Genomic DNA, 274,690 nt, shown 5'->3' with positions numbered 1-274,690 from the left:
AGGCCTGTGGATGCCCGGGGCCCTCCTGCCGCCCCTGCTCGGGAATACGGCATGGGTGTTCATCTGTGGGGCCGTCTGTGCATCCTGAGTGGAGCTGACAGTGATGGGCCCTGTCCTTATCTCAGTGATGAAGCCACAGAAGAGGCCATAAATCCCAGGAAATTAAAGTGTTGGCATCTGCCAAACAGAGATCCCCATGTCTCTGGCAGCTGCTCTCCGCCGGGCGAGGGGCAGGAGCTGCAGGAGGCTCCTGGAGTTGGGCAGGGTTCCTTGCAGAGGCCGTGCCATCATGGTCTCCTCGGCCCCCACAGCACCCCTCCTCAACTGGCCTGGGGACCTCCCGTGTCCAGGGGCCCTGTCCAAAGGCATTGCCTGCCCCCGAGGGCCCAGCCTGTGGAGGAGAAACCTTGCACGGGGCCTTGAGGACCAAAGAGGGACCCTGAGGGGCCTGAGCTCCCACATGGGTCCAAAGGTCATCCCTAGGCCTGGCCCCCCAGCTACAACCAGCACGAGCCCAGGTGTGCAGGTGCCCCCTCGGCTCCCCAAGACCCAGGCCGTGGGCTGCTCTTGGCTCAGGGGAACCCCCACTTTGCTTAGTAATGCCCCCCAGAGCTCCCTCTCCTGGGGCTCTGCTCATGACTCCAGCTGGACTCTCTGCACGGCCTGCCCCACCCCTGCTGCCCCCCAAGTCCTCATCCCCAAAAAGCATCCCTGAGGGGCCTGATCCCGCCAGGCTCAACCAGACCCAATCTGTGCCCCTGAAACAGACCTGTCTCCAAGCTGAGACATGTCTTCCCTGGAGCCGGGGGCACTGAGCTCTGCAGACAGGAGCCAAGAACCTCCATTTCTGACCCCAGCTCTGCGTCCCTGCCCCGCTCTCTCTGCTACCCCAGGGGCACCCTGATGCCCTTCCCACAGTCATCACCTAAACTCTCTGCTCTCCACTGCTGGCAATGGGGAAAAGGCTTGAGAAATTAACTCAGACTAAAATGTCAATGGTTGTTATAGTTCAGTACACAGCCCCTCCCAGAAGGATGTGGCTTTTGACAATGAAGAGCCCAGAATGGGCAATACTTAACCCACAGGACCGTGTTAATGGAACTTCAGGGGGAAGGCTGCTCGTGGGGAGGCAAGGCCTCTGGTGCTCCCCCACTGCAGGTGAGGATGAAATACCATCCATCCTCCGGGGCTGCAGGCCTGCTGCTCTGTGGTGGTCGGGGTCTGATGAATTTAGCAGGGACCTCCCCCCCACCACGTGTCCTGCCAGCAGCTGGGTGGCAGGCAGAGACATGGTCAAGATAAACAAGGGGCGCATGGACCCCAGGCTTGGTGGGCCTGCCGAGCAAGGGACCGTGTGGCTTGATGACAGATGTCTGCCTTATCTCGGCCACTGCCAGGAGCACACTTGTTACAGCGGCACAAAGATGGTGTTTTCCCTTACCTTCGCCTTCTCTGACAGCAGTTAGAGAACGCTGTACTCATAAAAGACACCCCCTGCTGCGTGAAGCCCGGGGGTGTCAGAGGGGAAATTACCGCCGGGATTGATGGGCCAGCTTGGAGCCATCGCTCAGGCTGTGTCATCCTCCATCGAGGGCCAGCGCAGGGCAGGAGTGGGCCCTGACATCCACAGCTGCACATCCATCCCTCCCCTGCCCTGGGTTCACAGGGTGTCCAGCTAAGCACCACTGTGTGCAGGAAGGAGGGCGGGGGTGCGACACTGCTCGCCTGGAAGCCTCAGGCGTGGAGGGGATGCAGTGCAGAGTCTGACAGCGTTGAGGGGGCGTGTCTGGACTCAGAGGCGCCCAGTGCAAAGGCAGAGTCCTCCCTGGAACACAGTAGGTGCCCGAGACACAGGCGAAGAATGGACCAGGAAGGCTGTGGCTGAGCAGAGGCGACACCCAGCTCTTCGGGGAGGGCGAGGAGCCCTGGGCGCTCACCCAGTGACGACACGAGCAGGTGGACAATCCCGCCCTCCCTGCCCCTCAGTCGACGGCTCTGGGTGGGATCCACATGGCCCTAGGGGGTCTCAGCAGGATGAAGCCCCCGCTGCCCAGGAGCAAACCCATCTCACAGAGAGGGCTTCTGGGGGAAGCCAACCTGAGGTGGAACTCACAATTTTACATGGTTTATTTCTAGGCCCTTGGAACCTCTGAGGCTGCCTGGTCCACTCAACCTGCCCCTTCTGCTCCAGGCTCCCCATCTCAGCAGACGGCCCCACCCCAGCCGTTCAGCCTCCTCGCCAGCCCCAGCCGGAGACCTGGACATGTGTGTCTCCCCCCCAACCCAGCTCAGTCCCTCACCGATGGTCCTGGGAACACAGAGAAGGAGGACAGACTTCTTTGGCCCTCAGTCTTGGGCTGACCTCACACCTGGGCAGCCACCTCCTCACCCTGTGCCCTCAATCAGACCAGCTTCTCAGGACTTCAGGGCCTGAGACACTAATTCACACTAAAGTGTTGATGACTGACCATGAGGCTGGCTTCCCTGGGGGTGGGGACTGCTCCCTGGAGTGCCCCTTTCCACTGGGAATAAGAAGACTTTGCAGTTGGCAACAGATCCTGGGGGGTGACGTGCTCGGGATGGCCGAGGAGGCTGGGAGCAGCTTCCGGGAGAGGGTCGTTATTGGTTGTCCTCAGCAGCCGGCACAGCTGCTGGCAGGTTCTGAGGAGCAGCTCAGTGAGGTCAGCTTGTGTCTGGAAGGGATGAAGAGGGCAACCCCAGTGACCGATGCTGTGAGGATGCCCTCCCCGCTGTGTGGACCAGCCCCTCCTCCCTGGGCAGCGATCTTTCTGACCGGCTGAGAGGCAGGTGCCCAGGAGGCACCACCTGGAGGCCGACACTTTCCCAGACCTTATCTCTGGGCTGTCTGCCTTTTCAAGATGACATCTGCATCCTGAACCTTAGCCCCTGCGGTGGCTCCCGGGGGATGACATTCCCCCAGGCTCCCACAGGAGGCCGGCGCCGCCTGGCACTTTCTGAGCCGTGATGAGCAGGGGCTGTCCTTTACCCTTCACGCTGCCCCCTAAGCATGGTGGTGACATTACAGCTTTCGAGGGCCACAGTCCGGCTAGCGTGGGGTCTGCCCATGTCACTGTGGCCTCAGAGAACGTGGAGTCGGACCAGGAGCCTGGGGACATGCCTCTCCCTATCCCTCACAGAGAACTGGCTGCAAGGGTCACCCGTCAGTGACCAGGAGAGAGGACACACCCCAGCAGGGGCTGGGGACCGGGGGCCTCAAGGAAAAAGTCGGATGGCCCCCAGACTCATCAGCTAGGACTCAATGTCGCATCAGGGGTCCGTCTGGGGTCCAGACTCTCTGTCAGGCCAGGGCCTCCCATCTGCTGGCCATGAGGAAGACCCTCAGTGCCCGACCTGCTCTTATGGGGGCCGGGCGCCCTCCTGGTTCTCCAGGAGAAACCGTGCCGGGGCTGGCACAATCTGGGGCCGCCTGCCTCATCTCCGCTCGGTGGCCACCTCCCCAGCCCTGCCTCCACGTATGGTGTGTCCGCTCTGCCTCCCTGCAGCCCTCATTGCTCTCCCAGCCTGGACCCCCGGCCTGCACAAACGCAGTCCCAGGGCAGACAGACCAGGGGCCCCACGCGGCCTGAGAGGCCCCATTTCCTTGGGGTAGAACAAGACTCATTTGGGGGGTTGCAGGCCTCCCCTGGGGACCCAGGTGAGCTGGAAGGCCACCAGGTTGCTTTGGCTCAGGATCCCCCCAGTGAATGCTGGGGACCCACCACCCCATGCAGAGCCTGGGCACCCAGGTCCCCGCCTGAGCCCAGGGGCCGACGCTGCCATGGGCACACCCAGACAAAGAGAGGGGGACGCTGCCCACTGGGCCGGGGGCACCTCAGCTGGACCTGGCCCACTATCCTGCCCTGAGACCTGCAGCCGCCTCACCCCCCAGGTTCCTTCCCCGGCCTCCAAGACGTGGCTGCCTGCCAAGAGGCCCTCCCTGGCTGGGGCTTCATCTCTGCCCACCGTCTCTGGCTCGTCCCACGGGGACCGGGTCCCCGGACAAGTAGCAAACCGAGGAGGCTGTAGGCACGATCCAGGACTTAGTCAGGAGTTGGCGCTGGTGAGGCCTGTACAGCCCCACAGTCTGGAAGCCAGAAGGTTCCGGAAGTCAGCACTTTAGATTGGAATCCTTCTGGCTGCCGGCCCACCCACAGATTCTCTTTTGCTTCAAGGATGTGAGTTTTGCTAACAGGTTGGCTGTTGAGGAACTAGAGGTGGGTGTGACTTGCTCGGCTCTGGAGATCCCTGAGGACAGTCCTGGCTTTGGCGGGATCAGGCTGTTCCTGGGGGCCGGGAAGCCCGCCCTGGGGGGTGGTGCCTCTCCCGCCCCCACTTCTGGGCGGGAATGAAAGGAACAGGCCTTTCCTGCAAATTCTGCTCTCGATGTGCTCTGACCTCACTTCTGACGTGCTGTCCCACGCAGGCTCTGGCCCAGGTGGCCACAGGGCGTCCCTGTGTGTGTCCTGAGTCATCTCCCTCAAAGCCCTTGGGGCCGACGCCTGGGCCCAGGCCGCCCCTTGTCAGAAGTTAGCAGGCCACCACCGGGTCTGGGCTTGGGATTGGGGCCCGTGGCAATCTGAAATTCCTTCCAGGGGAGGCAGGTGTCCGCCGAGCGGGGCAGGGATGGCGGACGTGCTGAGCGGGCTGCGGCACCGATGGCCACGGCTCTGGAGGGCTGGCAGTCCTGGTGCTGCGGCAGCAGCCCCCATGTTGCATGAGCAACCGTCCCTGAACACGTGATCTGCCTGGCCTGGGGAAGCCAGAATTAACTGGAATCCAAGAAGTTAAAGCAGGAGCAATTTACCATAAATTATATAGATGCCGGCGTCGGAGCCAGTCCCCTGAGGCTGCAGCAAGGCTGGAAGGGGGCGTCCTTCATCCCTCAGGAGGAGCCCTTCAAACGTTCAAATACATGGCAGCTGACGACTTAACGCATTTAACTGTAAAGATAAAAAATATACCTGGGGGGGAGTGAATGCATAAAAGGAGACAGGAATCAGAGGCAGCCTTGACCCCACTGGGTCCCCACAGCCTCTGCAGCCCTGCGTCCCGCTGACCGCTGACCACCAGCACCCGCCCCTCCACGGGCCACCTCGGTCAGAGCCTCCCGTTCACTTATCTCCAACAGAGAGCGGGTGTAAAGTGAGGGCCCCTCATGCACAGGGCAGCCCTCGGCTCCCCCAGGAGCCTTCACACAGGCGGTTCCCTGTGGCGCCTGGCCCCGCCCAGGGCAGGCACGCTCATCCTTCAGATGTCACCGGGCGGCTGGTGGCACCTCCTCGAGCAGCCCTGGGACACGCTCCCACCTCCCTCGCTCTGTCCCCCTGGTCACCTGCTGGTCCGAGGGTCTCCGTCCGGCTGGGTCTGAGCTCCTGCGCCCTGCGCGTGGGAGTGGGAGAGGTGACAGGTCTGGGAGGAGGCTGGCACGCAGACCATATTTTAGGGTCCTCACTCCCTCACGGGTGAGAGTCGCCTTTTCTGGGCTCTTGGGAAGTCGCTGACTGCCAGTGCGAGGTAGGGTGGGCAAGGCCAGGCCGAGGTAGGGCTGGGATCTGGGGGGGCCGGCAGCGTTGACCTTTTAGGGGCCTCTCTCTGATAAAGGACCCCACCGGGCCCCGGGCCTCGGGAAGGACCCAGTGAGTGAGTCTGCCAGGCCCAGCCCTTTCTGCAGGCAGAGCGGCCGGGCGGAGCTGAGGGGGCTGTGGAAGAAACGGCAATGGGGTAGACAGGATGGGGGAGAAGACACATGACATCTGTCTCCAGCCTCCCGCTTTCCCATGGCCCCTTCAAAGTCCTTCTGGAAGTGCTGGCCGAGGCTCACCCCGCCATTTCCTCACCCCAGCTCAGCCCTCGTCCCTCCCCCTTCTGGAGTGTTTTTGCTGGGGGCACTCTGCAGCTCACCCCACCCACTGCACACCTAAGGGCTGCACCCTGGATTCCACAGCTGCTCCCTCTGAGGAGGTCCGGCCACCACCCAGGAGGCGGCCCTGACTCATTTGGCCCGGGGCTGAATTCCCACGTGTGCAGCCCCCGCGGCGCCCGGCAATGAGGCTTCGCCAGGCCAGATGCTGCTGCAAGGCGACCCCTCGGGGCTGAGGACCCCCAGGGGTGGGCAACACCCCGAAGGCTACAGGCTCTGCTCCCCCTCCGGCCCACCCCCATCCCAAGCAGCGCCCCCCCTCGAGGTCTGCCCGGCTCCCACCTAGGCCATGCCCTGCAGCTCCAGCCCCACGGGGTCCCCGGCGCAGGTTATCAAAAACGGCCAGTGGCAGGCACTCAGCCAGTGCAGCATCCCTCCCTCCACCATCACTTTCACAGCTGGACGGAGCTGAGTCACACCACACAACTAACCGTCTGGAGTGCACAGTGGTTTGGGCAGATTCTCAGAGCTGTGCAACCACCATCTCGGGCAATTTTTAGAACATTTTCATCTCCCCAAAGGGACAGTCCATCCCCATCCCCCTCCCTCCACCGCAGGCAACCTTTCTACTTTCTGTCTCTGTGGCTTTGCCTGTTCTGGACGTTTTACACAAATGGAATCACACACTGTGTGGCCTTCTGTGTCTGGCTTCTTTCACGGAGCATCATGTTCTCAAGGTCCATCTACGTTGTTGTGCGTGTCAGAGCTTCCTTCCTTTTTATGGCCGAGTAATATTCCATTGTCTGGATGGACATGTTCAGTTTATCCACTTGTCTGTTGGACATTTGGGTAGTGTCCACCTTCTGGCTGTTGTGAATCACGCTGCTGAGAACATTTGTGGACAAGTTTCTGTGTGGACGCAGGTTTTTGTTCCTCTCAGGCACGTACCTAGGAGTGGAGCTGCTGGTGGTACGGTACCTCTATGCTTAGCCGTTTCAGAGGAACGGCCAGTTCAATATTACTTTTCATCTAATGCAAGTTTTATTTTCCAGAGGACGAAATTTAAGGCTCAGAGGTCAAGACACTAGTCCAAGGCCACACAGCCAGGAAGTGACAGAGCTGGGATTTGAACCCAGGCCGTTGCAGAACTGAGAAAGGCCCTGAGCCTCCCCGATCCTTCCCCCCATCTCCCCAAGCTCCCCGCATCCACCCCACCTCTCAGCAACCTCCAGGGGGCCCAAGGCCTGAGCCGGCATGTCCCTTACCTTCTGAGCCTGGTGGTCCAGGTACCCAGTCAGCACTGGGGAAATGCTCCAAATCCCTCAGCTGGCAGGAATGTGTGGCCCCGGAGAGCCCTGCCATTGACCTGAGTCCCACTCCACAGCATGTCCTGGGCAGGGAAGACCCCCTCGGGCCAGGGCCTCTCCAGGTGCCCAGGGCCGCCCCCCAGCCCTCTCTGTTCAAACGACAGGGAGGGCGCGAAGGAGGGCAAGGAAGGGCAAGTGCTACACATAGCGATTTCGGGGACGTCTAGATGCCACCGGAAGATGGTGTATTTAACCCAGTTGTGATAAAATGGAATGATTCCACCTCACTACTATTACATGTTTAATAACTTAGTATTGAAACTTCTAAGAATTATCGTTGCCCAGTTAAGACAGAACAACATCTGAAATCCCTTGAGCTCCCGAATCCCAGGGAGAGGGCGAGCCCCACACCAGCCAGGCACCATGGTAGCGGATCGACTCTCCCGGCACAGCTTGGGAAGCTGTGATTCCCAGAATCCCTCAGGTGCAAGCATGAGCCCCTTCAGCCATCCAGTCAGCACACATTTATTTGGCACCTACTGTATGCCAGGAACCGAGCCAAGGAGCCCCACTTGCTCCAGCCCTTGAGGGTCTCGTGGTCCGAAGCCCCACGGAGTCTGTGCAGTTGCAGAAGGAAGGTCTAGAAGCTTCCATGCTTCAGGGTGACCTATGACGCTTTCTCCTGCTTTTGGAGTCTGGGGGCTCAAACGGGCCCTGCAGAGGCCACAGCGGCTGCCCCAGCTCTTTCCTCCCCACAGTGACCTGAGGTGATCTGAGCTGGTCGGCCTCAGGCCCAGCGGGAGAGGCAGGTGGGCAAGGGCCAGCTGGCAGGGTGCTGGCTACGTGGCATATGCACTTGGGGTATCTCCCCCCACCCCAGTTCAACACCCCTCCCCCGGCACCCGCTATTGCAAAGTCCACTGACTCCCAGGGGGACACCCAGAGCCCTGCAGAGGGCACCCGGCTCAGGGGGGTCCCGCCTCCTCCCTCACTCCCAGCCCCTCACCGACCCGCCACGCCGCACCTCCTCCCTCACTCCAGATTGGGGCCACTGGACAAAATATAGGGCGCTCAGTTAAATTTGAATTTCAGATATAAACATTTTTTTTTAGTATAAGTATGTCCCAAATTTTTAGTATACTTACACTAAAAATTACTCATTGTTTGTCTGAAGTTGAAAATTAACCGGACAACCTGTATTTTCGTCGGCTGGATCAGAGGCTCTGCGAGCAGAGCAGATCTCGCCCGTTCCGCAGCCAGAGACTGCACAGAGGCCTGAGGCCCAAGGCACCGTCCCCTTCTTGTCCCTTGTCCAGCAGCGCCAGGACTCAGGAGGCAGAGGAGCTGGGGCCATGCTGGAGGAGCAGGCAGCGGAGTGGCTTGTCTGCGAAGTGGACAGGGGCAGAGCAGGCTGATTCTGCAGGGACAGTATGAAAGATGGACCAGGACACTGAAATACTAGAGAAATCACTGTGCGTTACACAAATGCGTCATCTAGACACCTGTGTCAGTGGGCGCCATGAGTTTCAAATAAGAATTTAGCAACGCCCCTCCTGTAGCTGTTGCCTCATCCTGGGGGCTGGGGAAAGAACGTCAGCAGGGGCGCCACTGTCCAGCATGGATGGCCAGGCCAGGCATCCCTCAATCTCAGGTGGCCCCTAAGCTGGGGTGACGGCCAAGGATACTTGGGCCCAGACAGGCGTGGGTCTGGGGGTGAGGTGCCTGCACTGGAGGCATCCCAGCTGGGCAGGGGTCCAGGCCTGCACTGGCGCATGGCCCTGCCGCCAGCTCTGAAGGCCATTCCCTGCAGAGCTACGCCCAGGCCAACCTCTGGCCCTGAGCACACCAAGGGGAACACCTCTGGGCCGGGTTTCCAAGTAGCGAGGGGGCTGGGCCTGGCCCCTTGGTGACAGCAGCCTGTCTGAGAGGCGCAAGGCAGCTCAGAGGAGGCCCCGGCCCCTCCTTGGAGGCATGAACTCCCCACAGTGCCCGAGGGGTGTGGGGCCCAGGTCCACTCAGTGTGGCCGCGGGCAATCCGGGCTCAGCCTCCACCCCTGCTGATGCGTACCGTGGGGCTGCACTGTCAAGACGGGAGCCCGCACACTCCCTGCTGCGTGACCGTGTCTCCCCCTCCCAGCCTGGGTTAGGTCACCGCTCTCACACTCGCCCATTTGCTAAGCATTTCCCGTCCACCCACCTAAGACAGGCACGTGCCAAGAGTCACGAGTACGTGAAATATGACACTGTGGCGCCCTCAAGAAGCCACAGTGTGGCCTGAGAACAGATGGGGGCCAGCAGACAGCAAGGGAAGTGCTGTGGGGGAGGAGGCTTGCCCCAGAGCCTGGGACCGCAGGGGACTTCAGGAGGGAAGAAGGAGTGTGGAGGGGTGGACAGTTGGAGGCAGCAGGAGGCCACGTAGAGGGCAGGAGAAGGGATCGGCGTGGAGCCAGAGGTGGGCAGGGGTGCCCTGCACGAAGCGGCGTGGCAGGGTGGGGGTGGTGATGGAGGTGCCCACAGGTCCTGACAGTAGTGGCCGTGCTGCCCACTGTCCCATGGCCCAGCCCACTGAGGTGGAGGGGCCCCCATGTTGGCCTGAACCCCGTGATCGCCGCCACCCACCCCGCATCTGAGCCCCTCTCCTGGGGGGTCTTGTTTCCACTTCCCACTGGCTGAACTAACGGGCTGTTGTCTCCTCCCCAGATCTTTGTCAACGAAAAGCTTTGCCATTAAAAAAAAAAGAGGAAATAGCAAAAACAGAAACAAATTCTCCAGAGGCCTAGAGGATTAAAAAATACATCTGAACACTCTGTACAGTTTAATTAAACAATTTTAATGCCAATTTCCAAATCGTCCTATGCCTCATCTCTCTCTTCAACATTCCTCGCTGTGAGGACGCATCACTGTCTCGTTTCTAATGCCACTTTCTCACCTCGTGTCAATTTAGGAGCTGCTTTCCGTCACCCCCGTCCCCCTCGTCGAGGCGAGTCCCCCTCTAGCTGCACAAGCTCGGGCCTCAGCTGCTTTACCGTGAGCCTGACGGAGGCCGTGGTGCAGCTCGCCCGCCGCACAGGCAGGAGCCAGTGAGCACCAGCCCAGGGGATGCCGGGCCCTGTGAGGACAATTCTGGCGGGTTCACAGCTCGGTCTGATGGAGCGGAAGACGGTGGGAGGAGGTCTCCTTCCAAGACCTTGAGGTGGAAGATGCCCCTCCAGGTGTCTGTGTGGCCCTGCAGGTCTGTAAATGGGCCACGGGATGCCTGAGGGCCACAGGCTTTGTCAGGTTACAGACACTGTCTTCAAAAAATAATGTCTATTTTAAAAATCCATGGCCCTGTCCCTTCTGCATACATCTGGAAGACAGAATGTGACAGAGAAGGGTGACAGTCTGTCGCATTTGGAATGACACAAAGCTTCCTCCCTGTGCCACAGGGCCCTGTGGGAACCCCCGCCCTGCTCTGCCTTCCTCACCACCCCACTTTGTGGCTGGCCCACTGCAGGGGTGCCCCAGGCTCTCTCTGGTTCTTCCCGCTCCTCAGCTCTCTCCTGCCCACCACGGGGCCTTTGCACGGGCTGCTCTCACTGCTGGGAGAAATCCTTGCTCCTCTTGTAGCTGCTTTCTTGTCCTCAAGTAGGTCCCCTGCCCCCATCTATCTTGGCTCTCCACAGCATTTAACACAGCTCGCGTTTTCTTTTTCCATCCATGAGCTTGTCTGTGGCTGCCTCCCAGGGGAATGAAGCTCCAGGGAACAAGGACGGCGCCTGTACTGGTCACCGCTGCTGTACCCCCAGTTCCGTCCAGGACCTGGCACACTGTTGACCTCTCACTAATTTTTGTCCAGTAAATCACTCCCAGCTCCCAGCTAGAACCAATCCCAAGCTTCACCTTCACTTTTAATGAGCGGCATCGTGACAAGGATCAGGGAACCAGGTGACCCCAGCCCAGGATCCTTCTGTGCCTTTTGTGTCTGCCCCACCCTTGCAAGCTTCCCCGAGGGGCTGCATCCTATGCCCTGATTCTTCCGGGCCCCTCTCTTTGGTGGCTGGGGCCTTAATTCCTGTTCCAGGACCTTCATTACTGGCTGTGGCCTCCCACTGCTAAGTAATAGCATGAAAATAAAGTAACTGTTTTCTGTTTTTTAAAAGTTCATGTGCACAAGAGGAGGTGCTGCCGAGCATGCGGGGCCCACGCAGGGCACTGCCTGGGACCTGCACCCCAGCTGCTGTAGTCTCGCCTTCCAATACCTTCCTCACCCCAGGGGCCCAGCAGGCAGGGAGCAGGACATAGCTGTCTCAGGACCCTCCCTCCTCTCTGCACAGCAAGTCCCTACATCAGGGCTGTGCCCTCCACAGTGCCAGCCCGGTGGTGGGGAAGCCCAGGCTGGCAGTGACCTCGCCAGAGCCTCTCCAGGTTAGGGGGTCCCCAAGTGGACCCTCACCCCACCCCCAGCAGCTGGTGAGACCCCAGGGCTCTGGAACCAGCATGTGAGAACCAGCTCTTTGTCCAAAGGACCCTAAGGGTAGGCTTGGAAGGAGACAGGGAGAGGCCCCCCTAGGCTGCAATCCCCGCCCAGCCCCCACAGGCTGGGGTGTGGGGAAGGCGCACACCTGGCCAGCCCCAGGACGTGGCTGACTGGTGGTCCTGGGGACGCAAAAAGCTGGTCAGAGCCTCAGGGTCCCCACAGGCCCAGGGCAGCACAGGGGTGGGGAAGAGTCAGGAGCCAGACCCCAGGCCCTCTCTGCTGACACCTAGAAGGGCAGCGTCCCCCTCCCTCCCTGGGCCCTGCTATCTCTGGTGTCTGCAGCAGGGGCACAGCTGACTCGGTGTGGAGGTCCCTCTGTGGGCCTGGTGGGGCCCTTCCTGGTGTGGTCCAGGCCCTGAGGTTCGGGCTGCCCCTGTGGGTGGAGAGGGCCCCACGAGGACTCCTCCACCGAGGGGCCCCTGGAGCACCCCTGATCTGTCCCTCGAACGTCTCAGTGTGAGTGGGGGTCTGAGGGAGGGCCTGGCCCCTTCCCCCGTGGTCCACAGGTCTCCACCCAGGAGGGGGCTGGGCACGGGACTAGTTGGCAGAAACTGCCGCCTGTGCGTGTGTATGTGTGTGCGCGCGTGTGCGTGTATGTGATGCGGATGCAGGAGCACCCAGGATCCCACCCACGGATACAGCAGCACATCACACGCGCACGGTCACACCCAGGACACACTCGCGGGGGAAGCGGCACGCAGCCCGCGGTCACGGCCGCGGCGCACCGCCCACGCCCGCCCCGCCCCCTCACCGACCCCGGCCCACGGCATGGTGGGGGTGGGGGCGGTGCGCCGCGGCGGAGGGGGAGGGGAGAGCCGCCTCCGCGGCTCGGGCCGCCCCCGCAGTTGGGGGCGGGGAGGACGTTGGCGCCGCTCCCCCTCCCCCAGCCAACGCTCTCCGCGAGCGCCCCCTGGCGACCCTCGCGCCCGGGAGAGGGAGGGTGGGGGCGCGGCGGGGGGCGCGGCGGGGGGCGCGGCAGGGACAGCCCCACCCTCCGGGACCTGGGGGGCGGGGCGCCCTCCGCGCTGGCGGAGGGGTCGCTGGCTCGCGCGCCTCGGGGAGCGGGCTGGCCCTCCCGGCGCCCCGCGACCGTCCCCGCGGGGGCGCCCCCGCCCCGCGCTCGGCGCTCCCCTTCCCCGCGCTGGCCCCGCCCCCCGCACTGGCCCCGCCCCCCCCCGCGGCTCACTCCGAAGTTTCCTGCGCCGCGCGCGGACACGCTTCAGGCTTGGTGGCCGCCTGGCCGCCCCGCCGCCCCCGGCCCGCGCCCCTCTCTCCCCGCCTGTCCGCCTAGCCGTCCCTCTCCGCGCCAGGCCGCCGCCGTCGCCGCCGCCGGGCCAGCCGGAGCGGGAGCGGGAGCCGGCGGGCCGGGGCGCGGGCCGGGGGCGCGGGCCGGGGGCGGCGGCGCTCTAGCAGGGCCGAGCGCCGTGCCGGGTCCGCGGTGACCGCGCCTCCCGGGCCATGCCCGCGGGGACGCCGCCGGCCGCCGGAGCGAGGTGAGACGCGGCGAGGACGCGCGCCCCACTGCGCGCCGGAACCCTCTTCAACTTGAGCGCAGCCGGCCGGGGGGCCCCTCGGCTGGCGCCCCCCGCCCTGGCGGTGGGGGAGGGGCCGCCCAGCCCTCGCCGGAGGGAGGGGGCGAGCGGGGGCGGGGGCGGGGGGCGCGTTTGTCTCTAATAAGAAAAGACAAAGGCATCCCGGCGGCCGCGGCTGTTCCCGCAGCTCCACTCCGCCCGAGGCGGGCGAGGGGTGTCGTTCCTGGGACCCGGTCACCGCCTGTGCCCCGCAGGTGCTGGCCGCAGCCACCATGACCGAGGGCGCGCTGGCGGCCGGCGAGGTCCAAGTGCCCCTGGGCGCGCCGGCCCCGGGTCCTGCGGCGGTGGGATCGTCCCCGGCGAGCCCTGGGGCTCTGGGGTGCGAGGCGGAGCGGGGGTCCGGGCCCGGCGCGTCGTCCCCCCAGAGCCCGGCGGCCGAGCGCGGCGCGGAGCTGGGCGCCGACGAGGAGCAGCCCGTCCCGTACCCGGCATTGGCGGCCACCGTCTTCTTCTGCCTCGGGCAAACCACGCGGCCGCGCAGCTGGTGTCTCCGGTTGGTCTGTAACCCATATCCTTCCCGGCCGACTGGATGCGGGCATCTGGGGCGTGGGGATCCAGGGCGCGGGACCCCATCCGCGTGCGTCCCCCCATCCGCGTGCGTCCCCGCGCGCCCGGGCTCCTTAGACCCGGCGCGGGCCGGGCACGCGGAGGGTGCAGGGCAGGGGCTCGAGGGCAGCGTTCCTCCGAGAGAGGTGGCCCCAGGCCGCGCTTTGGGGGTCAGCGAGGGTACCTCCGCCGACCCCAATAGGGCGTCTCCGCTCCAGAGCCAGCTAGAGACGGGAGAGGCTGGAAGAGAAGCAGCGAGGCCACCGCGGGCTTGCAGGGGAGAAGGGTCGGAGGGAGGGGAGGTGGGAACTCTGCGCCCCGGTGGGCGGCATCCAGGACGGGAATTCACGGCTCCTCCGGGCTTACAGACCGCCTGGCCTGAGGTAGGACTCTCGCTGGGGAGGGCAGGCCGGTAAGAACTAGAGTGAGGGAGCGAAGTTTTCGTCTTGTGCCTTGCGCTTCGGAGCGTTGTGGGAGACCCGCGGGGGCCGGGCGGTCCTGCGCCTTCGCTCGTCCTTTTCCTCGGAGAGAGGCGGTGATGTTGGCCATGAACTTGCCTTTCCAGGCTGAACTGTGTGCCGGGGCTGAGTTAAGTCATGCGCAGCTGGGGGTAGGGGGCAGGGAGGCGGCTGTCACCACACTGTGGAGTCGCTTCTCCCGTGCTTTCCCTGGCTGGAGAGGAAGGGGGCCGCCCTTTCTGCTCCGGGTGAGAGTGGCCTGCACAGACTTTCAGAGAAGGTTCCAGAGCAGGGCTTGGTGGGGCCAGGGGGCATTTCTGGGATGTAGGCAGCAGGTGGCCTTTGGGGACTGTCTCAGCGGGCTCTGGTTCGCCTGGCATCCAGGCTGGTTCTCTCCACCGGCCCGAGGAACTGGTTCCCAGGTGGCCGGAGTTCGGGTTTGGAGGGACAGGGCGTCCTGGACAGGCGGCCACGGGGGCAGGGACGGCCCAGGAGAGGAGGCTGCGGGAGCTGGACCCTGCACGTAAACTTTGCTGGTCGGAGTTGAGGAGACAGAGACAAAATGAGCAATGTGTGTATATATTTTCGTACCTTGTGTGTTTAACTGTGTAAATATTAAATACAAAAGAAGAATGTGCACCAAAAAAGTAATAAAACCTGTGTTTCTGTTTTCTGAAATCCAAACATGGGCTGAGTCAGACTTGTCTCCTGGTTGTGAAAGAGGTCGTCGTGGTGGGGACGGTGGGCCGTGGCCAGAGGGCCTGCCCCGAGCTTGGCAGCAGGCACCAGTGGCGGCATTCGTCCTTGCGACCTTTGTGTGTGTGGTGGGCGTCCGAGGGTGTCGGCGCTTGGCCCTACCAGCAGTGGCCAGGCTGACCTTGCGATGTGGCTGTGGGTTTGTCCTCTCTGCAGAGCCCAGCCTGGAGGTGACCAGGCGACGTCGTTCTGGAGGGAAGGTGGTGTGGCTGGGTGTGGTGGTGGGTGACAGGGTGGGTACCCTGAGGCCCTGGGACTGGATGGGACGGGAGGCCAGCCCTCCCTGCGTGTCTCTTGGTTCCAGATGTGTGCGCAGACCAGGTAGGGAAGGAGCTGAGTGGGCTTGCACTTTCTCTCTCCTGACAGCCACCTGGTCTGGCTGCTCCGTTCCCTCTCGGCTGCGGGAGGCTTCGAGCCTGACCCCGGTGTTCTGGGCCGGCGGTGTCCCTGAGGGTGTCTGATGAGGTTGTTTGTGTTACTCAGGGCAGGGAAGGTGGAGGGGGAGCTTTCCAGAGGTTGGGTGAGGCCCAGAGGGGGCAGGGGGATCCATGTGCCAGGGTCCTTGTGCCTGGGGTCCCTCACAGCGGAGGAGGAGGGTGCCGAGAGCAGGAGGAGGCCTGTCACCCAGGGGAGAGCGCTGGCCTCTGTGAGTGGCAGCTCCATCCCTGCTCTGTGACCCCTCTGGTGTTCCCAGGGGTCCGTGGCAGGGAGAGGAGGGGGCTGCTCTGCACATGGCAGGGTTCTTTGCCTCCTACCATCATGCAGTGTGCCTGCTTGGAGCCTCCAGGTCTCCCCAGGGGGCCCTGCCGTGCACCCCACTTGTCGTCGGTGTCTCGTGGTACATTTTGATCCTCCTGGAAAAGAACTGTAATTTGGAGTATTCCTAACCCCCTTCTTGATGCTGGGGAGTCGAGGAGCTCAGATCCCTGGGTCGTGTTACTCCAGGCCCCATGGACATGCCGTGTCCATCAAGTGGGTGGACTTGTCAGGGTTCCTGGCCTTGTGGGGACGCCTCCTGACCCCAGCAGGTGCCAGGCCCTCGTGTAGGGGGGGTGTCGGCTGCAGGGGGAACCCAAAGTGAGCTGGTGGGCCGGAACAGGTGAGGATCGGCTCCCCGGGGAAGCCCGTGGGGCCTCGGCACAGGCTTTCCGGAGCGCTTCAGATACTTGGGAGCTGGAGGGGCGGCCTTGTGGGAGGCAGGGGGCGTGGTGGGTGGTCGGTGTGGCTAGGTTTTTCAGGGACCGTGCCTGGGGCCTCCGTCTCCCTCCTGCAGGTGGATATCACGTCTTGGCGCCCACCCTCCTTCCCCGGAGCCTGCGTGCTGCAGAGGATGGTTTGGAAAGTAGCGTAATTGGGTCTGTTCCGGGAGCCCACACTCCGTAAAGTAACTCCTCACTCCCCAGAGACGGGCAGAGTCCACCAACGTCCGCCAAGCGCAGCCTGGGCAGGGGTGTGATCGGCAGTTGGAAGGCAGGAAGGGGCCTTCCTTGAGGCCTGGACCTTTCTGGAGCTCCCGCATGGATGACCCCCCTGCAGACGGCCGTGCATGTTCTGTTTTTAACTGAAGGGAGACTCGAGTCCCCGCGAAGGAGTTTCTGAGGATGGCTCTCTTCTTATTGATTTACTTTGGTTTTGGGGAGTATAAGTGTGCTGGAACTTTTGGGGCGAGCGCTGTTTCTCCTACACGGGTTTATTTATAGAGGAAGGTGGGTGGGATCTGTGTGTTGTCGCCCGCATGGCTGGCTTGTGTTCTGCCCGGGCTCCCCCCGGGGTTCCTGACTCGGCACTTGCCTGAGACGCAGCTGCCGTGTCCCAGCACCCAGGCCAGGCAGGGCCTCCCGGAGACGCTCATCGACTGGGAAGGGGCCCGGCACGGTCCTCGTGTGAGCCATGGAGGCCGACTTTGGCACAGTCAAAGTGTTTAGGGACCAGGAGGTCGCCGAGGGGGCACTTGGGGACTTGGGGATGGCAGGCACCTCAGGAGGTGTCTCCCTGGGGCCGGGCACCGAATGCCCCTCTGCATAGGGCTCAGAGAAGGCAAAGGACATGCCAAGGTGATGCAGCTGCTGGAGGGCAGAGCTGGGTGAGCCTAGCCGGACTCTCACGTCCACATGTTTGTCCAGCAGGAGGTGAGGCTGGATGAGTCCGAGTCCTTAAAGGCATCTTGTAAGAATTGATGCTCCAGGCTGTGGTGCCGCTGTCGTGCCGCTGCCGTGCCCGGGGCTCATGGCGGGCGTGGGCAGCTGGTGAGGACACACAGGGCATTGATCTGGAAAAGGGGAGGCCCTGATGTGCTGTCAGTTGCTTCCCTGCACCCCACAGCCCCCCTCAGCCCCCGCAGAACGGACGTGAATGGGCCGGTGGAAGGTCTGCCTCACTTTTCTGACCTTGTGGCCATGACCTCTGAGCACTTTGTTGTTCGCGCAGGGCTTTCTTCATGTGCTGCAGAAATCCAGGCCCGGGGTGCTCCCTCCTCCCAGCCCCTTCCTCAGCCAGCACCTTGTTCTGGCTCCGGGCCCCTCTCCTCCTGGTGCGGACGTGTGTCGACTTCCCTGGGCTCGGAGTCCCCGGGCCAGCCCCTTGGGGGGAATCTCCCTGGAGTCCTTGAGGTGCTCCCGGGCAGGCACTGGGTGGGCCTGGGGCTGGGCAGACGGAATACCATCCTGGTCTCAGTAGAGTCCTGGGGTGTGAAAGCGGAGGGGTCGTCCCCGTTCTGGGGGCTTGCCCTCTGGGCCGGCTGGGTACTTGTCTGCGTCGGGGCCCTGGGCTCCCCACGACCGTGACTTCTGTGCCTGAAGGAGAAAGGAGTTACAGATGTGTGTCCGTGTGTCTCTGCAGCCCCCACTAACACCTCGAGCTCCGAGGGCACGTGTTCACACTGAGCACTGGCTATGTGCTGGGCCAGGGAGGGGCGTGTTCCTAGCCTCTGGGGCTGGGAGGGGACAGGGAGGCAGAAGTAAAGACACCCTATGAGCTGGGAGGGTCATGGGGAGGGTGACAGCAGAGAGGCGAATCTCTGAGTGCCTGCGGGAGGCAGGGTTGGGGGAAGCTGTGTCCGTGTGATGGCCGTTTCTGCAGGGGTCTGTGGACAGGGGCCTGAGCTCCCATTGGCCCCTGAGTGAGAGCAGGGCTCTGTTGCATCGTTCTGCTGGATTCCGTGGTGTGTAAGGGAGGTGCGCAGGAGGACTTCCTGGAGGAGGTGAGGCTGGGCTATGCCGTGAGGATGGATAGGAGCTGGTGGTGAAGGAACAGAAAGGCGTGATCAATGGGGACCCTCCCCTGGTCAGAGATCAGATCTGTGTCCATGTCACCCTGGGGGCAGGCGGGCTGTGGAAGGGAGTTAGAATGAGCTGGAGTTTGCCTGCCTGGGAGGGACCCGGCTGTGTCCGTGTCACTTATGGTGCCTTGGGATTGCCAGGGGGGGTTCTGGCTGAGACCCCACTGTGTCCGAAGTGGTCTAGACGTCTAGCCTTGCCCCACGCACCCGCTCCCCCTGGCACCTACGGGGCACTGAGCCCAGTAGACAGTCAGTGCCTCTCGAGGTCACTGGCGGCTTGATTAGTTGGCAGAGGCCAGGAAGCGCTGATTAAGTGCTCTGTGTGTGTGGCATGAGGCCAAGTGTGGCCCCCACCCCCACATCTGCCACCCAGCTGGACCCTGGGGAGGTTCTGTGTGTGTGGGGGGGGTACTCGGAGGAGAGGGGTGGGACAGGGCCTGCAAGGCAGCTCTCCAGGCCTGAGCTCTGTGCTGGTCCTCCTGCTGGGCACACGGTGGTCCTCCCCAACAGAGAGGCACCGGGACTCAGCGAGCTCCTGCTGTGTGCCCAGCGCGTCCAGCTGTCGGCTGCTCTGCAGTAGTGAGAGGCTGGCCTGATCATGGTGGGGTTGCTTGGAAGGGCGAGATGGGTCAGATGGAGGCTGATGGGGTCTGGGAGCCAGGGAGATTCCCTCAGCTTGATGGGCACAGGAACCTGTGGGGGGTGGACACAGGGCAGGAGTGTCCCGGGCAGCAGAATGGTATGTGCAAAGGTCCTGAGACAGGTGGAATATGTCCGTGCCACTGGAGCAGAGCAAGTAGGGGTGTACTGTGAGGTGAAGATGAGGAAGGGTAGAGTGGGCCATGGGGAGGGAGGCAGCAAAGGCCCAGGAGCATAGTGGGCGGGGTGGTGGGCTAGCCTGGGACTCAGAGAGTGGGTCTTTCTCCAGCTGGCGCTGTTACTCTGTTGGAGGTGGGGGGCAGTGTTGGGACCAGGCTTGGGGAGAAATCGAGGCGAGGTGGAGGGCACTGCAGGGGCAGAGGCCAGGAGGAGGGAAGGTGCTGGTGCCCCCCCATGCCTCTGATGCTCGAGGTGAGGGTGTGGCTAGTGTCCGCCTTTCACAGGGAGCTCTTGGGCCCAGTGGGCATCATGTTCGGACCACCCAGACTCTTTTCTGACCGAGGGAGGCCGTGGCATCCTCCCTGGCACCACGAAGTGCTCAGAGGTGGTCCAGGGTGCTCCCTGTGGCGCAGCGGGCGCGGCGGCCGGCTCCCCGGAGCTGCTGGCGAGACTCCCGTCCCAGGGTCAGGCTGTGAAGGAATGTGGGGGATGGGCCAGCCTGTCAAACATTCTCCGGCGGATCCAAGGCAGCCCGGCCGGCTTGCGAGTCTAAACCTTGGCCCCGCGGTCAAGGGCGGGCGGAAACACGCTACCTTTATTTATGCGGGTGTCGCACACCCGCCCCCGCCTGCGCAGAGCCTGCCCAGGAAGGGGGTGGCGGCCCTTGAGGCAGTGTTGGGGAAATTCTTTCTCGTTTTCCTCCTTGCAAGTGGGTATTTAACTCAGGGGCACAAAAGACCAGTGACTCTCTCTTCTCCAGTCACGTGGGCTTCGGTTGACTGTCCAAGCGGGCAGTTGAAGGCGGGTGCCCATCATGGGTGGACACGAGGCGTGCAGTCAGGCCCACGGCCCGCGGTGATTTAGGGCCTGGATGCCTGGCCAGCGATGGGGACCGAGAGCCCAGACAGGAGGGAAGCAGCCCAGCCCTGGCGCTGGCGAGCGGGCAGCAGGCGCGAGCAGCGTCCCCAAAGTGCTGTGCCCGCCGCAGATGACAGATGGGGCCGCTCTGCTGTGCTGTCTTCACGGTGCGAGTAGCGGCTCATTGTGCTCGGAAGGGACCCTGCCAAACAGACGCATGCCTGCTGGGGGAGGCGAGGGTGTGCTGCCCCACGTGGCCCGCGGGCAGGCGGGAGGACGCGTCGCCTCTGCTGCAGGGAAGAGCAGGGTGTTGACGGTGCTGTCAGAGCCGGAGTTCTGATCAGTGGGGACAGCTGATGAAGGTGCTGAATTAGAGTGTGCTGGGGGCAGGGGGCACTGCCACCTCCGCGTGCCCTGGATCAGCGGGGAGCAGGGTGCCTTGTGTGGTGAGCCACCTGCCTCTCCGTGGCCCATTGCAGCTCGTGGGTGCAGGAGGATTCAGGGGCTCCAGGAGCACCCCTCTTCTTAGGAGCGATGCTGATGAGAACCAAGGCCGCGTCCCACCCCGGGCCTCGACCACAGCTGCTCTTTGCCACTGTTGGGACCAGGGCTTGCAGGGAGAGGATCCCGAACCCCCTCCCCAGGCCATGAGTTAGGGGCTGCTTGTGGTGAAACCGGTGTCCTGACCTGTCCGGGTCTAGACTGTGCGGGGGCACTGCCAGCCTCGTCTGGTGTCTCTTCTCGCTCCTGCGCGAGGCCCTGCGCCAGGGCGCAGCCTCGGCGTCCAGCGGGGCTCTCCTGAACCGCTTGGACAAAACAGGGAGCTGATGTTAATAAAACCCTGCTGGGTGAGGGGCAGAGGTAGGCGGGCCAGGGCTGCGATGCTCAGGGGGCCGGGGGCCAGTGGGAGGGGGCCAGCACCCTCCTGGCCTGCTCAGAACCGGGTGCCAGACCCGTCCTCCTGGGTGGGCACAGCCCTGGTCTCGCTGGGTGGAACTGGGAGGAGCCCGGCCCTGGCCCTGGCAGAGATGCACTTGGCAGGAGGTGGCCGGGCTGCTTGGTCACGCTGTTCTCTCTGTTCTGGGTTCTGCCGGCGCTCCCCCCTCCAGGCTGGCCTCCAGGTGAGGTCACGGCGCTGGTGCAGTGGGGACAGCGGCCTGGGTGAGGGGGGGCTCAGTGCCCGCTCCTGGGCTGCAGTGGTTTCCAGGAGGGGGCCCAGGCCTCTCCCCATCTCCCTCCTCCTCTGTTCCAGTTCTTTTCCTCCCCTCCCCACACCTGTCCACACCTGGTGGAGCCCCGGGCGGGAGGTGGTTGTCTCAGCCCCTCGCCAGCCTGAGGAGTGCGGTGGGGACACCCTGATGCCTCTTCCAAGGGAGCGGCCTGAAGCCAGTGACCACCCTCCTCAGGGAGTCCGGGGCCTCCCAGGATTCCAGGGATCTCCCTCACCACAGGAGGAGGGGGCTAGTGGTCCCTTTCTGCAGTCTGGGTGGTGGCCCTATGCATGCCTTTGTTCTCCCTTTGCGTCACCTCTGACTGTTGGCGATCACTGACAGAGTGGGGTTTGCCAGGCGCCCTGGCAAGGGTGGTGAAGGGCCCAGTCCACGGCTGGCTGGCAAGAGGGCTGCGCACTGGAGGTTCCAGGTGCCCGACAGGGACACAGACCCCTGGCTGCACTCCCGGCGCCAGCTCAGAGAGCACCTAGGCCTCCCCTGGGGTCTGCTAGCCCTGGCCTGCGTGGAGGGTCTGCAGCATCGGACACACTATTGGAGGGAGGCAGAGGCTGGGGGGATTTTTCCAGAAGGCCTGGACCTTTTGGGGTGGACAGAATTTGTATCCCTGAAGTCGAGGCAGTGAGGTGGGGGGTCCCTGAGCCTGGGGTGCCTCTCCTGCTCTGGGCCCCGCCGTGCAGAGGCTGGGGCCCCACTGTGTCCGGGGGTTGGGGCCACTTAGTCACTACCCTGAAGCCATGGGGCCTTGGTGGAGGAGGTTGCATCCTGGGCCTTGGTGTTTTGGTCTGAGGAAGGGGCCTGCGCCCCCGAGATGTCCACTTGTGGTTGTCTGTGGGCAGCTGTGGTGCCAGCTGGGCGCTCCCTCTCCACACTCTCCCCTGGTTGGAGCCGCGGCACGGGGTCTTGCCCAGGGGGAGGTTGGGCTGCCGGGGACCATCTGCTAGACCGTGGGCAGAGCGCCCGAGTCTTCCCTGGGAGGACCCCCGAGGAACCGGGCTGGCCTGAGCAGGCTGCTTGTGGGAGGGGCTTTCTCTGCCTTCTGGAGTCCTCCGGCCACTGGCCCACTTCACAGTGGCCCTGGGGCGGTGCCCGTGGGAGCCAGCCCCCTTCAGGTTCTCAGGTGCCAGGCCTCAGGCCGAGTCCCTGGCTGCCCCCTTGGCACCCCTAGGGGGCCTTTGAGCCCCTCTAGCCTCCTGGGCACCCCAGGCCTGGGGTAGCTGTGTCTTGGCTGCCTGGCCTTTGGCTCCCCGGCTTGGACCGGATCTTGGTGGTTCCTTTGTCTGTAAAGGGGTGCCCACCTGTCGGCTGGGTCCTGATCCCTCCTTCCCCCGAGTCCTTCGTGGTCGGCATGGAGCAGGCCCGGCAGCCCTGGGGCTGTGTGCACTCGAGGCTCTGCCCTCCGTGCTGGCCCCAGGGAGTCAGCCAAGGGCATGAAGAGAAACAAACATAAGGGGCAGCAGTGCTGGGGGCTTGGCAGAGGCCGGACCCCTGCCGCACACTGGGGGCATCATTCCAGGTCTGGGCAGAGCGGCCAGGCCGGGTAGGGGTGCCCAGAGCAGTTGGGGGCAGGCAGGCAGGCACTTACAGTGGACAGAGTGGAGGGGCCCCAGCCCGGGGTGGGGTGCGGTGTTTAGGGGTGTGGCTGCCGGGGTGGGTGGCCTGAATGATGTCCCCCAAATTCATGTCCACCTGGAACCTCAGAACACGACATTTTGGGGAAATAGGGTCTTTGCAGATGGGGGTCAAGCTAAAATGAGGTCAGGCTGGACCAGGGTGGGCCCCGAATCCAACAGCTGGTGTCCTTGTAAGAAGAGGAGAGGACGAAGACGCGGAGGAGGCCACGTGAAGGTGGAGGCGGGTGTTGGGGTGATGCGTCCACAGCCGGGGTTTCCTGCAGCCACCAGAAGCCAGAAGGGGCTGTACTGGTTCTCCCTCGAGGCCCCAGAAGGAACCAGCCTGCGACGCCCTGATCTCGGCGCCCTGATCTCAGGCTTCTGGCCTCCAGGCTGTGAGAGGATGGATTCCCATGGCCTTTGGTGCTCGGGTCCAGCAGCCCCTTCCCCAGCCTGCACACCCTGGGCACACCCTCCACCGTCCCCTGAGGGAGACACGGGAGGTGCTGGACGAGTCAGTGGGAGGCAGGCCCTCGGGGGATGAGTCACAGTTGGCCGTGCGCCGTGTCAGCCTCTCCGACGAGGAGCAGAGCCCTTGGAGAGGGGCATCAGCCGGGAAATGGATCGTTCCGAGCGCCTCATCTTGAGGGAGGCCTCCTCAGACTCTGGGCGGTTGTCTTCGTGCCCGTGTCCTCCCGGGTTCCTGGGGGGTCACCAGGAGGAGCCAGTGCCACCACCCCCTGCCCAGGGGGCTTCCCGGAGGAGGCGTCTGTTCATGACGTTGGGGTCTTCAGGCTCTTTTCCGCTGGACTGGCATCATCCCTCCGGACGGAGCCTTTGGAGGTCCATCTGGGACCCTCTCTCAGGGATTTTCCCCCCATGCTGTCGGGTCCTTTGGGGGCTGTCATGCTGCCTCTGGGAGTTACAGTTGGAGTCTGACGGCCGCAAAGGGAGCCCCGGCTTTGAACCCCACCTGGCTGTGTCCTAAGACCCTCGGCCAGACAGAGGGCGTCCTGCAGGGTGCGCGCGGGCGGCTGGCGGGGCCGATGGGGTCGGATTCCCAGCTGGGGACCTGCTCTGGGAGCCGTCTGGGCTCCAGCTCCGTCCTCTTCTGAGCAGCCGTGGAGAGACGCTGCCCACAGGCGGTCAGAGAAGAGAGGGGCTCTGGTCTGGAGCTGGGCTCCCCAAGGACTCCCCACCACTGACCCCAGAGCCTGGCCCTTGATTTTCTTGGGTGATGAGGGTGCGCTGCCTCAGGCCCCAGCTCTCTGGGGTCCCTGTGGCCCCAGCCCAGCTCGGGAGAGCCTGGGGCATCTCAAAGCCACGAGGCTCCTTCCCAGGGACTCTTGGCTTCTCAGGGCCTCATTTGGGGCTCAGGGGCAGCTCTTGGCTGTGTGGTGGGGGCAGGGGCCAAGCAGACAGATGAGATCCGGGCCCTGCTGTGGGCGAGGCCGACCGCCACTGCTCCCAGGTGGACAGTGTCCAGGGTGGGGGTGGGGGGATGATCCATGGAGGCTGGAGTGTGAAGGCCAAGGGGGTTGGGTGTGAGCAAAGCATGGGGTGCTCCCGGGCTGCTGGGGGTGGCCATGGCCAGGTGGTGGGGGGTGGCCCTTGCCCATCGTCCCCGGCAGGGCCTGGTGGGGGTCAGGGACCTGGTGTGGGGGCATCTGACGGTGGGCCCGGAGCCTCAGGGCTTGGAAGCGTCTCAGGTGCTCTCCCTGGAAGGGGGCACCCAGCGTCGGTGCAGCCTGGGTGAGTCCGCTGAGCAGCCGGCCCACTGCTGTCTGCAGCCCCAGCCCCGAGCGGCCCCGCCTGCCACGGGGACGAGACGGAGCCTGGAAGCACAGGGAGTAGCCACCGCCTGCCGGGAAGGTGGGGCCAGGTGGGGGCATGCCTGTCTTTTCATCCTTGTGAGAGTCGCCAGCTAGATGAGTCAGCCTGCATTAGTGCCTCATGGAGATGGAGGAGGACACGTCTGGGTCCTGGGCTGTGGCCACGGAATGGGCCTGCTGCATCCCCATGATGTCGGGAGGGACGACGTGTTTGGCAAGCCTGTGCTGGCCCTCAGGCGTGGTAGGCGGGCACTCCTGAAGTTGCCGTCCAGCAGGAGCGTTCTCCAGGCGGCTGACCCTAGGGTTCAGTGGGATTCTGGGTCAAGTAGGACACTCCGCAGGGCGATGGGCAGGGGGCTCAGGGGAGGCCTCCCCCAGGGGGGCCAGAGACAGAAGGTGCCGGTGGGTGGAGCATCCGGGTTGGGATTGAGGTGGGAAGGAGGCTGGCCGAGTGTGGGACACAGGGGTGGGGACGTGGCTGCCGCCTGGGAATGACCCGCCGTCCCCCCCATTAGCTAAGCGCGGTGCTGCGAATACTTGGAGGGGCAGGAGGTGTGCACCATCGTCCCCAGGAGCATTCTGGAAGCCAGAAGCAGTGTCAGGAATGGCCCACTGGGTGGGCCTGGGGCACAGGGGCTCACAGATGGCAAACCCCAGACCACGGTTTTATGTTGTAGAAGCTGGGTTTCCCAACACTCCTTCCTTGATGTTCCAGAGCCTGTTTTTTTGAGTCTGCTGTCGAAGGCTGGGTTACCTGAATAAGGAGGGGAAGGCACAACGTGTCAGGGACCCTGAGGGCAGACACGGGGTGGGCTCGGGGAAGGGGGTCTGGCCTCACTCCCGCCCAGCCTCGGTTCAGCACCATCACGGCCAAGCAGAACTGCTTGGCTTGGTGCTGGAGGAGGAGGCGCCTGGGCACCAGGCAGAGAGAAAGCGGGGGGTGGGGGGGGCAGGCCTCAGGGGTTTCGGGAGCCCGGAGGGAAAGTCTGGAGGGCCCGAGCTGGGCCTGAAGCCCCCGCCTCGCCCGCCCGGCCAGGCCTACAGCGTTGGCCCGAGATGGGCTCCAGCTCACAGTGGAGTGGCCGTCCCTGCGCTGGCTCCGGGGTCGGGGTGGTGTCCCAGCGCCGTGCTCTCTTTTTCAGTCCAGCGTTTGGCTGGTCTCCCACCCTGAGACGTTTCTCTTCCGTCCTGAAGTTCCAAGGCTGGACTCCTCCCCTCCTGCTCGGTGTGAAGAGCAGCCCCCAGGTTTGTGGCTAATTGGGTGACTGGCTGCATCTGTGCCCGGCCCAGCGGGCTGCTGTCACCCGCGTGGAGCTTGGATGGTGGGCATGCACGCCCGGCTCAGGACAGGCCCGTGTGTCCTCTGATTATGGATTGCTGCATTCGTTTGCTGCGACTGCTCCTCAGCCATCACAGACAGATGCTGCCATGAGCCAGGAGTCGTGTCCCGTCCGCTGGTTCAAACCAAGCAACCGCAACTTAGTGGCAGGGATCTCCTGAGTTTGGGTGTCTTCTCACTCGGATGTCACCGACTGGAGGAGGAGGACCGGCTGCCCTTGTGGCCAGGTTCTTCCTGGGAGGGAGGCGTCCCTCACCCGGAACCTCGTGCTGGGCTCCGGGTCACGTTCCTGCCCACAGCAGATGAGAGTGCCCTGTGGGTCAGGGCCAGCTCTCTCTGACCCCAACACAGTAACAGTGATGGGGAGGGGCCTCCGTTCGGCATGGGGAGCCCCTCACTCTGTCCCAGCCTGGAGGGCACTTCAGCATCCGAGTTTTGTCCCACCGATAAGGAAACTGAGGCTCAGAGTGGGTCCCTGCACGGCCCGGGGATTCAGAGCCCAGAGAGGCCTGCTCTGGCGCCCACTCGTTTTGCGGTTTTGTTGAGATGTGATGCACACAGCGCACAACTCACGCACGTAAAGGGCAACATTCGGTGGTTTTTACTGTAGGCACAGAGTTGTGCAATTATCATTACAATCTAATTTTAGGACATTTCATCACCTCAAAAGGAGACTCCATCCTCATTAGTGGTTACTCCTTCTCCCCTTCTCCCAGCCCCTGGCGCCCACCAGTTGCTTTCTGTCTCTGTCTTTGCCTCTTTTGCACCTTTATAGGAATAAACTCACACACTATGTGGCCTGTGTCTGGGTTCTCTCACTGAGCACGATGTTCTCAGGTTCATCCGTGTTGTAGCGGGTCAGAGCTTCCTTCCTTTTCCTGGCTGCATAATATGCTATTGCCTGGATGGGCACGTGTCCTCCGTTCCCTGGTTGATAGACACTTGGGTGTTTCCCCCTTTTAGAGAGCTCCCATGAACAGTCATGTACAAGTCTGCTTGGAACCCGTCTTCAGTTCTCTTGGGCACATACCCAGGATCAGAATTGCTGGGTCAGAGGGGAACCTTGTTGAATCGTTTGAGGAGCTGCCAAAGTGTTTTCCCAAGTGGTGCCTACTTCCTAACCCCTCGCCCCGCTGGACTTGGGGTCTCTGAGCCACTGGTTCTGTAGCAACCTAGCAGTGGTGCCCAAAGAGGCAGCCGGTGGGCATCCAGCACCACCCCCAGCCCACCTGTGTGAGCAGGATGCTCCCTGCCTCCCCTCCCGCAGATGCTTCCAGGCCGTCCCCCTGGGAGGTGGGCAGCCCTGCCCAGTCGGTTTAGAAGCGGGGTCTTGGCAGCTTCCTGGGTTGAGCGGCCCTTCTGGTCTGGGTCTCCCTTCCGTGGAGCGTCCAGGCAGGACAGGGCTGTGGGAACCGTGTCCGGGCGCACAGGTGGGCACCGGGTGGGGCGAGGGGTGTCGGCGTGGTGCTGGGCCGGGTGGCGCCGGGCTGCGGGTGGGAGTGGCTGGCGTGTGTGTTTGCTCGGCATCCATCCCTCCGTCGGCTCTCTGGAGAATTTCAACACCCACACTGGAAATAAAAAAAATTATTAATGAGCTTGGCGCGGTTGCCATGGGAACCTGTTGCTAATGAATCTCTGGGGTTTCCTTTACCTTCCAGGCCCGCACTGCGCTCCCAAAGACGACATGTTTCCCACTAATCAGGTTGCCGTGGCAACGCCCGTCACTAATCCCCAGCCGGGCTCCTGGTTTACCAGCCTGGCCCGAGTTACATAAAGCGATTTAGCGCGCCCACGGCTGCTCCTGTATTAGAGACCCCTTGGCCCCCTGCCGACTCCCCTGATGCAGCTCCATGGGCATCCCTGCCACCTGCTGTTCACCCCTTCTTCCAGGGGCCACACGTGGGTCCCTCAGACACGGAAAATGGAGGCTCCCAGAACCCGTGGCGTTTGTTGTGCTGGAAAGGGAAGCCCTTTACTTGCGTCACCGTGTCTGCGGTGCCTGGGGGCTGGGACGTTGTAGGTGCTCAGTGAAGTGCATGCACAGGAGAGACCCCCAGGACCCCCGGAGGTGGCAGGGAGGACATTCTAGAAGGAGCATGGGCGCGTGTACCCCGAGAGGTGGACCAGAGTTCCCTGGGGTGTTGGCATGGGAGGCACGGGTCGATTCTGTGGGCCCCCACCCCGTCCTGTGACTCGAGGGAGGCGTTCGGGAGATGCCCGCAGTGACCGTCCACGCTCTCGACTCACACCCGGGAGCCCACGTGGTGCAGTCTGTTCTGATGCCAGCCTGGCACCCTGGGCTGCAACGGTGGGCATCTGCAGTGGGCATTGATGACCCTTTCCTCTTCTGTTTCTCCGGCTTGCGGATTTGAGGCCCTACTGTGCGGCATGCCCCAGCGCAGGGATCTGGAGCTCTCTGTGGTCCAGCAGTCTGCCCAGGGACCTGGCTCTAGGATAGGGCCAGCCATGCTGGGAGGTTCTATGGGGCACCCCTGAGCCGGGCGGAGGCACCTGGACTTGGGATTTTGGCTCTCTCTGGCACCTCTGGGCTGCCCTCCAGCTGCCTGAGTGGATGCTGGGTGGGAGGCAGCTGGCCCTGCCAAGGTTGCCACCCATAGCTGGGGGGATGTGATGCTGCAGGTTGGGAGGGCTTCCTGGAGGAGGTGGTCTCAGCATGGCCCTGATGGGGATGGGGGTCTCTGTCAGGGCAATGCCCAGTGTGTCTTGTGGACCCCAGTTCCCCTGAGAGGCCCTCACTCACTCGGGATGAGCCTTGAACCCAGCTCAGGGATCTGCTGGGGCACCGAGCCTGAGCACACCGTCCCCGACCCTCTCGTTCTGGGGCTGCCTTGTCCTGGGGCCATCGGGCCACCCCGGGCCTTGACTCCTGAATTAGTCTGCTTGGGCCGCCATAACAAACACCGCAGACCTCGTGGCTTAAACCACACAAATGTATTTCCTCCCGTCCCGGAGGCCAGAGTTCCGAGGTCAGGGTGTCAGCAGGACTGGTTTCTCCTTAGGCCTCTGTCCTCGGGGTGTAGACGGCCGTCTCCTCCCTGTGTCCTCACGTGGTCATCCATCTGCGTGTGTCTGTGTTGTGATCTCTTTTTACAAGGACACAGTCACACTGGATTAGGGCCCACCCGTGGGGCCTCATTTTACCTTAATCACCTGTTTAAAGGTCCCTTCTGCAAATGCAGCCACATTGAGGTCCTGGGGGCTAGGCCTCCAGCATGTGAATTTCTGTGGGAGGCAACTCAGCCCACAGCATGTCCCCGGAGCCGCACAGGCCCTGGCTTGGCCCTGCCTTCAGCTCTGGGGTTCTCTGGTCTTCCTGAGCTCCCAGGCAGCACCCCCTGGAGCATGATGCAGGACTCCCTGGACGGCTGCTCCAGTCTGGCCGAGCCTCCCCTACACCCTCCTGGCACGTGGGCCCAGGCCCACATGGAGACCCTCCAGGCCCACCACCTCGGTCAACCCTCTGCTGCTACGTGCAGCAGGGTCCCCTGGCAGCACCCCACTCTGAGATATCCTGGCAGGCAAGTGTCTGAGCCACAGGCCTAAAATAGGGCTCACGAAGGGAGCACTTGTTCCCACAGCAGCCGGCAGCTAAATATACAGCCCCGTATGGCCCCGGCCTCGGTGCAGCCCTGCCTGGGCTGCCCTCCGCAGACAGCGCCCCTTGCGGGGTCCTGCTGACTTCCCAGGTGAAAGGGAGGCCGCCCTGCAGCCCCCTGTGCCCCCGCCCGCAGGGCAGTGTGTGGAGGTGGGCCCAGGCTGGGGTCTCAGGCCGTGGGGAGCCCCCTGCCCATCCGGGATGAGCCGAGGGGGTTTCTCTGCCTGGGGCCTGAGGCTGACAACTCAGGTGCTTGGTAAACGCCCAGTCAGGGCAGAGGGAGGGTGGAGGGAAGGGTCTGGATAATTCTAGATGGCGATGCGATCTTCTGATGCTAGGGGGCCGCAGTCTAGGGGTTTGCTGGGATGGGGGCACTGAGAGCAGAAAGAGGAGGGAAATGGGCCGAGCGCTGGGCGGCAGTTTCAGGCCCAAGGCCTCAGCTTGGTGTGTGGCCGGTGGAACTCCTTGGCCCGCGGCTGCGTCCATCTCTCCAGGTCCTGCCAGGCCTGGCCCAGACCTTTCTCAGGCGGGGCCGGGGTGTCTGTTCTGAGAAGAGAGGAGGCTATATCTGGGTCTCACCCCCAAGACAGGGATGACGGGCATTTCGCCCCCCTGTGGGGTCCTGGGTGGTGGATGGGGTCTGGAAATTCCTCTGCTTCCTCCGGTGAGCAGCAGGCAGATGGATACGTGGACAGATGGACAAGTGCAGGAGGTGGCAGAGGCCCAGAGGGAGTCACAGGTCATCACCCCACGACCCAGCAGTGCCCAGGGTGTGTGGGGCCCCGTTCCTCTGTGTGGCTGTGGGGCTTTAGTCCGGCTTCTCCAGCACTGTCGGCATTCCTTCCGGAAGGAACGTCAACTTGAACTTGCTGATGGAGACTTTGACCGAAGGCAGAAGGGGCTGGGCAGCTATGTCTCCCCCATGGCTGGGGGTGTCCAAGCAGAGACATTGGACAAGTGGCCGTGTGAGGGGGCTGTCTCCAGGGGCCTCCGCAGGCCCTCCCAGCCCGAGGCAGGACAGGGTGCAGCAGGCTGGATGATGGTTGGGTCAGGTCCCCAGTGTCCGCTCGGGCCAGTGCAGGTTCTGTGGGTCAGCCCCCTGCAGGTCAGGGCCCTCTCTGTCCTCTCCCAGTCGTCATGGCCAGCACGTGTGGCCTGAGGTGGGGCTGAGCTTAAGTCTGCTTGCCTGTTGTGGCTGGGTCTGGGCTGGCATTTGTGTGGGGGGGTGACGGCCCAAGGGGGACAGGGGTCTGAGGTGCCATCATACCAGCCAGTGGCTTCTGCTGTGGGGGCCAGAGTGGGCAAGTCTCTCAGCCACTGTCACCAGGCACGGCGCATGTTGGGGTGTCAGCAGAGGGGTTGGAGTAGGGCCCCCGGTGGCAGCGGATACCCCAGGGAGCATCTTCTCCCCGGCCTGGGGCAGACCCAGGTGGTGGCTGCGTTGGGGCATTGTGCAGGGGAGGGGGTTCTCAGGGGGAACCTCCCTCCAGTGCAGCCTCCACCATGCCCCTCCGTGCCGATTGGCCTTCTCCCACCTGGGTCTTTGTCCCGAGTCCTCTCTCTGGACCCTCCGTGAAGGTGGTGTCCTCCGGACCCGCCCTGGCGCCCCCTCCCCTGCCTCCTGGTCCACAGGCTGACCCCTGGTGGAGCGGGCAGCCCCCAGCCCTGGCCAGGCATCTGGAATTCAGGCGCGAGCCTGTGAGTTCTGTCGACCGCAGTTCCACACGGAGCTCCCGCGTCCCGGGGCTGCACCCTGTTCCAGGCGGGGCCCCCCGCAGGCCCCACAGGGAGCAGATGGGCAGGAAGCCTGGGGGAGTACGAGTTGGGGGGCGCTCTGTGGCCCTGCCCTCCACAGGGCCCCACGCAGTGTCTGAAGGTGGACGTGCTTGCCCCGCGCCCACCGAGGCCTCTCCCCGGGCAGGGGGCCGGGGCAGTCAGGAGGGCGTTTGCCGTTCCCAGGGCCGCGGGGCTCCACATGCCTGCTGCGTGGACCCCTGGAACCTCACCCTGGGGGGCAGCTGGAGGAGCCCAGGCCTGCACCCACCACTTGGGGAGGCCACCCTTCTGTCCGTGTCTCCCAGGCCTAGCCTCCGGCCCAGGGTGAGCAGGTTGCGCCCCATCGGCGCCTCGCCCCTCTGCATGGCCGCGCCCCGCAGAGTCAGCCGAGAATCACGTCAGGAAGTTTGGGCTGGTGGTGGCGCGGACGGGGTGTTTCCTGCCCGTTTGAAATACGACCTGCCGGCTGGTGGGAGCGAGGGATGTTTTAATTCCTAATTTAGACTGTTTATCTGCAGAGCTGTGGAGGCCGGGCAGGAAGAGACGGCTCCCGCCCCCTCCCGGGACGCCTCGGCTCAGCGCTCCGCTGCCTGGTGGGCATGGGCAGGGCTCGCCTCCGGACCGCCACCCAGCGCTCAGCTGGGCGACGCCCGCCCTCCCCACACCTTCTGGGTCTTTCTCCGGGACAGGGTCCCGAGGGCGTACGTGTCCGGCCATCCAGGAGCCGCGCTCTGGTGGCACGGGGCCCGCGGGACCCTGGAGTTCTCAGGGATCTGGTGGCGAGGCAGGGCAGACTCGGCTGCGGCCTCGGGTCGGAGTTTTACCATAAAAGACGGGAGATGCAGGGAGGGGTGGGGGGACACCAGGTCAGTGAAAAGCGAGTCTAAACGCCCCCCAGCAGAACCCCCCAGGCCGCTAACAACCACCCTAGGATCAAGTGTGCTCTCTCCAACTCTAATTAGGAAATATATTTCCTCTCTGGCGAGTAATGATTTCCTTGAGGCTCAGGTTGACTTTGAGGTTGCCATGCCAACCTTCTGGTGTCCCCTCTGGGCACATCCTCTGCTCGGGTAGGACCCACCTCGGGAGGGGGCCTTGTCTCTGGGGCGCCTGCGACGTGCTTGGTGCTTGCTGCTCACAGCCGGGAGGGCCCTGTACCCAGCTGTCTCCTTACAGGCGGGCTGGGAAATGCTTTCAGAGGGAGGGGACTTGCTGAGGGTCCTGCAGCTCCGGGTGACCAAGCCCTGGGCTGCCGGAGTGTCCAGTACGTCGGCGAGCTGCTGCCCAGCACTGACCACAGGGAGTTGCCTCAGGACCTGGGTGCAGCCTGGCCAAGGCACCCCAAGGGGCCGGCTGACCAGGGCCCCACATCCAGCTCTGCTCTCCTCCCCGTGCCCAAGTCCTCTCCCCTCGTGCACCCTGGACCATGGCCGACCGAGCCTGTCCTGGTCGCACCGCCAGGCCTTTGTCCCTGCTGAGCCCTGTGCTGCTCTCTCATGCCTGTCTGTCCACACCACCGTCCACACCAGCGCGCGACCCCCATACTCCTGGAGTGTGTGCTGGGGCCCCTGTGTTACCCAGCAGCCTCTTCCTCAGGGACACCTCCCGGGCAGCCCTGCTCCTTGGGGCCAGAGCTCTGGAGGTCAGGGGTCACCATGGGGGCATGAGAGTGAGGTCTGAAGTTGGGGGAGGTTTCCTGGAAAAGCTGCCTGGGCAGTGGGAGCTGGTCCTGGATTGAGTGAGGGCTTCCAGACCCCACACGTCCCCGTCTGGCAGCGAGCCCCCCTCGGCCCACCTGCTGGCTGCGGGCTTGAGCTCCAGCCTCCCTGGTGCTGCCGCCCCATTCAGAGCCAGCTACGAAATTGCAAACCTCACACCCATGAACCTTGGCCTCAAGGAAGCTTCCAGAAGTGTGTGTGGCTGGTGTGAGGTTTCTCCAAAATGTGCCTTCTGTGTCCACCTACGTAGGACACCCCTTGGGCTTCCTCCAGAGCTCCGTGCCCCCCAGCCTCTGCCCTCCCCCAGGCTATCCTCCCAGCCCCCTTCCCACCTCCCCCAGGCAGCACGCGGTGCTGCCCGTGGAGGGGACCCCGAGAGTGGGCACAGCAGGTAGCCAGTGTGCCGCCCTCCTCGGAGCTCAGGGAGTCCCTGATTAAAGGATTTATCATGAAAGCGCCTGGCTTCCTCGGAGTGGGCTTCCTGCAGCCATGGAGATGGACGACGGCCCTTGGCCCACAGGCAGCCCTTCTGGGGCTGGGGGCGGGCTGCCGGAGGTCCCTGCTCTGGGAAGGGTCGCTTTGCATTCTCTCAGGGGCGAGGGTCTGCCTGTGGGAAGGGTGGGCTTCGTCCTCTGTGAGGGACCCTTCAAGCACTGAGTGGCCCTCAGTCTGGGACCCTCAGGGCCTGAGCCAGCCTTGTGGTGACGTTCTCAGGCCTTGACAGATGCAGGAGGGGGATCTGGGGAGGAAACTTGGGGGCCCAGTGACCATGCTGGGTGAGGGGGCATGGGGACCCTCCGCAAGAACGGCATTTGTTGGGGTGGCTGGGAGGGCCCAGAGCACTGTTGTCCCCAGGGGATGTTGGGGGCCATATCACTCTGTGGTTGTTACTGGGGGCCAGTTGGAACCTAGGGGCTGCCTGTGGAGGGAATGGGTACCGTCCGGGGTGGGGGGTCCCTGAAAGATGGGCCAGTTCAGGACATGGGGTGGTAGGGGCCAGCAGGAAGCCCCATAGGGGGCTGGGGATGGGGGCTCTGCGGTTGGGGCCAGGGGATTTAGGGCCCAGCAGGCAGAGGGGGTGGGTCTGGGCTCCTTGGTGGGGGTGGGGGACATCCTTCTGAGCGTGGGAACCTCTGGCACCACGTGACGTGCCCAGCCGCCCAGGGTGTGGCTCTTCTGATGACAGCCGGGCTGCCTCGTTCTCCACGCCTCAAAACAGAGGTTCCCAAACTCCAGGGTCTCGGGACCCTTAACACTCACTAATTAATTGAGGCCCCAAGGAGCTTACGCAGTGGGATTTTGTCTCGATTCTTACCTTACCGGAATTAAAACTGAGAGATTTAGAAGTTGCTGTTTAGTAATTCATTTAAAACAACGATAACTCGTTACATATTAACACGGCATTTTCTTTTATGAAAGATGACTATATTTTCCAAAACAAAAGTTACAGAGAAGAGGGGCATTTTAAGGTTTTGCAAGTCTCTAGACTGCCTGGCTTGATGGAATAATCCGGAGGCAGCCAAGTGCTCCCTCCTGCTTCCGCATCGGGTGACATCAGGCAGCCTCTGGAGAAATCCCACGTGCCTGTGCGGGGCGCGAGTGAGGAAGGCAGTCATCCTGGGGACCCCTGAAGGGCAGGTCCCCAGCCCACGCTGAGAACCGCTGGCCTGAGAGTGTGGTGCTCGCCCTGCGTGAGGATTCTCCGGGCTCCTTCCGAAACGCCTCTTCCTGGGATGGATATGCCGCCCGTGGGTCCCATTGTCTGGATGACCTGGTGTCTGAACACTTGAGATGGTGCCCGACAGAAGCGCAGAGCCCCTGGGGCTGGACCACCTGTCCCAGACCTGGCAGGGGGCAGCCTCAGTTTGCTCACCCCTACAACGGGCAGTTGGGCCCAAGGGTCTGGCTGCATCACCCTGGGCACTATGGCCACCACTAGGGTCAAGGGCTGGGCATAGGCCCGTCTCTCTGTCTTTGGCTCAGGTTCCCTCCCAGAGCCCACCCTTGGTGGGACTGGACCCCCAGAAGGCATGTGCTCTGAGGAGCCTGGAGCCCAGGAGACAGGAACACTCGCCAGCAGCCAGATGTCCATTTAGCTCCTGGCCACACTCACGCTGGGCTCCACTGTCTCCCTCCTGGGGGGGTGGGGGGGTGCCAGGCCCAGATACCCCCGGGCCAGGCTGGACTCGAAGGGATGAAGCTGTGATGTGGCCAAGCTGGAGGAGGGAGGGACGGGACCGGAGAGTGCTCGAAGGGAAGACGCTGCTCTGCCCAGGCTGTTGGGGTCCAGCTGTGCCCATGGTCCCCTCCCCGAGCCGTGCCCGCGCCCCCTCCCCTAGCAGGGTCACCCGGTGTCTTCCTGGACGTGCAGCAGTGGTGGCAGCAGCCAGCGTGGACAGCCCGCCGCACTGAGGAGGGGAGAGGCGTCCCGTTCGTAGTTCAAAATAATGACTCAGACGATTCACAGAAGCCTTCCTTTTCCTGCTGGTTTCCAAGAATTCCGTTCCAACATAATGGATCGAGTTATTAGGGGATCGATTCAGACGCTGGTGGCTGGAGGGGAGCCAGGATGGGCAAACCGGCGCACTGCACAGCCGCGAGACTCCCCAGGGCCCAGGTCTGCGGTCAGGGCACTGGTGGGCAGGCAGGTGGCCAGCGGGCGGTGCCCACCCCCCAGCCAGGCCGGGCCGCCAGCTGTGTAGTGGGAGGGGGGGCCACAGGGCACTAGGGGCCTACTGTGTGCACAGCTCGTGTCCTTCCCATGAAGCTCTGCTTGGTTCATGCCTCCATGGAGGGTAAGGCCCTACTGTGTGCATACGCCCCTGTCCACAGCCCCGTCTGATGTGAGGCCCTGCTGAGTGCATGATCCATTGAGAGCAAGGCCTGCTGTGTGCACAAACCCAAGTGCCACTTAACCTGTGAGTCCCCTGTCTGTGGGTCCTTTGGGGGGGAGGCCCTGCTGTGTGCATACGTGTACCTCCTAAGAGAAGCCTGTGTGCAGGGGTCTCCCAAAGCTCTGTTCTCTGTGTGTGGTAAACAAGGGATGCTCTGAGGAGGCCCGGGAGGGCACCCCGCCCCTCAGTAGGTCTTGGCCCGCCCCTGGTGAGCCCTTCTGTGTTTGTACCGTGGAACCCCAGTTGTGGGGTAGGGGAGTGTCCCGCAGGACCCTCACTCTTCATCGCCCAATGTTGTGGGGGTCGGCAGGGGTAGCCTCACTAACTCTGGAGACGGCAATGTCACTGGCCCCAGTCTGCCTGCCCACAGGGCTCCCTGTTGCTCTGCTCTGTCAACATCCCACCTCACTTTCACTGGGCATGGACTGGAGCCCCCCAGTAGCCCAGAGGCTCACCCCCTCCCTTCATTCAGGCCTGAAACACCCCTCACTGCATTGATATCCCTGCTGGCACTTGTAACTGCTGGACGCATCATCTGTTCTTTGTCCTTCACCGAGCTCTGTAAAGGCTGGCCCTTGAGTGTTCACTCACATCCAAGGACCTGGAGTGGTCTCTGACACACAGTGGATGCTCCATAAATGGCTGAGTGAGGCGGAGGAGCTCCTGGACTCGCTCAGGAACCTTCTTGGAGGAAGAGCCCTCCGTGTGGGCTTTGAGGGATGAATAGGAGTGTTCCCAGGCAGGAAGGTAGGTAGGTATTGCAGGTGACGGTCTCATTGGGACCAGACTCTGGAGGCTCCATCAGGCAGGTGTGCTCCGCTGGCCACACCTGTGTCAGGCAGAGTCTGGGCCTCCCACCGTCACCCCTACCCCGACAGCCTGAGTTCTGTTCCTGGGTCTTCTGTCCACACCTGCCTGGGGCTGGCGTGCTTTAGGGACATCCTGGTGGCCGTCCAGAGGGTGGTGCCCCTGTGGCCGGGCCCCTGACTCCTGCGTCCCGTGGCTGCTGCCCCGTTTCTGGTCACGTGTGCCTTGTTCAGCCTGCTCTGCACTCAGTGCTCCCGACATCTCTGCAAATTGGCTGCATAATGGCCCAGCTGGGTTCTCAGCTTATAGCGTTTCAGCCCATTAAACGCAAATACTGTGTCATTTAAAGTCTTTGTGCCAGGGCCGCCCCAACTGTTGGTGTGGAGGGTGCCGCCTTGCAGAGCTCTAATTAGCACCTGGCGGGGGACCTCGTCACCTGTCTCGGGGCACGGGGTGCCAGGGCTGATCACTGGAGCTGATGTCTTGGAAACGCCCAGGCTCTGGCCCTGCCCGCCTGTGCTGGTGGTTTTTCTGGAAGGTTCATGGGCCCAGCTGTACACAGCCTACTGGGCTCGGGAGCTCGAGTCTGGGGGTCTGTGCCTGCAGAGTTGGGGGCCAGCCACCTCTGCTTTCGGCAGCACAGGATGCCTGCCTCTGTGTGTGACCCAAGCTATGGAAAGTGACTAAGATGGCCTTGGCCCCTTGGTTCGGGCAAGAGGGGATGGGGGACACTTTGCACCGCACTGGAGACGGCAGGCAGCCCCTGCTACGCTGGGGAGACCAGGAGTGGGGTCTGCAGCGGGGCAGGTGGCAGTGGGAAGCAGAGCCCCCTCAGGGCGGTGGGGGTCAGGTCTCCATGTCCGGGGAGGATTTCCACAGAGCTCAGGGGATGAGGGGACCAGGCTGAGCGTCCACAGCTCCCTGGACCGGCACCCTGAGCAGTGAGGTGGAGGTCACAGTGGGCTGGGCTTCTGGGGCCAGCCTGGGTTTTCTGTGACCTGGCGGGTGACTCGCCCCAAGCCTTGGTTTATCCACCAGGAAAATGGTGCTGAGAGGGGACCAGGGCCCCCCCCGGCTGGGGAGTCATCACTGTCCGACTGTCTTCTGTCTGGGCAGCCAGACCCCCGGCCACTCCCCCACATCTCTTCACCCAGCATCTGGAACTCAGTGGGGATGGAGTCGTGGCCACACCCGCCCCAGGGAGCTCCCAGCTGGGTGGTGAGCCAGGACTGACCAGGGGACGGGGAGGGACCCCAGGAGGTGGTGGCATTTGTAGGGTGTATTCCTCGGCTCGGGCCACCGTAACAAACTCTGCAGAGCGGGCAGCTCGACGACAGATGTTAACTTCTCCCCATCCTGGAGGCCGGAAGTCCAGGGTCAGGGTGTAAGCAGGGCTAGTTTCTCCTGAGGTTTCTGTCCTCAGCGTGTAGACGGGCATGTCCTCCCTGTGTCCTCACGTGGTCGTCCCTCTGCGTGCGTCTGTGTCCCAGTTCCCTCTTTTTATAAGGACACAGTCACACTGGGTTAGGGCCCACCCGTGGGGCCTCATTTTACTTTAATCACCTCTTTAAAGACCCCATCCCCAAATATGGCCACATTCTGAGGTCGTGGGGGCTGGGACTGCAACGTAGGAGGGGACACAGTTCAGCCCATAACGGGAGGATGGGGGACAGGGCTGAAGGGATCTAGGGTGAGAGGGAATGGCCCATGGGGGTGGCCGAGCAGGGAAGGTGACCGTGGTCTGGGCTGGAAAGTGACCCTTGTACTTGAGATGAACATGCCTGACCTTGAGCACGGTCAGAGCTACGCCCGGTTCCGCTCGCAGAGGGCCGTCGGCCCTGACCTGGGACAGGATCTTCCGAGGACGCTGGCGGCAGCGGCAATGTGTAAATGTCAGGGCCGGGGGCAGTGGGGACCCCGGGGGCCCTGGAGGTGTAGGGGCAGCAACACCAGATGCTTAGCCAGGGTCCAGCTACTTTCACTTTGAAATCGACGTTCTGAGGGTCTGGGTTGTCTTTTTTAAATGTCACTGATGTTGATAACACGGCTGACAGAGGGAGGGCAGGGTTGAGGCAGGACATGTTGCATCCGAGTCTCCACAGCCAGAGGGCCTGTGGGGTCCAGAAGGGGTGCTGAGGGGGCCGGGGGGGGGGAACGGCTCCTGTGACGAGCAAGTGGGAATGCCCAGGCCTTTCCGGAGGAACTGGGCCCCGGGGTCTTGTGCTGGCTCAGCAATGGGGCAGGGGGGATTCAGGGGGGTCCCCAAGGCCTGGTAAGAGGCGCTTAGGGGAGACAGGAGGCCTCACTAGGCCTTGAACTTACTGTGCGACTGGGAGCTGTGTTCTTTCTGGGTCTCTCTGTGTCACTCTATAAGATGAGAGCGTGAGTCCGGGGCCTCCAGCCCCCCGCCACCTGGCCCAGGCCGAGCCTTTCCAGTGGCTCCTCCGGCTGCCTTGTGGGCAGCTTCTGGGCTGTCTGCACCCTTCGGGGGAGGAAGAACAGAACTCAGTCAGGTGAAGCCAGGCCTGGGGCGAGAGGGCAGTCCTCCACCCAGTCTGCCCCCCAGGGGCTGCTCGGGCCTTCAGGGCTCTGCGTCAGGCACCAAGGCCTGGAGAGGCACAGTCTCTCCAGGGTGGTCTGGAGGCCACCAGGGAACCTGCATCAGAACCTGACATCCTGGGACCGAGTGGCTGCTTTTGGCTCCAGGGCACTGAGGAGGGGCTGCTGGGAGGGTGGGCCCGGATTCTCCATCCTGGGGAGAGGGTCCTGCCCAGGTTGGGGCACAGGGTGGGGCCCCAGGGAGGGCACTTTGGTGTGTTGATGGGGTCCGCACAGACCTGCAGGGGAGGTTCTGTGTGGGGGTCGGCCACTCCTGGCTCCTGCTGTCCTCCCCCCACCCGGCTCCACGCCACAGAGCAAGTCTCAGCTGAAAGCCACGTCCTTCCCGGGCCCAGCCCCTCCTATCACGAGCCCTCTACCCCCAGGGTCCTGTTGGCAGTGGTCTGGTTCTCAGGCAGCCTCCAGTTCCCTCCCCTGCGTCTGGCCAGGCTCTCTGGTCAGAGGACGCCCAGCTTGCACCCTTGGTCTGTTGGCCAGCCTGAGCCTCTGTCCTGCTCGGGGCCGATTCCCACGGGCCGGTGGGAGAGTCGCTGCCTCGGGAGGCTCTCAGGGGCCGCAGCCCCTGGGTCCAACGTCTGTCCAGACGTTTGTCCCTCTACAGCTAACCAGGGCCTGGGGCTGCTCTGGAGGCTGGGGCCACCTTAATTCTCAGTACCCAGGACTCGTCTGGAAGGTTCTGGTGGGGCTTCCACCCAGCCCTGGGCTCTAGGAAGGGTCTTTCTCCAGGTGCTCCTGGGGCCCCTGATAAGCAGCTCCCAGCCTGCAGGAGGGCTGGCCCTGTCCAGCGGGGTCACTGTGCGTCGTGGGCCCCAACGTGATGATGGTGGCCAATGTGGGGGCAAACGAATGGCCGAGTGGGCAGCAGACTGTGGGGGTGCTTGACCCTTGAGGTATGAGACAGGATTGGCCTTTCTGTGGCTCCCAAACCTGCCCAGGACGTGAAAACACCATGCCCGGAGTCACTAGCCGCTGTCCCCACATTGGGGGAGGGGCTGTATTTTTATCCAATGTCCCGGGGATTCTTGGCCACTAGAAAGTTTGGGAAGGAGCCCTGAGGGTTGGTGGGGAGGGTCTCTGGTCCCATCTTGGGTGGGGGCTGGACTCCTGACAGCTGTGAGGCTCTGGGGCCATTCCCCTGTCCCCAGCCCTAGAAGGAGGCCCTGGCTGACCCAACCTTGGCGTGGGAAGGCCAGGCAGGCCCCGGGGTGGGGGTGCACCCTGTGCCGTGGGAGAGCAGGCGGCCGGGTGGACGCTGTGCAGGGCCCTGTCCTCCCTTTTTAATAAACACCCAGTTGCCAGGCAACACTTGTAGGGAAGCGGGATCTGCAGGGAGCGGCTGTGTGGGGTGAGCACGTGGGGACAGCGTCTGCTGCAGGGCTCTTGGCTGGTGTGTCGGGGTGAGCCAGGCTCACACATGTGCAGAGATGTGTGTGCACGTATGGTGTGTGTTCCCACCCCTGTCACTGTGTGTCTCAACGTGAGCTCCGTCTTAACGCAAAGGATGGGTCCACGGGCATCCTCAGCAGAGTATGCAGAGGCGTGAGGGACTCAGGCTGCCTTAGGCCCCACACTTGGGGCATCGCGGGGGAGGCTGGACCCTCCATGGGGGCTCTGGGCCCAGGGACGAGGGAAGCACGTCCCAGGTGCCGTCCCCAGGCCTGCAGAGGCCCTCTCCCGGCCTCCCCCAGCTCCCAGCCACTGGGGACAGACTCTGCTGGGGGGGCCGCGGCCAGGTGCACTCGGCCCGGTTCTCTTCCAGGAGGGAGCCTCCTTCGCCAGCTCCCTCCAGACCTGGGGCCCCTGTCGACAGCCTGGCGGCTTGGGGGCGGGGCAGGCAGCGGGGCGCTCCAGGCGGGCTGTGTTCCCATGGAAGGAGCATCCAGTCCCCCGGGGTCGCTAATTCAGGCCACGGGCAGCTGTGCAGTGGCGCTGAGGCAGTTATTTCTGGCCTGGAGAATTCCTGCTTGGAGCAGGCCTGGCAGGCCCGTCTCATGGGCGAGCAGGCAGGCGTCTTCCCCAGGGGCCCCTCCTGGCTCTGTGCCCTCTGCCCACGCCTTTCCCTTCCAGGGTCGGGGGGGACCAAGATGGGCAGGGATGTGGCTGCAAAGAAGGAGTCACCTGAGGAGGCTGGTCCCTCCTGCCCTTTGCTCCCAGGTCACAGCCAGCCTGTGGAGCAGCCCCGGCCTAGGAGCGTCCCCCGAGCAGATGTCCGCTCCCAGCGGGAACCACGCCAGAGCCGCACCAGGGAGAGGCGTCAGCAGAATTGGAAATATAGGAGAGAGACAGGGCTGGGGGCTGGCTGCACTTTCAGGCAAGAACATTCCGGGGGCTTTGGGCCCTCAGGGCACTTGTGCATGCCGCCACCAAGTGGCTGGCAAGGTCCCCGTGAGGCTGCGTGGCCTGCTCGGCCAGGCTTCCCACAGGCGTGGTGGCCGGGGATGGAGATGGGGTGCTTCTCCACTCAATTATGCCTTGAAAAGAGTCCCCAAACAAGCTCTTTATTAAGAGCTAGGCGGAGACATCAGCACTCTTTCTAATTAGCGTGGTCTTGAGAATTGTGTGGTTAGAGGGAGCCGTGGGCGTGTTGGCCTCCACGGTGTATGAGCCAGCGTTTCCTTTAGTCCGAGGGTGGGGGCTTCCTCCCCGAGAAAGGCCGATCTCTAGCTGCTCGTCTCAAGGCTCACGCCTTGAAGGTGCGCACGTGAGTGTGTGCGTGTGCACTTGTGTGTTTAGTGGACATGTGTAAGTGCACACAGATGGTCTCGCTCAGAGGCCCGTGAGTGGGGTGTGCATGGCACCCAGAAACAGGCAGTGCACACACACGCCCAGACACTGCCCCTGTAGTGGCCGGTGCACATGCACGCCAGCAGCACAGGGTCGCTCTGTTGCCAGGGCCTGGCTTCTGTGCACACCCTGACCCCGCTGGTCCTACCTGGCTGGAGTTGAGGGGGGCTGCCCACCCTCCCCTCCCCCTTCCTCTGGTGGCAGATGGGTGCTGACACCCCCAGGGTGAGGACAATGCACTGCCCAGATTAGCTAAGTAATTACACAGGTGAGGAGGGCATCCATGCCATGAGCTGTTCAGAGCGGCGTGGCAGTGTAGACCCGGTATCCAGGCTCCAGGCTCTGCTGGGGTGGGAGGTGAGCCTCAGCCCCCAGTGCCAGCCCCGGGCTGTGTGGGGAGCAGGAGATCCGGGTTCTGGCCGCCCAGGGGTCCAGCAGTACCCTAGGTTCTGCGGGCCCGAGCCCCAGTGCCCAGGGGTCTGGGAGGGGGCTCGATGTAGGCCACAGTCAGAGCTGGCTTCCCCAGGGAGCCTCTGGGCACAGCTCCGGAAGTTTCCCAGGGCCGCTGGCACAGGGAGAAGCTGCCAGCACAGACATTTGGGTCCAGGATGAGAAAGAATATTCCAGCAGCTGAAGCCATCCTCTTGTGTGGTGATGAGCTGCCATCCCCACCTGGGGTGGGTGGCAGGCTCCGGTGGGGAGTGGGCTTGCAGCCCCTCAGCTTCCCAGGGGAGGGCTCTCCCAAGGACAGCCCAGCCCCCCTGAACTCCCCCCCGCCTGACCCCAAGCCGCCGGCCGAGAACAAACAGCTCCATGTTTGGCCGGCTCTCCTTGCTTCCCACCCCGGCCGAGTCGAGTGACTCACACGCAGGCCCAGGCCGTCGGGGGGGACGGGGTGGAGTGGGAGAAGGGCTCCCTGCAGTGGGGGTCTGGCCAGCGTGAAAGCTCGGGGGAAGTTGGGGTTCAGAGCAGAGGCAACAGTCAGGAAGAGGCCAGTGGGGTGTAGACTGCACACAGGAGCCGGGAGAGCCCCCACATGGGGTTCCCCGCCCGCCTCGGGCCTCGTGATGCTCCTGGTCCGGACCCCACTCGGCTGCCCCCACCCCGCCTGGCCATGGGCAGGCCGGCGCCCCTGTGACAGGCAGGGGGCAGGAAGGGGAGTGGAGTACTGCTGCAGCCTGCAGTAGCTGGGCAGATCCCACCACCACGATGCTGGGTGAGCCGTGTCCAGGGAGTTCTACAACAGGCAGTCAGACTTGTGATTCCGAGGGGTACTAGCGACCCCATGGGGCTGGCCGTCATCTGTCCCCATAGGCGCGGACGAATGGATGACTTGGAGCTACCTGCACAAGACCAGGGCCCTTCCCTATGCAGAGCCGGTGTGTGTGGGGAGGGGGTACGGGGCCACTGTAGTTCTGACTTCAGAATGATCTGCCTGCAGCTGCCACCGCCCAGACAGCCGGCCCTCACTAGTCCCCGGTGTCCCCACTTTCCCTTCTGTCCCGAACACTAATGGGATTCTCTGGATCTACCCCCACCCCCAAATAAAACCCTGTGGTGGCTTCCTGAGGGCCAGGTGGGAGGCTGTGGGGCCTGTGAGCTCCCTCATCAGGAGTGATGGGGACCCGGCCGGGGATCCCCTCCCAGATCCCCTTCCCCCCAGAGCCTGCACCAGATCCTCCTCACCTTGACAGTGCTGGTCGTCATGGCAACAGCCTCAGGGGAAGGAGAGAAACTTCCTTCAATCTTGAGCTGAGTGGCCGCCTCTCCCTCCCCTTGGAAGACCCGGCCGTGTGCCAGTCTGGGCGTCGGAGTTGGTGACGCGCTCAGGTCTGCTCTGGGGACTCCAAGGGCACCTTCTGCTCGCACGAGCTGTTGGATGGGGTTTCTGTCACCTCCCCCACGAGGCAGGGGCTCCCTGGGGCAATGGCAGGTCCCCACGTGTCTGAGCCCCAGCACTCAGGGAGCAGACACCTGTTTCCTCCCAGACCCCCGGGGTCAGGGCCTCTCGTTAGGGGTTCAGCACGCCCATCTGGAGGCAGAGGCCCTGCTCCCACGTCCCTACAAGCAGTGGCCTGGGCACCCCGGGGAAAAGGAGGCAGCTGGCCTGGCTCGCCCACCAGGCTGCAGTTGAGGGGTGTGGACAGAGATGTCTGTGCCGCCTGGGGGGCTCCTTCCAGCCCCAGGGAGTCCTGGTGGACCTGGCACAGCTGCAGTGGGGCCCCTCCCAGTCTCCCCAGTCTGGAGGCCCGCAGGTGGGGCTGGCTGAGGCTGTGGGTCGGTCCTATCTAACAGGGGAGCCCCTGGAGAAGCCGAGTGGGTGAAGGGCCGTCTGTGGTGGCAGAGCCTGGCTCAGCCCCTTCCGGAAGCTCGTCTTCCGAGCTTTCCCATCTTTGCAGCCTTGTGTGTACAGCCAGGCAGCTGGGCTTCTGTCCGGGCCGGTCCCTCACCAGCATTGCCCCCCTGCTCCACTCAACCTGGGAACACTCACTGCCCTTCCCAGTTTTGCTGGGTCCCAGCCTTGTCCCAGGGCCTCCCCGAGATCGTAGTCCCTGGAGCCCCTGTGTCGGCCCAGCCCAGCGACCTGCGTGGTGGACTCTCAGGACGACACTCTGTGTACTGACTGAGGTTCCAGTGGTCACTTGCTCAGGGCCATACCCAACAGGCCCCCTCTCGGTGACCACAGGCTGCCTGGGGAGGGCCACACCTCGGACTACAGAGGTCACCATGGAGAGGGGCAGAGGTCAGGGCGCCTGAGCCCCGGCACTGTCGAGATGCCACCCCGGGGACCGCGTGTATGAGCACAAGCACTTGTGTGTGAGCATGTGTGCCACGTGACCCGGGTGCCTGTTCCGTCTCACTGTCCAGAGGCCCCAAACCTGCAGATGAAAGTCCGGCCCCAGGGTGGGCCCTGTCACCATGGTTGGAGCCTTAATTAATTACCTCGCTAATCAATCAGTTAACCAAGAGCATTCGTGGAATAATTATCCCCAGCGACTGGGGAGGCGCATCTGCCCTGGGGGGCTGCCTGGAGCTCCAGGCGAGGCAGAGCTCTCCCTGGACCTGCTGGCAGCAGGGCACGGCCAACAGCTAACCCCCGGGGGTAGGGGACCCGCACAGGCCTCTGCTCCTCACCTCTGCCCTCCCAGTGCTCCAGAGATGGAGTCAGTCCCCTGCTCCCGGGAACCCTCCAGGCTGCCACATGGGCGGTGGCCCTGCTGGGGCCCTGAGACCGGGGAGCAGACCCCTGTCTGAGGGTCCAGCCAGGGCCCAAGTCCCCGAAGGCTTTGGACATCACTTGCAGAGGAAGAGGTGGGGACCTGCTGAAGCCTGGAGTGTGGGGCTGGGACCAGGGGCACTGGGAGGTTAGAGGTCAGGGGTCAACGGGGCTGACAGCCCAGGGTGGGTGTGTGCAGCTGTCGCTCTGCTTTTAATTTTATTTATTTTTATTTATTTTTCCACCAAAGCCCCAGTAGACAGTTGTATGTCATAGCTGTACATCCTTCTAGTTGCTGTATGTGGGACGCGGTCTCAGCATGGCCGGAGAAGCGGTGCATCGGTGCACGCCCGGGATCCGAACCCAGGCCACCAGCAGCGGAGCGCGCGTACCCAACCACCAAGCCACGGGGCCGGCCTCTGTAGCTCTGCTTTTGAAGGTGGCACGGGACCCCCCACGTCTGAGGGGCTGGCCCCCCTTGATCTGGCTCAGCCCCTGCCTGGTGGGAATTAGCTGTAGCCCTGCCGCTCATTACACCCCTGAGCCCTCACCCTAGCCCACGGGAGCTCTGGGAGGCGTCATTGAATGCCCCCGCCGCCTGCCTGGCCCCTACCCACCTCCCTCCCGCTGGCCGCACTCCCTGTGTGCGTCTGGACTTGGGGGAGGCAGATGTCAAAGATCGTCACCCAAAGCTTGTGGGCCGGAGGCTGCCGGAGGACCCAGAAATGCTGGGGGCACCGGGGCGTGCAGGTGAGCACACCCATGTGGCAGGCGGTGCTGGCCCCTCAGAGAGGCTGCATGACAGAGGAACCAGGAGGAGGCCCCCGCGCCCACCCAGGTGCCGGGTCTCCAGTCTGCATCCTGACGGTGTGTTGAGTGATGGCGACAGGCTTGCAGCTCATGCCAAGTGGAGGTGTCGAAAAGGAAAAGCCCAGATCCACAGATTGTGTTGATTATCGAGGTGAACTTCACGTACCGTGAAAGTGACCGTTTGAAGGGAACAGTCAGTGGTGTTGAGGACATTCAGGATGTTGTCAACCACAGCCCTGTCTAGTTCCTTAAAATTGTCTAGGGAACCATCCCTATTAGCTGTCATTCTCCACGCCCCCCCCCACCCCAGCTCCTCTGATCCAGTCTCTGTGGACTTGCCTGTTGTGGACACTGTGTCTGTGGGATCATACACTGTGTGGCTTCTCGTGTCTGGTTTCTTTCTCTCACGTTCTTAAGCCTCGTCCACGTTGTTGCACGTGTCGATACGTCATTCCTGTTTATGGCTGAGTAATATTCCAGTGTGTGGCACTGGTCACCCATTCGTCTGTCACACCTTTGAGTGGTCTCCGCCTCTCGGCTGCTGTGAACATGTGTGCACTTGTGTCCGTTACAGCCCAGGTTTCAGTTCTTTCGGGCGTAGACGGGGGTGGCCTTGCTGTGCCATACAGGAACTTGAGGTTTGATTGGAGGAGCTTTCAGACTGTGGTCCCTCATCATCCCCACCCTCACAGTGATCCAGAGTGGCTTGGACGTCTTTGGGTCCTGCCAGGAGCCATCTGAGTTCCACGAGGAACTGGACGCCCACGGAGTGCCCTGCTGGCCAGCTTGGCCGTTGCCCATCCTGCCTGCTTCTCTGGGGGGCTCCCTGGAGGTGCTCAGAAAGGCCCAGGTGGGGTCCGTGGAGGGTGCATGGGAACCAAGGGCGGGGGCCGAGGCGGGGCCACAGTCCTGGTCTGCGTGGGGCCACCGGCCCTCCTGCAGGGTCCCTGCCGGTGTGAGGCTGGTCAGGGAGACCGTCTTGTTACTGGTGTGTGTCTCAGATGAAAACACGCAGCTCCCTGTTCAGATGCCTGGCCAAGGGAGAAGGCTGTTGTGAGTCTGTTGCCATGGCAACCTTGGGAGATGCGGGTCTCGGCTTGGGTGCAGAGCAGGAGGCCCGTGGACGCCCCCCACCCTGGCAAGCAAGGGGCTGTGTCTGCTCTGGGTGGGCAGGGAGCCCCTCCCGCTCCCTGTGGTCACAAGGTCAGGGGAGCCCAGGAGGCAAGGACCCCTCCCTGGGCTTCGCTTGTGCTGGCAGTCCACGTGGACCACGGGACTGGGACTTCCCCACACCGCACATTGTAATTGCACAGCAGTGCACCACCATGCTGTGCCAGAAGCCCAGACGACCTGGCGGGGAGCAAAAGGGGCCTCTCGACTCTTCCCTCATCCCCTCTGTCGGCCTCCCCGGGCCCCGTCTCGTCCCCTCCCCATGGTGAGCTGCGATTGTCCCAACGAGCAGGTTCTTCTGGAACTTTTCCACGTGTGTGAACACATGTGCCAGAGAAGCACGCTTCTGCGCTGCGGCTTTTATCGTAAATGGGTCACCTGTTCTCCCACGCTGGCGCTTCCCTCTCCGTCCGCCCAGGATGTGTTTCTGTACTAACACGGGCAGCACCGAGTGGCGCTCCATGGCCTCACACCACCGTAGACTGAGACGTTCTGACATTCTAGCCTTCCACAATCTCAAACGGTGCCACGTGGCTCGCCGGGCCGTGACCACAGGGGCCTCCTCTGTGCCCTGGCCAGACGGACTTGGGGTGGCTGGTCCCTGGCGGCCTCAACGGTGCTCTGGAACTGCCCTGGCTCTCAGTGGACGTGGGGCCAGAGGGGCTGGGAGGAGTCAGGGTTCAGGAAGGCTGTGCTGCGCTCTCAGAGGTGGGCTGGTTCTGGGGGTCTCCCATGCTGCCCACCGAGCCCTGGGTCTGCGGCCGCTCGGCCTCACATGGGGTGGTTTTGGGGCTTCCTGTCTCCAGCAGCCCACCGGGCTGCGTGGGGCTCAGTCGGCGTCGCCTCTTCAGCCTCTGGGTTTGTTTCTTCTGCAGGATGGGCTTTCTGAAACCCCACAAATGAACGTGCTTTTCTGCTCCAGCAAATGGAAAAGCAGGTTTGGGTGCCCTGACAGTGAAGGTGGGGGGCAGAAGGGAAGCAGTGAGCGGGCGGAGCCAGCCCAGGGCAGAGAGAGGCTGGCCCAGCAGGGTCCACGTGACAGGGGAGCTCTGGCGCAGATCGTGCTGCTGGTCATGTGCCTGGGGGCAGGGAGGCATGTGGAGCCCCTGGACCGGCTGGGTGTCCACCTTTTCCAGCCCGTCCTTAGACCCCCTGCCGGTCGGGGCCGCTTGTCCACACTGCAAGGGAAGCCCTGAGGTTGTGAGCCCGATGGGCATTGGAGGCCAGTCTTTGCAATTGCAGGCACCCATCCTCGCTGCCCACTGTGCTCGCCAGCCGCCAAGGGCCTCCTGTGGGGTCCAGGCTCAGAATTCCGTGTCCGCAATGAGTCGAAATCACCTAGAGCTGCTTCTGGTCTGTGTGTCCCCGGTCAGGAGGCCCTGGCAGTGGGGGGAGGGCGGAGGAGGGGCTGCCGTGGGTGCAGGACAGACAGCAGGAGACGGAGGAGGCTGCTGCAGGGCCCCAGCACGGGCCAGTGTGGCTCCACCCGGCGGTGGCCGTGGTAAGGGGACAGATGCTGACCCAAGTATGCTGAGTGGGGGACTCTGGGCCACCCCACCCTGGGCTCCGTCCTTCCTGCTGCTGGTGCTCCGCCGCAGGGCTGCTCATGCCAAGCTGTTGTGGATTCGGCCTAATGAGCTTAGCTGGCTGAGCAGAGTGCTCTGGGGGGCGGCGGGCGGGGCTGGCAGCTCGGGGTCTTCTCATTCTCCCGCACCAGAGCGTTGCGGCTCCGTCCATGTGATCTCGTGACAGCCCGCAGGGAGCCCGGCCTGTGAGATCCGGGCCTCGCCCCCACACGGCCCTGCATGGGGGCCGCTCCGACCGTGGGGGCTGGGCAGTGGCCAAGCCAGGGGACCCCTGCCCCACAGTGCTCACACCGCTGTGTTCCCTCTAGGTCTGCGGTTCTGGGGTCTGGAACTGCGTTTCTCTCGGTGAGGGATGTCCAGCTCCCGTTTGTGCCCCCCCATGAAAGTGCACTCTCCCCACGTCCTGACCTTCATCCCGCAAACAGCTAGCCCAGCCACGTGTTCTCCACATGGGGACAACATGACATCCCCTCCTCCCTCTGTGTCCAGGGCCAGCGTGTTGGGGGGGCCGAGGTGGCATTCTCAGGATGAGGGACAGGTGGGGGACTTGGAGGACCCATCCCTGGTGAGAGGCATGTCGTGGTGTGTCAGGGACCCCACTGGGCATGGCTGCCAGTGGGGGCTGGCAGTCCGCAACGTGTGCCTGAGCATCCTGGCTTCTGCGCACACTCCCGAGCCCCCAGGCTTTCCAGCTCACCAGCATCTTTGGTGCAGAGGTTACAGGCTGCCCCGCTTCCCACTGGGGTCACCCCCACTTCCAGGCCATTCCCAACAGATGAGGCGTTCGCAGCCCTCAACAAGGCAGGCCGCTCACCTCTGGGGCCTCCTAGAGCCCGTGCCCAGGGACAGGGGAGATGGCGTTCTCGGGCCAAGCCGTCTTCAGAGCAGCTCACAGTGGGCTTTTCTTAACCAGCTGCGAGTCCAGGAATGAGAAAGGGCGGGTCGATGGAGAGGTTTCCAATAAAGTCAGGGTGAGCAGTGGGCCCAGGCTGCTCCGCGAGTGCTCCTCCCCCAGCCATGGCCCACAGGCCCTGAACTCACCCAGGATGGTGGGTGGGACGCCCACGTCAGCACCATGGACAGCAGTCACCATCCTGCAGTGCCCCCTGGGCATCAGCCTCCTCTTGGCCCGTGGGCTGGGGGGCTGGCATTGGGGTGTTTATTTGGGGTGCAACAGAGTCATGGTCAGAAACTGTGGAGCCGGCACTGAGAGCCTTCAAGATAGGACTGGGTCTCTGGTCCAAGCTTGCTGGGGAGGCCCTGCCTACGGGCAGGCTGTGGAGTGAGAAGGTGGTCCAGTGTTCGCTCGGCACATGCTGAGCTCCTCGGAGGCCGTGAGAGACCAGAAGTGGAGAGAAGAGGAGGGAAAGAGGGTGGCACCAGGCCAAACTAGGTGGAATGCAGGAGGGCATGTGGGACCCACAGGGTGGGCATAGCACTTGAGGGGACCCCAATAGACAGGACCTCTGATGCCACCGCTGATGGGGGTCTCAGCCCTGGGCCCAGGAACGGGCTCTGGGACCCCTCTCCAATCCTCTGTGGGGCCTATTTCTCATTTATAAGCCCCCCGGCCTGCTGGGATGGTGGGGCAGGCCCAGCTGGGGCCATGGGGAGAGTCACTCCAGGTCCTGCCAAGGCTGGACACCAGGGGCCTGTTAGGCTGGGAGAGGTCCCTGGGGCTTGATGGGTCGAGGCCCAGGGTGGTCAGGGAACGTGGGTCGGGGGCTTTTTGCCGATCTCTCAGCCTCTGGCCTGGGCAGAACCTTCCTGGCTATGGGATCCTGTGGGAGAGACCGTCTCACTGAACTATGGACCCTGGCCCACGGCCACCCTGTGGCCAGGCCCTGTGCAGCCCACAGTCCCCTCCCTATGCGGGCGTGGCCTCCTCCTGCTGGCCTCCTCCTGGTCAGCCTGGCTTCTTTGGACATGCAGTGGAAATTGACTCTAATTTGTAGAACTTGTTTCAAAATCTAAAGAATTTTTAATTAAAACCCGGAAAATCTATCTGCATAATTAAGTCTCCAGAAGTCATTGGGATCCATGCGATGAGTGAGTGGCCTGTTGGCACCGCCTGTCTTCAGCTGCCCACCAGGGCGTGACCAGGGGACAGCTGTATCATGGGGGGGTGGCCTCGCTGTGCAGGGGGCTGATCAAGCCCTCTCCCTCCCTGGGCAGGACCTGTGCGTCCTGGGCTGGCCATCCCCCTCTGGGCAGAGCCTCCTGGCCATCCTCAGGCCCAGTGGGACCCTGTGCACCCGGAGTCCCTCCCTGCGGCAAGAAGGCAGGGTGGCTGTGGGGTGCTTCTTAGGAGAGCCACACGCATGCGTGTGCACCTTGCACAGACCAAGGCAAGGTTGTGGGGTCCCTCCCAGGGTGTTTGGGGGCAGTGGGGGGAGAGGGGCACGAATGGATCATCAGGATAGCAACCAGAAAGAGTGAGTGCTCGCTGGGTGGATCGAGAACTTTCTGGGTGCCAGGCTGTGCTGATGGGTTACCCAGAGCCTGTGCTCACGGCCTCCCCACTGGGCCCTTGGACTCCCACCCCACAGGGTCCTTGTAGCCGTGGCTGGTTGTCCTGGGCCCCACGGCGTGCCTGGTGGGCGGGTGGGTGGGGAGGCAGGGTCTGGGAAAGCCGAGGCTGGTGAGTGGCTTTGCTTGTGAGCGGTTTGGGAAGGTGTCAAGGTACAACCCCTGCCCAGGGACCCCACGCTGCCTGTCTTTGCAAGTCGCCGGGGGGCTGGTGCGTGGCTCCTGTTGGCGAGCGGGGGAGCCTTCGTGGGTCCTAGCCCAGACCAGCCCGGGGCTGTGGACACGCTCACACCACTGTTGAGGGCCGAGGTCCTCAGCTCTGCCCAACACGAGCTCCAGGGTCTGGGGCAGGTCTCCTGCAAGAACCGCCAGGCCAGGAGATGCCTGTACCTGCTCCTCCGTCCTCGCCCGGCCCTCCACCTCGAGGTCCAGAACACGGGGGCACACCACTAAGCTTAATTCAAAGTCCTGAAGTGGTCATGGGGCAGTGGTGGCATGCAAGTGGGGGCCGGTGGGCTTCTTCAGGGCCAGGTGCAGGGAGGGCATGAATATTCATCGCCTGGTGGTGAAGGGCACTGGGTTGCTGGGCAGCCTCCTAGTGTAGGACGCCCCCGGCCTGGGCGCTCCTGCAGGAGGGCCTCCGGTGATCTCAGAGTGAAGGTGGACGCCGTCCTGGGAGAAATCAGCCATCAGCCCGAGATGGGAGTGTGTGCTGCTGGTGGAGAACAGGACGAGCTGGGGGCCGGGGGCAGGATGTTTGCAGGTGTGGAGGTGGGGGCTGCACTTGGGGTGGGCGAGAGCTCAGAAAGATGGGACAGAGAAGGAGGCTCCCAGGTACCAAAGGGTTAGACGGTCCCCACACTCCCCCTGGATGGACGAGGTGCAGGAGGCAGGCCATGCGTGTTGGCAAACCGAGGCCTCAGGCTGCTTGGTGCTGCTTCCCTGCAGGGGTGGGGGCTATGCACCTACAAGACCAAGGGTCCAGCCAGGTCTAGGGGGTGGAGACGCTCAGGCCAGGACGCACCCCTCCACCCTGTCCGACTGTCGCCGGCCCAGGCCCAGAGCCGCCTGCTCCCCTGCCATGGGGCACCCCCTCGCCTGGCGGGGACGTGGGTGTCTGTCTCCTGCAGGCAGGTCGTCCTACGGCCTTTGTGTTACCGTCACCATAGCTGTTCTGTTTAACCGAGAAAAGCCCCACCCCCGGGAGGCGCACAGAGACGTCCCCATGCAGCAGCGTGTTCTCCAGAGGTGCCATTTGCAGCAGTGAAGGGACAAAGGGGCCGTGGACAGCTCCCTGTGGCTGGAGCTGGAGGTCAGGAGGCCAGGAGAGCCGAGGTGCCCGAGGACCAGCTTCTGAGTGCGGCCTCACAGCCTGGGACCCCTGGTCCCCTTGGGCGGGTCACTCAAGCCCCCAGTCTGTGCAGGGGGCTCGCGTTCGCGCGCCTCAGGCTCCTCGTCGAGCCGTGGTGGTGCAGCAGGCACGCGGTGGGTGCAGCTTTTACCTCCGCCCCGTCCACGGGGACAGACGCACGGCCTGCAGCGCCCCAGTCCTGGCTGCCCCATAAGCCCTGACTGTCACCCTACCAGGCTCTCTCGGCCAGTTTTCGAGCGAGCACCCACATAGCCAGGAGGTTGGGCCCTCAGTGCCCCTTTAGCGGGACCCCAGTTTCCGCTTTTCCGCAGCCGAATCACAGCAGAGGTCCCTGTGAGTGCTGAACCCATTAAATGTAATTATGGCGCTCTCGGTGGGAACGTGTAATTACCGGCTGGCCTGGCGCCACACCGCATGCTGTGGGCCAGGGGCTGTGGAGCATCACTGTTGGCCGTGTCCCTGTCCCTGTCCCTGCCCGGGAGGCTGGGGGAGCAGGGTCAGGGCGGGCAGCCAGGGTCCTACAGCGTGGCCTGCCTTCTGCCCCTCGTCCACCTATAAACACAGAGGTCCCCAAACCTCCCCAGTCTTGTCCCCGCCCTAACCCATCACAGCACAGCCTCTGCCAGTTTGTCACGGCTGCCCTTGGGATCAGAGCCCCTTGTAGGCGAGGCCATACGGAGCCCTGAACCCAGTGTCTTCAACACAGCTGGGCACGGAGCAGGCCCTCAGGACCCTGGAGACTGACTTCCACATTACAGAGCAGGGCCACATGCCGGGCAGAGCCCTGCTGCCTCTGTCCCCTCACTGATGCACAGAACGCCCCTACTGAGGGGGACACGGGAGGGGGTCAAGGGGCGCCGAGGCTCCAGGTCACGTGCCCAAGATGTGGTGCAGCTGAGGTTTTCTCCAGGAGTCTGTGAGGGTGGACGCCCCCGTCCCGTCACCCTCCTGAGCCCCACGGGGCCAGTCAGGGTGGGGGCTGCAGGGCCATGGCTCTGCCATGGCTCTCCCACGGCCGTCTGCTGACAAGGAGTGTTTTCTGAGTGCCAGCTTCTCACTTCTTCAAAGAAGTGCCCCGTCCACCCCACAGCAACTTGAACGTGGGCTCAGGCCTCGCATCCACCCACCCTCGCTCTCTAGCCTTGAAAGCCCAACTTGGGGGTGGGAGGGTGGGGGGAATTCCTGACGTGGGGGTGGCGTGTGGGGTACGTGGAATGCACCCCAGCCCCTGGGGCCCTCCCAGCTAGGAGGGGTACCAGCCTGCATCCACAGGGTTTGGGTGAAGCCCCAGCTGCCCAGCCAGGGAAACCCCTCACAGGCCGGCCCCCGTGGGGCAGCCCCGGCCCCCTGCCTGGCCTTGCTGGGCTGGAGTCTCGGCCCTTCCTTCACACCTGACACAGCTGGCCGCCTGCAGGGCTCCCCAGTTTCCTGAGGAACCAACTGGGGCGGGTGTTGGGGCGCACACCTTCTGGAGACAGCCACTGAGGGAGCCACGGCCACGGCCTGCGTGGAGCCCCGGCGCCACCTGGTGGCTGTTCCAGGAACAGACCGGAGTTCTCACTGAAGTCAAGGGTGGCGTGTCACCCCCAGGGCTGGTGGCCCCGCACGGTGGCCCAGGCACCTGTGCTGGGTACACACGCAGCCTGTGTGGCACATCGCTCCCTGCGGCCCCAGCACCCTGAGGCCCCCCCCCGCCAGGCTGGACGCCCTCCTGCCAGCGGGGAGACTCTCCTGGATGTGACCTTCCGTGGGCAGGTGGCTTCTGCCCCCAGGGCCGGCTGGGTGGTGGGGGGTGTTCTTATTCATTCGCTCGTCATCCATGTCCCGTCCCCCTCATCCAGGCACACAGTAGGGCTGCAAGCTGCCGGGTCCAGTCACTGAGCTGAGCTAAAGCGCACGTCCCTCATCCCCGTCGCCACAGTCACAGCATTCTCCATCTGCTGGGGTCACGTGGCGGGTCAGAGCCGGGCCATGGGGAGGGGTCCTCCTGGTCTATGGGCCGGGGGGCAGGGGCACTTGGGGTCCAGGCCGGGCAGCGCCCGTGAGACTGCTCCTTCACGTGTCTGACTTCATTTTAGTGGACTGGAGGAAGCCTGGTGGAGGGGCAGTTGCTGGCCTCCAGCCTCCATTCAGGGTCCGACTCTGTGCCTCGGTTTCTCCTCTATACACAAGGGTTTGGCAGTGGTGTCCAGAGGCCTGCATGAGGGGCGTGCTGGCCCTGCACGCAGTGGCTGGTGTTGGGGCTCTGTTCCTTACCACCCAACTGATGGGACAGGCACAGGGGCGTTGAGGACTTGGCACATGACGGGTTCCTGTGGGCACCGTGGCAGATATGGGGGTGTTGGAGGTGGGTCTTAGGGTCTGGCTTCCCCCACTCCCCCGCGGCCATTTCCCAGCCTCCTGCATCAACCCTTAACTTGGCTGCCGGCCCGCACGTGGTTCGAGCACATCAGCATGCTGGTCATCATGCTCAACTGCGTGACCCTGGGCATGTTCCGGCCCTGTGAGGACGTCGAGTGCCGCTCGGAGCGCTGCAGCATCCTGGAGGTGGGGGCGCCCAGACAGGCGGTCGCTGGGCTGGGCTGGCCCTGCTTGTCACTAATGACCCCTAGGGATGCTCCCGCCTCCCCGACCCCTGGTGCAGAGGGGCAGTCCGGTCCTAGCTCTCAGGCCCCTCCTCCCGCCAGGCCTTTGACGACTTCATCTTCGCCTTCTTCGCCGTGGAGATGGTCATCAAGATGATCGCCCTGGGGCTGTTCGGACAGAAGTGCTACCTGGGCGACACATGGAACCGGCTGGACTTCTTCATTGTCATGGCGGGGTGCGGCCCTCACATCCTGTTGCCCCGCTGCAGACAAGCTCTGCAAAGCCAGGGCTGGCCTGAGGGACCCTGTGCCTGACTAAGCCTGGCTGGTGGCCCCACTGCCCCCCCGACCTCACAGGCGGCCCCTGGGCCCCCCCAAGGAAGCGGGACGGGAAAGATGCACCCTGGAGGAGTCCAGGTGGAGCCGGGTCTGGGGGGGTGGCCGGGGGAGGGGTGCTGGGGCCAGGACACTTGTCCTTGGGCCCCCTGTGCCAGCAGCAGGGACAGTGGGACAGACGGGGCAGTCTGTGAGCAGCGAGGGTGCCAGTGGTGACCCAGAGTCGTGCTCCCGCTGCCTCAGGGCCCAGCCTGGCCCAGTGCAGTGTGGGGACCACGCCTCCAACACGTGGTCACTTGCCCTGGGCCCCCTGGCTTCAGCTGGCAGGCTGCCCTGGAAAGAGCGCTGAGCCCGCCTGCCAGCTCACCACCTGAGCGTCCCCTGTTTCTGCCCCTCCCCCAGCATGATGGAGTACTCTCTGGATGGACACAACGTGAGTCTCTCGGCCATCCGGACGGTGCGCGTGCTGCGGCCCCTCCGCGCCATCAACCGCGTGCCCAGTAAGTCACCCCCTGGGGCCTGGGGCAGGCCTGCATGTCCTGCCAGCCCTGGTGAGAGCTCTCGAGGGCCCACTGGGGCACAACCAGGAGGCCGCACTGCCCGTATGGCTTCTGGGTGAGCTGGCCTGAGCCCAGACTCCAGGGCCAGGGAGGCAGGGCTGACCTCCTGCAACTCACCTTGGGCCCTTGAGGATTTGCTGCTGCTTCTCTGGGGAGGACAGAGCTGGGGTGTGTTGGGCAGGCTATGGGCTCCTGACTCCATACAGTGCTGCTGAGTGACAGGAGCTACTCTGAACTTCAGACTCCTCATCTGCACAGCATTTGGGGTGATGCTGGTGGAGGGGTGGGAGGGGTGTCCTATCCCAGTGATTGCCACGTCTGACTTCCCCCAGAGGGGTCTGGTGCTGCAGGGAAGCGTGGAGAAGCTTCTGGGAAGTCATGTGGCTGCTCTCTTGGAAGATGGCTTGTTCTCATGCTGGTCGTCTGCCCACATGGGGAGGTTTGGGATTTTATTGTGTCTTCAGAGTTCAGCGCTGTGGCTGAATTCAGCTATTACTGTTCTTGGCGGTGAGCCGGGGACAGTGCCCGTGTGGCTGTGCGAGGTGTGTGTGCATACGTGTGTGCGTGTGCATGTGGGTGTGCACACAGCTTTCCTAGCTGCCTGGCTTGGGCCCTGGTGGCCTCAGCACCCAGGCCCAGGTGGTCGGGGCTTGTCCTGCAGCCTTCCTGAGAAGTCACACACCGCAGGGTGGGGTGCTTCCCCACCCGCCAGTGCCGAGAGCTCCACCAAAGGGCTGGTGGGTCAAGGTCATGCTGCGGGACGCCTGGGCCTTCCTTCCACCTGCCCTCCTGGCTGTACTCTCGGGTCTTTGCAAGTTACTGAACCTTTCCGAGCCTCAGTTTCCCCAGCTGCAACAACAGAACACTAGTGGTACCCCCACCCCAGGATGGCTGTGTGTGAGGTGGAGTGATGCGTGTGGTTCTCGGCTCTGCATGCGCCCACCGCGTCCGCGGTGTGCTCTCCTGGGCCCACCTCTCAGACGGTGAAGTCACCACACGGCCCCTGCTGCAGGGGTTTGCTTTTCAGGCTCAATGCCCACAGTGGCCAGAATTGCCACCGGCAGGCTGGCTGCTTTCTGGGACCTGCTCTGTCCCAAACAGGGTGCTTCCCCCAGACAGGACCACATGTTCCTCGTGATCAGCCCCATGGGTGGCATTGAGGGCCATGTCTCGTTCTGGCTGCCTGGGGTCCACTCTGACCCCGGACCATCTGTGGCTTTGGAGCCAGTTGCTATCTGGCCAGGACGGTGCTCAATGATTGTCCCAGATGGACGTTCCTCTTGACTGTTTCTGAAACTTCAGTGCCCTTCCACTGGGGTTCACCTCTGTGATCCCAAGGGCCCATCCCACATCCACCACCACCGGGGCACTGCTCCATGAGGCCTCAGCCCCTGCCCCTCCCCCACCCATGGGCCCAGGGCTCTGTCTGCAGCCTCAGCCCGGAGCCTTATCCTCACCGAGGTCCAGGAGGGGGCAGGTCCGAGGGCAGGAGGGGGAGCAAGCGGCGTGGTGGGGGCGGGACCCCGCAGACCTCCCTGGATTAATTTGCATTCATACAGCCCCCGGCCCCAGGAACAAGGACTTCAAAGCTGCGTTTTGAAAAGCCGCCACCTGCCCTGGGGGTCTAAGCAGCTCCTTGGCCTCCCCCCCATGCTCCAGCGTGACACGGGGAGTAGAAAGAAATGCTGCTCCCAAGCCCCATACCTGCTGCAGGACCCTCAGGCTCCTGAGCATGGAGACAGCCCAGCCCAGCTGCTGAGGGCCGAGGCTGCTGCTCTCATGACAGAGCCTGGCTGTGGCACGGTCCCAGCCATGATTCAAAAGGAGCAGGGACCCACCTACCCTGAGACCCTCTGGGGCCACAGCCTTGTTCCGCTCCATGTGGGCCTGACCCAGAGGCATCACTGCCCCTCGGGGCCTGCTGGACGTGTCGGGGACCGGCGCAGGGCCCCCGCAGACTCACTGAGACCCGTTTGTGCACGGCGGGAGGGCTCAGGGCTCACAGGAGGGGCTGTGGGCCTCGGGGACACCCAGGAGGGCTCCGCCGTGCTGACCACCTGCCCTGACATCTGCAGGCATGCGGATCCTGGTCACCCTGCTGCTGGACACACTGCCTATGCTTGGGAACGTTCTTCTGCTGTGCTTCTTTGTCTTTTTCATCTTCGGTATCGTGGGAGTCCAGCTCTGGGCGGGCCTGCTTCGCAACCGCTGCTTCCTGGACAGCACCTTCGCCAGGTGCGTAGGCCCTGCCCAACCCAGCAGGTCATGCCCCTAACACCAGCTCTTCTGGGTGGCCTGCCCCTAGCGGGCTCCTCCTCTTCAGCCCCACCCCAGAGGCTGCTCCTCTCCAGCCCTGCCCCCAGAGGCTGCTCCCCAGAGGCTCCTCTCCTCCAGCTCTGCCCCCAGAGGCTCCTCCTCTCCAGCCCTGCCCCCAGAAGCTCCTCCCCTCCAGCTCTGCCCCTAGGGGCTCCCCCCCTCCTCCTGCCCCGCCCCCAGAGGCTCCTTCTCTCCGGCCCCGCCCCAGAGGCTCCTCTCCAGGCCCACCCCCAGAGGCTCCTCTGGTCCAGCCGTGCCCCAGGGGCACCCTTTCTGGAATATCCATAGCTTGATCCTGGGGTTCTGTTTTCTTAGTCTGTGTTTCTTACTGTTATTTTTAGGTCTGTTTCTGTCTCTTTTTCTGTTAACATGCCTGTTTTCCTTGTCTGTCTGGTTCTCTCTCTCCCTATTTTTCTATGTCTCTCTTTGTTTCACTGTCTCTTTCTGTCCACCACTCTGTCTCTTGCTCACTCTCTCTCTTTCTGTGTCTCTCTGTCTCTGCATTTCTCTCTCTCATTCCGTGTCTTTGTCTCTCTCTCTATCTGTCTATCTCTGTGCACCTTCCCACACCCCTGGCCGCACACCCCCAGGAACAACAACCTCACCTTCCTGCGGCCCTACTACCAGACGGAGGAGGGCGAGGAGAACCCCTTCATCTGCTCTTCGCGCCGGGACAACGGCATGCAGAAGTGCTCGCACATCCCAAGCCGCCGCGAGCTGCGTGTGGAGTGCACGCTGGGCTGGGAGGCCTACGGGCAGCCACAGGCCGAGGGCACGGGTGGCACCGGCCACAACGCCTGCATCAACTGGAACCAGTACTACAACGTCTGCCGCTCGGGCGACTCCAACCCCCACAACGGCGCCATCAACTTCGACAACATCGGCTATGCCTGGATCGCCATCTTCCAGGTGGGCTCCAGCTCTGCGAGCTGATGGCCCGTGGCTGTGTTTTCCCCATCTTGTTGAGCACCAAGCATGCAGGGCCCTGGGGGTTGGTGCTGGGGCACAGCTGACTTGCCTTTCAGCCCTGCAGCCAGGCCCCAAGGGGACGCGGGCGAGGGCCCCGGCCCCTCCCCGTGCCGTCCGTGTGTCCAGCTGCCTGCCTCCCCAGGTGATCACGCTGGAGGGCTGGGTGGATATCATGTACTACGTCATGGACGCCCACTCCTTCTACAACTTCATCTACTTCATCTTGCTCATCATTGTGAGTGTGGGCGTCAGGCGAGTCACGGGGCAGGCTGGGGCGGGGCAGGGGCAGGGCTTCACAGCCATGGTGTTAGTGGGTGGGGACGTCCCTGCATTGTGACAACTGATCTCGGATCCCTGAGCTCCTGTTAGTGTGCGTTGTCCTGCCCCCAGGGTCCAGCTGTTAGCCTGCTTGTGCCCCTGCACGCCACGCCACCCTGGCCTTTGCTGGCCCTCGTGGGTCCCTGCGCTTGGCCGAGCCACAGGGCGGGGGCAGCAGAGACCCAGGGCTGCCACCGGGGCCGCGGTGGGGCAAGGGTCTTCTGTCTAGTCCCCTGTGGGAGGAAGTGGGCCGGGGTGGGAGGACAGAAGCCAGCGTGGGTGAGGAGGGGAGAGTCCACCTCCAGGAGGCTTTGGACAGCACGCCACACCCTCCCGTGGCCAAGTTCTGTCTAGAGGCTGCAGAGGAGTCAGGACCATCTCTTGGGGTCACAACACTCCACAGTGTAGGTGGCCCTAGGTGTGGCCTTCATTTGGTCCTCCCAGTGGCCTGTGGTGTCGGGGGCAGGCTCTGCGAGGACCCAGCAGTGAACAGAAACGGGCAGACACCTCCTTGTCTCAGAGCGTGAGCAGAGGAGAGTGTCACATGGCGAACTTGCCAAGGAGGAAGATGAAGCTGCAGGGGTCAGGGAAGGTCCCACCCAGAGGGAAGGGGGCAGGACAGTCGAGAGGGTTTCATTGGGGACAGACCTAAAGGAGGAGGGAGCAAACCCCACAGGTGACCAGGAAGGAGGGTGTTCTCACATGTCCTCCATTTGTTCACAAACAGGCAAAAAGCACCTACTGTGCACTGCCCATCCCAGATGCTGGGGCTCAGCATAGAATCAGTAGGGCCCCCACCAGCCACACTCGTGGCCATGTCCCTGGTCCCTAGAACAGGTGGTGCACGGTAGGGGTGTGCAGTAATTCTCTCGTTGGGGACTGGATTGCTGTTGTGGTCTCCTGACCCCGACGCCCCGGGGCAGATGGGACCCTTCTTCCCCGGCCTCCCCGGGGCACGCGGCTCGGGGAGCGAGGCTGGGGACGGGCCGCCGGGAGGCTCACCGCCGCCCGCCCGCCGCAGGTGGGCTCCTTCTTCATGATCAACCTGTGTCTGGTGGTGATCGCCACGCAGTTCTCAGAGACGAAGCAGCGGGAGAACCAGCTGATGCGGGAGCAGCGTGCCCGCTACCTCTCCAACGACAGCACGCTGGCCAGCTTCTCGGAGCCGGGCAGCTGCTACGAGGAGCTGCTCAAATACGTGGGCCACGTCTGCCGCAAGGTCAAGCGGCGCGGCCTGCGCCTCTACGCCCGCTGGCAGAGCCGCTGGCACAAGAAGGTGGACCCCAGCAGCGCCCTGCATGGCCAGGGCCCCGGGCACCGGCCACGGCGGGCAGGCCGCCACGCAGCCTCCATCCACCACCTGGTCTACCACCACCACCACCACCACCACCACCACTACCACTTCAGCCATGGCAGCCCGCGCCGGCCCGGCCCTGAGCCGGGCACCGGAGACACCAGGCTGGTGCGGGCTGGAGCACTGTCCTCGCCACCCTCACCAGGCCGCGGGCCCCCTGACGCCGAGTCCGTGCACAGTGTGTACCATGCAGACTGCCACGTGGAGGGACCGCAGGAGAGGCCTCGGGCGGCGCACGCTGCGGCCACCGTTGCCAGTCTCAAGCTGGCCACGGGGCTGGGCGCCATGAACTACCCCACCATCCTGCCGTCAGTGGTGGGCAGCAAAGGTGGCACTGGCCCCGGGCCCCAGGGGAAGCGGGCCAGCGGGCCACCCAGTACGGGAGGCCACAGCGCCCTGAGCCTGAGCAGCCCTGATCCCTATGAGAAGATCCAGCATCTGGTTGGGGAACACGGTAAGGACTCCAGCCTCGCCCTGCAGAGAGGAGGGCTCCTGGATGCCGTCCCCACCGCACACTCTCCAGGGAGGCCCCGGGCACCCTCAGGAGCCCAGCTTTCTCCTTTGGAGCCTTGGAAGGAAGGAAGGGGAGGGGCTGGGTCCGTCTCCGCTCCTTCTGTAACAAGCCCCACGCAGCCACCAGCCCAGTGGAGCACGAGCGTTTGCTGCGTGGATGTGGGAGTTCTGAAGCTGGCAAAGAAACCCCATGAAACCCCCCGGGCCTGTGTCTCATTGCCTCTACCTGGCTCGTAGAGGGACCGTATGTCCGTGTCCATGGCCTGGCCACTTATCCAGAGGAAGGGCTCCCCCCTTCCTAGGTGAAGAGACTAAGGCTGCGGCAGGGCAAGGGAAAGTTGAGGTCACAGAGCCCCCTGAGAGTCAGGGAGGGGGTGTTGGGGTTCCCCCTGAGACATTCATGGTTCTCCCACCTGGGGCCTGGCTTCACCCACCTCAGAGGAGTAGTCGAAGGAGGGACGCCGGGAGCCCTAGACAGCGAGGTCCCGTGCAGAGGATGAGGCCCTCCCGGGTGGTGTGTGCAGCTGCATAGGCCGAGCCGAGGTGCACCTGGAGCAGGTGGAGGCGTGGGTGCCAGCACTGCTGTGTGTGCCCTCATGCCCTGTGCCCGGGGGTGTGCGAGCTCACGTGTCATGACACACGTGCTTCTAGCCCTGCGCTGCCCACCATGGCGGCTGGGCCTCACGGGGCCATGGGGCTGTGGCAAGTCCAGGCCGCAGCATGCTGTCGGTGTGAAGTGCACCCTGGGTCCCAGAGACCCAGCACGAGGGAACGGTGTACAGAGAATAGCGCACAGGGCTCCTCGGTAATTCTCACGTGGAGTCCGTGCCGCAGTGACGATGGTTTGGAGGTGTCGGGTTAGGTCCAGTCAAGTTAACCCCGCCTATTTAATGTGGCTACTAGGAAGTGGTTCGCTTTACGTTTCTGTGGATAGTGTGGCCCCAGGGCAGACGAGCTCCTTTGCCCTTTTGTGTCACTGTCCCTGTGTGTGAACGGAGCATACCTGTGCAAGGTGCACGTGAATGTGTCCTGGTGGTGTGCACGTGTGTGCCTAGCTGTATGAGTGTTCCTAGATGTGCACGTGTGTGCCCAGGTGTGTGTGCCAAGGGGTGTACATGAGTGTGCCTAGGTATGTGTGTGAACGACCAGGTGTGTACGAGTATGCCCAGATGTGCATGTAAGTGACCAGGTGTGTACACAAATGTGCCCAAGCGTATGCAAGTGTTTCTAGATGTGTACACGTTTGTCCAGGTGTGCTCACGTGTGTGCCTCGATGTGTGCATGTGTGCCCGGCTATGTGTGTGCCTTGCCTAGGCCTGAGTGTGCCTAGGTGTGCATGTGTACACCATTCACCCGGCCAAAGCCTCCGCGTGGCCGTGGGTCCTGGGCACCGGGGTGTAGGCCCTCAGCAGCTGATCCTGTCTTGCCCTCTCCCCACAGGCCTGGGCCGGGCCCCCAGCCGCCTGTCAGGCCTGAGCGTGCCCTGCCCCCTGCCCAGCCCCCAGGCGGGCACACTGACCTGCGAGCTGAAGAACTGCCCATACTGCGCCAGCGCCCTGGAAGACCCTGAGTTCGAGTTCAGCGACTCAGAGAGTGGAGAGTCAGACAGCAACGCCGTCTACGAGTTCACGCAGGATGTGCGGCACGGGGACCACTGTGACCCCATGCAGCCGCCCCCAGCGGCAGGCGTACAGGGCCAGGGCAGCACTCGGCGGCGGGCACCGCGGGGGGCGGCCCCCGGCGAGCAGGGCGGGCTGAGCCGGGTCTGGGCCACTTTCAGCGGCAAGCTGCGCCGGATCGTGGACAGCAAGTACTTCAGCCGCGGCATCATGGCAGCCATCCTGACCAACACGCTGAGCATGGGCGTCGAGTACCACGAGCAGGTGGGCGGTGCGGGGCGGGGCCCTGCATGTCGCCGCCTGGGGCGATCTCTGGAGATGAAGCGGGCCTGCCTGGACAGCCCTTGGCTGGGTTGGGACCGGCACCATGACTCCCAGGGAGCATGGCCTTCATGTGTCCCCTCGAGATTCCAGCCTCTTCTGGGACCCCCTGAAGGGGTTCATGGGGGTTGGGGCACAGGGATGGAGTTGGAGCTAGATGTTATCTCTTTGACTTGGGGATTTTTATCAGTCACTCAGCAAACACTCACATTTCCTCCTTGAGCTCAAGCTGTGCTGAGTGGTGAACACAGAGACCCCGTGGCTCCTGCCTGGAGGGTCTGCCAGCACAGACACCAGCTCTGGGGTGGGGGGATTGAGACCACCACCGACCCAGAGGCAGCAGGGGCCCGAGCACGTTCAATAGCTCTGCTCATGATGGGATCCCTGTGGCCCAGCTCTTGCAAAGAGAGGCCCCGCCTTACATGAGCCACACCCACTGACCACGCCCACTCGGGTGCCCCTTGGTGGCCAGAAGAGGTGGTGGCGTGGCATGGCCCCCAGAGGAGGAGTGCGGAGGTGGTGCCTGCCCCCCCCCCCCCCCCCCGTTGCCCAGATGCTATAGCCCTTGCACACTGGCCTTTGGCCCCTGCCCTGGGTCTGGCGCTCACTTTCAGTGACCAAATCAATTTCCTCGGCTCTTACCCTCTGGGCTTTTCAAGTCACTGAAGCTGTTTTTTTCATCTTGGAGCAACTGAGGGAAAATCTAAGCAGTGCGAGCCCCACGCAGGCCCAGGGCAGGGCAGGTTGCTCTGTGAGGGTGAGGTCCAGGCGGGGCAGCATGGGCCTCAAGTGGCCCCCCGGTGAGGAAGAGCCTTTCCACACGTGCACACGCACACCCAGGTGCACACCCAGTCACATACATGTGCATGTATGCACATATACATGAGGGTACGCAGACACGTGCAAGGTTTATCCATGCAGGTGTAGACGTGTACAGATGTGCACGTACACAACCCAGCGTGTGTTCAGGAGCACACGTGCGTGCGCACACAAACATGCTGGTATGTGTCCACATGCTGGCACATGCACACATGCAGATGCACACTCGTGTGCACACAAGCAGGTCACACCCTGGCACCTGGACAGGCATGCACATGCACACGTGTTTACACTAGTGCAGGTGTGCGCATACGGGCGGGCACACAGTGTGCTCCACGTGCACACGTGTGCAGATACACACACAAGAGGGGCAGCATGTACCAGAAAGAGGCTTCTGGGGTTTTCTGACAACGAGGGGTGGGCAAGGTCTCCAGGGACCACGGCAGCTGCTTGGAGGGGCCACCCATGCTGTCGGCACAACCATTCCTACCCTGGAACTCTGGCACAAATGCTCTGTGCCCTGTTTCCGTGGCCTACACCTGCAGGGCCTGGGGAATCTCTGGAGAGACTCAGACGTGGCCCTTGGGGGCTCAGGCAGGCTGGAGCCCAGCTAAAGGGGACATCCCTGGGGTCTTAGTTTTCTTCCCCAGAAGATTAGCGGCTAATTAGGTTCCTTTTGAGATGATGTTGCAGCCCCCAGCCCCTTAATGCAGCCTTACCTGCCCTCAGTTCAGTGGGGTAGTGATCCCTCTCCTGCCAAGGAGCATGGGAGCCGTGCGTGGGGTCCTGATGGCCGGTCCGCTGCCTGCAGCCCGACGAGCTGACCAATGCCCTGGAGATCAGCAACATCGTGTTCACCAGCATGTTCGCCCTGGAGATGCTGCTGAAGCTGCTGGCCTGCGGCCCGCTGGGCTACATCCGGAACCCCTACAACATCTTCGACGGCATCATCGTAGTCATCAGGTGCGTCCCCTGTCTCCTGCCCAGGCCCAGAGGCCTCGGGAAGCTCCAGTGTCAGGCGAACACCCACACACACAGAGCAGAGCCCGAGTCGGAGGGGTGGGCTATGAGACAGGATATCTTGGGCAGAGTCCCCTCCCTGGGGCCATGTCCCACCCTGCCGGCACTGTCGGGTGCACATGGTTAGATCAGCTGCACCTCAGATTGTTGTTTCTAGTGGAGCTGTTCCCTGCAGGAACAGAGTGGGCGCTCGGTGGACCCCCAGCCTCATGGCTGAACGCCACTTAGAGCTCAGCCCCTGTGAGGAAGGCCAGTTGCCTCCAGGGCATCTGCTGCAGCAAAACCAACCCAGAAAGGAATGGGAGAATCTGGGGGGATTCTCTGCCCCAGGAGGAAGCGGGGCCCTCGGGAGTCAGGGGTCCCTGCCCTAGCAGGGAGGGAGGTTGGCAAGAATGGATGAGCAGGCACAGCTGTGAGAGGCGCAGGGTGGGGGAAGGCCCTCTATTGAGAACCTTCTGACCTGGCCAGAGCTAGGACACCGACAGTTTCTAGGGGATCGGGCAGCCGTGGCACGGCCGCTAACCAGGAGGTTTTGAAGATGTTGCCGCAGGTCCCCAGCCCCCTGGCGCCTTGATGCAGCCGAACCTGCTCCCAGCCATGGGATTGAGCGAAGGCCGCCATGGCTTCCAGGCTGGTGTTCCTGCCCCCAGGAAGAGGAAGTCCTGGGGTCAGGGCAGGTGCAGGGACCCGCAGTCAGAGAATAGGCCCTTCCTGACCCTCGGCCCGGCCCGCAGCGTCTGGGAGATCATCGGGCAGGCGGACGGCGGCCTGTCAGTGCTGCGGACCTTCCGGCTGCTGCGGGTGCTGAAGCTAGTGCGCTTCATGCCCGCGCTGCGGCGCCAGCTGGTGGTGCTCATGAAGACCATGGACAACGTGGCCACCTTCTGCATGCTGCTCATGCTCTTCATCTTCATCTTCAGGTGGGTGACACCTGGCCATCCGCCCGACGCGGCAGCTGGGAGGTGAAGGCCTGGAGCGTGGAGTGCGTGCCTTCCGCACAGAGGAGGACCCCTCCCCACCGTGCAGCCCTGTGCTCCTGGCACTGGGGCCCAGGGGGTGGGTGGGGTGGGGACCACCTCAAACTGTCTGATGACACTTTGACCTTCACTCAGACAGCACTGATGGGGCCCCTTCGTGTGCCGGGCACGAGGCACATCAGGCCCCAGGCTGGGCTGTGCTCTCACGTGCTCACAGCTGAGTGGGGGGACGGGACAGACCCCCAGGTGGATGCATCAGGGACTGTGCCCAAAAAAGAGCAGAGAACAGGGTGGCAAGAGAAGAGGCGGGGGCAGCCAGCGGGAGTTCGTGTTTGGTGAGCGCCTGCTGTGGGTCAGCCTGGCCCGAGGCTCAGGCCTTGGGGAGGGGGCTTGGGTGCCGGGCAGTCCAGGCAGGCTAAAGGAGGTGGGCACCCCAGGTCCTGGCCACTGCCCGGAGCCAGAGTGGCCTCCTATTGTCCCTCCCACCCCTGGCCTTGGTCGTCTCACCTGTAGACTGGAAACACCTTGGCCGTGGGTACCAGGAGGCCCCTGTAAAGCAGAAAGCAGGGGGTCCGGTGGGGGCAGGCATACGGGAGCAGCCACTGGATGGGGAGGTGACCAGGCAGGCTGCTACCCCCTCACCACTCCCCTGCGCCCTTCCCCTCCCTGCTCACCGCACCCCCGCCTCCCGCTGTCAGCATCCTGGGCATGCACCTTTTTGGCTGCAAGTTCAGCTTGAAGACAGACACCGGAGACACAGTCCCTGACAGGAAAAACTTTGACTCCCTGCTGTGGGCCATCGTCACCGTGTTCCAGGTAAAGCCCAGGCAGGGCTGTTCCCTGATGTAAACGGTGGTCCCCAGGAGAGCCACAGCCCTGCTCAGAGCAGCCCCAGAGCATGCCTTCTCTGCTTGTCTGAGCCTAGAGCTGGTAAAGAGCTGTGAACAGCGGTCAGCACTTTGATTCTGACCCCCAGGGAGGTGGACGTGTGTTCTCGCTGGCACAGAGCTCCTTCCGGTCCCAAGATTGCCAGCATTTCCATGGCAGGGTTAACTACCCCAGTGCTCCCTCTTCTCCCCCCGTGTCGGGCCCGCGCACAAGTCAGGGGTCCACTCTGCCTCACTGTCCCTTCTCCAGATCCTCACCCAGGAGGACTGGAACGTCGTCCTCTACAATGGCATGGCCTCCACCTCCTCCTGGGCCGCTCTCTACTTCGTGGCCCTGATGACCTTTGGCAACTACGTGCTCTTCAACCTGCTGGTGGCCATCCTGGTGGAGGGCTTTCAGGCAGAGGTGAGGGGGACTTCTAGGGGGAGGCAGTGGGAGTCCTGCCCAGAGTGACATGGAGAGGGTGGACTTCTCCATCTTCCATCCACTGCGCCTGCCCCTGGGCAGTGACCTCCCCCGCCAGGCCCTTCCATCTACACCGGCCCAGCCTGCCTGTGGGGAACTCTGCCTGGGGGTGCTTGGCACAGATGGTCCCCATCCACGGGAGCCTCACGTGTGCCTTCTGCTCTTTGGGGCGCAGGGTGATGCCAACAGGTCCGACACAGACGAAGAGAAGATTTCCACCCACTTGGAGGAGGATTTCAACAAGTTCAGAGACCTCCGGGCCACTGGTGTGTGTGCAGATGATGGGGGCTGGGGGGACGGGGCACTGCCCGCTCTATCCTGGCACAGCGGGAACCCCTGGGGGGTGTCCTGGGCGGGCAGCTTCCCCTTCTGGGAGCCCTGGTGGCACAAGCGGCCCCTCCCCCTCCTCCTCTAGAGATGAAGATGTACTCGCTGGCGGTGACCCCAAACGGGCATCTGGAGGGCCGGAGCAGCCTGCCCCCTCCCCTCATCATGCGCACGGCGGCCACGCCCATGCCCACCCCCAAGAGCTCCCCACACCTGGACGAGGCCCATGGCCTCCTGGACTCGCGGCGTGGCAGCAGCAGCTCCGTGGACCCGCAGCTGGGGGACCAGAAGTCTCTGGTAGGGACCGTCCCCTGCCCCTGGCTCCACCCGCCCAGCTCCTTACAGCTTTCCGCAAAGATGAGTGAGGGTCCTGCACGCCCCAGTCACACTCCATGAATCCCTGGCCCCGAGTGGGGACCAAGGAGGACAAGTGATTTGTTTCTGTAAGTGGAGCCGGGAGCTGCCGTTCTCATGGGAGGCGTATTAATAGACCAGACATGGAAACACGCGTGTGCAGTCCCTACTAGTCCCTACTAGAAGGTCAGGCAGGAAGCTTGTCTCCCAAATTGCAATAAATGATAAAAGCTGGCAGAGTACGGAGCATACATCAGAAGGAAAACCAGAAATGGGACAACGAAAAAGCAAAAAGCAGAGCACGTGACACAGATGAAGGAAGCTGGGTGGAGGGTCCGCGTGCCATGGTCACCAGCGTCCGTGGAGCCAGGGCCACGGGGACTTTCCAGACAAACCCAGGGAATGCTGTCCCCGCAGACACAGCCAAACCCGGCTTCTCTGGAGGGCTGGGAGGGGTGGGCACAGCCACGGCGGAGGGAGAGCTGGGGGTGTGCACAAAGGGAGACAGGACGGCCCAGCCTTGGGTGCCCAGGTAGTTTAGCGACAAGATGCATCACAGCCCAGCCACTAGGAGCCCACAGGAGGCGGGCAGGCGGGTTCGGTGGGGGTGGTGACAGCTCAGCTCATGGTAGACCCGGGGTGGAAAGGACTGAGGCAGAGGCGGGGGTGCAGGGCAGGTAAATCCCGGGCTCACAGTCCACTTAACCAACTAAGACAGCAGCCGAACTTCTCTGCAAGTCCAGGGTCCACCAATTACAAAGTGACTTGGGCCCCACCTCAGAGATCGGGGGCAGCAGCTCGGGCGGTGGCCGAGGATGCCTGGTCTGCTGTGGCTCCCAGGCCCTCCAGTCCTTGAGCAGGCACAGGTGGCCGCCCCAGCCCAGCACGGGGCCTGCCCAGCGCTCTGACCCTGCTAGCATGTCCCCAGCTCCTTGTTGATGCCCCTGTCCTGCAGGCATCCTGCTGAGAGTGCAGTGTCGGTGGCGTCTGTCTAGTAGGGTTACCTGCACATTAGATGAGATGACCGATGTACAGATGCCCCCCACCGGTATTAACAGTGAGGCCACCAATTGGGAGAGGCCCCAGTGGCGGGGTGCCCCAGGGCCCAGGATATTGGGGGCACTTGGGGGGCTGGCCCTGCTCACTCCTTGCCCCCCGCAGTCCAGCCTCCGCAGCTCCCCCTGCGCCCAGTGGGGCCCCAACAGCGCCTGGAGCAGCCGGCGCTCAAGCTGGAACAGTCTGGGGCGCGCACCCAGCCTCAAGCGTCGGGGCCAGTGTGGGGAGCGCGAGTCGCTGCTGTCCGGCGAGGGCAAGGGCAGCACGGACGACGAGGCTGAGGATGGCAGGCCCGGGACAGTGGCCTCACCAGGGGCGCATGCCACCCCGCTGCATCGCACCGAGTCCCTGGACCACCGCAGCACGTTGGACCTGCGGCCCCCACGGCCAGCCGCCCTGCTGCCCCCCAAGCTCCATGACTGCAACGGGCAGGTGCTCGCCCTGCCCAGCGAGTTTTTCTTGCGCATTGACAGCCACAAGGAGGACCCGAGCGAGTTTGACGACGACGTGGAGGATGTGAGCAGGCCTCCATGCCCCCACGGCCCCCTATGCCCCCACCTGCCCTTCGTCTCCCTCCTGGCGTGGGCTGGTTCCCTGAAGCAGAGCGTGAGGCAGGAACTTGGGGTGCATTGTTCATGGGGTGGCCTCAGGAGAACTGGGGAGGGAAGCAGGACGAGCTGAGCAGGACTCGATCGAGCTGACGCGGCCTAAGCTGACCGGCAGGGAGCTCTGGAGCACCGTCCACCCCAGGGTTGCACCATCTCCTGCTGAGGGCTGGTTCTGAGGCGCTGGTGGAAAGGAGGGCAGGGCCACCTTCGCAGCCAGGCAGCCCGCTGCCCAGGGCAGTCCTGTGGGGGAGGAGTCAGGGGACGGGGACCTGAGAAGGTCCATTCACCCCTCCATGGACTCCCAGCGCAGGGGTGGGGAGGACAGGCTGGGCCTGAGGGAGAGGCTGGGGGCCAGCCAGGCTGGGAGGGGCCCTGAGGACCCGCCCTCTCCCCCAGAGCTGCTGCTTGCGCCTGCACAAGGTGCTGGAGCCCTACAAGCCGGAGTGGTGTCGGAGCCGCGAGCCCTGGGCCCTGTACCTCTTCTCCCCAAAAAACAGGTGAGGGCCCCGCCCCCAGGCCCCCGAGGGGCCTGCTCAGAGCCACCTGCGCTTCTGGGTCCCTGCGTTCCACCACGTGGCCAGTGCCCAGGGTGCCTCCTAGGGGACCAGAGGGACAGGCAAGCAGGGGCTTGGCCAGGGCTGTGCTGGACCCTCCACACCTGGCCCCCAGGTTCCGCGTCTCCTGCCAGAAGATCATCGCTCACAAGCTGTTCGATCACGTGGTCCTGGTCTTCATCTTCCTCAACTGCATCACCATTGCCCTGGAGAGGCCCGACATCGACCCAGGCAGCACCGTGAGGCGCTCTCCTTGCCGGGGGAGGAGCAGGAGTGGGGTTGCGCGCGGCCGGCCCCTCCCACTGTTCTGTCCCTGCAGGAGCGCGTCTTCCTCAGCGTCTCCAACTACATCTTCACCGCGATCTTCGTGGTCGAGATGATGGTGAAGGTACCAGCGGGTGCGGAGATCCCGGGATCTGTCCCTCCGGCCTCGCCCCCGCCTGCCCCGCCGCCCCCACCCGGTGGGCCCCTGCCCCACACCCGGGTCTGCAGCGCCGCCCACCTGGGTCCCTTCTCTGCGTCTTGGCAGGTGGTGGCCCTGGGCCTGGTTTCGGGCGAGCACGCCTACCTGCAGAGCAGCTGGAACGTGCTGGACGGGCTTCTAGTGCTAGTGTCCCTGGTGGACATCGTCGTGGCCATGGCCTCAGCCGGCGGCGCCAAGATTCTCGGCATCCTGCGGGTGCTGCGCCTGCTGCGAACCCTCCGGCCTCTGAGGTGGGCGGGGGCGGGGCGTTGTGGCGCTCTGCGGTCTGCCTGGTGGCTGCTCCCTTGGGTGGCCCAACAGCGCGTCTGTCTGCCCCGCGTCTAGGGTCATCAGCCGCGCTCCGGGCCTCAAGCTGGTGGTGGAGACTCTGATATCGTCGCTCAGGCCCATCGGGAACATCGTCCTCATCTGCTGTGCCTTCTTCATCATCTTCGGCATTCTAGGCGTGCAGGTGCGCAGCCCTGCGTGTCCGTGGGTGTTTTGGCCCTGGGAGGTGGTCTGTGGTCGGCAGCGCGGCAGGCCCCGGAGGGCGGAGGCCGGAGCTGGTGGGGATACCCTCCCCCCCCCCCCCCCCCCGCCCTGCTGCCCCTGGAGGCACCGCGTGGCGGGTCTAGGGGGCCGGGGCGCAGGGCCGGGCCTCTGGGTGACCGCCCGCCCTGGTCAGCTCTTCAAGGGGAAGTTCTACTTCTGCGAGGGCGCCGACACCAGGAACATCTCCACCAAGGCCGAGTGCCGGGCCGCCCATTACCGCTGGGTGCGGCGCAAGTACAACTTCGACAACCTGGGCCAGGTGGGCGGGCGGGGGCGGGGCCGAGAGCGGGTGGAGGAGGGGCAGGGCAGGGGTTGGCCAAGGCGGGGGGCGGGGCCGCCGGGGCTCTGCAGCCGGAAGCTCGGCGGAATTGGTCTTAGCTGGCCTCGCCTTCGTTCTGCGAAAGGGGGGACTGGAGGACCGCAGCCTTCCGGAGCCGAGGGCGGGTCTGCTGGGCGGGAGGCCGCTGTCTGGTCGTGTGGTCCGTCTGGAGTCCCGCGGGGGTCTCGCCGGGGAGGGGCAGCGCGCGCGGTAACACTCGTGCTCTGGCCCCGCAGGCGCTGATGTCCCTGTTCGTGCTCTCGTCCAAGGACGGCTGGGTGAACATCATGTACGACGGGCTGGACGCCGTGGGCGTGGACCAGCAGGTGCGCGCGGGCGGGGCGGCCCTGGCCCTCGGAGCGCGCAGTTGCTTTGGAGTTCTCAGGGTCATGTCGGGGAACCTCCCCTCAAGAGGCCGTCTTTGGCGGGAGAACTCTCGGGCAATTCCAAGTCTCTTCTCTGATCCCGCGGGCGGCAGGAGGAGGAGCCCCAGGAGCGCGTGGCCGCGCCTGGGACCCACGTGCATCTCGTGTGCCGCAGCCCGTGCCCAACCACAACCCCTGGATGCTGCTGTACTTCATCTCCTTCCTGCTCATCGTCAGCTTCTTCGTGCTCAACATGTTCGTGGGCGTCGTGGTGGAGAACTTCCACAAGTGCCGCCAGCACCAGGAGGCGGAGGAGGCGCGGCGGCGCGAGGAGAAGCGGCAGCGGCGCCTGGAGAGGAAGCGCAGGAGTAAGGCGCCCCCGGTGGCGGTGGCGGGTCGGTACCTGCGCGCCCGCCGGCCCCTTCCGCCCGTCCGAGCCCCATGTGGCTGTGGGAGGGTGCCTGGGCGGAGGGGACCAGGGGACCCGCGGGGTCGGGCTCTGAGGCTGGGCACCGTGGCCGGGTCTCCCTGGCACTCGGTGTCAGGGGTGGCCGACACCCAGGCAGCGCTATGGCAGCTCGGCCCCGAGCCCCCTGCCCGCCCCACCCCCCCTCGGCTCCCAGCCCCGGCCTTGCAGAATGGCTCTGCACGCTGCCCACCTTGCTTGGGCCTGCATGGCGGCCGGGCCCTCCGACGGGGGGGCCTAGGCAGGGAGGGCGGCTGCGGCAGGAGGCAGGGGTTCTCTCCCGAGTGGCACCTGAGGTGAATGAGGCCCCCAATTCCCACCTCCCATCGCCGCAGGGGCAGGGTCACCCTGTGAGTTCTCACGCCACAGAGCTGTCCAAGGCAGAGAGGGCCGTAGGGCAGTCCCACCCAGCTTGGGAGCAAGGAGGGCTTCCTGCAGGAGGGGGCTGCTGAGTGTTCCCCTTACCCAGCCACATGTGGAGTGTTCTCAGCCCCCCCCACCGCGGCCAGCTCAGACCATCTCCTTGTCTTTCCAGGCACTTTCCCCAACCCAGGTACCTGCCCCCCCGCCCTGCATGCCTTAGCCCCCACTTCTGGCGGCTGCTGCACAGGGCTGCAGGCTGGTCTGGCCTCTGTCTCTCCACTACTGCCTCGCGGAAGGGCAGCTGTTGCAGGCGGGTGCCAGGCTGCTGGGGTCCGCTGCAGGATGGGCACAGGACGGCGGGTGGTGGGCACCAGGCGTCAGCAGGAGGGGGAAGCACTGTAGCTTGCGTGCTTGGTGTCCATGCTACTGTCTCCAAGCTCGTGTGTGCTTCTCTGCCCAGTCTGCACGCCTGCCTGCTTTTCTGCCACACTCTGGGACACCCACTGGCTGGTGGCTGCTCTGTGTTCTGAGCGCTAGCCTGGCCCCACTGGCTGCCGGTGCCTTTGGCTGCATAAGCTGAGCCAAGCAATTTAGTGACTGCATGCAGACCAAGGAGCATGAGGGTCCCAAGGGTCGGTTCCCGTTGGTCCCTGCTCTCCCAGGCTCTGGGCCATCTGGCTGGGGCAGCCACGGCTCTTGCTGCCCTGGTCCCCCCAACTTGTGGGTGGTTCTGTGGCTGAGGCAGGTCCTCATATGCAGTGGTGGCAGCTATACCCTCACCCACTGAGAACTCAGCAGGCACTGGTGTACCCTAAAAGGGTTACTGCAGGCAGGCCATTCAGTGCAGGCAGACATGTCAGGGGCTGCACAACTCCTTTCAAGTCATGGCTAACAGCCTCAGGTGGACCAGAGGTCCAGCACACTCCAGACGACAGGCAGTGTCTACTGGTCCCTTGGAGGGTGAGGAGAGAAGGGACTCGGCCTGGTGGCCAGAGGGCAGCTCATGCCCAGACTGGGAGATGGAGTGCGGGCAGGACCGGCTCTGCCCCCCAAGAAAGCTCCCTTCTGCCTGCTTTTCGTCGTCGAGGTGTTTCTGAACCCCAGTGCCAGCCCTGAAGAGTGGACCACAAAGGTCCTAGCATGGGAGTCCCGGGCAGGGCAGGGTCTGGGCAGGTCCCAGGTGGGGTCTCAACTTCCAGGCCCACTCCTGGGGCCTGTCGTGGGGCCAGGGCCCCCGCAGTTGAGGAGGTCAGTGGGTGACCTTCCTGCAAGGCCCACTCCTCCCGGGGTCTCCATGCCCGTGTCTTCCAGCCCACAACAGGAGCTGGACTCACAAGGGACCACTTCTTACCTAGAATGGAACCCCTTTCTCAGGAGAAATCCCGTTCTCCAGCCTGCTGCAAACTCTCCACATCTGAGCCCGGGGCCCTCCTCCAGCCGCCTCCACACTCCAGCCTCCTGGGAGGCAGAGAGGGCCATCGGGTGCCACCAGGGTACAGGCAGCTTGGTGACCCCGCTCAGCTCGCCCCGTCTCCCTGCAGAAGCCCAGCGCAGACCTTACTATGCTGACTATTCACCCGCCCGTCGCTCCATCCACTCACTGTGCACCAGCCACTACCTTGATCTCTTCATCACCTTCATCATCGGGGTTAACGTCATCACCATGTCGGTGGAGCACTACAACCAGCCCAAGGTGCTTGTGCCTCGAGACCCCACCTACCCTTCCCCCAGGACCCACCGCGGGGAGATGGGCCCCCAGGGGGCCGCGGGTGGGGTCCGGCGCTCAGCTGGGTGGCTGGATCAGCAGGTGCTACCCTGAGAATTGGGGAGTCCCAGGTCTGCAGCCCCACCTGAACCCTCACCGGGGTCCATGGGGTGTGTGGAGCAATGGCTTCAATAAACGGTTCGTCTTTTAAAGTCAGTTGAAACTCCCGGGGTCACCTGCTGTGGAGGGCCTTCCCCGCCCTGCGAGTGGTTCAGTCTCCAAACACTGGCTGGGGGAGTGTCCCGGAGTCCGGCTTCGCAGGCTGTGGATTTCAATCCAGGAAAAAGCTGGACTGAGGAAGGGGGTTGGCGGGAGATAGGCGGGCATAAGACGGGCAGTTTTTCCTTTTGCCCGATTACATCTGCGTTGCCGTCATTTCGTTAAGGAAGGACGCGCCCTCCTCCCCTGCCAGAGGGAGGGAGCACTCTCCGAGTAACAGCCGGCCTTTGAACCAGAACCCACTGGGCTTTGCGTGAAGCTGAGCTCCGTGTGGCGCAGCGGCCCCTGCCCTGGGCTGTGGATGGGCCCTGGTGGAGGCGGGGCCCGGAGTCTGGGCTTGAAGGGGCAGGGCTCACCACCTGAGGGCTGTGCTCAAGATGCTGCACCGGTGAATCCAGGCACAGGCCGCATACAGGTTGCTCAATAGATGGGCCTAAGTCTCGCCGTGTGCTGGAGGCAGCCAGGTCGGCAGAGGAGAGAGACGAGCAGGGTGATGAGGATGCAGGTGCCGGGGGTGCCCAGTGTGCAGGGTGAAGAGGGACCGGCCGGGCTGTCCCCAGCCTGCCTCTCTGCCCCCAGTCGCTGGACGAGGCCCTCAAGTACTGCAACTACGTGTTCACCATCGTCTTCGTCCTTGAGGCCGTGCTGAAGCTGGTGGCGTTTGGGTTCCGGAGGTTCTTCAAGGACAGGTGTGTGGGGCAGGGCACCCGGCTCCCTGGAGGACCCATGGGCTCTTGGGGGAAGGTAAGTGCCAGCCCTCCTCCTTGAGGGCCCAGCCTGAGGTCTGCAAAGATGGCTGTGCTGAGTAGCGATGCGGGACGCACCCTTCAGGTGACACCAGGACATTCCCTGGTGACAGGGAGGGCATTCCTGCTTGCAACTCCCTGATGGGCTCTGAAGGGCTGGGGCGCAGGGAAGGAGGCAGTGGCTGAGGCTAAGCCATGCCTGCCCGCCCGCCGGCCCAGGTGGAACCAGCTGGACCTGGCCATCGTCCTGCTGTCCATCATGGGGATCACGCTGGAGGAGATAGAGATGAGCGCGGCCCTGCCCATCAACCCCACCATCATCCGCATCATGCGTGTGCTGCGCATTGCCCGCGGTAGGCCACCCGCCGTCCACCCGGGGTCCAGGGGCCTGTCAGGAGGGCCCTGCTATGGCCTCCACAACCCGGGTCCAGCAGGCGGGGTCCTGGTGCTCGCCGGCCCCCAGCCTTCCTCACCACACCCTGAGATGTGAGCGGGTGGGCGGTGCTGGTGATGGGGAGTGAGGGGGGCAGGGACGGTCCAGGGTCTCAGCCTGCTGGGGGAGACTCGGACTGCCCGGCCTCCAGCTGCCCCGCTAATGCTCGGCTCCCGGCCCTAGTGCTGAAGCTGCTCAAGATGGCCACGGGTATGCGGGCCCTGCTGGACACGGTGGTTCAAGCCCTGCCTCAGGTAGGTCGGCAGCCCTGAGTCTTGGTGCCCGCTCGGCTTCTCTGCCCCAAGGGTGGGTGTCAGAGATGCCCCCAAGAGGACAAGGCTGCAGGGAAAGCCTGGGTCACTGTCATCTGTTTGTTCATTTGTTCACTTGGTCATCTGGTGGTGCAGCAGCCGTGGTCGCACACACACACGCACACACACACTCGTGTGCAGGCAACAGTCCAGCTGTGCTGGGAGAGCTTGCCTGCCTGGGAGAGGGCCTCAGTCCCTCTGGGGAAGCCTGATAGCTGGTGCCCACCTCCCCAGTCCAATTCTGGATACAGTGGGATTCAGGCAGAGGAAGTGGGCTTGTCTGAATTTGGGGACCGCACCTCGGGCTCAGGTGTCGTCTGCAGGCCTCTGTTCTGCACGGAGTTGCCTCAGGCCCTGCGTGCTCGCTTCCCGTGTCCACAGTCCCCCCCCCGATTTTCTGTGGGCTCTTGAGCTGAGACTCATGCCTGTCTGTGCAGGATCCAGTCCCTCTGGCCACCCATCCACTCGTGTCCGTCTGTCCATCATCCAGCCCTCGTGGCCAGCGTCTGTCCACCAGCCCAGCATGTTCCTATCCACCCAGCTGCCCCTATAGCTGCCTGTCTATCCAGCACCTCATCTCCCCGACCGTCTCACCCACGCACCCGTCCACCCACCAGCCCTCCGTGGCCTCCACCTTCGGGGGCCCCCACTCGCCCCTTGGCAGCATTCCTCAGCCCTGTCTCAGTGCAGTCCCAGCGTTCCTGTGCCTGCAAGTGTCTGTGGGAGTGACGGGAGGGGCGGAGCGGGGAGCAGCCAACGTCAGGGGCACCGGGGGCACATGAAGACGGGGTGCCTTGCCTGGCGTGCAACATGAGCGAGTGCTGGGAGGGCAGGCCGGTGAGGTTCACAAGGGCTTCGGGCTGAGAGTAGGGCGAGGCCTCAGTGTGCAGAGCTCCAGCCTCGGCCTCCCCACGGGGCCCCTGGAGCTGCAGCAGGCCCTGCCCGGAATCCACCAGAGCCCAAGGAGGCCTCCTAGGGCCTGGGGAGCAGAGGAGCTGGAGGCAGGGGTGGTCCTGGGTGTGGGGTGGGCATGAGGAGTCAAGGAGGGGCCTTGGGTGCCAGGGAGGACAGGGTGCCCCTGGGGGCCGTGGGAGCTGCAGGGCCAGGAGGATTGAGTTAAGAACAGGGCTCCAGCGCCGTCTCTGGGAACTTGACCCACTGCCCAGCTGGGAACGGGGGGGTGAGAGTGGCGAGGCGGGGCGCCAGGCGCCAAGTGCCTGGCGGGCGGGGCTGACCTACTGTGCTTCTCTCCCGTGTAGGTAGGGAACCTCGGCCTCCTTTTCATGCTCCTGTTTTTTATCTATGCTGCCCTGGGAGTGGAGCTCTTCGGGAGGCTCGGTGAGTACGGCTGCCCCGCACCCTCCCCGCAGACCTGGAGCCTCGGAATGCGCAGCCTCACCCCTGTGCACATGGCCCACGCAGCCTCGCTCCTGCGCGCACTGCCCACAGACAGCTCGGGCACTGGCAGGCTGAGGTGGGGCTACACGTCCTCTGTGATGTCTTTTCAGTCCTTCCCTGCACGAGGCAGACACACACGTGGCCAAACACACGTGTTCACACTAGCCAGGAGGACAGAGCCACAGGAGTGTGAGCAAGCATGCACATGCAGACACACCCACACAAACACACATGATGACCTGAACTGCACGTGGTTCCCAGGGGACACATACTGCAGGGCATTCTTTTAAATTGTCACCGAGGATTTTTTGAGCGCCCCCAGGGGCTCTGGCCAATCTGGGCAGCCCAGTCCCTGTGGGTCCCTCTCCCCTTCTGGCCAGGCTTTCCTGAACAGTCAGTGGCTTCCAGGAGCCACCAGTGCGCCTGTCCATGAGGCGGCTGTGACAGCTCGTGGGCTGCCCAGAGGGGGCTCCTGGGACGTGGCGGCTGGTGCCCAAGACCCCAGGCCTGATGACTCCTGGCTCTTGGCCCAGCATCTGGGGTGCCTCACACCCCAGGGCAGCCCCATTGCTCCGCAGGGGCCTGAGAGTGTGCTGACCCAAGCGGCAGGCCTGGGGCACAGGCGGTGCGTCTGCTGGGGCGGAGCCGGAGCTGGGCGAGAGCCAGGGGCCTGGCTCGCACACGCACAGAGGCAGCCTCTGTCCGGAAAGTCCTAGACCTGAGGGCAAGCTCCAGGCCACTCCCCGAAGCAGCCCCCATGTTGAGGAGGAGCCACGCCCAGCTTGCCTCAGAGGCACATGGCTTCCCAGAGGTGCCCCCTGCGGGTGCCCACCTGCCAGGGCCCCTGAGTTACCGCCTTGTGCCCAGAGGAGCATGACCTTCTTCCTGGGGACAGGGCAGAGCCCGTGGGGTAATGCGGGGCCTCCAGTGCCCGTGTGTGCACAGCCCCCACGAGTGTGGCTGACCGGCGGGCTCTCCCCGCAGAGTGCAGCGAGGATAACCCTTGTGAGGGCCTGAGCCGGCACGCCACCTTCTCCAACTTCGGCATGGCCTTCCTCACGCTGTTCCGCGTGTCTACGGGGGACAACTGGAACGGGATCATGAAGGTACCACTGGGCCCGGCGGCGAGGTGGGGTCTGTGGGGCGGCCTGCTGGCGGCGGTGGGAGCTTGCCCACGGGCTCTCGGCCCACAGGACACGCTGCGGGAGTGCGCGCGTGAGGACAAGCACTGTCTCAGCTACCTGCCAGCCGTCTCGCCTGTCTACTTCGTCACCTTCGTGCTGGTGGCCCAGTTCGTGCTGGTGAACGTGGTGGTGGCCGTGCTCATGAAGCACCTGGAGGAAAGCAACAAGGAGGCCCGCGAGGACGCTGAGCTGGACGCCGAGCTCGAACTGGAGATGGCGCAGGGGCCCCCCGCCCGGCCCACGCCCGCGGCCCAGCAGAGCCAGGGCACCGGGCCGGACGCTCCCAGCCTCCTGGTTGTACGTAAGGTGTCCGTGTCCCGGATGCTCTCGTTGCCCAACGACAGCTACATGTTTCGGCCCGTGGCGCCGGCTTCAGCCCCTCACCCCCACCGGCTGCAGGAGTTGGAGATGGAGACCTACGCAGGCACCGCCCCCTCGGGTATGGCCCCTCACGGTGGCAGGAGGAGGACAAGGGCCAGGCGGGGAGGGAGGACGGGGCCAGGCAGTGGCTGCGTGGTTCAGACGCCTTCCTGCCCCAGGCCCGGTCACTTCCGCGCACTCGCCGCCCGTGGAGTCCTGTGCCTCCCTCCAGGTCCTCTCGGCTGCGTCCTCCCCAGCCAGGGGCAGCGACACACTCCTTGCCCTGCCTCCTCGGGGTGCCGCCCGCTCGCCTAGCCTCAGCCGGCTGCTCTGCAGACAGGTAGGAGGAGCTCCCCTGGTCCTAAAGCAAAGGCCTGGGGGCTCCATGGGGGTATCTTCTCCGTATTTGAAGGCTGAACAACAGGGACGTTGGGGAAGGGGGACACACTGTGTCCCTGCAACCTGCGACAACAGAGCATCCTGCTACAGGGACCCGAGCCGCCTCCTCGGGCAGCAGTCTCAGTTTCCCCACGTACACTCCACCCTGCCTGTAGCCACGGCTCCTCTCCTGCCCCCATCCTCAGGGTGCCCAGCTGGGCGGGTGGCGCACAACATGGGGCAGTGGTCTCAGTCCAGCTGTGGCCTCCGGGGTCTCCTGCGTCCACAGCAGGCTCTGCCCACAGGAGCTCAGGCCCCAGCCCTCCACTCCTCACAGCTTTTCCCCAACACGACCAGCACTGGCAGGGTGGCACCTGCCCTTAGGGTGGTCCCCAGGGTGGCGTGGGTGGGGCTAGACACAGTGGCAGCGGTACCAGGGCTCCCATCCCCAACTCTCCCTGGGTCCCTACTCTTGGGGGCGTCGAGAGCCCACCCTGGCCATGGGGTAGGGAGGGGTCCCTGCACCCCTGGCTGGGCTCTGCCTGGTCTCACCCAAGCCCATGCCTTTCCAGGAGGCCATGCGCACTGACTCCTTGGAAGGGCAGGTCGACGGTCCTGGGGACAGTGGCCCCAGCTGGGGAGAGTCTGCCAGGAAGACCCCTGCAAGGCAGACATCCCTGGGGGCCTCCTTGAGGACCCCACCCCGTTCCCCACGGACCCCCAGCATCCGCACCCGCAAGCACACTTTTGGACAGCGCTGCATCTCCAGCCAGCCGCTGGCCGCCAGTGGGGAGGAAGCCGAGGCCCCAGACCCGGCCGATGAGGAGGTCAGCCACATCACCAGCTCGGCCCGCAGCCCCTCGGCCTCGCATTCGGCTTCTCCTGCTGCTCACGGAGTGGCGGGCGGTGAGCCGGACCCACACAGGTTCTGCAGTATCAACACCCAGGGCTTCCTGGACCAGCCGGGCCGGGCAGACGAGCAGAGGCGGCCCTCGGGGGAGCAGGGTGGCGGGGACAGCCGCCCGGAGGCTGGGGAGGTGAGGTCTCGAGGCCCGGAGGCCGAGCTGGCCCTGGGAGCACGCCGGAAGAAGAAGATGAGCCCCCCCTGCATCTCTGTGGAGCCGCCCACGGAGGACGAGGGCACGGCACGGCCCCCCGCGGCCGAGGGCGGCAGCACCACCCTGCGGCGGAGGACGCCATCCTGTGAGGCCGCACCCCACAGGGACTGCCTGGAGCCCGCGGAGGGGGCGGGGGGGGACCCTGCCGCCAGAGGGGAGCGGTGGGGCCAGGCCTGCCGCACAGAGCACCTGACTGTCCCCAACTTCGCCTTCGAGCCGCTGAGCATTGGGGGCCCCGGCGGGGACCTGTTCTTGGATGGTGGTCACGGTGTGGCCTCAGAACCAAGAGCTTCCTCCTCAGGGGCCACGGAACCCCCCAAACCCCACGAAACAGAGCCTCACGTGCCCTCTGGTGACCCCCCAGAGAGGGGGCAGGGACTGTACCTTGAAGTCCCCCAGAGCCCCTTAAAGAAAGCAGGGTCACCCCCGGCTATCCCCGGCCCTCATGACAGTGTAGATGAGCCCGTGTAGCTCAGGGCACAAGGCCACACCGGCTTTGGCACTGGGGTTGGGTGCACCCAGCGGGGTGGTGGCCCCTGGGTGGGGCTGTGCGTGGACCCCGGCTCAGGCCCCACCGCAGAGAGCAGAGGAGCCCGGGCGGATGTTATCGGGGGAGAGGGAGGCAAATGCTGGTACTGGGCAAAGCAGAGGGGGGCCCCTCAGCCGCGAGCCTCCGTCCTGTCGAGTCAGGTATGGGTTTCTCCGAGTCATGCTGCACTGGTCTGAGGCCATGCCAGTGATTTGGTCACAGTCCCATAACGAGAGAGCTGTGTCCATGGGACAAGGGCCAGAAAGTGACCAAAAGGAGGAAGGCAGAGGCGCCCAGCAGAGCCCTATCCTCACGACCACTTAATTGTATAGGGAACACGCGCTTGGGGCCATTTGTGCCCTCACAGGTGGCAGCTCAGTCCCCGAGGCCACCGTGGCTATGCTTCACCGTCACTCACAGTCCGAGTTCTTGTCCGTGTGTCTCCACCCTCACGGCCGTCTTTCCATCTCCCCTCCCGCGCCCACCCTCTCCATTCTGTCCACTTGGTATTTGGGAAAATGCCTGCAGACTCCGGTCTCCGGGAAACAGCAGGTCTCCAGGGCGTGGCACCCACGCAATAAGACCCCCAGCCCGCCTCCGACAGGCGTCTCTGGGGCCCAGGCTGAGAGGTCTCAGCTGACCCCCCTCATTTTGTTTCATTTCTTTTATAAATTTAGGTTAAACGTTGCAATAATTTGATTCAGAAAATTTGGCTTCTCAAGTCAAGGGGAGGGGAAGGGGGGGCAAAACAGAATAAATATTAACTTATTTAAGAAACACATTGGATTACCACTGTCAGAAGGTGTCCATCCGCGTGGGAGGGTGGCAAGCCAGTGCCTGGCCAGAGCAGAGCTGTGTGAGGCCTTCCACGCCTGGCTCCAGCACTGGCCCCCACCGGCAGGGCTGGGGTCTCCACAGAGCCTTGGCCTGTCCTCTTCTGCCCCTGCAGTCCCCACTTCAGCAGGTCCACGCACAGAAAGCTCTTCTCCAGCGGGAGCACTGAGCTCACGAGAGCAGCCAGACCACGTGGCACCATTCACACTGGAGAAACTGAGTCTTGCTCCACGTAGGAGGAAGTTTCTGCCAGGGTTCCCATGGGGCTGGGAGCTGTGTGTGCAGAGGTGGGGGGCCCCCCGCAGGGAGAGCTTCCCAGCTGAGTGGTCAGCCTAGGGCTGCAGAGGGTGCCCCACTCTCAGTCATCTCCCCACCCCAAATGCCCGACCCTTGACCCCAGCCCACATCCTGCTTGCTTATCAGGGCGCAGGGCTGGTCCACAGCCCCACCACGTGCTCCCTCCCTGTGGCAGTGGGCGCAGAACGGGCGGAGCAGGAGAGAACTTGGGATCCCTCGAGGGTTCTGTGGATGACAGCTGTGACACACTGGGGGCTGAGCCCAGTGCAGAGCAGGCTGCAGTGTGGGCTCCAGGTCCTCTCCACGCAGCCAAGCAGGAGCCCACTGTGGCTGGATAGCAGGCCTCCTGGCCCGCCCACAGCCGCTCCAGGGTGGTGTGCGTGGTGGGAGGCACTGTGGGGGGCTCCATCTGGTTGAGACGGGCCTGTTGGCTCTCATGTGGGCAGTGAGTCCCCATCCAGGGTCCAGGGCTGCAGTAAGATCCCAGCTCTGTGACCCTGACCCCGTGGGCAGGTAAAAGGTGGGCAGGCAGCCAGCCCCTGCCCCACTACCTGCCTGCCCAGCCCCTCTCTGCAGGTGTGGAGAGCGGTGCCAGGGCTCCCTCTGGTGGACATGTAGGGGAACTTCAGGACTCCAAGGAGTGGGCCACGTCCTGCTTGGGTGGGCGTGGGGGGCACACGGCGTGGATGCCCAGTGCTGTGGTCTACAGACCTTCCTGCATGCTACTTTGGCAGATGATTGCATCCCCCAGCCTCAGTTTTCCCACAGGGAGAAGACACGGAGCAGGGCTGTTGCAGGGCTCTTCTTCCAGGCCCAGCATGTGGCCTGCCGGGGCAAGGGGGGGCGCGGGTCATGGGTCAAGGGTTGGAGATGAAGGAGGGAGAGCTGACCTAGGCTCCATGCAGAGGTAGGAACGCAGGTGTAGACCGGGGGCCGGTCTGGGCGGCTGCAGCCCTCACCACAGCTCAGCATGCTGGCCTGCAGCCAGGTAGTGGACACAGCAAATCACCAGCAACTTAGTGGCTTAAAGCAACCCAGGTTTATCATCTGACGGTCGTGGAGGTCGGGTGTCTGGCTTGGGTCTCGTGGCATCAAAGTGGAAATGGTGGCGTGTCTTCCGGAGGCTCCAGGGAGAAGCTTCTCCGCGCTGTTGGCAGAATTCAGTTCCTGTGGCTGGAGGACTGGGTGCCGTTTGTGTTGCTGGCTATAAATTGAGAGCCTTCCCTGCTTCTGGAGGTCACCGCATTGCTCTGCCCATGGCCCCTTCCCCGTTTTCAAAGCCAGTAACAGTGGGTCGGGTGCAGCTCTCGTCGCATCTGTGACGTCCTGCGTGGACTCTACCACTGTAAGCACCCTTTGATGACACGGGATCCCTGATACCCAGATGAGTTCCCACCTCGAGCTCCTGAGCCTTAATCCCACATGCAGAGTCCTTGCCCTGTAGGAGAACGTGGTCACAGGTTCTGGGGATTAAGACATGGACATTTTTCTTGGGGGCACATTGTTCTGCTGATTGCAGGAGGTTGTGCAGATCAGGGTCAAGGGTCAGAGGCCAGAAGGGAGGGAGAGCCAACCCAAGCCCTGTGGAGAGAGCATTTGGCCACCAGGACACAGGAGATGAGGAGGAGGAGGAGGCCGGGGAGGAAGAAGCTGGCAAGGAAAAGGAGAGGGGGCCCCGTGAGCCCAGGACCCGAGCCCCCCGAGGCCAGGACGTGGCGGCGGATCCAGCTCACATAGGCAGGGACGCGGGTGTAGACCCCAGGCCGGTCAGGGCGGCCGCAGCCTTCGCCCCAGCTCACCACGCCGACTTGCAGCCAGATCCCGTCCACCTGGCAGACCAGAGGCCCTCCGGAGTCGTCCTGTGGGCAGAGTGGGGTGAGGACCAGGCTGCCAGGGAGTTGGGCAGCCTCCATCCTCCACCTGCCCCGCTGGGCTCACCTGGCAGGCGTCGCCGGGGCCCTGGGCACACAGCATGTCCGGCTGGATAGAGCTGCTGCCTGTGCCGGTGTAGTCCTGGGTGCAGGTCTCAGTGTCCACAATGGAGACTTCCGCCTCTTGTAGGCTGTACGGGGGCTGCAGTGGCTCTGGGGGTTGGAAGGGGAGGACCATCCCTCAGTGTGAGGGTCCTCCAGATGCAGACCTGCACGTGGTGACCCCAGGCACTGACACACGGTGTGGCTCACACCCTGAGACCTTGATGTGAATCAGCGTAGCACAGACTTTGGAACGTGGGCTACAGGGGCAGCCTCGGCTGGCTGTCACCATCCCTCCTGGCTCCTCCCTGGGCCTGCCCCACCTGCCTCCATCCCCACGGGGGCTGTGGGGGCTCCTCACTTCCCTCCGCCGTGTAGCCCCAGCCCGTCACCCAGCACGGTGTTCCCGGGCGGAAGTTAGCTGAGGCCTCGGGGAGGCAGACGGGAAGGACCCGGCTGGAGAGCGTCACGGGGGTGCTCAGCTGCAGCAGGGCGATGTCCCCACTGGACCCCGGTGCTCCCGGGTGGCCGGAGAACAGGATGATCTGCCTCACGGTGGAGAAATCGGGGGACAGGGTGATGGTCAGCTGTCCCAGGTGGACCTGGTAGTCGGATGAGTTCAGGGACCTGGGAGGGTAGGGTGGGTAGGCATGAGAGGGCCGGCCAGAGGCGAGAGGTCAGCGCCCAGCCCACCCAGACCCCACGCCCGCCCGGGTCCGAGGTCCACAGCCTCCCTCTTCTGCTTATATGGAAGCAGCTGCTCTGACATCCGACCAGATCCTGGGAGCTGGCAGCGGCCCCGCCCTCCAGGCCCCAGAGATTAAATCAGCATCCTGGGGGGCGGAAATGCCAGGTCCCGTCCCCAGGCTGGAGGATGTTGGAGGACGCTGGCGGCCAGTGATGCTCCTAAGACCCACAGGGGCTGCTCCACGGGAAGAAGAAACAGGCAGTGAGGAGAGAGGAAGGGAAGGAGCCGCCCACATCCGGAGGCGTGCAAAGACACGCGGAAGCAGCCTCACACTGGTCTGGCTTTGGAAACTCCTGAGGCTGTCAGTACCAGAGTCTGGCAGCTGGGGGTGCCCTCTGAACCCTGGGGCTGCATGTGGCAGGTGGTAATGTGGTTCCTCCCTTTTTACTGAGGGGGAAACTGAGGCCCAGAGAGGGCACGAGTGAGTCAAGCTAGCGGAGGCCTCTGTGCTGCCTGCCCCACCCTATGCAGGCCCGGGCCTCCAGGCTGCCTCCACTCACCCGGGACACTCACCCCGAGAAGCAGTGGGCGGCTGTGAGCACCCACTGAGGGCTGAGAAGAGCTCCTCCACACACGTGCACCTTCCGCAGCCGGAGGCTGGCCTGCCAGGGCCATGCACCGGCCTGGGCAGCATGACCGCCCACAATGCGGCCTTCTGCATCCGAACCCTGGGGCCGGCCGCAACCTAAGATAGAGAAGGCGGGTTTTCAGTGGGGGATCCCTAAAGGCTGCTTCCTCCAGGAAGCCTTCCCTGACCACCCTGTCTGCTGGAGCTGCCCCAGAGCATCATGGGTGAGGAGAAAGGATCCCAGAGCCCTAAGCACACCACACTACATGAAATGTAACCAGAGTGCCTCAGGCCGGGGTGGGTCCAGGTTGGGGGCCAGACACCCGCACAGTGAACTTGGAGCATCTTGGTGTGCCAGAAAGTAAGGGGCAGTAAGAAGGGGCTCAGGGGATGATGGGGGCCCGTTCAAAAGACCCAGGAGGCAGGGGGACGGGCAGGAGTGCTTAATGGGGAGGGGGCTCCTTGGAGGTGATGGGAACGTCCTAGGACCGGAGAGGAGGTTGCACAACACTGTGCGTGTGCTAAATGCTGCTGAGTTGTTCACTTGAAAATGGGTAATTTTATCTTACGTGAATTTCACCTCACTAGATTAAAAAAAAAATTTAAGACAGAAGAGCCAACTGGGAGGGGCTCCTACTGGCCAAATCTGGGATGGATTATTTTGAGCTTCAAAGTAATGATAAGAATAGATTATAATCCATAGAAATGAATAAAATGGGGATTTGTGAGTCCACACTGATGTAAATGTTAGATGATTGACAGATACAGATAAATAGATGAGAGGTAGGTGATAGGTGATAGACAATGGATGGCTGGATGGCTGGATGGATAACCCATGGGGAGGGCAGCCCCTCCTCAGCACGCCCGCCAGTTCACGTGGAGGGAACAGAAAGATGCACTAAGAAAGGCGCCAAGGGCAGATCAACAGTAATTGATTCAGACAAGAGTCATCGACGGACAGTGAAGTTCAGAGGAGAAAGATCGGGGTGTAGCAGGGTCTCTTCCTAGCCTCCGTTAACTGCAAAGGGGAGGAAAGTCATTTTGCCGGGGGGACCCTGGCCAACACCCCTTCACCAAGAGGTCCAGGCAGAAACCGTCTGTGCTAACACGCTTGGCCACCCTGGACCCCAGGAAGGGCCCTGTCACCTCTGAGGTTTTCCTCCCAGCTGAAGCCCTGCAGGAGGCGATCCCAGACGCCAGCCCCCCACACACACACACCTGTTGGGGACGTCTCTGGGTGCAGAGCCCCGCAGGAGACACCTAGGGAAGGAGGCAGAGGAGCAGGCTGAGGGATGAGAGAGGAAAGGGGCTCAGCAGTGGGAGGTGGGGGGCCTGCTCTGACTGCCCTCGCATGGCCCTGGGGAGGGGCTTCCAGGTCTGCAGGCCAGTGCAATGCTCACCAGCCCTCCAGGGGACCCTGGGATGGATCCCCTTATCCTGAGCCACTGGAGCCAGGGTTCCAGCCTGGTGGGTGGGGCCTGGCCAGGTGGGGCTGGGTCAACCAGTTGTTCCAGGCTAGGCCGGGTGGGACCAGAAAAGGGCTGTAAATGACAGCTGGGAGGTGCTGAGCGCTGCCTCAGGCCTGGGCCTCGCCAGGTCCCCACCCCTCCAGGTCCCGCTCAGAGGAGGCACTCACCTGGGGTCCATGGTGCCCGGCTGCCGGTGCCATCCACCCCGGCCACCTCCACTGCCGTCCCCACCTCTGGGCCAGGCACTGATGACCTGGCCACCCAGTGGAGGGGAGCAGGCTGAGCAGAGGGCACACAAGGGCCCCACGAGGAGCGGGCTGGGCAGATTTCACCCTCTCTCGGCCCAGCCCCCAGCCTCTCCCCAGTCTCCCCAGGTCTCACAGCCCCCTGGGCCTGGGGATGGCTATCTAGCTGAGAAGCTCCAGCTCCAGGATTGACAGGAAATGACGTGACTCCCGGGATGCCCCGGGGGTGCAGGTGCCCCCTCCTTTCCCCACCCGCAAAGCCAGCCAGATCACCCACCAGTCATGGCCAGGAGTAGCAGGAGGCCGCCGGGCCACAGGGCCATGGTGTCTCTGCACCGCAGGGAGCAGGAGGGCCCACCCTGAGCCTGGACATGCTGGGTGTGGGGTGGGGCAGGGACGGCCCGTGTACCTGCTGTTGGGGCAGGGAGGGAGGGTGGAGGAGGAGCTGAGGGCCAGGCTCCACGGCTGGCCCCACCTGTGCCTTCCGCACATCCCAGAGTTGGGGGTCGCCTCCATTTGTCCCATGTGGAAGATGTCACCCGGCAGAGAGTGGCCGGCTCAGGGGCGCACAACCAGAACAAGGCAAGGCCAGCTCGGACCCCAGGTGTCCTGGCTGCAAGCCCAGGAATTTTCTGCTCACCCAGGCAAGGGTGGGGGTCAGTGCTGCCCCCTCCAGTAAGCCCTCCCTGGTTCCCGTGGGGCACATTGTCTCCTCTCCTTTGTCTTCTGGAAGCCTGGTCCTGGGGGTTCTCTAGGAGGGTCCCAGCTCAAGGCCCAGATGGATCCAGAAAGAGACAGCTCAGGCCCCTGTGACTGGAGTCCCTCTGCCAACCCGCCCTCCCCAGTGTCCCTGTCCCCACCCCCGTCCCCGGGTCCCCTGGTCTCCACCACAGATCAGCTGGGCACAGCTGCCCTAACCGTCCTCTGGCCAGGAACTGATGACCGAGCTGATTAGGGGGCCCTGGGGCGAGCTAGGACTTCCCCACCCGCTCCCCGCCACCTCCCTGCCTGGCTCCCAATCACAGGCCAGGTTGTGGGTCCCTCTGAGATGCCTTCTTAGATGTGGGAAACTGAGGCACGGGTGGGGGGAGTTGCCTGATGATTCACCAGGATGTGGCTTCTCGGGGCACGGACTTCTCTCCTTCCTGCTAGCACCTGGCCCGGAGCTGTGGCTCAAAAGCGCGTGTACCACATTTGACCAGATGACGAATGATATGGATAGTGGCATCACTCTCCAGGGGGAACAGGGTTGGAGCCCACGGGTACCCTGCCCAGGCCGCCCCTCCCAGGGCCCAGAAGACCTGATGTCGTGCAGTGCAGGGGGCGTGGCAGGTCTGGGCAACCGCAGGTCCTCTGCTTCCTGGACCCCCCAGTGCCAGCCCGGGTCCCCACAGGAGGGCACTTCAGGGCCCTCACCTGTCCTGGCTCAATTCTCCTCCAGCATTGGGGACCCCTCTGCTCCCCTGCACCCCATCACGCAGCTCTCTGGAGAGATTTCGGTGTCCCCGGGATTCCAGGCCTGCTGTCGAAAAAGAAGCCCCAAACACCATCTGCGTGGTCTCCTCGGCGACTCTGTGACATGGTGCCGTTTCTGTCCCCATTTGGCAGGAGAGCAAAGTGAGGCAGAGGGAGGGGCGTCCTGCCCCAGAATGCCTCCCTCCCTGTCCTGGGAGGGCCCTCCCGGCCTGGGGGTCTCGTGCAGCCCAGCAGAAATGGGTCATGTGGGTCTGCACGGCGGCCCCCTCGGGAGGACCCCTGCTGCCACAGAGGGAGGGCTGGACCCTCCCAGTCCATCCAGCCCAGCCTGGCCCGGCCTGGCCTGGCAGAAGGGCAGCATGGCGCTCTCTAATAAAGCCAGCGCTCTTTCCTCTCTCACCTGCCACCGGCAGAGCTGGGCCGAGTTCCTGGGGATCTGGGGCCAGATAAAGGAAGCCAGGGTCTGAGGCCCCCGTCAGCCCCAGGCCCCTCCTCTCCCCCTTTCCTCTTCCACTCCTTCCTGAGGAGCCCTGTGGCTTCCCTTCAGGACCCCAGCCCTCAGTCTCCCCGGCACAGCCTGCACCTCTGAGAATCTGAGTGTGCTTCTGTGAGGCCAGCGGTGGCCGGAGCTCACCCCCACCGCGCAAGGGGCGACCCCAAGGTGGGGGGGGGGGCAGGGGGACGGGGGAGGGTTCCGGGTTCATCTCTTTCACGTTCTTAGGACAGGTGTGTATGACGGCTGTGATCACAATAAATTTAAGACAAAAGGAAAATGAAGAGGTTTAGCACCTCCCCCATCAAGGTCTTCACATCAGAGTGAGGGCGCCCAGGCCCCGGGGCCACCCTGTCTCCCCCCGTCTGCAGGTGGCAGGGACAGAAGTCAGGTGGAGCTGGAAGGGGCCTGGTAGGTTGTTTCAGAATCTCCCCTGATAAGGTCAGAGGTCATTTCTAGAGACTTTACAGATTAAATGTGTATGTTCGCATCTGAGAGTCAGAAGGAGAGAAGTGAATATTGATTTAGAAAGTTCTTTACAGCCTAAGAAGCTCCAGAATACACCCCAAAGACAGCGTTAATTTAGCTGCACTTTGTTCGTGTCCACAATGCTGTCCACACAGCAGAGCGAACGGCAGGGAGGGCACTTTCAAAGACAGAGGTTATGTCTTATTTTATGGAAGGACTCAAAACTGCATGACCGAATCCGAGACTCAAGCTACTCAACCAACAGAGGACAGAGCAGGCTGCTCCAGAGAACGAGGTTCCCAGGCCGCCTGGCGGGACAGCGGACAGGCGTGTGGCTGAGCGGGAGCAGGGATGGCAGCCTCGAGGCGGGGTCCACATGGCAGGGTGCCCACAGCCGGGCGGACCCACGGTTACAGAGACGGCACCACCGCCAGAGCCCGGGAGCTGCCGCGCCTGGAAATCCGTGCTACCGAAACCATCTGAAATGCAGGACGGCTCAACCAGAAAGCGACTGGCTTGTTGACATGAGCAATGACAGGGGGGCACCCCTGGGTCCCAGTGGAAAATGTTTCGAGGGTCCCTACTAGAACATCCACCGGGGGTGGATTGTCTGAGGAGGGGCCCTCGGGGGCGCCGTCCCCGTGTCACAAGAGGACAGCTGTCCCCTCTCCACTGCCAAGGGCTAGGGCTCCAATGGTGAAAGGGGTCCCCTCACCAAAAATCATAAAAATGCAAATTAAATACTTAATGAGACACCACCCCACACACCAGGATGGCAGATTGGGGGAGTGAGTAATGTGGGTAGCTCCCCATTGCTGGGGTGGAGGTGACACACATATGACATTGTCTAGAAAGCGGAGGATGCACAGACCCCAGCCCTCAGCAGCCCCCTCGCTGGCTCACGCGCAGACATTTGGAGTGTGCACACAGGCACTGCCACCACCACCTAGTCCTGACCCCGACGGGGACAACAAGTTCCCTGTTGTCCATCCAGCCTGGATGACAGGTACCTCTGGGGGGTCCAAGTGGAGGTGAGAAATGATGAGCTCGGCTACAGGCGGCATCGCGGGAGACCGTCACAGACACGCGTTCAGGGAGGGGCAAGGCTCAAAGAATGTTACCATTGATTACAGGCACACAAACATGAAAACTGGGCAAAAGAGCCATCCTGCATGTGACCGTGCACAGTGTGGGCTGCAGGGAAAGGCCGGGAGGTGATGGTGTGGAGGGGGAGGGTCGGGGAGTGTGGGGGCCGTGCTCTGCATCCTGACCCCCTTGCTGGGCGCCCGGGTGCCCCGAGAATCATGTTTTGTTTTATTTTGTTTTGTGAGGAAGACTAGCCCTGAGGTAACATCTGTGCCAATCCTTCTCTTTTTACTGAGGAAGATCGGCCCTGGGCTAACATCCGTGCCCATCTTCCTCTGCTTTATGTGGGATACCGCCACAGCATGGCCTGACAAGTGGTGCAACGGTGTGCGCCTGGGATCCAAACCTGCAGATCCCAGGCCGCCGAAGCAGAACATGCACACTTAACCACTACGCCACCAGGCCGGCCCCCAAGAATCATCCTTTAAATGATCCGTGTCTCTCTACGTGCCCCGAGGGCACGGTGCTGCTCCCCAAAAGGAGACACGAGCCAGTGTGCTGAGAAGTCAGCCCCGGGCACAAGGGGCTCAGGAGGGGCCGTCCCCACAGCAATGCCCACTGCTCGGGGGCCGGGACGCACAGAGACAGCAGCTGCACTTGGCCGTGCCCTGGACCCCCTTCCTCTCCCTCAGCGACACTCACAGCCAGAAACAGCCACAGCCACATCTGCTTTCCGTGCTCTTTAACCTGGACCAGCGCCCACCACCTGCTCCCTGGGCCAGGCAGGGAGGGGGCTCCAGGCAGAGGGCCGGGAAGGTGGGGGAAGGACACCACCTGGGCAGGAAGCAGTGGTGCGGGGACAGGAGGGAGCTGGCTTCTCCGCCAACCCAGGTGGCAGCCCCGGGACCCAGGCTCAGGGATCCTTGGGGACATACTGGTGGATCCAGTCCAAGTAGTAGGCGACGCGAGTGTAGACGCCCGGCCGGTCGGGCAGAGCACAGCTGTCACCCCAGCTGACCACGCCCGCCTGCATCAGGTGCCCCTCATCTTGCAGACTAGGGGCCCTCTGGAGTCACCCTGGGGAGGGGGACGGTCAGCGGGGGCTCTCGCGGCAGGGGCGGGTGGGGGCTGCGGGGGACGAGCGGGCCCACCTGGCAGGAGTCACGCTTCTCGCTCCCGGCACACAGCATGTCGGCACGGACTATCCAGACTGTCCCCCGTAGACACGCCAGTGTGGTATTTCGTGTCACAAATGCTATTTTCCACAATGGGGACCTCCACCTCCTTCAGGGGAAACGGTGGTGGCAGGTGGACTGGGGGTGAGAGGGAAGGAAGAGGCCGCGTCAGGCGGGAAGTATATCCATGAAATACCAGCCCTGACCGTGCTCATTTCCTACAAGGGGAAACGGAGGTTCAGGTGGGCTAAGCGACTTTCCCGGGCACCCAGGGGGGCGGCACGGGGTCTGATGGGCTCCCAGCCCCGCGCTCGGCACATCCTCCCTCCCGCCACCTCGCCCTTCCAGAGTCTCCAAACTCCCACTCCCTGAGCCAGCCCGGCGGGGCCCTGTCCCCAAAGGGAACCCCAGAGGCTGGGCCGTGGGTGTGACTGGGTCCTCCCGCCCAGCCCTCCAGCTGTCCCTGACGCTCACCTCCATTGTCCACATCGCCCCAGCCTGTCACCCAGCACAGCGTCCCTGTGGGGAAGGTCTCAGAGGCGGAGGGCAGAGTGACCAGCTGGACGTGGCTGGAGATGTTCACGGGGTCCTGGAGCTCCAGCAGGGCGATGTCGGCCCCGTTCTCAACCGTGTAGTAGTCGGGGCGGGGAGGACCCTGCTGACGGGCAGCAGCTGGTCTCCGTAATAGAGGTGCTGCTGGCGCAGCTGCACCCTGATGTCTGCGGGGTCTTCGACGTCCCTGGGAGAGGGGGCGCCCCTCAGGGGCCTGAGCAGCCTCCTGGACCCCCCGGGGCGTGGGGGGAGCCCCAGGCCGCCCCACTCCGCCAGGCCCCAGCAGACTCACGGTCCCACGCAGTGTGTGGCGGTCAGCACCCACTGTGGGTGTATGAGGGAGCCCCCGCAGAAGTGCCTCCAGTAGTGGGTGTGGAGTCTCAGGCTCACCTGCCAGGGCCACTTGCTCCCAGGGGCCTCCTGTCCCCCCACGATGCCTGCTCGCTCCAGACCGGGGCCTGGGGCTGGGGCAGGAAGCACCCTCAGGACAGGACACAGCCCGGCCCCTCGGCTCAGCCGTTCCCTGGCCCGCACAGCCCTGGGTTTCTCTGAACCCACCCATCCCTGGGCCAGTGGGGTGAGGGGCCAGGGGTCGGGACTCACCGGGGCCTGCATGTACCAGGCTCCCCAGGAGGGGCAGCGCCAGCACCAGCAGCTTTGGCATCTGGGAGGAGCAAGTAGGGGCAGCGTGAGCCTGGTTGGGGCTGGGCCCGGCTGAAGGGCTGCAGGGTGTGGGGTACAGCTGGAGTTGGGGCCCCCGAGGATCAGGGTTGGTCCGGGCCTCGGTCCTGAGGCTCGGCTACTGTGCTACACAGTGACACCCCATGTTGGGGTCTCGGTGGGGGGCCTTACCTTGGCTGGTCCCTGCTGCTGTCGACCCAGCACGCTCTCCCCTCCCCATTTATCCTTCCAGACCAGGAGAGAGCCAGAGGAGGGGCGCTCCTCCTATCTGAGAGAAGGAAGTGATGATTCAGACAGAGGCCCCCATGTGACCTGTACCCCCACCGCCCAGATGCCCGTCTGGGTGCTGACGGCCCCAAGGGTGGGCCGTGCAGCCAAGCAGAAGATAAGCCACCCCCCACCCCGAGGTGGGTCCTGGCTCCTGGGCTCTGGGGGCTGAGACGCTAATCCAGGGGGCTGGGGTGGGGGTGAGAGGGGCTCCAGTCTCCATTCCGTGCGCTTGAGTCCCCTCAGTGTGCTGGGGCTCCCAGGTCCCCTCGTGGACTGGGCACTGGGCATCTGAGCATCCCTCCCTCCATTGGCCAGCTGATCTCTGGCACTGAGATGGCATCTTCCAGCTGCGGATATCGGGCTCCTCTCCTCTGCCCAGGTGCAGCGAGGACACCCCCAGAGGCCTTCAGGCACAGCTGCACCCAGGGGCGGTTGTGCTGTCCCGACTCTATCTGACCAGTCGTTCCCACCCCAACCTGCCAAGAGGAGCCCATGTCCGTGATCCCCCCTCAGAGAAGCAGGGAGATACCCATGGGACAGTGACACTTAGCAGTGTCACCCCTCTCACATCTCTGCATCCATGGGGGGGTGGGGCAACCCTCCCCACCTCACTTCTAGGGAGGGTCTGACATGAGGCCATCTTGTCAGATGAGGAAACAGCTTTGGGAGGTAACAGCACCAAGTGTCCTGGGCCAGGAAGGGGCCCTGCTGCGCCCGCCCGGATGGCAGATCCAATTCCTCAGGGGGCAGGGGGGTCCAACAACGTCCATCTCTGGGTCCTCTCTGAGCTGTTCCGCTGATGGCAGCAGTACCCTGTTATCTCGGGGATCCGAGCGCCATCAGCAGAGGGACAGGCAGAAGGAAGTGACAGTGAGATAACAGAAGACGCCAGGGCCGGCTCTCCTTGGACACCCCCAACCAGGCCCCACCACCCCATCCCCCGTCCTCCATGACCAGGGCTTACCACTGTCCCTGCCTGTCTGACCACCCACGTCCTCACTCTCCCCGGGCCTGCTGGTCACCTGGGGCCTGCAGCAACTCCCCCCCCCCAACACACGTGCTGCCTCCTGGCCCCTCTGAACCCCCTACTGGCATCCCGGGGGGCAGCTCCTGTGCCCTAGGGAGGCCTCGCCCTGCCCCCACCCTGCACGGACATCATTCTGGCTCAGGGCCGCCTGTCCCTGGCTGGCGCTCCTGCACACCCCAGGGGTTACTCAACTCAATTCCTGGGGGCAGCACCCGGGGGGTGCGGGGGGTGTCCTGGCCCCATCTCAGGCCTCCCTGTCAGCTGACCCTGCTCCTCACTCATCCTCTCAACGAACTTCCCAACGCCTCCAAGTGCCGCGACCGGGTCCCAGGCACGAGGCCGACTGAGCAGGGACAGACAGCTCACATCCTGGAGCCCAGGACCCGCCAAGGGACAAGGCGGGGCTGCGGGAGCACAGAGGGCCGGTCCCTCAAGCAAGGCTCTGATTGGCTCAGACCTAGGAGGCGGACCAATCAGCGGCTTGAGGATGTTATTGCTATGATGGGCTAGCATTGGACCAATCGGGGGGCGGCCCTGGAATGCCTCGCCCCGATGCCCTGGCCCCCTCACCTGGAGGGGCCACAGCGGGGCGGGAGGATGGAAGCTGGTGGGAAGGAGTTAACAGACCCAACTGGGTCCTGCGGGAGACCCCTCAGGGCGAATATCCTTGCTTCACAAGCACGACATCCTCACTCTTGCAATTTAGTAACAAAAAGTTGAACTCCCTCGTATAAAATCAGTAACAACCAAAATAAACACTTAGTTGAAGAAATATAAATGACCATATGCACATAAAAATATTTTTCACCTAATTAGTAATAAAAACGCAATATAAGCTGGGCGATCATCTTGGGGTTCACATTTACAAGAGCTTCTGAGACTTTGTACAGTGCATTGCAAGGATATGGTGTCCCAGTGCCTGGGAAGAGAGGCTGTTGGCAGGCGGTATGTGGCTAGGGCCCCAGAAGGAGTGACTTCTTGACCTTACTGCAGATTCCTAACTGAATGAGTGACTGACTGAATGAATGAATGCCAGTGGGCTGCACTCAGTGCCCGGGGTAGCCCCTGGGGAGGTCTCTGGCTGTGGCCCCCAGAATCCAGGAGGAACGACCCAGTCCGCAGAGTTCCTTCCCCTGTCCAGTTCTGGATGGGTGATCGAGCAGCTCCAAGGTGGGTCCTGTCCCACCAGGTTGTGGTGGGGCCCAGGCACTGGGGTTACTCTGGGGCCAGACACAGGGATTCTGCCTCCCCAGGCAATGCAAAACATTGACCTGAGGTAGGACCCCTAGTGAGAAAGTCAGGGGAGGACTCCCAGAGCCCCAGTGAAGGAGCCTGGGGATGCCCAGAGAGCCCCAGCCTCCCAGAGACGGGGTCCTGGAGGAAAGTGGGGCGGGGCCACCCCTGGTGGATGGGCTGCCCCTCTGGGGAGGAGGGCCCCAGAGAGTGGGCCTCCCCAGGGCCAGGATTTGAGGATGACAGAGGGAGCATGTGGGAGACCAGAGTTGGGGGCATGTAGGTGGGTAGAGGAGGACTGTAGCCCCCGTGACCAGTGAGTGAGGGGAGAGGTCTTGTTCGCCATGGACGTGGCCTGTGCCATGCAGCCCTCACCTTCCAGGACAGGCATCGCCGCCCCTGCCGCCTATTGCTTAGAGACACTCCTGTACCTGCAGTGCTGGCCCACAGCCTCCCAGCCATCTGGAGGCCCAGGCTCCTTATGACATCTGGGGCAGCGTGAAGACCGAATGACAGAGACCACGGCCAGTGCAGAGCCCTCACGGTCTCCCCTGTTGCACTTCAAAAGGACAGTTCTCTTGAATGAAAAGAAGAATGGCTAAGAGGAGCTCATACTCCAGGAGGGTAACCTGTCCTCCCATGCCAGCCCCACCTTTCTGAATCCAGCCCAGTGTGGTCAATGAGGACCCCAAGCCCGGGACAGCTGCTTCCAGCCGAGATGGAGCATCAGGAGCCGAACGTGACCCCTGCTGTAGACGGCTAGACCTCGGGGGAAGTGCGTGACACGGCGGCCTACAGACTTTGGGCAGCAGGCAGCATGGAGCTGTCCCTGAGAGAGGGGTAGACAGCAAGGTGAGACCTACAGTTACAAGAGCACACCATCGGGAGGCAGTTTCCAGGCCGCGGTGCAGGTGGGAAAGCCAAGGCAGCCAGAATTTGTGAGGCAGGGAGCCAGGGAGGAGACGCCTGCACACAGAGAGCTCCAGAGACCCGCAGAGCGGCCCCCTGGAGCCAATGCGTGAGAGGACAGTATCAGCCTGAGGCATGAGGTCAGGGACGTGCACCATCGGACAGGAGCGGGGGAAGGACTCCTGGAGCTCACACGGGGCTGGGAGTATTCCACATTCCCCCCACTGAAGGGAGAAACCTCACAGTACACAGCAGTGCTAACGTCCTCAGAAGGGGCCTTTAGCCTCAAAGGGATCTAGTTGATTCCAAATTACTTAACTGCATGCTACAACACAACCCAAAACTATTTGAAGGAATGTAACAAAATCCAGCAACACAGCATATAGCATTCACAAGCTCTGACGTCCAATCAAAAATTACCAGGCATGGTCACAAAGAAAAATACCATATGACTCTAATTCCATGAGGGCCCTGGAGCGTCACACTCATAAAGACAGAACGTGGGGGGGGGGTGCCAGGGGCTGGGGGAGGGGAAGTGGGGGTAGTTTAATGAGGACTGAGTTTCAGTTTTGCAAGATGAAAAGCGTTTTGGAGATGGGTTTCACAACAGTGTGAATGTACTTAACACGACTGAACTTTATGCTTAAAAGTGGTTAAAATGGTACAGTTTATGTTATATGTATTTTACCACATTTTTTTTAAAGTTAAAACATTTACCAGCCATGAAAAGGAATAGGAAAAGATGATCACTCTAGACAGATCCAGAAATGATGGAGATGATGGAACCAGCAGACAAAGATGTTGAAACAGCTGTTGGAAGTATGTTCCACGTGTTCAAGAAGGTAGTGGATACAGGGGTGTGATGAGAGAGGTGGAAGCTATAAATAAGACCCAATGGAATAGCTAGAGAGGGACAAGAACAGAGCTGTATTGAAAACAATGCACAGTGCATGGGGTTCTCTAGACACAGAAGGAGAGGATACAATTGAAGACATAGTAATAGAAACTATCTAAAATGAAGTACAGAGAGAAGAAAGGCAGAAAAAAACCCAACAGAATCACCTGGGAATCAAACAGTGTAGAATAAACCGGGTCCCCAGAAGGAGAGGAAGAGGAATAAACTAAATTGATATTTGAGGAATTAACAATCAAAAACTTTCCATATTTGATGAAAACTATAAACCCACAGATGTAACAATCTCAGTGAACCCCAAATAGAATAAACCTAAAGAAAAACACGCCAGAGCAGGTCATATATTGCTGAGAACCACTGACAGAGAGAAAATATTAATAACATCCAAGGGAGGAAAAACACGTTACATTGAAGCAGAGAGAGAAATGACAGGAGACTTCTCATCAGAATCTATGAGCCAGCAGATGATGGGGAGTCATTGTTAAATTAGTAAAAGAAAGAAAAAAGAAAAAAAGACTATCGACATAGAATTATTTACCCAGTGTAAATATCTTCAAAAACTGAAGGTGAAATAAAGGGTTGTCTCAACCAAACAAACGCTGAGAGGGTTCATTTCCAGCATATCTGCACCACGAGGGATGTGGAAGGAAGGCCTGCGGGCAGAAGGGAAACGACGGCAATGAAGACACGTTCCGGAAATGGAACTAACTGTGAACGTGGAAGACGTTTTCCTCATCCAAACAATATTTAAAGGATAAAAATTGTTGGTTTAAAGGAAAAACACAAACAAGGTACTGTGTGTTCATAGCCAGTGTGGAGGCAAAATGTGTGACCACATAACACAAATACGAGGGGGAATTTAATGCCTATTGTTGTCAGGTGAAGTTGCTTGTGAAGTTGTATAATTTTTTTTTTATTAATGGACTTTATTTTTAGAGCAGTTTTAAGTTTACAGACAACTGAGCAGAGAGTACAGAGTTCCCATAGACCCCCTCCTGCCACGCCCCGATTTCCTCCAGCATGAACACCATGCGTTAGTGAGGTACCTTGTTACAACTGAGGAACCAATCCTGATGCATGGTTGTTGACTAACACGCATAGTTTCCGTTAAGGTGCTCTCTTGGTGGTGTACATCCTATGGATTTTGACAAACGCATCATGTCATGCATCTGCCATTACAGCATCATATTGAACAGCTCCACTGCCCTAAAAATCCTCTGTGCTCCACCTGTTCATCCCTCTCCCCTGAACTTCCAGCAACCACTGATCTCTTTACTATCTCCATGGTTTTGCCTTTTCGAGAGTGTCATGTAGTTGGAATCATACAGTATGTAGCCTTTCAGATTGGCTTCTCTCACTTAGTAATATGCATTTAAGTTTCCTCCATGTCTTTTCATGGCTTGATAACTCATTTCTTCTTCTTTTTTTCTTTTTTATTTTTTTCTGCGAGGAAGATCAGCCCTGAGCTAACATCCATGCTAATCCTGCTCTTTTTGCTGAGAAAGACCGCCTCTGAGCTAACATCTATTGCCAATCCTCCTCCTTTTTTTTCCCCCCAAAGCCCCAGTAGATAGCTGTCTGTCATAGCTGCACATTCTTCTAGTTGCTGTATGTGGGACGCAGCCTCAGCATGGCCGGAGAAGCGGTGCATTGGTGCGCGCCCGGGATCCGAACCCGGGCCGCCAGTAGCAGAGCACACGCACTTAACCGCTAAGCCACGGGGCCGGCCCCGCTCGTTTCTTCTTATCACTGAACGATATTCTGTTGTCTGGATGTACCATAGTTTGCTTATCCATTCGCCTACTGAAGGGCATCCTGGTTGCTTCCAGTTTTTGGCAATTATGAATAAAGCTGCTATCAACATTCGTGTGCAGGTTTTGGTGTGGACACAGTTTTGAACTCACTTGGGTAAATAAATACCCAGGAGCATGGTTGCTGGATCATATGGTAAGCCTATGTTTAGCACTGTAAGAAACTGTCTTCCAGAGTGGCCGTACCATTTCGAATTCCCACCAGCGATGAATGAACGCTTCTGTTGCTCCCCATCCTCATCAGTATCTGGAGTGTCAGTTTTTTGGATTTGTAGCCGTCCTAGTAGGTGTGTCGTGGTATCTCGTTTTAATTTGCAATTCCTTAATGACATGAGATGTTGAGCATCTGTTCATGAGCTTATTTGCCATGTGTATATCTTCTTTGGTGAGGGATCTGTTCAGTCTTTTGCCTGTTTTTTAGTTGGGTTGCCTGCTTTCTTATTGTTGAGTTTTAAGAGTTCTTCGTCTATTTTGCGTAACAGTCCTCTATCCAATGTGTGTTTTGCAAAGATTGTCTCCCACTCTGCGCTTGTCTTCTCATTCTCTTGGCAGTGTCTCTTGCAGAGCAGTTTATAATTTTCATGAAGTCCAACTTATCAGTTTTTTCTTTCATAGATCATGCCTTAATGTTGTATTTAAAAACTCATCACCAGGGGGCAGGCCCCGTGGCGTAGCGGTTAAGTGCACGCGCTCTGCTGCTGGCGGCCCGGGTTCAGATCCTGGGCGTACACCGATGCACCGCTTGTCAGGCCATGCTGTGGCAGCGTCCCACATAAAGTGGAGGAAGATGGGCACAGATGTTAGCCCAGGGCCAGTCTTCCTCAGCAAAACGAGGAGGATTGGCATGGATGTTAGCTCAGGGCTGATCTTCCTCACAAAAAAAAAAAAGTCATCACCAAACCCAAGATCATCTAAATTTTCTCTTATGTTATCTTCTAGAAGTTTTATAGTTTTGCATTTTACATTTAGGCCTATGATCCATTTTGAATTGATTTTTGTGAAAGGTCTGTGTCAAGATTTATTTTTTGCATGTGGATGTCCAGTTGTGGAGTACTTCTTGTTGAAAAGACCATCTTTTCTCCACTGAATTGCCTCTTTCCTTTGTCAAAGATCAGTTGACTTTATTTGTGTGAGTCTATTTCTCAGCTCTCTATTCTGTTCCATTGATCTGTCTATTCTTTCATCAAAATTATCATAGCTTTATAGTAAGTCTTGAAGATGAGTATTGTCAGTCCTCCAAATTTGTCCTTTTTCTTCAATATCATGTTGGCTATTCTGTGTCTTCTGCCTTTCCACATAAACTTCAGAATCAATTTGTTGAGATTCATGAAATAAATTGCTGGGATTTTGATTGGGATTGCATTGAATCTATGACCAAGTTGGGAAGACATGACATCTTAATAACATTGTCTTCCTATCCGTGAACATGAGCTAGCTCTCCACTTATTTAGATCCTTGAGTTCTTTCATCAGAGTTGTGTTGTTTTCTTCATATAGAATTTGTAAATACCTTGTTAGATTATTCCTAAGTACTTCATTTTGGGAATGCTAATGTAAATGGTATTGTGTTTTTAATTTCAAATTCCAATCCTTCATTGCTGGTATATAGCAATATGCACAATATAACAATTGACTTTTTAACAATAACCTTATGTCCTGCAACCTTGCTATAATATCTTATTAGTTACAGGAATCTGTTTGTTTGCTTTTTGTCTATTCTTTGGGATTTTTCTAAATGGACAATCATGGCATCTTCAACCAGAGACTATTTTATTTCTTCCTTCCAAATCTGCACACCTTTTATTTCCTTTTCCGGTCTTATGCACTATCTAGTACTCCAGTAAGACATTGACCAGAAGTTCTTCATTTATGTTACAATGTCTCTGATCTCTAGCATTTCCTTTTGATCCTTCCTTAGGGTTTCTATCTCTCTGATTATATTACCCATCTGTACTTGCATGGTATCCATGTTTTCCATTAAAGCCCTTAGCATATTATCATAGTTATTTTATTTATTTATTTATTATTTATTTATTTTTTTAAAGATTTTATTTATATTTATTTTTTTCCCCCCAAAGCCCCAGTAGATAGCCGCATGTCGTAGCTGCACATCCTTCCAGTTGCCCTATGTGGGACGCGGCCTCAGCATGGCCGGAGAAGCAGTGCCTCGGTACGCGCCCGGGATTCGAACCCGGGCCGCCAGCAGCGGAGCGCGCGCACTCAACCGCTAAGCCACGGGGCCGGCCCCTATCATAGTTATTTTAAATTCTCAGTTGAGGGGCCGGCCCCGTAGCTTAGCTGTTAAGTGCGCTCCACTGCTGGCGGCCCCGGTTCGATCCCGGGTGCGCACTGACGCACCGCTTCTCCGGCCATGCTGAAACCGCGTCCCACATGCAGCAACTAGAAGGATGTGCAGCTATGACATACAACTATCTACTGGGGCTTTGGGGGAAAAAAAATTAATAAAATTATAAAAATAAATAAAAAATAAAAATAAATTCTCAGTTGATAGTATCCAAATCTCTGCCAAATCTGAGTTTGGCTCTGTTGCTTGCTTTGTCTCTTCTGATGGTGTTTTTTCTTGCCTTCTAGCATGCGTTGTGATTTTTTGGTGGAAACTGGATATAAAGTATATATTGGGTAATAGGAACTGAGGTAAATAGGCCTTTAGTGTGAGAGGTTATGTTTTCCCGGCTGGAGCTGGGCTGTGTTTACTGTTTACAAGGCTTCGATTTCCTCTGGTTTCCTGGTTTTGTCTCTCCTGTTGTCTGGTTTCCCTAGAAGCTCCTTTTTAAATAGAGTCTGTGTTCTGTACCTCTCCCAGTTGTAACCCACTGTTATTATACTGGGGCCTTGTTGATGTGGCAGGAAGGTGTTGTGACTGCAGAGAAGTGTTCTATAATCCTATGAACAAATCTCAGCTTCTTAGTGGGCTTTAGTCCCTGGGCCAACAGGAAGGCTGGTGGGGGCTGAGTGTCTACTTTTCCTTCCCCGAGGTCTGCTAAGGTGGTTTTCCCTGCTCTGGGTGTATTTCTAATTGGTTATTCCCCCCCGCCCCTGCCTGAAGCATGAGGGGTTTTTCTTGGATCTTCTCCCTGAGAGTATGGTGCAGCTCCTGAAGGAAAAACTCATCAAAGTGCGGCACCCCCAGACTGGGTCCCAGGAGGTTTTAGCCCTCAAGTTCCCCATGCTGAGTCTCCAGTAATTAGGCAATTTCCCTGTAAGTGTTTGTACCAGGCTCTGCTGCAGCTTCTCCTCACAGGGAGTGGTGGCTTCTGTCTTCATCTGTCCCTCCAGTCTGGGGCAGTGGTGTGCCCTGTGAACTCAATTCTCTGATGGGTCTTCACTTGGCTTTCAGTTTGTTCTTCATTTTCTTGTTATGAGGATGGAAGTAATGACTTCCCAGCTCTTTATTTGTCAGAGCAGAAACTGGAAGTATATATATTCCAGTTCAATGAGTTTTGATGATTGTAAAACCTGTGTAACCACCATCCAAAACAAAATATATAACATTTTCATCAGCCAGAATGTCTCCTTCTAGTAAAGAACCCCCTCCCCACCCCAGAGGCAGCCACCATTGTGATTTCTAGCACCATAGGTTAGTTTTGCCAGTTCTAGAACCTCACAGAAGGGCTCACACATGTTGCTTCTGGCTTCTTTTGCTCCGTGTAACAATTTTGAGATTCATCCAGGTGTGTGTGCATTTGTAGTTCATTCTCTTTTTGTTGACAAGAAGTATTCCCCTGCAATGAAGATATTCTCCTGGTCTGTTCTAGAAGCTGAATAGTGTCAACATCCACATTTCACATAAATCCTTCTCGAGTTGATTTTTGTGTAGGATGTAAGTTTCCCCCATACACTTACCAGTCCGTCACCGTTTATTGAAAAGTCCACCCGTTACCCATCCAATGTCGGTGACATCCTTCTCACAAATCAAGTGATTCTGTAATTTTGGATCTATTTCTAAACTCTGTTCCATTCCTTTTATCGATTTCTACATCCTTCCTCGGTACTGCCCTGCTTTAAGTATTCCAGCTCTGTAGTAAGTCTTGAAATCGGAAAGGATGAGTGCACCGTCATCGTTCTTTTCCCTCTGGATTGTCTTGGCTATCCTAGGTCCTTCACATTTTTGTATTAACTTTAGAATCAGATTGTCAATTTCTGTAGAAAAGTGAGGCTGCTGGGCTGTCGAGTGGATTGCATGAGTCTCTAATTCAACATGGGGAGAATCGATATTCTAACGATCCAGCAACATGACACAGCTCTTCCTCTTTAGGGATTTTTAAATTTCTCTCAGCCATGTTTTGTACTTTTTGGTGTAGAGGCTTTGCACACCTTTCATTAAATTTATCCCTAGTGTTTGATTTTTTTTTAAATCTATGGCAAATGGTATTATATTTATTTTCCTATTATTGATGGTTGTATTTAGAAATACAGTATTTTTGCATATTGATATTGTATCTCACAGCCTCGCGAAATGCACTTATCCCGGTGTTTGCTGAATGCTTTGGCTTTTCTGTGCACATAATCTTGTCCCTCACCAATAAAGCCAGGTTATTTCTGCCCCCCGCCCCGCTCCCTCCAGAATCCCGCAGTTCCCGGCAAGTCCACCAGAGGGAGTGCTTGCTAATGCAAAGCCCAGGCCCCTCAGCCCCAGCGGGGGGGGCTGGGCAGGTGAGGGGAGGGGAGGAGCTGACTGCCCGCCCACCCCTTGCCTGCCCGCGGGATCAGGGTCACAGAGCCGGGGTCTGACTGAGGCGGCGGCCCTGGGCTAGGACCTCAGAGGAGTGGGCCGGGCTCTACGGGGGTGGGTGTGGGCGCACATGACGTGGACGCCCAGCGCTGGGGTCTCCAGACCCTCCTGTGTGCGACCTTGGCAGGTGATTGCACTCCCCAGCCTCAGTTTCTCCGCGGGGAGAAGACACTGAGCTGGGCAGAGCAGGGCTGCTGCAGGGCAATTCCTCCAGGACCAGCATGTGGCTGGTGCCCTCGGTGCCCTGCCAGGAGGAGTGAGCGGGTCACGGGTCAAGGGTCAGAGGTCAGGAGGGAGGGAGAGCCAACCTAGGCTCTGAGCAAAGGCAGGGATGCAGGTGTAGACCCGGGGCCAGTCAGGGCAGCCTCAGCCCTCACCCCAGGTCACCACGCCAGCCTGCAGCCAGGTGCCATCCACCTGGCAGACCAGAGGCCCTCCGGAGTCATCCTGGGGGCAGAGTGGGGTGAGAACCAAGATTCCAGGGGGTAATTCCGTCCTCCGCCTCGCCTGCTTGGGCTCACCTGGCAGGTATCCCTGGAGACCCAGCACACAGCATCTCAGGCCAATTCAGGCCGCTCCCAGGGCTGATGCAGTCCTGGCTGCAGTCTCTGCGTCCACAGTGCAGACTTCCACCTCCTACAGGGGCTGCACACAGACTGCAGGGAAGTGGAGGCACCAACCCTGCAGTGTGAGGGTCACCCAGATACAAACCCACACACGGTGACCCCAGGCACTGACACACAGTGTGGATCACGCGGTGGGACTGTGGTGACTTGATAAGAAGCTGCAGTAATGCAGAGTGTGTGGTATTAGTGTAGGATGATGTAGAGATCAATGCAACAGCAGTCCAAAAATAGACCACACACAAATGATCAGTTATTTTCAGGAGAGGGAAAGGATGACCTTCTTTCCACATGCCTCTGCAACAATTGTCATCCATATGGGAAAACCAGGAGCCTTGACACCTGCCTCATAACACACACAAATTAAGTCAAAACGGGTCGTAGACCTAAATGTAGACTTGAGAACTATAGAACACCCAGGAGAAGGCACAGCAGAAAATCTTCACACCTGGAGGGAGGCAGAGGGGACTCAAAAAGCACCAACCAAAAAAGAAAAAATTGGAAAATGTGACTTTATCAAAATTTAACTCTTACACTCTGAGGGACACTATTAAGAAAACAAACGTACGGTCCACTGACTGGGAGAACAAGGTGCAACGTATGTATCTGGTAAAGGACTTGTGTCCAAATAAGAAAGAAAGGGAGGGAGGGAGGGGACGGAAAGAAAAGAAAGGAAAGCAAGTCTTACAACTCAGTGAGAAGACGCCCCACCTAAATAAAAAGTGGGCAACAGCAGAGACTCCATGGGAGAAGCTGTGCGAGTGACCAGGAAGCATGAGAAGGTGCTCATCCCGCCGCCTCGGTAGGAAAGTGCAGATTAAGCGGAGACACCCCTGCACACCCACCGAGGGGGCGGAATGTTTCAGGCTCTGCCCACCGCCCCCTTCACCTCCCTCCCTTTCCTCCAGAACGTGGCGTCAGGAGCCCCACCAGCCAGTCCCAGTGGGAGTCAGAGTCCGAGAAAAGAGACAGGGCATCGCGGGAGTGAGGGGAGACATGTGATCAGGGGAGGGGGAATGGAGATGGGAGATTGTTACACACGGTTCGGGGTTGGGGGACAGGGATTGATCAGTAAATCAGTGAATTAGGGATGGGAACCAGGCTTCACATGCCAGAGAGGGCAGGCCAGTATGGAGAGAGAGGAAACTGGAATAAACCCTGTGCTGTGGGACTGGGGTGGGGTCCATGGTTTCAGTATAGATATGGAACTATAGACACAATGTGTGTGCACGTGTGTGCACTCATGTATGTGCATGCACACATGCCCTCCCTAGCTCTGTGCAGGTGGCATCCCAGAGCGATCAGCAACACCGACCATTTGGATCGGGCTTCTGAATACCGCTCGCCGTGGAGAGGAGCTGGGCCTCTGCAGGAGCGACCGGAGCAGGGAGAGTGCAGAGGGCCCGGGAATAATCTTGTGCGAAGAAATACTCAGAGAGAGACGGAGACCTCCACAAAGAGACCCGGACAGTAATGCTTGCAGCAATGACAGTAATGTTTATTCTTAACACCCCAAACAGGAGACAGCCAGAAGTCCATCAGCAAGTGAGTGGGTGCAGGGCGGGGGGGGGGGGTGGTGTCTACAATGTCTTTACAATTTTTCTGTAAATCTAAACCTGTTCTAAAATCAAAAGTATATTTAAAAACAAAAAAGTAATAGAGGCCCAGACTGAACCAGGAGGAGACAGCTCAGGCCCCGTGACTGGAGTCCCCTGCCAACCCACCCTCCCCAGTGTCCCTGTCCCCACCCCCGTCCTCGGGTCCCGTGGTCTCCACCACAGATCAGCCGGGCTTAGCTGCCCTAACCGTCCTCTGGCCAGGGCCTGGTGACTGAGCTGATTAGGGGGCCCTGAGAGGGGCTGGGACTTGCCTGCCCACCCCCAGCTCCCTGCCTGGCTCCCAATCACAGGCCAGGTTGTGGGCCCTCTGAGATCCCCTTATATGTGGGAAACTGAGGCACAGGTGGGGGGAGTTGCCTGATGATCCACCAGGATGTGGCTTCTCAGAGCACGGACTTGTCTCCTTCCCACTGGTACCTGGCCCGGAGCCGCGGCTCAAAGGTGCGTGTCCCACATTTGACCAGGTGACCAATAAAATTGATAGTGGCACTCTCCAGGGGGAACAGGGTTGGAGCCCACGAGTCCTGGGCCCGGGCCACCCCTCTCAGGGCCCAGGAGGCCTGATGTCGCCAACTGTGGGGGGCAGAGGCAGGTCTGGACGAACCCAGGTCCTCTGCCTCCTGGACCCCCAGTGCCACCCCGCGTCCCCACAGGAGGGGACTTCAGGGCCCTCACCTGTCCCGGCTCAATTCTCCTCCAGCATGGGAGACCCCTCTCCCCAGCTGCACCCCAACACGCATGTCGGAAGCAGAAGGCGGGCCCCTCCCAGATGCTCAGTCCTAGCCCCCAGCACCTGTGATTACACGTGCTCATGGGGTAAAGGGGCTGCAGATGAGATTAAGGGACAGCCTGAGGTGGAGAGGAGCCTGGGTTACCCAGGTGGGCCCAATGTCACCACTGGAGTCCTTGGAATCACAGACTCTGTCCCAGCTGTGGTCAGGAGGAGCCGCGACGGTAGAGGCGGGCCCAAGAGATGCAGCGTGTCTGAGGACGGAGGAGCAGAGAAATGCGGAGGCCTCTGGAAGCTGGAAAAGGCCAGGAAACAGATTGTCCCCTGCAGCCCCCAGACAGAACGCGGCCCTGCTGACACCTTGATTTTAGTCCCTGAGACCCACGTCAGATAGCTGACCTACTGGACCATAAGATGACTAATGTGTGTCATCTAAACCAAAGAGTTTGTGATCACTTCTGACAGTGGCTGGGGGAAACGAGCACACCACAGCTCCTTCCAAGTCCTCATGCCCACTGCATTCCAGGCTTGCTGTCCACAAAGAAGCACCACATATGCACCCAGGACTGGCTCCATAATTTGGGGGACCCAGTGCAAACTGAAAATGCAAGGCCCCTTGTTCAAAAATGATTACAAATTTCAAAATGATGACAGCAGAGCAGTGAGCCAGGCAGGAGGCCCTTCTGAGCTTGGGGCTATGTGGTGGCACAGCTCGCAAGCCAGTGAAGCCAGCCTCAGCACCATCCGTGCAGTCCCCTTAATGGCGCCATGACACAGTGCCGTTTCTGTCTCCATTTGACAGGAGAGCAAGCTGAGGAAGAGGGAAGGGTGTCCCTCGCCTGGCTCTGGCAACACCCTCCTGGCTTGGAGGGGAGTCTTCTGTCGCCCAGGACCCTGGGGGCCAGGAGTGCAGGGCCATGTCTGTCTGCAGTGGCCTGACCACCTGGGCACCATCCCCTCGGGAGGATGCAGGACCTGCCCATCCCCAGGCTGGCCACAGAGAGGGGCTGACCTTCTGCCCACCCCCTTCTGGCTCAGCCTGGCCCCGCAGCCTTGACCCACCCTGATTAGAGCCAATGTTCGTTGTTATCTGTAAACCGTCCTGGGTCAAGCTGGGTCCAGTTTCCTGGGGCTGTAGGCTAGATAAGGGGAAAGCCCAGGGTAGGGGCCCCTGCCCTGCCCTGCTGCCCCTCCCAAGGCCTGAGGTGCCCAGATGTAGAAACACCCACAAAGAGATGAAGTCGCTTCCCCAAATCTTGCTCCAGTTAGGAGCTTCCTCCTGGAGGCCCCCTCTGCCCATCCTGGGTGGGAGAGGTCTGGGGCACCGCGGAGAGGGGCTGGTGCTGTCTGGCCCACCCCCTCCCCTTACCCCTCCCCCAGCCTGCATCCTGCAGATATTCAGTCTCTCCTGAGTGACCCTGGGATCCGCCAGGGCAACACCAGCAGCCTCCTCCAGGCCACATGAGGGTCCTGTCTGCAGGGACCCTTTGCCTCCAGCTCTCATTAGAGACCAATGGGCCTCATTCCCAAGAGCCTCAGGCTGTCTTTCTCCCATGCCTCCTGATCACCGTTCTTCTCTCATCTATCTGGGTGCAAGGGTCCTCGTGGTCAGATCTATCGAGGGCCATGTTTGGGGCCTGGGTTTGGGCTGGGGTCTGTGATGCCACAGGGCTGGGCTGGCAGAGGGCAGGAGGAAGCTGGAGAGGGCAAGGCCGGCCCCTCTGACCTGGGCTTTTCCTCTGCCTGCTCTGTCGTCACCATTGAAAGCCTCCCAGCAGTGGGGGTACTGGCCCAGCTCCCCCGGAAATACCTGCAGCTGCTCTGGGCTGTTTTCCTGCCCTCCTAGCGCCCCCCACCAGGCCCCTGGGCTCCTGCCAGAGGACTGCAGAGCCACATCCCAGCTGGGGGCAGGCCTGGAGGCCCTCACCTTCCCGCACCTGACTGTGCACCCACATCCGTAGGTGAGCACGTCACCAGGTGCAGGGCACTGTGGGTGAGAGGACACTGCAGGGAGAAGCAGCGAGTGTGGACAGATAGGAGAATTCAGACTCCTGATGTGACAGGAGCTCACCTTTCAAGACCAGACTGGAGGAAACTGAGCACACAGGAAATGAATTTGTGTTCTCATTTCTTCCCGGGTGGTAAAAACTGTAACGAGCATCACTCTCACCATTACAAAAAAACAGACAAACTGCAAGTTCACAAATTTTCTCGAAGCCTCGGAGAACCAAGGCTGCAGGGCAATAAACCAGCCTGAAAGGTAAGAGGAGATGATGCTACAGGACAAGACAGCTCGAGCAGAAAAACAACAGACAAAAGCAATGAAATCGAAAGCTGGCTCTTTGAAAAGATCAACAAGATTGATTAACATTTAGCTGGCCTGTCCTGGAAAAACAGAGAGAAGACGCAAACCACCAATATCAGGAGTGAAGGAGGGGATATCATTACAGTAGCACAGTAAACACAATAAAGAAATATTATGAACAGGGCCGGCCCCGTGGCTTAGCAGTTGGGTGCTCGCGCTCCACTACTGGTGGCCCGGGTTCAGATCCTGGGCACGCACCAACACACGGCTTGTCTGAGGCCACGTCCCACATACAGCACCTGGAAGGATGTGCAACTATGACAGACAACTATCTACTGGAGCTTTGGGGGGAAAAAATTAAAATATATATATATGTGAAATATTATGAACAGTTCCATACCCATAAATTTGACTGCTTAGATGAATTGAACTAATTCCTTGCAAGATACAGACTACCAAAAAACACTTAAGAAGAAATAGGTCAAGTCAATAGTCCTTTGTCTATTTTAAAACTTAGATTTGTAGTCAAAAACCTTCCAAACAAAGCTTCAGACCCAGATGATTTCACTGGTAAATCTACCAAACATTTAAGGACAAAATAATGCCACATCTACACAATCTATTCCAGAAAATAGAAGAGGAGGGAACACTTCCCAACTCATTTTATAAGGTCAGGATTAGACAAAGACATCATATAGAAAGGAAACTACAGACCAATACCCCTTGTCAACATCAACGCAAGAATTCTCAACAAAATATTAGCAAACCAAATCCAAAGATATGTCAGGGAGATAATGCATCATGACCAAGAGAAGTTTTGATAAGAAAAACCAGACAAAGGCATTATAAGAAAAGAAAAATATAAACCAGACCAGTATCCCTCCTGTAAAGAGTCACCAAAGTCTTTAATATAATTGTAGCAAATTGAATTGCCCAAAATGACTCATCATGGCCAAGTAAAATTCATCCCAGGAATGCAAGGTCAGTTTAAGGTATGAAGATCAGTCAACATAATTCACCATGTCAAAACACGAAAAAGAAAACTATTACCATGTCCTTAGGTGCAGAAAAAGAATTTTACAAAATTCAACACCTATTTGTGATGAACAGAAATTCTTAGCAAACTAATTGAGATAGCGTGCTACAGTTACGTAGACAAATACAGATCAATTAACTGGAGAGAGTCCAGAAACAGATGGACGCGAGGCCAGTGGATTTTTGAGAAAGATAACACAGTAATTCAGAGGGTAAAGGATTGTCTTTCAAGCAATGTTGTCAGCCGACAAGATTGCTCTGCAGACAAGGCAGAGCCTGAGCCTGACATTACGTCACGTACAAAACCTGGGTTGACTCAGACCTAGAGGGTTGCAAAGGGCGTCGGTCACACCTCTGGACAAACTGCAAATCAATACATTCTCTTGACCCCATCTGAGAACTGAGGTCACAGGCAAACTACTAACCAGCCATCTGGAGAGAAGCCTGATCGAGCACTGAGTCGCCCGGGACAGATGCCTCTGGAGCCAGCCAGGGGCAGGCGGCCCTGAGCCAGGCTGGTGTTGGGCAGCATGGGGGCAGAGAAGGCCTCCCTAGGGCACAGGAGGGGCCCCCAGACGGCAGTAGGGGGTTCAGGGTGTCCAAGAGACCGAGGAGGGGGGTGGGTGTCCTGCAGGCCCCAGGTGACCAGCAGGCCCGGGGAGAGTGAGGACGTGAGTGGTCCGACAGGCAGGGACAGTGGTCAGCCCTGGCCATGGAGGACGGGGGACGGGGTGGTGGGGCCTGGTGGGGGGTGTCCAAGGAGAGCCGGCCCTGGCGTCTTCTGTTATCTCACTGTCACTTCCTTCTGCCTGTCCCTCTGCTGATGGCGCTCGGATCCCCGAGATAACAGGGTACTGCTGCCATCAGCGGAACAGCTCAGAGAGGACCCAGAGATGGACGTTATTGGACCCCCCCGCCCCCCGAGGAATCGAGTCTGCCATCCAGGCGAGGGCAGCAGGGCCCCTTCCTGGCCCAGGGTTCTTGGGCCCTGGGTCTCAATCATCACTTCCTTCTGTCTGGATAGGAGGACCGAGCGCCCCTCCTCTGACCCCCTCCTGGTCTGGAAGGATAAATGGGGAGGGGAGAGCGGGCTGGGTCGACAGCAGCAGGGACCAGCCAAGGTAAGGCCCCCCACCGAGATCCCAACACGGGGTGTCACTGTGTAGCACAGTAGCCAAGCCTCAGATCCCGGACCAACCTCGATCCTCGGGGGCCCCGACTCCAGCTGTACCCCACACCCTGCAGCCCTTCAGCCGGGCCCAGCCCCAACCAGGCTCACGCTGCCCCTACTTGCTCCTTCCAGATGCCAAAGCTGCTGGTCCTGGCGCTGCCCCTCCTGGGGAGCCTGGTACATGCAGGCCCCAGTGAGTCCTGACCCCTGGCCCCTCACCCCACTGGCCCAGGGACGGGTGGGTGGGTTCAGAGAAGCCCAGAGCTGTGCGGGCCAGGGAACGGCTGAGCCCAGGGGCCGGGGTGTGTCCTGTCCTGAGGGCGCTTCCTGCCCCAGCCCCAGGCCCCGGTCTGGAGCGAGCAGGCATCGTGGGGGGACAGGAGGCCCCTGGGAGCAAGTGGCCCTGGCAGGTGAGCCTGAGACTCCACACCCACTACTGGAGGCACTTCTGCGGGGGCTCCCTCATACACCCACAGTGGGTGCTGACCGCCACACACTGCGTGGGACCGTGAGTCTGCTGGGGCCTGGCGGAGTGGGGCGGCCTGGGGCTCCCCCCACGTCCCGGGGGGTCCAGGAGGCTGCTCAGGCCCCTGAGGGGCGCCCCCTCTCCCAGGGACGTCGAAGACCCCGCAGACATCAGGGTGCAGCTGCGCCAGCAGCACCTCTATTACGGAGACCAGCTGCTGCCCGTCAGCAGGGTCCTCCCCGCCCCGACTACTACACGGTTGAGAACGCGGCCGACATCGCCCTGCTGGAGCTCCAGGACCCCGTGAACATCTCCAGCCACGTCCAGCTGGTCACTCTGCCCTCCGCCTCCGAGACCTTCCCCACAGGGACGCTGTGCTGGGTGACAGGCTGGGGCGATGTGGACAATGGAGGTGAGCGTCAGGGACAGCTGGAGGGCTGGGCGGGAGGACCCAGTCACACCCACGGCCCAGCCTCTGGGGTTCCCTTTGGGGACAGGGCCCCGCCGGGCTGGCTCAGGGAGTAGGAGTTTGGAGACTCTGGAAGGGCGAGGTGGCGGGAGGGAGGATGTGCCGAGCGCGGGGCTGGGAGCCCATCAGACCCCGTGCCGCCCCTCTGGGTGCCCGGGAAAGTCGCTTAGCCCACCTGAACCTCCGTTTCCCCTTGTAGGAAATGAGCACGGTCAGGGCTGGTATTTCATGGATATACTTCCCGCCTGACGCGGCCTCTTCCTTCCCTCTCACCCCCAGTCCACCTGCCACCACCGTTTCCCCTGAAGGAGGTGGAGGTCCCCATTGTGGAAAACAGCATTTGTGACACGAAATACCACACTGGCGTGTCTACGGGGGACAGTCTGGATAGTCCGTGCCGACATGCTGTGTGCCGGGAGCGAGAAGCGTGACTCCTGCCAGGTGGGCCCGCTCGTCCCCCGCAGCCCCCACCCGCCCCTGCCGCGAGAGCCCCCGCTGACCGTCCCCCTCCCCAGGGTGACTCCAGAGGGCCCCTAGTCTGCAAGATGAGGGGCACCTGATGCAGGCGGGCGTGGTCAGCTGGGGTGACAGCTGTGCTCTGCCCGACCGGCCGGGCGTCTACACCCGCGTCACCTACTACTTGGACTGGATCCACCAGTATGTCCCCAAGGATCCCTGAGCCTGGGTCCCGGGGCTGCCACCTGGGTTGGCGGAGAAGCCAGCTCCCTCCTGTCCCCGCACCACTGCTTCTTGCCCAGGTGGTGTCCTTCCCCCACCTTCCCGGCCCCCTGCCTGGAGCCCCCTCCCTGCCTGGCCCAGGGAGCAGGTGGTGGGCGCTGGTCCAGGTTAAAGAGCACGGAAAGCAGATGTGGCTGTGGCTATTTCTGGCTGTGAGTGTCGCTGAGGGAGAGGAAGGGGGTCCAGGGCACGGCCAAGTGCAGCTGCTGTCCCTGTGCGTCCCGGCCCCCGAGCAGTGGGCATTGCTGTGGGGACGGCCCCTCCTGAGCCCCTTGTGCCCGGTGCCGACTTCTTAGCACACTGGCTCGTGTCTCCTTTTGGGGAGCAGCACCGTGCCCTCGGGGCACGTAGAGAGACACGGATCATTAAAGGAAACCCAGGCGCCCAGCAAGGATGTCAGGATGCAGAGCACGGCCCCCACAACCCCCAACCCTCCCCCTCCACACCATCACCTCCCGGCCTTTCCCTGCAGCCCACACTGTGCACGGTCACATGCGGGATGGCTCTTTTGCCCAGTTTTCATGTTGGTGTGACTGTAATCGATCGTAACATTCTTTGAACCTCACCCTTCCCTGAACACATGTCTGTGACGGTCTCTCACGATGCCGCCTCTAGCCGAGCTCATCATTTCTCACCTCCACTTGGACCCCCCCCAGAGGTGCCTGTCATCCAGGCTGCTACAGGGGACTTCTTGTCCCCGTCAGGGTCAGGACCAGGTGGCGGTGGCCGTGCCTATGTGCACAACCCGAATGTCTGTGCGTGAGCCAGCAAGGGGGCTGCTGAGGGCTGGGGTCTGCGCATCCTCCATTTTCTAGACCATGCCAAACTCATCTCCAAAGGGGCTTTCCCCTTACATTCCCACCAGCAATTCAGGAGAATGACCATTACAGCCCATTCAGGCCAACATTTGATGTTTTCACATGTGCATAGCGGCCTCTTTTGGAGGTTTGAACTCACTTTTTGTAACTATTAATGAGGCTGAGCACCTGCTCATGTATGGAACACACACCCCCTGGCCGGGGAAGGCCGTCCCCTTCTATCGTCAGATCTCAGTCCCCAGAGGGCTGCATCCCCCACACTTGTCCCGATCCGTGTCACGGACGTGCCCGTGTCCCATGTCTCTCTCTTGTCTTTTGTTGGGATGTGTTCACACCCCCCAGCTGCACAGACGTGTGCTACGTCCTTGTTTCCGCTTGTGGACATGAGGCTGCAATTGCTGTCTGGGTTCCTGGGCTGTTCCCTCCTGGGACCGTGGATTCTAGAGCAGGTTCCCCGAGAACGCCCGCGGGGCAGGGCTGTGTTGTTTCTACCAAGGCTGCTCCCATTTCTCCTCCCGCCAGTCGTGGGTCACAGTGTTCCCTTCTTCACTGGCCGGTGACAAAGATTCTTTGCTTGACCAAACTTGAGTCAGGTTCCTGGACTTTCTCCTGGGCCCAGCTGTGCCCCTCCTGGGAGAATCCAGTTTTAGCCAGAACCTGGCTGGGTCAGTGTAGCAAGAATCCCCGGAGCCTGGTTCCTGATCACCCTCGATGTCTGAACAAAACTCATCACTCCCCCCCTTGGTGGCCATGGCCCTGGGCTGCCGTCGGCAGGGACCCTATTGGGTCAGTTCAGCCAGAGTCACCCCAGGCCTCCTAGGAATGCTCTACCCACCGGCCCCCCGATGATGCACGCATGCTCCCTGGCCATCCTGTACCCCCGAGCCGTCCCTGCTGGTTCGGAGAGAAGCCCAGTTGTGTGCACGGGTCTTTTCCCCCGTTCCACAGTCCTGAGTAAAATGTGCCTTCACCTCTTGAACTTCTGTCGGCTCTGGTTTTCTTTGAATCCAACACTGGATACAAATGTGAGACACAATGTCTCCCGGGTAGAGTGTAACAACATGTAACACCATGTCCGTGATACATAATATGTTACACGTGATGCATAAGAACAACACAATAGATGTGTTATAGGCTGCATTATGGGAAAAAGGCATACTATGTATTCAGTTTTTGACCTCGGAAGGAACAGCATCCTTGTGCTGTTTCAGTTTGCAATTTGCGCTTATTTCCTCCTGGGGGAGCTGGACATGCCCTGTGTGTGTGTTAGGAGTTTGTCTCCTCTGGCAGTCTGCTCCTCCTTTGTCAATTAGGCTACAGGAGTTCTGGGTTTCTTTTCATCATTTTGAGATTTTTAACTAAATGAATGCATTAACGCTGTTTGCCACAGTTGCTGAAAATCGTTTTGCTTGATTTTTAAAGTTGGAGGTGTTTGTGTTTATTGATTGATTATGCTCACACACGCATGCACACACACACACGTACGCACACCCACTCTGACCCTATTTCTCCCAGGCTGGTGTCCATGTCAGGCGAGGCTCTAGAACAATCGAGGCAGGAGGCTCTTTGTGTTTCCAGCGCAGCCCCAGCCCCAGCCCTCCTGCCCCTGCAGCCCCCCAGGGAGGGGACAGAGGGGCACCGGGAGTCCACCTGCCGCAGCACAGGAGACCCAGGGCTCTGGCTCTGCACAGCCAAACTCTCCCTCAGCTTCCGACTCCAATTTGAAACCTCATAACAAGGGAGGCGCCGAGACTGCACGTTTCTCCTCTTGATCTAGAAGTCATTTCTAATTACAAATGTTGTACAGCCCCCCGCAAACCCTTGCAAGACACAGACGTGTTCAGAAGAAACCTAAAATCTGCCCTCAATCCTCTTTCCCCCATCCTACTCGGAGTCATCACTGTCTATTGCTGGCGTGATGACTTCCAGAACTTTCTTAAGCCTGTATAGCTTGGCCTTGGGCTGGATGGAGTGTGGAGGGAGGGGTACACCACGGGGAAAGGCTCAGGGTGGGGTGGGAAGACAAGGATTGGGCGCTGGGAGCCTAGAGCCGCAGATCTGACACTTGGGGAGTCCCCGCATCCCTGAAAACCAGACCCAACTCAGCCCAGCTACTGTGTACAGACACGAGCGAGTGCGGCTCCACAGGAAGGGTCAAGGCTGCACCTCCTCATGGCAGCCCAAGGGCAGCCTTACCCAAGTGAGCGGCTGGTGTTGGGGGGGCAGCCAGGAGGAGGGGTCCAGTCTGAGATATGGGAATGTCCAGGGGTCCTCCTGAGGGGGCCGCCATGCAGACCGACATGACCCATTTCTGCTGGGCTGCAGGAGACCCCTAGGCCGGGAGGGCAGCCCCAGGGCAGGGGAGGGATGCACTCCAGGGCAGGACACCCCTCCCTCTGCCTCAGTTTGCTCTCCTGCCAAATGGGGACAGAAATGGCACTGTGTCACACAGTTGTCAAGGGGACCACACAGATGGTGTTTGGAGTTTCTTTCTCAATAGCAGGCCTGGAATCCTGGGGACATCAAGGGCTCTGCAGAGAGCTGCGTGATGGGGTGCAGGGGGGCAGAGGGGTCCCCAATGCTGGAGGAGAATCAAGCTGGGACAGGTGAGGGCCCTGAAGTCCCCTCCTGTGGGGACCCGGGGATGGCACTGGGGGGTCCAGGAGACAGAGGACCTGGGTTCCTCCAGACCTGCCCCACCCCCTGCACTGGGTGACAGCAGGCCTCCTGGGCCCTGGGAGGTGCGGCCTGGGCTCAACCCCGCTCCCCCTGTGCCAGGCTGACTGGGGCAGGTCCCTCTTCCTGAGGCCTGCCCTCCCAGGTGTGCAGCCATCACTGGCTCAGCGCAGGCCCCGCACACAGAGGGTGGTGCCATTGTCCACTTCATTCGTCATCTGGTCAAGTGTGGGACACGCACCTTTGAGCTGTGGCTCCAGGCCAGGTGCTGACAGGAAGGAGACAAGTCTGTGCCCCGAGAAGCCTCATCCTGGTGGATCATCAGGCAACTTCCCCAACCAGTGCCTCAGTTTCCCACATCTAAGAGGGGATCTCAGAGGGACCCACAACCTCGCCTATGATTTGGAGCTGGGCGGGGAGCTGGGGGGGCAGGAAAGTCCCAGTCCCACCCAGGGCCCCCTAATCAGCTTGGTCATCAGGCCCTGGCTGGCCAGAGGACAGTTAGGAAGGGCCTGCCCCGGGCTGGGCAGCTGTGCTGTGCCCGTCTGATCTGTGGTAGAGACCACGGGACCCAGGGACAGGGACGGGGATGAGGACAGGGACACTGGGGAGGGTGAGTTGGCATGGGGACTCCAGTCATTGGGGGCCTAAGCTGTCTCCTGCTGGCTCTGTCTGAGCCTCTAACTGGGACCCTCCTGAGGAACCCCCAGGACCAGGCTCCCGGAGGACAGAAGAGAGGAGACAGCGTGCCCCACAGGAACCAGGGAGGGCTTCCTGGAGGGGGCAGCACAGAACCCCACTCTTGCCTGGATGAGGAGAAAAGATTCACGTTTGCAGCCAGGACACCTGGGGTCGGAGCCGGCCCTGCTGTGTTCTGACTGTCCGCCCCTGAGCTAGTCACTTGCTGCCGGGCAACAGCTTCCACGTAGGACAAACGGAGGTGATCCCTAACTCTGAGGTCTACAGAAGGAACAGGTGGGGCTGCCCGTGGAGCCTGGCCCTCAGCTCCTCCTCCATCCTCCCTCCCTTCAGGGACTTTCCTGACCTCCCAGCCCAGGGATGGGGAGGGGACAGATTGCAGAGGGAGGGAAGGGAGTATGGGGGGGATTGTCGTGGGGCACATGCTATATACATTGTTCAACTCTTTGAATTGTAGACTTAAAATTGGCGGATTTTAAATATGTGGGTGTTTATACAACAATAAAGCTGATTTTTTTAAAAAATTTAAATGATAGAAGTATTTTTCCGGAGATATTTGTCGTGAGATAGCTGAGCACCAACACTTTTTCTCCCAGAAAAACAGTAACTTCCGGGGCTGGCCCGGTGGCGCAAGCAGTTAAGTGCGCGCGCTCTGCTGTGGCTGCCTGGGGTTCCCCGGTTCGGATCCCGGGCGCACACTGACGCACCGCTTGGCAAGCCATGCTGTGGCGGCGTCCCGTGTAAAGTGGAGGAATATAGGCATGGAAGATGGGCATGAATGTTAGCCCAGGGCCAGTCTTCCTCAGCAAAAAGAGGAGGATGGGCAGATATTAGCTCAGGGCCACTCTTCCTCACAAAAACAAACAAACAAACAGTAACTTCCGGTGGCTGAGCTTCAGAGCACAGACATTCTGCTGATGAATACACACGAGGCAGCCCTGGAGCCATGGTCCTGGACTCTCCAGCTGTGTGATCTCTAGCCAGTCAGCAAATCTTCCTGACCCTCAGCTCATTTCATCTATAAAAGGGTTGCCCCTCAGGATGAAGTGTCCTCATGCAAAGCGGCCCTCAGGCTCCTGGGTGTCCCTTCCTCCTTCCTATTTTCTGGAACCTTGGCTGCCGCCCACCCCCCACCCCCCCATCTCCCCCATCCCCCCACAGCAGAAATCCTTGAAGGTACCTAAGCCACAGCCACTGCTCCTTCTTGCTTGCTCCTCCGCACTCTCTCAGCTCATCTCACCAGCCCTTCTCATCTCCCCGTCCTTCGGGGGGACCCTCGAGCCTCACCCAGCTCAGAACAGCAGTTTGCTCCAAGGAGGGTGTGGCTGAGATGCTGGAAGACGCCTCATGTGCCCAGAAGCCTCCGTGGGGAGCCTGCACCCTAATCAAGAGAGGCGACCTGAGTCACGCAGCCGCTGTGTGTCCCAGTCAACAGCGAGCCTGGTCCCAGGGCAGGACCCTGCCACCGGCTGGGGAAGGAGACCCCAGGTCCCGGGGGTGCTGGTCTGGAGGCAAAACCCCCGACAAAGGGGATTGCGTCGGGCTGTCTTTGCCCCCTCTCCCCCGTGGTTGGGGCGGTGGGGGGATCCAGGTCTCCCACCTCCAGGCCGGGGCTGTGTGTAGAGGACGCATGTGCATACGTGTGTAACTCTAACTCCCTCTCACGCAGGCCTCTCCCACGCGGAGAAATCACCGGCTTTGAGGTGACACCAGGCGCCTCCGGAGGAGCTGGGGCTACAGGTGAGATGCCCCTGTGGCTGAGTTAGAGCACCCAGACCAGGCCGTCCCTGCATGAATGGGGAGACTGAGGACCAGGGGGGAAGGCACTTTCCTAGGCCACCCAGCGGAGAGTGCGAGCCGTGGCTGTCAGGATCCACGCAGACCCTCACCGGAGGGCTCCCTTGAGAGCCGGCTTATCTCACAGCCAATCAGCAAACTCGTTCCCATGGCCCTTCTCCTCTGACACCAAGGTCATGCCGGCTCTGCAGCCACGTGAAACCTGCCTCTCCCTGACAATGTTCAGGTTTGGGGTCGGGGGATGGGGTCCCAGACCCTGGATTCTTTCAGGGAGGGGAGAGGCCTTCCCGCCCGACAGGCTCTGCAGCGGCCCCCTGTGCGGAGGCGCGGGGTAGGCCAGGGCCCTCAGCGGCTGGGAGATGAGCCACCGACGGGAGGCAGGAGAGCCTCTCGGTTCCAGCAGGCGACTCCAAGGCCACAAGTCCCCACTCCAGGACCCTGTCTGCTCGTCTGGACCCGGGAGCTGGGGCCCTGCCTGACCGCCCCCAGGACCCAGGAGGGTCCCCTGGGCCCTCTTCCTGGTCTGTGTCCGGCGGGAGGATAGGAAGAAGGGGAGGGGCAGCGAGAGCCCAGCGCGAGCCTCGGAACCCGACCCTTCCCCGGACAGCCGGAGCCGGTACCCCCTCTTCCAGCCCCGCTTCTGGGGATGGCTGGCGGCGGCGAGGGGCTCTGGGGTCGGCGGGGCGGGGCCAGAGGAAGGGGGCGGACGCGCGGACGCCGAGGCCCGCGGGCCAATGGGAGCGGCCGCGTGCGCCCCGGGGCGCTCGGTTCCCAGCGCGCATCTGCCCGGTCCCGGCCGAGCCTGGCTCCGGCGCAGACCTCGCGGCGTGGGGTGTCGGACGGGCCTCTGCCCTGGGATGCCGGGCGCCGGGCGCAGCTGCGAGGAGGCAGGGGTTGGGGGGCGGGGAGGGCCCGAGTGACCCGGGGTGGGGCCGGCTCCGCCGAGCAGCTGGTGCAGCGAGGGCCCCGCGCTCCTGGGCGCTCAGGCTCTGCGGTCGGGACTGGAAAGCTCAGTCGTGCGCTTGTTAGGACGTCCCGGGGACAGCCCTGCCCGGTGCGGTCTGCGGTCGCTGTGCGGAGTCCCCGAGCCCCAGACGTTAAATAGCAAATAGAAAAATCCCGAAGACAGAGACTTAAAACAACGGGGAAAAGTTGTTTCCTGCCTTTTGAACAAGGGACCCTGTCAATCGTGCGGCCCACTCCGCCCAGGCGGAGCCTTAGGTCTCTGCTTTCAGAGCTGCCCCCCTTATCCCCACACCCAGAACCCCAAACACAGTGTCCCCCTCGGGTCTCTGCCGGGACGAATGTCCTGCAGCCCCTCCCTGGCGGTTTGAATGAACAGGCCAGAAGAACAGGTGAGCAAGCATTTACTCTGCAGGTGGGTGCTAGAAGACCCCAGGGCCCCCCAGCCTGTGCTTCCATCCTTGCCCCAGCTCTTAGCCTTAAACAGGTGAAGTCAAACTGCTGGCCTTCCTTCCGGTTCTTTCCCCTAAAGCCAGGGCGTGGCTGCAGCTGTCTGCTGGCCACACAGGGGGCCAGGGTGGGGGGAGAGGTGGGAGAGGCAGGGACAGCAGGAAGGAGGGGGAGAAGGGACATACAGAAGTAGGCACCTTGGGAGAGAGGATGCAAGAATGGAGGGAGGCGAGTTCTGCTTGGCTGTTATTTTCAAGTTTAAATGAGAAAAGACACGTGAGAGCCCTGAGCGGAGTGTCTGGCTTGTAGGGGGTGTTGGGAAATCTTGGTTTCCCCTTCTGAGCCCCAGTTTCCTCCTGAGTTACGCACAGATGAGCTGCTTCCAGCAGAAGGACTTTGGAAGTTATAAAAGGGCCCATGGGTGACGATCCTCAGACACAGACCCTCGGGGCACAAGGGACGGAGCTCCAAGAACAGATGGATTGAATGGGATCCCTGTTCCCCCCCAAACCTGTCTCCTGGGGGACAGAGCTGGGCAGAAGGGAGCGAGGATGATTTAAGAGGCCAGGACAGACGTTAGAGTCGGGGGGACAGGTGTGGCGGGACCCCCGCATCTGGCCGGAGAACGCCCAGCACTGTGTCCAGCGGGTCTGGGGCATGGGTTCTAGGGCGGCCGGACGCCCCAGCCTGTGGATTCACCCCTTTCTCTCAAGAAAGGAAGCACGAGGAGCACCAGGAGCCACATCTATGGAGAGAAAGGGTGCAGGGCGGTCAAGCCCCAGTGTCCAGGAACAGCCCTTCCGAGCCTTTCCCCCCTGCCACGGCCACAGCCACAGCCACGGCCACAGCCGGGAAGTGCTGCTGCTGCCCACAGCAGGGGTGTCTTCGCTAGAGTCTCCCCCACTGGAAAGACCAAAGGAGCTGCAGGAAGCGTGGACCTGGCTGCCGCCCCGCACAGGCTCAGAGCCGGCTGTGCCCCTGCGACCCTGGCCTTGAGGGGGTCCACAGCACTCCAGTCCCAGGAATGACCACAAGAGGAGGCTGGGCCAGGCGGGGGAAGAGGGAGGCCTGCCCTCCTGCCCTCTGAAGACCCCCTCACCTGGAGAGGCATCTGCCGAGGGCCTGGCAGGGACTCCAGGTTCTTGGATCTTGGTGCCACCTCCCTCTGATGCCATCTAACTCTGGCTTATTGTCACCCCATATTGGAGCCACACCAGGCCCTCCCCCAGGCCTCTCACCTCTTCCCTGTCCCGCGGAGGCCCGGGAAGCCTGGCGGCAGGGAAGGAGACCCCCGGTTCCAGGGTGGGGAACGGGCTATGCCTGGAGACCCAGGAAGCCCACATGAGGATGTCAGGGGGCTCAAGCAGAAGGATGGATTGGGACGTAGGGATACGGGGTTCTCCGGGTGCCGGCAGCCGGCCAAGGTGATTGGTTCGTTCCTGAGGTGCCGGGGAATGCTCTTCACTCCCTCACTGCCCGGCCAGACTGCCGAGGAGAAAGGTTGGCCCTCCCCTGCCACGTGGGCCCTGCCACGGGCTGAGAGTTCTGTCTGGCCGCTGCCTGGGCTGGGTCCCCTCCTGCTGCCTCCTGTCCAGCATCCTCACTTGGGATCACCTCCCGTGCTCAGCCGTGCTCCGTGCCGCGCCACCCCGGGCAGCAGGGGTAAATCTCTCCTGGTCTGGGTGTAGCCCCCGTCATGCCTGAACCCTGTCCCCTCTGAGCATGAGTCACTGCCCCAGGCACCCTTGGCTTCCTTCCCTGGAGACCCTCGTCTTCTGGTTAGTGGCCGGGACCCCCTGGGGGGTGATGGCCCTGTTCTCACCTGCAGCCCCTCCCGGCCGAGCCTCTCTGTCTCCTCATTCTGCTGTCCCCCGGGATGAGGGCTCAGTCCCTCCCTGGCGACCCAGCCTCAGCACTAGGCTCACGGACACAGCCACCCAAGTGGGGGAGGCCACACCTACCATCGAGCCGCACGTCGGGGTCAGGCTCTGGGAAACTGGGTGGGAATTGAGGCAAGAATCCCAGGCCCGTGACCTTCAGCACCTGCCCGATCCAGGTGCAGAGCAAACATGGAGGAGGAAGGACCACAGGTCCCGGGAGCCACCTGACCCTCGGAGCAGTGTCCCTGTTGACTCAGACAACGGCCCGAGACACTGGAGCCTCTCTTATCTCTCGGCCTCGGCCAGTCACTCCCTCTCCTGCCCTGCCCAGAGTGGCCTTTCGGCTTCCCAGAAGGGCCATCTTCCCAGCGGAGCTGGTCAGTGGGAGAAGCAGTGTCTTGTGGAGTGGGGGCGCCCGTAAAGCAGAGGCGGAGGGACCAACGCCCATCAGGGTTAGAAAGCCACCTGGGTTGTTACCTCATGGAGTAGCTCCTGCTAGGCACCCCTCTGTCCAGGCTCAGGCTGTGCCCAGAGCCGCGGGCCTTGCTGGGCCAGCCTTTAAATGCAGCCAACGTGTGCCAAGGACTTTTTTTAATGGTAAAATACACATAACATAAGTTTTACCACTGTAACCGTTATACGTGTACAATTCAATGTCACTTAGCACATGCACAATGCCGTGCAACTGTCACCACCGTCTGGCTCCAGAATTTTGTCATCCCCTAAATGGAAACCCATCCCCTTCGGCAGCCCCTCCCCACCAGCCGCCAGGCGTGTTTGGATGACAGCAGTTTAACAATGTGTCGTGAGCATGTTTTTACGTGATATAAAAACCTAATGAGAAAATTTCTCTCTTGTCTTCATGATGAAAATAATTACTTTTTTTAATTACAAACATGATATGTTTCAAAATAGAAGATGCCGATATTTGGAAAGTTATGAGGAAGAAACTAAAACCACCCACATCCCACCCAGTGTTGCCCACCGCTCGTCCAGACGCTTTGCTAAAATGACCATCCTGCATCTTCATCTTTGCACACTTGTCACCAAGCTGGCAAGTGACATGGCCGAAATCTGGAAGTTCCTGCCCCGGAGGAGCCCCCAGCACTGACAGACGACGCCCCCTTGCAGGGGCACAGCCTGCATCTCTTATGGCCCCCTCGGCAGGGGTGAGAGGCAGCTGGCCCCGGTGGACCAGTGCTGGGGTCAAGGTCACACCCCAAGCCCATGTACCAGCCGCCAGCCTCCTCTCAGACAGGGCCCCCCAAGCGTATCTACACGGCCCACTCACCCATTGAGGGAGAGATCCAGCCATCCCCATTTCCACTGAGGCACTCACTCATCCATTAATTCGCTCATTCCTTCATTTATTAAAAAATTTCTCTAGTTCTGCTGGATGCCTAGACCTGAAATTACAGAAACATAGGACCAACACAGGCCCTGATGAGGCTCAGGCCAGTAGTTACTCTAGACCATGGGCAAGGCTGGGAAGGGGTCTGACCTGTTCCCGGGGCTGGCCCAGGCCACCCTCCACACACCCCCGCCCGCCAAGAGAGTGAGAAGAGGTGCAGGCCGTACCCCCAAGAGGACCACATCCACCAGTGCCCGGGAGGCTCCTCTGGGGCAGCCGGGGCGCCTGCTCTGGGGACCCCAGGAAAGCACACCCACGTTTTGGCCTCTCCTTCCTGCTCCTTGAATCCTATTCCAGCCTCAGCCCTCTGCTCCCCTGGGCCCAAGCATCGCCTCTATTGAGACAATCCCCTGATTCCTCTCTCAGCCTCCAGCTCCCCACGCAGCTGCCTAAGGGGCATTTCTTCCTGGATGATGCCCAGGCATCTGTAACTCAAGCCCAACCAGAGAAGGCACCCTGGGGGTGGGGAGGTCAGTGAAGGCTGTCACCTGAATGGTACCCAGGTGAGCAAATATCTCCCCAGAGGAGAAGAGATATTTGCATCACATCTAGGTCACTTGAACCGGTTAATTCAGAGAACAGACCCTGCCTCACGAGAGAAGTTGGGTGGGTGGGTGGGTGGGTGGATGGATGGATGGATGGATGGATGGATGGAGGGAAGGATGGGTGGATGGGTAGATAGGTGAATAAGTGGATGAGTGGATGGACGGATGGATGGAAGGACGGATGGATGGAAGGATCAGTGGATGGATGGATGGATGGATGGATGGAGGGATGGATGGATGGATGGTTGGATGGATGGAAGGACGGATGGATGGAAGGATGGGTGGATGGGTAGATGAATGGAAGGATGGGTGGATGGGTAGATGGGTGAATGAGTGGATGGATGGATGGATAGATGGATGGGTGGGTGGACCGGTGGACAGATGGAAGGACGGATGGATGGAAGGACAGGTGGATGGACAGATGGATGGAAGGATGGGTGGATGGATGGATGGAAGGATGGGTGGATGGGTAGACGGGTGAATGAGTAGATGGATGGATGGATGGATGGATGGGTGCATTCAATCCTGGATCTCAGATAAATTCCCTTTGGAACCACCCACAGTATCACTGGTGAGCTCCGGTGCAGAAGGACAGAGCTGGGGGCTGTGGCCCCAAAGTACAGCTGACACTGAGATCCTCACTCTCTCTTTCCAAGCCTGGAACAGCAGCAGCCCCAGCTCAGCACTCTGGATGTCAGGGCTTGGGGACACCCTCTCCCCTGAAAGCCACATTGCCCATGGTCAGTCAGTCCCATACCACAAAAACTCTGTCACTCTGGTCCCTCCTCAAGCTCTCTAGTCAGGCAGAGACGGCACAGCGAGGCACTCCGGAGGCCTCTCACTGCACCCTGCCCTAGCATCTTCCTGCTTCATTCCCTAGCGGTCAGGGGGGTCCTGGACGCTGAGAGGCCGGAAGACAAGGTCAAGCTCACATCAGGGTGGGTGGAACCGAGGCTGGAGCAGTGAGCTCTGGGAGGAGGACGATGCCGACTCCTCCAGGTGACCCAGGCTGGAGGCCAGCAGGGCTGGCTCAGGGGATCCTCTGGGCTTGCTGCATGATCCAGGGCACAGAGGTCTGGACGTGAGCATAGACCCCAGGAATGTCACACAGGGCACAGTGCAGCCCCAGCTGACCACTCCCACCAAGCGCCTAGAACCCGTCACTCTGCAGACAGAGGGCGGCAGCCAGGGCGGGGTGGGGGTGGAGACGAGATGGGCTCCATAGCAGGAGTCAGGCCCTCACTCCCGCACATAGCGTCTCGTCCTGGATGATCTTCTGTCCTGGATGGTCTTCCTGCCTCCGCAGCTGTGACTGGAGGCGTGTGGTGTTGCTGGTCACGGGCAGCCTCTCCATCACCTGCACGCACACCTGCTGCAGGCAGGAGGGCAGAGGCATTGGCCTTGGGGTACAGAAGACACCAGAGGCTGGTGGTGCGGAAACCCACCGCCCAACCACCCGTCAGTCCCCATCTGGAGGACAGCCTCTTACACTGCCCTGTCCCCGAGCCTCGGCCTCAGGGGCCGGCGGGGGTCTACAAGGAGGTCATCTGGTCTCTTCTTGGGGAGTGGGGTGGGACCCCACAAAGCCTGAAGTGCGAACTTTTAGACAAGATGCTCTTCTGTAATTGTCAGGTTGGACCTTTATGTGAGGAAGCTCCCCAGGGCTGACAGGGGCAGAAGGGGGCATGCTCGCTGGGGCACCTCAGCAGGAAGGTGAATGTGATGGCACAGCCGCGTCATTGTACACCCGCTCAAACCCACAGAACGCGCAACACAGGAGCAACGTAATGTCAGTTGTGGGCTTTAGCCAATAAGACTGTATCGATGTGGGGGCATCTCTGGTAACAAATGCCCCACACTGACGAGAGACGTTCCTAACAGAGAAAAGAGCGTGTGGGAACTGGACTTTCTGTGCACAATTTTCTATGAACCTAAGAATGCTCTAAAAAAATAAAATCTATTTTAATTTTTTAAAAATTTGTTAGAAAACAAAGAAGGTGTAAGACGGGCTCAAGGCACAGAGGGAGAGCTGAGGAAGGTGGCAGGTATGGAGGTGACGAGGTGGAGGCGGGCGGCACAGAACAGGACACGGAGGGAAGGTGCACACACCATCAGAGGGAGCCGGCGGGGCCGTGATGTCACAGAGATGCTGGTGCTGCACATCTGATCTCGGGGAGGAGTTGTCACAGGGAGAAGGTGGCGGGAGAACGCTCATCATCCAGCCCACGGTGTCCACATGAGAGAGAGGTGGCCCACGTCGCGTGGCTGAGATGCAGGACGCCGGCACTCCTGGCGACCCGGGTCTGCAGGGCCTCCCGTCACCTGGCGGAGAGGAAGGAAGGTGAGGACGGTCTGGCCTCTGTGAGGACACCCTGCAAGTCCCAGGGACACATCCACGGGCTGCAACGAACTGCTGCAGGCATGGGGAGACTGGGGGAGGGGATGGATTGGGGCGCATGACCCCCACTGACCACACAGCCTGGGTCCCAGCCTGCAGGAAGCCGTGTGTCCGTGGGTGAAAATGTGCAGGAATGTTATGGATCCGCTGTTATGTATCACCCAGGGAACCGGGGCAAACCTGCAGGATGGGGACCCTCGCGCATCCCACATCCTGCTCCTGTGCAACTTCATCATGCCCACGTCAGGCCCTGGCCACACTTCCTGCTGACTCTGGGACAGTGACACCCTGGGTGCCAGCTGCAGACACCAGCTCCAGCCGACCGAAGTGAAGAAGGGATTTCGGGAGAGGATGCTGGGGGCACTGCTTCTGTTTGCTGGGAAACAGGCCCACATAGACTCCCGGCTCCCTTGCCCAGATGCAGTGGGCTGGAATGGGGTCCCCTCAAAATCACGTTCACCGGGAACCTTGGATTGTGATTTCATTCGAAACTAGGGCCTTTGCAGATGTAATTAAGTCGAGGTCGTACTGGATTAAGGTGGGCCCCAGATGCAGCGACTGTGTCTTGGGAAGAGAAGAGAAGGCACAGAGAGGGGAAGACAGAGGCAGAGACTGGAGGGATGTGTCTACAGGCCAAAGGACCCCACCGGAGGCTGGGAGGAGCCTGGAACAGATTCCCCCTCAGAGCCTCTGGAAGGAACCAACCTGCTGACACCTTCACTTCAGACTTGCGGCCTCCAGAACCAAGAAGAAATCAGTTTCTGTTCTTTGAAGGCACCGAGTTTGTGGTACTTTGTTAGGGCAGCCCTAGGAAAGTAATGCACCAGCCTGAGTGTGAGGCCCCCAGGAGTGAGACGATGTGTGAGATGGAGGCTGGGAGGATCCCCTGTGACAGACAGGACAGCAAAGGCCTGGTGTTGGGGGAAATGGCTCTGGGCACCAGGGACGCCGGGGTCAAGGAGGACTGAGGTCTGAGTTGTCCCGACTTGCTCTGCCACGTCGACCAGGTGGAACATGAAGTCTTGTGTGATTGTGTAGATTTGTCAAAGACCTCATCACATTGCACTTAAAATTGGTGACTGCTATTAGATGATACCTTGTGAAAGCTGTGTTTTTGTTTTTAAAGAAAGCGACTTTAAAGTTATTGAAATAAAGCAAGCATGATATTGTTGCACGTGGAAGGCAGAATTCTAAAAATCACAACCACCAGAAAGGGAAAATTAAAAACATAGGCAACATCAAAGCCTGGGCGAACATGGAGCGATGGGAACTGGTATTCTGAAGGTGGGTGTGCTAGTTCCTGGGGCTGCTGTGACAAACTACCACGCTCGCTGGTGGCGGAAAACAACAGGCATTGACTGATAGATTTTTCTCTTTTATTGGAGTGATGGCCACATCACTGCTGGCTCCGCCTCGGCATCCACATTGCTTCTGTGTCCCCGTGTGTGTCTCATTATAAAGCCAAGTGCGGTTGCATTGAGGGCCCAGCCGGGGAATCCAGGATAAGCTTCTCCTCTCGAGATCCTCAATCGCGTCATCTGTCATATAACATAATACCCCCTGGTTCCGGGATGAGGAGCCGCACACACCTCTGGGGGGCCACCATGCCACCCACTACAGTGAGTGGGGGTACAGGCACATCCATCTGGCCTGGAAGAGAATTTAGACCCCCCGGCAGATAGCCCAAAGAAGATTCTTGAAAGAAGAATAAGAGCATGGATCCTCAAAAGCGGGGAGCGTCCCAGAGTAGGGGTTCACTCAGCAATGCAGCTACACCCCAAAGCTGCTGAGTGAGGGGGATCCCCCGAACTAGCATCCCCACTCGAGCTCTGCTGCCAGGGAGCCAGATCAGGAAGAGGACCAGAGCCGACACGTGGGGCCGTGCGGGCGAGAGGCAGCCGAGTTCCACCGGGGGGCGCAGCAAAGAAGGTGGGAAGACCTGGGCAGACTGAACACCACTTGAGACCGTAAACTCCACCGGTTAAAACCCAGCACACGAGTAAGGGCCCATGGCCTTTTCCTCCAGGTCTTGATTCAACACCCTGGAGGCAGGCAGGGCTGAGATGTGAGTAGATCCATCTTCTCCACCAGTGGTCCTTCTGTCTGTCCACCGGAGCTCCCTCCCGTCCTCTCGACAGCCCAGCAAACTGCCCCAGCTCCCCACTCCCTTCCCCAGGAGCACCCTGGTGCACCCTTCTCCCAGGGCGAGAGGAATATTGGTTTTTTGTTTGTTGTTGTTGTTGTTAGGAAGACTAGCCCTGAGCTAACATCCGATGCCAATCCTACTCTTTTTCGCTGAGGAAGATTGGCCCTGGGCTAACTTTCGTGCCCATCTTCCTCTACTTTATATGGGACATCGCCACAGCATGGCTTGACAAGCAGTGTGTCGGTGCACGCCCGGGTTCCGAACCTGCGAACCCCGGGGCTGCCAAAGCAGAGCATGCGCACTTAACCGCTGTGCCACAGGGCCAGTCCCGGAAGAATATTGGAATGCAGCATATTTCACTACTACAAGTGTCCGCAAGAACCATGGGTGCAAAGGTGGAACTTTATCTTATAACTGAAATCATTTTTTCCCTCTCAAGTCCCTGGTCTGTTGGATTCAGCCAACTCAGTCCAGACACTTTCAGTTAATGACCAGTGAGGGTTGGCCGATTCATCCATCCATTCATTCATTCATTCATTCATTCAGTACTTACTGAGCAACCACCATAGCAGGCACTGTTCTAGGCACTGGGACTATGCAGAGAGCAAATAGACAAATATCTTGCTCTCCTGGAGTGTGGATAGTCTGAAGCTCCAGTTTAAAAGTCGGCAGTGGGTGGCGTTCACATCGCCTGTCAGTTGCGCCCCTGGGAGTCCCAGCAGCCCAGCCCCAACCTGCACAGCGGCCAGGTGTTCAGCACCCAGGTCCCACCTGCAGCCCTGCCGTGGCAACGCCCCTGCCGCCCGAAGCGCGTGGGCCCCGATGCCCCCGTGTGGCCACGAGGAGTAACTGCAGGCCCGTCTTTTCAAGCGTCTTAACAGGCAGCGGTCAGCGCGCAGAAGTCAGCGCCCCGCGATCCTGGCGGAAGCTTGTACCCCGTGTCCCAACACATTACAACCCGCCTGCAGACGCGGCTCCTGGCTCCCGGGGTCCTGGGAGGGGTCCCCACTGGCTCAGAGGCAGCTACACTTCCGTCCACCCCGCCCCTCTCTGGCCGTTTCCTCCAAAGCACCAGGCGTCCCGGAGCCCTTTGAGGGCAGGACCTTGTCTCTGGTTCGTCTCTGGACCGCCGGAGGCATGGGGGAGCGGGCAAAGAGTGGGCGCTCAGTTTGCAGCCCCCAGACAGGAACGGAGAACTGCCCAAGTGAGGAAGCGGCACGCGGCCACCAGGGGGCGGCAAAGAGCAGAGGCCGCTGCTCATGGAGGGTCCTGACCCTGTGCGCTCCACACCCGACCCCGGGACCGCTCCACACTTTTTCTTTAAATTTGATCAAATTTTTAAATAAGACCTGGACTAAAAACGAAAACTGTATAGCACTACCAGAAATGGAAGACCAGCGTCACTTGTAGAGAGAAAGACAACACAAAAGTTGACACTGAGAAGGCAGTATTGTTGCAGATTCTGACTATGCACTGCTGTCCATCTCACGGTGACAAGCCTCCTCCATCCCGGGACTCGGGGAAGAAGAAAGAGCAGTGAGCCTCCAGTTTTCCCAGGGGGAGCTCTCCTGTCCACTCTGGAGCCATTAGGTGGGAAAGGCTGAGTGGTCCCTGAAATGCACCCCCCCCCCCCCCCCCCCCGCCAAGTCTCTGAGTCATAGGCCACAGGACATCCTGCCGGAATGACAGAGACAGTGCCCCTCGAAGAGCTCAGTGATACAAGGCAAGTCCTCACCATCTCCCCTTGGAATTCACCAGCATAGTCCCTGCAAAACCACACGGGTCCTGGAGGGTGTTGGTAACTTCAACCGTAGGCGCCATGCTGTGTGTTTCCTCAGACAGATCAGCACAGTCATTGGCACTTGGAATGTGGCTGTTGACCTGGGGAATGTGTTCTGTGCACTCCCCATCAGAGAAGAGCGGAGCAGTTTGCGTTTCCCCGAGAAGGACAGCAGTGCACACCCACGGTCTTGCCCACGAACATGGAGCCATCCTGCACCCACATTGGTCTCCTACACTGATGACATCAGGATAACCGGACCCGATGAACAAGTATCTGGTAAGACACATGCCTGCCAGGGGCACGACTCAGTGATGACTTTTTAGGGTACAGTGCTCTGGGGGCATGCTGAGACATCCCTTCCAAGATAAAGGACAACTTATATGTCACACCTCCTGCCACCAAAAAAGAGGCACAGTGCTCAGTGTCACCTTTGGGTTTTGGAGGCAGAGTATACCACAATAGCAAATTCTACTCCAACCCCGTTGTCAAGTGATAACGCACTTCTCATCTTGCCCTGAGTGGAGCCCAGAACAAGAAAGGGATCTGCAGCAGATTCGGCTGGTACAAGTAGCCCTGCTGCTTGGGCTGTATGACTGGATGCTGTGAAGGGCATGGTCTTCCTGGGGTCTCACAGCCAGTCAGGGTAGTGCTGGCACTGGAACTCTGTGCCCCATGGCTTGTGGCCTACCCAGACCCCCTGAGCATTCAGCATGCAGGATCTCTGGGGCTGGAGCACAGGTGGGGCTTTCTCCCACCTCACACCCCCACCCCAACTCCACACCCCTACTCCAGCCAGGAGACCCATCCCAAGCCATACAGAAGCCCTCCTATGCCCCCCTGGGCTCCTGAATGGGGCCCCCAGACCCTCCTCTCAGCCTCAGGCATCTGGCTGTTGCGGAATGCTCCTGCTCTCTGTGCCAGGTTCCTCCCATCTGGCCCTGGGAGCCCTGTTCCTTCTTGTGAGGCCTTGGTAATAAACCCTCTGGGCCCTCTGAGCTCTGAGCCCTCCCAGATAGACCCCTCCTTCCTGAGAACTCCACACCATTCATTCATTCGTTCATTCATTCAACATGCCTCTCCTAAGGTTCTTTCTGTATGCTGAGAACCATGAATGTGGACCATAATAAACACCCCTGCCTCGAGGCTGCTGCGAGGCGGCTCTGGAGTCCCTTCCTGGGTCTCTCCAGCCCCCCTGCATCCTCCTACCCCACACCCCCGTGCAGGCACCCACTCCTCGGCTCCCAGCCCTCTGCCCAGGCTAAGCAGCCGGGCCCTCTCATTCTCCCCATTGCAGACCACCAGGGGCACCATTTAAACAGCAGGCCCAGAAGGTAGGCCGCCTCGGGCCGGACACGTGGAAGGACAGTTAACAGTGGGACAGACGTGCGGGTCTGAGGCCTCAGAGCGGCGGGGACGGTGTCTCAGTCACAGACTGGGGCTTGTGAACCGCAGGCGTTGACTTCTCATGGTCCCATGGGCTGGAGTCGAGAGCGGGTGCCAGCGCAGCCCGGTTCTGGGGAGGGTCTTCTTCTAGCTCGCAGACGGCCAGCCGCCTTCTCACTGCGTGTTCATGTGGTGGACAGAGTAATGGCTCTCTCCTTCTCTTTATGAGGCCGTCCATCCTACTGAATTAGGGCCCCACCTTTATGACTTCATTTAACCTTAATCACCTCTTAAAAGCCCCGCCTCCAAAAATAGTCACATTGGGTTGGGGCTTCAACATAGGGATTTGGGGGGACACAGTTCAGTCCAGAGCAGATGGCACGAAAACCCAGCCACGCCCCACACCTAACTGATCTCGGAATCTGGGCCCCAGCCCTCTCCCTGGGCAGGTTAGCGCCTCAAGGGCAGCAGGGTTAGAACCTGAGGCTGCCCCGAACCTGGGGCGGGAGGGGGCGTCCTGTGGGGTTTCTCCACCACTCCGCTTCACCAGAATTGCTCCCCAAGCTCTCCTGCTCACACACCCCACCCTGCAAGACCAGCGGAGAGGCTCCCCAAGGCCCCTGTGGACCCAGGCCCGCCCAGTCTCCCGGCCACAGTTTCGGTCTCAGGCTGGGTGGCCTTGGTTCCCCTGTTTACCCCTGACCTCGGCTCCTCTTCCCTGAGTCACTGGTCTTTTGTCTTCCTTAGCCAACCAGCTTTTCAGGTTTTGGTGTTTTTCTAATTGTTTTTGATGAATGTTTTATTTATTAAGGTTGCTTACCTCTTCTTGGACCGTTCTTGCTGATAATATTTTTCTTTCCCCATTTAGAAAAATAGGTTTTTTTTTAATGCATTGCACTTACTGACCCACACCTCAAATTAATCAGATTTAAAAACAAAACAGCGAAACTCTCTCCCTTGATAGGCACCTTCCTCCAGCTTCCTCTCTGCCCCGTTCCCTGGCTTCACAGCCAGCCGGCTCTGGTCCACACAGGCCATTTCCCCTTCCCTTCTCTCACCGTCCCCTCACCCTGCAGCCCGGCCCTTGACCCGCCACGCATCGCAGCTGGTCTGCTATAGTCACCAGTGGCCCCCGCTGCCCAATCCCGTGCTCCCGCCACAGTCCTCGCATGTCGTGACCAACCATCCTGGCTTGCCTGGAACTGAGGAGGTTCCCAGGAGGTGAGATTTCAGGGCTTTATTATTACTCTTATTGTGGTAAAATACACAGAACAGAAAATTTGCCATTGTAACCATTTTTAAGAGAACAATTCAGTGGCATTTAGTACATTCACAATGTTGTGCAACCATCCCCACTATCTAGTTCCAGAACATTTTCATGCCCAAAAGGACACCCCTGGCCCGCCAAGCACTCACTCCCCTCCCCCACATCCCCTGGGAACCACCAGTCTGCTCTCTGTTTCCGAGATTCCCTGTCCAGACGTCTCACACGTGTGGAATCACACGGTGGTGGTCTTTTGCGTCTGGCCTCTCTCAGCGTGTTCTTGAGCTCACCCCCATCACAGCATCGTCGGACGTCGTGTCAGGGCTCCATTCCTCCCACGGCCGAGCGGCATCCTGCTGTGGGGATGGAGCACAGCTGTTAAAACCGTGTACCCGCTGGAGAGCCTGAGGGCTGTCCCGCTCTTGGGCGGCTGTGATGGCAATACCAGGAACATCCACGCCCGCCTGTTTGTGAGAGCGCCTGCTATCAATTCTCCTGAGTCCACACCTAAGAGTGGAGTCGCCGGATCAGATGAGAGGGACTTGCAATGTTGAAACCAAACTGGGGTTGGGTTGGGTTGGCCGCCTGCCCTCCCAGCAGCCCACATCCTGCTGTTCTGTCCCCAGGGCCTGCCCGCTTTCTCTCCACTCTGTGTCCACTCCTCCACTGGCCCCTCTGCGGAGCCCCGCCCCGCCCTGTCAGGGCTGCTGTTCTCAGGTCCTGACTTGGGCCTTCTTGCCCCTGTGCACCGTCTCCTGGGTCATCTCCCCCATCTAGGGGCTTCAGCTACACCTGCACCGCGAGGACGACCAGGGCTACACCTCTGGGGGTGTCTCATGGCACTCAGCACCCAGCATGCCCCAAACTGGGCTCCTCCCAGCCTCCGGCCCTGCAGCCCCCGGCAGCCCCTGTGGCACTGCCAGCCGCCAGCCGCCCAACCTCAAGGCCGGGGTCACCCTTGGCTTTCCCTGCTCGCCCACCTCCCACAAGTCCGAGTCCCAGATACCTCTCCAGCCACCCACCTCTGGCCCCTTCCCTGTCCAGGCCACCAAACCCCACTCCCGCTTTCTTCAAGAGTCAGCCAGCAGTCTCCCCGTCCGGCCTGCCCTCTCCAGCTGTTGTGCATGCTCTGTGATCTAACTAGGATGCAAACCCACCCCTGACACTGAACAGCACCCCCGCCTCCAGAAGACAGTCTGAATTCCTTGCTGGACCCCCATCCCTGTCCTCCCACCCTGGCCATTCTGAGTCACTCTCCAGTTCCACCCTCTCTGACTGCATACCCTGCCAGCGCCCTCTGGAAAATTCCTCCCTACCCTCCCAGTACCCGCCTCGACTTCGCCTCCTCCGGGAAAGCTGCCCTGACCTGTGGGGGAGTGCTTGGCCTTTCCTCCATCCCCCTGGTCGTTTGCCTCTCACTGCACGGCAAGCCCCCCTTTGCTGAGCGGTCTCCCCGCTGGACTGTCAGCTCTAGGGGCAGCAGGGACTGGTTTCCACTCGTGACGCTTGTACGCCAGTTCTGAGCTGGGCATTCCGCATGAACATGATTGGTGAGCATCTGTTGTCTGAAAAGGAACAGAGAATAAATATGAATTGGAGGCCCCTTGGGGGTTTGAGGTCATTACCTGGAGAAAGCACACCTGGGCTGAGCCAGCATTGCAGCCTGCCAGGTAGGAGGTGGCAGGCAAGGCCAGGGAGGTGGCAAACGTGGCTGTGAGCCCCTGCGAGAGGCCCTGGTGCACAGGCCTCTGGTGCCAGGAAAGACAGCAGGGCTAGCCTTGTGGCAGGGAGTCCGAGATGTGGCTGAGCTGCCCTCTGTGCCTCAGGGCTCTGGGCAGCAGGGCTGGCCCCTCCGAGACTGTCACCCTCCTTGGGGACAGGCTGCTAGGGACCAAGACCTGGCTCAGCTGGGGGGACGCACACCCTTGGTCCTGAGCATCACTGGAAGCTGGAGTCCAGGATGTGGAGACAGAGCACCAGGAAACCAGGAGGGGACACATCATGATGGCCTTGGAGCATGTTGCTCAGAGCGGGGACACGGAGGACACATGCCTACAGATGGTTCTTGGGGTTCAAGGAACCTGCGTTCAGTAACACTGAATTGTAGAGTGAGGGAGGCATCTCCATTCCTTGCAAAGTCTTTCTGACTACAACAGAGAGAAAGGCCCCCCTTTGGGCCACCGCAGTCACTTTAACACCTCTCCCAGTCTTGGTATCCTCTCCCCCTCTCCACCCTCTTCTGAGAAGAAGGAGCCGGCAGGGCGCAGAATCTTGGCAGGCAACACTATCCCACCACAAACACAAACACAAACAAGGAGCGTGGTTGGGTTGGCCCTGCATGTCTGCATGTCTACCAGTGTGAGCACAGGGGCTGCCCCTCTCCAGTTGTGACAGCAAGTCTCCCTTATTTACCCAGACGAGTGAGCCAGCAAACGAATGACTAGGTCAGAGGGCGAAATCAGCGTGTGCTGTGGCACAATGGGCAGCCAGGGCGAGCAGTTGAACCGGCCTTGTCTGCCGCTGTGGTGCGGGGGGACCAACAGATGCTTTGCTGCATCCGAGGGTTCCTGGGCCGGGAGACGCCGGTGCCACATGGGAATAACCCGAGCCAGGTGCGCGCCACTTTCCTGCGTTCTTCCGCCAGGCATATTTTGAACTCCTTCCCCACCTAGGCACAGGTTGGGAGGCAGACCCCCCCACAAACAGATGGTTATAGCACAAGCTGGGAGGGCCTTCCAGGGGCTGGGGTTGGCAGGGGAGGGGGCTGGAATTCACAGCAGGTAGGAGGGGAGGTGGGAAGGAGGCACCTGGCTGCAGTGTTGGCGCAGGGGAGGGCATGGCGGCGGAGGGGACCGCACGAGCAGGAAGCAGTGCGGGGGTTGGGGGAGGATCTGGGCACCGCGTCTGAGGGCCGAGGTCTTAGTCTCCAGAGCTGGCTGCAGTGGGGATAGAGAGGATGGGCGCTAGCAGCAGCTCTGGGGTCCTCAGGACACCTCGTTTAGATGTGGGGGGCTGAGTGTGAGGGGGCGCCAGGGGGAGATAGTGGGCCAAGGCTGCGGCTGAGCGGAGGGCTCTGGAAATGCCACCGTGGGCCTGTGCATCTGCAGGGGAGGGGGGCCAGGTATCCCAGGTGCGCCCAGCGCTCCCTCTCACTCCTGCAGTATCAAACACGCTCTCCTACCTGAAACTGGAATAAAAACGAACAAACCCCTCCATGGCCCCACTCAGTAAACAGGGAGGGAGGGGGGAGTGCCTGATCAGTGGAGGGGCCTGGCGAGAGAAGGCAGGCCAGCACCCACGCAGCCTGTCCCAGCCTCTTCCACCTGTCTCGGGGGGCTGGCAGGCCAAATTCTGAGCCAGTGCCCCATTCTTTCTGCACAGGAGTTGGGGGGACGTGCCAGCTCCACCAGGCAGTCCCTTTATTCGCTACTCGCAACAGGTGGTGGTGATCAGGTATTGCTCATGCTCAGCTCTCTCCTGGCCAGGTCAGAGCAGAAATGGAGATCTGCCCTCTCAGGGTCCCCAGTGCCCAGCAGCTGGAAGGGACACACAGCAGCAGGTCCGCCCACCGCCAGGTTCTGAGCATCCAGCCTGGTCACAGCCTCTCTCTTTGGTGACAGTGGCGATTTGGTGGTTGGCATCGACAGGCATCCAATGCCCACCTTCATTTCTCATCTGGGGCACGGAGAAGCAATCCAACCCACGGGGCAGGGGACAGGCTACTCCTTCCTCTCTTCTGCGGTACGAAACCGTTGAGTGGACGGGGATTGGCAAGCTTGGGGACCGCTGACCAGGTTTGCATGTGCACAGGTGAGGGGGGCATGACACCTTCATGTGGCCCCAGCATCCCAGTTTGGGGGTGCCTTCTGTGCCCTGTGGGGCCTGACCAGGGGCTGAGGAGCCAGGCGGGGCCTCTGAGGGGTGCCCTAGCCCTTTAGGGTCAGAGGGAGCTTGCAAGGGGAGCCCCTTGGAAGGGAGCTGTGAACCAGAGTCACATAGGGTCACTGCTACTCAGGAACAACTTGTGAAAGGCTCAGCCTGGCGAGGCTGGGCTGCAGGGCGGGAGACCCTCAGAGACTCAGGGTGTGTCCTCAATGCCACCGGAGAGCCCAAGGGCAGCATCGCACTGGAGCCTGGAGGAGGAAGCAGAGGTCACCAGGGCTAGGACGGGGGAGAGAGAGGCTGCGGGGAGAGGACGAGGGGCACCGCTCCAGTGCCTCCCCCAGCCCCCCCCCGGCAATCCACATGTACCCCCGAGTGCTAGAAGATGGGGCTCCTCATCCTCTAAGGACGGTTCCCAAACTCAGAAGACAGGTCCAGTCCCTCCCAGGCCCCAGGCCTTCCCTCCCTCCAGACTTTTCCACAGCAGCTGCACCATTTTACATAACCACCAGCAATGCACAAGGCCTCCAATTTCTCCACATCCTCCACAACACTCGTTCTTTTCAGGGGTTTTTGTTCGTTTGTTTGTTGATTCTGGCCACCCAGTGGGTGTGGGGTGGTGTCTTCTGTGGTTTAATTTGCTTCTCCCTGATGGCTGGTGCTGTCGAGCATCTGTCCACGTGCTGATCGGCCGTGAGTGTATATTCCTTGGAGAAATGTCTGTTCAGACCCTTTGCCCATTTTGAATCAGGTTGTTTTTTGTCCTTGCGTTATAGGAGTTCTCTCTGTATTCTGGATATTAACCTCTTACCGGATACATGATTTGCAAACATGGTCTCCCATTCTGTGAGTTGCCTTTTTACTCTGTTAATAGTGTCCTTCAATGCACAAAAATTTTTAATGTTGATGAAGCCCAATTTCTCTGTTTTTTCCTTTGGATACCTGTGCTTTTGGTGTCGTATTCAGGAAATTATTGCCAAATCCAGTGCCACGAAAATTTTCCCTGTTTTCTTCTAAGAGTTTTAGCTCTTAACGTTTTGAGTCAGTTTTGCATGTGGCATGAGGTAGGGGTCCGACTTCATTCTTTTGCATATGAATCTTCTTCCTTTTTACCCAAGAGCAGCGGCCCCTGCACACAGACCTCCTAGGTGCCCACAGCTTGGCCCCTGCAGGCTCCCAGGGGAACTGGGGGTCTGGCCTTCTCAAGGCAGCTCCTACACAGTGGGCATGTCACCTGGCTCAGTCAGCCAGAATCCTTCCCTGGGGTTTTATATTCACTGATTCTGCACAAAGCCCTCACCCTCTCCAAGCCTCAGTTTCTCCTTTGTTCCCAGGGAGTTCCTCTCTGTCCCCCACTGGAACTGCTGCACTTTGGATGCACAGCAAAGTCTCCAGCACACTGGGAATGTCATGCGAGGTCTGGTCCCGACTGCCTGTTCCAAATCCCCCATCCCCTCTGGCTCACTCTGCCCTAGCCACACAGGACTTTGCTGCTCACCCCACCTCCCGTTCCTTCTGCCCTCTTCCCCCAGCCCTTCCCAGAGCTGGGTGCTGTTCCCCTTCCAGGCCTCAGTGTGGATGCCACCTCCTCAGAGGCCTCCCTGAGCACCCAGTCTAAACCAGGTGCATTAGTTAGCTCTTGCTGCATAACAAATCGCTACACACTTAGTGGCTTGAAACAGAGCACATTTATTATCTCAGTTTCTGGGCATCAGGAGCCCGGGCGTGGTGGGGTCTTCTGCTCAGGGTCTCACGAGGCTGGGGCTGCATTCTCCAGCCCTTGTCTCAGACTCAGAACCTCCTGCAATGGCAGCATTCAGCCTCTTGCTATTGAAGTCCTGAGGTCCCTGCTTTCTTGCTGGCTGTCAGCGGAGGGCCATTCTCAGCTCCTGGATGCTGCCCCCTGTTCCGCGCTATGTGGCCCTGTCTACAGTATGGCAGTGTGCCTCTTCAAGGCCAAAGTCAGTGCTAGATAAATGTTTGTGAACTGACTGATGAGTGGACGACCAAGCGGCCATCACCGAGAATGTGTTTGCAGGGTGCAGGGTGCAGGCTGCTCACGGAAAGCTTCTGGACTGAGGATACCAGATCTGAGGTAGCCTTCTGCCCACGCCCTGCCCTCGTCCAACCCATCCTCCAGCTAATGCCCCATCCGCCCTCCACCAGTCTCAACACTCCGCCCAGCATGAGGCCCTTTGGGCCTCACACCACTTTCCACCAGGATGGGAGTTCTCTCTGCTGGCTGGAACTCAGTAACCAGGGCTGAGGGGACACATCTCCTCCATCTCCAGGCGTCCCCTCACCACACACAAACACAGAACCAGGACCTTGTCTGGCGTCTCCTGCTCCACGACCTTCTATGGCTCCCCATGCCCCACAGGATCAGGCCCAGGCCCTCCACAACCACATGCCACATCTGATCTGCCTCCCCAAACTACATCCTTCATTACCCCTCCAAGCGTTCCCCACCCGGCCAGCCCTGTCCTCTCTCTGCCCTTGGCTGTGCCGAGCCCACCTAGACCCTTGCTTCTCCTCTCTTTCCTCCAGCAATGGCCACCACCTGTGGCTGGCCACTGCTATTTGCTGCGTGCCCTCCCCCACAGCCCTGTGCAAACCTCCTGACATCCACATGAGAAAGATGGTGTTGGAACCAGAGGCCTGTGCTCCTCAGCAGGAAGCCGGTTCCTTAAAGGGTAGCTCAGCAGTCAGGTGTGCAGGCCCACCTGGGGCACGTGTTAAAACTCATGCTCCCAGGACCCCTTGGAGCTGCCGAACCAGGGCTGGGGGCCCAGAGAACACATGTCTCAGACATGATCCTGGTACTCCAAGGATGAGAACTGCAGCTGCCTCGGTGGATGGGCAGAGGGAAGCAGTGTCCCCAGACCAGGCCCATGCTGGGTCACTGTGGGGACCCAGGAGTGGGCAGCCCATTTGGAGTTCAGAGTCTGAGAGAGACTTGGAATTCACATTCTGCTCAAGAGGGCCCGGCCCTCTGGCGTTAGTCACCTGGGACCGCAGTCACTATAGCCAGGCCCTCTCTCTGGGCCACTGTTGACCAGGAGTTACACTAAGCAGACCCCTCCCCAGCCCAGCAGCCACCACACCCACAAGACGCCCAATCTCAGGGCTTGTGGCCATCCTCATTCTACTCCGCCAGAGTAACAGGATGGCTGGGAGCACATGGAATTCATCCTCTGAGCCGCTGCTGAGAGCACTGGGCCAGATGTGGGCCATGCGACACCAGACCAATGGTCTCTGCCCCTGGAGAAGCCAAAACCCCCGGCCAACTAGGAGACTGGGGGAAAGAGGGAGGGAGGGAAATAGAAGGAAAAAGGGAGTTAGAAGGAGAGAGAGAGAGGAAGATGGAGGGAGGGATGAAGGAGATGGAGGGAGATGAGGAAGAAGGAGTGAAGGAAGGAAGGGAGAAACGAGGAGAAAGATGGAGATGGAGGGAGGGATAAAGGAAGGAGGAGGGAGATGGAAGAAGATGGAGTGAAGGAAGGGAGGGAGGAACGAGGAGGGAGGGAAGGAAGGAAAAAGGGAGGGAAAGGAGTCAATGCAGGGAAGTCGCCTCCGCTGTCCAGCGCCCCCAGCCTGCCCCAGGGGCCCTCCACTGCCGCGCTGCCCCGGCACTGGGGCGCTGGACACTATCCCAGCCTGATCCCAAAGCGCCCCGGCGGGCTGACCTTGGACAGCGCGCTATCCGCACCGGGAGCTGGAGTTTGGGCCCGGAGGCTGGGGGCGGCCCGACGGGAAGGTGCCGGAGGAGGCCGGGAAGGGGCAGCGTCCGCACACGGGCTCGGGGTGGATCGCAGGTCCTGACTGCGGGGGCAGGGGGTCCCGGCAGCCCACCCCCATCCCAGCTCCCCTCCCCCGCCCTCAACCCCGGCGCCCCTCCCCCCCGGCCAGCCCCGGGTTAGGGAGCGTCCACACTTCTCCTCCCGTCGGTCGGGCCGGCACTCGGCCTTCTGTGCGGGGTCAGCTCATTGGGCGAATTCGACGGACGCCCCGCCCAGGGCCCCGAACTAGCCAATTGCAAGGGGTTTCACAGGGCGTCGTACTCGGGGGATCGTCACCGTCCTGCGACGCTGCGGAGGGTCCTTAGGCCTCAGTGGTCTTTGCACCCCGGCCCTGGGCCCTAGCCCCCAGGAGATCCCCGGGCCCCGTGCCCGGAGAGGTGCCCGCGGGGCATCCGGGGAGCCCTTGGGGATCTCGGCCTTCCCTTTCCCGCGCGGCTCGCCGGCGTGTCCTCGAGTGGACGCGCGCGTCACGAAGGGGAGTTTGCAGACACTCCCTCACATCGGGGACGCGGCTCCTTTAAGGGAGCAGGTGTCTGGGGCGCCGCCTGACTGGAAAGCCTTCCCCGGGCCGGGCTCCCCGGCGGAGCCCGGGGCGCGGGCGCGCTGCGGCGGGGCGCGGGCAGCGGGCGGCGCGCAGCGGGGCGGGCAGCGCGGGGGCTCGGGGCGGCGGCGGCGGCGCGCGGGGCAGGCGCACAGCGGGCAGCCCCCGTAGGCCCCGCCCGCGCCCCGCCCGCGCGGGGTCCTCGGAGCGCTCGGGCTGCGCGCGGAGCGGGCTCGGGAGGGAAGTCCCGAGACAAAGGGAGCGCCGCCGCTGTCGCCTCGTCCGCCTCGCTTGCCGGGCCGCGGCCGCCCGAGGTGAGCACGGCCGGGGGGCGGCGGCGGCAGGCGGGCACGGGCCCTCTGCTGCCGTCGGGCCCAGCCGGGAGGGCGCCCCCTCCGCCCCCGGCCTTGCGGCCCCGACTCGCCGTCGCCGCGCGCCTGGACCCCCGCCCCGCCCCGCCCGGCAGGCCCGCGGCGCCGCGCCCGGGAGTCGGCCGGCCGGAGCAGGGAGGCCCGAGCCTGCGGCCTCGGCGGACCGCGTCCCCCCGCGCCTGGCCTGGCTCGCGTCCCGTCCCCGGATTCCCATCACTTTCCCTTTTGAAGGCGGGAGAGCGCGTGCTGGGCGGCGGCCCCGAGGGGCTCCCGGTCGCGTCCCGGAGCGCAGAGCGCCGCGGCCGCTGTTGACAGGCGCTGGGCTGGAGGGCGGCTACCGCGCCGCGGAGCCTCCACGGGGAGACTGTTTTCCGGGGTCACGGGACTGCGCGCAGACCTGTGGCGCTCTGCAGCCAGGGGACAGCGCGCGGCCCCGGTACTTGAAAGTCTTGGGTTGCAAAATCGCTGGCTCGTGGGGGGGTGGGGGTTTGATGTCTGAAAATCAAAACAAGCCTGAGTTTTCTTGCGCCTCTAAAGAGCTCCACCTGCAGTTGGTGGGACACTGAACATGGGCGCTTCGCTTCAGGGAGAGTTTTCTTTCGGAGGTTGCTTTGTACCGATTGAGCGGAGGTTGGAACTGGTAGTTACGTGAGTAGGAGGGAGGAAGGGGATGATTAGCTGGGCTCGCGATCGCGGCCTGTAGTCGCCCCGGAATCACAGTATTAGCCGGTTCGGTTTGTATAATTTGAAAATATGCTTTGTTTCTCAGTTTGGGAAGATATTGTTACTGTGTTTGCAAAGTTGGCTTTTTGTTTGTTTCCTTTTAAAGACTGTGGCCATAAATGTTTCTTGCTATTGAGGAAACACAGCCTTTGGGTTGAGAACCTATCCGACAGAAAAAGGACATGGATCCTAAGTTTGTCCTGATTTGTTTTCCGCCTTTTGGGTGGTTTAGGGGTGAATTCTGCATGCTGTTGTGCTTTTGCCCGGTGAGTCTTGTGGTTTGTGACTTTGCTTCAGAAACAGCCCAGGGTCCTGGGAATTATGTTGGGAAAGAACAAGAGATGTGCAGCTTGGACGGGAGGTCTCCTGAGTGCGAGGTGCTTGGGGCCAGGTGAAGTGAAAGCCTTCTGCTGGAATCTCCCTTGCGGAGTTTGCATTTGGGTGGGAAAGGCCCGGCTGGAGCGTGAAATCCATTATCAGTGTCACCCTGGGCAAACCTGTGAGGTCATAGTCTAGCACCCGTTTTACAGATGAGAAAGTTGAGGCTGGGGAAGATGAGCACCTTGCCATATTCATGCAGTAAGTAGCTCTGAGGTCCGTTCTGTCAGTTAGTAGAGCATGATCTGACAAGAGCAAGTTCAAGTACACCCCTCTGCCAGGCCCTGGAGGAAGGTGGAGGGCAGACTCCAGTGCTCTGCCTGAAGAACTCTAGTAGTTAGGGGATGTCTTATCTTTGTATCTTATAACTTTGCTGCTCTGAAGCATCTAGGAACACTCAACTGCTTCTTAAGTGCCTCTGTTAGTTGGGGAAGGAGTTTCCATTTCAAGTGGGATTCTGAATGAGTTGTTCTGTATTGTAATTAAAATGTAACAAATTGTCTGCTGTCTCCTGTACACCAGGAGGTGAGTGGGAGTGGAAGCATCTTGGGACCAGTCCTCTGCCTGGGACTGTGCAGGTGTGCACCTGTGGCTCTTTGTCCTGCTGACAGAACCCGTCTTGGTGATGCCAGCCCAGCTCAGACTGGGGGGCGGGGGGGTCCTTACATCTCATTTCGACAACTGCTTGTCTTGGTTACTGAACTTCTGTGTTCATTAATGCAGCAGAAGCAGCCTGCCAGCCTGTGCTGTCTGCTTTACCCTGGCTGGGGGTGAGAGGCCATTCTGTGTGTGCCCTTTCGGTGGGGGAGGCTGGGGGCAGGGGACTGGAGGACTTTGGAGGCTAGTGTGTGCTGTGCTCTCAAGCTGGGGATGGGGGTGGAGTTGGGTCATTTCATTTAGAAGAACCAGTTGAAGTGAAGGGTTTGAGAAACTTGTGGAAATGAAGGATTTTCAGACATCCAGGTTACTGCCCCAGCCTCCTGGCCTCGCGGCTAGTCATCACTGCGCACTTCTGCCCAGAGAGAGCCTTAAAGACAGGAGCTAGCTGGCGCTCTCCTCTGCCCCGGTCCTTGCAAGCTCCCCACCTCCCTGTGCAAGCCCAGGTCCTCACAGTGGCTCACCAGGCCCTCACGGTCAATGTCCAGGCGTCCTGAACCCCCTGGCCCTGCCTCTGGCCCACGGGGCCCTTCTGTTCCTGACCATCCTGCCTGGAACAGTCTCCTGCCTGATCTCTGCAGGCTGGGCTTGAGTAGCCTACCTGGCCACCATTTGAAACCAGGGTGCGTGCCTCCCCATCCCTGTGGTCCTGCTGTGGACCTCGGGCACCTGGTGTTTCCCAGGACAAGACTTCCTCTTGTGTGAGCCCCCAGGGCAGCAATGCGCGTCTTGTTCTCAGCTGCTGGCCCCGATTTTACGTAGCGGGAAGGAGTGACTATTCCAGATGGAGACGTGCTGTCCAGGGAAGGAGACCCCGGGTGGGCGTGAGCTTTGGGCAGCCCAGTCACATACCGCATGGGAGGTGGGCAGACTAGAACCCTGGGATCGAGTGGCGGTGAAGAGAAATTCTATTGGGTGCAAGCTTGATGTTATCTATTTCATACTTAATCTTGAGGTCAGGTAAGATCAGAGTCTTTGTAAAGGCGCGTTGTGGGGTCACAGTGTGGAGCTGGAGGCCGTGCCCCCAGTGGGTGCGTCTGTCACGTGTGGCCCCGGCAGCTGTGCTTCCTGACTGGAGGGCTTTGATTTTTGACCGTCACTTTTCCTTATGATGACATAAGCATGCATGTTTCTTGAAAGCGCACCACGTCTGGTTGGTCTGGCGGTTTGTGGTAACTCGCCCCACTTCCTGAGACTTGGGCTCCTGGGTGGCACGGCAATGGCGATCCCAGACCCCCTCCTTCCACTTTGCTGACTTCTCGGGAGCTGCCCAGAACCCAGAGCGCTGGCAGCCCCGAGTTCCTGACTCGGGGTGGGGGGGGCATCGGGCATGTGCATTTCTTACAAGCATCCAGGTGATGCCCCCGCCCAGGGCCACACTCAGAAGGGGCTGTACTGCAGGGTAGCAAGGCGTGGCCCGTCTGGCCTGCTGCTGACCTGTTGACTTGACCCCTCCTGCACAAACAGGGGCTGTTTGAGTTGTCTGGGGCCCAGGGCCGGGCAGCCAGGTGGGGGATGGCGGGGAGAATGGTGCGATTTGGATTGCTGAGGCAGTTGTGGGTCAGCCTGCGCCGCAGTGGGGAGGCCGCATGAGTAATCACAGGAGGGGGAGTCGGGGGCAGGGGGCGATGCAGCGGGTGTCTTCAATGTTTCCACGGACTTGGGAGATCAGCAAACACAGGGTCAGGTTCTTGGGCAAGCTTTGTGACCTCTGAAGGTCTGCTGTGCCTTGCTGGCTATCCAGCGCCCTGAGATGCTGCTTTACCTGCGGGAAGCATGAGACAGTGCAGGCTGAGGGCTTCTGGGCTGCTGATTTGAACGGCTGAAGGCGCTGAGCCTCCAGGGTCTGTAGTCGAGGGGCTCGGGGCGTGATGGGGGGAGCCCCCTCCACACGGTGCACTGGCGGGGGCGGGTGGGCCTGCCTGCTGAGGTGTCTCCCCTTCCGCCTTGTGCTCCCTGCTAGCTGGCTCCCCCTTGCGTTGACTTCCCCAAAGTAAATGGGAGACAGGCCTTGATCTGTTCGTTGTTTGTGGGGCGCCAGCAGGTCCTAGGTGGGGCTGTAGGATGTGAGAGTGGAGGGAGAAGAGGAAGGAGCCTGGGGCCCTGGTGACAAGGGGAGTCTCTTGGATGCTGGTGGGCAGGTGTGCCATCTCTGTACTTGTCCATAACTCAGTTGAACTGCTCTCTGCCCCACTGGCACATTTCCGCTGCATTGCCTTTCAAGAATAAGGGTTATTCTCCTGGCTGCGCCCAAATCTGAATTCTGAGCCCCTGATTCTGAGCTGGGGGCCTGACAGCGCCCCCACATCCCTGTACAGGCAGAGGCGAGCACGCCATCACTGCCCCTCCTGGGTCTCGGGCTAGTGCTCTGGACACCCCTACCTTGTCCCTGCTGTTTCTGCGGAGTCTGATGGTGGAATTGTAATCCCTGTTACTCTGGCCCACTGCCGCATGTGACTGAAGAGGGCAGGACAGGTGTGCAGGTGTCTGTTGGGAGTGCCCAGTGTCCCCTCCCCCGCAGCACCTAGCAGCTGTGTGGCTTCACCTCTCTGAACCTCTGTGTCACCATGAAATGGAGTCCACGGCGTGTGCCGTGGAGCCCTGGAGGTGAGATGTACACAGGGAAGGTGCCCCACATGGAGGTGTTCCAGGAGGCCTGGGTCTTGGGAGCGGCCAGCTGCTGCTTCCCTGGCTGCCGGGGGCGGGTGGGGCCAGTTGTCAGGTGAAGAGACAGGGAAGCAGGTTTGCCTTTCCTAATCGCACCCTCTGCCCATCTCTTCCAGGGACTTTGAATATGTCGGGGATCGCCCTCAGCAGACTCGCCCAAGAGAGGAAAGCTTGGAGAAAAGACCACCCATTTGTAAGGAAAGCTTTATTTCTGTGTGCAACGCAGTGGACGGGGCCTGCCCGAAGGGGCCTCCCGGACGGGGGCCGTTGCCTCCGCGCTGGCAGGCGGTGGGGCCGCAGGCTTGTCCGTGTGCGCGTAGAGTGAGGCGGCGTGGCTGATGTGCTTGTGTGGTGTTTTCTCCCAGGGTTTTGTGGCTGTCCCGACAAAAAACCCCGACGGCACGATGAACCTCATGAACTGGGAGTGTGCCATTCCAGGAAAGAAAGGGGTAAGAGGCCCGTGGCTCATGTCCTCTGCCACTTGTCGGCTTCTAGCAGCAGGACAGAGGGACAGAAGTCCTTCAGAAGGACTTGTGTTTGAGTGCATGTGACATTCCTGATGCTCATGCGAGCCCCGGGGGGATGTGAGATGGGGAACGAACGAGGGTAGGGTGACATGTAACCCCTCACGTGTGGGGAGGTGCCCCACCAGCTGCATCTCGGGAGCAGAAGGAGCCTTGGAGGTGGGATGGAGACTGGTCTGGAGGAGCCCGAGGGCCTTCGGGCTTGTCCTGCCGGACCTGCTGGGGCTGCAGCTGCCCAGACATAGTGATGCTCCTTCTGGGGCGTCTCTGAGCCTGGGGCAGCTGCAGATCCTGTGATGCAGAGGCCAGGCATCAGCCACTGGAGAGGGCTGCGTGGGCCCCTGCATGTCCTTCACACACTGGCCAGTCCTCCCTGTGGGGCTGCCTCCTCGGCTCCCCTGAGTGCACCCGGCCCAGTTAGGACCCGCACGCTTGAAGCATTTGGGAGTGAGGGTCTCTGATGACCTTGCGTATAGTTCTGCCTGGGTGACTCCGGAGGAGGAGGCCCCCGAGGTGTCTGGGTTATGCTGGAGGCGTCATCACCTCCATTTCCTCCCACCCGTGGTCTGTTGTGAGATCACGAGAGCTCAGCCTCAGTGCTTCCTGATAGTGTCCCCACCCCCTGCACTAAGCCGGTGGATTAGGACTCGGCTTTGTCCGTGAGGTGACGTGGTTTGGGTTTATCCTTCGTCTGAGGTTGTTGAGCGCCCAGCACGCACCCAGCGTTTGCCGAGACCATTCCTGGCCCCTCATCTTAGGGCAAGGCAGGTGTGCTGCGGCCGTCTCCCTCCTGGGGGAGGTTGGAAAGGGGTAGTGGATGGTGGCGCTGGGAGGCTGCCCAGGGACAGGTGGGACCTGAGGGAGGGGCCTCTCAGAATGCCCCTCTAGGGGAAGGGGTACGCAGTAGAGTTCCCTCAAGTCCTCACCCTGTCCCGGGGTGGGAGGAGCCAGCCCGCCAGGGGCCCTGCCTTCTCAGAAGCCCGGCTGCTGCCCTGCCCCGCTCCAAGGAGAGCTCTTTCCGACTCAGTCTAAGGGCTCATGGAGGTCCTGACAGTCCTGTTTGTGGAACAGTTGGGCTGCTCCCCTCTCTCTGGGGTCCTCGTGGTCCTAGGGGGTGTGCAGCAAAAGCAAGCCCCTCCTCCTGGGCCTGGCCGGCAGCACATTTAATCGCAGTCTTATTTCCCAACAGACTCCATGGGAAGGAGGGTTGTTTAAACTGCGGATGCTTTTCAAAGACGATTATCCATCCTCACCACCAAAATGTAAGTAGACTGAAGTCTTTGAAAGTCAGTCTGCTGTGGCCACGTTCCAGCAGAAATCTGAAGTCCTCTTCAAAGAGCTCAGGCCTCCTGGGGTGTTGGTTATGTCACACTCTGCTCCACGTGGGGCGGCTCCAGGGCCTTTGATCCCTGTGGCTGGCTATGGATTTGAGTCTGTTTCTAGCCCCGGGGGTGCGAGGGGCATGGAACAGGCTAGTCCCAGATCCCAGCTCTAACCCACTGGGAAGCTCCTGGGCCCTTAATGTACCAGCCTAGATAGGGACGGATGTGTAAAAGCACCACCGTCTAGAACTTCACCACTCGGAGGGTTTTGTTTGCCCTGACCTGTTACCAGCCTGCCTGTTGTCTGTTAGAACTTCCCACCCAGCTCATGGCTGCATCTGCAGCCTGGAGGGAGGGTGCACATAAGCCCCCAGAGAAGGCAGCAGGGAGAAAAGGCCAAGCTGGTTTAATGTGCTACTGCCAGACTGTCCTGACGCAGTTCAGCAAACCTCAGGCGGGGCGGGGCACCAAATCCCTACCCTTTTGTAGCTGGAAATCAACATACGTTGTCCGTGGCTGGTTAATTAGATGAGTTAACATGTGCCCCAGCGCGTGGGCAACAGGCGGTGGCGTGGTGAGGCTCTGTGTGAAGGCTTGCCCTAGTGGTCAGTGATTCGGGAGGCAGAGGTACGTTTCCCATTGCAGTGGCATCTACAGAAGAACTTCCAACGAGTGGTTAGCAGGGCAGCCCCTGGGTGGAGATGTGCTCTGTTTGGGAGGCTCTTTGCTGTTTGAATTTTTTTGTCACGTGCCGTTGTTACTTTAAGTAATTTCTTTAATTACAAGAAAAATCAAAGAATGAGACAAATTGTGGCTGCTTTCATGACTTCTACTCTACATTGTATTGGGGTCCAAGCAAATGCGGCAAGGCAAGGAGAAGACCCCCACAGAAAAGTGGAGAAGGAAGACTGGGGTGGGGTGGGTTCCCTCTGTCTGTCTGTTAGGTTGCTGGACGAGAGATTAACATACGAAATCTGTTTCCACATAACTGCAACACATGAAAGTGTTTGAAGTATGCCATTTACAGTCACATCACATACCTTGGAATAAATCCAACAAGCAATGTTCAAGGCCTCTATACTGAAAACTGAACGGTGTTCCTGAGAGAAGTCCAGGAGAACCTGAATACCTGGAGAGGTAGGCCATGTTTAGGGATCGGAGGATGCAATATAGTGAAGATGTCAGTTCTCTCCAGTCTGCTCTGCAGATTCGGTGTCATCCCAATCAGAACCGAAGCAGGTTTTGTGGAAGTTGTCACACAGACTCTGAAATACAGGAAATGCAGAGTGTCGAGGATACCTGTAGCCCTTGGGGTGCCAGGAGGGGAGGATTGTGAGGCTCATTGGCTAACGAGTACCCAGACCCATTAGCAGAGTGCGCAAGACGTAACCCAGATTGAGACCTGCTACAGAGACACAGTGATTGAGACGCAGACCTGCAGAGCAAAGAGTCCAGAAGCACCGCAGGTGTGTGGTGGCTTCGTTTATGACAGAGGTGATGCTGTGATGCCTGGGGAGAGGGTGGTATTCTAGTACATGGACTAGGTCAGTGGGGCATCCAGTGGAGGAGGGGAGAACTCCGTCTCTCCCCTCTGCCGTGGGCAGAAGCCGTGCAGATGGGTCGTGTTGCCCACTGGAAAGGTGGAACCGTACAGCTTTCAGAGGAAGAGAAGAGGATATCTTCATGACTAGGTAGGTGATGATTTCTTAACCAGGGAAGCACAAAAAGTGCTTTTTCCCCCATAGAGGAAAAAATGATCAATTGGACTACGTTGGAATTAAGGCCATCTCCCACCAAAAGACACCAGTGAGAGTGAAGAAGAGAGGAGATCGTACATACACGTCAGTACTTATTGTGAACATGTCAAGAGCATCCACAAATCAATAAGAAAAAGGCAAACTATCAGTAGATCGAACAGGCCCTTCACTAAAGAGGCTCTCCTCCTGGCCAATCAGCATAGGAAAAGAAGCCTAACTTCTTACCAGAGAATTGCAGATTACGACCACAGCAGACCCCCAGGGTGGGAGAGGGCGCAGAGCAGCGGGAGCCGCCAGACGCTTGCTGGAGACAGTGTAGATTTTGAAAATTTCCCTTGGAAAGCTGTCTGCTGTGTCACCTGAAGCTTAAGATTTGCCTTCCCCAGGACCCAGCTGTTCCACCCAAATAAAAATATTCAGTAGAAACGCATCTGTGTGCTCACCAAAAGGCGTGGTCGGACATGTTTATTCGAGCCCCATCTGTAGTCGCCAAGAGCTGGAGACAGCGCCAGTGTCCGTTAACAACAGGAGGGGTAAATAAGTGCTGGGAGGGTCTGCAGCAGCGAGGACGAAGGACAGACGAGGATACACAGGAGTGAGTCTCCCGAACGCGATGTGGAGCGGGGAGCCAGACGCAGAGGAGTTGGTGCCGGGTCCTGTGGAAAGTCAGCAGCAGGCCACGTGGTGGGCGGTGCTGGAGATCAGGGGGTGACTGTTGTGTGGAAGGAGGCCAGCTGGTGACTGGAAGGGTCGGGGTGAGGGGCTTGGCGGATGCCGATGCTCATCCCTGGTGCACTTTTTGGGACCAGAAGTAAGATCGGTAAGTCAGATTAAATTAAAATTAGAAATTTGTGTTCACCAAAAGGTACAATCATAGAAGCAGAAGGCAGGGCCAGCCCGGTGACCTAGTGGTTAAGTTCAGCACGCTCCACTTAGGTGGCCCGGGTTTGGTTCCCAGGCGTGGGCCCACACCACCCGTCTGTCAGTGGCCATGCTGTGACAGCAGCTCACATACCAAAGAGAGGAAGATTAGCACAGATGTTAGCTCAGGGCGAATCTTCCTCAGCAAAAAGAAAACAAAAAGGCAAACTCAGAGTGGGAGAAGATATTTGCAAGACATTTAACTGACAACAAGGCTCGTATTCAGAATATATAAAGAGCTCTTACAGAACAATAAGAGACCACCCAATAGAAAAACGTGAAGAGACTTGAACAAGAACTTCTCCAAAGGGAGCCAGCCCCATGGCGTAGCGGTTAAGTGCTTGCGCTCCGCTGCGGCGGCCCGGGGTTCAGATCCTGGGTATGCACAGATGCACCACTTGTCAAGCCATGCTGTGGCGGCGTCCCACATAAAGTGGAGGAAGATGGGCACAGATGTTAGCCCAGGGCCAGTCTTCCTCAGCAAAAAAAGAAGGATTGGTGACATGTTAGCTCAGGGCTGATCTTCCTCACACAAAAAACTTCTCCAAAGAAGTAGCCAGTGCTTGACGGTGAATGAAGGAGACACAGGCTAGAAGCACAAGAGGCAACCGCTGTTCATTGAACAGAATGGCTGAGGCTCGTGACCGACACCGCCCCGTGTTGGCAGAGCTGTGGAGCGGTGGAACTCGCAGCCCATGCTGGTGCCATGTGAGTCAGTACAGCCACCGTGGAAGCCGGCAGTGTCTACTCGAGTTCCACAGACACCCTGTGACCCAACATCTCCACTTTGAAATGCACGTGTAAGGACGTTCACGGCTTTACTCGTAACAGCTCACGTGTGCACCTCCCATGCGCTGGGCAAGACCGCGAGCTGCCTGCTCTCCTAGTGGACGCCCAGGCGGCAGCGGGAGTGCGTGACCGCCATTGCCTGCAAGGACGCGCGTGACCCATGGGAGCAGAGCAAGGAGGCCCTCTGCGGTCCACACACGCAGCCTGGGGAGTCCCCCCGGGGTTGCAGGTTGGGATGATGAGGCGAACGGAGCAGGCGGTGTTGGAGGGAGTTTTCTGAGAAACTGGGTGTTAGTCGGTGTGTTCATTTTTTGGTAATTCATCCAGTTGTAGTAGACTTGTTGCACTTTTCTGGGTATAGTTAAATAATGTTTAAAAATAAAGAGAAAAGGGAAAAGTGCCCATAAAAAACGTGAGTATACTAATATGTCAGCCGTGGTTGAAAGTCCCTGGGTAGGGCTACTGGCAATCTTTTTCCTGCGCTTTCATATTTTCAGATTTTCTACATGTATTCGTTTTTTTTTAAAAGAAAATTTTTTTTTTTTTTTGAAAGAACGAACGTGAGGTCCTAAAACCTCAGTTTTTAAAGCAGGATGATCTGGCTTTGAGAGTGGCCACTTATTTGGAAGGGCCTTGGCTGTTTCCCCAGGTCCTCTTCACCTGCTGCGGCAGCCCCTTCCCATTTTCCCGGGTCTGACAGGCTGGGGAGGGACATAGGGGAGGCCCCCCTGGGGCTCTGTGCTCTGGCTGCTGGGGGTGGGGGTCCTGAGGGGGGCGTGGCTTCACGCTGAGTGAACCGCACATGCTTGTACCTCTTACCTCCTCCCACCTTGTGGCCACAGTTTTGGTTTTCTAAATCTTGGCCAAATGCCTGGTGACCAGCAAGGTGCCCCAGTGGGGGGTGGGGGGACATCATCAGGCAAGATGTTATTCTGTAGAGCAACAGCTGCCACCAAAAACACGTTTTCTTTCTTCCCTGTGGTCCAGGCAAATTTGAACCACCGTTGTTCCACCCAAACGTGTACCCTTCAGGCACAGTGTGCCTGTCCATCCTCGAGGAAGACAAGGACTGGCGGCCAGCCATCACGATTAAGCAGGTACGCAGCGGGAGGCGCTGGCCTCGATTTTCCTGCAGGAGCAGAGAGCTGTGGTCCTTCGTGGTAGCTGAGGCCGACATCCCAGAACAGTTTGCCCCTCACACCACTGACCTCCGCGTGCTTGTTTCTGTCTTTCATACAGATCTTACTAGGAATACAGGAACTTCTAAATGAACCAAATATCCAAGATCCAGCTCAAGCAGAGGCCTACACGATTTACTGGTTAGTAGCGGTCTGGTTCTCCTTGCTGCAATCTCTCGTTGGCTTGCACGGCCTTGCCTGGAAGGCTGCCCGTAAGAAGGGGAACGGCAGGCGAACTATGGGTTGGGGGACAGTCCTTGCTGCTCCCAGAAGCCTGGGAGGGAGGGAGGCCCTGAGACACAAGCTCACATGGGTGGCAGCCAGGTCAGCACCGCAAAGGGGAGGCCCTGTCAGCAGTGGGAGCTATGTGTGCAGAGGGCCTGTGGTGGCAGGAACGGGTGGTCAGAGCTGGTGTGGCACAAGTGTCGTGGGGGACAGTGCAGGAGGCGCAGAGGTCAGGTGACATGGGCTCCTGTTGGCCACTTTGCCCTCATGAGCTGTGGCCAGGCACACCCTGTCTCAGGGAGCCCTGGTCCAGTGCAGCGAAAGGCCCCTGGGGGTGGGTGTGAAGGAGGCGTGTCCAACAGTGCAGCTCTCCCAGGGACCCCAGACCTCCCACCTCCTCTCTCCTGCTCCTGCCCTGGGCGTGGTGCCTCCCATGGGCATGGTACAGTAGGGAAGTGGCACTCCAGCTTGCTCTTGGTCACCCAGCTGCTGTGACGTCCCCACCCGGGAACTGGGCACCCCCTTCACGTCGCAGCCCTTCCCTGCGTGGCGCTGCGATGGCCAGATGAGTCTCGTGGTCTGTCCACCATCTGTGCTGAGGGAGGATGGCCTGGTGCGACTTAGGCGAGTGCTAGTTAAACCCAGCACCGTGGGCCTGGCCGAGTGGACAGTGGGGGACCCTGGCCCTGTGGCCAGCCTCCTGGGCTGGGCTGGTCGGGGCCTTACACCAGGTTGGGAGCTCTGACCCCCGCCCTGCTCTATCTGCCCACATTCAGAAACCTGGGACCCAAGGGGCTGACCCACAGGGGAGAGGGCGGCTGGGCCTATTCCTTCCAGGAGGGTTGTTTCTGGAGTTGGAGCTGGTCAGAGGGTAAGAGCTGAGGCTGGAACCATCCAGCCTCGGGCCACTCTGAGCAGCTGGCCCGCAAAGTGTCCCAGTTCTGTCTGAGAGAAGTGCCAGGTTGTAGGAGGCACATTCCCCCCTGCCACCAAAATGGCTTGGGGTCCCTGGGCCCACCCCAGGTGTCAGTCAGGTTCCCCCTAGTGGCCAAGAGCGGCAGGACGCTCCTGGACAGGGGCGGAGGTTCCTGTTCCCACACCCTGGGCACCCCCAGTGAGCCCCACCTTCTGCCTGGCTGCCCCTACTCCAGGCTTCAGTCCCCTGTGCGAGCCGCCAGCCAGCGGGGGTGGCTGTCCGTGAGTCTGGTGGAGCTCAGCTTGAGTCCACGTGTGTCCCGTTGGCCGCTGCGCACCACCGACTCCCTGAGATGCATCCTCCCTTCTTGACCCTCGGGCTGGTTTTCACTGAGACATCTGTCTGCAGTGGCCCTGTTGGCCCATGCGGCTTTGTAAATAAGGCCGCTGGGTACACGCTGTCTGAGCTGAGCCATTGGGACAGAGTGTGAGGCCCCCAAAGCCAAAAGCATCCCCTCTCTGGCCTTCAGAGAGAGCGCTGGCCCCGGTGTGTCTCTGGCGCGGACACGATGCCCTCGTGCCCTTATCCTGAGTTCCCGGGGGTTTGATGGCGTGCCTGTGGCACTGTGGTCCCACCTGTCAGTTGTGTAGCTCCAGGCTCGCTCAGGTTGGGGAGCATCTTCCCATGAACTCGGGGATCCTCGCCTGCGATGGCGTCATGCCGTGGTCTTCTCATGAACGAGGTGTTCTTTCTTCCACAAGCGTCCACGTTAAAAGCACCTTTTGTGAACCATGCTTGAAGATTTCAGATCTCTTTTTTCCTTGCGTTTCTGGAAGGTCACAGGCTGTGTTCCCCCCTGCCGGGTGCCCCCAGCACCCCAGAGGCAGCCCTGTGCCCGGGCCTCACTTGGTAAATGGCAGAGCTGCACTTGGCTGCCTCTGCTGTTCCTTCCAGCTCCTTCCAGAGCCCTCCCAGCCAACTGCCTCCACCCTTTTCCTCGTGGCCTGACACAGCCCCTTCCAGAAGCCTCCCCTCACAGGGAGCTGGGGTTGCACATGCCGGCCAGGCCCTTGGCCAAGGTGGGAGCACAGACTGCCTGCAGCACGGCCGGGTGGTAGACGCTGCTCCTGTGGCCTTCGCTCCCCAGCTCCTGTGAGCTGGGCATCCCGCTGACGCTGGCCTTCCGGGACTGGCGTGCGCCGTGGCGCCATGCCAGCACGGGGCAGGCTCGGGCAGGTTTCTGCCTCTCCTGGTGCTGGCACAGCCTTTCCCCAGAGGGGAGGGCTCTGGGCACCAGAGCCTATCATCCGCGCTGGGCAGAGCTGAGGGAAGACCTCACGGTGGCCCTTTGTCCCTCATCTCCTGGGCCTGGGCCGCAGGTGACGGCTGTGCCCAGGGCTGGGAGCAGCGCTCAAAGAGGCTGCGCTTGTTGAGTGCCAGGGCTCTGAGGAGGGTCCCACAGCAGCCCCGAGGTGCTGGCCGAGACCTCTGACACCCCTGCAGCAGGGAGCCCTGTCCCTAAACGTCATCGTGTCCCATGGGCCTCGGTCACCTCTATCCCCGAGATGGCATATGTTTGCTGCCCTCCCATCTGCCTGTTTCACCCCAGCCTGGGCAGCGCACGCCTTCCCTTCAGCCCCTTTTTCCTGGGCGGCACTTCTCACGCTGGAATCCCAGCCGAGGTCCTGCCTGACCTCCACACTCCGGCCCTCGGGATTGAGAGCCCTACGGGGAAACCAGCAGAAGTTGGTGTCTGCTCTTGAAGCAAAGAATAGTGCTGAGCAATGGGTTTTCTCTCCCAAGGGATGAAGCTGTTTCAAACTTAAAAAGGAAACTGCTGGCCCTGGTTAGACATGTGGACTCTGGCCCAGGCTGCATCCTCATGGCGCCCCACGGCACAGGCCGGTCTCTGGCCCTCCTGAGCCAAGGCGCTGCCCAGCGGGCCAGCCTGTCCTCCGCTCTGCCCTGCGACCGGTGCCCCAGGTTGGGGTGGCCCCGTCTCGCTGCAGGCTTCCGGGGTGCCAGCCTCTGTGGCGGCTGCACCTTCTAACGTGTCTCTTTCTTGACCCCTCAGCCAAAACAGAGTGGAATACGAGAAGAGAGTTCGAGCACAGGCCAAGAAGTTTGCACCCTCATAAGCAGCAACCTTGGGGCATCTAAAAGGAAGGGATTGGTTTGGCAAGAACTTGTTTACAACCTTTTTGCAAATCTAACGTTGCTCTGTACAATTACTAGTCACCTGGGGAGGGTTGGACGGGCGCCATTTTCCATTTCCGCCACTGGTACACAGTTCTCGACTCGCTGAATTGCCCAGTTTTTCATACAGGGTCTCTTCCTTCAGTCTTTTGTATTTTTGATTGTTATGTAAAACTTGCTTTTATTTTAATATTGATGTCAGTATTTCAACTGCTGTAAAATTATAAACTTTTATACTTCGATGAGCCCCCAGAGCTCGATCCCTCGCTCACGGACGCGGCATGCTTCTCCCAGTCAGAGCTGCGCGTGGCCTCAGCTGGCTGCATGAGAAAGGAAGTCCGCCTGCCCCTCCCACCGCACTGTTCTCTCTCCGCAGAACCTGGGTTGTGTTGCTTACGAGCCCCAGATCCAAAGTCAGCCAGCACCTCGTCTCCGCATCACTTCCTTTGTGTTTATATGGCGTTTTGTCTGTGTTGCTGTTTAGAGTAAATAAACTGTTTATATAAAGGTTTTTGTTGCGTTATCGTCATTAAGTGTGAGCAGGCGGCCTCAGGGTGCCTGGCTCCCCCACTCAGCCACAGGCCCCTCCGAGCACCAGCCTCAGCCTGAGCACAACTCACTGTCTGCGCTTTGGGTGTGCCCGGGCCCCACGTGGCGCTCGTCCTGGTCCTTTGTAAATAGTGATGTGTACAGAGACGGTGTGTGTCCGGGGTTTCTGTCCCCCACCCGGGTCTTTGGGGTATAGGGCGCTGGAGAGTTCAGATCTGGTCAGGTTGGAATTGGCATCAAGAGCCTTCCGAAGTGCACACCAGCCAGGCATTGGAGGATGAGATGCCTGACTCCAGGCTGGGGCCGAGCCCAGAGGACCACGTGCAAGCAGGTCGCCCTCCTCCGTGGCCAGCGCAGGCCCCTGAGGGTGGCTGGGCCACGGCGATGGAGCCTTGCCCGTGGATGGGGCGTGCCGCCGCCTCCAGTCCGGTGCTGCATTGCCTGCCCAGGCCTCGGTCGCTGCCCTCGGGCCTCTGCATGTAGCACCCCCAGCCCTCCACGTTCGCCACGTCAGCCCCCACCCCTGGCGCTGGGGTCCCTGGCACCAGGACGCCCTGAGAGAGCAGCTGTGAGGGCCGCTATCCGCGGACTCCTACTTTTCCTGGAGCGTTCTGAACCTGATGCCTGAGGAGGCCGCTCTCCTCAGAAAGCCCTGGATCCTCAGCCTGCCGCAGAGCTTCCGGGAGCCGGCTGGCTGCTCTGGCGGGAAGCGGGCCTGGGGCTCGGCTCAGCAGGGAGGTGCCATGTGTGGAGACAGGAAGTGGCAGAGGGTCAGGCCCAATGTCCTGCACTCCAGCATTGGTGGGGTGGGTCCCTGGCCTTGAGGTACCAGCAAGCACAGTGCTGACCAGACCGGAGGCCCGGAGCCGGCCCTGTACCAGCTGGCCTCCCCCCCAACCCTGAGGACCCTCACTGTCAGAACCGGGTGGCCTGTGGCTCCTATGCCCAGACCGAGGAGGGTGGTGATCCCCAAAGGGGCGGCGAGAGTGGTCGTCCTGGCCCTCTGTCAGGAAGGGGCTCCTCGGCTCAACCCAGGAATCTGCGGCCCTTAGCTGACAGCATCTGGTGGCCCCGAGGTCCCTGTGCCTTGGTCCTTGCTCAGCGGGACGTGTTGGGTTGCTGAGCTCTTGGGTGGATGTATGTGTTTATTTTTAACGCAGAGGGCCTTATGGGGTTCAGCTGGGGTGTGTGTTTGTACCCTTTCCCAGAATGTCTTATTTTGTAACGACTGAACTGCACTTGGGAAGAGCAACACATGTATGTGGTTAATATATATGGAAATTCAATATATTTTCTAGGTAAAGCATTCAAAAGTAATTGATGTTTCTAGCAAATCGTTGTGACTTTGGCTAATGAAATGTCCTTTTGTGCCACAGTCCTTGGCTTAACAATGATGTGATCTTGTAACGTGAGAACTCTGAAGTGTGGTCATCCTGTTGCTGCTGTAAGGGAAGAGAGTGCTCCCAGCATGAGGCGCCTAATAATCAGTAAGGAATTGTGGGCAGTAGATTAACCACTGTATCTACGAATCTTCTAATTAAAACATTTCCACAAGCTGCCGCCTGCAGGTGTGTCCTTCTCCTGCCCTGTCCCACCCGGCCGCCCCCCTGCTCCGCCGTCCTGCCCAGAGGAGCTCATGTGGCCGGTCCTGTGTGCCTCCCAGGGGGCTCCCCAGTCTCAGACCCACGGTGGCCTGCAGGGGTTGGGAGGGTGATGGCCCCTCGAGCCAAGGTCAGATTCCGCCCCGCCACTGTCCCCTCTGAGACCAAGCATGGGCAGCCGAGGCCGGGCGCACATCCTGTGCTGGCTGCCAGCCCTGTCTCGCATCTTGCCTACACGTTCCTGGTCTGCTGGAGCAGGGTCGACCACCTGGGGACCTGGGGCTGTTCTCGCCCCCGGGGTAGGCCTCTGCGGGGACCAGGGACACCATCCTCATGGTGCCGAGGTGCACATGAGCCCTTAGTTCAGACCCTGACGTGGCCCCTGGGATGGTGTGTCCAGGATAGGCTGGGAGACCTTGGCTTCCAACTCTCAAGGAACCACTGCCCAGAGCTCCCAGAGTCAGCTCCTGCCCAGACTGTGGGACCCCTTGGGGCCCCCTGGTCTTCCTGGATTGTCCCACCCAGGCCAACACCACGTCCTCATGCCTGTCAGCCTGCATGAGACCACCTTGTGCCCTGATCAGCCGGCCCAAGGCCTTTCTGCTGCGCATCAGGCTCTGCGCTGGGCAGCCTCCAGTTTGAGGTTGCCATGACAACAAGTTGCTGGGTTGGAGGGCCCAGCATTGACTTGGGCTGGCTCGAACCGGTCTGAGCTGGCTCCAGCAGAGAGGAGCCCAAGGAGGACCGGTCGGGGATTTGTCCCCAGCTGACCCTGCTGCTGAGTCTGGGGGTGTCCTTCTGCAGGGGCCCAGGAGCTCATCTGGAGGCCACACGCTGTGACCTCGTCTGCAGAGGCCGTGGGGCCGATGGAGGGGGCTAGCTTTGGACCATGGGGCCAGTTGGGGCTGGAGTGCTGGGTCCCATCCACCGTGCTGTCCCTAGTCCTGGTTTTTCCCTGAGCTCCCTCAGCGCAAGAATGCCGCAGGGCTTGGGCTGGTTCTTCTCCCCCACCCTTCCACCGGGGCCTCTGCCCTTCCAGGTGACCATCCTTCCAGGACGCCTTCCTGAAGTTCATGCTGCCCACCCCTCCCAGGGGGTCTTGCCTTTGAGGAAAGAATCTGGAGCCCCTAGTTGTGCAGAGTGATGCTGGTGGAGGAGCCAGGCGCTCAGCCCACTCCCAGCTCTGCCTCCTGATGATGCCGGCGACTTTTGCCCCCCTGTCCCCTGGCAAAGGGGTGAGTGCAGGAGGTGCCCTTGCTGAGAGGTGCCCTTGGCACACTCACCCTGAGCCAGAAGCTGCTGGGAAGGCCCAGTGGACAGACAACAGATGGCGCTCTGTGGCCAGGTGGCCCCAGGCCTCACGGAGACCTGCAAAGCCCTGTCTGGGCCTGCTGCTCTGCCCACACCCCCAGGGACCCACACAGACCTGAGGCCCGAGAGCACCCCAGCCTGGCACAGTCCCTACCTGTCAGGTGCTAGCAGGACCGCCACTGAGCTTCCCACTGCACCCCAGGAGCCAGCATCTCGGGCCAGGGGCCAGACCTGGGCCAGACCCTCTCCCCCCCCCACCCCCCCCAGCCACCTCTGCCAGCAGAACCACGCAGGATGGTGAAAGTCATGGGACAGGATCCTGCAGTCCTCAGGGTCCTCCAGCCCAGGGCAGGCAGGAACCCTGGCCACAGTCCCAGGGCTCTGCCCCCACAAGTCCGTGGCCCGCCCCCTTCCTTGCCTCTGACCTCAACAGGTGCTGGGGGGTCGGAGGGCGGTGGGAGGAGCCCACCTGCTAGGAGGCTGTGCCTGCAATTCCAAGGGCTGCCACGAGGGGGCATGGGCTCATGAGTTATTAAAACCGTGGACGGCCACATGGGCGTCACTGAGATGCCCTCACACCTCCTGTGGGCCTTGCCTCCCTGCTCTTCAGCAGCCATGGCACTGTTTATCCAGAGCCTGGTGTTTTCCTCAGACCCTAAGGAGGAAAAGCCACTCCCCCTGCCTGCCAGACCCTTTCCTGCCTGAAGCCCCAAACTGTGGACCCCACCTCCCGCCAGCCAGCCCTGAACCCCTCTAGGCAGGGTGTCTTGTGCCCTATCCCATTGTGACACGGGCGGCCCGTGCTGCCCCCTCACCGCCCCCGAGCACGGTGCCACCTGCTGTTGGGGTCTGGGGCAGAGGGCCAGGCTCCTTCAGAGCCAGGTCTGGGCCGCAGGCACCGGCGTGGGGCGCCTGCCTCCCTTCCGGCTGTGGGATCACGAGAATGGGCTTCCACCCCCAGCCTATGGAGGCGGAAACAGTCCCTGAAGGAAAGAGGCCGTCCCCAGGCCCCCGGAGGTCAACGTGGATGGGAGGCCGTAGTTCCCACCCACCGTGGACCAGAGGAGCGTGCAGCTGACACTACCCTGCACTGGCCCCACCCGCTGAGGGGTGGGCACTGCTGCTATCTCCATTTTACCACTGAGGGAAACTGAGGCCCAGGCAGCGCAGGGGTGGGCCCAACTTCAGTCTCAGAACAGGTCGAGAGGATGAAGGGGTCGGGCATGAATGGGACCATCACTCCCTCCCCAGGAAGTGTTTGTGGAGGAAAGTCCTGAGGATTATCCTTTCCTGGGGAAACTGAGGCCCAAGGTTGGGTCCTGGACAAGCCCTTCTCCTGCTCTGGGCCTCAGTTTCCTTATCTGTAAGAGAGGGTGGTGAAATCTCAGGAGGTTTCTGTCCTGACAGCCTTCGGTATTAGTCTGAGGGCTGGTGCCTCTGTGTGATGCCACTGCCCCAGCCCCTCGGCTCTGGCAGGACATGGGACAGGGGTGCAAACAGAGGCCCCCTCCCCTGAAGCTGCCCCTCCTAACTTCCTGTTTATAGCAGCTGCACAATCTCATCTCTTCACCCCAAAGCCATTATGATCACCATGGCAACCAGGCCCGTGTTTCTTCCAACAGGTTGGCAGAACCTGACGCAAGACTGCAGGGCTGGGGGTATCAGCTCTGAGATCCCAGCTCAGGGCCTGAGGCCCCTGCCCCAATTCCCATCCCCTGCAGAAAGAAGCCAGGGGGCAGCTGTGGCTCGGGGTCCAGGCCCCCTCCCCTGCTCACCTGACCCATCTCTGTCCTGAGCAATTGATGCCTTTCCTGATGCCCCCGCCCCCATCTGCCTGGCTGTGCCAGCTCAGGATGGCAGCAGGGTCTGGGGCCGGAGCTTCTAGCAGGACCCACCCTGTGGTGCTGCACTTCTGTCTCCCACCCTGCATGCTGTCCCCCCACCCTGCAGGCTGTCCCCCGACCCTACATTCTGTCCCCCGGCCCTGCAGGCTGTCCCCCCACCCTGCACTTCTGTCCCCCACCCTACATTCTGTCCCCAACCCTGCAGGCTGTCCCCCCACTGCACTTCTGTCCCCCCATGCTGCACTTCTGTCCTCCACCCTACATTCTGTCCCCCGGCCCTGCAGGCTGTCCCCCCACCCTGCACTTCTGTCCCCCACCCTACATTCTGTCCCCAACCCTGCAGGCTGTCCCCCCACTGCACTTCTGTCCCCCCATGCTGCACTTCTGTCTTCCACCCTACATTCTGTCCCCCAACCCTGCAGGCTGTCCTCCCCATCTTAGGGCAAGGGGAGGAGCACCTGGTTCTCCCTGGGCTGGGGAAGCCCAGCCATGCTCTCCCCACTGCCCTCCCCACCCATCCCCACCCCCGCAGTGCTGGGAAATGAAAGGTGCAGTTGCTTATGGATGGGCTGCCTCCCTGAATGGAGCTGTTCTGGGACCCCATTCCTCCAGCCTTTAGCCCTCCCCTCAGCTCAGCTGACCCCTGGCCTCCCCAGAGTGAACTGTCCTTGTCTCTGGGCCTGAGCTGGAGTGGGTTCCAGGCCTTTCTGTTCCCCACACTGCCTGGAGCCCCACCATTAGAGACGAGGTCCTTTGGGGTGAAAACTCCAGATCACGGTCTGATCCCCCAAGTACAAGGTGCTCTGAGGGTCCAGCAGGATCGGCCAAAGGCAGGGCCAGGATCCAAGGACCCTGCGCACCTCAGGTCCAGAACCTCAGAGCTGCCCCCACGGTTCTGCAAGTATGGTCCCAGGACCCCCAGCCCCTACAGGAGCTTGTTAGAAATGCAGATGGTCAGCCTCAGCCCAGACTTTTGGGATCAGCGGTCTGGGGCAGCCCAGCAATGTTTTAAGAAGCTCTCCGGGTGACCAAGTTGCAGTGCACAGCTGGAGTTTCAGAACGATGCATGGGGACTGAGGGGGCGCTGGCCCAGAGAAGGGGCCCAGGGTGGGGTGGCAAAAGCCCAGGTCCTGGGGGTTCCAGCTGGCTGTGTGGCCTGGCACGTGGCCCAGCCTGGGCGTTGGGGGCCTCACCTGGGCCTTGGGGACAGTCACCCCAACAGGTGGTCAGGGTTGTCTGGAGCGTCCTGGGTTGCCTGCAGAAGCCCCTCGCCCAGGTATGGACTGTCTGTCCCCTCTGAGAAGACAAAGTTAGGCTCGAGTTGGCGGAGTCCCCAGACCCAGGCCAGCTGCAGGTTGATGCTGGGGACAGCGCTGGGCTGGGAGAGCGACACCAGAGGTGGCTGTGCAGCCCTTCCAGAAAAGTCTGCGCTGTGTGTCGGGCATGTCTTGTTTGGTTTCGGGGACTCTGGCTTCCCTGGGGCCCCGGGGAGGGGGTCCTGATGCAGAGCAGAGCCTGCTCCTCCCCTGGCACCCACCTGTGGGTTGACTGACAGCTCCGCGCCCCACTCCTCGGGGGAAGGGGCTCCCTGGCCAGGCACCGGGGACGCCGGGACCCTAGCCTGCCCCCCGGCGGTGGGGACGCAGAGGTGGGGGGGCGGAGAGGGGCGGAGCGAGCAGCCCAGGCCCCGCCCCCGCGGCGCTCGGCCCCCAGCGCTCAGTCGTCGGCGGGCGCGGCTGCCAGCGGTCGGGCTGCCTCGGCGTCAGCGGAGCCGGTGCCGAGCGCGGCGCCCGCAGGAGCCCGGTCCCCGCGCCCCGCGGCCCGGCCCACGGTGAGTGCTGCCTCTCGCCCCGCGCCGTCGAAGCTCTGCCCGGGCCGCCCCCTTCGGCCGCCGCCGCCTCGCGCCGGGTCGGGTCCTGCGCCGCGCTCGCTGCGGGCCCCCCGGGGGGCGCGGGGAGGCCCCCGAGGCAGAGGGCGGCAGGAGGTCGCTAAGACGCGCCCTCGGTCCCGGGGAAACTGAGGCCGGCATGTGCTCGGAGGAGCGGCTCTGGGGGCGTTGCTCTTCCTGCCCGCGTCCCCTAGGAGCGCAGGAGCGGGCGAAGAACGGGACAGGGGCTGATCTCCCTGCCGCGGGGGCGCGGGACGCCAGCGACCACTGTCCCCCGCTGCCCGGGCCGCCGAGCGCGTCCAGAGCAGGCCCAGGGATGCGCAGGGTGACCCCGCTCCGACCGCAGTGTCTCTACCCCCGCGGAGGCCGCAGGTGGGGCGGGGCCGAGGACCCCAGGGCAACTCGCGGGGAGGAAGACGCCCCCGGCGTCCGGTCCCTCCCACCCTCCGGCCGGTGCTCGCAGGACCCCAGCCTCCGGGCAGTCACCGGTAGTGCAAGCCCCGCACCTCCCCTTCACCTGTCGGGTCGGGGGGAGGTGTAAAAAATACACATTCACCGGACCGCCTTCCAAACTGTCCCCGGACCACCCGCCCGCCGATGGGGGAAAGACCCCGACAGAACGGGGGGTGGGGGCGACGAGGCTCACTGAGGAGAGGGGGCGGGAGGGAGGGGCGAGAGGATGTCGCGGTGGAGACTGGTGAGTGAGGCAGGTAAGAGGGGGCCGAGCTGGCGGGTGAGAGGGGGCCTCAGAGGAAGAACTTACAGGGGGAATTTCCTTTTTTCTGCGTTCCTTCTAGAAGCATCTGGCTAGCCCTTTACAGCTGGTCTCAGGCTTCACAGAGCTGTAGGTTGGCCCACAGAGCTGGTTGAAAGGAAGATTCCTGACCCTTGACAGGGGCGAGCCCTCAGTGAGCAGCGTTTGTAATGGGCACTGCTGCTGCACTGTGTGCAGGGAGCACTGTCTGGGGAGTCAGTGAGGCACGGAGATGAGAGCCAGAAACCCAGGAGGAGAGTGAGGTGGGCCGTGTAGGGGTGCGGGGCAGCATGGAGGGCCAGCAGGTGGGCTACTCACCATGACCGGGGCAGCACCAGTGAACCCCTACCCCCAGATCTCCAGGGACTGATACCCGTAGGAAGGACCCCAGTGCTCTGAAGGTGTCTGTTCACTCTGGCAGTGGCCAGCCAGCTGCTGGGGACACTGACAAGGGAGACACATCTGGCTCTCCCTTTCAGCTCTGCTGCCCCCAGACTCACCTGCCTCAGTGTCACCTGAGCCCCCAAGTAGGCTGGCAGGAAATAGCTTGGCTTAGAGCCTGGGGTTCGAGTCCTGACTCTGGGAAGGTCCCCCCAGCCCTGGGCTGTGAAATGGGCCAGTAACATCCACTTTGCAGAACTGTCATTTCCCATTCAACCCAGGCCTTGGGGACAGCCCGGGAAGGAGGCAGGCCTGTCAATTTCTGCTTGGCCCCAGTGCTCCTGGCATTCTGCTCCCTGGCCGACCTCACTTTGCTGGTTGGACAAATGGGAGCTGTGATTCTGGCCCTGGTAGCCGGGTGTGAGCAGGGATGTGGGCACATTCTGCTCTGTGCTGCTTTCCGGGCCCAGGAGGGATGGAGACAGAGAGACTCAGGAAGGAGTCCCATCGGGGCCCGTCAGACAGATGGGGGGGTCCTGCATACCTGCACCCGGGTCGCTCCTGCCCTATACAGGCGGAGGGCCCCTGGAAGCCAGTGACTGCTCCCTGGGGGCCGGCCACACGCCCGCTGTTGATGACAGCCCTGGGGGGGCCAGGCTGTCGGTGCAATGAGGTCATCAGCTGCCCCAGGCCCAGGGTGTCCAGGGAACCAGAGTTTCCGGGCACCCAGGATGAGCCATCTCTCCCGGGCACCTGTGCCCAGTGCCACTGCTGCCCCCATCCTGGCAACAGGCTGAGGGAGGGAGCAAGGAGGTACTGCTCAGCAGAGGGGAGGCCAGCCCACCTGGACCCCAGGACTCGGGACGTGCCAGGGGCTTAGCGATTGGACACCAGAGCAGCAAGGCCTGGACTCCATCCAGGCCGCCTGCTGGCTCTGTGGCCTTGGGCAGGTTCCTAACCCCGTGGCTCAGTTTCCTTGTCTAGATGAGGGGAGTGGAGCAGCACTCCCTCTCCAGGGCTGGTCTGAGGATTATCAGGTGAGGGGTGCCCACCCTAAACGTTTTGTTCTCACAAAACCCCCCACCCCAGTGCCTGCTGCTCAGGCCACTTGGCTGCTGCGTCACATTTGTCTCTGGGACTGTGAGCCCCCATAGCACCTGTCACACGCAGACGCAGCTGGCAGTTGCCCTGGCAACAGCTCAAGCGGCGGCTGCTCCCCTGGCTTTGGGGGGCTGCGGCAGGAGCAGGCTCTTCCGCTCAGCTATGGAGGGAAAGGGGGGGCCTGTGACGCCTGGCCCCCTGGGACCTCAGGGCTGGCCATAGGGGCACCAGCTTCCGGAAGCACACGCCTAAGCTGCAGAGCACTCCATCTTTGGGGGGAGGCTCCCGGGGAGAGGCACTGATAGGTGTGAGGCGGGAGGCCTCATTTCTGGCGTCTCGAGCACTGCCCCCATAGGGGAACGAGCCACTTGCCCTTCCTGTTCCCAGCCGTCTGGCCAGTTGAGACCCTCTGAGCCCAGCGTCCATGGGGCTCCACAGGACCAGGGTTGTAGGCAGGGTGAGGTGCTGTCTGGGGGTGGTGGCCTGAGCTGGTGGGGGGGTACAGACCAGGGCCGGCAGCCTGGGACCACCGAGAGACGGACGGACAGACACAGCTGGGAGCAGGGATCTGGTTTGCTTAACAAAGTCTATTTAGGACCATGAGGTGCCAGGCATGCCCCAGCCCCAGCTCTCCCAGTGGAGCCTAAGATTGAGGCAGCAGCGGTTAAATGGAGACTTGCCCAAACACAGGCGTGATCTCTGACCAGCAGGCACGGCCTGGGCAGCTGGCCTGGGGACACAGGCCAGAGGTGGGTCTAGCCTGGCCCTCCCACTGCTAACTGCCCGGGATACCCGGGGCAAGTATAATTGGATCTGGCTGAGTCCCCATTTCCTATTTTGTCAAATGAAGGTGACAGTGCCCTCTGCTCAGGCTGATGTACCTGGCCTGGAGGCGCCCTCCCTAAGTGGGCAAGTGAGCGTCAGCCAAGAAGGGGCACCCGAGTGCAGAGGCCCCCATGGTGCACTGCAGGGAGCACGGTGCGTCCTGTACCCCAGAGGCTGGCAAGCATGGGGCAGGAACCCGGGGGCAGCAGCGAGCAGCAGAGGTACACTGTCCCTGGTGGTTTTCACCAGGGGAGCAAGGAGACCACGTGGGGTCTTGGAGGAGGCACAGGGCTGGAGGTTGTTGCATGGCGCAGGGAGAAGTAGGTCCGGGCTGGGTCACGTGGTGGTAGAGGTGGGTGCGAGGGCCTGCAGCCGCTTAGTTGTCAGTCTGCCCTTCCTTCTGGGGTCTGCAGGGGACACTGAGCCCCCCAGAGGAGGCGTGCAGGTGTGACAGCCAGCAGGCCTCCCTCCCTGACGCAGGCTGGCTGGGCCAGGGGGGACTGGAGATGGCCATGAGTAAGAGCCAAGAGATTCCCAGGGGACTCCCAGGGCCCTGCCACCTGGATAGGAAGGTGCCGTTACTCAGAGGTGCCCACTGCTGGGGTCACTGGCTCCAGCCCCTCCCAGGGCTGTAGACTTGCTCAGTCCGAACCCTACCCCCTGCGCACACAGATTCTGGCCACACAGCAGAATCACCAGGACTGAGCTGGCTTCAGGAGGTGCGTGGACAGGAGACTGCTGGGCCCAAGCTCCATTCCTCCCTCGGCAGAGGGCCCTTCTGTCCCAGCCATGACATCTGGGCTGCTCCAAGCCCACATCTGTGGCTCAGTTGCCATGGCAACATGGGGCCCTGGGAGCTGGAGCCCCCACCCCAGCGCTTTCCAGAAGGGCAGGACTTGCTCTGTGGCTCATCTCTACTGATTGCAGGGAGCAGGCTCTGCTCGGGGGGCAGCCCAAGGGGTGAGGATGGGGTATTGACCTGACTGTGCTTGGAGAGTGAGGACTCCCCCCAACAAGCCCTCCATCTTGGCCATGTGTGCTGAAGGCCTGGTTGCAGGGAAGGCCCCGGGCATGGTGGCCGCAGCTCCACTGGCTACGCCCACCGGCCTCTTCTCGCTCGGGCTCTTCTGCAGCATGGGTCTCTGGGGGTCCTGGCCAGGGTCGGCATCTTGCAGGTCTTTGCCTTCCCTGGCCCCAGAGTGGGCCGTGGGGGCTGGGTGAGACGGGCTCCCTCACATCTTGGTCCCTCCAGTGAATCCCCCAGGAGACACAGGCACTTCCTGTCGCACTGTCCTAGGATCCCAGGGACACAGCCAGGGTCTCAGCCCTGGTTAAGTGGGAGTGGGAGTGTGGCAGAACTGCCCCCTCCCCAGTGAAATCCAGTAGCTCCCAGTGATGGAGCACAGACTGTGCCCGGCACTACTGTCACTTCTTATAGCCTCGTCCCATCCCCAGAGCCACCTGCCGGGGTCTCCCATTTTGCAGATGGGGGCACGAAGGCTTAGAGAGACCAAGTGACTTGCCCAGGTCACCGGCAGGAGTCCTCATGGCCTCCTGGGTGCCCAGCACAATCCAGGGTGTGGGGTGGGCCCCAGGCCCTCTGCCGTCCCCACCCCGCCTCTGGTGGCCTTGATGGTACCAGGTGCCCTCCACCAGCCACTGCTCCCCTGGAGGTGCCCCTTCTCCTACCCCATAGGCAGTCCCATCAGGAGGCTGTTCCCGGCCGTCAGGAACGTAGCTCCTCCTGTGGGTTTTTGGTTAATTCAGTAATTGCTCTATGGAGCACCTGACGTGACTGTTGGGGACAGTGTGGCAGTGCCGCTGACTGAATGAACGAGTGGACACCAGAGGCCACGGCCATGCTCTCTGCCCGTAGGTCACCCACCATGTCCACCCTGCTGGACATCAAGAGCAGCGTGCTCAGGCAGGTGCAGGTGTGCCCATCCTTCCGCCGGAGGACCGAGGAGGAGCCGGGGAGCGCCAGCACCGACCCGCAGGAGGCCGCCACGGAGGCCTGGTGGGTGCCCACAACTCCATCTCACAGTCACCCTCACTGGACCTCGCACGCCAGCGGCCCCAGCATGGGCCCCCAGGGGAGCCCAGAAGGGTCTGAACCCCAGGCTGCGGGGGCGCGCCGTGGCCGTCACACTGCACCCCGGCCGTGCAGAGACCTGGGCGGCCCCCTTGGTGTGGGCTGGTTGCTGGTCCCAGGCGGGGACCCCCCAAGCTCAAGCCGTGAGCCATGAGCTTCTGGGAGGGTCTGCTGACCTCCAGCCTAGCCTTTCCCACAGGAAACCTGGGGACGGCGTGGAGTTCTTCGCCCAGATGCGCCTCATCCTGAAGAAGGGGGAAGGGAGACAGAGCCTGCCGTGCCCCGAGGTGAGGATAGGGCTCGGGCACTGCTGCCCAGCATGGGGGCGCCATGCCAGGCCTCCCCGCCTGCTCCTCCACATCTGGCCTCCACCCCTTGACTCCCTCCCTCCCTGGAGCACCCCCCGCCCAGCTGGCTGCAAATCCTAGGGGCGCAGCCAGGATCCCTACCCTTGGAAGCCCTCACCCCAGTACCCCTTCACAGGTCCTCTTGCGCAGCGGCTCACCAGCCCCTGCTGAGCCCGTGGACCCCAGCCGTGGCCTGAGAGCCCTGACCCAGGAGGAGGTAAGGGGCACAGGGTCTACTGTGTGCCAGGCCCAGGGTCTGGGACAGGTGGACAGCAAAGGTGGCAGGAGTGGGTGGGCCAGGCCTCCCCTGGAAGCGAATAAGGAGCAGAGGTCAGAAGTGAAGAGAGGCCCCCAGTGGAGGGCATGACAGGTGTAAAGGCACTGAGGCAGACGCTGGGCTCTGCCAGTGGGAGGAGCTGCTAAGGGCTGGGGGCTGGGCATGCAGGGGGTGAACACCAGTAGCCTGAGGCCCCCTCTGTGGCCAGGGCTGAGGGGTGACAGGGGCGGGGTGGCCTGGACTCAGGCATGCTCCCTGCCGGACCCGCAGGTGGAGATGCTCTATGAGGAAGCCTTGTACACGGTCCTTCACCGCGCAGGGACCATGGGCCCTGACCAGGTGGACGACCAGGAGGCCCTACTGAGCTACCTTCAGCAGGTGAGCCCCATCGGTCCCGCCCACCCTGCTGGCCTGGCCCTGCCCTGCTCTGGGGAGGATTGAGACCACTGCCCACCCCTGACCTGCTCCCCCCCACTGATGTCACCATTACCTGAACAACACACACACACGTGTGCACAGGCAGACACACACACACAGGCTGACAGGCACGCCCAGAAGGATGGAGCAATGGACAGACACACACACACACACACACAGAGAAGGGTAGAAAGAATGAACCAGCGATGGACACTCAGGAGGATGGACGGATGGACACATCTTTCCTCCTCACCTGTGTGTGCTCCCCCCACCCGAGAGGTTTGCGGACAGACATCCCTGGCTGGGGCCATGCCTGAGGTCCCCAGGACGATGGCCAGCCCCGCTTCAGCGGTCACCTGGGCCCTCACACCTGCTCGCCCCCTGCAGGTGTTCAGCACCAGCCCTGAGGAGCACGCCGAGGCGGTTGAGCACGTGAAGAAGGCCAAGGTGAGGCTGCTGCCCGCCTAGGCAGACGCTAACCAGCTGCAGTGCCCTTGTGCAGGGACTCGGGTGGAGGAGGCACAGGGCAGGGCCCTGTCATGTCGATGCTGAGCTCCTAGAGGCCCCTCAGCACCCCTCTGCCCGCAGGCCCCCACGTACGCCCTGAAAGTCTCCGTCATGCGTGCCAAGAACCTGCTGGCCAAAGACCCCAACGGTGAGTGGGGACGAGCCAGGACCTTGGCCGCACCCAGGCCTGGTGCCTGTGGCGGGGTGGAGAGCCTGGGTCAGGGGCTGAGGCGCTCGCCGTGTCCCAGGCTTCAGTGACCCGTACTGCATGCTGGGCATCCTGCCGGCCTCAGGGGCCCCGCGGGAGCAGGGCTCACACAAGGAGCAGCGCTTCAGCTTCCGCAAGGGCAGCAAGCGTGGCGGCCCGCTGCCGGCCAAGTGCATCCAGGTCACCGAGGTCAAGAGCAGCACCCTGAACCCCGTCTGGAACGAGCACTTCCTCTTGTAAGGCCCCTCACCCAGCTGGGTGGCAGAGTGGTCGGGCATCTGCAGGGCCAGAGCCGGTCCTGGGGATGCATGCGGGCAGCTGTGACCTGAGAGTGACAGCTCACAGTTGTCCATGCTCTCAGTGCCTGCCCCAGGGAACTGAGGGGGGCTGGTCATGCCCACTTTCCAAAGGAGGAAACTGAGGCTCAGAGAGGGCCACACAGTCAGGATTCAAACCCAGGTAGCCCGTCTTGAAAGCTGGAGCTCATGGACCCCTCCTCGTGGCTCCTGAAGTTATCCCTGCCCTGGGCCGAGGATCACCCCAAACCTTCACGGGGACCTCTCTGTTCTCCTTATAGTGAGATCGAGGATGTCAGCACTGACCAGCTGCACCTGGACATCTGGTATCGGCCCCTGTGCCCTGTAGGGCAGGGGGTGTGGGGCGCCTCTGGTCTGGGGGGAGCAGGAGCGGGCACTCAGGGCCGGGCTGGGCTCCAGACAAGCCAGGACCCCCCTTGCCCCACCCCCAGGGACCATGACGACGATGTGTCCCTGGTGGAAGCATGCAGGAAGCTGAATGAAGTCATTGGCCTGAAGGGCATGAGCAGGTACGGCAGGTGGGACCGTTGTGCCCCTCAGATGCTGCACTGGCAGTGTGACCACAGGGGTCCCAGGGACACAGATATGACCCTGCCTACCCCGCTGTGCCCAGGTATTTCAAACAGATTGTCAAGTCAGCCCGCGCGAATGGGACAGCAGGGCCCACGGAGGACCACACCGATGACTTCCTTGGGTGCCTCAACATACCCGTCAGGGTGAGTGGGCACAGGGGCTTCACTCATGCAATACTCTGCTGGGGGACTGCCCATGGCTATGTTCTGTGGTCCCCCAAGAGTGTCTCATCTTTCTAGGGCTGGGGGGGCTCCGTGCTGGGGCAGGACGGCCTTGGGGCCTCTTGTGTCCAGGCACCCCTGAGCGCTCACTGTGTGCTAGCCACACGTGTTCAATGGGAAGCAGAGGCCTGTGTTCTCCCCAGGTCCCACAGAGTCTGGGAGGAAGAGGGAGCTTCCTCCCTCTTACCAGTCTGAACCCCCTTCCTCCAGGAGGTGCCTGTGGCTGGCGAGGACCGCTGGTTCAAGCTGGAACCGCGCTCCAGCGCCTCCCGTGTGCAGGGAGACTGCCAGCTGGTCCTCAAGCTGATCACCACACAGGTGGGGAGCCGTGGGGACCCCTGCCCTGCACCCGCACCCGCGGGATTGGGCAGAGCTAGTGATGGGCGGTCTCTGCGTTCCAGAGGGACACAGGCATGAGCCAGCGTGGGCGGTCAGGCTTCCTGTCCTACCTGCTGCTGCTCAGCCGTCTGCTGCAGTTCGAGCACCGAGCGGAGGAGGTAGCGGCGCCCTAGGGACCCTGGGGGGACCAGGCGTGGTCTGGGGGGAGGCCAGGGAGGGGAGGCTCGGGGTCTCCTGCCTCCACCCACCTTCGGCCTCTTCCCTAGCCCAACTCGAGCAGCTGGCGCGGCGAGCTCAGCGCGCCTGCGGCCACCGTGCTCTGCCTACACGGGGCGCAGAGCAACCTGTCTGTGCTGCAGCTGGCGGTGCTGTGAGTGGGTCGGGCTAGGAGGGGCGGGGCGTGGGAAGAGGTGGTGCTGTGGGTGGGCGGGGTCCGGGAGGGGAGGGGCCCGGGAAGATGAGGGGCGGTGAGTGGGCGGGGCTCTTGAAGGGCGGGGCATGCGGAGTCACTTGAGGGACAGGGTCCTTTGGGGTCCGGACCTGACGCCGCTGTCCCCACCGTGGGCCGAGCCCCCACAGACACTGGCAGGTCAGCAGCCGCCATCATCAGACACGCACCCTGGACTACGCCTACCTGCTGGGGCTGCTGGAGGACATGCAGGCGCACTGGGAGGAGGCGGCCTCGCTGCCCCAGGAGCAGGTGGGCTCTGCCGCGTTGCTGAAAATGCTGTTCCTGGAGGGCGTGCTGTGGACCTGCTGGGGCTAGGCAGACAGTGAAGGGGCTAGGCAGACAGTGAAGGTTCGAGTCCAGCCCTCGCGGGAGCAAGGCCTGAGGGGAGGGAAGGGGTTAAACGGGCAAACTGCATGACTAGGGAAGAGCCAAGTGCCTGCCGACCGACACGACATGGAGGATGTGTTGGAGTCCGCGGGGGGCGGGAGGCTGTGCACTTGGGCCGGCAGAGCAACAGAGGGAGTGGCGTAGAGGGAACAGCTGTGGTGCAAAGGGCAGAGGCTTGAGGACCGGCTGCCCCGCCAGGGGAGGACACTGAGCGGTCAGCTCTGAAGGGCCCTGTCCCACAGGAGGAGAGCCTGGCTGACAGCTTCTCCGCCTTCTCCGAGTTCGGGCTGCGGCTGCTGCGCCAGCTCCGAGACTACTTCCCTGCCACCAACAGCACAGCTGTCTACCGCCTGGAGCTGCTGCTTAAGTGGGTGCAGCCGGGCGTGGGTTGGGGGTGGGGATCAGGCGGGGCAGCCCCCAGTCAGCGGGTGGCCCCTCACCCAGGTGTCTTGGCAAGCTGCAGCTCTTCCAGCCTGCCTTTGAGATCTGCCCTTTCGAGACGGAGCTCAACATGGACATCGCTGCTGCCCTGAAGGTGCGGCCCAGAGCCTGGTCTAGGCTAACTGTCCAGCCCCTGCCCTGCCCCACCCACTAGCCCTGGAGCTGCTGTACTGCAAGACTCCATTGCCCTTCTTCTCTCCCATCTACCCACCGACACGCCGTCCTGGTGGCTTCCGTTGCAGAGAGGCAACCGCGAATGGTACGACAGACTCCTGAACACCAAGAGTCCTCGAGAGCAGGTGCGGCTCAGGGACATGGTCGCAGGGGAGCAGGGGCGGTGCGGCAGGTGGGTACAGGCCAAAAGATCAGTGTGAACGGGGCTTTCTTGCAGCCGGGGCCACAGCGCCTCGTGGGGCTGGTGGCGCTGGCTGACACCGTCTATGAAGACCTGCAGTCCTGCTACGGCATCTACGCCAGCCTGTTCCACAGGTGGGGCCTGGGGCTCTTCCTGCTGCCCCTGCACCAAGCTCCTCAAGTGCTGCCTTGGGGCGGGGATGGGGACGAGCAGGTGTCTGAGGTGTCTCCTTTGCAGCATTGTCAAGGTCGACTTCTTCACCCTCACCTTCCGGCAGCTGGAGCGCCTGGTGAGGAGGGGCAGTGGGGATAAGCCCCCTGGCTGGAAAGAGGCCTGGGTTTCCTTGTTGGTGGCAGCCTGACTCCATCCTTCTGGGCAGGTGGCCGAGGAGGCGTGGGTGCTGACGGAGGAGCTGAGCCCCAAGATGACCCTGGAGGTGGCCTCAGGGCTGTTTGAGCTCTACCTGACCCTGGCGGACATCCAGCGCTTCTGGAGCAGCATCCCGGGCCGGTGGGTACCCTGTCCCACCTATCTCCCCAACCTGCCCCTTCCCCCGCCTGTCTCCCTCCCCTGCTGCCCCCCTGTCCCATCTGTCCCCTTCTCCCTCTGTCCTCCTGCACCATCTGTTTCCTTCCTTCCACATGTTTCCCTCCTCTACTTGTCCCCCTTCCCCACTTATCCCCCTGCCCCACCTGTCCTCCAGCGTCCTCTAGGAGGGCCCTTTGAGGGAGGCTCTCCCGGGTGCCCCCTTAGTCCAGGAACCTGGGACACGCTGGTTCGAGGTGTCTGGGTCTGAAGGAGCCCTGACTGGCCTCCTGTCACAGGGACAGCCGCTCCCTCGCCCTGGCCGGCATCCATGCCCCGTTCCTGCCCGCTGTGAAGCTTTGGCTGCAGGTGCTGCGGGATCAGACCAAGTGGAGGCTTCAGGGAGCCGTGGATGTGGACACGGTGAGTGAGCACCCAGGCCTGAGGATGCTGGGCTCATCCGGGGCCTCCCCGCAACCCAGGCCTCCTCCTGCCTTTCCAGCTGGAGCCTATGGATGCCTCCTCCAAGCACAGCAGCTCTGCAGCCACTGCAAGCCTCTGCTTCAGCCACACCCAAGACCTGTGGGCCCGCCTGGCATGGCCAGACCCTGCCCAGGCCCAGGTGCTGGGCACCCAGCTTGGCCAGGTGTGTTGGCTGTAGTGGTGGGGAGTATAGCCCTGGGAGGAGATCGGGATCCTGAGGGGCAGCAGGGCCAGTGGACGCAGCCCATAGCTCCTGATCCCCATCTCCCACCCCAGGACCTGTGTGAGGCTGCCCTCTTCTACACCCAGCTGCTGCGGAAGAAGGTGGATGCTCAGCCTGGGGCCACGGGCGAGGCAGTGAGCGAGCCGGTGAGCAGGCTGGTGGGCTGGTGGGCAGGCGGGAGGGTGCAGGAGGCCACCACAGGACTGCGGACCCACCCGCGTCTGGCATACCTTCCCAGCTCTGCGTGGTCCTCAACAACGTGGAGCTCCTGCGCAAGGCTGCCGGGCAGGCACTGCGGGGTCTGGCGTGGCCAGAGCGGGCTGCAGGGCTCGAGGGAGTGCTCCCACGCCCCCTGCTCAGCTGCACGCAGGCCCTGGATGAGGACCTGCAGCAGGAGGCCCACACCGTGACGGCGCACCTGACCTCCAAGGTGGGCAGGGAGGCCGGGGGGGGGACGACCTGGCTGCCCCCACACCCCCGTGGTGCTCAGCGCTGCCCTCCCTCAGATGGTGGGGGACATCAGGAAGTACGTGCAGCACATCAGCCTCTCGCCTGACTCCATCCAGAACGACGAGGTGAGCGCCTGGCCAGCGAGGGCTCAGCGCGGTGGGGAGTGTGTGTGTGGGGTGGGGGCCCAGGCGCACTCCGGCCCTGAGGACTCTGCCCGCAGGCCGTGGCCCCGCTCATGAAGTACCTGGATGAGAAGCTAGCCCTGCTGAACGCCTCGCTGGTGAAGGAGAACCTGAGCAGGTATGGTCCGCGCCGGGTGGAGCAGGGCCTGCCCGCAGTCCGCGCACAGACGCTGCGTGTCCCGCAGGGTGCTGGAGGCCCTCTGGGAGCTGCTCCTGCAGGCCATTCTGCAGGCGCTGGGCGCAAACCGCGACGTCTCTGCCGACTTCTACGGCCGCTTCCACTTCACGCTGGAGGTAGGGCCGCGTGGAGGAGCCCTCCCTGCCCAAGCTCCCCTTTGCCCTGCTGCCCGTCTGCCTGGACACCCAGCCTTCCTGGACAGCTCCTCCTCTGGGAACCCCCCCACCCCTGACGCCGGGCAGCATTTCCTCCCCACCAGCCCATTGTGTCAGCAGCACCTGGGCCTCCTGTTAAAACAGCTGTCTGGCCTCGGGCCCTGTCATTTTCCCAAGCTTCCTGGGGGTTTCTGATGTGCCCCAGGTGTGACAAGTGGCTCCGCCCTGGGCTCCTGAGAGCCAGGGGCCACTCAAGGCTCCGTCTCCACCCACTGTCCCCACCCATGCCCCTGACATCGCTCCCTTCTGCCACTGCCCCAGGCCCTGGTCAGTGTTTTCCACGCTGAGGGACAGGGTCTGCCCCTGGAGAGCCTGAGAGATGGAAGCTACAAGGTGAGGCCTGGCCCAGGGGGTCTCTGACGTGGTGGGGGAGGCGGCGGAGGGGCGTGGACACTGGGACCGGAGTTCAGCTGCTGGCCATGTATGACACGGGACGTAAGGAGTGCGCTGCCTCCTTCCCTGCCCCCACAGAGGCTGGCGGAGGAGCTGCGCCTGCACAGGTGCTCCACCCGCGAGTGTATAGAGCAGTATTACCTGGACAAGCTCAAGCAGGTAGTGTGGCCGCGGTGGGCATGCGGCCCGGCCCCCAAGAGCCCCGGCCCCCGGAAGCCCCAGCCCCGCTCACCGGCCCACGGGCCTTCCCGCAGAAGTCCCTGGAGCAGAACCGGTTCGGGCGCCTGAGTGTCCGCTGCCACTACGAGGCGGCCGAGCAACGGCTGGTGGTGGAGGTGCTGCACGCTGCAGACCTGCTCCCGCTGGACGCCAACGGTGAGGTGGAGGGGGGCAGTGGGGCGGGGGCCGGCGGTGCAGTCTGCTCACTGGCACTGCTGGGTCCCCCAGGCCTGAGCGACCCCTTTGTGATTGTGGAGCTGGGCCCTCCACACTTCTTCCCGCTGGTCCGCAGCCAGAGGACCCAGGTCAAGAGCCGGACGCTGCACCCCGTGTACGACGAGCTCTTCTACTTGTGAGTGTCCCACCCCCGCCCCGCCCACCCTGAGCAGGGAGCAGGGCTCCAGGTGACTGCCCTCCGCCCGCAGCTCCGTGCCAGCAGAGGCGTGCCGCCGCTGTGGCGCCTGTGTATTGTTCACGGTCATGGACCACGACTGGCTGTCCACCAACGACTTCGCGGGGGAGGCAGCCCTCGGCCTGGGCAGCATTGGTGGCGTCGCGCGGCCCCAGGTGGGAGGGAGTGCGAGGGCTGGGCAGCCCATCACCCTGCACCTGCGCCGGCCCAGAGCCCAGGGTGAGTGACCCTCTGGGGGTGGTGGGGCCGCCAGCTGGCCAGGCCTGATGCTGGCCCCACCCTCTCGCAGTGAGGTCTGCACTGAGGATGCTGGAGGGCCGCGCCAACAAGGAGGCACAGGAGTTTGTCAAGAGACTCAAGGAACTTGAGAAGTGCATGGAGGCGGACCCTTGAGCCCCCTGCGGCTGCCAGCCTCTGGCCCTCACCAAGTCACCATGGTGTCGTCTTGCCCTGTGGTCAGCTTTGTGCAGCCCTGCTGCGTGGCATGCATGCTATGGCTGGGCACCCCGGCCCGTCTGCCTGGCTGTGTCCCTGTGGCGTGTGCTGTGAATCCCTTGTGCCCAACAAGCCCCGCCCCACCCTGGATCTGGGCAGTCAACTTGGTGGGGCTTGGCCAGCAGCTGCCCCCCTGGACGCAGAGCGGAGTGGGCCTGGCCACCAGGTGAGCTGTCCCACCTGGTCCCTTGGGTTCCAGACATGGCGCGAGGGTGCTGGTCTCAGAGCAACATTCTCAGTGGGGTGGCTCTGCCCCCCAGGGGACCTTAGACCACGCCTGGAGACACCTTTGGTGGTCACTACTAGAAGTGAAGGCAGTGCTACTGGCGCCAGCAGGTAGAGGCCAGGGATGCTGTCTGACATCCTGCAGTCAACCAGCAAGCACCCTCCCCCCAACAAAGAATGGTCTAGCCCCAGTGTCACCAGTGCCACAGAGAGCCTGTCCTAAACGAAGCTCTGTCCTTTCTCTCTCCTGGGGGCGGACAAGGCCTCACTAGGCAGAGAGGCAGGAAGGCCTGGGTTTGAGTCTGGACAACTCAAGCTTTGGAGGGAAACAGCTCCCAGAGCCCCAGGTGGAGGGAGAAGATGAGTGTCCGCAGCGTCCTCACCCTCTCCTGGCTCCAGAATCCTCCACCCAGAGGGCATGCTGAGGGAGATTTGCTAAGAACTACATCAGTCTCCAGTCCTTACCTGGCTCTTAGGCACAGAAGAGGGTCCCCTGGGGTTACTGTGAGACTGAGGACGCCACCCAAGGCTGACGCATCAGTGTAAGGGACTCGGTACCAAGCGGCTGGCTGTACAACTTCTCCTGTCACGTACATACGTGCCCCCACCAGACCTACTCCACGGCCTGCCGTCCCCATGGCCCAGAGCCTTCCAGGCAGGATCTCCCTCACTAGAGGCTGAGTCCCCTCAAACACCCAGGCCAAGTGCAAAGAAACAGGCTCACACAGGGGGCTCCTTGGCCTGAAGCTTCACTGGGAGGGCTCCAAGGGCGGGCCCAGAGCCAGCCGCTGTTAGAAGAGCTGGAAAGAACCTGGATGGGGTCCAGTCCTGCTGGCAGCTGCGAGGGGCTGAGTCCACCAGGCCCGCCTGTGTTCCCACAAGCTCCGCTGCCTTCTAGGTTTCCTCATCACTCCGCCTCAAGAAATATATGTGTCTGCAACCTTTAGTCTCTCTGCCGTTTCTTGATTCCTTTCCAAACGTCTGTGGCGACCCGGGCCTCAGCCCCCTGTTCTGCAGTCTCCTCCTCGGAGCAGCTGCTGCCTCCCCCGTCCTCAGGATCAGGCCTGTGCTCCTCAGACTCGTCCTCACTGTCACTGTCACCACTGTCTGTGGGCAGCCTGGGAGAGAGGGCTGTGTTCACTAAAGGCACCCTCCCTGCCACCCTCACCCAGGAAAGCCCCCAAGCTGAGGAAAGATTCCTCCCATTCTGTGTACTCTCAAAACCAAAGTCTCTCCAGTGGGACGTGCATGTTCCCTTTTTCACAGTCAGAAAACCACTGTGGTGGTGCTTAGGACACTGCCTCCAGGCAGCAGGAGGGGCTGGGGCTGGAGGCTGAGGAGATCCCTGGGTCTGGGCAGTCATGAAACTGGGAAGCTCAAGGACCTACCGGGTGCCAGCCATGGGCCTGTTGGGGTTGGCAAACTCTCGCCCGGAATCCACGTCAAAGGGATCTGAACGGAGGGAGCAAAGAGGAAAGTGACCTGTAGGTGAGCTTACAGCAGAACTGAGTTGTGGCAGGAAGACCCCCCCACCCCCCCAGCTTCTCAGAAAGAGGTGGCAGGCCTGGAGGGTCCTGACTCCCACCCAGGGGCTCGCCTCCATGCTGGGCCTCACCCATTTCCTCCTCCTCCTCGGGGTGCTCCCTGGCGTGGACCAGGAACTCCTGCTCTGCCTGCAGCACCTCCTCGGGGCCGCTGCAGGCTGCGTACTTGTCCAGGAGCTGGCGGTTCAGGTCTAGGAAGCCCTTGCCCCACTTGAACTTCCGCAGCAAGATGACAGCAAGGTCTGAGAAGCCTGTTGGTGCGGGAACAGGAAACCCTCTCTCTCGTCACCCTTGCTGCTGGGAGGTGCTGCTGTCCCAGGAACTGACTCCCCACCAGACACCATTCTATAGTCCAGACAGCCCATACCTGCACACCAGCCTCTGCGGCCCACTAAGTCCCTCTCCACAAGTCTCACGGGATGGCCCATGGGGGCGTCCACGTGAACCATAAATTCTGAGAATGAGTTGAGGGGTGACAGAGGGCTCTCAGGGCAGTGGTGCCGTGACAGTGAGGAGCCAAACAAGAGCACTTGTGGGCCGCTATTCATTCTGCCTCCACCTCAACCTCACGGGGTGAGGACTTCAGTGGGAGTTGGGATTGAAACCCCGGCCTGTCCATCTTGACCACTTCCCCGCACACCTCATATACTCCCGGGACTTGCCAGCAGAAAACACACTGCCGGGAGCACAGCCCAACCTCCAGGCTGCCAGGCCCCGACACTCACCCAGGATGCAGAAGGTGGCGGCAAAGGCCTCCACACACGACAGCTTGCAGGGCCGGCCATAGTTCACAGGGTTGGCGGCCACCAGGTGGGGCAGCAGCCGCAAGTGGCTCCCCCGCATCTTCCCAAATGGTGTCTCGTCTAGTCTAGCCCAGGAGCAGTCGATGACAGCGACTCCGGACTGCGCCACCAGCTGTCTGCCAGGAGCAGCACAGGGCTAGGTTCTGGGGACCAGCACCACCTTGGTGCTGGCCCCCAGGGCAGGTATGTCCTTGGAGACTGGCCTCATTGGGGATACAAGGACATCATTTCTCTACGCCCAAATACCCCCCAAGGGCCCAACTTCAGAGGCAGCTGGGCGGGGGGAGGTGTTCCCGGAGCAGGCTCATTTACCCACTCAACAGTTTATTGAGGTCTGCTATATCTTGGGCTCTGCGCTAGGCGATGGGGGCAAACTAGACAGACAGGTACAAACAGGTGAGCCCTAAAAAAAGCGATGCACTACAGCCGGGCTTATTAAGACGAGAGCGTCCACGCAGGCACCCCGCCCCCTCCACCCGCGCCCCAGCCTCTCGCACCTACCTGTCTGCGGGAGACACATACTGGGAGGCCATGGGGCTGAGCACGAGGCCGCCGAACCTGTGGCCCAGGCGCAGGCAGCGCACCAGGCCCAGACGGGCCAGCTTGCGGCCGGTGCAGCGCCGGGGGTCGCAGTGGCCCAGCTCCCACATGGCCAGCGCGCAGGGCAGCCGCCCCGGGCCGTCCTCGTCCTCGGTCGCCTCTGGCTCCACGGCCGCTGCACCGGGGCAGAGAAGGGCACCCGGCCTCAGGCGTGGCCCCGCAGGCTGGCCCCGGACCTCCGACCCCCAACCCGGCCCCGACCCCCAGTCACGCTCCACTCACCGCGCAGCGCGGCGCCCACCTCCTCCGCGAAGGCCTCCAGCGAGCGGCCCGCGGGACGCCGAGCACGGCCGCCTTCGGCTCCGGGCCGGCCCGCTACCTTCCTGCGGCCCATGGCCGGGTCCCGGGTACCCTCCGCCAGCAGCCGGGGCGTGCGCGCCTACGCCTGCGCCGGGAGCCACTTCCGCTTCCGGTGTTCGCTCACGTGACTGGCCGTAGCTCACGTGACCGCGCGCCGTGCCGGCGGCGGAGCGATGGCAGCGAGGCTTGTGCTCTTCCTGCTGCTGCTGCTGCTGCTGCGCGGGCCCGCGGCACGCGGTGAGCGTCCCTGCCGTCCGCGCCCCGCCCCGCCCCGCCCATCCCGGCCCCTGCGGCCCAGAGGCCCTCCCGACCCGTCCCCGCGCCCCCGGGATGCCCGCCCGCCCCTCCTCACCGCCCGCTCCCGCAGGTCCCGCGCCCGCAGGCGCCGCCAAGATGAAGGTGGTGGAGGAGCCCAACACGTTCGGGTGAGCGGCCGCGGGGCGCGCGGGGCGGCCGAGGGCGGCCCGGGGCCCGCCTCCCCCTGACCCTACCGCCTCCCGCAGGCTCAACAACCCGTTTCTGCCGCAGACCAGTCGCCTCCAGCCCAAGAGGGATCCTTCACCCGTGTCTGGTGAGTGCGGGATTCTGGCCGCGGACCTGGTGGGGCTGGGAGGGAGCTGGCCTGGCTTCCCGACCGGGGTGTACCGGGTCAGCGACTGGGAACCTGCTCGAGGGGGACCGGGGAGAGAAGGGCGGCCTCGGATGAGGGGCCCTGGAGGTTAGAGCCTGGAAGCTCGTGCATTCGTTTGTCAGCCTTTTAAAATTATTTTTAAGTGCCAGATAATTTTTCAGGCCGTCTTTATACCAAGTTAAATAGTTGCCACCTAGCTCAGTCGTTTGTTTCTTTCTCTAGAAGTGATGTCTGTTAACAGTTTGCTAGTCTGTCGTTCCAGACCCTTTTTATGCTTTTACGTGCATAAGCATACAAGTAAAAAAGGTCTAGAAATTTGTTTGTGATCTTTGTCGCCTTTGTTTTAATATTGTTAATACACAGGTCTGCTGATTTGTAGTTGTCACTCACTCTGTGTCTTGAAGTCTTCACGGTGGGGGATGTAGGTCTTCATTCTTTTCACTGGATGCTTGGTAGATGGCTCTGCATTCCTTTATCGTGAAACATTGTGGTGTTTACAGTTTGGGCCCATTAGAAACAGTGCTGTGGAGAGCATCCCTCATACTGCCTTTTTCTGTGCCTGTGTGACTGGTTTCCTAAGGCAGGATCCCAGAAGTGGAATTGCTGGGTCATTAAATGAGTATTAAATACAACAAAAATCTAAGAATTTTTCTGTTGAGTTCTGCTGTGTTAGGGTCTGTGCTGGGGATGCAGAAATGAACAAAACATACAGTGCTTGTCCTCGCTGAGCTGAAGGTCTAATGGGGGGTGGGGGGGGTAGGTAAAATGTGGAATGCTTGATGATGTCCAATGCTCTGTAGGTGTGGAAAGCAGAGAAGAGGGGAGGGGAGTGTGGTTTAGGGTGTCAGGAAAAGACTAGAGCAGTCTTCTGGTCAGAACCTGTAGGAGGAGGGAGGAAGGGATATGGATGTCTGGGGCCAGAGGAGCCGTGCACAGGGAGTGGCCAGGTAAAGGCCTGAGCAAGGAGGCTGGGCATGGGGGCTGGGAGATGGTGAGGTCAGAGACAGAGGGGACAGGTGTGAGCTTTCACTCTCAGCATATTGTTCCAGCTGTTTATCATGAAGAGTACTGAATAGGAAATGGGAGGGATGGGACAGTGACTAGCAGAGTCTCTGCCTCAGGACCACAGCTGACGTTTTGCATGCATCTTCCTCTGTTTTCATTCTGAAAAAAGCGAGCTTTCGTTTTCTGAGCCATTTGAAAGTTGGTTACAGACATCATGACACTTTATCCCTAAATACTTCCAGTATGGATCTCTCACCCAAGAAACTTTGCCAGAATTCTATAATACAACCATTCCACATCCACATCCCCCAGTTGTCTCAAGAATGCCATCTGCAGCTGTCCCACCCGCCCCACCCTGGACTCAGTCAGGGGTCACACATGTGTGTGGTTAATTGTGTGTCTTTAGTCTAAATTTGGAACTGGTTCCTCCACCTCTGTCCCTGTTCAAAAAGTTTTTCATGACATTGACTTTTGGAATAGTTCAGGTCAGTTGTCTTACAGGGTATTGGATGCCCTGGATTTGTCTGCTTCAGGACGTCATATAGCTTGTTCTGACATCCCCAGTATGTTCCATAAATGGGAAGATAGACCTGGAAGCTTGATCACAGTCAGGGTGAGCAGTTTGACACGAGTCCTTCATGGGGAGGCAGTGGACTTCCTACAGCATCATGTCAGGGCTACATTTGACTGCAGCCAAGCGCTGCCAGGGTCTGTCCATTGAGGAGGTGGGTCCAGCCTCTGCTCTCAGCACACTGCCTGCCAGCCGCCCTTTGGCTCTGAGTGAGTGTGCTGTCTCCAGTGGCCTCCCACTGCAGGCTGATGGGGGTAGGAAAGTGCTGGTTTTCTACTTCTCCTATGTCTTCTGCATTTCTTAGCTGATGATCTCTGGTAAAGAAGAGCATTTTTTTTTCCCCTCCTTTCTCTCTCTCTTCTTTGTGAATATCATCATTGGCTCAAATTTAAACCGTATTTTTATTGAGACATGATTGACATGTTCAGTTTGGTGAAGTCTGACAGTTGAGCACATCCATGCAATTGCCACCCAACACAAGATACAGAACATTTCCATCACCCAGAAGATTCCTGTTTGTCGCTTTCCAAATCCACCCCCCATCGCTTTCTGGTGTCTGTCACTATAGATTAGTCTTAGCTGTGCTCGGACTTCAGCTCAGTGGAGTCATTTAACACACACTCCTGTGTCTGGCTTCTTTCTGAGCGTCATGTTTTGGGGATTCATCTATGTTGTTGCGTGTTTCACTGGTTTTTTTCTATTGCTGAGTATATACAGAAACTATGAAATCTGTGTGTGGTCTGTAGTCTGGCGGATTGCATGGTGCCAATGTCAGTTTCCTAGTTTTGGTGATGTACTGACGTTACATAAGGTTGTTGGCATGGGAGGAGGCTGTGTGATGGTACGTGGACCTCTCTGAGTTTTGCAACATCTTTTAAGTCTATAATTATTTCAAGATAAAAAGCATACCCACACCATACATATATATGTATTTATGCTGGAGGAATAGATAAAATCCATGTGATTTTAAGTTTGCAATTGAAATGTAATATTACAGGATTTTTTTTATTTTCTACTGTTTCTTTTTCTCTAACACTGTAAAGGTGGGTTCCTTAATCACATAAATATATTTACTGGCTTTCTCCTATAATTCACATAAGATAGTTTCAGAATTATAGTAACAATATTACTGCTAACCATAAAAATGACTGAGTGAGGTTTGAGACTTTTTGCAGTTCATTTTAGAATGTGTCCAGCCAGGGTGGCGGTCCGAGCCCTGGGGCTGAAAGCTGACCCACCATTCCTTCTGTCTTCAATCTGACTTACAGTTCGGTGCATGTGTTTCTGCTAGTGCTCACTAGAAGTGCTTGCTATACGTATTTTTCACTCTTTATTCTTCCTTAAATTTAAAAGTGTTTGTGTTGTGGATAATTTGAAGCGTGTGTGACAGTGGAGGAAGGGTGTGTGGAGGCCCAGGCAGCTCACCCAGCTCCACCTCGCCCTGCCTCTCTCTGCCACTAGCTGCTTTGAAACATGTTGCTCACAGCTTACTTCATTTGTAAATATTTTGTATCTTCTAAGGGCATAGCCACAGTATCATCGTCACACTTAAACAGGCAATAATTGCTGACAGATCAACAAAAATCCCCTCAGTGTTTTTGATTCCTCTGATCATCTCATACATTTTCATTTTTTATTATGAGGAAGATCAGCCCTGAGCTAACATTCGATGCCAATTGTCCTCTTTTTGCTTAGGAAGACTGGCCCTGGGGTAACATCCATGCCCATCTTCCTCTACTTTATGTGGGTCACCGCCACAGCATGGCTTGACAAGCAGTGCGTTGGTGCACATCCGGGATCCGAACCGGCGAACCCCGGGCCGCTGAAGCGGAGTGCGTGCACTTAACCGCTGCGCCACCAGGCCGGCCCCTCGTCTCATACATTTTTAATGGCTGAATTTGTCGGAGTCAGCGTCTAAGGTCTCCGTGCTGCGTGTGCTTGGTCCCCTTGCATCTGCAGATCCTCCCTCTGTTGCCTTGCAGTTTATTTATTAAAGAAGCTGGGTCATCTGTTTCCCACACTCTGGATTTTGTTCATTGCTTTCCCACAGGGTTTAACGTTTCTCCTTCATCTGTCAGCTGGAATAAAGGCACTTCTGTTTTTTCCTTTCCAGCCTGGTGCCTTTTCTGTCTTTTTCTTGCCGGCTGCACTGGCCAGGCCTCCTGTGTTGAAGAGGAGTGGGGAGAGCAGGCATCCCTACGTTGCTCTCATCCAGTGTCCCACCTCAGTCGGCTCAGGGGTCGCCTGAGGGTTGTCTGTCTGTCCCTTGTTGGGAGAGCAAGGTCCCTGTTCCTGGGTGCTAAGTTTGTACCGTGAGTGGGTGCTGGATTCTAACAGATGCTTTTTCTGCATCTGTTGAGATGCTCATAGGGTTTTTCTTTTTCAGGCTGTTTCTATTAGCAGATAGCATTGGTTTTTGAATGTTGAGCCAAGGCTGTATTCTTGGACTAAACCCCACTTGGTCATGAGTAATACATATATGTTTTATATATTCCTGGATTTAAAGATTCTTCTTTATTTATTTTTCCCCCCAAAGCCCCAGTAGATAGTTGTATGTCATAGCTGCATGTCCTTCTAGTTGCTGTACGTGTGACGCGGCCTCAGCATGGCCGGAGAAGCGGTGCGTCAGTGCGCGCCTGGGATCCCGGGATCCGAACCCGGGCCGCCAGCAGCGGAGCGCGCGCACCCAACTGCTAAGCCACGGGGCCGGCCCAATATATTCCTGGATTTAATGTGCTAATTTTTTATTAACTTTTTTCATTTCTAGAATTTCTTCTGTTTTTTTTTCTTTTTTTTTTTTTAAAGATTTTATTTATTTTTTTCCCCTTAAAGCCCCAGTAGATAGTTGTATGTCATAGCTGCACATGCTTCTAGTTGCTGTATGTGGGACGCGGCCTCAGCATAGCTAGAGAAGCGGTGCATCGGTGCGCGCCCAGGATCCGAACCCGGGCCGCCAGCAGCGGAGCGCTCGCACTTAACCGCTAAGCCACGGGGCCGGCCCCTTCTGTTTTTTTTTCTAATTTCTGTTTATCTGCTGAGATTTCCTGTCTGTTCCCTCATTATATTTACTTTACGCCCTTGAACATAGTTGTAATAGCTGCTTTAAAATCCTCTTCTACTTCCAGTGTCTGTGTTGTGTGAGGTTGATCTCCAGTGGCTGCGTCTTCTCTCGGGGTTGGGTCACACTGGCCTGCTCTGTCATCTCTCTGATCACATTCTCCGTGAGGGTTCTGTCGTCCTCTGCAGAGTGGCATTTGTTCAGGCAGTTCGCTCAGCTGAACTCACATGCTGACTGCCCGGGGTGGGGGCAGCCCCGTCCCTGCTGGGTCTCTCGCACCCTCTCTGGCTGCGTGTCTTCCCCAGGCGAGTGTGTGCAGGGCTCAGCAGGGGTCCCCATGGAGTTCATTGCAGAGTTTGGGGACCTCCCATGGCACACTCCTTTGTGATATTTCCCCCAGTCTTCCAGCTGCAGGGTCATCTCCCCTCTGTCCCCGTTCCTTGGCCAGTGGGACTGGGGTGGGTTCTGTCTAGTCTTAGCCACCTGTGGTGCCAGCAGGGGCCTGCTCTTAGGCGGAAGCCACACATACAGGGAAGTTGGTGCTGTTCTGTCCTCCAGGCAGTGGCCCCTCCACTCCCGTCCCCGCTCCGTCAGGCATCCAGACATCAGGTGTCCAGACGTGTGCTCCAGGGGTATCCTTCCTGCCTGAGCAGGCTGGTCTGATGTCGGCTGACGTGGCTCCTGATATCATTCAGTCATTTGCTTTGTTCCCAGTATACGCATAATGGTTTCAGAACTGGGATATGGCATTACTACTGTTAAAACTCATTCAAGGGGCCGGCCCGGTGGCGCAAGCGGTTAAGTATGCACGCTCCGCTGCGGGGGCCCAGGGTTCGCCGGTTCAGATCCCGGGCACACACTGACGCACTACTTGGCAAGCCATGCTGTGGCAGCGTCCCATATAAAGTGGAGGAAGATCGGCATGGATGTTAGCCCATGGCCAGTCTTCCTCAGCAAAAAAAAAAAAAAAAAAAAAAAGGAGGATTGGCACATGTTAGCTCAGGGCTGATCTTCCTCACACACACACAAAAAAAACTCATTCAAGTGCATGTTCTTAAATCGCTAAGAATGATTCTTTTCCCTGTGAGGTGCTGTGACTGTGCATTCGGTTCACTTGCTTTGATTTCAGCTGTAGGGACTTACATTGACCTTTTAATTTTACCTTTGAACATGTAAAGCCATTCACATGGTTCACACGTGAAGCTGTAGAGACAGGGATGCTCAGAGCTCTCCTTCCTCCTGTCTGTTCCGCTGTGCTCCCTGTGAGGGGCCCTCTGTTGTTTTTATTGAGGTGTAATTGACACATAACATTACATGAGTTTCAGATGTTCAACATAATGATTCGATATTTGTGTATATTGTGAAATGATAACCACAATAAGTCTAGTTAACATGATACCTCATATAGTTACAAAAAATTTTTTTTTCCTCTGATGAGGACTTTGAAGATCTCTTCTTTTAACAAGTTTCAAAGATACAATACAGTATTATTAACTGTAGTCACCATGCGGTACCTCACACGCCAGGACTTTTGGAAGTTGATGCCTTTGACCTCCTTCATCCATGTCATTGTCCCCCCCATCCCCCGTCTCTGGCAACCACCAATCTGTTCTCTGTATCTGTGAGCTTAGCTGTTTTGTTTTTTAAAACTCCATATATAAGTGAAATCATATAGTATTTATCTTTGTCTGATTTCACTTAGTATAATATTCTTAAGGTCCATCTATGTTGTCCCAAATAGCAAGATGTCATTTTTTTAATGGCGGAATAATATTCCATTGTGTGTGTCTGTGTGTTTGTATACACCACAATTTCTTTATCCATTCTTCTTTGGAGAAATGTCTATTCAGATCCTGTGCCCATTTTTTAATCAAATTGTTTTTTTGCTATTGAGTTACATGAGTTGTTTATATATTTTTGATATTAACCCCTAATCACATAGATGATTTACACATATTTTCTCCCATTCGGTAGGTTGCCATTTCATTTTGTTGATGGTTTCTTTGCTGTGCAGAAGCTTTTCAGTGATGTGGTCCCACTTGTTGATTTTTGCTTTTGTTACCTTTGCTTTTGGAGCCAAATCCAAAAAATCATTGCCAAGACTGTCCAAGAGTGTGCTGCCTATGTTTTCTTGCAGGGTTTTATGGTTTCAGGCCTTACATTCAAGTCTTTAATCCATTTTGAATTGATTTTTGTGTATGGTGTAAGATAGTGTCCAGTTTCATTCTTTGGCATGTGTCTGTCCAGTTTTCCCAACACCGTTTATTGAAGACACTGTCCTTTCCCCATTGTATGCTCTTGCCTCCTTTGTCGTAAATTAACTGGCCATATATGTGTGGGTTCATTTCTGGGCTCTCTATTCTGTCCCCTTGGTCTACGTGTCTGTTTTTAATGCCAGTACCAAACTGTTTTGATTCTGTTTGCGGTTATTTTATGATTTAGTCTTCTGGTGTTTCTTTTTGTAAGTGTAAGAAGATATGAATTCCCCCCTTTTATTGTGGCAAAACATACATAAAACTTACCGTTTTAATCATTTTTAGATGTCCAGTTCAGAGGCATTGAGCACATTCACATTGTTGTCTGACCATCGCCACCATCTGTCTCCCGAACTCTATTCATCTTCCCAAACTGAACCTCTGTCCCCATGAAACAGTAACTCCCCACCCCCACCCCAGCCCCTGGCACCCACCTTTCTACTTTCTATCTCTAAGAGTTTGACTACTCTAGATAGATGCTGTGGTCTGAATGTGTCCCCCCAAAATTCATATTGAAATCCTAAATGACTGTATTAGGAGGTGGGGTCTTCGGGAGGTGCTTACGTCGTGAGGTGGAGCCCTGGAGAATGGGATTAGCCCCTTAGGAGGAGGCTCCAGAGAGCTGCCCAGCCCCTTCCACTGGGTGAGGACACAGTGAGACAGTGCCTTCTGTGAGCCAGGACTCAGCCTTGCTGGTGCCCAGACCTTGGCCTTCCAGCCTCCAGAACAGTGAGAAATAAATTGCTGTAGTTTATAAACTATCCAGTCTGCAGTATTTTGTTATAGCAGCTTGAATGGACTAAGACAGTACCTTATATAAGTGGAATTATGTAATATTTCTCCTTTTGTGACTGTCTGGTTGCATTTATTTTTATTTTTTTAAATATTTATTTATTTATTTATTTATTTAGTGTGTGTGTGCGTGCGCACGCGCACGCACGAGGAAGATCAGCCCTGAGCTAACATCCATGCCAATCCTCCTCTTTTTTTTGCTGAGGGAAGACTGGCCCTGGGCTAACATCTGTGGCCATCTTCCTCCACTTTATATGGGATGCTGCCACAGCATGGCCTGACAAGCGGTGGGTCTGTGCACGCCCAGGATCCGAATCCTGGGCCACCAGCAGCGGAGCGCATGCACTTAACCACTACGCCACGGGGCCGGCCCCAAGTCTGGTTGCACTTAGCATAATGTCTTGAAGGTTCATCCATGTTGTAGCATGTGTCAGAATTTCCTTCCTTTTTAAGGCTGAATAACACTCCATTGTACATACATATATTTTATCTATTCATTTGGTGACGGATGCTCGGGCTGTTTCCACCTTCTGGCTACTGTGAATAATGCTGCTGTGAATGTGGATGTCCAGTATCTGTCTGAGTCCCCACTTTCAATTCCTTTTTGGTATATACTCAGGAGCCATTGTGCCTAATTATATAATTTTATATTTAACTTTTTGAGGAACTGCCAGACTGTTTTCAACAGTGGCTGCACCATTTTACAGTCCCACCAGCAGTGCACAAGGGTTCCAGTTTCTCCATGTCCTCAGCAACAATTGTTATTTTCTGTTTTTTTTTTTGTTTTTTTTTTAAATTTTAAGAGTTTATTTGAACATTTATTGATTCAAATTGGCCAGTGTCGAACTGGAAGTCGTTAGGAGTGCTCTACTGACAGGAGTTCAGGGGTAGACTTTTGGACAGAAAAGGCAGAAGGAAAGCAAGGAAATGATTGATTGGCTACAGCTTAAAGCCTAGTGGGCTATTTGTGGTTAGTTGTCCTTAGGTTTTTTTTTTTTTTTTTTGATATTTTAATGGTTTCTAACATTGTGAAATTTTGGGTTGTACATTTTTGTTTGTCCATCACCCCATGTATGACTCCCTTCACCCCTTGTGCCCACCCCCCACCCCCACTTCTCAGGTAACCACAGTCCAGTTTTCTCTGTCCATGTGTTGGTTTATATTCCACATATGAGTGAGATCATACAGTATTTGTCTTTCTCTTTCTGGCTTATTTCACTTAACATAATACGCTCCAGGCCCATCCATGTTGTTGCAAATGGGACGATTTTGTCTTTTTTTATGGCTGAGTAGTATTCCATTGTATATATATACCACATTTTCTTAATCCAATCGTCAGTCGAGGGACACTTAGGTTGCTTCCACTTCTTGGCTATGGTGAATAATGCTGCAATGAACATAGGGGTGCATAAGCCTCTTTGGATTGTTGATTTCAGGTGTGTTGGATAGATTCCCAGTAGTGGGATGGCTGGATCATAGGGCATCTCTATTTTTAATTCTTTGAGGAATCTCCATACCGTTTTCCATAGAGGCTGCACCAATCTGCATTCCCACCAGCTGTGTATGAGGGTTCCTGTTTCTCCACATCCTCTCCAACATTTGTTGTTTTTTGTCTTGGTGATTATAGCCATTCTAACGGGCGTGAGGTGGTATCTTAGTGTTGTTTTGATTTGCATTTCCTTGATGATTAGTGATGTTGAGCATCTTTTCATGTGCCTATTGGCCATCTGTATATCTTCCTTGGAGAAGTGTCTGTTCATTTCCTCTGCCCATTTTTTGATCGGGTTGTTTGTTTTTTTGTTGTTCAATTGTGTGAGTTCTTTATATATTATGGAGATCAACCCCTTGTCAGATGTATGTTTTGCAAATATTCTCTCCCAGCTGGTGTTATTTTCTGTTTTTTGATAATGACCATCCTAATGGGCGTGAGGCAATATCTCAGTGATATGAGCATCTTTTCATGTGCATATGGCTGTTTGCTATGGCTTCTCCAGTGAAATGTCATTCAGTCCTTTGTCCGTCTTTTAATCGGGCTGTTTGGGTTTTTCTGTTGTTATAGGCGTTCTTTGTACATTCCGGATATTACCCTTCTTATATACATGATTTGAAAATATTTTCGCTTTCTGTGGGTTGTCTTTTCACTCTGTTGACAGTGTCCTTTGAGGCACAAGTTTCCCATGTTGACAAAGCCCAATTAGTCTGTTTTTCCTTTTGGTGCCTGCGCCTTTGGTGTCATATCCAGGAAATCGTCGCCACAGCCAACGTCGTGAAGACTTTCCCGTTGTTTTCTAGTGAGAGTCTTGTAGTCTTAGCCTCTGTTCCGCTTTGAGCTGATTTATGTGTACAGTGCAGCGTAGGGGGCCAGCTTCATTCTCCTACGTGTGGAGGTCCGGTTTCCCAGCACCGTTGATTGAAGGCTGTCCTTCCCCCACTAGATGGCCTTGGCCCCCTTGTCAGATCGTTTGAATATGTATTCAAGTCTTTATTTCTGGCTGTCTATTCTGTTCCATTGGCCTATAGGTCTGTCTTTATGCCAGTACTACACTGGTTAAATTACTGTAGCTTTGAAGTAAGTTTTGAAATCAGCAAGTGCAAGTCTTTCCACTTTGTTATTTTTCAAGATAGTTTTGGCTATTTGGTCCTTTGAGAATCCATTTTATTTTTTAGATGGGTTTTTCTATTTTTGCAAAAAATGTCATTGGGATTTTGGTATGGATTGCATTGAACCATCACTTTAGATAGTTTTGACTTGTTAATATGAAATTTTCTAATCCATGAACATAGGGTATCTTTCCAATTATTTATATGTCTTTAATTTCTTTCAACAATATCTTATAGTTTTCAGTGTACAAGTGTTTTGCCTCCTTGGTTTTTATTCCTAAATATTGTTTTCTTTTTGATGCTATTGTAAATGGAATTCTTTTCTTAAATTTCCTTTTTGGAGTGTATAGAAACACAACTAGTTTTTGAGCGTCAATTTTGTATCCTGCAGCTTTGCTGAATTTGTTAGCTCTGACAGATTTTTGTGGAATCTTTAGGGTTTTCTACATATATGATCATGTCATCTGCAGACATGATAGTATAATTTTACTTAATCCTTTCCAACGTGGATGCCTTTTCTTTCTTTTTTTTTGCCTAATTCCTCTGGCTAGAGCTTCCAGTGGGATGATGAACAGTGACTGGCAGTGCTGAGAGCATGTGTCTTGGTCCTGATCTTGGCAGGAAGCTCTCAGCACTCAGCATGGCGTCAGCTGTGGGTATGTGCAGATGCCCTTTATTGTGTTGACCAAGTTTCTTTCTAGTCCTCCTTTGTTGAGTGTTTTTACCAGGAAAGGGTGTTGAATTTTGTCAAGTGCTTTTTTCTGCATCAATTGAGGTGATCGTGTGTTTTTCTTCCCCCTTACTTCAGTTAATGGGGTGTATTACATTGGTCCATTTTTGTATTTTGAACCATCCTTACATTCCAGGAATAAACCCCACTTGGTCCTGGTGAAGAATCTCTTTAATGTGCTATTGAATTCAGCTTGCTAGCATTTTGTGGAGGATTTTGCATTAATGCTCATAAGGGACATTGGTCTGTAGTTTTCTTGGCTTTGGTATCAGGGTGATGCTGGCCTCAGAAGGAGTCAGGAAGTGTTCCCCCTCTTCAGTTTGTTTTAGAAGACTTTGAGAAGGGTTGGTTGGTTGTGTGTTTCTAGGAATTTGTCCATTTCATCTAGGTTCTCAGTTTGTTAGTACATAGTTCATAGTATTCTCTCATAACCCTTTTTATTTCTGTAAAATTGGTAGTAATGTCCCCACGTTCATTTCTGATTCTAGTAATTTGAGTCTTTTTTTCCTAGTCCATTTAGCTAAAGCCTTGTCAGTTTTGTTGATCTTTTCAAAAAACCAGCTTTGGTTTTACCAGTTTTTCTTGGTCTCTGCTCTAGCCTTTATTATTTTCTTCCTTCTGCTAGCTCTGGGTTTAGGTTGCTCTTCATTTTCCAGCTCCTTACAGTGTGAAAGTTAGGTTGATTTGAGATCTTATTTTGAGTGTGTTTACAGCTGTACATTCCCTCTTAGCACAGCTTCCACTGTGTCCCAGATAAGTTTTGGTACCTTATGTTTTTGTTTTTCTCTCAAATATTTTCTAAATTCTCTTGTGATTTTGGCCTAGTAATTAAGTGAATTAATTAAATTCACTTTCACTTCTGTTTGTGTGTATGTGAGGAAGACTGGCCCTGAGCTAACATCCATTGCCAATCCTCCTCTTTTTGCTGAGGAATATTGGCCCTGGGCTAACATCCATGCCCATCTTCCTCTACTTTATGTGGGACGCCGCCACAGCATGGCTTCACAAGCAGTGCAGCGGTCCACGCCCAGGATCCGAACCTGCGAACCCCAGGCTGCTGAAGCAGAGCGCGAGTAATTAACCACTACACCACCAGGCCAGCTGCTGCTTCTGCTATTTATTCCTGGTTTCATTCCATTGTGATCAGAAAAGAAACTGTATGATTTCAATCTTTTTCAGATTATTAAGAACTAGTTTTGTTGCCTAACATATGGTCTGTCCTGGAGAATGTTCCATGTGCACTTGAAAAAAATGTATATTCTGCTGTGGGGTGGAGTCTGCTAGTCTGCTAGGTCCAGCTGGTTTATAGGTTTCCTTAGAAGTGGGGTATTGAAGTGTCCAGGTACTGTAGAATTGTAGAACTATTTCTCCCTTCAGTTCTCTCAGTGTTGCTTCATATATTTTTGAGCTCTGATATTGGGTGCACATGTTTATAATGGTTGTGACAGTCTATTTTGTGTGTACTAGTGTAGCCGCCCCAGCTCTTTGGTTATAATGTGCATGGCATATCTTTTTCCATCCTTTCACTTTCAGCCTGCTTGTGTCTTTACAACTACAGTGAGTCTCTTATAGGCAGTATACAGTTGGATCATGTTTTCTTATCCATTCAGCCAGTCTGTGCCTTTTGCATGGAGAGTTTAATCCACTTACATTTACGTAAGTATTGATAAGCAAGGACTTACAGGAAACAAACAGCAGAAGCATGTCTTGTCGCTGGTTTGTCCCTGTTTCCTCCATTACTTTGTGTTGATATTTTCTGGGTGACATGTTTTGATTTCCTTTTCCTTTGTGTACATTCTACATAGCTATGTTCTCTGTGCTTACCATGGGGATTACATAACATCCTGAAGTTATTCAAGTCTAATTTGAATTTATGCCAGCTTTACTTCAGTCACATGCAAAAACTGTTCCCATACAGCTCCGTGCTCCCAGCATTACTGCTTTCACAGATTATGTCTTTAAACGTCGGGGACCTGCTAACACAGATTTATAATTATTTCTTATGCACCTGTCTTAAATCCTGTAGATTTACAAATCAAGATTACAGTGGTGCTGGCTGTGATTTGCCCATGTATTTACCTTCACTGGAGCCTCTTATAGCCCTTTCATTTCAACTTGAAGGACTCGCGTCAGCATCTCTTGTAGGGCAGGTCTGTTAACAAACTTCCTCAGCTTTTGTTTTTCTAGGAGTGTCTTAATTTCACCCTTGTTTTTGAGGATAGTCTTCTTGGATGTGGAATCTTCTTTCTTTCATCTCACATCATCCCACTGCTTTCTGGCCTCCAAGGTTTCTGCAGAGAAGTCAGCTGGGAATCTTACTGAGGATCCCTTGACGTGACAAGTCACTACTTGCTTTTAGGACTTGGGTTTATGACATTTTTCTTATGAGTCTTGGTGTGGGTCTGAGTTATCACACTTGGAGTCCAGTGAGCTTCTTGGATTTGTAGGTTCATGTCTTGTATCAGATTGGGAAGTTTCTGACAATCATTTCCTCACATCATCTCTCTGCCCCTTTCTCTCTCTCCTCCTTCTGAGACGCCCATAATGTGGCCCCCAGGTCCCTCAGGCTGTGATCACTGCTGCTGCTTCTGTCTGCTCATATCTCTTGAACCCCTCTTGTGAACCCTCCATTTCAGTTGTATTTTTTAGCTCCGCAATTTCTTTTTGGTTCCTTTCTATAACTTTTCTCTTTGCCCGCATTGTTTTCCTGATGTCTTTTAGTTCTCTGTGTTTCCTTTGGCTCTGTGAGCACAGTGAAGACAGTTGTTTTAAAAGTCTTGACTATGTCCAGTGTCTGGGCTTCTCTTGAGAAGATTCTGTTAGTTTTTTCCTTTGAACAAGCCATGTTTTCCTGTTTGTGTGTCTTGTGATTTTTTTTGTTGTTGTTGAAAAACTGGGCCTTTGAGAAAACAGACACCTCTGCCAGTCTTTGCTGACTGGCTCTGTGCTGGGGCCGTCCTTCACCACTTATCTGGGCGTCTGCTGAGCCTAGGGAGCAGCCTGAGGTGCATCTTGCCTGGCATGCTCAATTCTGCATCCACGGCTGCTCTTGAATGTTTTCATTTCCCAGAGTCTCACCCCAGCCCGTCTCACCTTGGGGCCTTAGATGGTCTGTTGTGTGTCCACCCATAATCTCTCAGCCCAGACTTCTGCGAGTTTCTAGGCCTCCTGCAGCTTCTATGAGCAGTGCCCACTTTTCCCACCTGAGAACATAAGTTAGGCAGAATGGAGTCCAGTCCTCCCAGCAGCCAGGTTGCCACGTTGCAGCTAAGGCCGGCTGCCTCCTGACTATGCTGGGAGTCGTGGCACACGGCAGGGGAATGTCCCCCAGAACTCGTCCCACCAGCTTGAAGGTGGCTTTCTGTGGCTTGTTTTTTACTTGGTTGCCGTCAGCCTGTTTTCCAGAACTCCTGTAGGGTCAGTTCAGCCAGTTCCAGGTTGCCCTTTCGATGCTTTCACAGGGACACAGGCCTGGAGCTTCCTAGCCTGGTGTTCTGCTGACATCACTCAAGCTCTCGTGCTCCATTTTTTAAAGTGTTTTTTTTTTTTTTTAAAGATTTTATTTATTTTTTCCCCCCCCAAAGCCCCAGTAGATAGTTGTATGTCATAGCTGCACATCCTTCCAGTTGCTGTATGTGGGACACGGACTCAGCATGGCCGGAGAAGCGGTGCGTCAGTGCGTGCCTGGGATCCGAACCCGGGCCGCCAGCAGTGGAGCGCGCACACTTAACTGCTAAGCCAAGCCACGGGGCCGGCCCTGATTTTTTAAACTAACCTGACTTTTTCCTAAATGGCCTATAGTTTTGTGGGTTGTCATTTTTTTCTGCCCAGTCTGCATTCCCGCACGCGTGCTCTTTGCGCTGGACTCAGCGTGGCGCACTCTCTTCTAGGGCCTGCACATCTCCTTAGACTTGCTGGCAAGTGCTTCAGCCTGGTGGAGTCCACGTGAGTGAGGGTAGGGGCTGGCGTGGGCGGGGGCTGGGACCGCCCCCTGACGGCGGTTGTGCCCCCAGGTACAAGTATGAGTTCTGCCCGTTCCACAATGTGACCCAGCATGAGCAGACCTTCCGCTGGAACGCATACAGCGGGATCCTTGGGTGAGCCGGGGGACGGGCAGATGGCTACAGGCTCCTGGGGTGGGGCCCTCCCCCTGCCTCATGTGCTCTGTTCCTCTCCAGAATCTGGCACGAGTGGGAAATTGCCAACAACACCTTCAGGGGCATGTGGATGAGGGACGGTGACTCCTGCCACTCCCGGAGCCGGCAGAGCAAGGTGGGGCCGTGCGAGAGGGGGCCTAGAAAGGATGGGGCCCCAGCCTCCCCCACCACCTACCACCCACCAAGGTTTCCCCCCAGGTGGAGCTTACCTGTGGAAAAAGCAACCGACTGGCCCACGTATTTGAGCCGAGCACCTGTGTCTACGCGCTAACATTTGAGACTCCCCTTGTCTGCCACCCCCACTCCTTGTTAGGTAGGACGCTGACGCCAGCTGGGGCGGGGCTGGGGGGGGCAGAGGGGCTCAGCTAAGTCCCGTCTCTGTTGGATTCCTAGTGTACCCGGCCCTGCCCACGGCCCTGCAGCAGAGATGGGACCAGGTGGAGCAGGACCTGGCTGATGAGCTGATCACATCCCAGGTGAGGTGCTGGGCAGGCACCCCCTTGGCTGGGGGCAGTGCAGCCAGGAGCTGGGTGTGCCCTCTTCTTCCTTGACCTTCAGGGCTATGAGAAATTGCTCAGGACACTTTTTGAGGATGCTGGCTACTTAAAGACCCCAGAAGAAAGTGAATCTGCACAGCAGGAAGGAGGTGCTAAGGGCCTGGTGTTTGAGACTTTAGAGAACTGCAATAAGGTACAGATGTGGGCAGGGGGCTCCCTGGACACAAGACATCCTCCCACCGAGGGGCCTGACTTTTCCCTTTTAACTTTTCTCTTCTAGGCACATAAAGCACTGTCAAAGGAGATTAAAAGGCTGAAAAGTGTGCTGACGCAGCATGGCATCCCCTACATGAAGCCTGCAGGTGAGCCATGTCTGGGTGAAGGGGCCAGGCCCAACTGGGGACCTGCTCCCTGTGGGCCAGGTCCTGACCTGCTGCCTCCTGGTGTTCAGTAGAAACTTCCAGCTCTGAGCACTTGGGCGCCAGGACACCCACAGACAGGACAGCAGAGCAGCTACGAGGCGACCCAGGACTGCGTGGGAATACCTTGTGACCTGGGACAGGGCTGGACGACAGACCCAGACTGTGGCGTCCTGTAGCAGGAAGGGGAACCAGGCCGGGACCACGGTGCCGAGGGAGGTCTCGGGCAAGCACACTACAGCCAGAGGATGCGCTTCCTCTGTGCCTTCCGGGCCAGGTCGCTTGCAGGGTTGTGCTCAAAGATGTAGACAAAATAAAGATTCAGAGTTTTAATTAATTCCCATACTGATAAAAATAATTCCATGAATTCTGTAAACCATTGCATAATTGCTATAGTGTAAAAAAACTTGTGTTAACAACTTGAAACAATTCACTACAAGTAAATGATTATGCATCATAAATACTACCTTCTGGGTTAAACTCCATCCCAATAACATTCTCATCTAAGTACTCAAAACAAATATATAGATTGGGGCTTCCATAAATTAATCCACATCAAGCGTCCACACTGAGTTGGTCTTCTGCTGACCACCTACACGAACGGCCTGACAGCATCACTGCTAGGATCGAACACGAGAGCCGAGGGGCCACAGCAGCACCACACCCAGCAATCCCTTGGTCACCCGCGTGTGGGATGGTGAAACCCCGAGACGCCTAGCATGGCCCCAGCTCGGCCTGGGAGGCCTGCACAGGGTGGCTGCCACAGAAGGCCAGGGCCCCCCCACAAGCACCCCCCCCCCCCACCCCAGTACCCGAGGCGTTCCATCCACTCAGGGTGGTTCTTTGGTCTTCCCCACCACACATCTGTCCTTGGAGCCATCCCAATCCCAGGAGCGCGAGCACCTGGGACGCGCCTCCAGCCTGGGCACCCCGTGAGCACAGCACCTCCTATCTCCCCAACTCCACAGAAAGAACTGACCAGCGTAGCTTATAAATAGACCTAAACCTTAATTGTTTATAATTTGAAAATGTCTAGGCTAGATATCAATGATAGACATTGTCCTGGTTCCCAAAAAAGACCAAAGGCCTGAAATGGGAAACAAGTGCATAAATATTAATAAAAATAAGGGATTTTAAACAGTGATAACAGTAGCACAAAATATACGTAATTTCTAAGAGCTAATAAATCACTAGAATTAGAAACAAAGTAGATTTGCTAAAACCAGGTCGGTAATTACCGTTAGTAGCAGACTAGCTGCGGAATGTCATGGATCCACCTTGAAATGACAGAACTGTTCTATCAGTTTGTCTGACGTTAAAAAATGTTTTAAACCTCTTACTATAGTGAATACATTCTAATTTGGTCACTGATAAAAATTTTTACTTAGTCATTTTCCACTTTAAAAAACGCTATTAAAAGTCTTTGGCAAAGCCACAAGTGGGGAGAAATGCGTGTTTACTTCCAATGGCAGAGTCTGGAAAGGTTTTCTTACAGCAATCCACATCTGCTTCTCGGAGAGCAAAGTTTAAGTCAACTACAGACGTCTTTTACTTCTTCCCAGATTTCTAGGAAAAATGACCAATGCAGACCCGAGAAGATTTCAAGTTATCACTAAAATCAGACCCTCTCTCAGCAGCATTTCTGCTGCACCCTGAAGCCAGGCTGCCACTCAGGGTGGAGGGACCTGCGGCAGAGCCCGGTCCCTGGGGCAGCCTCCCCCCCCGCAGAGCAACCTGTGGTCACGGGAATGACTGATGACAGCTGGACGCACAGACCAGGTGACAGTGTCAGCTGGAAGTGTTGCCTGGAGTCTAGACCACCCCACAGCTTGGCGAGCCAGTCCCAGGTGGTGGGAGTCCCTATGGTCCCAGGTGTGGGGAGTGACATCACCCATGGGGGAGCCAGGAGGCCCACCAGTCAGCTCTGAGAAGGTGGAGAGCATAGCTGCCCATTCCAGATGCTAGGACACGGCTCTACAGAAGTAATGTAGAGGACCCCCACAGTCGGGGCCCCTCTGCTGCACTTTTCACTAGGACCCAATTCTTACAGAGTTTCAAGGGAGGAAATAAAACACAATGAACCGTTTCCTTCACTTCGGCAAGGCACAGGCACTTAGACAAAGTGGCCAAGGGTCATGTGACGTGTGATTGAGCACTCAGCGTCACTTTACAATGGTGGAATATAAAACTCCAGTTAATGTGCGCATGCACATGTTTAGGAAGAGTTCCTTTCCTAAAATTAAAAACATCTAAATGTATATGTGTCTTTCAGTAATCATTCTGCTATAAATACTATTTGCACTTAATTTGAAAACTGTAAAAATCCTAGGCATTTCTTACTACTAGATAAATGCTCATTGCATAAGTACTACTTCAGAATATGAAATCTAATGTATTTACCATACTATGAATTAACAATAAACTGATATGAAATATTTTAAGTTCACAGTACACATATAAAGCTTCATATTATCGCATATTAAAAAAAACATGAACCTAGAAAGCAGCTTATAGCAACTCATCACATCTATCTAAGTTCCTTGGTTTACAAAGTGCTGTTTGGGGACCCGAACTCCCAGGGATCTGGTCACAGTAGTGTCAGGACCGCAAACCCCGCATGACGACCAGGCCCAGGACGCCGGGCCCCAGAAGGTTCTGTGGGTTTGCCTTTAAGGTTTGGGACGAGAATACCATGAAACCATGGGCAGGCTGCTCAGGGCCCGGGCCCCCCTGTTGGTGGCACCAGGAAATGAGCGAAGATGTGGCGCTGTCACCATGGGAGGGGCTGGCCCTCGCAGTAGGGGCACTCAGGTGCGCTGGCTGCGCACGGCTCACAGAGCACGCGGTGCTGGCAGGGCCGCAGGACAGCGCCGCGGGCCCGCTCCCCGCACACCACGCACTGCTGGGCCCGGAGCTGGAAGATCACCTGCGAGGAGAGACAATGCAGTAGGCAGGGGCCTCCCCACCACCATCGGCTGCCCACAGAAGCAAAGCCCAGGGGCCCAGGGTCTGGCAGAGAAGCGGGGGGCATGTAAGGATGACAGAGCCCCTGCTACAGGTGCAGGCTCAGGGAGACGGGCAGGGCAGGAACGAAGAGACGGGGTGGGAGACGCTTCACGTCAGACCCTGGGGCGGAGGACTGGCGCCGGGGCGGAGCTGGGGGCAAGGAGCAGTCATGCAGGTGGCCACAGGGAAGGGCCAGGCCGGGATGGAGGCCCACGACCTGCAGCTGGTGGGCATCAGGATTTGGGCTTATTGGGACCCCGACTCGGGACCCAGCCCTCCTGAGAGAGCAGCCAAAGCCTGGGAGACAGCGCCTTGGAGGCAAAGCGATCAGAGGTATGCACTGCAACCTGGCTGTGGTCAGTGGAGGGGGAAGAGTGTGAGAGGCAGGGCCATGGAACCTTCCAGATGCTCCAAGTTCTAACAAAACGCCCTGGTATGAAAGGAGTTTCTAGCTGAGCAGAGGGCAGTGGGCTTTATGCCACGCGAGAAAAGACAAGCAATGAGAGCAAGCAAGGAGGTAACCAGTGATCCTGGAGGGTGACCTCAGTGAAGGGCCCCAGACACACGCATGCCATGGTTCCAAATGCGTGGGGTGGGAGGGACGTCCACCTTGTCCATGGAGGGCACAGCTGGCAGGATGGGGGGCAGGGGAGGGGGCAAAGGTGGACGACTCCAGGAAGGAAGAGCAGGGGCCAGCCTGGCAGGAGAGGAGGCGTACACTGTCCTGGGAGCAGAGCCCCGTGGGGTGCGCCACCCAGGAGTCAGGGCGAGGCAGGGGCCAGACGGAGGAACGGGTAGCAGCACTGGGCCGGGTACCCCTCCTCCCTCTGTGCCGAGGACACTCCGCCAGGGACAGGCCTCAGGTACCTCCAAAACCAACACCAGGACTCACCCCGTCCACTGCTTCCAAATCCAGGCGCAGCTGACTCTGCAGGGAATGCAGCTTGGGCAGAGGAATGGCACCAATGTCGCCGCAGCTCCGCAGCCCGGGGAGTGAGGAGGACGCGCCCCGGCCCTCCAGCTCCTCCCGCAGCTGCCTGAACTGGGCCTCCACCTCCTCCTTCTTCTGCAGCGCCAGCTGCCGGGCGCTGTCGGCCGCGAGTGCACGCTCCTTCGCCGCCTTTGCCTCCCGCTGCCACGCGTCGCAGGCCTGAAACCCAGGGGGCTGCAGTGCTGGCGCCCGGGAGGGCGGCCCCTGCTGGGCGCACCCCTCCCGCCCGTGCGCGGCCCCGCCCGGCGCTCACCTGCTTCACCTGCTGCCAGGACTCCTCCCACTGCCTGATCTTCCGCTTGGCCTCGTCCAGCTGCCGCCGGACACGTGCCAGCTCGGCGCTGCTCGGACTCGTGCTTGAAGAGGACGCAGGGCCTGTGTTCAGGATGGGGGACGGGCTGGGAGAGAAGCTGCCGGAAACAAAGTCCCAGATGTTTCCGGGGACACCGTTCAAACCTGAGTGTGGAGGGGACAAGAGATGTCAGCCCCAGCCTCGCTGAGGCAGCACAGATGTCTCCCCAGCAGGCTCTGGGGACCTCTGGGGCTCCACGGACACCACCGCCCACCTGAGCTTTGTACCAGGCCCCCTTCCCAAACACCTGTGGTGTTCAAACAGAAAGAGACATAACTTCAAAGTTTCTGTGACTGCAACATGGGGAGCAGCATTCTCAAACTCTGGTCCCAAGAACCCACTGCACTCCTTGAATCTTGAGAACCCCAAAGAGCTTTTGTTTACTTGGGTGACAGGGTGACAGCTATTGATACATACACATATGGCATTAGAAATTAAATGGAATTTACAAATGTTCTTTTAAAATATAACAAATTACATATGATAAAGAACATTTTCCAGTGAAAAAACAACTTAAAACAAGAAATGGCACTGTTTCCTGTCTTTGCAAATCCGTCTGCTTCTACGTTGGGTCTCTGGTGACCTCACTCATCCGGCAGCCTCAGAAACCACCGCACGTGGGGGAGTGAGAGGCGGGTCACACTGTGGTGTCGTCGGCACAGGGTCTCGGGGTCCTGGCCACACTGAGAACCTGACAGAGGTTTGCGCACAAACCCCGACTCCAAACCAGCAGAGACATGGACACAGGGGCGCCTGGGACAAGAGCCAACGCCCACGTGGCGGGAGCGTGCGGGGTGGCGTGGAGGAGCCCCTGAAAGCGGGCAGCGCCACCTCGTGGGGCCCACTGCTCCATGCCTCAGTTTACTCTGCTGTACAGTGTCCCTCGGAGCGGCGGGTCCCTCCCTGCTGGACACGGCTCACCTAAGGAGTTGTAGGCCGAAGGGCCCAGCGTTCCGGGCTCCGATGTGAGGGGCGGCGGCTGCTGGGGGGGCGTCATGGCTGAGGAGACGAGTGGCCCCGACAGGGACTGGGAGAGCGAGCTGAGCGGGGAGGTGGACAGTGATGACGAGGAGTGCAGGGACGGGGAGCGGGGCAGGCAGCCCGGGATGCTGACAGGCGCCGAGCCTCCCGGAGACCTCCGACCTGCACAGAGCAGAGGGGACCAAGTTAGCGAGAGGCTGCAGCAGTGACCACAAGGGCCAGACGCAGCGGGAGCCCTTCGAGCTGGGGGGAGCAGCCACAGTAGGTGGACACTAGTGGGTAGATGCTGGGGGGACCCGGAGAGTAGGGGGCAACTGGGGGACTCGGGGGACCCCAAGAGTGGTGGATGCTGGGGGGATCCAGGAGGACCCTGAGAGCAGGGGACATGGGGGGACCAGGCCCACAGGCGCCAGGTGGAGGTACAGTGCCAGAGCCGTGTTCCCCTACACTGATGTGGTCACGCCCCTCACCACTCAGACACTCGGCATGTTAACAGGGCCAGGGGTTCAGTGGGGAGTTGAGTGGGGGTCCCAGCATAGGCCAGGTGCCCACTAGACCCTGCTCGACTGACCTATCCACTGGCATGGTGGTCCCAGTATTTTAGGGCCCCCCAGAAATGGTTTACTTTCTTTTAATATCAGAAAAAAAAGATGAACTTTTAGGTAGAAGATATTTCAGCATACAATGTTAGTATCTTCATCTTTATGCCAATGCAGCGGTTAAAACATGTCCCCAGGAAGTGACTGGAAGGCCATGTCCCCCACGTCTGCAGGGGCTGCTTTGCTAAGATGGAGGTCAACTGAGGAAGAGGCGGGAAGCTGATCCCATTCGCGCTGCACTGGGGAGGGGGCCTGGGACCCTCCTGCCCTAGGACCATCTAAGGATTCTTGAAAGATCAAGCACGGCTGGCAGCGCCCGCACCTGGGGGCCCGGGGTCACCGCCGTCCTGCTCTTCCAGCTCTCTGTCCAGAGACGCGAGACTTACATCACTGAGATGCAGGTCTAAAGCTGAGCCTATGGAACAAAACACCGAGTCACCACAGAACCCCACAGGGAAACCGCAGAGCCTCAGCTGGGGGGACCAGGACCCTCCGGCTGAGGGCCCAGCAGGCGGAGTCCAGGCTCCAGCGCTGCACCCCGACGTCCGAGACTCACTGCCCCCTCCCCAAAGCCAGTGCCTTCAGGCTGACAGCCCATCGTGCGGCCCCAGCAGCACCGCCCTCATCTCGTGATGTTTGCTCCTCCTAAGTTTAAATTTCTAATCATTTGGTAAAATTTGACCAAGAAAACACCTGACTAGTGAAAAAAAAATTTTCCAGGAGGACGAAGTCCATGAGAACGGGGTTCCGGGACAGCTTGGTGAGGCTGCACCTGTGCTGACCTCCTAGCAGGGTCACAGCAGAGTCTCCACACACACCCCCACCCCCAGGCACTGAGCAGGGTCCCACCACGGGGCACGGCCATTTTCCATCCTGCAGGCGGAAGTTGCGCTCACCCCGTCCCCTCCGACACTTCCTCCTAGGGCCCTGCCCTTACGCAGCATGGGGGCTCCTGCCCTCCCCAGCCCCTGGGGACCTGGCAAGGAGCAGGAAGCTGTGTTGGGGCAGCTGAGGTCAGGCCCACCAGCCCCCAAAGCAGGAGCCTGTCTCCTAGGTTGCCTCGGCCACACAGGGTCAGCTCAGGGAAGGTGTGGCCGGAGGACCCAGAGCACACACCATCCCCTGAGAGGCAGAGGAGGGGCTGCAGGGGCTCCTGGGATGCACGCACCCTGTGGCCTTCCCAGCCCCACGTCATGGCCAGGTCTGCAGCAGAGGCCCAGCACACGAGTTCTGCCACACCCGGCACTTTTCTTCTTTGCCTCACCTCAGGGGTCCCGCGCTCTGCCCTTGCACCCCCTCCCAGAGGCAGCTAGGCGTCTCCTGTGTGGGCGAGCCCTGTTCCCCCTCTGCTGGCTGCAGGCCCTCGGCCCCCCATGACACTTGGTCAGAAGCACCAAGTTCCACCTGAAGAGACCACAAAGCCATTCCTTTCCCCAGCCCCTGGGGACAGACCCTCTCTCCACAGCCCAGGGGATGCACCACGGGACCCTGGTCAGACCTGCCGGCTCTGGATCAGTGAGCCAGGCTTCTGGAGCCTTCCACCTCTGCCCCACCCCCAGCTGCCTAGCGCCAAGCGTCACAGAGTCCCCTAGATGGCACCTGACGGGTGACATCAAGTCAAAAGAGCCCAGAGCCAGGAGCCACTGCTCAACTCTGACCACATCCCGCCCTTGGCTCTGCCCAGACTCCCGGTCACACCTGGAAGCAAAGGGCGCAGCAGCAACTGAGGCTGCAGGAAGGGGCAGCCGGGCTGAGCTTGTTTCAACCGACTGCGTTCGACCCAAGAGTTGAGTGAAAGCAGTGGGTGCCAGGGCACAGGGACGAAGGGGAGGCCTGCGGACAGAGGAGCCCACCTGCGGCTAGGGGAGGGGCTGCTGCCTTTTTAAATGCAAGAGCGTTTACCATCAGTAGCGGGAAATACAGCATAAGAGACTAAGGCCCAGGCACACATGGATTCCTTAGGAGCGTCTGAGGGGCACATGCAGAGCGGGCTTGGGTCCAGCCCCAGCCGCAGTCCCGGCTGCACCATCCCATCCCCGGGACTGGTCGGCAGCACTCAGCCTGTGTGGGGACCCTGAGAGCCAACCACGAGGAGGGCTCCTCACCTGATGGTGGGCACTCAGCAGACCACTCACAGGCGGCCAAATGCTGCCTCCTGGACACGAGGAGAGTGCGGATGCATATCCTCGATCCATTGCTCAGGGCTCACGGTGTGTGGGAGGGGCCTCATGTCCCGGAGCAGCACCGCTGGGCGAGGCTCGGGTCTTGCGTTTGCTTCCTTCCTTACTTCAGCCCTGCTGCCTGTGGACACGACCCCGCCTGGGCCCCACTTGGCAGCTGCGGCCAGGAGCAGAGTGAGGATCGTACTCCATCGGCCTAGAGGGGGGCGTTGGGGGACACTCTGAAGGCTTCCACCCCCGGAGCACAACTCTGTGACCCCAGCCCTCATTCAGATTCTAGCCTTGAGGGGAATCTTCTGGGCACCAAGGTCAGGTAGTGAAACCACCCGGAGACCACTGTCCTTTCCACACCATCACCAAGATCATTGGGGAGGCACCAGGGCCCCGCCCACGCCCCAGGGAAAACCATTCCAACCAAGGTTTAAGGACTTTCGGTCTTATGCGAGAAGGAGGTAAACATGCAGGATGGTAGCTGGGCCAGGGTGCCCCTCCGGAGTCCAGGAGCCCGCCCAGCCTCCCCCTCCCCAGCCCCCAGATACTATCCCGTTGCTCTGAAGTGTGACACTGAGCCCTGCAGAACCCTGACCCTGTGAGGACATTTTTCAGGGAACAGAGGGCAGGCCCCAGGCTGGCAGCACCCCAAGCTCTTCAGTCCTTGGGAAAGCGATGAGAAGACAACGAACATTCCTCACGGTGGCGCCCCGACTGTCACACCAGCAGCACCTGCACAGCCAGACCGGCTCCTTCAACAGGTCCAAGTTAGGCACCTGACGGCCGCAGCCAGGGACAGGGTGACGTGAAAACGGCCTGACGCAAGAGTTGTGACAAGAAAGAAAGACGGACCGAGTCCCTCAAGGAGACACTGGGGCACAGGGACCACCAGGGGGCAGCACCCACCCCTGGCCTGTATAGGCTCTTTCCTCCTGGGGGGCTCCCCTTGTGGATGTCCCTCCCCCCAAGCTGTGCCCGCTCGATGGACAGCTTTTTCCTAACATCTGGGTGCACAGAGGCACTTGTGTCCTGGGCTGAAACCAGGCACCACGCACGGGGCAGCTTCAAACAACAGAAATTCATCCCTTCACAGTCCGCAGGCCAGAAGTCGAGACCAAGGGGACACCAGGGCATCGCAGGGCCGAGCTCCCTCTGGAGGCTCCTTCCTGCCTCTTCCAGCCTCTGGTGTTGCCAGCACTCCTTGGCCCTCCTTGGCCCGTGGCCACATCTCCCCAGTCTCAGCCTCCACTGTCACATGGTTGTCTCTCCCGTTTCTCTGTGTCCGATTGTGTTCTTGTAAGGACACCAGCTATGTTGGATTATGGCCCATCCTAATGACCTCATCTACCTTGAGTACATCTGCAAAGACTGTTTCCAAACACACTCACATTCACAGGTGGGGGCAGTTAGGACTGAGACATATCTTTCTGGGGGACATAATCCAACCCACAACAAGGGGGACCACTTGGAGACACCCCTCAGTCCTCTCCAAGTTGGGGGCTGGGGCTCCAATAGGCACCTCCAGGCCTGTTCCCCCCAACAGACCTGTCTCCTGCAACTGTGAATTCCACTCTCACCGGCTCCCCAGGACATGACCGCAGGCCCCGCAGGCCCTCACCCAAGTCCACGCCTTCTCGCCGACCCCAGTGTGAAAATTAATAAAGGGAAACCTCACTTAAAATGGAGTCAGGAGGCCAGAAGAGGGAGGTCCCAGGGAAAACCACTGAGGTCAATTACAGGAAGACAGTCAATTACAAACACCAACAAGAAGAATCCTCAACAGGAAAGATGTCCATGTCACCTCCTGGAGGAAATCGACCACCCCAGCAACTCAGCCAATGAGAACCCGTCATCCCCTGAACTCTCGCTCTCCTCCAACGGACTTTCATTGAAAACAACATCTCCCAACCTCCTCCTCCCCTTCTCTAAAATAACACTCCTCTCCTTGGCTTGCTGGACTTGCCCATGGCTCCTGCCATGGCACACAAGTTCCAAACTGCAATTCTTTGGTTTTTCCTGGATAAAGCTGTTTTGCTAGTAAAATAACTGACTATTTATTTTCAAGGTTGACAGCAGTTTCCATCTCACTCTTCAACTTGCTGCCAAGGCCTTGCCCTGAAACCCCTCTGGTCAAAGGCGGCCCGGCCCTCCCACAACCCTGCCCCCTGCCCTCGAGCCCGGCAGCCCCTCCTGTGCCTGCTCCACACCCGGACACCCATGGCTTCTGCAGACCTAACCCCAGATGCCCCAGGACTTGCCCCACACGGCCGCACCGCCTCCTCCTACCAGGGAGAGGCAGCCAGGGTGGCACCCGCACCTTCTGAAACTCTGCACACAGGTGCCTCCCTTGAGCTGGTGCACCGGGGCCCACTCACTGAGCAGAAGCAGGGAAGGAGCCCTCAGCTTCTTCCTCGACCCACACAGTTAGGGCCCCAAGCTCCAGCAGTCTCTGCAGGCTGCCCCCTCACCCGAACTGCACTGTCCTAGGAGTGTCCTTTGTATGATGCCAACTCTGTCATGCCATGAGTCCTGCCTCCCAGAAAGAACATAGTCCTTGGAGGCTGGTCCACACTGCCTGGCTGGACCATGCCTCACCCCGCCCCCGCCCCCACCCCCGGCTCCTCCTTTGTCCATGAAGAAAAATAACCCATTGTGGAAATTAATAAAGGAAATCTCAACTAAACTGCAGTCAGGAAGGCCTGTAGGGGAGCTCTCACCCCTATCACACATCCTCAATTACTCCAAACACGAAAACAGGGTAGGTCACTTGCATCTCCCACAGGAAGTACAACCACTTTACTACTGAAGGAAGATTTCTCTGTCCGCCCAGCAACAGCCCAGCCAATCAGACAATGCCGCAGCTCAGTCAACGAGAAATGCTGCAGCTCAGCCAATGAGAAGCCGTTGCTACCCTGATATGTTACTTTCCCCCAATGGACTTTCCTTTAGAACAGCCCCTCCTCGGGCCAGCCAAGGCTTAGCACTTAAGTGCGCATGCTCCGCTGCTGGCGTCCGGTAGCCGGGGTTCGCATCCCCGGGCACACGGAAGCACCGCTTGTCAGGCCATGCTGTGGCGGCATCCCACATAAAGTGGAGAAAGATGGGCACGGATGTTAGCTTAGGGCCAGTCTTCTCAGCAAAAAGAGGAGGACTGGCATGGACGTTAGCTCAGGGCTGATCTTCCTCACACACACACACACACAAAAGAACAGCCCCTCCCTACTCCCCCTTTTCTCCACAAAAGCAGCTCCTTCCTTTGTTTTCTGGATTTGCCTATGGTTTGCCATACCATGCACATCCCGAATTGCAATTCTTTTGCTATTCCCAAATAACTCATTTTGAGGCTTTTCAAGTCAACACTGCTGCAGGCTGCAGCCTGCCACAGCTTCCATTAGCCTCCATTAGTCCAGGGAGAACTCCTGTTCAGCCTCCAAAACCCTTCTCAGAACGACCCCCTGCTGTTCTGCATGTTGGCCCACACCGTGCTGGTGCACCTTGACCAGTGCTGGCCAATGTGCAGACTCACTCTGAGAGCAAGCATCCTCCACTGCACGCCTACCCTGCCCCCACCTCTTCACGAAACCTGTGCTGCAGCCAAAAGAATGCGGGCCCAAACCCACCCTTCATGTGCTGGCCTGGAGCATCTGCTCAGCCCGGGGTCCCAAGTCCCAGACACGCTGGGTCAGTCGGGCCTGACAACATGGACTTGGCCCTCAGCACCTGCAGTCCTGGGATTAGGTTAGCAGCGTCTGCTTCAAAGCCGGCTGACTTCCAGAAACAGTTTTTGAGTAACAAAGGCACCAACGGATGGATGCAGGAAACAGACTGGATGTGCAGGAGCCTTTACTCGCCTTGAAGTGATTTAGCTCATCACTCTCCCCCCATGACTCAGCACAGGTGTGTGACCTGCCCTCTCATATGCAGAGGGGGCACAAGAGGCGCCAACCCTCACTGACAACCACAGATGCATCCAGCTTATAAGGAGGCAGCTGCTCCCAGGGTGTACGCTTGCCCATTTCATCAGCAGGGTTTCTCTGGTCATACTACCGTGCGCTGTTCCCCGGGGCTGACCCAGGTCTTCTGATATATGCTCTCACAAGAAAAACTGACTTTTAAAAAGACGTTAAAACTCAAAATCTAGATGACCCAAGTTACATAAACTGTGCCATCTGACCGAGAACCAGCCTTGCCAAACTACCAGGAAGCACCCAGATGTTAATGAGAAATTAGTCGAAAGCTGCTGAGTAATGGCCCTGGCAAAGCCCCGTTCCCGACGTGACACAGCACGTTCAAGAGGCGCCGCCGTCCCCCCGGGTCAGGGGACACACGGGAACAACGCACACAGGGCACAGAATTAATGGTCAGAATGGGGAACCCCCGACGCTGGGGGTGCTCCCCCGCACCCACCCGGGCCAGGAGCCCCCCGGCTGGCCGTCCTCCCCTAACTACAGGATGGAGAAGCACCTGGCAACCCGCTCACCCGCCGGTCTGAGTTTCCGACAGTGCGCACGGTGATTCGCAGCAGGACAAGGCAGGAACCCCGTCCTCGCCAGGGAGAAAAGCCCCACCTCCGCCAGGTGATGCAGACTCCCCTGGAGAAGGCCGGCTCGCGCCCACGCAGGGAACCGGCGGGCGCCTCCGCAGAGCAGGTTCCAAAACGGGGACGTTTGCATGCACCTCATTCCGCAGCCCCCAAGAAACCTGGTACCGACGGCTGTCACACCTGGCGCGGGCACTACGGATAGGTGCGAGGAGCACCTGGAGGGGAGGCGCACCTGGGGAGGAAGGTGCAGGGGCGGGAGATGCACCTCACCTGTGGGGAAAGCGCACCTGGGGAGGGGGGGTTGGCGCATCTGTAGGGGAAGAGGCGCACCGGGGAGGGAGGCGCACCTCACCTGGGCGGCGGCGCACTGCCCGTTCCGTCGCTCCGCTTATCGACGACCCGCAGCCTGACGGCACGGGGCTGACGATGCTGACTCACTGGCCGCCGCCGCCGCCGATTCAAACACGGCCGGCGCCCCGCCCGCCCGCGCTGGCCACGCCCCCTGGCGACGTAAGCCTTAGACGCACCGAGGCCCCGCCCCCGATGACGCAAGCCTCAGGCGCCCTCGGCGCCGCCGCCTGGCGACGCAAGCCTTAGAGTGCTCCGCCCCCACCGCACCTGGCTGAGGCCTGGCGGGCAGGTGCTGGTGGACGGGCCCAGTCGCTCCGTGTCCTCCCGTCCCCGCGGCCGTGTGTGTGGGCCCCCGGCAGGGCGCGCCACCCCTCGCACCAGCACCTACCGCTCCCGCCGCTGCGAGGCGGTGTGTCGGGCCCTGGGCCCAGGTGGACGCGGGAACGCTAGCCGGGCAGGGCTGCTTTGTTCGGGCAAGGAGGGGTCTTCGCACGGAAGCCCCGGAGCCCGCCGCCGGCCCCGCTGCTCCTGCCCTGCCCACCTGCAGGGCTCGTGGCCAGACCTTGCTCAGGTAAAAACACGCTCAACCCAACGACCCCCATGGCCCGGGGCCAGGCCGGGGTCGGGATGAACAGGCCGGGACTCCCGCCCTCGCAGGTCACTGAGTCAGCTGCCCACAGCCCCGAGACCAGTCCCTTCCGTCTCCGTCCACAGTCGATCTAGTCTCCTCGGAATGAAGGCTCCCACCGCCCTCTGCTGCCAGCCCCGCAGGCAATGAGCTCCGCTGGTCACTATTTTAATCTGAAACCTTGTTCCTGTGAGGTGGAAGGCAAAGAAAGTGAAATCTGTCAGGTGGCCCTGAAATGACGCCACCAGCTCCATTAAATGCAGACTTAGTCTGGAAACAGCACCTCTTTATTTTAGAGGTTACTCATTGTCTTTATGCAGTGCATTAGTGAGGACATGACCTGACTGAAAGGACTACTGGGAGAATCCAGTCACACCTGTCAGCCCCAAAGCAGGGGGCGGGCACTCTGGGTCTGGGTGTCCCTGAGTGCCTCCTGGGGCCAGAGGGCAGTTCTGAGGATTCCGTTACTTCCCATAACTGGGGCTTGGATTCCTGGGATATAACTTTACATGTGATCTCAGGAGAGTGATCAGAGAAAAAAGGGAGGATGCACTGACAGCAGAAGCTCATTTTAACAAAAAAAATGTATGATCTGTAAACAGAGGCAGTGTTGATCCTGAAAAAAATTCACCACTGGGTAGCTGGTTCAGGAAATATTTAAGTCAGTGAAGGAATGCACTACAGGATGGTCACAGATGCACTGAAACCGGCTGGGGCTGCCTCAGGTGTTAGATAACGGATGGAGAAACAACTACAAATATGCCAGCTCAGTCCTGAGTCGTCACACATCCAGTGAGGCCACTTTCAAAGCACAGGTGCCCCGAGTTCTGTTTTTCACTCAAGTGGGCAGAGTTGAATGTGGCCTCACCTGTTTGGGGGATGGGATTGCATTTTCCTAATTACCCTTCTGTTATGCTCAAATTTTACCATTACTATCTTTACATTGGGGAAAATAAACTTTATTTTAAAAAATTTTGTGCTTACCCATAAAACTATAAAATCATAAAATGTGCTATTCATCCCAATGGCTTTTTGGCTCATTTCCAAGTGGAAACAAAAGGAACTCCTGCATACACATGCCCCACACACCCATCAAGATCCCAGCGGTCCTTTAAAATGTATAAGTCAGCCAAACTCCTCACGTTTAACATTCTTCAGGGGAGCAGCTTAGAAATGCTCACCACTGAATGAGGTTCTTTAATAACTGCTCAGCTCCCTCAAGTAGGGGTAGAGAGCTGCGCGCAGGCCAGGACCCTGTGGGCTCTCCGCTGCCTGCCTGCTGGGTTCTTTTGGCCGTAAGTGCCAACTTCGACAAGTCGACCCCATGCCTCATCCCTGACCTCCGAATTTCTGACGAGAACGTGTGAGTTTGAGGGTGCCACTTAGCAAGACCCAGAGCCGTGAGTTATAAGGCCCATTTGCAATGTCGATTTCACATTAAAATGGGCATGTTTCATTCAGAGACCTCTGTGGTTCAAGAACAACTTGTCTGCCCCCAATTTCAGGTCAAGATAAAATACACGTGGGTCTGTTTTTGCTTAAAAGAAAACACACCCACCAAAACCACCCACAAAGTACATACGACTTGAAGAAACTTCCCTCTGAGGCAGAGCCCCAGTGAGTCAGTCTATGGAGGGAGGCTTTACATGACACAGACACACGGTACAACACCTCCTGGCGGGCGAGGGCAACCCTGGCAGCCTCGAGCCCACCCCGCTTCCCAGTCCCTGCCAAAAGAGAAGCAGGAGAGGAGGGGGTGAGCTCCAGGACCCCAAGAGCAAGGACGGGACTGTTCCAGAGCTGACCAGGCTGGCCTCCCATTGGAGCGGTTCTGCCAACCTGGGGACAGAGAACTTGAAAACTGCCCCAAGTCTCCCTCTACCAGGACAGAGATGCAGGCTCGGGTCAGCTCAGCGATGCAAAGCCATCCATAGGTGCAGCCAGGTGCCCTACCACCCAGACGTGGCCCGAGGGGCCCAAGGGGACACACACAGCCCCTGGCACTGTCTCGCCCACCAGCTCTGCGCCCGTCCCCTGCACTTTCACAATAGCCCCTCCCTGGGCTCCGTGCCCCTGTCCGGGCCTCCAGACAGGTCCCCCTCTCCCCGCCAGCTCCAATCATGTCGGTCATTAGTCCCCAAACCCTCAATGACTGCCAGCAGCTAAGGACCCCTCCACAGCTGGCAGCTGTGCCCACTACCTTCCATCTCATCCCCATTCCCCTCCCACCCTTGCCACTGTCCCCACCTTCAGGTGCCCTCACTGCTCACGCCCTACTTTAATTTCCCTAAAGCCCCCCCTTCTTGATGGTCTCCAGACCAGGTGGCACCAGCCACTCTGCCTTGGCCTGGGGGGGCGTGCAGCTGCCCTGGCTCGAGGGCCCCTTGTCCCCTCTGCAGCCCGAGGCCCCCAATGAGGTAGGCATTTCCACGACCACGTGCGATACAGCCAAAGTGACAAAGAACGCACTTTTTACAAAAACCAGCGTTCTGAAAGGCGTCCAGAAGTAGATCATTCCCGAAAGGCTACAACGTCCGTGCAGAGAGAAGTTAGGGAGATGAGAGGGAAGCTTTGGACTTACCTGGGACTGGCTCGATGGCGCTGCCAGTGGGGTCGAGTGGGTGGGCTCGGGCCGAGAGGGCGGGCAGGGCGGTGGGGGAGGAGCCGCCTGAGCCAGCGCTGGACGCCAGGCTGGACGCCACACTGGAGCTCACGCTGGGAGCGAGCGGGTGGACCATGGCAAACACCGCGAGGTGGGTCTGTGCAGAGACACACAAACAAGGTGAGGGGACGCCCCGCACGGAGCACAGCTGCGTGACTAGCACGGTCGCGGAGGACGCATGGGGAATCACGGACCCGATGGCTGGCCGACATCTACCTCCAAAGCAAAACATGAAGAAAGCCAACTTTTCCAAATAGTCTATCATAACTTAGTTACGATACCGCGACAGGCGGAATCTAGCTGCTGATCACCCGAGGGCAGGAGGAAACGCTTCTAGAAAAGAGCTCGTGTAATGAACTGTTCTGCAGAAAACAATTTTCAAAAGCAGACGTACGCCACTGAAAACAACCCAATAGAGAGCCAGCCCTGCTTCTGAAAACATGGTAAATGGTCCTATGACCTCACTACCCAGAGGCTTAAAAAATCGGGGCAATTCACATTATCTCTATTTGATTGATAACAGATTAAAGGAGAACGAACTGGCACAATCCTGGATAAACAGCCCGTGATGCGGAGGGCACTGTGCACAAGAAAAACACAACAGAAATGAAACAGGACGAGTTGCAAGGCCCACCCTCAGGGCTCTTCACACAGTGCTCTGTCTCAGATGTGAACTCCGAGTCACTATGAAATCAGGAGTCAGAGCTACATTACGGGGAAACGGGATCATGTCTGGGTTTGCTTCAAAATAACAGGAAAAGCTAACCTTGCAGGGAGCGACAAGAAGATCAACTACAAGGGGGAGGATTTACCAGTTTGTCGGCTGAAGTGAAATTTCCCATAATAAAAAAGAATGTCACTGTACACTTTGTAAGAGAGAAATCTGGCACAGGATGGCTTCTCCGAGCGAATGTTTCTTGGCCCTGAGGCCTCTTCCTCCGTGTTCACGGCCTCCTCCGCCTCCACCAGGTTTGTCAAGAGAGGCCCCGATGACAGACCCCTGGGCCATAAGTGCACAGAGACCTTGGAACCATCGACATTGTACATTTGAGGGGAAGTTTTTAAAATAAGTCAAACTGCAGAAGTTTGGAGAGCAATGTCCCCCAACGCGCCCAGGGTCAGACTCAGAGGTTGGGCCACCGCCTCATCCACAACCGGGCTCTCCTGTCCCTCCAGCTGTGGGAGGTGTGACCACAGACTGCCAGTTCCCCTCTCCCTCCCGCAGCCTCTGCTGGGCTGTGTGCTGTCCCCAGGTGAGACAGGAGTGGCAGTAACCTGCCCAACAACACTGCAGACACCCCACAGTAAACCCCACACACTGAGCCCAGGCACCTGCTGTGACTTCACCCACCCAAAAAAGTCACACTGAGGGAGGACGTGCCCCTCGAAGATGGCAGGTGACACTTTACCCTAAAAACAGATGACAACATCCTCGACCACACTGGTTACAGACCTACCAGGACAGGTCAGGTGTGGGGCCCCCCCAACGAGGGGGTCAGACACGACACAGCAAGATGGGGCAACGAGCCCCCTTCTAGCGCCAGCTTGGTCTGCCTGTTTCTTTCTTCTTTTTATTATGGTAAAATATACATAACAAAATTTATCATTCTAATGATTTTTAAGTGTACAGCTCAGTGGCATTAAGCACATTCACAATGTTGTGCAGCCATCACCACCATCTACCTCCATAACTTTTTCATCTTCCCAAACTGAAACTCTGTCCCCATTAAACACTAACTTCCCCTCCCCTAGCCCCTGGCACCACCACTTGACTTCCTGTCTCCATGGATGTGACTCTTCCAGGGACCTCACGGAAGTGGAATCAGACAATATATGGTCCTTTCATAATGTCTTTGTTATGGACTGAATGTCTTGAGTCCCCCCAAAATCCAAGTGTTGATCCCCTAACCTGCAATCTGACTGCATCTGGAGATACGGCCCTTAGGGAGGTGATTAAGGTCAAATGAGGTCCTAGAAGCGAGGTCCTAATCTACAGGACTGGTGTCCCTACATGAAGAGGAAGAGACACCAGGGATGTGAGGACACAGCCAGACACCAGCGTCTGCAAGCCTAGGACAGAGGCCTCTGGGGAAACCCAGCCTGCCTACACTCGAATCTTGGACTCCTAGCCTCCAAAACTGTGAGAAAATACATTTCTGTTAGTTGAGCCAGCCAGTCTGTGGTCTTTGGTTATGGCAGCCTGAGCTAATAGTCTTCGAGGTTCATCCATGTTGTAGCAGGTGTCAGAATTTCCTTCCTTTTTAAGGCTGAATAATATTCCACTGTATGTACAGACCACATCTTGCTTATCCATTCATCTGTTGATGGACACTTGGGTTGCTTCCACCTTTTGGCTCTTGTGAATAACGTGGCTATGAACATGAGTGTACAAATATCTCTTTGAGACCCTATTTTCAATTCTTGTGGGTATATATACCCAGAGGTGGAATTGCTGGATCATATGAAATTCTATTTTTAATGTTTTGAGGAACTGCCAGACTGTTTTCCACAGCAGCTGCACCGTTTTACATTCCCACCAAGAGTGCACAGGGTTCCAACTTCTCTACATTCTCACCAACACTTGTTATTCTCTGTTTTTTGGGTTTTGCTTTTTCTTTGCAGGGAAAGATTCACCCTGAGCTAACATCTGCTGCCAATCTTCCTCTTTTTTTTTCCCCTCCCCAAAGCCCCAGTCTGTAGTTGTGTATAGTTGTAAGTTCTTCTGGTTCTTCTATGTGAGCCACCGCCACCGCATGGCTACTGACAGGTGGGTGGTGTGGTTCCGTGCCCGGGAACTGAACCTGGGCCACCAAAGTGGTGAGAATGCCAAACTCTAACCACTAGGCCATCAGGGCTGGCTCTTGGTATTTTTTTTTGATAGTAGCCATCCCGATGGGTGTGAGGTGACATCTCATTGTGGTTTTGCTTTGCATTTCCCTGACGACCAGTCATGCTGAGCACCTTTTCGTGAGCCACTTGTGTCTCTTCTGTGGAGGAATGTCTACTACCTTTGGCCGATCTTTGAGTCGGGGTGTTTGTTTGGTGGACGTGAGTCGGAGGAGTTCTCTGTATGTGGGGACGTTAACCCCTTTTCAGATACATGATTTGCAGACATTTTTCTCCCATTCCGTGGGCTGCCTTTTTACTCTGTCGACAGTGTCCTTTGACACACACAAGTTGTTAATTATGATGAAGTCCAATCTATTTTCTCTTTTGTTGCCTCTGCTTTTGGTGTTATATCCAAGAAACCATCACCAATCCCAACTTCATGAAGCTTTTCCATCTTTTGAGGAACGAGCCGGAGGAAAACAACCTCTCCCAACAGAGAGACACGCTCGGCGTGCTACGGGAACCTTGCAGTGACTGGGGACTCTTCAAAGTGACAACAGTGAAAGCCTGGTGTTAGCTAAGAAACCAAGCCCCCCCGGGTGCTCAGAATCACGACTCTACGCCCGACTACATTGCTCTCACTGGGCCGTGCGCTCCAGGGCTGACGAGGTGACACACCAGGCAGCCTCTCGGGTGGGACCAGAGTGAGTCCTGGAGGACTGGAGTCTGGCGCACTGTGGGCAGCGTCTCCGTGGTGTTGGGAGCCTCGACAGAATGTCACCGAGGGCCACGAGGGACGCCTCAGCCCTGCAGGATGGTGGGGCCGCCAGCGTGAAAGCTGCTTTGCTCGGCACATTCCACCAGGTATTGCCCAGTGAGCGGAGCCGTCTGAGGGAGGGACAGCCCAGGAAGGATGACAGAAACTAGGGAGTGGGCGGACGGACTAACCAGGGAACTGAACCGCCTCAGTTTATCAAAGAAAACTCTGGATGGAGAGATGCCCTGTCTCTCCACTCCAACCCAATGGCCGAGGCCTGGGGACACAGGGACCTGTAGCTGACGCAGAGGAGGAGATGGGAGGTCTCAGGATGGAGGGGCCAGCACTCTGTGGCTAGAGTGAACAGGCACCCACATGCAGGGAGGGGTCCACGGAGTAGTCATCCTAGTGTCATCTGCCCACGAGAGAGCCACCAGGCCAGCCTCAAAGCCACGGTGTCCCCTCTGGCCTTTCAAACTGAGCGGGAACCTCTGGGGGTCCAGGAGAAACACTGCAAACCACTAACTTAGCCTAGGGACCCTCAGAGCTAGCTTTCTAATCCTGCTCCCACCTGGCACTCACTGCCCCTGGAGCCCAGCTTTGGGACAAGATGGGACGAGGAGGTCCCTGGGTGCAGGGAGAGCTGGCTTGTTGATGAACTTGGCCAGTTTACCCACAGCACCTGAGGAATGGGGCCATTGTCACAACATGACGATGCATCACGTCATGTCCCCAGGGCAGCCCACACACGGGAACTCGTCCCGGGGCCAGTGTGTGGGTCTCCTCCGGGTGCTCAGGAGTCTGCCCTCCCCGCTCCTTTCTAGGCCCTTCTTCCAGGCCCCTCCCTAAGATGAGGCTACATGCCCTGTCGGCTACAGTATTGCAAACATTTCATGTTTCAGATTCTTAGTGAACATCTTGTCGATTTTAATCTCTTTAATAAAACCATCACAAAATAACTAAGTTGCATTTTTTCTTTCAACTTTCCTTCTGCTGATTTCAAAAACATGCTTCGGAAGCTCCTAATGGAAAATAAGTGACTAAAGAACTTGCTCCATCTGCCCAGCCATGTGGGAGAAAAGTCCTCAGGGAGGGGCCCTCAGGTGGGGCCTCCCGACAGCCAGGAGCAGAGGAGGCGACACAGGCCTGGCTCACTTAGGATTCAGAATAAAGACCACAGCAGAGGCGAGTGACACTGGCTGAAGTCCTCGCCAGAGAGGGTGGACATCCACGGCCTGTCCACACCCGGCCCCAGGCCTTCCAGAACGCTAACGCTCTCTCTGGCTCCTTGCAGTGATGGAGGAAGACGAGTGTTCTTGAGTTGTCAGGGCAGCAGCGTCCAGAAAAAAACTGTTTCTCAAAACAAACAACTTGGTTTGAACAAGTGTATGGGGAGCTAGGTCCCACAGAACAGAGGGAAAGGCCTCAACTGGGCTGAAGCTTCAGGGCGAGGGGCACAGGGAAGCCCCCCAGCGCAGCTCACAGAGGAGGGGAACATCTATGGAACCTCAGAGAACATACTGATAATTATTTCAGACGTGAAAACACCTCTAGGCTGAGACGCAGGAATGGGGGGCTCTGTTTCAGCTCCGGGAGAGACCGAGCTGGGCTCACCCAGGATGCGCTGAGGGCTGAATTGTGTCCCCAGAAACTGGCCTGTTGGAGTCCTGACCCCCAGAACCTCCAAACGTGACCTTACTTGGAAACAGGGTCTTTACCGAGGGAATTGAGTGAAGATGAGGCCAGTAGGGTGGGTCCTAGTCATTGAGACTGGTGTCCTTATAAAAATGGGAACCTTGGGGGGGCCGGCCCGGTGGCGCAAGCGGTTAAGTGCGCGCGCTCCGCTGCGGCGGCCCGGGGTTCGCTGGTTCGGATCCCGGGCGCGCACCGACGCACTGCTTGGTAAGCCATGCTGTGGCGGCGTCCCATATAAAGTGGAGGAAGATGGGCACGGATGTTAGCCCAGGCCCGTCTTCCTCAGCAAAAAAAAAAAGAGGAGGATTGGCGGATGTTAGCTCAGGGCTGATCTCCTCACAAAAAAAAAAAAAAAAAATGGGAACCTTGGGGCCGGCCTGGTGGGGCAAGCGGTTAAGTTCGCACGCTCCACTTCGGCAGCCAGGGGTTCGCCGATTCGGATCCCGGGCTCACACGGACGCACTGCTTGGCAAGCCATGCTGTGGCGGCGTCCCATATAAGGTGGAGGAAGATGGGCACCGATGTTAGCCCAGGGCCAGTCTTCCTCAGCAAAAAAAGAGGAGGGTTGGCAGATGTTAGCACAGGGCTGATCTCCTCACAAAAAAAAAAAAAAAAAAAAAAAGGGGAACCTTGAAGACAGACACAGACACGGGGGAAGACGATGGGACGAGACAAGGAGAAGATGGCATCAACAGGCTGAGGACAGGCCTGGGACACATCCTCCATCATGGCCCTTAGAAGGAACTGACCCTGCTGGCACGTTGATCTGGGACATCCGGCCTCCAGACTGGGAGAGAATCAATTCCTGTTGTTTAAGCCCCCGTCTGTGGGGCTTTGTGACGGGGGCCCAGGACAGTGATGCTGACGGGCCGCCAAAGGCCCCTCTCATTTCCCGTGGAGGACACGGTCAGAGGTTTTGGTTTTGTTGTTTCCAAGGTATAACACAATGTTTTTAAACATTAAGACAAAGGACACGTGGAACAGACGAGTTTAAGAAGAACAGAAGTAAAGACATAGACCTATTACAAATAGACAGGAACCAGGCACTCTGCGTCCACTGAAGCATGACCGAGGATGTGCACAAGGTCACGACACAGTGCCGTCCAATCACAAAGACAGCGGGAAATTGCGCCGTGGGCGGTACCTGCTTACTGTCCTGCTCGCTGGCTTTCTGGCCGCCGTCAGCAGGGGAATCTCTCCGCTTTGCCTGCAACAGAGAAAGCACTGGCATTAGAAGAAAAAAGCAGCAGATTAAAAATATATAGAGAGAGAGACCTGAGCTTTCCTCAGAATGTAGAAAGTGCCAGGTACCGAAGTCTCACATTCAAGTCCGCCACCTCTCGTCAGTTCTCCTGAATCCCATTTCCAACACCTGGACGTCATCTGTGACGTCTGGGCTAGTCTGTGAAGGCAAGTGCGGGCTCTGTGCACCCAGAACCCACAACGTCAGCAAAACCAAAGGCCCCGCTGCGAGCCCTGAAGGGTGGCCCTGAAGGTGCGAGCCTCGCTCCCGCCTGTCTTCTCGAAGCTCAAATTCATTCCACTATCTGCTGAGGATGTCGCCCAGAAGGACTAGCCAACTTCGATGTCTTGGACCCCCAGAAGTCTTGGTATGTCACACTGAAGCATTTGCTAGAATCTTTTTAATGAACACTTCTTAGAGGATTTTAACTTCTCCCTCGATTTCCGCCCCAGGTCCTCAGGTCCACTTGAGTTCTAGCTCACGGAGGGACGATCACAGCCAAGTGGCTCAGAGCCGATTCCAGCCAGAGAACGATGGTGGCTGCACAGGCTGTGAAGGCACAAGATGCCACTGTACCCTTTAAAATGGTTACACTTATGTGGGTGAATCTCACCTCACATTAACTGAGGACCTGGGAGGTGGGCGGATCCAGGTGCAGCCCTGCCTGAAGCTGCCGTCCGGCGGGGGCCCCGAGCCCCCAGGCGCCCTGACATAACCACGCGAGCCTGACCCCGGGGAAGAGCAGCCCGGCTCTTTGCCTTCCTGAGGGGATCCAACCCTGCCAGCCACGGGAGGTGGCTCTGCAGGAGGCTCTGTGAAGACCACGGCAGGGCACAAGGACAACTCCTGTTTCTCATTTATTCCACATGACCACCACTCATGACATGGCTGACACCAGGTGTGTGGGGTTTTCCCAACCAAGCAACTCCCTGACACCAGCTGGGTGTCCCACAATTCAGTTCCTCCTGTTGCTTCCACCCGGGGCCCGTGCAGCCCCACGAGACCGCCCCCACTCGAGACGCCACGTTGTCACCTGTGCTTCTGACCCACGGGCTATAAATCAGGGTTCCCAGGACCCCCTCCTCGGGGTCATCCATTTTCTAGAATAGCTCCCAGAACTCAGGGAAACGCTCACATTTGCTGGTTTCTTATGTAGTAAAGGATGTGATAAAGGCTGCAGATGAGCAGCCAGATGAGGGGCACACGGGGCGGTCTGGGAGGGTCCTGACCCAGGAGCTCCCGCCCCGTTGAGCTGGGGTGCCACTCTCCCGGCATGTGGATGTGCGCACCAACTCGGATGCGCTCTGAACCCCGTGCTTTAGGGATTCTTGTGGAGGCTTCATCACCTCGGCGTGATCCATCATTAACTCAATCTCCAGTACCGGCCCCTCCCCAGAAGATGGGGGTGAGTGGGGGGTAAGGCTGAAATTTCCAGACTTCTAATCACACTTGGTCTTTCCTGTGATCAGCCCCCATCAGGAGCCCACCAAGAGTCACCTCATTAGAACAGAAGACGCCCTGATCACTCAGAGAATCGCAAGGGTCCTGGAGCTCTGTGTCAGGAACTGGGGGCAGAGACCGATACACATATTTTCCATTATTTCCCAGCATGTTTCTGTCGGGGGACGCCAGCAGGTCCGTGTGAAGCGGCCAGCTCTGGGCACAAAGACTGTGCTGGGCAGATGAAGCTGGCCCGCAGCTGATGCTCAGGGAACAAAGCAGGGAGCGTGCGGTGGAGCCGCTGCTTCCGACCCCGCTCATGAATGAGGTATTCAAACCCAAGACAGACTCTCGAACCCAGGACTACACCCAATAAGCCCCAGGCGTTTCCCCTCAAGTGCGCACACCACGCGGAGGTCAGGTCGGTGTGGATGGGCGTGTCTGAAAGGGAGGTGGTATGAGGTGTGCGGTTTGTAGTCTAACCTCCGACATTTACCCAGACTCGGTTTGTAGTTTAACCTCCGACATTTACCCAGACTCTCTACGCTGAAAAAGGGAGGACACTCACTCTGCACGAGCCAGGATTCGGGATTTGCAATCGTCGTTACAAATGAGAACACTCGGATTAGGGGGAAAGACCAACCGGTAGTGAGTGAGAAGCCCTCTCCCACACAACGCCCACCTGGCAGGATCTTCTCCTCCAACCAGGGGTCCTGGGGTCCACGGGGGTTGGTGACACTGCCACCACCCCACCTGGCTTCCCCGTGGGCAGGAGACCTGAGGGAGATAAAACCAGGGGCTCTAGGCTCAGTCAAAGCTGCCCAACACACAGTGAGAGCCACGTGCCAGGCGGGAGGACATGGCTGGGCTGTGAGGCTATCTGTGCAGAGGGCCCAACGGTCAGAGCTGAGACCCCAGATGGACGTTTAATTCTTTTTTAGTTTTTTTTTTTTTTTTGCTGACAAGATTCACCCTGAGCTAACATCTTTGCCAACCTTCCTCTGTTTTGTACGTGGGTCGCCACCACAGCACGGCTGCCAACAACTGGTGTAGGTCTGTGCCCAGGATCCGAACCCACAAACCCGGGTCGCCAAAGCGGAGCACACCAGACTTCACCACCACGCCGAGGGGCCAGCCCCTAGTGTTTTCTTTTCTTAACTCAGGTGAAATTCACACAACATAAGTGTAACCTTTTAAAAGTGAAGGATTCAGGGGGCCAACCCGGTGGCGCAGGCAGTTGAATGCACGCGCTCCGCTGTGGTGGCCTGGGATTTGCCGGTTCGGATCCTGGGCACGCACTGACGCACCGCTTGGCAAGCCATGCTGTGGTGGCGCCCCATATAAAGTGGAGGAAGATGGGCACAGATGTTGGCCAAGGGCCAGTCTTCCACAGCAAAAAAAAAAGAGGAGGATTGGCAGATGTTAGTGCAGGGCTGATCTTCCTCACAAAAAAAAAAAAAAGTGAAAGATTCAGTGGCTTTTAGCACATGTACAGTGGTGTGGACCACCACCTCTACCCAGTTCCATGACACTTCCATCCCTGAAAAGAACCCTCCCACCAAGCTCTCTCCCCACCCCTCCCCCAGCCCTGGCACCCACCTTGCGTTCCGGCAAGTTAACTTTTATTTATTTATTTATTTATTTTATATTTTTTTACTTGATGATTTAATAGTTTACAACATTGTGAAATTTTGGGTTGTACATTTTTGTTTGTCCATCACCATATATACGTCTCCCTTCACCCCTGGTGCCCACCCCCTACCCCCACTGCCCCTGGTGACCACAATACAGTTTTCTCTGTCCATGTGTTGGTTTATATTCCACATGAGTGAAATCATACAGTGTTTGTCTTTCTCTTTCTGGCTTATTTCACTTAATATAATACCCTCCAGGCCCATTCATGTTGTTGCAAATGGGACGATTTTGTCTTTTTTATGGCTGAGTAGTATTCCATTGTATATATATACCACATCTTCTTGATCCAATCATCAGTCGAGAGACACTTAGGTTGCTTCCACTTCTTGGCTATAGTGAATAATGCTGCAATGAACACAGGGGTGCATAAGCCTCTTTGGATTGTTGATTTCAGGTTCATTGGATAGATTCCCAGTAGCGGGACAGCTGGATCATAGGGCATCTCTATTTTTAATTCTTTGAGGAATCTCCATACCATTTTCCATAGAGGCTGCACCAATCTGCATTCCCACCAGCTGTGTATGAGGGTTCCTGTTTCTCCACATCCTCTCCAACATTTGTTGTTTTTTGTTTTGGTGATTATAGCCATTCTAACGGGCATGAGGTGATATCTTAGTGTGGTTTTGATTTGCATTTCCCTGATGATTAGTGATGTTGAACATCTTTTCATGTGCCTATTGGCCATCTGTATATCTTCTTTGGAGAAGTGTCTGTTCATTTCCTCTGCCCATTTTTTGATCAGGTTGTTTGTTTTTTTGTTGTTCAGTTGTGTGAGTTCTTTATATATTATGGAGATTAACCCCTTGTCAGATATATGTTTTGCAAATATTTTCTCCCAGCTGGTGGGTTGTCTGTTCATCTTGATTCTGGTTTCATTTGTCTTGTAGAAGATCTTTAATCTGATAAAGTCCCACTTGCTTATTTTTTCTTTAGTTTCCCTAGTCTGGGTAGGCGTGTCATCCAAAAAGAGTCGTTTATGACCAATGTCAAATAGTGTGTTGCCTATATTTTCTTCTATGAGTTTTATAGTTTCAGGTCTCACTTTCAGGTTTTTGATCCATTTTTTTAAAATAATTTATTTATTTTTCCCCCAAAGCCCCAGCAGATAGTTGTATGTCACAGTTGCACATCCTTCTAGTTGCTGTATGTGGGACACGGTCTCAGCATGGCTGCAGAAGCGGTGCATCAGTGCGCGCCCAGGATCCAAACCCGGGCCGCCAGCAGCAGAGCGCATGTACTTAACCGCTAAGCCACGGGGCCGGCCCTGATCCATTTTGAATTAATTTTTGTGAATGGCGATAGCAGATGGTCCACTTTCATTCTTTTGCATGTGGCTGTCCAGTTTTCCCAACACCATTTATTGAAGAGACTTTCCTTTCTCCATTGTATGTTCTTAGCTCCTTTATCGAAAATTAGCTGTCCGTATATGTGTGGTTTTATTTCTGGGCTTTCAATTCTGTTCCATTGATCTCTGTGTCTGTTTTTGTACCAGTACCATGCTGTTTTGATTACTATTGCTTGTAGTATGTTTTTTTTTTTTATAATTTTATTTATTTATTTATTTTTTCCCCAAAGCCCCAGTAGATAGTTGTATGTCATAGTTGCACATTATTCTAGTTGCTGTATGTGGGACGCGGCCTCAGCACGGCCGGAGAAGCAGTGCATCGGTGCGCGCCCGGGATCCGAACCCGGGCCACCAGCATCGGCGCGCACGCACTTAACCGCTAAGCCACAGGGCCGGCTCGTGTAGTATGTTTTGAAGTCAGGGATTGTGATGCCTCCAGCTTTGTTCTGTTTTCTTAGGATTGCTTTAGCTATTCGGGGTCTTTTGTTGCCCCATATGAATTTTAGTATTCTTTTTTCTATTTCCATGAAGAATGTCATTGGGATTGTCATTGGGATTGTCAATGTCAATTCTGATTGGGATTGCATTGAATCTGTAGACTGCTTTAGGTAATATAGACATTTCACCTATGTTTATTCTTCCAACCCACGTGCATGGGATGTCTTTCCATTTCTTTATGTCATCATCAATTTCTTTCAATAATGTCTTGTAGGTTTGTCTTTCACCTCCTTTGCAAGATTTATTCCTAGATATTTTATTCTTTTTGATGCAATTGTAAACGGTATTATCTTTTTGAGCTCTCTGTTAGTTCGTTACTAGCATACAGAAATGCAACTGATTTTTGTAGAATTGATTTTGTAGCCTGCGATTTTGCTGTAGTTGTTGATTATTTCTAATAGTTTTCCAATGGATTCTTCAGGGTTTTCTATATATAATATCATGTCATCTGAAAATAGTGAGAGTTTCACTTCTTCGTTGCCTATTTGGATTCCTTTTATTCCTTTTTCTTGCCTAACTGCTCTGGCCAAAACCTCCAGTACTATGTTGAATAGGAGTTGTGAGAGTGGGAAGCCCTGCCTCATTCCTATTCTCAGAGGAATGGCTTTCAGTCTTTCCCCGTTGAGTATGATGTTGGCTGTGGGTTTGTCATAAATAGCCTTTATTATGTTGAGGTATTTTCCTTCTATACCCATTTTGTTGAGAGTTTTTATCATAAATGGATGTTGGATCTTGTCAAATGCCTTCTGTGCGTCTACTGAGATGACCATGTGGTTTTTATTCTTTGTTTTGTTGAGGTGGTGTATCACATTGATTGATTTGCAGATGCTGAACCATCCCTGCATCCCTGGTATAAATCCCACTTGATCATGGTGTATGATCTTTTTAATGTATTGCTGTATTTGGTTTGCCAATATTTTGTTGAGGATTTTTGCATCTATGTTCATCAGTGATATTGGCCTGTAATTTTCCTTCTTTGTATTATCTTTGTCTGGCCTTGGTATCACGGTGATGTTGGCCTCATAGAATGAGTTAGGAAGTGTTCCATTTTACTCTATTTTTTGGAATAGTTTGAGAAGGATGGGTATTAAATCTTTTTTGAATGTTTGGTAAAATTCACTGGAGAAGTCATCTGGTCCTGGACTTTTATTTTTTGGGAGGTTTTTGATTACTGTTTCAATCTCTTTACTTGTGATTAGTCTATTCAGATTCTCCATTTCTTCTTGGTTCAGTTTTGGGAGGTTGTATGAGTCTAAGAATTTATCCATTTCTTCTAGATTGTCCAATCTGTTGGCATATAATTTCTCATAGTATTCTCTTATAATCCTTTGTATTTCCGTGGTATCCATTGTAATTTATCCTCTTTCATTTCTTTTTTTTTTTTTTTAAAGATTTTATTTATTTTTGTTTTTTCCCCCCAAAGCCCCAGTAGATAGTTGTATGTCATAGCTGCACATCCTTCTAGTTGCTGTATGTGGGACGTGGTCTCAGCAAGGCCGGAGAAGCGGTGCGTCGGTGCACGCCCGGGATCCCAACCCGGGCCGCCAGCAGCGGAGCTCGCGCACTCAACCGCTAAGCCACGGGGCCGGCCCTCCTCTTTCATTTCCAATTTTATTTACTTGAGCCTTTTCTCTTTTTTTCTTAGTAAGTCTGGCTAAGGGTTTGTCAATTTTGTTTATCTTCTCAAAGAACCAACTCTTTGTTTCATTAGTCCTTTCTACTGTTTTTTTTGGTCTCAATTTCATTTATTTCTGCTCTGATTTTCATCATTTCTCTCCTTCTGCTGACTTTGGGCTTTGTTTGTTCTTCTTTGTCTAGTTCTGTTAGGTATAATTTAAGGTTGCTCATTTGGGCTTTTTCTTGTTTGCTAAGGTGGGCTTGTATTGCTATGAGTTTCCCTCTCAGGACCGCTTTTGCTGAATCCCATATGATTTGGTATGGCATATTTTAATTTTCGTTTGCTTCCAGATATTTTTTTATTTCTCCTTTAATTTCATCAATGATCCATTGGTTGTTCAGTAGCATGTTGTTTAATCTTCACATTTTTGTCACTTTCCCAGTTTTTTTTTCGTGGTTGATTTCTAGTTTCATAGCATTATGGTCTGACAAGATGCTTGTTATGATTTCAATCTTCTTAAATTTATTGAGGCTTGCTTTGTTTCCCAATATATGGTCTATCCTTAAGAATGTTCCATGCACGCTTGAGAAGAATGTGTAGTCAGCTGTTTTTGGATGGAGTGCTCTGTATGCTGAGGTGGCGTCCCACATAGAGCAACTAGAAGGATGTGCAACTATGATATGCAACTATCTACTGGGGCTTTGGAGAAAAAGGGAAAAATAAAAGGAGGAGGATTGGCAATAGATGTTAGCCCAGGGCGAGTCTTCCTCAGCAAAAAAAGAGGAGGATTGGCAGATGTTAGCACAGGGCTGATCTCCTCACACACACACACACACACAAATTAATTAATTAATTAATTAACTTAAAAAACTGCAAAATAACTAAAAGAACCTAAAAGATGCCTACCAGTATATCTCGGGGCAGTCGACGTAAAGCGACGACGTCTGCAGGCCGAGTGCACGGTTCTGGCACCATCCAGCAGCCGGGAGACGCTCCCTGCAGGCTCCCAGGTCATCCGCCCATACCCAGGTTGTCGCCTCGTCGGTACAGCACCCACAGAGGCCCCATCCACCCTGTACCCTCAGCGGGAGCCAAGCCCGTGACCCCGACTGCCACCTAAACCCATGACTGTCACGGCCCCAGCATGAGAGGGGGATGGCATCCTGCCACGTCAAGGGCTTCTGCCCAGTCCCTGGAGGAAGCCTGGCCTGTGAGCAGAGGGACAACGCCAGCTATGGGCGTGAAGGGGAGTTCAGGTGCACGGGACCTGGCCCAACGACAGGAGTGCGCAGTGAGGGGTGTTCGTGAGCTGTCAGGTGATGGGGGGTGAGGAGGAACCACGCCAGGCTCCACCTCTGTACTTCAGAGAGTTTTGGCATCAGGCCTGCAGGACGGCGCAGCAGGGGAACCCGCCAAAGGAAGGACCGCAGGACCACTCTCTCGTCTGGGGACCGGAACTCCCTGAGAGGCGAGAGGGCGCAGCCACGTGTGGTGAGGCCCCTGAGGCCAGGACACCACGCGCTGACCAGACAGTGATAAACTGCCCAACTGCTGGTGAGTTTCCTTGCCTTTCCTGTGCTCTTCTTTCCAAAAAACACCAAGCGAAGGAAAGACTGATGGACGGGAAGGACCAGCATTTCCAGTGCCTCACCAGCACCGACCCCGGGGCCCTCGCCCAGTGACTCCAACACAACAAATGAAGCACACACAGCCAGGTGGCCCGCTCCCCCGAGGAGCCCACTACTGCCCCGAGCCAGAGGCCAGGCACAGTGTGAAGCCCCCACTCCGCCGTGTCCTCCAGCCTCACGGACACAACAGTCCTAACCCATCAGGCTCCCAGGAGTGACTTCCCAGCCCTCACTGCCCAGGCCTGTGGACTCCAGGGCCACCCAGACTGGGACCCGGGGGTCTGCCCTCATGGCCGCTGTGGTGGGGGCCTGCCCTGCCCTGCCCGGCGTCTCCTCTCCCATGGCCACCAGCCCTGAGAGGAATCCGCCCAGATGTGGGGCCCTTCTTTATGGTCAGCCAGAGACTGCGCCTTCACACAGGCTCACATGTGTGTGTCTGGCAAACGGCGAGGCCAGGTCAGTTGGTCCCGGCCAGGACTCTTCTAGACTCTTCTAGAAGAAGCCACCAACCCCACAGGCAGACTGCCTTCAACACCATCACTTCCATCAGTGCCCCTAATCATTGCATTAAAACTGAACGACAGAGAGGCTGCCGGCAGGGCACCTCCTCAGGGCGCTGTCCACTTACGTTCCCGGCCTGGCTGCTACTGGTTGCGGAGCTGCTGGCGGAGGCGAGGTCTCGGCAGCCCCAGTCGTTGGCCATTCCCAGGCTCTCTGCCGAGAAAGGGGGGCAGCAGGCTTTGAGTGGTGCTGGCTGGCAACATAACTACATGCACAGAGTCTCAGGTGACAGGACCCCCCACAAATCAGGGAAAGAGGGTGCCCTGGTCTCGGGACAACAATCTTCCCAAGCGACGGGACAAGGTCAGCGAAACACTGTCGTGACCATCCGGAGCAACGCCATGCTCCAGTCTTGAACGATTTGAACACCAGAAAACAATGTAAAATTTCAACAGGACTAGCCGCCCTCCCCATTCAGATAAAAAACAGAAGGTAAAACCCAAGTTTGCAGACACACTCACAAACGAGGGCACCCAAACCCAAGGCCCGGGACCTGGAGGAAAGGCCACGTCTGTGGGCGTGCTCCCGTCCCAGATTCCTTTCTGCCTCTGGGAACTTTTATGGGGCTCTCCGGCCATCGCAATGGACGTAGGCTAGAGCCCGGCCACTGCGCCCTGGACCCCAGGACACTCTGGGCTCCGCAAGGCCCAGCCCGTGGTAGGCGGGAGGACGGGGCTGTCTCTGAACCGAAGCCTGGCCTGACGTGAGGCTCTGACCCTCCCACCCCTGGGACCCTAAAAGTCATGTCGGGTGCTCCCAGCCGTCCCCCACAATGCTGAGCTCCCGCCTGCTGCCCCAGTCCTCAGAGCCTGCTCCTGCTCCTGATCATGGAAAGTCTAGCGAGAGCCTGAGAGTCGTCTGCTCGGACGTGTCTACACTGGCGGCTGAGATGGAGCCTGTTGGGCGTCATGTACTCACTTTCCACATGTGCAAAGGCACAGAAAGGACCCCTTGGGCAGTAACCGGTTTGGCGCATGTCGTTGCATTTTGTAGATTTGTAGATCTAGGAAACAAAAACAAGATAATAAAATTAAAGAGAGGCTGGATTGGAAATGGGTTTCTGTAGGAAGACCAGAGCTGGCTGTATCACGATGCAGACAACTGAGCCCCACATCATCATGGGGGTCTCCCGCAAAGAGGGATGGGGATGCGGCCGCCGTCCCCTGCACGCCCGTGGTCCTGGAATTCCCTCCTCTGTGCAGAGCCAGTCAGCCTGGGGAACAAGGTCCCGCCGGCCTGTCCCTGAAATCACACAGTCAGCTCCTCCACCTGACGTTTTCCAAAAGACGCACCTGATGCAGGGCCTGGTATACAGCAGATGCTCAAGAAATGCCTGTTAAATGAACACAGGCGCCTACTCCACGACCAGACCTGACGCCACGTCCTGACTGCCCGTGCAGGCCACAGGGCAGCTCTCCACCCCCAGAGCCTGCCACCTGGCCGGGCACTGACCACCCCACCCCACCCCTGTCTCCTGCTCTCCGGCTTGACCGTTCCACACCCCCACTCCCTCCCTGGCGGACCCCTCACGGCCCCCTCCCGTTCAGCAAACGAGCCCACCCTTAATCCACAGGGACAAGGGCACAGGATCAGCACCTCTCAGCTCTGTGGATGCATGCCCCCTCACCCCCGCCTGCCCGTCCTGGTAGGAAGCCTGAGGCCCCCCACAGCATGGCCCTGGCCCTCCACCCTCCCTGGTCACTGTGCTCTCCTCTCCCGCCGTCTCAGGCTCTGAAGGGAGCTGGTTTGTGGGTTCATTTTAACACACGTCTGAGTGTGCTCTGATCAGCAACCATGCAGCAAAGGGTTAACTCAGCAGGCCTGGGCTGTCCACATCCCACACATTCCAAAGGAAGGACTGGCCTTGACCAGCTCCCGGGAGGTGACCTCTGAGCCCCTGGAACCTCCTGCTCGGTAAGTATCTCTGTTTACCTGGCTGTGGGCCATGCTGGACAGTAACAACGCAATTTACAGTGGGGTCCTGGGCCACGCGGCATCTGCTCAAGCCTGGAGGGGCTGGAGACTGAGGTCAGCCACGTGGACACAACTGATCCCCAATAAAAACGCTGGACAGCAAGGCTCGGGTGACCTCCCTGGTTGGCAACGGTCTGTGTGTGTTGTCATACACAGTCACTGGGAGAGTGAGCACTGTCCACACGACCCACCGGGAGGGGATGGCTGGACCCATGGGGGACCCTGCCCTTGGCCTCTTTCAACATGCCCCCTTCCACATCATGAACCGTAACTGGACACGACGGCTTTTCTGAGTTCTGTGAGTCCTTCTGCTGAACCCCTGGACCTGAAGGTGCTCCTAGGGACCCCAAGCACAGCAAGGAGAGCTGCGAGGGACTCTAACCTGCTGGCCTGAGCCCCTACCCCTCGCATACCTCGGGGTGGAACTGCTGCTCCGTGCGGGAATGGCAGTACTGACAGCCGTCCCCACTCTCGCACCGCGAGGGCTCGCCCCACTCGTCACCATGCTTCACGCTGGGGCACGGAGTGGACCTGGGGGACAAGGAGGAGTCACTGAGGACCCGAGACGAGATGTCCTTCCCACGTGCCTCAGATGTCAGTCTGTCCACCGAGGGCTGGACTCAGCTTGCAGGCCGGCGCTCTCACACCGTGAGGGGCGGCGGGCAAATGGGCTTCCTTCCTCGTGAGGATGGCACAAGCAGTGTCAGTACCCTCTGAGCCCAGAAGGCGTTCAGGAGCTCGCTTTTATTCTCCACAAAACGTACAGCAAGTCTGACTCAGAGCCTCCCACGCCGCCGTGAAGGCCTGTGGAGAAGAGCTGGCCCCCCGGCAGCTGGGAGGAGACGAGCCCGGGCCCACCACCCGGCCAGCACGTGGAGCGCTCACCTCTTCTCACAAGGCTGTTTCAAAATTAAGACTTTTGGTCCTACAATATGAAAATCCCAAGCAAATCCTCTATTCTCCACGTACTCTGGGCAGCTTTATTGTAACTTATTTGGATTTACAGAAAATATTATCACCAGTGGGAAATAAGACTGTTTTTTACAATTTTCTATCCCTTCAATATGTAGTTGATTCACTTTATCTTCTCAAGATGACATCTGGGTGACTAAAACTTAGAGAACGCGGTTCTCTGTCCCTCGATTCAGAAGCGACTCAGAGAAAGAACCGTGAGCGTCATCAGCCACCCTCTCTCCATCTGAAGGACAGTTCCCTGGGGCAGCATCAGACGAACAGAGTGGCTCTTTGCTCCAAGAAAAGGCTGGACACAGAGCTCTGGCCTGACAGAGGACCGAGGGGGAGGCCCAGCTGCCGCGGCCAGGGCTCACCTGTACTGGAACCTCCTGGGGTTCCGCCGTCTGTCCCTGCTGTTGTGGAAGTGCGGACACGCGTAGCCCTGGCGGCACAGGCGCGGCGGCTTCGGGCACTGCTCGGTCTTGTAGCTGCCCAACACAAAGTTGGTGTCTGAAAAACAGGGGTCCACACAGAAACATGCACACTGTGCTCCCAGTACATGCGTGCCCGCAGCAGCACGAGACACAGAGCCAAGAGGAGGAACAGCCCAAGTGTCACCGACGGAGAACGGATAAACACGACACGGTCCATCCACACAGTGGGATGTTACTGAGCCATAAAACACAGGAGTGAAGGGCTGACACACGCTACAACCTAGACACACCCCAAAAACATGATGCTCAGTGATGAGGCCAGACACAAAAGACCACACAGTGTGTGATTCCACTGATAGGAAATATCCAGAACAGGCAAATCCACAGACAGAAAGCAGACGGGTGGGTGTGAGGGGATGGGGGAGGGGAAGATGGGGAGTGACCAATGATGGGTTCAGGGTTTCCCTTTGGGAAACTAGCTAGAGTTTTTAAACTAGATAAAGATGATGGTTGCACAACACTGTGACTATATTAAAAACCACTGAAACATACACCTGAAAATGGCTTATTTTAACCTAACGTAAATGATGGACTTTTGGTGATAATGACGTATCAATGTAGGTTCACAAACATCCTGCTGTGGTGGGGGTGTTGTGTATATGGAGGTGCAGGGTGTATGGGAAGTCTGTACTTTCACTCCAGTGAACCTAAGACTGCTCTAAAAAAAAAAGTCTATTTTTTAAGTGGTTAATTCCATGTTATCGGAATTTTATCTCAAAGCAAAAACAAACAAAAACCCACCAGGGGTTATTTTAAAGCAGTAACTGACGAGAGGAGACTCCTAAAAACCATATCCGTTCTTGGGCTGATTAATAATTGACACATTATTTACCTACACTGTTTTTAGTGACACTTGCCTAGGGAGCTGACCATCAGTGCCCTGCAAGCGACAGAGGGAGGGACCAGTCACGCCCACATCCAGGGGGGCAGGCAACGCAACTGCAACTCACAGGATAAGTCTCCAAGTCGAAATTTAACATTACCATACCATCCGTCCACGCCCAATTCAACTTCAGACAATGTGTTAAATGACAAGAGATATTAATCACACAGCAGGGCGCGGAGAGAACAAAGGGGTTTGGGGGACAAAAATGCCGATTTTAAGAAAACAAAAATTGTGAAACATTTGTTTACAAGGATCCACCGAGTGCCTCGAACAGATACAAGGTCCTGTGCTAAGTGACACAAAACGCACAGAAATAAGCTACACAGCCACGATCCTGACCACAGAAGCTTGCAGACGTCCTTTGGGAGGTGATGGATCAATTAATTGTGGTCCGCCTTGCGTGGATTATTACTCAGCACTAAAAAGAAATGCGCTAGCAAGCCACGAAAAGACACGGAGGAACCCTGACTGCATGTGACTAACGGAGAGAAGCCCGTCGGCAAAGGCCAAAACCTGGATGATTCCAGTGACGTGACAGCCTGGAAAAGGCACAACCACAGAGACAAAATAGTGGAGTAAAAGGTCGGTGGGCACCAGCGATGGGGCGCGGGCAGATGAGAAGGCGGAGTGCAGAAGGTTTTAGGGCACTACTCTGTGTGACACTATAATGGTGGATACGTGTCGTATACATTTGTCCAAACTTACAGAAGATACAGCACCAGGCCTGAGCCCTCGTGTCAGCTGTGGAGGTTAGATGACAATAAAGTATCAGTCTTCATTCCTCGATTGTAACAATGTACCATCAATGCGAGAGTTCACATGGCAACTGGAGCGGGTCTGGGAACTCTCTGTACTGTCTGTGCAAGTATTCTGTAAACCTAAAACTGCCCTAAAAAATAAGATCTACTAATTAAAAATCTAAATCACCCCCTATGGATGAAAAATGAATACATGGAAGCCACAGTCTAGAGGGGCTCTACTGAAGCAGGAGGCGGATTTCAGTGCCGCTGGTTTGATCTGGAACACTTGGAACACGGAAGTCAAAGCTCCTAAACAGGGCATTTCCGACAGGAACCCAGGGCGCAGAGTTACCCCGAATGACCCAACCAAGCCCCTGTCCTGGCACCTCCTCCCTGCTTTCCTTCATCAGCCCACCCGACGGTGGCGTGGGGACCCTCACCCCCGAGCCATGACCCAGAGCACCGGCTCACTGAGGTGGAGGTCGGGATCCTCCGACCAGGGAGGCCCGTGGGCTGCAAAATGAGAAACAAGAGGTTCTTGCAGGCGTTTTCCAGAATGACAAAAACCCTGGTAAAGCCCTTGTCCTTACTAAGGGCCGGCAAGCAGGAAGCCTCGGGCACACGGCCCTTCCTTTTCGGGGAGCCCCCGCCCCGAGCAGGGACATCGCAACGTGGGGATGAGCACGACAGCACACGTGGGTGCCCCCTGAAACGTGGAGTGGGTGCCATGGCCATCCTCCACACCAGACGTGACCGACGGCCACGCTCCTCAGCGATGCCCCGGCTGGGGGCCCAGTCCAGAGTCCCAGCACCAGCCAGGCAGGTGCCACCCATGGTGCCGGGGCCAGAGCGGGGAGGCCACCGGGCACTTCATCTGGCGGAGGAGGCCAGAGGAGAGAAGGGAATCTGGAAAGGCCCGAGCAATCACCTTTATCAGTTTATTCAGGACTTGCAGCCCCCAGCACAGGCACTCAGGGAGCAGAGGAAAGACATTTGTGAGAAGAGAATTCATCACTGAAGTAACCACATTGTGTATGCATGTGAGAGTCAGCGAAGCAAGTCGAGGAGATGCACCATGACTCAGAGGGGTTTTCTTAAAACCTCACTGTCCTTAGGAAATACCCAGTCCACAGAGACAGAACAAAGACAGGTGAGCACCAGGGGCTGGGGAGGGGGATGCAGAGAGACTGATGATGGGGAAGGGTTTCCTTCCAGGGTGATGAAATGTTCTGGAACTAGACAGAAGGAGTGGTCGCACAACACTGTGAATGTGCTAAACGCCACAGAATTATTCACTTTAAAATGGTTAATCGGGGCCGGTCCAGTGGCACAGTGGTTAAGTTCACACGCTCTGCTTCAGCGGCCCAGGGTTCACAGGTTCACAGCCCGGGCGCGAACATATGTACCACTTATCAAGCCATGCTGTGGCAGGCGTCCCACATATAAAAAGTAGAGGAAGATGAGCACAGATGTTAGTCCAGGGCCAATTTTTCTCAGCAAAAAGAGGAGAATTGGCAACAGATGTTAGCTCAGGGCTAATCTTCCTCACCAAAAAAATAAATAAATACATGAAATGGTTACAATGGTAAATTTACGTTATATGTATTGCACCACAATAAAAAAAACTCCACCGCCATAGCCATCATCTGTGGAGGCTGCCAGGGAAATGGGTCCCACAGCCCTGAGGGACAAGGCCAGGAACTCCCGTTTCTGACAAACCCCCAGGGACCCAGATGCTGCTGCTCTGAAGGCCACACAGAGACCCGCAGGATGGGGACACGCTGAAACCACAGGCATCCTGGGAGCAGGAGCACAGGGAATGCCAGCCCGGCTCTGGGACCAGATGCCAGGAAGGAGCTGTGCCAGCCGTGCAAGCCCCCCTCCCCAGGGAAGCTGCAGGCATAAAGGTCCAGAGCAGCCTGGGGGGCAGAGGCCGGGATTCAGAGCACAAGGGATGTGAGGTCCACCGTGTACGTCACTTTACAGACAAATATGAGGGCTGCCCCCTGCCCACCCTCTGTGGCGGCTGCAGGGTTACCTTGCCATCGGGGGTCCTCTCCCAGGATCTTCTCAATCATGGCCTGGCTGGCCAAGACCCCGGGCTGCAGATCGGGGATGCCATCCCCAGCGCCGAGCTGGCCGTTCTGCAGGGCTTCCTGGGCCTGCAGCTCCCTACAACCAAATGGCATGTCAGTCACAGCTCAGGGGGCAGCCGAAGCCCTTCCAGAAGGGGAGGGAATCACTTGTTCTGTCACTTTACAGAGCCGCCTACTTGTCACTAGAGACGCTGGCTGCCTGGGGGGTCAGGACGGGGGTCCCACGGACCTCAGGTGCACCCGTCCTGGGACGACAGTCTTGACCCAAATCTCAACAACTTCAGAGCCAGCTGTGCTCAGTACGGATCCGCTCATCTCCCTCAAGGGCATCCGAGACGGCACAGCTCAGCCCTGATGGGTCATGGCCACACAAGTAAGAAGAAAGGAAACGTGTCACTTTCTCATAGGCAACAAAGTCAAGGCCCAGAAAAGGAGCTGCTTTAGGCCCGTGACGCCTGGAATCCTGGGGAGGCAAGCTGGTTCCCTGCCGCCCAGCACAGGAGGCCCCACTCACCTGATGTCACACACGGGTGGCCGCAGGTCCAAGGGACCGTGCGCAAAGGCGCAGTGCGGCCCGTTCTTGACGCAGTGGCCCCGGGCGTCCGTCTCGTGGATGCACGTGCCCGTCTTGTAGTAGCGCAGGTGGTACTTGCGCTCCGTGTCCCCGGTCGTCCGGTGCAGATACGGACACCTGGGAAGCAGAGGGGCGACACGCGGTCCGGGCCTTAAGGCTTGGGGACCACCCTCAGCATCAACCTGCTCCACTTCTTGTTAGCACCCGGCCAGCAGCTGGTTCTATCTTCCTTCACCCAAATACCTGCTCTAATTGAAGGATTCACGTCACTGCACAGCACACCTGTCCCCGAACATGGGACCCGCCCCCAAGGCACTCAGACCCCCGCAAATCCCTCAATGAAACAGTGAAAAAACACATGGCCGAATTTCCACGAAAATCAGCCTGCATAATTTTTTGAATAAAGTGTGGAAAAATAAAGTTCGCCCCCTGGACGCAGCCATGTCATTCATTTCTCCTGACAAGCACCATCAGACAAGGGCTGGCGGGCTCTCCCATCCTGAGGCCTGGTGCTTTTGGGGACCCCTTGAGGGAAGGAGGGAAGAGCCTGGGGAGAAACACAGGGGCTTGGACATGGCTGGAGGAGGACGCCAGGGGCAAGTGGCCAGGAGAGAAGGGGATGGCGGGGGTGCATGGATGGGACAGCATCACATGGGCCAGGTGCAGGCCCAGAGCCAGGACTCCCCGGGAGAGTCACACGAGGCTCTCTGAGCAGCGACGGGCTTACACTGCAGGCAGCAGGCAACTGCAGGGGTGGTTTGGAAGGTTCTGGCACATGTGGAGCTCGGGGATTGAGCCTGCCTGGAGATTGGTCCCTCTAGACAAGAGCGACAGACACAGAAGGAGGACTCTGAGCTGGCAACACATCCTTCAGCAGCCCAAGGGGCAAGGCAGGGCCCAGGACTGCAAGTCCCCAAATCTAAGGACACAGGCCCTCATCTGCAGCTACGGCCAGAAGCACCATGTGAGGCCGGGAAAGGCCCACTGCCGCCTTGCTGTCCAGCAGGCTGTGGACCTGGGTGCAGGGAGCATCTGTGGGCACAGCTCCCCAGAAGAGCACAGATGAGTGATATGCTGCCATCAGCAAGACCCGAAAGTAAAAGAAAAACAGACTTAGCTATCATCCTGTCTGAACTCCTATCTTGTAAGATGAGGAAACGGAAGCTCAGCATTCAGACAGCTCACCCAGACTTCACTGAACACCTGCGGTGTGTAGGGCACAAGGGGCAGACAGAGAGGACGCCATGCCCCATGAGTCCCCGGGTCCCTGGAGCCAGTCAAGCAAAAGTCACATTAGAAGCCCACTGTGGGACCCAGCAGTTCCACCCCAGATGCGTACCCAGAGGAGCTGGAAGCAGGGAAGAGATATCTGTGCCCCCATGGTCACAGTAGCATGATTCCCAATAGCTTAAAGCTGGAAACAACCCAAATGTCCATCAACTGATGAGGGACAAGCAAAATGTGGTCCATCCAGACAAGGGAATACTATTCAGCCATAAAAAAGGAACACAGCACTGACATGCTACAACACGGATGAACCTTGGAAACATCACGCTAAGTAAGAGAAGCCAGACACAAAACGACAAATATTGTAGCTTCCACTTATATGAGGTCCCTGAATTCATCAAATTCACAGAGACAGAAAGTAGAGCAGAAGTTACCAGGGACCGGGGGAGGGGAGAATGGGGAGTGACTCTTTAATGGGACAGAGTTTCTGTCCGGAGTGATGAAAAGAATTTGGAAATAGTGGTGATGGGTGTCCAACATCGTGAATATAATTAATGTCACTGAATTGTATACTTAAAATGGTTAAAATGGGAAATTTTATGTTATATATATTTTACCACAATTTTAAACAAAGCCCATTGAAGACAGATAGATAGAGAAGAGACAGGAGAGAGGGATCCTTCATATATTTGTCTTTAAATATAACACACCTACAGGAAAGTACACAGGTCAGACCTGCACAGCACGTGGCATTGTCACAAACTGACACACCTGAGTAACAGCACCCAGATCAAGGGGACGGAACACAACCAGCACCTGGGACCCCTCAAAACACACGTGGGGCAGGCCGGCGGCACGCTCTTGTAAGTGGTGGAGACTGGAAATCAGGCCAATATCCACCAGGGGCAATTCTTTCCAGACCGGTTGTGGTCAACTCTCCCAGTGGAATACCAGCAGTTGCTGGCAAGCACCACAGATCCGTGAGAAAAAGGAAAAGTGGAAAACGGAGACAGCAGGTTACAAGATAGCTTGGTCCTCACTTTGTGAAAAGAGGAAAAGGTAAAGAATTATCACCATATCGTTCTATATAGAAACGTGAAAAAGGAAAGTCCGGAGGCGCACGGCGCTCCACGTGCCCGCACAAAAGACAGCCCGAACGGAAGCTGCTCCTTCGTGTTCCAGCCCAGGAGTTCCAAGAAGCATTTTGGGAGGTGTAAGGGAAATGGCCAAATATCTACTTACGATGCTGACTATATTAAGCATGGACGCATCCTGGTGTAAAATCCCTACCACAGAGTGACGATTCACTCCGTCAGTTTCTGGGCGCCCACAGGGCTGAGGCTGGTGTAGAGAAGCCTCTGCCACTCAGAGACCCTGTTCTAGAACACAGGACCCTCTTCCACTTCTCACATGAACATAGAGATTAATATCGCTAATAAAGAACTTGTAGAAATAGAGACCAGGAACTCAGAACAGGCCAGAGAAACGAGCAAAAAATTTACAAAACAGAAACTGCAAATGGCTCCCAACCACCAAGAGGCACTCAGCTCGCTCTGATTAGAGAAACGCCCCCAGAAAGCCCACCCGCTCCAGGGCAGAGCCCCAGGCACAGGCAGGAGAGGCAGACACTGCCAGCAGGAAAGCACAGTGTTGTGACCGCTTTGGAGGGATGTGGCGATATGTAACAAGAACACAGACGCATTTACCCTCTGACCTCGCAATCCTATCTCTGGAGACGTGCCCCCAAGAGAGACTGGCCAGAAGAGAAAAAAAGTCGTGTGCACCACGCAGTTACTGCAGGACGGTCTGTAATCACAAAGGCTGGAGATGACCCGAGTCGTGGAACAGACGTCGAGGGAGCTCAGTGCAGCTCTGAGGACTGAAAGGGTCTGTATGGACACGGAGGGGGCGCCAGGAGGTGTTGTTGGGGAAAAAACACCAAGCAAAGGGAAAGCTGCATGCTACTGTTGATATTGGAAGGGCGGGGGCAAGAATACATGTACATCTGCTTACATAAAAAATTATGGAGAAAAGGAGTTATTGTTTAACGGGGACAAAATTTCAGTTTGGGGAAAATGGAAAAGTTCTAGAGAACGATGGGGTGGTGATGGCTGCACAACAATGTGAATGTGCTTAACGCCACTGAACTGTGCACTTAAAAAGGCTAAGATGGTAAATTTTATGTATGTTTTGCCACAATAAAAAATAATGTAACTTAAGCTGATAGGAAAGCCACCATTTTACGGAAACAGTTCCAATCTTCAGAAATACTTAGGCTTCTACTCTAAGTTGTGCCTAAGAATTCCACAGTCTGGGGAGAGGGGCCTGCACACCGAGGCAGTGTCTGCAGGTTTATCTACAGAACCCAGTCTGCACAGCTGCGGCGGGGCAGGAAAACACGGCCAGAGCATCGCTGACATGCAGAGGAGGGATGCGGGTGTCTATGTGCAGACACACTGTGGGGTGTGGCCGAGGTCATACACACACAGCGCTCCAGGGAAGTTAGCACTGTGTGCGCTGCACACCTCCCCATTTTCCAGCTGTTACATCTAAACATTCACTCACTCCCCAATGGTCCCTCAGGTTCACCCTGAGCATCATTTTGTTTCCTCTCCAATACCATCACCATGGCAACTGAGCCTGGCCACGGGCCCCCTCTCCCAGCACCAAGGACCAAATGGCCACTGTTATTTCACTCAGAGCATGTCACCTCCTGCCTAGGACACGACGTAAAAGCACGAGCTGTCCTTAAAATACTAGAGAATGTTTAATGAAAAAAAAATGGCTCCACCTTAGGAACACATAAGAGGCAGAAGGGAGAACTTCAAAGAAGACCCAGGGCCAAAGCCAGGAGCCCTTCGGGGCGGGGGGGAGGCTGGGGAGACCCCAGGGTCAGCCCAATACCGTGTGCAGCAGGAGGTCACTAATCCATCCCCAGGGCACCGTGCAGCCGACTAGTCGGGCCACTGTCAGCCCTGCCGCACCTGTGACGTGACCCGGGGTGACACGGTTCCACAGCTCGCCGAATTCAGGGTGACACGCGTGGTTCTCAAACCCATCCACAACAATTAGTGACCCAGACAGTGTAATTAAAACAGGGCTCCATCGCTGGCATGGTCAGCGGCACATGCTGGACACAGTTCTGCCACGATCGATGCTCTAGAACCACTGAACCAGAATGGGAGGCACGGAGAGGAACACACCAGGGGCTCCAGATTGCCACCTAAGTCTCCAGGAGAGCCTGAAATTGTCCCCTCCCTTCAGCAACTCTCACCTGAAACAAAAGTGGGCCCACCAGACCCAGATGCACGGTGCGTACACAGGGGTCCATGAGCCCAGGGCACGGCTCTCACACTGGAGCGTGTGTCAGAATCACCTGGAAGCCTGCTAAGCCCAGACCATCGGATTGCACAGGTCCGGGTGGGACCCTCGGATCTGCCCTGCGGGCAAGTTCACAGGTGATGCTGGTCTGGGGCTGCACCGGGAGAACCACTGGGCTTAGAGGGACACCCCAGTACAACATGACTCCCCCCAGTCCTCAAGCAGCTCAGGCATAGGCGGGAGACCAGAATACAACACAGCAATGACTGAGGCACAATGGAACAGAATTGAACAACCTGCTGCGGGTAAAGAAAATGAGTGACAGCAGCAAGATGGGAAAAGGAAAGACCTGTGTGCCACAGACAACTGGGCAGGCAGGGTCAGAGGTCGGGGGGTAGGGAGGCCGGTGGTTGGTGAAAAGGTGGGGCTGGTGGGAGAAGCTCCAGTGTCATCTCACATCTGTCCCCTCCTCTTGGACACTCCTCCCAGGACTAACCCCATGCTGACCACATGCATCCATTCAGCACCGTGCCCCCCCAGCCCCTAGCTTCCAAGGGCTTCCCCGGACTCCCGGGCTGGGACAGTGACCCCTCACTAACCCCTAACAGGGACCATCAGCTCTGGCAACAAGTCCACCTTCTTCCTCTGCGCCCCCAGAGCCGCCACCCTCTCCCGAGGACCCTGTCCCTGCAGAGGCCATCTCTCCACTGGCCTCCAAGGGGCACTGAGCTCCTGTGCCAGGCGCTTCCTCCCAGTCATCTCCTCTGTCCCCTGCCCTTCACTCAAAGCACGAGGGGTGGAGGCAGTGCTGCAATCACTCAGTGATTTCAACGTTTCTACGGGTCTACAGATCCCGCTCAGTCACCTCACTGTAATTCCCGGAAGCTGGCGAATTCCCAACCAAAAGCCTGTGCCTTCTTCTGGCCTGTAAGCAGCCCCCAACTCTTGAACATTACGCTCTAGTGTTCCAGATCCACCCTTGGCTTTCACCTCACCCCAAAACCCAAGCAGAGGTCACTCATAAGATCAGTTTAAACAGCAAGTTTATAACCACCTTGAAGTGAATGGACTTTCATCTAACCCTTAGGTCCTAAGACACCAGAGTTTTTAAAATTAAACATTGCAAGAGCATCTTGCAACATCAATATGATACAGCAAGCACACCAAGCCTCGAGCATGTGGAAAAGTGTCTCTAAGTCAAGAGGCTCCCACGAGCGCACCCAGATTCATGAGGGAAAGCCCATCGAGTCTCACATCACTGGCCCCCTCAACGAGGCGCCTGTGCCTCCAGATGCCCCAAGTGCATGAGGAGGGAGGGACCTGTGGGGAGAAGGGCCAGGCCGGCGGGGTGAAACCACAGGAGGGAGCCCTAAAAAGGATAAGGCTATTTCTAGGTCAATGTGGAGAGTTACACCACAGTAGCTGGGAGGACACATTTCTTATTAAAAACAAGAATATCTCTAACTGTGGGGGTCTGGAGGGCCACACCCCAGGGACAGCCTGTCTATGGCAGGAGGAGAGTTAAGAAGAAAGAGGACCTTTCCTTTATACTCAATATAGTTGGGGACTGCTCCAACTGTTTCCCAGTAAAAATATTCCCCTGAAGGGGCCCCTTGGACTCTAGGAGGGTCTTTCCTTCCTATCCGTCAGAACAGACGTCTACAAGGGGCGCCTACCATCGCTGAGAGCTGCGCATGCGCGCTCTCCTGGAAGCCGGAGGTGCAACCACACCGGGCTCCACGTGAGAAGACCCGGGCCGGCCCTGACGGTCCACAGTCCCACATGGGAGCAGGACCACCTGGGGGCCTGGGGACGTCCACAACCGATGCCTCTCAGAACAGCCTTCAGGATGTGGCTGGACCCCGAAACCTCCGGATGAGAGTCACCTTCCTCGAAGCCCCAGCCTAAGAAATACCTGAGATGGCTCCGCACAGATGGGAACACCGACCCTGTGGAGCTGGTCCCAACCCCAGGCTCGAAAGAGGCTTGCTGCACCCCTGACGCTGTCTCCGCAGCTTACCGAGGGCTCACACCGAGCAGCCGACCTAGGCGGTCCCGCCGCGCCGCGGGAGGCCAGTTCCCACGGGGGCGGGGCGGGCGCGCGTAACCCGGACGACCAATCGCGGCCCGCGCCGGGGAGGGGGCGTGTCCGCCAGAACAAAGGGCACCGCTGGACCCGAGCGCAGAGGGGGCCTCCGCCGTCACAGGGTGCCCGCCCGCCGAGGAATGGGGGTGACAGCGGGGACGTGACAACGTGGGAGGAGGCCATGGAAGGAGGGGTGACAAACGGGGGAAGAGTGACTGCCCGACAAGGTGTGACAGCGGTGGTGCGGGGGGCGGGGGTAAGATGGAGGGGGAGGAGGAAGAGGAGGAGGCGACTGACCGCCTGCCAATGAAAGGGGGTGACAGCGGGTGAGGGGGCCACGGAAGGAGGGGTGACAGAGAGGGGGGAGAGTGACTGCCTGACAAGGAAAAGGAGTGACAGTGGGAGTGTGGCAGCGAAGGAAGGGGCCACGAGAGGAGAGTGACCCCTCCTGGGTTCCCCATCCCCTCCTGCCCCACTGCTCAGCCTCACAGAGCCCCTAGCCAGTGCCAAGAACAAGGTGGATGCTTATGTCACCTGACACTGGCTGAAGGGCCTTAGCTCTTTCACACATATTCACATTTTAAAATAATAGGTCAATAGTACATATGCCCAAAACAGAAATTTCAAGAATCAATGAACTGAAATAAAAGGAAGGCCTTGTCTTTGCTTTGAAAGGTAGTATCTATTTACAAATTCCATGGAACCCTGCGTGAACCAGAATGTGTAATTTAACAGGACACACTCCAGGCGATCCCATTTGGGGGTAATGAGAAAGTCCCTCTCCCATGGAATGAGCAGTAATTACTAAGGAGAGATTCCCAGGGGAGACGTCTGGCCTGTCAAACACTTCCTAAAGGGCTGAAGCAAGTCATCTCATGTGCTCAATGAAAGCTACAAACAAAATCTTTAGTAAGATTAAAGACGTGACTTCCTTACTATGCGCAGATGTACACAGGGTGCACCCAAAACAGAAAATGTCAAACGAGCATCCTAATCCCACTCACCCTGTTTTTCAGTGATAACCTGCATGCCATTTAGACTACGTTAATATTTTTATAATAAATAATTACATATCTTTAATTACTATTTCAGCCCAGCTTAAAATGACCACCTATGGGTAGGTGCTCACGGCAGCACCCTTCTTCCCATAAGAACTGGACACCACCCCAATGCCCAGCAATGGGGCTGAATCAACACCAGGACATCCAGATTCCGGAACCTGGAACAGCTGTTAAATCATGTTTTTCATGCATTAAAAGCATCACCAGTGAACAATGCCACTTAGTCCGCCACACTAGACTCTGGGACAGGGTCAGACACACCGAGTGACTGGATCCCTGCACCAGGGTCAAGTAGCAGTGGCCCCCCTGGGCAACTCAGGGCCCCAAGGTCCAGAGAGCTGACTGAAGTGGCCAAGGGAAATGAGGGACCTGATGCCAGGCCTCACCTAGACAAAAACATCTCTTCTGAAGACCTATTTGCAGAAAACATTGGCTCAAGAAGCAATTAAATAATGCATTTTTAAAACTTCACAGAAGTGGGCCGGCCCCGTGGCTCAGCGGTTAAGTGCACGCGCTCTGCTGCTGGCAGCCCGGGTTCGGATCCCGGGCGCGCAGCGCTTCTCCAGCTATGCTGGCGCGTCCCACATACAGCAACTGGAAGGATGTGCAGCTATGACATACAACTATCTACTGGGGCTTTGGGGGGAAAAAATAAATAAATAAAATCTTTAAAACTTCACAGAAGTATCATACCATCTTAACCAAGGTGGAGCTGGCTACATTATTTCAACAGGCATCAGGCTGCCTTACCAACAACACTATTTAACTATCTGGTGTTCAACTAAAAACCTTTCAGTAAGTATATAAAGTTTATAAGATCACCATAGATTAAAAGTTTACTCCCTGGGGGCCGGCCCCGTGGCTTAGCGGTTAAGTGCACACGCTCCGTTAGTGGCGGCCCGGGTTCGGATCCCAGGCGCACACCGACGCACCGCTTCTCCAGCCATGCTGAGGCTGCGTCCCACATACAGCAACTAGAAGGATGTGCAGCTATGACATACAACTATCTACTGGGGCTTTGGGGGGGGCGGGAACGAGGAGGATTGGCAATAGATGTTAGCTCAGAGCCGGTCTTCCTCAGCAAAAAGAGGAGGATTAGCATGGATGTTAGCTCAGGGCTGATCTTCCTCACAAAAAAAAAAAAAAGTTTACTCCCTGGCCTAAGCATTTTTGTAAAATGAAGGAGAACAGACTCACACTGGCATCTGTGTGGGGCAGGGTGAAAGCTATCTTCAAAGGGAGCGTACCTGGAGCATCATCTCCCTTGAGAGGATCAGGGATGGAGTCTTGAAGACTTCCCTCAAATCAGACCCAGGTATGGACAGAAGCTGAACAAGTGGCTCTTTCTAGAGGGCCCTAGGGCACAGTGATGCCACCCCACCTCCAGGACAAAATGGACAGGCCCTCCTCCCTCCTCAAACAGCCCACAGGAAAAAAGCAAAGCCTCCGGCTACCAATTTCTGCCCATTATGTGAAGATACAATCCGACCATACTTTTCCTGTTTCCCATTCTACATATTTCAAAAGAAAGACATCTGTTCATAACACCATTAGAAAACTTGTAAAAAAAAAAAAAAAAAAGTCAACCAAAACAAAACCTTGATTTCTTAAACTTTAAAAATGCTACATATTAGGGCTGGCCCAGTGGCACAGTGGTTAAGTTCGTGCTCTCTGCTTCGGCAGCACCAGGTTCACAGGTTCAGATCCCGGGCGCAGACCTACACACCGCTTATCAAGCCATGCTGTGGCAGGCTTCCCACATATAAAGTAGAGGAAGACAAGCACGGATGTTAGCCCAGGGCCAGTCTTCCTCAGCAAAGAGAGGAGGATTGGCAACAGATGTTAATTCAGGGTTAATCTTCCTCACAAAAAAAATAATAAAAATAAATAAATAAGAGTGCTACATAAATGATAGTCTGCAAATAAAATAACTTTCCTATCAATTTTTTAAAATTAAACATGTAAACAGCAAGAAAGGAAACATTCTGGATATATTTGCACAGTGTGAGCAAACATTCTAACAAGCTTTCTGATCAAAAAACAACAGACAACTATGAAATGGTCCTAAACCTGAAAGCCATACCTCATAAAGCCTGGTTCTAATGCAAGATATTGGAGAACTGTGTCGCAATGAAAAGTGGGAAGGGAAGCAAAATTGGTTTCAACCATTCAAGGGTTATTGCTGACACACACACACAGTCCTTCCTGCAGGGGCCTAAAAACAGGGAAATGTGCCCCCACCACCAGGACTGGTCACAGAAAAACTTCAGAGGAAAGATACGATCCCCTACAGGTGCCAGGTGTTGAAAGAACTGGAGGTCTGCCGCCCTCGGGTCAAGGCGCGGTAGAGTGGGACAGCAGCAGGCAATCTCCCGCCAGGCCGACACTGCACCACACCCTCCCACCCCCTCCCCCGATACACACACACTTACTCGTCGCCGTCGGGGCACTCGCCACTGGACTCGTCGTACTTGGAGCAGTACACGTCCGGGCTGTAGTTGAACGTGCCGTCGCGCCTGCGGAGCGGTCTGCGCCGACGCTGATTTAGGAAATGCCAATGGAAACAGGTGAATGGCCTGTGCTGGGTGCACTTGTGCTGCACAAACAGGGCGCACTGCTCTGTCCTAAACTCCTTTAGATACCTAAAAAGACAAACATTGTTGCGGATCGCTTCCGCTGGCACTGCCGCCGGCGGGCGGCCCTGGGGACTCTTGGGCGGCGCCCCGACCCCAGGTGCGACCCCCCACTCCGAGCCCAGACTGCCCCAGACCGCCGCCCCCTTCCCCACTTTCAGCCTGGGCGCATTCCTCGGATCCCAAGCATGGTTCACCCATTCCAGGCACGGTCCCCGACCCCAGCAGCAGCCCTCATCCTGGATCCTAGGCACGGTCCTCGACCCCAGCAGCAGTCCCCCATCCCGAACCTCAGGCACGGTCCCCGACCCCAGGCGCGACCCCTCACTCCGAGTCCAGATGGCAGCCCCCCAGCCCCCAGCCCAGAGGCGCTCTTCAGATCCCAGACACAGCTCCCGACCCCAAGCGCAGCACCCCCATCCCCGACCCCAGGCGCGACTCCCCCCTCCGACTCCAGACGGCCGCCCCCGCCCAGCTCAAGCGCGTTTCCCTGACCCCAGACGCGATCCCCCAGACCCTACGCAGAGCACCCCCATCCCGACCACAGACCGGACCTCCAACTTCAGGTGCGACACCGCGATCCCGGGTGCGCCCCGGCCCCCAAACCCAGGTGCCATCCCTGACCCCAGGCGGAGGCAGTCCGAGTCCAGACGGCCGCCCTGCCCCCGCGCCCAGGCGCGGTACCCCCCATCCTCGATCCTAGGCGCATTCTCGGCGGCTCCCGACCCCAGGCGCTGTTCCCTGACCCCCAACCAGAGACGCGTGGACCCCTGACCCCCGCCGCGTTCCCCAGCCCCCAAGCCCAGGTCCCACCCCAAGACTCTGGGCGCCGCCTCCGGACCTTAGGCGGCAGCAGCCGGAGGCGGATGGTGATCCACTCGCCCGGAACCCAGGCGCGGCGCGGGGCTGGGGGCGGCCGCGGCGGGGCGGGGGCGGCGGGAGGCCCCAGGCCGCACCCGGCGGCGGCACCCAGGCCCAGGGGCGCGGGCGCGCGGGCCGGAGGCGCGCGAGGCCGCTCTCCGCTCCGCTCCCGCCCCCGCCGCGGCCGTCCCGACACTGACCTGTAGTGGGTCGGCTTCTCCGTCTGCGGGGGGGACCCGCTCAGCGCCGCCGCCGCGGCTTTCGAAACCGACGGCATTTTCAGTCAAAACAATGCAGCGCGCATGCGCCGCGCGGGCCCGCCCCCGCCCCTCCGGATCTCCCCCGCGCCGAGCCCACCCGCGCCCCCCGCCCGGCCGGCCACGCCCACCTGCCACGCCCTGGCTACGCCCCCAGCGGGCGCCTAGCGGGGACCGGAGGCCCGGCGCGCACTGGCGGCCAGCACCCGGCGGAGAGCCGTAGGGACCCCAGATCCCACCGCGCGACGGACCGCAGCGCCGCGGCCCCGCCAGGGACACACCCCGCGCACGCCGCCGCTGCCGTTCCTACATATCCCGTGTACAGCATCGCCCCACTCCCGCTGGCTCCCCGTGGTCCACACCCCATGCTGCGCGCACAGGGCCCCCGGCCCCTCGTCCCGGCAGTCTCCCCACTCCCACTGTCGCCTTCACCCCACCACTCCTGGCCCGCGCACTCTGCGCGCCCTGACAGCGCCCTGTGCGACCCTGAGCTGGGCCCCCGGAGGAGTCGGAGCCGACAGGTCCCCCGGGTCGAGACAGCTTGCACAGGCTGCTCGCGCTCGCACTTCACTCATTCACCGGCTCTGACCCCCCGGGCTGGGTGCTGAGGCCGCAAAGAAGGGATCCAATTGCTCAAGGTTGGGTGTGGGAGAGATGGGGGGAAATGGGGCGCCACTCCTCATGGGTCCGTAGTTTCTTTTAGGGAGTGCGAACATGTCCTAAAATTAGATGTGGTGATGGTTGCCCCCTGTGAATATACGAGACATTTTTATTTTTATTATATTTTAATTTTTATTTATTTATTTTTCCCCCCAAAGCTCCAGTAGATAGTTGTATGTCACAGCTGCACATCCTTCTAGTTGCTGTATGTGGAACGTGGCCTCAGCATGGCCAGAGAAGCAGTGCGTCAGTGCGCACGGGGGATCCGGACCCGGCCGCCCCGGCCGCCAGTAGCGGAGCGTGTGCACTTAACCGCTAAGCCACGGGGCGGGCCCATACCAGACATTTTTAAATTAAACACTTTAAGTAGGTGAATTGAATAATACGTGAACTATATATCAATAAAGTTGATTTTTAAAAATGAGTCTAAGGCTCCCAGTCAAGGGGGAGACACTCGCCCCCAACACACACCCATCAACTGAGCAGGGGTGCACAGACAGAGAACTCAGGGAAGCAGGCAGTAGCCGCTGGGGCCCCAGGAAGCCCCCACAGACAGGGTCACAGCTCAGCGGGCTCGGGGGAGGAGACAGGGTGTGCATTTTAGGAGGGAGAACCCGGGACCATAGTACATTATTTTGTAAATTGTGGCATAAGACATTTTTTTAAGCGGTAAACCTGGCTAGTAATTAAAAAAAAAAAAATGCAAATGAAAACAACGAAGAGCCCATGGAGTGGGCAGACTTTTTTTTTTATTCTGAACCGAAACACGCAATGCCCGTGACCTTCAGCAAGACAAGCTTCTTCAATCCTCTTCTTTCTGCTGAGGAAGATTGGCCCTGGGCTAACGTCCGTGCCTATGTTCCTCCACTTTATGTGGGATGCTGCCACATCATGCCTCTACAAGCGCTGTGCCAGTGTACGCCCGGGATGGAATCCGAGAACCCCGTGCCACCCAAGCAGAGCGGGCAACTTAACCGCTAGGCCACCCAGCTGGCCCAAGACAAGCTCTTGAAGAAGTGTGGCTGGTAGGGCAAATAGGGACTTGCCTTTTATGGAAAATAATTTGTTCCATTTCTAGGGACTCCAACCTAAAAAAGAATCAGATTCAGACAAAGATTTATGTACAAAGATAATTATCAGAGTTATTTAGCAAAAACTTGAGAGCACCTAGCAGCCTCGCAGTGGGGAAATAGTTCAAATCTGAGTATGATGCCATGATTTAATGACAAGGTTTCCTGAGAACTGTTAGTGACATGAAAGATGCTATTTAAGTGAACAACAAAGCAAGATCTCACAGTTCATATATTTGTTCCCAAGTATGTTATTTTTTGAAATACAAGTAATACAGTAAAATAACAAAAGCGATCACTTGCTGGTGGGATGAATGATGATCTTCTTCATATGTTCACTTTTCTAAGTGAATTATTACCTCGGCAAATATTACATTTAAACCTGGAAGTTAGGGCCGGCCCCGTGGCTTAGCGGTTAAGTGCGCGCGCTCCGCTACTGGCAGCCCGGGGTTCAGATCCCAGGCGTGCACTGACGCACGGCTTCTCCGGCCATGCTGAGGCCGCGTCCCACATACAGCAACTAGAAGGATGTGCAGCTATGACGCACAACTATCTACTGGGGCTTTGGGGGAAAAATAAATAAATTAAAAAAATTAAAATAAAATAAACTTGGAAATTAAAATGGCACGAAATCAACATGATATTTTCAAAGAAAATCAAGCAGGAGAAGGAAGCAGGGGAGGACAGGGCCCATGAATTCCTCTGAGGAGGAATAAACAGATCTTGAAGACTGCCAGCATGCGAGGAATGAGGAAGAAGTCTGGGATATTCCAAGGTCCCTACCTCAGAGGGATACAGAACAAAGAAACAGATTTGAGGAGAGATGAACTCCGTTTTGGACCTAAGGGGTTTGAGGGACCTGTGAAGTCCAATAGAGATGTATAGAGAGCTGCCCCGAGCTCAGAAAAGGAAGGTGAGGCTCAAGATGAAGAAATCTGGAGCTGGCCCTGATGGCCTAGCAGTTAAAGTGTGGCACTGTCACCGGCTCGGTGGCCCAGGGTTCGTTTCCCAGTCACGGAACCACACCACTCATCTGTCAGTTGGCATGCTGTGGCCATGGCTTACGTAGAAAAACTAGAAGGCCTTACAACTAGGATATACAACCATGTAGTGAAGCTTTAGGGAGAAAAAAAAAAAAATCTGGGGATCTTTGCTGTAGAGGTGGGAGTAGACACCTTATGTTCCTCCTCACCCAAGAGGCATCTTCCTTGAAGAGATCAAAGAGAACTGTAACAGGCTGTAAAGATTTAGTGTCATTTTCATGCCTTTGAAGAATATTTTCTTAAAAGGCTGCGGTAGTACCCAGACACACAGAATAACACCAGGGTTCTCACTGTGAATTTAGAAGTGTTTTAGTTTGGGGGGGGGGGGGGGAGGAGGGACGCACAGCACTGCCAGAACCTTCCAAGACTGCTCAGCTGCTTAGAAGATATGAGACCATTTACCCTCCTCTTCCTTGAATTTTTTGTTAACAATTTTCTCCTCCTTCTGCCCAAAAATTTCTCATCTCACGAATCAGTGCAACTGCTTCTGGTCTAGCATGCTTACACTGGCCCTGTCCCTCTCAAATCCTTCTTGGGGGCTTATCTGGGGAAGTCAATGTGCTAAGCACCCTGGGAAAAATAAAAGCTACAGCCCAGTGGGGGAAATAAGACAAGCATAGTACAAAAACAGTTGCATAATAAAAGGATTTAAATAACAGCTCACCTATCCACTTGCCCTGTTGCCACGCCCTGAAAACCCCAGGTGTGGGGAGGGTCTGCCCACATTGTCACCTGCTGGCCTTGGGTCATCCTTTTGCTCATGACAAAGCCCATCCACATCTGGGGCATGAAGTCATGCACTAGAAAAGCCCTGACAGCCACCCTGGAGGCACTCAGGATCGGTGCATGTGGTATGAAGCGTCATCAAAAATACTACTACCTCTCTTGTGTTTTTGAAAAACTGCAGATATACAAAGGAGAACAATCTGGAAAGGTAACAGTGTTCACAGTGATCGCCTCTAGGTGTGGGATTATTGATGTTTCTTATTCTCTTCCTTTTGCTTATTACAGTGTGTAACTTTCCACATAAATCATATTGCTTTTGTCATGCGAGTTACTTTTAATTAGAACAAAAACTCTTCTCATTAGTTTTTTTTTTCCTGCAGGAGCTAGAGAGAGCAAAGTAAGGGTTCGGGTTTGAGTGACTGTTGCTCCAACAAAATAGTCTGCAACGAAACAGGTTACAGCCAAGCGAGGCCTGAGAAGACGCTCAGTTCTCTGCTCCTGCTGGGACTGGCAATGCAGCCTGAGCTATGATTAGGTCCATCTTTCCAAACCTTGGTGTCTCCATCTTTAAAAATGAACATCCTTGTATTGGCCCCACCTCCCTGAGAGCATAATTTACCAAGGTGTGCCTGACATTTAGAGCACTTCAGCAGAGAGGCCTCGGGAGAAGCTTATTTCCTGGCATACAGCCATTGGTCTTCAAACACCAGAGTGAGAGAAACTGCCAGTTAACATTGGCACCACAGACCTGCCAAGATCTTAAGTAAATAAAATCTTCCCTTTGTGCATCTTGTATTTAGTTTGGAATTAAGCAGATTTCTTATTAAGTAGTACTTAAAAAACCTATCAGTTAGATATTCAAAATATTGCCTATAATTTGTCAAAGAAACACTCTTCCACTCAGAAAGTTGTTGCCTTGCTAAAAATAAAAATTTGCAGAGAGCTGAGGAAGGTCACCATTTTTGGTATCGTTTGATAATGTAGTCCACAATTTACATTTAGGTTTCCTTCCTCAGTTCCCATTCTGGGAAAACAAGAAAAACAAAGACATTGAAAAAGCATTAGAAGGCTCCCTTTTTTTTAATGAGATGCAAAAAAACAGGGGATTGGCTTAATTCTACCTGAGCAAATTAAAATTTGTCAATTTGTTAATTTGTAAAACTAACATCAATTATACACACCACAATATCTTATAAAATAAAAAGTTTAACTCTTCTGCCAATTACTCTGTCTCAGAAACCAAATGACCTGCAAACTGGATTACAAGTGTCACTAGAACTGTTTTGAAACATGATAATACTGTACAAAGACGCCACAAATCCAAAAGCACACGCGGCAGCCAAAACCTTTCCTATGGATCTGGAAAGTCTCTTGGACGTATTCGTTGGCCTTCAAGCATCAGGCAAAGAGCTGGTTCCGACCCGCTGACACTCTGCTCCCCATTCACCGGGTCAGCGTGGCCAGGTGAGCCATCCAGTTCTCCAGTCTGGGGAAGCACATAATCGGGACACAAACGGGCAAACGCGGCGTCAAGGCCTGAGAGCGGCTTGCCTACTCCCTCGCTGCCAGCCCCGCGGGCAGCCCGTTAAGTTCTCGACCCATGGGCAGCCGCGGCTCCAGGCTCCTCAGCATGGTCGCCGGGCTCTGGTACCTCTTCTTCCAACACCCGTCTCAACCACCGGTCCGCGCTGGTCTCCTGCCTAAGGAAGCACCAGACGACCAGAACCATGAAGGACACGCTGAAGGGCAGCACCATCCACCAGGGCCGCTGCTGTTTCCATCCCAGGGAATGCTCCACCGTCCAGCGGGACGGGTTGGCTCTGCTGGAACAAAACTGAATGGGGCGGTCAGGGTCGTCCTCTTCCTCGCCCCCAGCCGCGGGCGCCCGAGCCCGGCCCCCGGGCGGCGGATGCAGGCTTCGGGAAGCCCAGCGCGCGAGCTTCAGCGCCCGGACGGCCCTGGAAGAGAGGGAGAGTAAGCGCGCCCGCCCTCCGCGTCCGCCCTCCGTCCCGCCGAGCACACGGGCAGCTCACCCGGCCGCCGGCGACCACAGGACACAGGTCATCCCGCCCCCGGCTCCGCACTCGGAGCCGCGGCGCAGCGCGCGCGTCACTTCCGTCGCGCGAAACCGGAAACCGGACGCGGTCCCAGGCCTCCGCTCACGACTACAGAACGTGGGCCCATCGCGCAACAGAAATGACGCGCATTCTCCGGCGGCCTCTTCCGTCGCAGGTCCGACCCCGGCGGCCCGCAAGCGCATGCCGGGAAGTGTAGTTCTCCGCGGGCCCCGAGTAGAACTAGCCGCCGGTCCCTGGGCTGCGGCGGCGGGATTGAGGCCGGTCGGCGGGGCGGAGCGGGGCGTGGTCCTCAGACGCGCTCGCCTCAGAGCGGGTCTCCTTGGGGGGCCGGGCTCGCCGTCGATCGGCGCCTCGGCCCACGCCCCGCACTCTTCTCGCCGTGCCGGCTCGGCTCCTGGTCGCCTCCTCCCGCGGCCTGCGATACTGCTTGGCTCTCTTCATAGGACTTTTAGCCGCAGTAGTCGTCTTGTCCCCTCGATTAGTGTCCCCACCAAGAGGGGGCCCCGGGAGCACAGAGCCTGCTTGCCAGTCCTGCCCGCCCGGCCGGGGCACCCGGCGTCGGGGACCTGTGCCCACCCGCGTCCTGGGCCTTCCACTGCTCCGCGCTGCGCATGAAGGGCCGCGTCTACACCCGGAGCCGCTCGGCCCGGACTGGCCAAACTGCTAAGCAGGACAGGCTTTTCTGCTTATTGCTCAGCTGCAAGGCCGCGATCCCTCACCCAGCTCAGCAGGGCCTGCCAGCGGCTCTCTCGGAGGCCATCCGGCCCCCCGTACACATCCCTCTCTCGCGGCCGGCGGAATCACGTGTGCACGGCCCAGCCCACCGTCCTCTATGTGGACTGAGGTTGCAGCGTGCTACTGGGGACCTTCCTGTCCCTCCACCTTCAGGTGTCAGGCTGGGAGGTGTCCATCAGGATGTCCCGGGGCTCCCTGCTCTGCCCCGTTTCCCAGTTGGCTCATAGGGAAGCTGGCCCTGGCTCTACTGAGTCGTCCTGTCTGAAGACCACATAGGGGCATCCAGGCATCATCACAGACTCTGGGGATGTGTGTAAGGGATGACCTGGTGACAAAATCAGACCGCGAGGCCACCTTGTGAACTGTAATGTGCTGCCTCCCAAGTTAAGCATCTCTGCTTCTGGAGCGGCCCTCTCCTGTGCCTGCTTCCTGTCAGGAGAAGCACCAGACTTGGGGACCAGTTCTGTGTCCCCCAGGAACTCTCGAGACATGAGGGCAAGGGTGGCCAAGTGGAGGTGTTCTGAGCTCAGCAACATCTGGGAGTCCTCCCCACCCTGGGAAGCCCAGCCCTGGACACCCGGCCATGGCTCAGCTCCCAGCCATGACTGTGTCCAGAGCTACTGTGTCAACAGAGGCACCTGTGTGCCCAGGTCCTCCTCACTGGGCCCTGCCCCACCTGTTCCACCCCAGAACCCCACCCAGAATCACTACCAAACAACTCGCCCACAGAGAACCTCAGGAGCACCCGCTGTGGGCAGGAGGAGGAAGCTCAAAGTGTGGGGAGGATGGGCCAGAATCATCCTGGTGTGCAGCCTGGAGGGCTTCCTAGAGGAGGTGGAGATCAGAATCCTGAGGTTAGGGGCGGAGCTGCTGACTGTGGCTGATGCAGCCACCTGGTCGGGATGCTTTAGGGCACCTGGGTACAGGCTGCCCTGAGACAGAAGAGTAGGGGGCACAGCTGGGAGGTGGGGACAGGTTGGGGTTTCACCCCAGGGTGGGGCAGCCTCCAAGAGACCATTAAGCCCACCTCAGTCTTGATGACTGCCTTGGATTGGTGACATTAATAAGGCTCCTTGGACAGGTGACTTAACCCCTTGATCGTCCACTTCCTCACCTGTAAAATGGGCACTGTGTGCCCTTCGAAGGCTGCTGAGAGGAGTAGCTCTATGCCTGGGAAGCCCTTGGCGGGTCCCTGGGACAGCTGTTATGATTGATAACGGGATGGCACAGAAACGTCTTATCCCAAGGCACTGCCACGGGGTTCCTCGGGGTGCTCCAAAACAAAATGACAGATCCACATGTCCAAACCGCCCTCCTCTGTCCCCAACTCCAGTGTCCACTTGGTCTCTGTTGTAGGTGAAGGCACGATGCAAAGGACATGGGTCCTGTAGAGTCTTAAGACAGCAGCCCCTGACCTCTGGGAGCTGGTCTGGTGCTCACAGCTGGGGCCTCCTGTTGGACATAATTTCAGAGAATATCACCATTGGCCCAGGCCACGCTGTGACCGTGATGGCTCAAGACCAAACAAGAGCTCTCTGTCACACCCAAACATAAGCAGACATGGACACGGTCCAAACCTCAAAAAGACCAAGCACCCCATCCTGGCTGATGGAAGGGGTGACCATCTTTGACCAATCTGGGCTGGAACCTCGCCTAGTCTGCCCTCCTTCTGGATAAAATGCATTAAGCTGCTGCACTGGGCTGAATGGCGTCCCCCCGAATCCACATCCACCCGGAACCTCAGCACATGACCTTTTTTGGAAATAGGGTCTTTGCGGATGTAATTAGTTACAATGAGGTCAGACTGGATAGGGTGGGCCCTAAAGCCAAGGACTGGTGTCCTTACAAGAAGAGGAGAGGACAGACACACAGGGAGAAGGCCATGTGAAGAAGGAGGCAGAGACTGGAGTGACGTGGCCACAAGCCAAGGAACACCCAGGACTGCAGGCCACACTGGGAGCTATGAGAAGGCTCTGGAGCAGAATCTCCCCTGGAGGCTTCAGAGGGCGTGGCCCTGCCAACACCTTGGTTTCAGATTTTTGGCCTCCACACTGTGAGAAAATAATTTTCTGTGGTTTTAAACCACCAAGTTTGTGGTCCTTTGTTAGGACAGCCCCAGGAGACTGGTACAGGTGCCCAGTCAGAGGCCCCCTGCTTCCTGACAGCATCCAACCCAGAGCAGAGCCCCTCCCCCAACGCTGGCTGAACCCCAAGCCCTTCCTGACTCCTCCTGACACACCCACAGCCCGTGGTGTGCCTCACGGCAAGGAGCGTAAATCCCCCTTGTTCAACCACAGGTGTGCTCCCGGTGGCCTTCGGCTGGAGGGCGATGGCCCAAATGCTATGGTTTCTTTGACCCTCCGATCAGTGGAGCCCCAAGTGGGAAAAGCCACAACCAGATGCATCTGGGGGCCCCTGTGTCTCCAGGGCCCTCCCCTCCCTGACCCAGCAAGCCCCGGCCGGGCGCTGGGTGACAGGTGCCCGCACTGCCAGCGCTGCCTGCTCTTGTCCCGGTCCTCCTCCTTCCGCCCCCCAGCCAGGGGCATAAACCAACACCTCGGCCTTCGTTATCTCAAAGCACACAGAGAAGCCTCACACGAGGCCTAATGTCCCACTAATGGGCGGGGAGGTTGCAGCCGTTGTGTGCCCAGTGACGGGAGTAATTTACTGTAGCGCCACTTGAGAGCTAACATATTGGGGCTATTGATTTTCCCCAGGAAGATCAATATAGGGTGCGTGGGGACAGGCAGGTCCACCGCCTTCAGAAGAGCAGAGCCTTTCTCCTGGGACTGAGGCCTGACAACAGAGGTGGGGGCTGGTGGGGGCGGGGTGGGCACAGAGCTGCACAGGGAGCGCAGCGGGAGGCTGGCTGGGAGCAGATGCTGGGACGTATGCTCGGGCCGCAAGCCCGGCAGCCTGAGTGCCCAGCCCCAGCCCCACTCCAGGGGCCCCATGCCACTCAGCCTGGCCCTGGCTGGATACCCAACATCGGGCTGGACACGCGTGGGCAGTGATTTTGGGAAAGTGTGTCTCTCCACTGACCCAGGGTCCTCTCAGGTTGCTGTCCCCCAACCCAGCTTCACCAGTAACAAAAGCTGGAGTTCAGCTTCCACCTGCTGGACTCCTGGATCCATCTTGAACATGGCTCAGACTCAGGAGGAGCAAGGAAAGGGATGATTCACTGACACCTGTACTGAGACCCCAGATCTGCTTCTTAAATCCCTCTCACGCCTGTCCCTCAGACTGTGCCTTGTTGGACACCATCATTGATTGCTGGGACTGGTGCAGTAGCACCTACCCTGGTCTCTGGTCTCAGGCCTCCCTTGTCCCGATGTCCTCCCCACATGCACTGCCCAGGTTCCTCTTCCCAAACACCTATCTGCTCCAGTTTCTCCCCCACTCTAGAATTCTCTGTTCTAGGCTGGGGTTTCTTCCTGGGTTTCTGGTAAGGCAGAGAAAAGCATTGGGATTATGCCAGCAGAGAAGGACAAGGGCCTGGCTGTCTATGGACAGCCTTCCCATGGCTGGCATGAGTGGACATCTCCTTGCTGGGCCATTTGCGGGACCCAAAGCCCCAGCTCCACTGACCAGGGGCCTGAGGCAGAGGCCAGGATGGAAAAGCAGGCCTGTGGGGTCGGAGGGGAAACAAGGGCCCTCGAGAGGGAGTGGGCCCTGGGGGTGATGACCATTGTGTGCCCTCCTCCCCACAAAAGCCCCATCCCCACACTGAGATCTGGTTCCAACAACAGAGGGGAGAACTGAGTGCCGGGGCTGTCCTGGCTCGCTGTGGAGGAGGAAGGTCCAGGAGGTCCTGCAAGCCACTCGGACCCACTTTCCAGCCGATGCTTCCAGCTGTGAGTGTGCTGTTACTGCTGTAATAACTGGGCACAAGTGGCGTGGCTTAAAACAACACTCATGTATTATTGAGCAGTCCTGGAGGTCGGAAGTCCGAAATGGGCTTCCTTGGCCCGAAATCAAGGTGTCTGCAGGGCCGCACTCCGGAGGCTCCAGGGGAGAATCACCTTGCGTTTTCCAGATTCTAGAGGCTGCTCTATTCCTTGGCTCGGGGCCCCTTCCACCCTCAAAGCCAGTGGGCCTCTGTTTCCGTGGTCACATCTTCTGTCACTCTGACCCTCCTGCCTCCCTCTTACAGGGACTCTTGTGATGACAGTGGGCCCACGGGACAATCCAGGGTCATCGCCCACCTCAGGGTCCTCACCTGGATCACCTCTGCAGGGTCCCTTTGCCACATGAGGTGGCATGTCCGCAGTTCCTGGGGATTAGGGTGTGGACGTCTTTGGGGCCACCGTTCAGTCGACTGCAGGGGTGCCAGCTCCACCTGGGTCTTTTCCAGGCTGTCCCCTCTGCTGGAGCATCTCGCTTTCCGCAGCTTGGCCAGGAGAGCTGAGCTCCTACTCCCATCAGTGCCCTGCAGTCGACCTCCTTCGTGCAGCGTCTCCTCTGGTCACATGGCGGGGGGCGGGGGGGGGGGCTGGGACCTCCTGGAGGGCAGGGCTGATCTCATGTTCCTTGGCCCACTCCGACTGCCCAGCCTGGGCCCGGCAGACGAGGGCTGGAGGCTGAGTCCACATGCCTTCCTGGAGCCTCCACCCAGACTCCACATCCCACGGGCCCCCTGTGGCCCCACCTGTGTGGGGCTGAGCAAGGTGGAGGTATACAAGCACACCCCCGGCCTGTCTCCAGCCCCTTCTTGGGCTCTGGCCCTGGCCTTTCCTAAAGACCAGCAGGGGGCGCTGTCGCTACAGCTGAGGCAGCTATGAGTCCCCATCCCCTGGGGTCCAGCGTGGGTCCCCGGGCTGGCAGGGAGGCAGGGGCTGTATCTGGCAGAGAGGGAGCCTGGGGCCCCAGCAGCCTGGGGACCCACCTGGAACCCCGAACCTGGGCGTCCCGAAAGTCTTGGCTGACAGCTGGGCTGCGCTGGGTCAGAGGGAGGCCAGCCATGGCTGGGGCAGGGCCACACCACAGCCAGGACCTGGACGACAGTGTCATTGTGCCTTGGAGTCTCAGGGCAGAACCGTGGCCGTGCCTGAGGTCCATCTCTGGGGGACCGAGGTCCAAATGCGGACTGGACTCACAGGACTGAAGTGCAGCCTGCGGGGAGGCCTGGCATGTCACACACCCACAGAGCCGGCATCCCTCCCCTCTCCGTGCAGCCTTCCCCTGGGGCCTGCAGTGGCCCTGCCCCTCGCCACTCCTCTCCTTGGTCCTGCCCCAGGCAAACAACCCAGTTGTGAGACATCGGCAGTGTGAAGACTTGCTCATGGCAGGTCACCAGTCTGGCCCACTGTGGTTCTCGTTCTTGGGGTGGAACTTTCCATTTCCTGATCACTCTCCCAAAGCTGGGGTCCTGACTTTGGGCCCAAGCACTGAGCGCCTACATTGGGCCCTCTAGATGCCTGAGAAATGACTGGCAGCAATCAGCAGGGCAGATCCGCCCACTGGCTCCCACTTGCAGGAAAGGCCTGGGTCCCTGCCCACATCCCACATTTGATGGGGTGTCACTGGGTAAGAGAGGTACCATCCCTGTCTGAAGGGTGTGGAGCCTGGAGCTGAAGGGTAAAGACCCAGGGAGGGGTGGGGTGCCATCCGTACCCACCTGGCCCAGTGGATGGGTGAGCCCCCATGGTTGGAAGGGAGATCGGGGACCGTGAATGGCTATAGGGGGCAAGGGCTGGGCACACGCCAAGCTGGGAGGGGCTGCTATCCTGTCCTCAGAACCTGGCCCACAGGAGTGTCAGCTTTGGAAGCCGTAGCGGTTGGGACTCTGCAGTCCTCCCAGCGGGCACCTCTGGAGGCCACGTCTGGTGAATGACATGGTGGGGGCCACGGTCACATGTGGAAGGCCCTTATTGGGCTGCATAATGTCCCCCAAAACTTGTGCCCACCTGAACCTCAGAGAGGAAACTTGTGTGGAAATAGGGTCATTGCAGATGTGGTCAAGTGAAGGTGAGGTTGGAGTGGAGGGGGAGGCCCTGAGTCCAATGACGGGTATCCCTGTAGGAAGAGGGAAACGTGGACACAGACACCTGTGGCAGGACAGCCATGTGACTACGGAGGCAGAGGTTGGGGGTAGCGAGGCTACAAGCCAAGGAACACCTGGAGAGCCAATGGATGGATTCCCCCCAGGGCCTCAGCAAGGGACCAACCCCGACGACGCCTCCAGATGGTGAGAGAATCCCTCTCTGCTGTTCTCAGCCCGTTTGTGGCGATTGGTTATGGTGGCCCTACGACACTGATCAGCACTATCTGGCAGGGGCTGGGCCCCTGGGAGGTCTGGGCATTGGCTGGGCCACAGACCCTCCAGGGTCCTGCTGCTGGTGTCGGTTGTAGCCCATCAGGGAGGCGCAGTGAGGACGCCCCCCGGCCAGGTTCCAGGGGGCTGGGGGAATACCCAGCCCCTCAAGGAAGGCATGGGAACCAAAAAAAAGGAAGCAGAGAAGAGAGATGCCCTCTCAGCTTGGCCCCTGGGGACGAGGCCCTGTGAGGGGTTGGGGAGCAGGGTTCAACCGGATTTGCTACAAACACACCTGCAGCTCTGGGACGGTGGGAAAGGCTGGGGCAGGGGCGCCAGGGGCCCCACCTACATAAGCCCCTCCGCTGGGCCCTGGCTGGTGGTCCCTGGCCTCCTTCCCTCCACCTCCCACGTCCTGCGGCTGGCCCGGAGCCCCGCTCACCCCGAGCGCCACAGAAGCAGGATGTCTTCTAGAGAAGGCTACTCCAGAAGTCAAAACAGCATGAAATTTAATTTTCCGCCTATTTGACAAGGCTTGGTCCAGGCCCCAATCAGCGGGGAGATAAGGGTCCTCGGCCGGGGTGTGAGCCAGCTGGGCCCGCGGCAAACACTCCACGGTCCCCGGGCAGGCTGCGCTCCCCCCGCGGGGCCTGGTTGCCGGGCACTAAAGCAAACGGGCTCTGTTTGCCCAGTCTGCGACGACAATGCAGTCACCAAATATTTGCCAGCCCGGCCGGGCCGCGGAACCCGGCTATAAATGCTTGAGCCCAGGTGGAGGTGGCTTGCCCAGCAGGAGCCGCAGGCCTCAGCAGGTAGGAGCTGGGCGGGACAGCAGGCCGGAGGGCGCTGGTGGCGGGGATCTGGCCTCCTCCCCCTCCCTTCTGCCCAGGTGGTCTTTGGGGACCACCTACCCACTGGGGAGGTCGCCAGAAGGGCTGGGCAGGGCCAGGCCATCGATGAAGCGTTGGGGCAAGCACAGGCCGTGGGCAGGAAGACACCTAAGTCTTGGCTCCGCACTAGCGGCCATCCCCACAGCCCAGCGCTGGGGCCATGGGACACCCCAGCAGGGAAGATCCGGAGCCCAGCTGGCCAGCGAGTGACAGGGAGCGGGGAGGCTGGGGCTGCTCCCCTGCCCTCCCAGGTCGGCCTGACTCTGGGTGACACCTGTGCACTCGCCCGGCCCCCCGTCAAGCGAGGGGGAGCTGTTTTCTGACAAGTGGGAAGCCCCTCTTCCTCTCTCAGCACCACCTTCCCTTTCTTCCTCCCTTCTGCCCGGGGCTCTCGCTAGAAGGCCGAAGGGCTCTCCCACCTGCCTCCCCGCTCAGCTGGAGGGGCTGCTGGCACTTGTCCTGTGGGTGGGGTGCACTCTGGCATTCAAAATCAGCCCACCATATCAGTCACCTCTCAAATTCCACCCCCTCCCCAGTCCTGCAAGCCCCAGCCAAGCCCCAGGCCTGCACGCCTTCCCCACCTCCCCTGACCCCACCAAACCCCGGAGTGCCCAGGTTAGGGATGCCCAAGGTGTTGTCTCTTTTACCAACCTCCCCCGACAGGGAGCAAAGGAAAGCCTGGGACATGGCTGCATCTATTAGAATTAGATGGGACAGGAGAAATGACTCTGACTCTGAGCAACCCCCTGGAGGCACCCGAGTGGCTGGTTGAGGTAGCAGGCCCAGCTCCCCAGCTCAGTGTGGGCATCTCAGGGACACAGGACTCTTCCAAGCCCAGGCACACATGTGATGGGCCTAGGGATCCCCTCTTCCGCCCAGCACCTGAGCCAAGGACCGTAGCAACCCTGCACTGGGACAAGGCTCTGGGCTCCAGAGCCCCAAACCTACCAGCACCCCAGACCCTGGGCATGTGTCCTCCCCACCCCCTGCTTCGCTCCCCCGTCTCGACTGTTCCAGTGGCACTGTCCCCTCACCCGCCCTCCCTACGCCCGCTGACCACCCCCCTACAGGACAGGATGCACTGCTCATCTGGCCGGTGACCATCCCGTAGGCTCTCCCCCTCTACTTCTGCCATGCCCATCCGCCCAGGGTGCCCATCGCCCTCACTGCTGTAATCTCACCGCTTCTGAGCTCGGTGCCCTCTCCAAGCACAGGTGGCCAGGCCATAAGCCTGCAGTGACCCATTCCCCCAAGGGGGCTATGGGCTCCGATCGCTAATCTGTCCCCTCTCCACCTACCTCCACAGCCGGCACCTGCTGCCCCAGAGGCCCCAGAAGCTCAGGACGTGGAGGAGATGGCCGCAGGTGTGATCCGGCCACTCTGTGACTTCCTGCTGCCCCTGCCGTCCCATGGGCCCTTCCTGCCCTCAGACCCAGAGCCTCCAGACACTTCTGAGGAGGAGGAGGGAGAGGAAGAGGAGGAGGATGGGGAGGAGGAGCTGGAGGTCGAGGGGCCAGGAGCCCGCAGCCCAGCCCCCCAGAGCTCAGGTTGGGCCTCAGCTGCCCCAGATGTGGCCCCTCTGGATCCGAGTGGCCCCGAGACGCCGCTGCAGCTGCTGCGGTTCTCCGAGCTCATCAGCGGCGACATCCAGAGGTACTTCGGCCCCAAGGACAGGGGACAGGACCCAGACGCCTGTGACATCTACGCCGATGGCTGCCGAGTGGGCAGCTCAGCCCAGGAGCTCTACTGTGCTGACCTGGTGCGCCTGGCCCAGGGTGGGCCCCCAGATGATGGCGAGGCTGCCGAGCCCAGCATTCACTCGCCCGGGGGTTCCGAGGGGCAGGCGCGGGGGCTGGGCCTCGGTGGGGTCAGGGCACAACCGCTGGGGCCCCTGGCAGAGCTCTTTGACTATGGGCTGCGGCAATACCCGGTGCCCAGGGCGTGGGCCAGCCGCCGGCTGCGGCTGGAGCGCAAGTATGGCCACATCACCCCCATGACCCAGAGGAAGCTGCCTCCCTCCTTCTGGAAGGAGCCAGCGCCCAGTCCCCTGGGCCTGCTCCACCCTGGCACGCCCGACTTCAGCGACCTGCTGGCCAGCTGGTCAGCGGAAGCTGGCCCCGAGCCGCCCGGTGGGGGCGCCCAGACCCTGGAGGAGGTGCAGCTGGCAGAGGCCTAGCGAGTGGGCCGGGGTCAGCGGGGGTGAGAAGGAGGCACCAGGGGTCCAGACTCTCCTGCGTGCTGTCCTGGGAGGAGCCCCCAGGGCCCTCTGACCAGGGCGGCCACCAGCAGGACAAACCAGCTCAAGTGGGGACTTCCCGGGCCCAGGAAGAAGGGCTGGGCTCATCCTGGGACCTGGAGCTGCCACAACCAGAGGCCAGCAGGGCAGGGAATGGGCAAGAACTGCTGTCCCAGCCACCCTGGCCCTCGGCCCTTGGAGCTCTCCTCACAGGAGGGAGGACAGGGCAGAAGCTGCAGCCCCTCGGAGGCCATGGGCTCAGGGGGTCAACACATGGTGCCCCCCTCTGGGTGAAGCCCATTCTCCACCCAGACCAGCTGCTCCCCCCACTGCCCGGCCACCTGGCTGGCCCCAGGTGGCTCCTCCTCACGGCCCCGCAGCAGGTGGCTCCCGCGGGTTTTCCTGGAGGAGCAGGAAGAGGGGGTGCTGCCTGAGGAGGTGGGTGAACACACTGTTTGCTCCCTCGATGAGGGCAGGGAGAGCCGCTTCCTCCCCGGGCACCACACAGGTGTGAGGGCACGGCTGCCAGCCATGGACCCTGGGGCTGGGCCACCTGCCTGCTGGGGGGTCCAGCCGGGAGCAGGTGGGGCTCCCAGGCTGCTGTGCTTGTTGGTGGGAAGGCCCAGGAAAGCTGTTGGGCCTGGGGCTCGGCTGGCTTGGGCAGAAGGGGGTTCTGGGAGTCTGGAAATGGACAGGCTTCTGGGAAGGGTCCTCTCGGTCACTCCCGCTGCCTGGGCCCGCCTGAGCCCCCGGGCAGGAACTCCAGGCTCTGACAAGAGCAGGAGCTGGCACGTTTATTTCTGGGAAAGGGGCAAGGACAGGAGGCAGTGGGCAGGCTCCTGGCCAAAGGACTTCTCCGAGATGGCTCTTGGCCTCCGCTGGGCCATCAGGTTCATGAAGACCGCCTTCCACTGCAGCCACCTGCCCAGAGATCCGGCTCATGGCTCCTGGACTCCGCCTCTGCCTGCTGCCCTGGGGGCTCCCCCAACCCTGACCCCGGACCTGGAGGGGTCTCCAGAAGGCGGTGCCCCACTGCCCACCTCACGGCCTGGTACACGCCCCAGCAGTTCACAGGGACCACCTCGCCAGCGGCCACGTCCTTGATGAAGAAGCGCTGCCTCACCAGGGACATGAGGACCCTCCTGCTACCCAGCGTCAGGGCCCACGGGCCCTCCTCACTCCACAGGCGCATCATGCTCTCCCGCAGGGTGGCCATCTCCTCTGTGCGCTGGGACACAGCGGTGCGTGGGGGTGGAAGGGGGACTGACGTGATGCAGGAATGCAGGGGGCGGGGTATTGAGGAGCAAGGGTGAATGGGATTTATCTCCCTCTGAGCAAACCAGGGCCTTATCTGCCCAGAAACACTGCTTGGGCTCAACTCGCAGACAGACGGCTGGGGGTGGGCCAGGCTGGGAGAGGCAAGGGGAGCTGGGAGTCAGGCTCCGCACCAGAGAAAGGCGGCCACCTCCAGGGCCTGGGAGCCCCCTGGAGCCACGGGGGGCGAGCCGGGCGAGGGTCTAGCCTGGGGCCCCCTCTCACCAGCTTGGTTTCTGTATTAAATCTGAGGTTCTGGACGGCCTTGTTGTCCCGGATGCTGTCTTCCAATTTCATTATTTGGTTCTGAAACTAAACGCGGCCCCCAGTCGTGGGCAGGGACTCGGGGTGTCTGCAGGCCTGGGGGCGGCCCCACCCTAGTCACTTGGGGCGGGAGCTGGCCTCTGACATTCGGGTCCTCGCCCCTCAGTAGGATCCAGGGTGCGTCACTCAGCAGTGACTCGGCCAGTGCTGGGGGCCGCTCCTTTCACTGTGATTGCGGATAACCCCCGGCATTTGGGGGCTCCAAACAGGTGCCCCCACTTGGTACTTCTGGAGGCTGCAGAGCTACCCAGCAGAACAGCTGGTTCCGTGAGCCTCAACCCCCACCCCAGCAGGGTGTCCTGGATCTGAGCCTCCCCGGGGGCCCCTCTGCAGGGGGCTGCCCTATCTGAACCAGGCGACCTCCCTCCTCTGCTGGGTGTGATGGGCACCAGGGCCCGAGGGGTACCGTGGTCAGCTTGCCCTGGATCTCGGCGATCTTCCGCCCAGGGTTGCCCTCCCTGAGCAGCTGCACAGACGACAGCAGAGTGGCCACCTCCTGCCGCACAGCCCCGAGCTCGAACTCTCTGTGGGCACAGGAGGCCAGGGCTGCCAGGCTCTGGGGGGCGCCCAGGGGGCAGGGTGGGTGGGGCGAGGAGGCCCTGGACAGAGCACAAAGACGGTCAGCCTTGTCACCCCTCCACTGGGGACTGGGGGTCCCCGGCAGGCGACAGAGGGAAAAGCTCAAGGATCTGTGCAGGCTGCACCAGTGGGCACCAGGCCTGGGCTGGGGAGGGGTTGGGGCTGCCACCGGTGCTGGGGGCTGGGGGAGGAGCACCCTCGAGAAGCCTCATTGATGCAGCAGGGTCATTCTGAGACAGCTGTATCCTCCTGGGGTGGGGACCAGTCCCTCCCCTAATGGTCAGCAGAGTTTGCTCCCCTACCCAGGGACCACGGTCCTGCCAGGCTGCGACAGGGGGCTGGGGCCCTCACCTGGCTTTGGCCTCCGCAGAGATCTTGAGGTCTGAGTCGCTCTTGTGAAGGACACACTTGTCAGAGACGGCCTCTATCTGAAACGGGGAGCCGGGAGCGGTGGCCAGCTAAGGGGGCACAGTGGGGCAGGGGAGGCTGTGCCCCCGGCCCTCACCCACCTGTCGAGGCAGGCGGTCCACTTTCTCCCGCACCTCCCTCAGGTGCGCCTCGGCCTCCGTTAGACACCGGGCCAGTCCCTCCAGCGATTTCCGCTCTGCACCTTCCCACTCATTCTTTGCCTGGGACATGGACACCCAGTGAGTGCCAGAGCCCAGAGAGGGAAGGTGGTCAGACAGACAGATGGGGCCCATTGGAGCCAGTGGGACCCGAGATATTTGCACCCACACGGCAGAGAGCTCCTGGACAGCACGGAGCCCCCACGTCCACCTCTGACTCCAAGCACGTCCACACAGACCTCACACAGCCCCGGGATGGCCTGGCCCGGCACATCTGGGGACGCGGGTCCTCCTGGGCAGGGCCACCAGGCTGAACGGAGCCACACCCCTGAGAAGAAGGCCTTGCTGGGACCCTCCTCACGCCAGCCCTGGCTGCCCCCTGGAGTCGGGAGGGAGTGGGACAGAGGGTAGACAGCCTGCCCGCACCCGCAGGAGAGGGGCTGCAGGGCAGGTCCGGGGTACCCAGCCCACAGCCAAAGGGTGTGCATGTGTGTCTACAGCAGCACTATCCACATCGCCAAAAAGGGCAACGGCCCAGTGGCCATCAGCTGATGAACAGATAACCAGTTGGTCCATCCACAGGGTGGAATTTTATTCAGCCATTAACAGGAATGAAGCACCGACACATGCTACAATGCGAATGGACCTCAAAAACAGGATGCTCAGCGAGAGAACCAGACAGAGACGGCCACACAGTGTGTGAGTCCATTTCTATGAAACGTCCAGAAAACGCAAATCCACAGGGACAGAAAGTGGATCAGTGGGCACCAGGGGCTGGGGGAGGGGGCAGTGACCACTAATGGCACAGGGCTTCCTTTTGGGGTCATGAAAAGTTCTAAAGGTGCTTGTGGTGGTGGTTGCACAATCTGAAAATACAAAAACCCACTAAATTGTATACTTTAAAAGGGTAAATTGTATGGTGTATGAATTAAACCTCAATAAAGCTATTACGAAAAAAGAGAGAAAAGAACCCAAGGAGCAGAGGCTGTGGAGCCCCCCGCGTGGCGGAAGCATCGGCCTCTGAAACTTTCAGCAGTTGACCCCGGGCGGCCCTGCCCCGAGCAGGAGGTCACTGGGGCTCGGGACCAACTGGGCCTTGCAGACAGTTGTGGGGTTGGGGTGGGAGGCTTGGGACCCGCTGGTCAAGCTCCACCCTCAGGGATGGCTGGGGAGCAGAAGGGGCACCAGGACCCCACCTGTCTGGGCGTGCTCTTCCCCACACAGCTCTGCACGCTCACCTCACGTAGCCTCAGGCTCAGCGTCTGCTCCTGCAGGTCCAGCCTCCAGCTCAGGGCCAGGAAGTGGTCGCTCAGGTCCTTCCCCTGCCTGACCAGCTCGGCCAGGGACACCTCCAGGGCCCGGCTCTTCTCTTGGAGCTGCGGGGAGGCCAGGCTGAGTGTGGGTGCCTGCACAGGTGGGGGACCCCGCCAGGAGACCTGACTGGTCCCCGACACCCTCACCAGCTCCAGCGCGCTGTGTGTCTCCTGCTGGGCCAGCTCGCTGGCCAGCTGCATGGCCTCCAGGTTCTCCTGCAGGTAGGAGGCCAGCTCCCTGGCCTGGCTCTCCTCCAAGTGCTCCTTGGCATCCCTGGGGGTTGGTGCCACCAAGAAAGACTGTCCCTCAGCTGAGGCTGGCCTGCCCCTCAGCGCTGGGCCAGGGATGGGAGCCTGGCTGCTGGCCCCAGAACCATTCAGGAGACCCCGGGGAGCGGAGGATGGAGTGTCGTCACAGGGGCCACCAAGACGGGGCTGTGTCCACCACTGCCACAGAGTTCTCTCATGAGGGACAGGCTGGGGGAGGGACCGGGGCCCCAGGGTGCTTTGCCCCAGGGTGCCCCACTGGGCTTGGTGCCAGCTCAGGATGCTGGAGTCGGGGAAGAAGGGCCACTCCCGTCCACCCGGCCTGACGGACACCTACCGGGCCTTCTGCTCAGCCAGCAGGACGCGGTTCAGTGACACCTGGTTCTGCTGCACGAATTTGGTCAGCTGGACCACAGCCTTGTCCAGGCCCCGGCACTGCTCCAGGAGGTGGCACTCTTCCTGCTGCTGTGTGGAGGCGGCCCTGAGACCCTTACCCCTAGACACCCCCAGCCCGCGCCTGGCCTGCAGCCGCCCACCTTGCACTGCCCCCACAGGGCCTGTGCTCGCTCCTCGTCCAGCTCCTGGAGCTTCTGCCACCTGCTCTCCAGCTCCTCCCGCAGGCCACTCTCTGCTTTCAGCCGGGCGCTCTCCGAGGCCTTCATTCTCTGCAGGAAGACCCCGCCCCTGTCTGACGGAGCCAGGCAAGTTGGGGGCACAGCCAGGCCCACCAGCCCCCAGGCTCCCACCTTCTCAAGGGCCAGGAAGCTCTTCTGCAGGAAGCCGCACAGCTTGGCCTCCCTCTTGAGGAAGCGGAGGCTCATCTCCTCGCCAAGCTTGGTCACCTGGGCCTGCAGAGGGAGGTCCACATGGTCACCATGCGGCCTCTGTGCTGGGCGTCCTCCTTGCCACAGCCACCCCTGCCCTCTGTGCCATCGCGAGCTTGGTTGTTTTCTTGTCCAATTGTCTCCATCAGAGGGATCCCTGGTCCTGTGTCCCTTGCTGTCCCTGACCAAGCCGGGCTCACCACACCCTCCTGAGGAAGGAAGGGCAGGGGCCACATGTCTCCCCAGAGGGCCAGGCACAAGGGTTGTGAAGGTCTGAAGGCTGAGCTCACACGGGTCCAGAACACACTTGGGGCTCTCAGTGACCACCAGATGCCACCCAGGGAAGGTGGCACAGCAGCAACCGAATCACACTCCGAGCTGGCAGCCTCAGGCAGGGAGGCCAAGTGCACATGTGAGCACACACTCATGCACATGAACACATTTGTGCACATAGTCATACACAAGCGTGCACACGTTTGCATATGTGCACACATAAATCCAGGCATGCACACAATACCTGCACTCACACTCATGCACATGCGTGCACATACCCTTGCCCTCCCCCTCCTCTCCATCAGCTCCTTTCCTGCTGCACCAAGGGTCTGAGGGTACAGGAGATGGGGAGTCAAGGCCCAGCCAGGCCCTGTCTCCTGGCCTCAGAAACCCACAGGACAGGCAGGCCCCAGCACGAGGCATCTTTTCTGCAGCCACAGAGCCCTTGCAGGGCCAGGAGAGCTGCCCACAGCCCAGAGAGTAAGTGTGCCCTGAGGCCCTGCCCCATGCGGGATGACCTGGAGCAGGGATCAGCAAACTCTTGCTGTAAAGAGCCAGAGAGTAGACATTTTAGGTTTATGGGCCACAGGGTTTCAGTCCCAGCTCCTCAGCTCTGCGGTACCAGCACAAAGGCAGCCATGGACAATGGTAAATGAATGGGCATGGCTGTGCACCGATAAAACTTTATTTACAAAAACAGGCAGCGGTGGGCCGGCCCCGTGGCTTAGCGGTTGGGTGTGCGTGCTCCACTGCTGGCAGCCCTGGTTCGGATCCCGGGCACGCACGGATGCACCGCACCGCTTCTCCGGCCATGCTGAGGCCACGTCCCACATACAGCAACTAGAAGGATGTGCAACTATGACGTACAACTATCTATTGAGGCTTTGGGGAGAGAAAAAAAAAGAGTAGAATAAAATTATCCTTTAAAAAAAAAAAAAAAAGCTGGCGGCGGGCCACAGTATGCTGACCCCAGTCCTACAACGCACTCTGGGAAGAGGCTGCGCCCCATGAGCGTGCCTGGCATGTGGGGAATCCCTGGGCCCAATCCTGTGGAGCTGTTGGCCGGCAGGAGGCAGGCAGCCTCTCAATGGAGCAAAGACACTAACTTCCCAAAGGGCAACGGGAGAGGACGCCACTGAAGCTGGGCAGCCGAGCTATGTGGGAGGCAGCTGGGGAGCACTCGGCCCCCCGTCTCCAGCGTGCAGTGTAGTCCCCGGTCTCTATTTGCAGAGCTGAGAGGCCAGGTCTAGAGACATGCCTGCCCCGTCCCCCACACCTCCTAGGGCCACACGCAGGAGGGGAAACTGCACCAGCCGCGACCGGACCCCCAGGGAGATGCGTCTTCAGGAAGGAAACTTCCACTTCACCCAGAGGGAAGCACTGAGGTTGAAAATGGCCGAGGAGGGGGCTTTGGGGCTATGAGGCTCTACTTCTTGATCTGGGTGCTGGTTACACGGCAGGGAGGTGGGGGGGAGCAGCGACTGAGACGGCACTGGTGCCAATGACGGGACTCGGTGATGAAGGACACGCTCCATCTTGATGCTGCACAAATCAGCAGGCACTGGCCACGTGTGACCACTGAGCATTTAAAATGTGGCTCATGTGACCGAGGAACTGAGTTTTAAATTGTCTAAGATGCTAGCTAATTTCAATATACAGAGCCACCTGTGGCTAACGGCCACTGTATCGGGCAACACAGGACTAGGGTCACCTCCCAGGTCTGGTCACATGGACAGAACCAAAGAGAATGCTGGAGTGAGGGAAGAACCTGCCGACAGGAAGGATAGGGGCTGGCAGGGGCGCTGGAGTCTCTTTTGTTTTTTGTTTTTTTTTTTAAAGATTTTATTTATTTATTTTTCCCCCCAAAGCCCCAGTAGATAGTTGTATGCCATAGCTGCACATCCTTCTAGTTGCTGTACGTGGGACTCGGCCTCAGGATGGACAGAGAAGTGGTGCCTCGGTGCGCGCCCGGGATCCGAACCCGGGCCACCAGCATCGGAGCGCTCTCACTTAACCACCAAGCCACGGGGCCGGCCCTGGAGTCTCTTTTGGATGGACTTTCTCGCCAGCAGCTCAGCTGGCTGCACGGATGCCAGAGCCTGCCCGGCCCAGCCTCCCTCTTGGGTACCTGCATCTTGGCCACCTCATGGTCCACCCTCTGGCTGGCCTCCTCCTGGCTCTTCTGCAGGGCACCGCAGGCCACCTCCCAGTCCTGCTCCTCCTGCTCCAGCTTCCCGGTCAGCTTGGCCAACCTAGAGGCAATGGCCGCAGGTTACAGCAGCCCAGCCTGCCGGAGGGCCTGGCTGGGGAGCCACAGGGAGGCTGGCAGGGCCCCTGGACACCGAGTGTCCTTCTTGGGCTGGGGTCTGCATCTGGGGGCCCAGGCTGACCTCCAGGCCAGCAGAGCAGGAGGTATACAACCCCCACCCCCGGGGCAAATACAGAGAGGGGGTAAGGTGCCAATGTCTGTGTCCCACCCTGACGGTGAGAGCTGGGCCCGGGGTGGCCGTGACTGATGGAGAAGGGCAACAGGTGGGAGCCGTGGGCTGGAGTCTCCTTCCCCCACAGAGGGTCCACAGGGGGTCTGAGGCCCCATCAACCAGCAGCTTGGCACCGAGGGCAGAGGACGCCTGCCCTGCCTTGGTGACTCCCACACGACCACACATGGTGGGTCCAGAGCCAGCCCCCCGGGAGGGAGGCGGGCAGTGCCCACCTCAGGTTGGCCTCCTGCTCGGCGCTCTTCCGCTCAGAGTCCTGGAGCGCCTGCTTCCTCCTGATCTGGGTCAGGGCCTCCCGGACGTCCACCAGCCTGCCACACGAGAGCCGCTTCTGCCCAGGGCCTGCCCAGCACACCCTCCTAGCAGCGAGGAGCAGCCGGAGCAGGCTGGTGGCCTTTGGGGGTCAGGGGCCTGGCCGGGAGGCCCCAGCAGCAAGCCTCCCCCTCTCCCAGGCCTCTTTGGCTGCTGAGCTTAAAAACTCAGACCTTAGTAGGTCCGTGAATGTGTACTGCTTCCCTGAGCAAGACAACTAATGGGGGAAACGAGGCTGATGGCTCAGTGGGGGTGGCACCTGTCACAGCTTTCCCAAAGCCCCTTTCCCTCCCGCTAAGGCCTGTACCACAGATATGGGGGTACCTCTTGTCCAGGGCCTGCATCTGGTTCTGGAGTCTGGGGAGCTGCAAGCAGGAGGGCGTGGGTTGAGCGCAGGCCCTCATGGCATGACCAGCACAGATATGGGGCCCCCCAGCCAGGCACCAAGGAGTCGCTAGACTCCCCGCCAGGGAAGCAGGAGCTGAGCTGGGCTCCGGGTCCAGGCAGCAGCTGCTCCGACACCGGGAACAGGGGAGCCCAGCCTCTGGGCAGGGATGCATTGCCTCCCAGCCGACGGCGGCTCACCTCACAGGCCTCCTTCTCAGGGCCACAAGCTGCCTGCTGTCTCTCCTGCTGCAGCCTCTTCAGCTCTGAGTCCTGCAGCTGCACGCAGGCACGCACCTGGAGCAGCTCCCGCAGCAGACTCAGCGTGGCGCACTCACAGCGGTCCTTGTGCCCCCGGAGGGAAGCCACCTCGGCCTGCAGGTCAGCCACCCTGGTGGGGGTGGGGAGCCAGCCGAGTCAGGCCACACATGCCAGGGGGCTGACAGCGTGGGCCTCCCGCCCCTGCCCTCCACGGGGCTCACCACTGCTCCAGCTGCTTCCAGTGCTTAGGGGTGTCCTGCTCCGGGACGGAGGCAGTGGACGCCAGGCGGCTGGACTCATATCTCCCTGAGATCTCCTCCAGACTCAGGGGCTCGGGGCTGGCCAACCCCTTCTCCAGGAGGAGCCCCAGGTCCTCCAGGGTCACGAAACTTAGCTGGGCAGGGGGCGAGGCCCCCGACGAGGGGCTGCTACCAGCCAGCTCTGCAAGAAATCACTTTGGAGCTCCCCCCTTGGCCTCCTGGGCTGATGAGAGGTGCCAGCTCCCAGGTGGAGCTCAGGATAGCAGGGACCCAGACCCCTGCAGAGAGTGCCCACCGAGCTCACCTCAGCTCATCCTGCTGTCACACAGCCCGGACCAGAGAGGCTCGGCTCTCGTCGCTCCACAGCAGGAAGCTCAGGCTCAGAGAGGTCCAGGCCCCTGCCTAAAGACACACACCACTGACCAGGAGAAACGGACACCCTGCACAGGCCCTTCCCTGGACTGTCCTCCTGGCTCTGGCCCCAGCTGGCACCTGGCTCACCTGATACAGCTTCACTGGCAGCCTCCACCCACGGCTTTGACCACTGCCAAAAGGTCCTGGGCCTAGTGCCCCAGGGCTGCCCAAAGCTGGACACCAGGGCAGCCGGAGGGTGGGGGAGCGTTTAGGGGGTTGGCAGGAAGGAGACGGGCAAGTGAGGGGCTGGAAGGCCCCAGGGCGTTGGGGGCACATGTAGGGTGTGAAGAGGTGAGCTCCTGCCCTCACATCTTACCTTCTTCCAAGACAATGCCAAGGCAGGCAGAGGGGCGGGCGGGAACCTTCCTTTCCTCACCAGAACCTTGTGACTTCACGGCCCAACTGCCAGTGGAACCTGAGCCCTCAACTCTCTCATTCCTGCAAGGCTTCCCCAAC

At 58.9% G+C, this 274,690-nt stretch overlaps 10 protein-coding genes, 1 long non-coding RNA gene and 2 pseudogenes across 26 annotated transcripts; 6 read left to right on the top strand and 7 right to left on the bottom strand.

The window, feature by feature from the left end:
• Nucleotides 1-12,968: 12,968 nt before the first annotated feature.
• On the top strand, nt 12,969-82,614 carry CACNA1H (calcium voltage-gated channel subunit alpha1 H). 8 transcript variants are annotated; one of them, XM_058570417.1, is made up of 34 exons: nt 12,969-13,200; nt 13,494-13,807; nt 55,360-55,471; nt 55,612-55,745; nt 56,248-56,345; nt 58,481-58,640; nt 59,312-59,630; nt 59,833-59,925; nt 61,030-61,816; nt 63,316-63,758; nt 65,446-65,597; nt 66,389-66,574; nt 67,330-67,447; nt 67,769-67,924; nt 68,160-68,250; nt 68,400-68,608; nt 69,827-70,237; nt 70,726-70,826; nt 70,999-71,122; nt 71,203-71,271; nt 71,413-71,597; nt 71,692-71,818; nt 72,032-72,157; nt 72,454-72,543; nt 72,758-72,977; nt 74,953-75,104; nt 75,975-76,084; nt 76,361-76,494; nt 76,758-76,832; nt 78,149-78,223; nt 79,268-79,389; nt 79,477-79,906; nt 80,007-80,167; nt 80,778-82,614. In XM_058570417.1, exons 2-34 carry the CDS (start codon nt 13,512-13,514, stop codon nt 81,792-81,794), a joined length of 7,083 nt encoding a protein of 2,360 aa, XP_058426400.1. In that variant the 5' UTR covers nt 12,969-13,200; nt 13,494-13,511; the 3' UTR covers nt 81,795-82,614. The 8 variants fall into 8 exon arrangements, with proteins under 8 accessions (XP_058426400.1, XP_058426401.1, XP_058426399.1 ...); XM_058570418.1 differs by lacking the exon at nt 12,969-13,200 and having other exon boundaries at nt 13,397-13,807; nt 72,758-72,950; XM_058570416.1 differs by lacking the exon at nt 12,969-13,200 and having other exon boundaries at nt 13,397-13,807.
• A 1,900-nt stretch (nt 82,615-84,514) lies between these two features.
• On the bottom strand, nt 84,515-91,487 carry TPSG1 (tryptase gamma 1). Its single transcript, XM_058568900.1, has 8 exons — nt 91,434-91,487; nt 89,863-89,898; nt 87,909-88,020; nt 87,491-87,532; nt 86,218-86,389; nt 85,318-85,583; nt 84,922-85,067; nt 84,515-84,842 (listed from the first exon to the last, which is right to left on the bottom strand). The coding sequence occupies exons 1-8, from the start codon at nt 91,485-91,487 to the stop codon at nt 84,522-84,524; spliced, it is 1,149 nt and encodes a 382-aa protein (XP_058424883.1). The 3' UTR covers nt 84,515-84,521.
• An 880-nt stretch (nt 91,488-92,367) lies between these two features.
• LOC131422982 (tryptase-like) lies at nt 92,368-94,662 on the bottom strand (annotated as a pseudogene).
• A 17,335-nt stretch (nt 94,663-111,997) lies between these two features.
• Nucleotides 111,998-114,103, top strand: LOC131422829 (tryptase-like; annotated as a pseudogene).
• Nucleotides 114,104-134,159: 20,056 nt separating this feature from the next.
• Nucleotides 134,160-141,967, bottom strand: LOC131422831 (uncharacterized). The gene is made up of 3 exons (XR_009224147.1): nt 141,770-141,967; nt 135,568-135,766; nt 134,160-134,708 (listed from the first exon to the last, which is right to left on the bottom strand). It is a non-coding gene; the product is annotated as an uncharacterized LOC131422831 (long non-coding RNA).
• A 670-nt stretch (nt 141,968-142,637) lies between these two features.
• Nucleotides 142,638-157,559, top strand: UBE2I (ubiquitin conjugating enzyme E2 I). Of its 2 annotated transcripts, none has more exons than XM_058570412.1 (7): nt 142,638-142,738; nt 147,337-147,413; nt 147,586-147,669; nt 148,934-149,006; nt 153,521-153,630; nt 153,773-153,852; nt 156,927-157,559. In XM_058570412.1, exons 2-7 carry the CDS (start codon nt 147,348-147,350, stop codon nt 156,988-156,990), a joined length of 477 nt encoding a protein of 158 aa, XP_058426395.1. In that variant the 5' UTR covers nt 142,638-142,738; nt 147,337-147,347; the 3' UTR covers nt 156,991-157,559. The 2 variants fall into 2 exon arrangements, with proteins under 2 accessions (XP_058426395.1, XP_058426394.1); XM_058570411.1 differs by lacking the exon at nt 142,638-142,738 and adding an exon at nt 146,697-147,160.
• An 11,522-nt stretch (nt 157,560-169,081) lies between these two features.
• BAIAP3 (BAI1 associated protein 3) lies at nt 169,082-178,888 on the top strand. Of its 2 annotated transcripts, none has more exons than XM_058570414.1 (32): nt 169,082-169,319; nt 169,594-169,681; nt 169,878-169,958; nt 170,289-170,396; nt 170,823-170,882; nt 171,024-171,090; nt 171,191-171,386; nt 171,728-171,976; nt 172,081-172,183; nt 172,472-172,579; nt 172,663-172,758; nt 172,867-172,970; nt 173,180-173,300; nt 173,681-173,805; nt 173,883-173,973; nt 174,122-174,178; nt 174,271-174,368; nt 174,472-174,523; nt 174,614-174,744; nt 175,059-175,182; nt 175,262-175,405; nt 175,519-175,611; nt 175,704-175,895; nt 175,972-176,040; nt 176,136-176,215; nt 176,283-176,391; nt 176,752-176,823; nt 176,962-177,042; nt 177,138-177,258; nt 177,331-177,454; nt 177,528-177,733; nt 177,804-178,888. In XM_058570414.1, the coding sequence occupies exons 1-32, from the start codon at nt 169,132-169,134 to the stop codon at nt 177,905-177,907; spliced, it is 3,642 nt and encodes a 1,213-aa protein (XP_058426397.1). In that variant the 5' UTR covers nt 169,082-169,131; the 3' UTR covers nt 177,908-178,888. The 2 variants fall into 2 exon arrangements, with proteins under 2 accessions (XP_058426397.1, XP_058426396.1); XM_058570413.1 differs by having other exon boundaries at nt 169,594-169,719; nt 169,835-169,958.
• Nucleotides 178,889-178,966: 78 nt separating this feature from the next.
• TSR3 (TSR3 ribosome maturation factor) lies at nt 178,967-181,533 on the bottom strand. The gene is made up of 6 exons (XM_058570409.1): nt 181,404-181,533; nt 181,083-181,296; nt 180,504-180,697; nt 179,850-180,029; nt 179,623-179,686; nt 178,967-179,352 (listed from the first exon to the last, which is right to left on the bottom strand). Exons 1-6 carry the CDS (start codon nt 181,513-181,515, stop codon nt 179,178-179,180), a joined length of 939 nt encoding a protein of 312 aa, XP_058426392.1. The 5' UTR covers nt 181,516-181,533; the 3' UTR covers nt 178,967-179,177.
• Nucleotides 181,534-181,654: 121 nt separating this feature from the next.
• GNPTG (N-acetylglucosamine-1-phosphate transferase subunit gamma) lies at nt 181,655-198,534 on the top strand. The gene is made up of 11 exons (XM_058570410.1): nt 181,655-181,718; nt 181,849-181,906; nt 181,985-182,052; nt 197,015-197,069; nt 197,138-197,221; nt 197,303-197,396; nt 197,480-197,594; nt 197,675-197,757; nt 197,840-197,971; nt 198,059-198,140; nt 198,233-198,534. Exons 1-11 carry the CDS (start codon nt 181,655-181,657, stop codon nt 198,328-198,330), a joined length of 933 nt encoding a protein of 310 aa, XP_058426393.1. The 3' UTR covers nt 198,331-198,534.
• Nucleotides 198,535-199,290: 756 nt separating this feature from the next.
• UNKL (unk like zinc finger) lies at nt 199,291-248,974 on the bottom strand. 7 transcript variants are annotated; one of them, XM_058570402.1, is made up of 15 exons: nt 248,898-248,974; nt 247,636-247,845; nt 237,449-237,625; nt 236,877-237,010; nt 233,093-233,228; nt 232,178-232,295; nt 230,709-230,793; nt 229,858-229,943; nt 220,907-220,969; nt 214,401-214,578; nt 204,449-204,541; nt 203,468-203,689; nt 202,448-202,650; nt 202,096-202,353; nt 199,291-201,123 (listed from the first exon to the last, which is right to left on the bottom strand). In XM_058570402.1, the coding sequence occupies exons 1-15, from the start codon at nt 248,972-248,974 to the stop codon at nt 200,968-200,970; spliced, it is 2,196 nt and encodes a 731-aa protein (XP_058426385.1). In that variant the 3' UTR covers nt 199,291-200,967. The 7 variants fall into 7 exon arrangements, with proteins under 7 accessions (XP_058426385.1, XP_058426386.1, XP_058426389.1 ...); XM_058570408.1 differs by having other exon boundaries at nt 201,029-201,123; nt 202,092-202,353; XM_058570403.1 differs by lacking the exons at nt 247,636-247,845; nt 248,898-248,974 and adding an exon at nt 243,972-244,041.
• Nucleotides 248,975-253,514: 4,540 nt separating this feature from the next.
• On the bottom strand, nt 253,515-254,572 carry LOC131422823 (ubiquinol-cytochrome-c reductase complex assembly factor 4). The gene is made up of 2 exons (XM_058570401.1): nt 254,487-254,572; nt 253,515-254,411 (listed from the first exon to the last, which is right to left on the bottom strand). The coding sequence occupies exons 1-2, from the start codon at nt 254,516-254,518 to the stop codon at nt 254,039-254,041; spliced, it is 405 nt and encodes a 134-aa protein (XP_058426384.1). The 5' UTR covers nt 254,519-254,572; the 3' UTR covers nt 253,515-254,038.
• A 6,514-nt stretch (nt 254,573-261,086) lies between these two features.
• On the top strand, nt 261,087-264,615 carry PERCC1 (proline and glutamate rich with coiled coil 1). The gene is made up of 2 exons (XM_058570400.1): nt 261,087-261,453; nt 263,716-264,615. The coding sequence occupies exons 1-2, from the start codon at nt 261,451-261,453 to the stop codon at nt 264,583-264,585; spliced, it is 873 nt and encodes a 290-aa protein (XP_058426383.1). The 5' UTR covers nt 261,087-261,450; the 3' UTR covers nt 264,586-264,615.
• On the bottom strand, nt 264,461-274,008 carry CCDC154 (coiled-coil domain containing 154; the record flags this gene model as incomplete). The annotated part of the gene is made up of 16 exons (XM_058568899.1): nt 264,461-265,566; nt 265,686-265,873; nt 266,185-266,271; nt 266,690-266,807; nt 267,214-267,290; nt 267,372-267,491; nt 268,667-268,804; nt 268,889-269,015; nt 269,346-269,470; nt 269,545-269,673; nt 269,755-269,856; nt 272,234-272,357; nt 272,819-272,914; nt 273,240-273,280; nt 273,501-273,690; nt 273,782-274,008. Coding segments are annotated over 16 exons (2,016 nt in total), but the record flags the coding sequence as incomplete, so codon positions are not given.
• Nucleotides 274,009-274,690: the final 682 nt, after the last annotated feature.

This window comes from Diceros bicornis, chromosome 26 (genome assembly GCF_020826845.1).
Source record: "Diceros bicornis minor isolate mBicDic1 chromosome 26, mDicBic1.mat.cur, whole genome shotgun sequence".
NCBI lineage: Eukaryota > Metazoa > Chordata > Mammalia > Perissodactyla > Rhinocerotidae > Diceros > Diceros bicornis.
This window is presented reverse-complemented; position numbering and strand designations above follow the sequence as displayed.

Excerpts from the sequence above, each read along its gene's own strand:
- GNPTG (XM_058570410.1), top strand. The coding sequence starts at position 181,655 with ATGGCAGCGAGGCTTGTGCTCTTCCTGCTGCTGCTGCTGCTGCTGCGC. Across the intron at positions 197,758-197,839 it reads ATGAGCTGATCACATCCCAG|GGCTATGAGAAATTGCTCAG; the intron begins GTGAGGTGCTGG and ends CTTGACCTTCAG. Across the intron at positions 198,141-198,232 it reads CCCCTACATGAAGCCTGCAG|AAACTTCCAGCTCTGAGCAC; the intron begins GTGAGCCATGTC and ends GGTGTTCAGTAG.
- CACNA1H (XM_058570417.1), top strand. The coding sequence starts at position 13,512 with ATGACCGAGGGCGCGCTGGCGGCCGGCGAGGTCCAAGTGCCCCTGGGC. Across the intron at positions 59,926-61,029 it reads ACTTCATCTTGCTCATCATT|GTGGGCTCCTTCTTCATGAT; the intron begins GTGAGTGTGGGC and ends CGCCCGCCGCAG. Across the intron at positions 71,272-71,412 it reads TGGTCGAGATGATGGTGAAG|GTGGTGGCCCTGGGCCTGGT; the intron begins GTACCAGCGGGT and ends GCGTCTTGGCAG.
- TSR3 (XM_058570409.1), bottom strand. The coding sequence starts at position 181,515 with ATGGGCCGCAGGAAGGTAGCGGGCCGGCCCGGAGCCGAAGGCGGCCGT. Across the intron at positions 181,297-181,403 it reads GGTGGGCGCCGCGCTGCGCG|CGGCCGTGGAGCCAGAGGCG; the intron begins GTGAGTGGAGCG and ends GCCCCGGTGCAG. Across the intron at positions 180,030-180,503 it reads CGCCACCTTCTGCATCCTGG|GCTTCTCAGACCTTGCTGTC; the intron begins GTGAGTGTCGGG and ends CCGCACCAACAG.
- LOC131422823 (XM_058570401.1), bottom strand. The coding sequence starts at position 254,518 with ATGACCTGTGTCCTGTGGTCGCCGGCGGCCGG. Across the intron at positions 254,412-254,486 it reads CTGTGGTCGCCGGCGGCCGG|GGCCGTCCGGGCGCTGAAGC; the intron begins GTGAGCTGCCCG and ends CCTCTCTTCCAG.
- BAIAP3 (XM_058570413.1), top strand. The coding sequence starts at position 169,132 with ATGAACGAGTGGACACCAGAGGCCACGGCCATGCTCTCTGCCCGTAGG. Across the intron at positions 170,883-171,023 it reads AGCACGTGAAGAAGGCCAAG|GCCCCCACGTACGCCCTGAA; the intron begins GTGAGGCTGCTG and ends CTCTGCCCGCAG. Across the intron at positions 177,734-177,803 it reads GCGCCGGCCCAGAGCCCAGG|TGAGGTCTGCACTGAGGATG; the intron begins GTGAGTGACCCT and ends ACCCTCTCGCAG.
- UBE2I (XM_058570411.1), top strand. The coding sequence starts at position 147,121 with ATGAAATGGAGTCCACGGCGTGTGCCGTGGAGCCCTGGAG. Across the intron at positions 147,161-147,336 it reads TGTGCCGTGGAGCCCTGGAG|GGACTTTGAATATGTCGGGG; the intron begins GTGAGATGTACA and ends CATCTCTTCCAG. Across the intron at positions 149,007-153,520 it reads TCCATCCTCACCACCAAAAT|GCAAATTTGAACCACCGTTG; the intron begins GTAAGTAGACTG and ends CCTGTGGTCCAG.
- UNKL (XM_058570402.1), bottom strand. The coding sequence starts at position 248,974 with ATGCCGTCGGTTTCGAAAGCCGCGGCGGCGGCGCTGAGCGGGTCCCCC. Across the intron at positions 247,846-248,897 it reads GAGAAGCCGACCCACTACAG|GTATCTAAAGGAGTTTAGGA; the intron begins GTCAGTGTCGGG and ends TTGTCTTTTTAG. Across the intron at positions 230,794-232,177 it reads AGCAGCAGTTCCACCCCGAG|ATCTACAAATCTACAAAATG; the intron begins GTATGCGAGGGG and ends TTTGTTTCCTAG.
- TPSG1 (XM_058568900.1), bottom strand. The coding sequence starts at position 91,487 with ATGCCGCCTGTAGCCGAGCTCATCATTTCTCACCTCCACTTGGACCCC. Across the intron at positions 87,533-87,908 it reads CCGGGCACCATGGACCCCAG|GTGTCTCCTGCGGGGCTCTG; the intron begins GTGAGTGCCTCC and ends CTCCTTCCCTAG. Across the intron at positions 85,584-86,217 it reads GCCGCCCACTGCTTCTCGGG|GTCCCTGAACTCATCCGACT; the intron begins GTGAGTGTCCCG and ends CTACCCTCCCAG.